The 288,358-nt window shown below is 36.7% G+C and overlaps 8 protein-coding genes and 2 non-coding genes across 25 annotated transcripts in view; 5 read left to right on the top strand and 5 right to left on the bottom strand.

Moving 5' to 3' along the window:
* Positions 1–48,857, bottom strand: part of phip (PHIP subunit of CUL4-Ring ligase complex) — a 70,584-nt gene extending 21,727 nt beyond the window's left edge. For both annotated transcript variants that reach the window (XM_066700305.1, XM_066700307.1), the window contains exons 1-23: positions 48,703–48,857; positions 48,537–48,595; positions 48,423–48,452; positions 48,213–48,272; positions 45,265–45,415; positions 45,063–45,161; positions 43,817–43,977; positions 32,072–32,293; positions 30,670–30,770; positions 29,442–29,512; positions 27,575–27,675; positions 26,821–26,861; positions 22,608–22,706; positions 15,722–15,875; positions 14,029–14,163; positions 11,152–11,280; positions 9,602–9,827; positions 5,570–5,680; positions 4,703–4,886; positions 2,566–2,671; positions 1,560–1,700; positions 613–695; positions 205–418 (exon numbers count right to left, since the gene is read on the bottom strand). In XM_066700305.1, coding sequence (XP_066556402.1) covers positions 205–418; positions 613–695; positions 1,560–1,700; positions 2,566–2,671; positions 4,703–4,886; positions 5,570–5,680; positions 9,602–9,827; positions 11,152–11,280; positions 14,029–14,163; positions 15,722–15,875; positions 22,608–22,706; positions 26,821–26,861; positions 27,575–27,675; positions 29,442–29,512; positions 30,670–30,770; positions 32,072–32,293; positions 43,817–43,977; positions 45,063–45,161; positions 45,265–45,415; positions 48,213–48,272; positions 48,423–48,452; positions 48,537–48,595; positions 48,703–48,742 — 2,718 coding nt within the window. In that variant the 5' untranslated portion in view covers positions 48,743–48,857. The remainder of the gene's footprint in view (positions 1–204; positions 419–612; positions 696–1,559; positions 1,701–2,565; positions 2,672–4,702; positions 4,887–5,569; positions 5,681–9,601; positions 9,828–11,151; positions 11,281–14,028; positions 14,164–15,721; positions 15,876–22,607; positions 22,707–26,820; positions 26,862–27,574; positions 27,676–29,441; positions 29,513–30,669; positions 30,771–32,071; positions 32,294–43,816; positions 43,978–45,062; positions 45,162–45,264; positions 45,416–48,212; positions 48,273–48,422; positions 48,453–48,536; positions 48,596–48,702) is intronic.
* Positions 48,858–68,238: 19,381 nt separating this feature from the next.
* On the bottom strand, positions 68,239–91,704 carry hmgn3 (high mobility group nucleosomal binding domain 3). 3 transcript variants are annotated; one of them, XM_066700303.1, is made up of 7 exons: positions 91,534–91,704; positions 82,061–82,111; positions 75,342–75,371; positions 73,229–73,279; positions 72,089–72,205; positions 71,859–71,958; positions 68,239–68,813 (listed from the first exon to the last, which is right to left on the bottom strand). In XM_066700303.1, the coding sequence occupies exons 1-7, from the start codon at positions 91,546–91,548 to the stop codon at positions 68,800–68,802; spliced, it is 378 nt and encodes a 125-aa protein (XP_066556400.1). In that variant the 5' UTR covers positions 91,549–91,704; the 3' UTR covers positions 68,239–68,799. The 3 variants fall into 3 exon arrangements, with proteins under 3 accessions (XP_066556400.1, XP_066556399.1, XP_066556401.1); XM_066700302.1 differs by having other exon boundaries at positions 73,229–73,297; positions 91,534–91,701; XM_066700304.1 differs by lacking the exon at positions 71,859–71,958 and having other exon boundaries at positions 73,229–73,297; positions 91,534–91,692.
* Positions 91,705–99,595: 7,891 nt separating this feature from the next.
* lca5 (lebercilin LCA5) lies at positions 99,596–129,588 on the bottom strand. Of its 3 annotated transcripts, none has more exons than XM_066700298.1 (9): positions 129,401–129,588; positions 122,613–122,992; positions 116,055–116,593; positions 113,098–113,235; positions 112,022–112,118; positions 107,586–107,716; positions 106,004–106,163; positions 103,935–103,991; positions 99,596–103,104 (listed from the first exon to the last, which is right to left on the bottom strand). In XM_066700298.1, the coding sequence occupies exons 2-9, from the start codon at positions 122,974–122,976 to the stop codon at positions 102,287–102,289; spliced, it is 2,304 nt and encodes a 767-aa protein (XP_066556395.1). In that variant the 5' UTR covers positions 122,977–122,992; positions 129,401–129,588; the 3' UTR covers positions 99,596–102,286. The 3 variants fall into 3 exon arrangements, with proteins under 3 accessions (XP_066556395.1, XP_066556396.1, XP_066556397.1); XM_066700299.1 differs by having other exon boundaries at positions 106,004–106,157; XM_066700300.1 differs by lacking the exon at positions 103,935–103,991.
* A 1,781-nt stretch (positions 129,589–131,369) lies between these two features.
* sh3bgrl2 (SH3 domain binding glutamate-rich protein like 2) lies at positions 131,370–153,624 on the top strand. Of its 2 annotated transcripts, XM_066700293.1 has the most exons (4): positions 131,381–131,627; positions 141,042–141,227; positions 144,454–144,534; positions 146,254–148,753. In XM_066700293.1, exons 1-4 carry the CDS (start codon positions 131,583–131,585, stop codon positions 146,266–146,268), a joined length of 327 nt encoding a protein of 108 aa, XP_066556390.1. In that variant the 5' UTR covers positions 131,381–131,582; the 3' UTR covers positions 146,269–148,753. The 2 variants fall into 2 exon arrangements, with proteins under 2 accessions (XP_066556393.1, XP_066556390.1); XM_066700296.1 differs by lacking the exons at positions 144,454–144,534; positions 146,254–148,753 and adding an exon at positions 153,096–153,624 and having other exon boundaries at positions 131,370–131,627.
* Positions 153,625–154,026: 402 nt separating this feature from the next.
* On the bottom strand, positions 154,027–156,507 carry LOC136747376 (SH3 domain-binding glutamic acid-rich-like protein 3). The gene is made up of 4 exons (XM_066700297.1): positions 156,358–156,507; positions 155,943–156,110; positions 155,253–155,352; positions 154,027–154,859 (listed from the first exon to the last, which is right to left on the bottom strand). The coding sequence occupies exons 1-3, from the start codon at positions 156,400–156,402 to the stop codon at positions 155,281–155,283; spliced, it is 285 nt and encodes a 94-aa protein (XP_066556394.1). The 5' UTR covers positions 156,403–156,507; the 3' UTR covers positions 154,027–154,859; positions 155,253–155,280.
* A 1,957-nt stretch (positions 156,508–158,464) lies between these two features.
* On the top strand, positions 158,465–170,995 carry slc18b1 (solute carrier family 18 member B1). Its single transcript, XM_066700275.1, has 14 exons — positions 158,465–158,763; positions 159,513–159,649; positions 160,422–160,517; positions 160,611–160,684; positions 160,989–161,136; positions 161,816–161,972; positions 163,764–163,900; positions 164,099–164,200; positions 167,001–167,092; positions 167,303–167,398; positions 167,659–167,733; positions 168,185–168,278; positions 168,582–168,631; positions 169,101–170,995. Exons 1-14 carry the CDS (start codon positions 158,718–158,720, stop codon positions 169,162–169,164), a joined length of 1,368 nt encoding a protein of 455 aa, XP_066556372.1. The 5' UTR covers positions 158,465–158,717; the 3' UTR covers positions 169,165–170,995.
* A 1,980-nt stretch (positions 170,996–172,975) lies between these two features.
* Positions 172,976–175,502, top strand: rps12 (ribosomal protein S12). The gene is made up of 6 exons (XM_066700285.1): positions 172,976–173,053; positions 173,177–173,223; positions 173,669–173,785; positions 174,440–174,542; positions 174,987–175,088; positions 175,412–175,502. Exons 2-6 carry the CDS (start codon positions 173,210–173,212, stop codon positions 175,472–175,474), a joined length of 399 nt encoding a protein of 132 aa, XP_066556382.1. The 5' UTR covers positions 172,976–173,053; positions 173,177–173,209; the 3' UTR covers positions 175,475–175,502.
* Positions 173,503–173,581, top strand: LOC136760160 (small nucleolar RNA SNORD101). Its single transcript, XR_010820165.1, has one exon. It is a non-coding gene; the product is annotated as a small nucleolar RNA SNORD101 (small nucleolar RNA).
* Positions 174,832–174,915, top strand: LOC136760203 (small nucleolar RNA SNORD100). The gene has a single exon (XR_010820175.1). It is a non-coding gene; the product is annotated as a small nucleolar RNA SNORD100 (small nucleolar RNA).
* A 3,381-nt stretch (positions 175,503–178,883) lies between the features above and the next one.
* Positions 178,884–259,108, bottom strand: eya4 (EYA transcriptional coactivator and phosphatase 4). Of its 10 annotated transcripts, none has more exons than XM_066700220.1 (20): positions 258,700–259,108; positions 251,491–251,568; positions 217,939–217,988; positions 213,543–213,664; positions 210,209–210,292; positions 208,626–208,703; positions 205,035–205,101; positions 204,183–204,325; positions 203,917–204,060; positions 203,173–203,255; positions 201,695–201,875; positions 198,784–198,920; positions 197,135–197,218; positions 187,844–187,933; positions 185,641–185,699; positions 185,093–185,253; positions 184,385–184,499; positions 183,928–184,049; positions 182,544–182,644; positions 178,884–180,439 (listed from the first exon to the last, which is right to left on the bottom strand). In XM_066700220.1, exons 2-20 carry the CDS (start codon positions 251,521–251,523, stop codon positions 180,359–180,361), a joined length of 1,935 nt encoding a protein of 644 aa, XP_066556317.1. In that variant the 5' UTR covers positions 251,524–251,568; positions 258,700–259,108; the 3' UTR covers positions 178,884–180,358. The 10 variants fall into 10 exon arrangements, with proteins under 10 accessions (XP_066556317.1, XP_066556308.1, XP_066556330.1 ...); XM_066700211.1 differs by lacking the exon at positions 182,544–182,644 and adding an exon at positions 182,405–182,505; XM_066700233.1 differs by lacking the exon at positions 182,544–182,644 and adding an exon at positions 182,405–182,505 and having other exon boundaries at positions 183,928–184,046.
* Between the last annotated feature and the right edge of the window lie 29,250 nt (positions 259,109–288,358).

Below are 288,358 nucleotides of genomic sequence, written 5' to 3'. Positions count from 1 at the left end.
CAGATTGAACAATACACTTTCATTTTGTAATGAACTATATGGAAAATGGAAGGATCCACCGGGAAGCCTGAACATCTACAAATACATACACTTTTTAGTTTTAGTTGAGTATAATGAAGCAAGGATTGAGCATCCAAGAGAAAAACAGCCTTTTCTCTATATTATCTGTGAATGTCTAACTAATAAACAAACTATAATACTCACTTTCCTTTCCTTTGGCTTCTTTTTCTTTGGTAGTGTGCCATCTTTGTCCCCTTTTTCTTTCTTCCGGTCTTTCTTGTTTTCTTTTTCCTTCTTCTTCTCACCATCCTCCTCTGAACTGCTTGTGTTCTTCTTTTTATGCCGCACGGTTTTCTTTGGTGGTTGCAGGTTGATGCCAGCGTCTGCAGTCCAGTCGGAATAATCACTGGAGTAGTCGCTGAAAACGCAAGAGCCAACACACCATCCCTCTTTCATTCTCATAACACAGCTGGCTGCTTCAGATTTGAATATGTGCAAAGAGGACATGGACTCTGTGACTAGTGTATCAGGAGTAGGTCTCACTCCCACCTGCAATCATACTCTGTTATTCTGGTTATTAATATTATTGCAGGTAGCTTCTGAGTCGCATACCTGGAGCTGCTGCTGTCGTCAGGCCAGGCTTTTCCTTCCTCCTCTGAGGTCTCACCACTCGCAGGGCGCACCTCCGCCTCCCCCTGCATCGGGACAATGAATATCCCATAAGCAGAACTTACAATCTATGCAATATCAACATAAGCTGGTAGAACAAAACACAAAATGGACTTCACAGTGGGAGCCTTCAAACTGCTCCACATTTCCTGTGATCCAGTAACAATTAGCATATCCTCGAGTTAAACCTGCAATTTTGCAAGTATTACATAAAACATCACATGCTTTTAAGTAATGTTTTGTTTGTAATTTCAACATTTAAATCACTCATGTTTGACAGTTCAACTCCAAAGGGATTTCCTCTCAAAGCTGAGCTGTCGGTCACAACCATACTCCTCAAATCCTCCCTGTTCTTTCGTATGCTTTCAAGTGTTCTTCTCTGCTACTATCTTCAGAAATGCATGAGAAAGACTTGCACAAGAAAAATGTCTTTCATGCTTCCATCCGACTACAATGCTAATTAATTTAAGAAAACCCAGGAAGTATATGTAATTTTTTTTTGCAGGCTTTGAACAAATGAAGAATAGGGCTTTTCACAGATGAAAGAATTGCCGTTGTGTTCAGTCTGAAAAGGATGAGACCTAGCGCTGTTTTGGGTGGACCGTCGCTCTGAAGCACAGAGACTATTTTGAGTTCTATTTTAATGCAAGTGTGTTGTTGATATGCAGTGTTCTTCAAATCCAGTCCTCAAGGGCAGGAGAGGATTTCATTCGATCTGAGGTAACGATTAATTTAATGGAACTCCTATTCCAAGTCGAACGCTGGTGTTGATTTAGAGAGAACCGTAAAACACTCTGGATGGTGGTCCTCAAGGACCAAGCTGTAGTGGTATGATGTGCAGGAAACGCTCTATGAAGACACGCATTAAATTCACTCTAAGTGCCACATACCTCTGAAGAGCTGTTCTCCTCCTCGGACGGGTCCCCCTGCCTGACCGTCTCCTCCACTGCCGCTCTGGTTTTGTAGTTGTGCTGGTTGGTCTGCAGTCTCCTGCTCTCCCCTCCCTCGCTCACAGACTCTTGGGCATGGTGCTGGGAAACAGCAGCAGCACAAAAAGAAGGAACAGTTTAATGAAAACACAGCTTGACCCATCTAGGGAGCTGGCACTGAAGACCTATGAATAATTTAAGGTAGAAGGCAGCAGCATCCATAAAGTGCAGCAGAGCAAAAAGGAAAAAAAAATACACACATTTCAGAAACAGCAAAAAGTAATCAAAATATAAATGTATTTCTTCAGGGTCTCCTTAAAAGGCAGCTTGGAGTTGGCTTAATGCAATATTTTAGGAGGTGAACATTGAAGTGGAGCCTTCTACAATGTGTATAGATATAGGACTTTGGTTTTACCATTTCACTCACAAGATGAAAGCTAGCTGAAGGGAGATTGATATAAAGAATTGTTCAAAAGTAATGTACATGATTGAAGAGCACATAGTTCACCAATTTTTCATCACAAGGCTGCTTTCAATTCCTAGTTATGCAAAATACAACAGATCAATGTTAAAAATAAGACGAATATTCACCATCTCTCTGCCTGAAGTGGGAGATATATCACTGTGCTAAGAACTTGAAAGCATTAAAAGGATTTTTATACCGATGACAATATTTACAGTTTCTTCCAATACAAATAAATCTTGTCACTACATGGAACCTCAGCTCCAGCTATGGACTGCAGCTTCAACAGCCAGGTCAATGCCAAGCATATCTATCATGGCCAACTCAGGGGAGTGTGGGGGACTGAATGCAACCTTAAGATGTTTAATGGATTATGGCTTCCTGCAACTTAAGGTGAGTTTTATCAAGGCAGGCTCAGCAGAGAAGGGCCTGAAGTGGTGCCAAAGCCACTACCCCATGCTTCTTCATTAGGAAGGAATGGAACTCCACATGAGAAGGCATTACCTTGGCCTCTCTATGAATATGGCTGGGCACTATTCTCTTCTTCTTCTCTGATTTGTAAATGCTAATCTCCTCTTCTCCTTTGGCAGTCCTCCATTTCTCCTGCTTACTGTAAATACAAAATATGAAAAACATCTTAAACTCCCAATATTGCAATCACCCTGCTATGATGCATTTTCAAGAGTAGCACAAGAAAACTTGGGAAAATATACAAGCCAAATTTTCCATGAGGGGTGAAAGGACATGCAATATTCTGAACTGTATTCAAATGATCATACAAATATGCGTTGGACACAACAGCCATTACATTCTTTAAATAACAAATCGCAAATATTTAGTACAAACAAGGAACTTTTCCTTCTCTCCTCACAAAGTCTAGGTTCTCAGTGTTCAGCTATGCTGATGTTTAATAGGTTTTACATTTAAATCTCTTTGGACAAACCAGTACTATGGTAATCAAAGTCATGTTCAGGAGATTTTGCTCTGCATCTTGAATGATGGGGTCGCTTAAGTAACCACTTTAGGTGTTTAAAAAGTAATAGTCTGAGGGAAAGTCATTCAATTTAGCTGCCTACATGTATTACGATACCCTCCAAATCTTGAAATGTTTTTATGTACTTATAAATAAAACAATATTCATTAAAAAAAAAAAAAATTACATGAGAGTCTCCACACAATTTTAAGATTTCAACAAACAGATGCTACAGTAAGAGTAAAATACATTTTATTTAACCTTTTGCAAGAACACTACTGCTTTTCTATTCAATTAAAATACTCACTATTAATACACATTTGTTATCAAGGCCCTCACTAACTATTCAAGAAACTGCATTGCGGAAGCCCCCCCACCCCGTGACAACACACCCTTTTGAACACAATAACCTGGCTGCCACCGAAATCTTGACAGCCACCCCACACCAACCTTTCCATCCACTGCCATTACCAATTCAAGTAATCATAAATTGTAGTTTTGTTGGAACACTAAAAGGGTTTTAAATAGTAACCTCTACATCCAACAAACACAAGCACTGTGCACCAAGACAAAAGTGCAAAGTAACTACAATCACAGCATTTACAGGGTCAATTATTTCTTCTAGCCACAGGTCTGACCCTGCATAAATTAAATTCAGGCATCAGGCATGAAACATCAGGAAGCAGAAAGGCAAAAATAATTCCAAGCTAAGATCACCAAGGCTATTTCATACTCATTCATGAAAAGTAAAAAAATAAAGATTGTGTCATGCCAAAGGAACGTACATCTGAATGTTTTCCAAGTCATTCAAATGTTACCAAGTAGTTACAAAAATACTTAACTTTTCTATTGTAAAAATTAAGTTTACAAAATGCAAATTTATAAACAAGAAAACAAACTGCAATGAAGGTCATTTTTACTAAAATCAATCAATATTTCAATATCTTCTACACTACAATATGGAATAAAAAATGAAATTAAGAAAAACATGCTGGTGACAATTTGGTTAATTTCTTACAGTTTAACCTTTTTCCCCCTAATAGGCAGGATGCAGGGTTTAACCACCACCTTAAAAATGAATTTCTCATTAATCACATTAGTACTTGTTAAGCAAGATACACAAAGCAATGTGCCAGTGAAATAAAGAATGAAAGAATTTAACAAAAACCCAAATGCAGCTTTTTAAAGAAATCCCTGCTGTTTGGGATTTTATAGTTTTAATTGTTTAGTAATAGGTCTGAATGATGCAAACAGAGCAGTTCCTAACAAGCTGCTCTTAGCATACAATGGCACAGTGAACATTGGCAGGACTTGACTATAAGCTCACCTTTTTTAGATTTTTTGTTTTATATATATTAGAGCACTTGCAGTTGGTGCGGTCGGCTGTTCGACTCCATGCTATTGAAACAATATAACTGCGAAAACTAAACAGCATTGTATGTGTGAAATCCTCCACTAATTCATATTCCATAAAGGCTTTTCCATGTGCATCATATACATCCACCTTTACTAAACAAATACACATACAGAACCTGAAAAGGATAAGGAATATTAGTATGATAAACTACACATGACCTTGTATATATAGTAACTCACCATATACACAGTTACAGGCACTTTGCCACATAGACTTCCCACATTGCAGCAGTCACAGCTGACAGTTCCTACCTGGCTATACCTGGAGGCAACTCGGGCACCAGCACTCTGCGGCTCCAGGCCACAAGGTCCCTCTCCGTGGCGATTTCACTGCGGGGCGCATTGCTGTGCATTTGCCGCACCCCCTCTATCTGGCCACTGCGCCTCAGCCCCACGTTGGGTGGAGAATGTACCTCTGAGGTAGAGCTCACAGAGCCTAATCGATGGGAAATGAGAGAGAAGTTATTGTCATCTGGAAGACTTAATGAACGTCGAATGTGTAACTGTTAGGGGTGTAACAATTCCACACATTTTCAATTTTATTTGCCGTTCGATAATAATGTCACGGCTCGATTCAATTTTATTTGTTATTTTTCTTCACGCTCGTCTTGTCTCGTCTTTAAATGAATTACCTTTCACATAAATGGAACAATTATTTTAAAACTGCTAGCCAGGAAATCAACAATAAAAGTATATTAACAGTAAATTAACAGTAAGGGCTTATGAAACACATTTTAATGGACTTTAAGTAGGTCTAGTATCACTTATGAACATCACAACATTTGCAGGTCAAAAACGCTGCATTTACATTGAAAATTGAAGTGTTTTTCATATTTGTTTAAAAACAAGCACATAAAATAAACTTAATGAAATACACTGTGTAAACTGGTGTATAAATCTGTATGCACAGATCTAAGCAGACATACATTTAAAAAATTAGTCATAAAAGTGCATCTTTAAAAAAGTTTAAAACTTTTTTTTTCTTTTGGGAGAAATAGTTTAGAATGAAGTAACTTGAACCTTGCAACAACGTGCTACAATTCCTTATTCTTCATCTTTCTGAAACCACGTTATTTCCATATAACTTTTAAAGAAGGTGGGGGATCAGAACAAGAATACCTCGGTTCCCTCTGTTTCCTCTTTGATCCTGTTCTTGCTGTAATCTTTGGATCATGGTGTCCAGGGGACTCGATCCATCGTTTGCCTGCTGACTAAGGACTTGATTTAACCCTTAAAAAGACAGAGAATTATCTTTAGATGTTTTTACAACATAATGCACAGACGAACTGCCCAGGAAATGAAGGCAAGTGACACCTCTTATGATGCAAAATATTAATGAGTAATAATGACTTACAGGTTAGACACAGATACAGTAAGGCTTTGTTGTACTGTGTAACAATATAAGTTATTCTTATGTTCACATCCTTGTAGCCACAGTATATGAAATGGAGAAGGAAGTTCTACACCTTCAGACCAATATAAGTGCAGTTGCTTGGCCTGTTGAACTTTGTTCCAGTTTCAAGAAAGCGGTTACACTCTATTCACAGGAAAACCTTGCAAGCTATGCATCTTGTAAAATAAATCCCACTTTAGTCTCAAGATATCGTTTGTTGTTTTTGTTGTCAGTCTGACACGTATCTCAAAAGCTTCTATAAAACACTGTTTAATAAGTAAATAAGAGGCATCAAGCCTAATATTTTTAGTCAGAGCTTTACATCCATTTCCAGCCTGAGTAAGAACAAAGTTAACAAACGAGAGGAGGCAAATCGACCCATCCTGCTCGTTTGGAGTCCATTAATAACTGAGTGATCCAAGGATCCTATCCAGTCTATTTATAAATGTCCCCAAGGATTTCTCTCTTTAACATTTGTTGTTCTTTACTTAAATGTACATATAATCCCTATCTATATATACATACATACATACATACATACATACATACACACACACACACACACACACACACACACACACACACACACACACACACACACACACACACACACACACACACACACACACACACACACACACACACACACACACACACACACACAGTGAGGGAAAAGAGTATTTGATCCCCTGCTGATTTTGTACGTTTGCCCACTGACAAAGAAATGATCAGTCTATAATTTTAATGGTAGGTGTATTTTAACAGTGAGAGACAGAATAACAACAAAAAAATCCAGAAAAACGCATTTCAAAAAAGTTATAAATTGATTTGATTAGTACTTGGTGGCAATACCCGTGTTGGCAATCACAGAGGTCAGACGTTTCTTGTAGTTGGCCACCGGGTTTGCACACATCTCAGGAGGGATTTTGTCCCACTCCTCTTTGCAGATCCTCTCCAAGTCATTAAGGTTTCGAGGCTGACGTTTGGCAACTCGAACCTTCAGCTCCTTCCACAGATTTTCTATGGGATTAAGGTTTGGAGACTGGCTAGGCCACTCCAGGACCTTAATGTGCTTCTTCTTGAGCCACTCCTTTGTTGCCTTGGCTGTGTGTTTTGGGTCATTGTCATGCTGGAATATCCATCCACGACCCATTTTCAATGCCCTGGCTGAGGGAAGGAGGTTCTCACCCAAGATTTGACGGTACATGGCCCCGTCCATCATCCCTTTGATGCGGTGCAGTTGTCCTGTCCCCTTAGTAGAAAAACACCCCCAAAGCATAATGTTTCCACCTCCATGTTTGACGGTGGGGATGGTGTTCTTGGGGTCATAGGCAGCATTCCTCCTCCTCCAAACACGGTGAGTTGAATTGATGCCAAAGAGCTCGATTTTGGTCTCATCTGACCACAACACTTTCACCCAGTTCTCCTCTGAATCATTCAGATGTTCATTGGCAAACTTCAGACAGGCCTGTATATGTGCTTTCTTGAGCAGGGGGACCTTGCGGGCGCTGCGGGATTTCAGTCCTTCTTGGCGTAGTGTGTTACCAATTGTTTTCTTGGTGACTATGGTCCCAGCTGCCTTGAGATCATTAACAAGATCCTCCCATGTAGTTCTGGGCTGATTCCTCACCATTCTCATGATCATTGAAACGCCACGAGGTGAGATCTTGCATGGAGCCCCAGACCAAGGGAGACTGACAGTTATTTTGCGTTTCTTCCATTTGCGATGGTCTTGTAGCCCATTCCAGCCTTGTGTAGGTCTACAATCTTGTCCCTGACATCCTTGGACAGCTCTTTGGTCTTGGCCATGGTGGAGAGTTTGGAATCTGAATATATATATATATATATATATATATATATATATATATATATATATATAGTCCTGTAAGTTGCGAGGTGGGGCCTCCATGTGCCATGGAGATCTGCTTTTTTTTTTTTTTTTTTACTAGCCAATTCAAAAAACATTGATAGGTGTCGGGTTACAGACTGAGCAGTGCCAGAGAGGGGGGAGGAGGGGGAGAGGCAACAGAGAGAGAGAGAGACATACAATTCAGCTCATAACTCTATAATAGACGCTACTGCTATATATGTGGTATCTATGGATTCAGAACAGCTTCAGCTATGCATGTATGCATGTATTATGTACTTATAATACAGTATATATTATAAGTGGAAAATGTGCAATAAAGTAAAAAAGAAACTATTCGATTTCTTTTTTCCAGCAATGGAAAACAAAAGCTGATCCAGTTTGGGCATCCAATCTGCCCAGATTTACCCCTGCCAGCCCCCCTGGGGTGCAATTGCACACAACGAAGACTCACAGTGCACTGGATCACAGACAGAACAATCACACACCTTTGCCAATTGCCCCTCTGGATACAGCAAACCCTACATATAGTCCTGCTGCTTTGAGCAGGAACTGAGAGCACTGTAAGTTCAGCAGAATATATAACAAGACCACCTGGCATGCCAGGAGCCCCTCTGCCACTTCCTGCAGAGGCCCAGCCTCACAAAGAGGCTGACAATCATGTACTTTAATGGCGATGTCTGTGATAGATGGAAAACTTACAATGGACAGACATAGGAGCTCATAAGGTAGTTCCATAGGTTTTGCCTATTGCTGCACTATTGCCCAGATTCTTGCATGAATCTTTTTAGTTTTTTCATTTATAATGAAACACTTATGTGAAGCATAAGTATAACTCTAGGATTTGCCTATTGCTTGCTGCATTGTTGACATTCTTGCATTACTTTTTTTCATTTATAATGAAACACTTAGTAGAACTCTGTATTGAAGCACTTGCCTTGATAAAAAATAGAGCAATGTTGTGTTGCATCATTACAAATTTACTGTTATATCTTATTAAATTGACGTTTTATTCATTCACATTATTAGACACTCTTTCTGATGATAAAATTAGCGTAAATCAAAAAAACACAGAATTCAGAAAAATGGAAAAAACGGAATTTGGAAAAAAAGGTAACTGATTTCATAGGGCCCTACAATAGTCATTTACAACATTAACAATGTCTACACTATATTTCTGATCAATTTGATGTTATTTTAATGGACAAAAAATTAGCTATTCTTTCGAAAACAAGGACATTTCTAAGTGACCCCAAACTTTTGATATATTAAAAAAAAAAAAAATCAAGACTATAAACTCCAGAAAATACAAAATACCTTATATGTAAAACAAACATTATAAATCCTATACGAAATGATGTACCATGATAAATCATGTACATTTCAGATCTGATAATAGATATTATCTAAATTACATGAGCAAGATGTAAGTTTGGTTGACAGTTGAGTGTGATTTTAATCTTTATCTGGTGTTAAAATCTGAGGGTAATAAAGCACAGCAGGCAACATACATGTCTAGGATACACTAAATAACATATAACAGGCATTACTTTTGCATACATGCCTTTATGAAAACTACAGTTTTAATTCACAGCTCCCTTCTAAAGGGGTCTCTGGACACAAACGCCAGACTAATGGCTTTACTAACATTAACAACAGTTTTTGCACATTTTAAAATATGCCCTTCGAAAAATGTAAAAATTTAAATATAAATCTGAAAATGATACATTTATGATAAATTTTCATTCAGTGGTTGATTTTCTTTAAATTTTTTTCATAATATGAGAAATAAGAAGAACTCAAAAGCACTTTTTAGTTGATCCCCTACACCTGAACACACCTAGCTCAGACTACAGGCTCTTCACTGGATTCCTGCCCCTTGGCCTCTCACCTGAGGAAGTGACACCCATTTGGGGAATGAGCTGCTCGTCTCTGCAGTTCTCCCGCCCCGGAACCAGCCTCTGGAATCTGGAAGGGTGAGGGTTGCCATCAACATCCACCAAAAACGGGGGCGGCATTAAATGTGGTGCCTGCTGAGTCTGTTCATCCAAGACATAGTTGTTGGCATCGCGGATCAGGGGCCGGTAGTCCGTGTGGAAGAACATTTGGTCTGAGATCTAAAAACAATAAAAAGTTAAAGATTTAAAGTAATAGACAAGAGTAAGGGAAAAGCTGCTAGTGTCCACAATAAAAAGTTCAAATCACATTACAAAAAGATGTGAAATTAAAGGCTTCCTCCTAAATTAATACAGTGAAAGAAATCGCTGTTTTAACAAGGGCATTTGTTTTAATTTGACTCTTACATTTCTGTGACGTGGTTAGTATAATGCAATTAAATAAATACAATTCTGAATAGGGTTTTGCTGAACAGTACTGCAGGGAGATTCGCATTACTGTGTCACAGTGAAATTTTGAATTCCTAGGAGATACACAATCCACTTTAGCAGTCAAAGAGTTTTGTATATCAACATAACAACAAACACACAGCTGTGGCTTTCCATGCTAAAAAAACTGGATGCTCCCTCTAATAACTCCAAAATAAAGTGACAGGATTAGTCTGTAATTAACCTGTTTTTGTCTAAAATTTGCCATTATCCCCAATCAGTTTTTACAGTAGCACATCCCAAAACTGCAGGTAACAGTTAAGAAGAATACATAAGTATATGTCAGTGCAGGTGTGTGTACTGGGGGGGGAAGCTAACCTAAAATATTAATTTAATCACTAAAATAGGCATACCAGAAGTTTAATACATTAGGTACAGCCTGACTAAGCACTGACTTACTCAAATTAGATATTTTGTACCATAAACCACACCCCCGTTTATTAAAAAAAAAATACAGAAAACTATAAAAACATATGCATCTTGTCAGGGATTCAATAAGAAAGGGGGAAACAATTATGGGGCTATGAATCTAATGCAAGTACTTGAATTTTTAAAAACACAGGACAAGCTTTCAACCACAGCTTGTTTTCAGCCAAACAGTGGTGTTCTCTTCATCTCAAACTCATTATGAGACATGTGTGCAAATTCCCCTGCAGATTGTCACTGTGTGTTGAAATGACAACCATATTGGTTATTCTCACCTCCCACTTATTTAGTGCAAACCACTCCACCTCCATGAATTACAGAAGGTGAGGAGAAATCCAAACATAGCAAACACTTGACAAATTCTTTCAGAATACTAAGAACCAGGAACTCTGCAAAGAAAGCTAGACTGGGATTCATCCAGAAACGTCTCATTTGCATTTTTCTTGAGTGGTTCTAGAAAAGTCAGTTTGAGCGGAGGGTAGAAAACATTTTTCCTTTTAGGATTAAAATTACACTTTCTAGCCCTTGTATATTCATTTAGAAATGTGCGGATTCTTATACATTTTATTTATTATTCTATTTTTCATAGGTCCAGGAGACTTTTCTTTGATAGCGCAGTGGGTTTTGGTACCTTATCGTATTTGCTGCTGGAACCAAATCCAAAGATGAGGAGGTGGCCGTGAGAGTCTGTACAAGCAAAGTGCTGCCCATCCGGAGAGCATTTACAGTCAAACACTGCACCGTGGCCCTGGCCCTCGATCTGACAACAGGCAAGAGAAGATAGGCATGTTTACACCATAAATACAGTTTAAGAGTAGGAGTACTGTATGATAATTTTTACCCAACATCAACTGTATTACCAATAGTCCTGGGGCAACAGACTAAATTAAGGATGGCTATGCACAATGGTCCAACTGTTATTACCCCCTAATCCATGAGAAACATGTCACTGCCATTACATTACCACTAGATATGAGAAGACTGAAGCATCCTCTAGGCTGGCCCCACACCTGCCACTGTCTCATCCGAAACAAATGTTTCATGGGATTTATCACTCACAAAGGATGCTTCTACACTGTTCTATGCCGCTCAGTCAATGGTCCTGGGACTACAGCAAATGCTGCGCACTTGCATTTCTTCACTAGTTAGGCAAGTGATTCCGTTGCTTCATTAACAAAATCTCTCCTTCTTCATCTACTTCTTCCACCTCCTCCTCTTCTGTTGACGATTCAGTGGAGATTTCCCAAAACACAGGCATTTATTTTTAACGGTAAAATACAGTTTTTAATTGTATTGTTTCTTTGCCCAAAATGGGATCACTGCCTTTTCTCTCAGGAAAGGCAATCGATGCTTGGAGAGGCACTGGTGTGGCACTGTCTATGATGCGTCAAATTAGGAACGAAGCAATGCAATGCAACTCGCTGATGTGTCCTGGGCTTTACTCAGCAAAACAGCAACATCTCTATGTAAATTACTTAATGTAGGATCCATTTCTTGAGGGGCTTTTCTTAATACTTTTGGTAATGTAATGTTTTTTTGACTGTTCTTTTATAGTCCTCAAGGTTTTGATTCTGCCTCTGGATTGCTATGGTCTCTTCAAAAATATCAGTGATCTGAATGGTACTGTATATACACTCACCTAAAGGATTATTAGGAACACCATACTAATACTGTGTTTGACCCCCTTTCGCCTTCAGAACTGCCTTAATTCTACGTGGCATTGATTCAACAAGGTGCTGAAAGCATTCTTTAGAAATGTTGGCCCATATTGATAGGATAGCATCTTGCATTTGATGGAGATTTGTGGGATGCACATCCAGGGCACGAAGCTCCCGTTCCACCACATCCCAAAAATGCTCTATTGGGTTGAGATCTGGTGACTGTGGGGGCCAGTTTAGTACAGTGAACTCATTGTCATGTTCAAGAAACCAATTTGAAATGATTCGACCTTTGTGACATGGTGCATTATCCTGCTGGAAGTAGCCATCAGAGGATGGGTACATGGTGGTCATAAAGGGATGGACATGGTCAGAAACAATGCTCAGGTAGGCCGTGGCATTTAAACGATGCCCAATTGGCACTAAGGGGCCTAAAGTATGCCAAGAAAACATCCCCCACACCATTACACCACCACCACCAGCCTGCACAGTGGTAACAAGGCATGATGGATCCATGTTCTCATTCTGTTTACGCCAAATTCTGACTCTACCATCTGAATGTCTCAACAGAAATCGAGACTCATCAGACCAGGCAACATTTTTCCAGTCTTCAACTGTCCAATGTTGGTGAGCTTGTGCAAATTGTAGCCTCTTTTTCCTATTTATAGTGGAGATGAGTGGTACCCGGTGGGGTCTTCTGCTGTTGTAGCCCATCCGCCTCAAGGTTGTACGTGTTGTGGCTTCACAAATGCTTTGCTGCATACCTCGGTTGTAACGAGTGGTTATTTCAGTCAAAGTTGCTCTTCTATCAGCTTGAATCAGTCGGCCCATTCTCCTCTGACCTCTAGCATCAACAAGGCATTTTTGCCCACAGGACTGCCACATACTGGATGTTTTTCCCTTTTCACACCATTCTTTGTAAACCCTAGAACTGGTTGTGCGTGAAAATCCCAGTAACTGAGCAGATTGTGAAATACTCAGACCGGCCCGTCTGGCACCAACAACCATGCCACGCTCAAAATTGCTTAAATCACCTTTCTTTCCCATTCAGACAATCAGTTTGGAGTTCAGGAGATTGTCTTGACCAGGACCACACCCCTAAATGCATTGAAGCAACTGCCATGTGATTGGTTGATTAGAAAATTGCATTAATGAGAAATTGAACAGGTGTTCCTAATAATCCTTTAGGTGAGTGTATATCATGGAAATTATGAACAGGGTAACGAAAAAGCACAGCAACAAAAATAGTTCAATTACTTTGTTTTACGAATTTCTGAATAGCCAGTATTTACAACCTCAGTGAGATTCATGGCTTGAACAGTTTTCAAACTGATTTCATGCAAGTAATTTAGAAACCATACCCACTGAAGTATGCTTCCTAGCATGCGAGTTTACACATTGAGCCATTGTGGTAGGTATTAAAGATTCATCAAATATAACATGCTCTCCCTGCTGCTGCATAGCATACCATGCATGTGTGCATCTCGGTTATTTAGAGATGCTTCCTAGAAGACAGCCTCAACTTTGTTAACTACACTGAATTAAAGGCATGTTGCAGAGTAATGGCTCCCATTAGTCTTTCATTAAAATTACTATAATAAGTAATTCAGAAATGTTTTTACTTTAGGAAGCAGTCAGGCACGAAATAGTTATGAATCGTTCAAGGACTGCTTTAGAATGACTTATGGGAAAACTAACAACGGAAACATGAGAAAGACCGAAGAGGAAGTAAAACAATGACAACACAAACACAGATCTCTTTCTTGATATCATAATAACAGCATAAGGGGGGTGGGTGTCTACAAAATTGAGGGAAAGAAATTAAAAAATCTCAGGGTGTTGCCAGTTACCATGTTGAAGTAGGAGCGGATTTTGACGCCTCTTGCCAGATCCCATACTATGGCATTCCCATCATGCCCTGCAGAAAAGAGTACTCTGGAATCAAATGGGTGAGGTTCAAGTACAAACACCTCATCTTCATGACCCTGCAAAGGAAGCCACAACACCATCAATGACAATAAATAACGTAGTATTTCCTGAAACATATTGTTCTAATTATCATCTTTTAAGCAGCTAATTTGATTACTCCTTTTCATTATTTGAATCCACTTGTCAGCCTGTCCATACTTCAGCACTTCAAAAATAGAAGTAAAAGTCCTCTGGGGCCCCATGAATTACTCTTGAATCCAAACGACAATGTAAATACATTACCAAACATGCTTCAACATATACTTAGGTATTGCAAGCACATGGGAAAGTACAAAAATGTTCATTGCACCTAGAACATGTAAATGTTTTAGCTTCTACCACATGATTAGATGGTGAAAACTAAGAGACTAGTTGAACATCTGCTCGGGAAAACATTAGCACTAGGCTTTTTTAAAGATGAAACGTATTAAAATATAGCAGACTTTGAAGTACCATATGATTACCATCTGCATTTAACAAATGCATTACTATAAAAGACAAGTTATTAGCAGAGAAGAGATGGTGTCGAAGGTCTGCTAGCCGTCAGATTTTTGTGAAAATAAGATCAAGGAACTTTTCATAAATTATCATAAAAAAGCATATAAATCAAAACTACGTTAGCCGATTCTCAATAATGTGTGTCATCGCTCTATATGCCACAGATCCTGAGCCACAAAGCAAAATCAAATCAAGTATAACATCTGCAATTTCTCTATTTGATTTTTAAAATGGTTGAGTCATATGGGAAAAAAGAAACACAGGTGCTGGAGATGGCCAAACCAAGCAGCTATTAGACAAACTTTTAAACTGAGTGGAAATGCCCATATTCAATACCAATTTAAATCAATGACTCATCCAAACTTATTAGATTGCACAACTTTGTTGGACTTGAGCAGCAGAACTGAATAAAGAAAGTGCATTATCATTACCATTAAAATCATGATTTGTTCTAGGGAGATTTTGTATACTGCCTGCTGCACCAGGAGTTAACAATAAAAAAAAGGAGCTTTAAGTCACGCAAAGAATAAAAACTGACAGTAACAAAAGGGACAGAAACATGCCTCATTTTAACAAGCACATAAGGATGTCACAAATTGTTTCCACATTCTCATGTGAGTTTTGTTCCTGAAGAGAGATATTTGAGCAAGATAACTAGTTATAAACCACAGACTTGTGTTCACATCTTTTTCTTTTTAAACACACTTCCACAGTGGATATGTGGCTAATTATGCACATCTATACATATTACAATAATTTGCTGCTGAGTTTTCGTATTGTGTCTTAAGCATACACTCTATTGTATCCCAAGTTCTCTGTTACAGAGAGCATGTGATTTCATGTTGATTAGTATTACAAAATAGGCCAACATAATGAGACTAATAGCTCACTATAATGCACCCTACAAGTTTACAGTCCTTCCAGCATCCCCTAATCTAAATACACTGAGGTAAAGTACAGATGGTTTATCTGGGATCCTGATTTTAATTGTAGACATCTCAAACCCTCCCATACAATAATACATTTTATTATTTAATTTTAAAATGTAGCAAAGCTAAAGAATGTGGCTTTACTTACCATTAGGACATGTATCAGATTCCCAGTATAGGAGTTCCAAACCTTCAGTGTAAGGTTATTCACAGCTGTAATTACAGTGTTGTCGCGTCGATCCCATGCCACCATTGTGACTTTGAGTTTAGTTACTTTGTCTTCCAAGGCTGGGGGATTGCTCCTGAACAAAAGCACAGTAAAAACCAAGTTTGATTTGCTTGTTTAAAATATGACCATTGACCGAATGTATTGTTTTTTCAATCATTTCATCATCACTACTAGAAATGAGAGGAGGCCGGATTGGTGGTTTTGGCGCGTCTACAATACAATCATCAGCAATCTACAGTATATAGTAAATCTATGTCAGACACAGTACCATATTCCATGTGTTATACTTATTTATGCAATCAGTCAGAGGTCTTGGGAGTATTAAAAGCTGTAGGTTGGCTTGCATTTACTGCCTTTTTCATCCTAAACCTGGTATGGGCTAGGAAATGGATACCTCAGTAATGAAAACAATGTAACAGGAGGACACTCACGAAGTCCAGCAAACAAACAGAAAATGTTTAGAATCTACATTTTCTATCAGAGGATTGGTACAGATGATCAGACAATTACATTATTTTCTGCAAAGCTACTGGAAAATTAAACCCATCTGTCAGTGCTGATGCCGATATAAAATATTTGTTTCAGACATTAAGGCGATCCCTGTGATTCATGTCTTTTTGAATACTATCAATGCTTGTTGTCAGAAATCAATAAAAGACCATTATTCACTGAGATATGTGTCACAACGTCCCCAAAAACTTGGAATTGCATTTTTTATTTTTTTTTCTTCCAGTGATTTAGGTTGATTTCCGTATTTTATTGTTTGACACGTTTGTCTTTCATCCTCACAGTGGCTACTCAGATCATCTCATTCTCTTCTCATCACTGCAGTTTCTGCCCCTCATGCCCCCACTGCTTTGTCCTGCTTCACTTTCTGCCATTTAGCTCAACAATGAAGAAGAAAAAGATATTCATTGGTATAGATTCAAATTTAAACAATTTTGTGAGGCAGAATTTAATCTTTAGAATTTGCTGACCCAGAAAATTAATTCACTTTTAAAAATATAATAATTATAATTAACTTGTCAATTTGGAAGTCAGGGACAAACATTGCAGTTTGGAGTTCTTGGATTCCATCAACAGGGGGGTTTAAAAGCCAAAGACCAATTAAAGGGGTTAAGACAATACGCAGAGTCACTAGCACAGCACAAATGGGAAGTGGACTGTCCCAAGAGAGTGCAGAGATTCCAAACTATTTTTGGAGTAAGCCAACCACTGACAAGCAAACGGTAAAATCTGCCCTCCAAAAGTAAGTATCTTACATTCCCTGTAGGAAGTCATTGGACAATTACACCAGGGAAAATATATAAATAAAAATAAATAAACTAATGCTGGCAACACTTCTCAATGTAGCAGAGAAGAGGCACTGCAGATTGTGGGATACATTGCAGTATATTAGGCCCCATTGCCCCACATCCCTGACACACTTTTAACAATCCAAATGACAGATTGAGCAGACGTAATGCCTCTATTATACCTGGGCTCAGCAGGCATACTGTTTATGTGAAAAGTGTGAAAAGGTGTCGCAAGCAATTTTTGGAATGTTTGCACAATAAACTGGACATAGGGGAAGTGACCCAATTAAATCCATGTACCATATAAGCCCACTTGCTCTTATTTTGAAATACAAAAAATACAGGACATTTTAGAAGGATGATCTGTTTAAAAACAAATGCACAAAGCCAATCACATTTTCTGTTCTTGAGTTATGTATGACTTTGTGCTGCTACTATGCAGCAGCATTTTTAGAAGCCACCCCAAAACTTTGCTTTATGAGGGGCCCTCCCAAGAAGCCATTTTTCTGGACTCTGGCGACCAAACTAAGAATTATAAACTTAAAGAGATTAATAAAATCAAATGATACCTTATATGATAAATTTGCTTTGTATTTAAAATCACTATTTTGTATTTGAAAATATAGATTTCATGAGTTTCCGGCAATAGCACAGGACACTGTCAGAATGATGGGCACACAGATAGATACAGTAGAACAGCTTAATTGAGGGAAAGAAAAAAGAAAAACTCTGTTGATGACCACAGTAAAACAGCACATTTTAGAAGCTTCTTCAGATAATAGAATATTTAATGTTCTATCAATTATTATAATCTTAAAATGTAACTTTTTGTCATATGGGCTTAAAAGAAACAGCACCCTTGAAAAGCCTATTAGCACATGGCTTTAAAGCAGAATAATTACTGAATTTGTTCTACCAACAATAATAAACATGGTCTAAGTTGTACAAAATAATGTATTTTATTTATTATAAAGATTACATGTTTACATTAACTTGATATAAAATTTAGGTTAATTTCCCATTGACCACTGTTATTCTTAATTAGACCACTAAGACCAGAACCCATTGTACCTCATATTAAAAAACCCTTAAATTAACTAATATTACTTTAATTTTATTCATGAACTTAACTACTTACCTTATTTTCATTATGAGGACAAAATGGGTAGGCAGAGAGAAAAATAGGGACTGCAATAACATGATGGAAGCTTGCTGTGAATTTCGTGCGGATCACGGATGGACAGAGCAGAATCATTTTCAAGAGTATTTTGAGAAGCTGTTTTTGTCAAAGATTTTTGACATGGGACTGAGTTTAAATTTTTGACACTCATGCCTCAGATATTTCCCTGGCACTTGTGACCAAGGCCAGAGAAAATGCGGTTGTGCTTCTCCGGCTCCCATCTCACCTCACCCACGTCCTCCAGCCACTGGACAAGACAGTGTTTGGTGAAGTCAAAAGTAGGGATGCACCCATATGAAAATTCTGGAAAATGTATTGACCTACAGAACGAGAGCAGGTCAAGGGGGAACTGCATTGCAGTTTGTATGCGTCATTTGTATTTTGTACACAAGTAGAATAGAAAAAAACATTTTAGAGCAATCGGCCAGTAGCCGATATAATAATGTTTTGCCATAATGTCCCGATATCGATCAGTGGCTGATCGATCAGTGCATCCCTAATGAAATGGTAATGGAGGAAAGAACTGCACTGCCATTCCCATGTTAGCAGGGACAAAATTTGAAAGGAGGAATTCCCTGTGGAAACTTGATGTGCTTTCTGCTGCTCGCAAGCAAGAAAACAAATCGGTGGCTTTGAGAGCACTGGAATTTTCCCTGTGAGCCAGAACCGGGTGGACAGACAAGTGTCCACAAATCATGCTCCTTTTTCTGAAGCACCTGTGCAGACTTCCACAGTCCTATCAGCACCAGCACCAAACCAACAACCAGCAGAGCAAACTGCCTCTACAAGTGCAACATTTCCATGTGATGGAAATTAGTTTCAGATAATATAAAAATACAATTTTAATTGGTTAGGTTGGTTATTTGTGGTCTGAATTCAATAATCTATAAAATATTGTGTGCTACTTCAAATTGTATTGATTTATTTAATGTTAAAACTTATGGGCTTATTTGGGACACGTGGGCTTAAAGGGTACATATGTACCTCATAAGCACACTCTGGACTTTTCACTTTTGCAATAAAATAATTTAAACTTACTCAATTTATGTCAAAATTTACAAGTGTTTAGGTGAGAGATTAAATGTTTGATTTAATACTCACTTTATTGGGAAGAAATTCACATATTTATAAGAAAACTGTAAAACATAGATTTTTAAGACTTAATTGGGTCACTTCCCCTATATGCTGGGTGCGATTTGCCACTTGGGATGGTGAGGATTTCCTCCCTTTTTTGTTTTGATTTGCCCCCTATATTCCCACCTCTGATATGAGTTTAAAGATTCACCCCCACCCACCAACACCCCCCACCCTGCACACACCCCTGTCAACATATCAGCAGCAGAGCAAATTGTTAAAATTCATGTAGTATCTTTCTCCCCACCTGTTTATTTCACAAATCACAGTCTGCATATATCCCAGCCACCCTCATTGTGTTAACAGCTATAAATTCACAAGTATGAAGGAATCTTGAGCAGAACTTGAATAATAAGTGAATGTGTGTGAATGTTATTCACATGTTCACCGAGTAAACACTTTTAACATTTCTGCTAATATTAGGCTTGTATTCTGTACAGGGTCACATAGCGGTCAATTTAATAGGAAAAGCATATGAATTTGTGCTGATACTAATATGAACAAGAAAGAATTGTAGAATTTGGATTTGATTCACAAACAAATTCAGCAAAAGTGTTTAACATCAACAAAGTATTTACAGGTGTTGGGCAAAACAAATTAAGCACAATCCTAGACTGCAATGCACTATTTTTGTTTTATAAGATTTTTTTTTTTTTTTTTTTTTTTTTAAGATACGACTAATCCTATATCCACACACTGTGCTCCGAGTCAAGACTGTTGCTAAATGATGGTATTGCGTTATCAGTTTGAAGAGTGGTTAAACAGCCCTATGTAAAATTGATAAACCTACCTGTAGTGATAATGTGGAAAAGAGCAGATCAAAAAAGGACCAAATATCGAAGGTTAAAGAAGAGATTGATGCAAATCTTTAAACCATGGTTGTTATAGAAGCTGAAGTCTCAAATAACTGTCAAGATATAAATCTTTTTGGTGTCATCGAAAGCAATTTTAGATGATGGTGAATACACCGTCTCAGAAGAAATCCTTCATGGATCTAAAATCTGTTATTTTTGTGATATTACCATGTTGGATTTTTTATTATGAACAAATACCAGAAAATTGATCAGAAAATGGCTTTACTGACACCCCCTAATGGTTAGTAAAGAAACATTTATCATCCCCCATTCATTGCTGAAGTTGTCTTATGTATTTTATAGGATAAGATACAATACATTTTTTAATTAATCTTGTTTGAAAAGTAAGGTTGTCTTAAAATTTGAGGCAATCTTAGATTTTGGGCCAATACGGTATCAGAATACAGATACGGTATATAAAAAAAATCAGAACACATATTTATTAACTCCCATATTTAAATCCAAATCTACATTTTGCGGATATTAGCTTTAATTTAACTGATTAATTGGGGTAAAATTGTGTGTATGTTTATATATACATACACACAAACACACACACATTCCTGTGATTAATTACATTTTATTAATTTGAAATTAATGTTTTACAACCATTATGCTAGATATGTATTATGTCATTGCTTTATAACAAATATTAATGAAAACTCCTCAAAAGTCAAAGCTATAGAACCAGCGGGGGGGGGGGGGGGGGGGGGAACAAAGCATGTCACCTAAATTCCATTCCTAGGCAAAGGCACTTTATTTACATTTGCAGCAACAAACATTGCATTGCAGGTTTGTGCTTCTACAAAATGCAGGCAGAAAATGTACATTATGCCTTGAATTGCACCGTATTATTGTACTTTGTATTGCTCTTGTGTTTTGTAAGTCACCCAGGATAAGGGCGTCTGCTAAGAAATAAAAAATAATAATACATTACGTACAGTATACCGAATTATTTAGCAAAATCCTAGCTATAATTTGATTACAGTGCATTTTCAAGTTCAATGAAAATATATGCCAAAATTAAATTGCTTCAGGCTTTGCAAATAGTTCAGTAACCACTCATGAGTTCTAGATCTCTGCACTTATACAACTGTACACTGCATTTAAATTTTAAGTTGTAGATTTTTTAAGAATATACCCCCCTAAAAAAAGGTAAAAGCTGGAAAAAAAGACTTTCACATATATAATTAGGATGTATTAAGAAGAAATTAACTATTCCTTGCTGGACAGAAATATAAAATGAAACTACAGTAGGTACCTAAAATATACTTGAAAAGTCACATTTTAAAAAACTTAAAATAAAAAGCAATACCCAATAAACTGGAAAGACTGCTAGTGCAATGTTGTATGAACATGTTTTACAAAAAAGTAGTATCATATAAAAATGTATCTGAATTAAAGCCCTTGCCTTACAGATGAAACCATATTTAAAAGACTGGGGAAAATAAAATAAATGATTAAAATGATTTGCTTTATTTTTGCAATATTCAGAGCAAAGATTATATTTCAGTGTATGAATGTGTACTGTGCCTCATCTGCTCAGTTTTTAAAGGCTGCATGTGTTCTGCTCCCATGTGTACATTAATCTCAGTGATTGTAATAGATGAACTAACATGAGTTATCAATTTCCACATGTTATCCTTTAAACAGCAGATCTGTTTAAACCAAAATACCAATCACTCAAGACTGCAAAGGCTTATTGCATTCGCTCTCTTAGAAAGTGTTCCATTTATGCACTTTTTGAACAAAAAACAACAAACAACAAACAACATTGCTGCATTATTAAATGAAAAGCACAGATCATTACAAAAAGGTTAACATTCTATGCTAACTTACAAATGTAAGTATAAGCAACTATGTATAAGGAAGTGAGTGTTGGTGCAAATTCTTGCTTAAAGTCTATATAGAGATCATGGTACTTCCCCATCAGCAGAGGAAGGGGAAATCCCTGTATCTGTTCTTTATTTTGTGATTACTAAGTAGAGTCCATATCACAGTACTTCTTTCAGGGCCCACAGCTACTGACAGAAACAGAGTACATTATAGGAATAACAGGGGCAGAAACAAAATATTTCTGAATTTATAAATGCAAATGGAATATATAACAACAGATAGTTTTTTCCACAGGTTTTATTTTCTTAAAAAAATGTTTTATGATCCAACCCAATCTAATTAAGGTGTTTCAATGCTATTCACATGCAACTATGCTGCAAATCAAAATAACCATTTAATTAACCCTTTATTGATGTCTAAAAATTATCTGCTGTAGATAGGATGCACAACCCAAAAAATAAATACCATTTTGTCGGGGGTTTTTTTGGAGGCAAGTATATACATACCCCGACAGCTTGGTGGCCATGTCTAGCAGAATGCTTTTCCACTCTTGCTGATGGAGCTGCCATATGCGAGCTGTCCCATCACGGCTCCCGCTGACGAATCTGAGGGAATGAAACAGACTTTATGAAAGCTGTAGTCCTGAACACTGAAAAAAACACTTCATAAAAAATACATACAACTATAGTTTCACATATATGCTGTAGTGTGACCACATCAATATGCGTCTTAGTCTTGTCATTATCCTAGAGAGACTGGGATCCTGTGTAAAAAGTTCGACACAAAATGGAAGATGTGATCGATGCGTCACGTGCGCCTGTGTGTTTGTGAGAAGAACTCATCTGTTGCCCGCAGTAACAAAGGCTTGTAACAAAAGTGAGAAACACAAATATACTACATAACTAAAACAAACTGCTTCAGACACAAGACAAAATTCAGATGTTGCCCACACAAATAGAAATTTGTACAAGCAATCAAGGATGACAACTTAAGTAGATGTGCACCTATGGGGAAAAAAAGCACTCATTTGTGGATATGAGTGAAATCAAGCAGCTGAATGATGATCTGGAATAGGTAAGTTACTAGGCAGGGCACAAGCAAAGGAGAATAATGGGCTTTGTGTATCCTTAAGGTTTAAATAATACAAGTTCATTTAAACTAATGGTCTGGTTTAAAATAAATTCTGAGGAAAATGCACAAAATTGAAATCTTGTTGAGAAATAATGTCCTGCTCTAGGAGATGTAGTCAATGTGCTAGTAGGGCATTTCTACAATGTTTGTAAATGCAGTGGTTTAAGGGAGTTTACAGTGCCTGCAGCTCAGAGAGGCACTGGTGAAAATAAACAAACTGGAATGTAATTTGAAGCTGCCTTTCTATTACACTCTAGCATAAGGCAAACTAGGAAGGAATGTAATACATCAAATAATTCAGTTTCTTTGGATGAAATAAAGCAGTGCACCAAGACTTTTTTTTTTAAAGTATTGTCCAGAATAATGTAAGAATGTACATCAATTTAATAACGTATACAACAACATTTACCAACAGGAACATTTATTTTTTAACTGCATTAAAAAAAATGTATTATTAAATGCACTGTTTTTTTCAATTTTTTATTTGAAATTAAAATGAGTTTTTGGGGGTTACATTTTAAAAATGTGCTCAATATTTACAGATACTGTTTTTGTTTATTTTTAATTTCCATATTCGGTGCTTAGGTCTATTAAGTTGTTAGTCCTATTTCCATTGTGGTTTTTGATCTTTGCAATTGTGGTTGAATACAACATACTTTTCTGCTAACAGAGCATTTAAAACGTTTGAGATGGGGTCCTTTCATGAAGCATGGGTAACACTCACACCTACTTCTGCAGCAGGGTTCTCCTCAAGGAAGGCAACGAAGATGTTACATTACCATATTTGTTTTCTAGCATGAATAGATTAGATTTCAAGCCAGAATTTTATACCTTGAGAATTGTATTTAAGATAGCTCATGTAATTTACACCTCTAGATTGCAGGAAATTGCTTCTGTGAAACAAATGCTTCAGATTCCCCCATGGAGTAACACAATCAGGTGCTTCACACCTTCCACATGAAGCAGTACCCTCTTTTTCTATAATCCTAGGGAGATCCTTGGGATTTGAATATTCTTTTTCTATTACTACATACAATTTGAATTTAAATCATCCGCTTAGAAATGATGCAATCAACTGCTTTTAATAAGCAATATGCTGTGACCATTTTTGTGACAATTAAGTACAGAAGTAAAGAACCAGAATGTAATTAATAATTTAATTTCAAAACACTCTGGTATGCAAAGATTTGTTGCAATTTCCAGTTTTCAATGGGATGTTTGAATATTAATTTAGAATATTCAATCTTCAGAGGGGTTACAGATAAGTGTTGGTGCATTAAAACATTTTGTTATAGAGCAAGACACTTTTACAGTTTACTATCCAGCTGGGTCTTCCCATTATGAAATACATTTCACAAGAACTCTTTCTACTTCTGTGTATGTTGCTATGCAACACTTCTGCTTGTAACTACACGCTATTCACAACACCATTATTGTGTGTTCTACAATATCTAACTCTACACCACGCAAGGTCACACACACAATACCCATCCGATTATTCCAAGCAGAACATCATGTCTGTCAAAGCCATAGTGATGCTTTTATGTGGGCTTATACCAATGTCCGGCAAAGAGTTCCCTATGTAAAGTCCTCATTTCTCATGAAGCTCCTGTTATGTGGCTTCCTCTGCACTCATTATTAATCTAAAAATCACTTGGTTATCTGGTGAATTGAATCTCAACCATTATTAGTTTACAGATATCAGCTCTCTATACAATAAGCTTATGTCTTTCAAATTGCCGTTAACATAAGACCAGTCAAAAACAAGAATTTAAAATAAGCCATTAATCAATCATAATAGAATACATCTATCATAGCATGTATGTTTTTTGTAAGGGTTCTTGTTGGTTAAACTAACTTCATTATGGTTTATGTATTTGTGGTTTTGTGTGTGGTTTTTAACAGAATGAGAGGTTCCTGTCCTGTTCACAACTTACTGTAACAGCATGTGTGTAAAAGTAAGGTTATGTCCAACAAGTCAGAAATAATGTACCATCAAGAGTCTTTGTTACAACATTCAAGACTGCCTAGCACTCATGTCCATTTTAACCTCTGGAGAATATATTTTAAGACGCTTCCACTTTCTTGGATAAAAATAAATAAAACTTCTAAAAAAAACATGTACATAACTGAAGGGTTTTTATTATAAATATGAATGCTTTGAGTAATAACAAAAGCAGGAAGCAGAGGTGGAAAGTCTATTTGGAATGCACAGTCTCAACATTCAATGAAAATGGGCATCTCATTATCTTTAAGTAAGCTATACCTTTTTCATGCTCACGTTTCCTTTAATGTAAATTAGTATCTCATTTAAGGGCAACAACAGCAATTTTCAATTAAGTTAATAAATGTCACAATGTGCAGTTTAATTATGAAATCTGAAAGATCGGTCATCTGCGTAATTAGTACATTTAAGTGGGATGACATTTAAGCTGATAACGAAGTATGAAACTGAACCTGAAGATAAAGTCTGCTCTTTAAAAAAAATCATCTTTGCTAGTAAGAAGAAACAGAGAAACTATGGGAGACACTATCATCAGCCTATATCGATCCACCGCTGGATGAAGGTCTCCCCAAAATGTTCCCACTTTTTATCTATAGCTTCTTTCCCATGTAATGCCTGCAAAGTTTATTTAAACTTCTTGCCTTTCTTGTCTTCTTCTAGGCCTGTTTTCATCTGTAGGGATCCATTCAATATCTTTTGTCCATCTTTGATCTGTTCTTCTAGCAAGGTGTCTAAGCGATTGCCATTTTAAACCTTTCAATGATGTCACACATTTTTGTTTGTTCTTGGATCACTTTCCATTTATTTTTGTTATTGCAAGCATACATATTCTGTGGTGTCTTGTATTCAATTGCATTCTATTATTTTGCTACTGTATTCCATTCTAGCATTCTCCTGATCAGTTCTAAATTCCAATTCAATAGGTGGCAGTATAACTACTTCTGCATACATGATTAGATATGGTACTCTCTTTATTCATATAATAGACAGTAAGGTACAGTGCTGCCATGTTGAGGTAGTTCATGACAGTAAAAATAAGTTCAATTCTATCCGTTCTCTCATGTTTTCTTTACACCATCGGTTACTACATATTCCATGCTTCTATGTTACGCCTGCAGATTCTGTATAACTTTTGCATTTGGTGGGCAGGTTTCACAGACATATGTGAGCACTGGTAGTGTAGTATGCATTGATCAAATACTTTAATCTTCAAGCAAATGGGTACATTAGCTTTCAACTGTGTGCCGTTTCATCAGTTTTTTTACTCTTCTGATTTCTTCCATAATATCCCCATCCGCACCGATTTGTTGTTCAAAACAGATGTATCTTTTGACTTCAAATATCCATTGATCTACTTGAAGTTTCTGATAGACTGATAGATACAGACCGACACAGATATACACACACATACATCCTGAACATAGATATATAAACCTTCATAAATGGTAATGAGTACCGTTATTTGACACGGGAATATGCTTATACATATTTGGTTAAATATATACATGAATGACATATTCAAACTTTATTGCACAATCATTCATCCTAGCATGCATACATGTAAACAAATATGAAAAACATACCTGTCACCACAGTTAGAGAACTGTATACTGTCAACTTTATCCTATAAGAAAGAAAAAGTAATTACATTTCACAATGTTCAATAATTTAAAAATTATTCAAATCCACAAAGTGCATGGTTCAGCAAAATTTTAGTTCTTCCATAAATAAAAAGAGAGAGAGTCAAACATTAAGAAAAACAACAATAATAATAATGGGCACCACATGGCAGGAAGAGAGAGTTCTGAGGGAGAACATGCAAAAGAGCATCAGCCAGGAGCTTCAGAACATTAGAATTAAAATTCCAATAAATGTGTTTAAATGAGTTTATTATTTGTATTATTGTTAATTTAACATTTTCTGATTAACAGCAAATTTATATTAGTATTTAAATAATTTTCATGTATGTAAAATATGTATGTATATATTATATATATATAGATATACACACACACGTAGATATACACACACACATACATACATACATACATATATACATATATACATATAGAATGCTATAGATCAACGCAAGTGGAAACATCTTTGGGAGGCCTTCATCCAGCAGTGGATCAATATAGGCTATATATCAATCTGGAGATAATCTATACTGAACCTAAATCTGCATAAGTGCATTCAATTGACAAAAGACAAAAGAAAATTAACTAACAGCTGGACTAGTGAGAGTCAAAATACAAATACAATATACAAAAATAATACAAAAAAATAATAGATACATGTACGAACACATGCACAGTAAACTATCTTGGAAATACTTACAGTATGTGACTCCAACTCTGATATTTTTTCAGGCTGACCAGATCCAAAGAAATACACTCGAATTATGTGATCTGTGCTTCCTGTTGCCAAGAACATTCCACCTACATAAAAAGGGAAAGTAAAGGTTAAATTATTAAGCCCAACATTACATAGATTTATTTTTAAAGCACAGGTTTCTCTCAGATTTCTGTCTACAACAACTATTTGTATTATTTATAAAGGTGATTAAGAAGTGCCTTGTTTTATGACTGAATTGAAACTTCATAAAATAACATTATTGAATGCAAATGGTCACAGCTACACCTGACAAGGTTTTCTTTTCCATCTACATAAATCTAACCAAATACATAACTTGTTTGCTTCTAGGACACATATATTTCATTTCAATTAAGTTATATTAATAAGCCCCCTTTTCAGCAATTCATTTTAAATTGTGTAAAAATAAAAATAAAGGAGCACCGATTTAGTCCGTTTTCAAAGAAGTATGATGTTAAATCTTGCAGAAAAAATGTACACAAAACCCAAGTACAAATAGCATTATTGATTCAGTAGTGGCAAATAAAAAAACTCTAACCAAGTGGCATTGTATTGAACTGGTGAAAATGCAATAGTTTAATCTGGGATCTCTTTTTTTTTTTTTTTTGCATACCTTTAGTAGTGCTGGGCAGTATACCGGTTCATACCGAATACCGGTGTTTATTTTTGTTATGATATTAATTTTTAAAATACCGCAATACCGGCGTATGTCGCTTAAAAAACGTTCGGAACGCGGCGCGGCGAGACTGTTTGAGAGGGGTCCCTTTTCACTGTTGCACTGTGGTGAGGGCACAGGCTGCATGTGTTACTAAGCGTGACAGTGAAGATGGAGAGAATAGACATTGAAAGTTCTGAAACCGAAGCTGTAAAAGAAGTAGAACGTGATGACACAGAAGAACTTGTGCCAAAAAGAGGAGCCATGTCTGTTGTTTGGAGGTTCTTTGGTTTTAAAAAATCTGACAACGACCAAATAACTATTTATGTTGTTGGGCTAAAGTTGTCGCCGGAGGCAATTTGCTCCACCACCTTAGCCGCAAACATGTCTTGGAATATAATGAATGCATGAAACTAAGATCAGTGTCCTCCACATCAGCAGGTAACACTGGAAAAGCAAAAGAAGTCGAGTCAGATGTCACTTGAAGACGCGTTTGCTAGAGGGAGTGCCTACGACAAGAAAAGCAAACGGTGGATCGAGATTACAAACTCTATCACTATCCACCTAGCCAAAGACATGGTCCCGCTTAATACTTATAATTTATTTGTTTAAATATTTATGCAAGTTGCCTTTGCATGCTGTTCAGTTGTTAAAGAAGTCCAAACTGGAGTTAAAGGGGAAGGGGACTGTTTACATTGTGTAGTTGCCAGTTGGTTTACAAAATATATATATTTTTAAGTTGTTTGTGAAATTTGCACAATAAAAAGGTTCTGTATTTTGACTGCAACTGTCATGCATTCTGATTCCTTCACTTCATTAGAATCATGAGTGCCACCTCTTTGTAAACAGCATCATTTTGTGGGGCCTTGCAAACCTGTATTAATACTAGTGTGAAATTTTTCTACAATATTCACTCATCATGACAGTAAAATAAGGCATTCTAAGTCAATCTACTGCAGTATTTCCTCTCTCAATCAGTAGAAAATGTGGTTAACACCCAGTCATGCATGAAAAAAAAAAAAATACCGTCATATACCGTGAAACCGGTATAATTTAGAAAAATACCATGATATAAATTTTTGGTCATACCGCCCAGCACTAACCTTTAGCACTAAAAAATACAAATTAAATAACAATCAAACTCAGAAATAAAAATGTAGAAGGAAGGACCAGTACCAGCACTGAAGGAAGAGCAGATCATCTGTACTCCCGGTCGGGGCCGCTCAGTGAACTTGCTGGGTCTCTGGCTAAAGAAACAAAGAAACGGGAGGCAATTGCTGTTACCCGTTTCAGAGTCCGTTTCCTAAAGCATGTCTAGATCTTTTTTTCTCTCCAAGACAAATTCCTTAGTATTTGTAAATGTTTAAACAATTTTAAAATCAAGCACTGCTCATTTCGACACCAGCTAAGACAAACATGTCAGCTTATTCAGCAGCCAGACAATTCAACATAAAAACCGAAGGAAAACAATTACTATTTGAATTAATGGAAAAATAATAAAAGTAATGAATTGAGATCAATGACAGCTGCATATCAGTAGATATATAAACAAAAAACACCATAAAAAGAACCATGCTGGAGTGTGCATCAGGCTATACAAGAACATTAATTTTAATCTGAAAGGAAATTCAACATAACGCAGAGATTCAAACTTCAGATGACAAACAGGAAATTACTTGTGCATTTATAGACAATCTATAAAAGCTTTTATTTTTTCCCATTTGTAAAACCGATGCGACAGACATAATAATTCAGGACAGGTTTAAAATGTTTCAGCCCAGTGACACACCAGCACAAAGCCTGTTGAATGTACCAGTAACAGCAACATCAACAACGTATGTACAAATTCAGCTTCCACAGCTACCACCAAGAAGTATGGTATTTCCACAGGAATCTATAAAACATTTGTGAATGAATTCAATATGCTGCCTGTTGGAAAAAAAACATGCCAATACAAAAAAAAGCACAAAAGCCTATTACAAAAAACAAGAAAATATGTACCATTTTGGATCCAAAAGATTAATTCAAAACAGTTTGTAAGAATAAAGAACATACAAATCTTGGATTAATTCAAAGCAATAAGACGACATTAACAAATTAAACACATTTAAAATTCTCATCATTTATTCAGACTGTTCTTGCACTATCCAAGCCAGATAATGTGATTCTTCAGACAAAATCGTAAAGCCATAACTTAAAACATGTTTAAACATATTCAATCAATAATTTCTTACCACAATTACAACGAGATATTTCAAGTCGAAGGGTAGAATGACATGCATTGATTATTATTTTTTATTTTTTAAAGCAGAAACAGAATAAGAGAGTAAAGCATACCCCCAAGACCTCCCTGGGTCTGCACTTTTGCTTCGCATTTCTTTTCTCATAAAAATCAGGAACTGACCTGAATTTCAAAGTCCTGGCATCCCACTGCCAGAAACAAATAGAGCCGTCTGCCCCAGTAGAGGAGAGGTACCTCTTGGAGCCGCTGCACAGCGGAGAGAACTAGAACACAATCACAGAGCGCAGTCAGAGACTCAAAGAAACAATATTGCCAAACACTGCAGGGGGGGTGGGATTAACCAACCAACAATGAGATTTAAACTGTAACAATGATTATACATTCTCTGAATTACAATACTTCCATTTTCTTTAAAGGAACATGTAGCCATATATAGGAATACAGCATGTTCTATATCCTAGGCTTCAGCATCAATTCTATGTATTCTGAAATATGATCCAGAAACAAAGTTAAACCTCTCACCATCGAGGTATTGCTCAGAGTGGCATACTGAAGAATATTCAGATTTCCCTTTTCCTCACAATGACTTATTTTCAAAACTGAATTTCTGACTACCACTAGTAAACCTTGAAGTGCTTTTGAAAAGCTGTATCTGATTTATGGATGTACAAGTTCATGCATCCATTGAATTAAAATTGGGTATTCAACAAAAATAATGCATTGAGTAAATGAGAATTACATATATGTAAATAATAAGAGATGCCCACTTTTTTACAATGCAATAAGGTATTATAGTGCTACTTGGTTTTGTATTGACCTAAATTAAACAGTGGAAAAATTCATAGGATGTAAATTAAAAATAACTGTTCAGTCTAAGCATTTATAATGAAAGCATGTTTTATAAATAGTATGGTTTCATGTATACACCTACATTGGTCACCCACACATTCCCATTAAAATACTTATTTAATTGGTAATGGTTTAAAAAGACACTATTTGGGTTCCCACATTATTCATACACAGAAATAATGAGAAAGAAAAAAAAAGGACCAATCCAGAATCATTAAAATAGTGCATGCATGTTCTTTGGCATATGTATGCATGGTTTAAAATATTGCTATTTAAATCCATTCATTTTCTTTTATATATATACTAAAGTTCAAAAATAAAAACGGTATTAAAATAACTTTTGAATATTGCATGAATTTGAATGGATGACAAATCAAAATAATACCTCAGCATTAACTTAATATACAGTGAAGGAGACTGTTTTAGTCATGAAACATTGAGTCTTTCAAATACTAAGATGATGGAAAGCAAATTTTTATTTTGAATTTCCCTTCATAATCTAGAATCAAGTTATCCTTTTACAATAACTTATATGTTCCGCAATAGTATTTAATATTTTTTTAGTACATTGATTAGGTCAAATTTCATCTGTATGAAAAATATACGATTAGTGGCACAATCCTATAGAACTTCAGCACATAGATGCCCCAGCTGTCTCATTATATTCTTAAACCGATCTGCTCATGGGTAGTGTCTGCAATCAAGAGCTTTTTACCTGTAGTGAGGTGATGGACGCACCGTGGCCCTCTAGCACAGCCAGGGGGGCGCAGGTTTGGAGGCACCAGACTCGGATCATTTTGTCACAGCTGCCAGCAGCAATCATGGTGTTCTCATAGTTGACGGCCATGTCAGAGATCTCTGCCGCATGACCACGCAATGTGGCCAGTAGTCGCCCATCGTCCGTTGCCCAGATCTTAACTAAACAGTCATCAGAGCCCTAAAACCAAGGACAGGGAAAACGCATAGTCTCAATTCTTAAAAACATATTTCTAATACATATTAATAGCATATTTCTGTTATATCCTTATATCTCTCCTACCCCAGAATGGGGAAAATTGATCATTCCTTAAATAGTTCAGTAATGTCATGTTTATGCTTTATTTAGCTATTGGATTATTTATTCATTACATTTGCATTAAAAAGAAAAAAAAACGTTCCCTCGAATTGAATACAGAAGTCACTGTTGGTTTACTGCAATTCACATCCAGCTGTACTTTCCCTGAAGAGCTCATGAATGACAAAGAAAAATGATACCTAAGCAAACACTACAGAATATTATTAAGTTAAACACTATTTAAAATCTGAATACTGAGGTAGCAGAATCTACCAGAGAATATGTGATTGATGTACAAAAACACATAGAAATAGGTTAATGTCAAATGGCTTAGACCAGGGTTTCCCAAAGTGCTGCCCAGGGGCCAAATGCAGCCCTCGAGGGTGTTCGGTGCAGCCCCCCAAAGCCACCCTTCAACCATCCCTTTTCTGAAGCTTTATTATATTTGTACACTTCATGGACATTTTCTGTTACAAATTGCACATGTAATTTGAGGGAAAATAATGAAACAATTAAAAGTTAATAAATGTTCCCTAGCAGAAATGTATAGGAAATTGGTGGTTCATTTTCTACTGCGGCCCCCCATCCCATGCAACCTCTGGAAATTGTCCCTCCTTCACCAGACATTGGGAACCCCTTGCTTAGACTATTGTTGTGTTTCTTTACCCTCTTTCACCTGAGGACTCATCACTACTGTTGCCACTGGCAATTATTAGCCAGTAATGCCTGCTGTGTTGATAATGCCTAATGAATGAGACATTAATGCTTAATTAACCCTTCCATGTATTTACCATAATTTGCATATAATTCTGAAACCACACAAAAAACATTCTTTCAAATTTTAACTACAAATCTAAACCATTTTTTATACCCTAGAGTCATTAAACATGTATTCAGAAACCATAGTAATTATTTCAAGTAATTCAGAATAGAAATTCTAATGGTCTAACTGCTAAGCTTTCGAAAAATTGCGTCAGTCTAGACAGCATAAAAGTTAGAAGACCAAAGTGAAAAATCTGGGTGGTTTATTGACACTGGATGTCAATAGGACAAGAATTGAATCTCTGAATTGAATCAAAGAGACATACATATAGATGTGTGTGTTTGTGTGATATATATATATATATATATATATATATACACACACACACACATACACACACACACACACACACGATACATTAAATAACACCATAAAACTAAATTAAAAAATCCTATCACAAACATTGTATTTCCTGGCAGGCATCCATTTAATTCCACATAACTCATTATGGTAACGGTAGTGATAGTGATATTATGAAAACATAAAACAGACTATAACTTATGTTCACAGAGCCTAATGTGATTATTAAATGAGAGTGAGGCATCAATGCACAACTTAAAACAAATTAGGTACAAAAGGCTGTTTTTAAGTAAGATCAAAAAATTACAGAAATTATTTGATTATTTGATTGTTTTATAGACTGTGGTTACATTTAATCAGTACTAGAAACTACTAGTATAGCCACAAAAAGGTTAAGAGAATGCATCCAATAACACTTGGTATGTTCTCTTACATTGTGAATTATTCCTACTGAAATATTCTAATAAATAACTGAAATGAAATACCTATAACTAGACAAACAAACACCTATTCAAAGAATATTAAGAAACTATTCGTAATCCATCTAGCTGGCTGCAAAACCGAGTACTACATCATGCAATTTGAGTTTAATTTCATGCCACGTAAATATACTACATTATTATTATAACACTGTGTAATAAAAAAACCTGATATAAATCAGCCAAACAGTGAATCCCACTATAACTTCAGTTGAATTATGACCCACATAAAGCAGTTTCCCTAAAAGAGACATGGAAGGTATACGTTTAAAAATACACATATTTGGAAACACCTTCCATCTCTCACTATAACACAGGTAGGGGTAAAGACATTCAGGTGAATCTTTTCTTAAAATGTGGATCAATCCTTTTACAAATGTACATAGAACCAGGTGAAACTGGGTTCATTTCCTATCTAGGCTACAAGCAAGAAATAATTAATGTTCAGGTTGAGATCAGGTTTTATTCAGGGGGAAAAAAACAAAACAAAAAATGTAGTACAGTTGATTACTCTGTCGATCACTTGCCCTTTAAAATGTTTCTAGCTAAAAACAACAAAAGAAAAGAAAAAAAAAGTGTCCATTCCAATCCATTATTTTGTAGTGGAGGTTTAGGTATTAAGTGCATATGGAACTTAAGGAAAAACTAAACTTCATCCATGCAGTTTTATATGGAGAGAAGATCAAGGTAGTTACATGTGTTTTAAAGGTTTATTTTCTTAGATTTAATATGTTTTTTATATTTATTTTTGGCATAATTCCATCACTTTCGAAACCCAAAAGAAGAGCTTAATGCTGTAATATAGTAAAAGCAATTGTGAGCCCCACAAAATTACAGGTTGTTTTTGTTGCAGCATGTATCACGCCACTCCACTCTGCAGACTGGCTTCCAGTCAAAGCTCACAACCAATTCAAGAGTCTTGTACCAGTGTACAGATGTAGACTGCACAGACTCATACACCTCTCACCTCTGCTCTTATTGCACCAAGGGCCGGTTGTACTAACAGGATGTGATCCCGGATCCAGGATCCGATTTTGATCTTTAAACAATTGTGTTGTACTAAATGGATCAGGGCTCAATCTGAGCTCAGATCCGAGATCAAAAATGATCCAGCTTTTGAAGACGTAAGAAAGCGGTATAGATTAAAAGCATGCAGCATATTTAACCTCACAGACATAACTGATCCTGTGTTAGGATCTACATCGAAGCACAGCCATTCCTTACCAAAACGTCTGAAGCTGCGTTTAGTGTTGAGGTATTTTGCAACCGGCAGATTTCAGTAAATAGTAGGTAACATTATGGATGTAGACAAATCTGGTTAAGCACAGAAACAATGAAAATGTGACTTAGATTATTTACAAAGATTTGCACTTTCAAATAAACAATATAATGTTTCTACTTTTGTGTCTTTATGATGAGGTGTAGTTTGTGTGATTAGGTTATTTATATTATTGTAAAAAATAACGTAAAAGCTCTTATTTCTCCAGCACCCCATTGCAAACTGAAGCCGAAAGGTGACAGAGCCGACTGTAGCAGCTCCACGGCTTTGTAACGCTTTGAGAAGTGCTGCTACAATCCATAGCTTTAAGACATTTCTTTTAAGGATCTCTCTTAGTTGCTTGAGTTGCTAATGCTGTGTTGCCTGTTTGATCTCATCTGTTTGACTTGTAGCGCTATTGGGTATGAGAAAGTGCATTATAAATACAATTGCTCAGTCCTCCACTTTGCTCAGTCCAAGACCACTTCCTGACACCTTCTCAAGATGATAATCTTCACACAGCACCTTTTATTGAATTCTTAACTCACACTTATTGAATCCCACCTTGAAGATCTCTATTGTTTCTCCTTATTACGTACACATATTCTCTAGTATCTGTCCCATTTGTAATTATGCCAGCTTTGAAGGCACCACATCTAGTATTGATGATCTACCATATATCCTGAACTATCCCTTGCTTCTAAACTGAATCATGCACTGCATTACTGCTTACTGTACTACCGTTTCTTTAAATGTGTTTATTTTGTAACAACTATAAGTCACCCATGAGCATCTGCTAAGAAAAATAAATCTAAAAACAAATAAATCTTGTTCATTACAGGAAAATCTAGCCTAATCAGTGAAACAATGGGGGGGGGAGGGGGGGAAACACACAATTGTCTTAATATCAAGAATTTCTCTACAACTACATACAGACATCATGGCTATTTCTCATGTAGGAACTACACATATCAGTTCTGAATACATTTATCAGAAAATATATGGATATAAAGAAAACAATATTTTGCTTGAAAGTAGTTGTTTTTCTGTACTTTGAGAGGGAAAATTACGAAAAAAAAACCCTGACCAAAAATAAATAAATTTCTAATAACAATTGACAGACCAAGATGAGAACATCCTCCACAGCAGAATAAGACTGACGATAAAATAATAGGAATCAATTGCCATTTAGGTATTTCTCAAAAAAAAATTGTCAATTAAAATCTGTTTTTACTTGGCAATTCTCCTCTTTCCCTTTTCTTATGAGAGTATAAAAGACATAGATGTTTGATTTTATTAATTTCACTCAGCTTTGCATGAATGTATCGATAACAAAGCTGAGTAAATGCAAACCTTCTTGTGTCCGCCATGTCTGGTTTCAGATAAAGACATTAATAGGCATCTATTTCAGTCATTTTCAAATGCAAATAAAATTTGCCATCTCTGTGAGACTACAAAGAGACCAGAATTTATTAAAACAATTTTTACTGACTAACAAAAAAAAGCTGTCATCTAAAGGACAGTTGGGGGGTGAAAAGAAAAAAAAATGTTTTTATAATTACAAAAAAACTTCAGCTCTATGGTAATGGGCAACAGGAAACAGGTTAATATTCAAAGCTTGTAAGTACATATGTCAGCTTTCATATTTGCAGATAAAGGATCCACTGAATTAATTACTCTTGGATCTTAGGTATTTACAAAAGGACTTTTCAGAAGTCCTGGATGATTTAACACAGATAAACCACAAAAATTTCAATTAATTAATTGGAAAAAAAATAAAAAAAATAAAAACTCAGTCATTCCTAAGGCTGAACAAATTCGGTCATATTCAGCTCTAAGATGTCATGGAAAATCTGGCAATCATATGACTCTGTTATTACACACAGCTGTTTTACAAAAAATAAAGCAGTTTCTATCAAGGCTAAAGATATAAAGTTCCACACAAACACTCAAACTCCAGGCTTTATGTTCCAGAAAACCTCAGATTTTAAAAGTACTGCCCAAGATGGAAGCTCACATGAGACAGCAAAGTATGTACAGTTCTTTTTGGGGGCAAGTGATTCAATGTAGAACCTAAGCCAACAGATGCCTACATATTCTCCTTGTTTTTGTTTTCTTTAAAACACATCAGAACTGGCACAATGCCATTGCCTGGATTGAACATAGTGCACTGTCACTTTATTCACCATGCAGCACTGGTGATATTCCCTGAGGTGTAAAGCTTGTGATGCATATGTCTTGCAAGAATTGAGTAAACAAAATTAATTTGGCTAAAATCTGCTTTAAGATGCATTCAAATTGAAGTGTAGCCATTTTTCCATAATTTTAAGTGGGAAAACTCAAGGAAAAATATAATTCTCCATAAAACATTTATTAACACAGAAGAACAAAAACAAAGTTAAAATGATCAGATAAATGAATTCAATAACATGCTTCATAATGACCTTGTTAATAAGACTTGTAGTATTAATGGAACAGAGCATGCAAGACAGTACTATTGCAAAACTACACTGTATAAACTAAAAGCACAAACCTAACCTACAAAGGCAACAATAAGCCCAGTTAAAGTCAATCAATGTTTTGTTTTGTTCTTAAACCATAATATCATACATTTAAATAAGTTCATCAATTAGATTATTTTCAAATACTCTTCAGTACCAGGCATTCAGGCTTTTTAGATGAAAAAAATGTATCCGACGTGATACAGGTTTTGCTTCCTTTAAGAAATATCTATGAAAATAAACGCTGACACTAAAACTGACAAACACTTCACAACTTAACAACTGATGGGATACTATCAAATATACAAGGTTTTACAAAACGATTCCATGGCAGAAAACTTTTACTTACAAAAATGAATGCTTAAACTGGGTGTCGACATGTACATGCGAAGCAGGGGGCAGAACAATTGATTTCAATGAAGTCAACTGTCATGATTAAAAAGAGCAGACCAAGAAGTCTGATCTGGGGCATTTCCAATGTGCAGTTATGCATATGTTTTAAAATCTTGTACAATGAACAAAACATATTCAGAACAGCAAAGTAGGAGAGTTTAGGTATTTAGTCCGCATTTACTGATCAGCTTTCTACTTAATATAATGTGTCCTTGTGCGTCCCTGTTTTGTCGTGTACACTGAGACAAAATTACAGTGCATTGGAATGTAAATGAAAAGTTTAAAGCTAAGAGCGGAACAATAACTGACAGTAACACCATGATTAAGCATTTTTGGTTTCATTATTAAGTTGCTGTTAATTATGTATGCATGGGCATGAAGTAAGAGATTTGACATGCTGATAAATGCTATATTTAAATATCCAAAAATTACACACACACATATATATATATATATATATATATATATATATATATATATATAACAAACAGAGTATGGTAAATAATGAGGGGGAAAGTAGGGCTGTTGACAAAATAGCACAATCATGGCAATAAAGAAATTCTATATAAACTGAAATAGGCTACTGAATTTGGTCATATTTATTAATCATTGCCTATAAGATATGATATCCCATGTGTGCATGTAAACCCTTTGGGATTCTTTTTAATACATTAAACCTGCTTAAATATACTATCATGTTTTTAAACTAAACATTGATAATGTATTCAACTTATAATGATTACCTGTGCAAAGCAGAATTTAAAATCATTACATTAAATGATGATGCTAGCAGTAAATTATGCAAATTAGCACTTCTAAAGGTTCAAAGGTTAGTTCATCTTTGCTTCAGAGTCTTGGATGGTAAAAAATTACCCCTTGTTACAGTCCTACTAAAAAGTACCTTCTTGTAGGCCAATAAGTAAAATGACCAAACCATATATTTGTCACTATAAGTGTCCCCTTGAGCCATACTCATGTAGGAATAAATATACCAAATATTATAACATACAGTATTTATCACCTGATTGAATGACATGTTTCCACAGAATATCAACATTCAAACTAAGGTCAAAAGATTTTTCAATTTTTATATATTTTCAGTATTGACTTATTTGTAATGTTCTTATATTCGTATCTACTTCTGCAAGACATATGTGCTCAAGACCACAACTGTGAATTATTGATAAATATGTGAATGTGTCTGTTGCAAGACACTGAACCTGTGCAATGGGCCTCTGACCACTAAGTTCACTAAAGTCCCTCTGTAGCAATGCTGTTGATGAAATCGACATTCATGTTCTGATCTTTCCCATATGATAGCAAATGTACTATAAAACTATGACCAATAGTCCAGCTCTCATTTTTCATTCATATTACAAAGTGTAAAACAGATTTGTATTCTTAAAATGAATAATTAAAATACAGATGTTAAATTACATTATAGATAACTTAATTTGACAGCTTAAAACAAAAGCAGAATCAGGTTAAGAAACATAAGTCACATTTACAGAACACCACAATCATTATTATTTTTTATCATTGACTGATCTTTACATTTCAGAATATATAAACACCTTCTAATCTGGTAAAAGTGTACAGCTGTGACATTTAAACATGCTGTAAAGAAGGTATTATCTGCATCCATAAAAAACATATTCACATACATTAAGCAGGCTTTGATTAATAATATACTGCAAAAGTGCTTCTCTTGAATGTTATACTACATCTATATGGTAGATCTAGGACACTGAAATGATCTACATCTTACTTCTTACTGCCTCACCACAAAAACATTCATTCTAACTGAAGTACAACAGCAAACCGTGCTCCTTATGTCACCTTGTATGAGAGAAGAGGGACTTGACATATAGTAGGAATAAACGGTCCATTTACAGAATCTGTAAGGTAACATTCAATGCCCTATGCGCCCCATTCACCATTATATTTGGTTTTAAACGCATAATCTTAGAAGATAGACAAATTAGAACACAAAAAATCAGGACAAATAATTTGAAAACGTCAAAATAAAACCAAATCAGATAATTGATTAGTAAGTATGAACAGAAAACACCCATCCTACTTACATATTTGCTATGCAAATGTTGTGTAAAATAAAACTATAAAGCATGCCACAGTTAGAGTTCCAACTAATTTAATTCAAAAGCAACAGCTATTACCCCAGGTTTATTTTTGTATTATTGATAACAGAGTTCAATATCATATGGCTCATTTTCTATAATCCACACTAAGTGTTGGCAACAGTTTAGGACATTGTTTTGTAGCCATAGGTCTTACAGATAGACAGCTAGGATAACTGTGTCTCTCAATAGCCTCAATACAACTAGAATGTCCTTATTTAAACCTTTCCCTTCCAGATCACAAAGCATCATAGCTGAAATCACCTTTGCTATCAAATATTCACCTTTCTATCCTTCTCTATATCTGGATCTATATCTGCATCTACATTTATACTTATTAGTATACTTCTCATTATCACAATATTTGCTGCAATTGAAATATAACAATCAATCACAGTTTCACCTTCCATTACTTTCTCATTAGATAAATCTCAGAATTCCCCAAAAATCACCTACTACATTTTATAGGAAAGTACCTGGGGAATTCTGAAAAAGACTTTCAGACTTGAACTGCCTTACAACCCCAAACAGGCCAGATTCATATCATCTGCCATGACAGTTTGTAATAATTTTCTGCTGCTCCACTGCAAGAGTTTAGGCAGTTTATAAGCAGCTAGTTTACACACATCACGACCATCTTAACACAACCCCAGATCTACACTTTACAAGCAGACCCATACTAAAAGACTTACATCAACCGTTTTTTTGTTTAGTTTTGTTATTTACTTATTTCAATGTATTCTCGGACTGTAAAGTCAAAGAATAAAGTGCTTGCAGAACACTAGTTGTGATGTTTTGCAGTATACAGACATGATACACATGCAAATGCATACCTTTGTAAATCTATTATCACAGCTGTCTTATGTTCTTCGCATTTATCTCCGTTGTATTATTAGATAGCTCTATTTAAATATCTGCACAGCCTTAAGTGATTACCGTCAGCTATATCAAAGTCCTTTCCAAATATCTTTTGTAACATTTACATTTGTTTATATCCCCCATTTTGGGTTTTGTTGCAATCACGGAAATGTAGTACAGGTATGGAAAAATTACAAGCAAATAATCCAGTTCCTGCATTAAGAAGAAATGGAGTACTGTCGATGGAAGGTTCAAATGTTATTTAATATATTAGAGACTGTTCTGAAGGTTCAGAGGTCCATGAAGGCAAATCACTTTGAATATGGGATTTAGTAATCAAATCAATGTGATGCTTTGATTTGCTTAGTGGCCAATATTTACATAAAATAACTTCTTAGTAGGAGACTAATAAACCCCTAGTTATTACAGGCCTCTTTGTGTTCTTCATTCACCATCTTTACAGGCAAAGATAGTGTTGGCTAAGATTAATTAGGTAAGGATACCTGCCTGCTTTTGGGGACCTTTTTCTTGTTTGTTTGTTGGTATTAAAATCTGAATCAATCCAATTAGAACAAAGTGTCAACAGATCACTCGACAGATGTAAATTAACATTTTTTTAAGTGGTAGTACTTACAGTAGTAGTACCAGTATATAAAAAAACAAAACCTGTGTAGGCCTAATTAATGCAATGTTATTATACCTACACAAGAAAACATTTATGGAATTCACACTTGCTCTCCTAAACAGTCTTGTTAGGAAAATCTGTGTTTATGTTCTATTCTACCAGTTACCATTACTCTGTTCATTATGCCCATTAATTATGTCTTATGACGTATAATTAAATAATTCAGATTATGCCTGTTAACCTTCACAAAACTCTGATTACGGTGTAGAATAAAGGACTGTTTTGCCTAAGTGAGCTGCAATCCTGCTCACTGATTTCAATAGTGTGCTTTTGCAGTGCATGATAAGGCCTACTGTTTGTATAGTGGTAATACATGTGGAATGTGTAGGGAATACTACAACTTTTTAAATTATATTTTGTATGTTTTTTATTTTTTATTTGGATTATATATCAATTGGGATGGTAGATCACTTTATATGAATTTTATCAATATGAATGGAATTTGCGGCAGCAGAAATATGTGTTTTACAACAAAAATATAATTAAGATAAGTTTAAAAAAGGCACAGGCAATCTGAAATCACTAAACCAACTCTATGTTAATAATGTATTGCATCAGGTGTTACAGTTCAGTATAATGGATAGTAGTAGTTGAAAACATGAACTTGCATCAGTTCTGTAATGTATTAAAACTGAACTCAAACTAAATGTATAGACTAATGGTAGATAATATGCCAAAACAAAACATACCTAAGTATTTTCAGGTATTTCATAAATTTTACTTCTCTGCATTGGCAACTTTTGCTACTCAGTAGGCAGAAAATTGATATGCAAGGCTTCAGTTTCAGTAGAACAGAATACAAAGCAAAGCAATCACACCTTGTTCTAAAAGAAAAAAAAATGAATTTTTCCCCTTTCAAACAATATTGAAATCCTGTATAGAAGTGCAACAATGTTCTGAACACATACAGGAATATTTTCCTGAGACTAGTATTAATTAATTTGAAACAAAATGTCTTCACAGAGGGTGGAGCTACACAGAACAGTAATCCTTATTCTTGTGACCATTATCTTGTCTATTTGTAATGGTCTAGAATTCACAATCTGAGTATCAATAGTGAAAGAAGCCCTTAAATTACTGCAGCTATACTAAAGTCTGTCTCAGTTAAGACATGCTGCCAATCAAACTGCAAACATCCACCTGGATACTAACCCTGGTTCATAAAATGAAAACTAAGTGAAAACTGCAACTGCTTCCACAGTGAAAGCCTGTCTTCTTATCAGAATAAAACCAACCAAAGTAGCAAAAAGGCAACTTCCACAAATGCAGTTCAGTCACTCCCAGTACCCTAACCACTGTATGAACTCCGGCTGTTCCCGTTTTCTTTTTTTTTTTAACCTCAAGGGTTACATTACTTCCAGCCAGTGATTATATATTGAAAGGTTCTTAAACATTCCTCCTCAGAATAACAAACTGTTCTGTTCAAAATGTTTACATTATCATAATTATTACTACTACGAATAATAAGTATAATAATAATACAATTTCTTCAATCTACGGTGTACGAATACGGTTACAGTATAATAAAGGTATCACAGCCAACAGCTTCAAACTATGTGTGGAAGGTGTGCTCTGTGCATAGCCATAACTATTGTTTTTTTTATACAAAATAAGTTGACTGTTAATACACGATTAAACTTTAGTCCTTATTTTTGCCAAAATGTGACCATTCAAAAAAATAAACAAAATAAAAATAAGCACAGAGTATTACTTATAAACCTGTCAGGCACTAGAAGTACTGCTTAACATTTAAATTTCAAAAACTTGTACGCTATATCTTGGAAAAGAAAAACTACTGAAATTGTATTCTCAAAAACTTCATACTGTCATCAAGCTAAGAAACACTGTAACTTATCAGCCAGGCAAGTCCACTGCTGATAAATAGTCAAAATCATAAGAATACAACACTTAAAAACACACTATCCCAGTTTAAATTAAACCATAAAGAATTAAATGAATTGAGTAACTTACTGTAAATATCCTTCTGCCAGTGCGATCAAACGTAACACAGTAAACTGACGACAGATGCCCTAGAATCCTTTTGTGCATTTTCATATGCTGATAGACTGCAGTTGGGACAAGCTGTCCAAGCCTGTACGTTCCATTGAGTCTTCGTCCGTACACCGTTTCCGCTGCAGATAAAACACAAGACAAAGCTCAGGGTGCTTTCATTCAGAAACCTAAGGCTCTTGCTTATGTACACAACTGGTACAGTTATACAATCTCTCAGGCAAAAAAGGCCAAGTGTGTTAATTATTAAGAATCTTACTGACTTCCATATTCTGCACATAAAATATATTTCTATCCCAATGCTAGACAGGGCATCCTTTACATGGATCTTGTAAGAATTATAAATAAATAACTACATTCTGAAAGAATTACAAAAATCGGTACAATTAAAAACAGAGTGACATGAAGGCATTTATTTATTTTTAATCTCCTTGGTTAAACCCATAGTAGTGTGTACATTTCTTTCCATGAAACAAAATCTGAAATGGTCAATCCAACATAATAACAGAAAAAAGGACTGCTGTAAATGGCTATTCACAGTACACATTTTTACCCCAATTTCACAGAAGGAAAACTATAACCTTTTTAGTAATATTACAAGCATATACAATCGGTAAAAAAATACATTGTAGCACTAATACACTAGAACCAAGCAGTATAATCAGGTACAGGCATTCACATGATTACTTTCCCAAAGAAGAAGGTAACAGTATTTTGTGCTTTCCGGATTTTAATTTATATGCATCAGTGGATTATTTGGCTAAAGTAAAAGGTTTTGGACAGCAATTCAAATCAGAGAACACAATATCTATGTTTTAGTATGAGCAGAATTAGTCCTTGAATCAAAATATAAACCTCCAGTAAGATCACTTATTTTTGGTCTGTAACACCCCAGTACAGTGCACTGAAGATTCAAAATACTACTTGCATCCAATTCTTTAATGGAAAGGGAAAACAATAAAATAAAAATTGTCTCAGATTAAATAAACTTCCACTGAAAATCAACTCCCGATAGTGATGGTAGACATCTTTTATTTTGAACAAATTCAAAACTTCATCATGAAGAAAGCTTGAGTCATTGAACTGCTACCAATTGTGGGTTACATCTTTATCAATTCAATATTATTAAGGCACTATAAAAAAAACAAAGAAGCTACATATGGCAAGAGAGAGGCTGAACTTCACATTGAACAAAACAGGAACTCACCTATATTGGGAGGGCTGCCGTAGTTTACTGGTGGCTCTGGAGGCCTTCCACAGTGCAAAGCAGCCAGCGCAGATCCCTTCCAGACAACATGTTTGCAACCTGTATACAACAAGAAAGAACCTTACCCTGTCAAAGACGGAACACTGAAAATTAATTGATTCATAAAAAATAAAAGTCAAACGATAAACTGAACAGATCGTACTCTTGTTTGTGCGAAGCAGAGACTGGCGACCAGCTCCCAGTAAAGACTGCACGCCTGGCACACTTGCCGGAACTTCTTTTTCTAGGAGGGGGCTGATGCACTGGCATATCTGCAGCAAGTGGTCTGGAGCAATATGCCTGTAAATCTTAACCTATTTGTAATTAAAGACAAGGAAAAAAAAAAAAAAAAAAAAAGGAAATCTAATTAGGTCTGCAATCACACGGATAGTGTTATAGTGAGGAAAACAATACAGATACTCCTTTTCACACCAGCAAGCATTGTACTTTCAATTTAAACAAGCTTCTACAACCAAACCTGCCCACACTGCTTGTACTTCAATGTTTAACAGGAAATCCCTCTTAATTAACACCTGAAACAGGATGTTAACCTTTACATTTACTTAAAGGCTTAAACACAACTTTATATTTCCAAGATTTAAACAGGAAGTCCAGAGTCTGCTATCTCTTTTTGAGGTTCTGTATGATCTGGATGCCAAATCTAGCACATAGTGCAGAAACATGAAGCTGCTGTTTGCTATTACAGCAGTGTGCCAAAAAAACATGAATGGTTAAAAGATACAAAAATAAAAAAGGTTAAAAAAATAAACACACAGCCAATGCCATGTATCATGTATGTGACCTTGGGTAGGCATTCTGAAAATGCTATTAAAAAGTATAAACTTAAGATGCGGACTTCTTAATACACATTTAAAAGGTAAATTTAAGGGTAATTCATAGAGTAAAACAAATATATAAAGGAAAAGTGCTTAATTTTTTTTTTTTTTATAAAAATAGCATATCAATAGATATGTTGAATGGCATCCTGGGGGAAAGGGGTGACAAAACTTTGCCACCTTAAGTAATTTGTATTAATTTTAATTTCAACCCTAAATCAAATAAATAATTATTTTTATTTAAATGGGACTTCTCACTACACAAATTCATGTTCTGCATTTGCATTACTAATTTTAAAATTTTATTTTTAGGTGTTGTCACTTATTTTAAAGCTTTTTTTTTTTAAGATTAATATTGAAGACTGAAAGATTACTGAATTAAACGAATAAGTGGCTGTGAAGAGCAACTGAATAAAATGAGTCCAAAAGTGAAAATACAGTATCTGTAGCAAATTGGGTTAGCATTAGGGGTTAGTTAGCACACCCACTACTGGAAAATGCCAATGTACTTTAATAGACAGCTACTGTATTATTATGATTACATCTAGTCTACTGTGATTTTCAAATCATCCAGATGGTCTGGGTAGGGTGAAACAAATCGTGAAACCATGCCACAGGCACATGGCAGTGTTGTAAGGGTTTACTACTGGCAGACATCAGCCTTCACCTGGTATTTATTTCAAAACAGAACAAAAATAAAGACATAAATAGAAAGACACACAGACACACATAAATTTGACATAATATACACTAGACTGAAAGCAGTGGAAATTACCTATTATTATTAATAATAATAATAATAATGTGTAAACCACAGGGATTCTGCATAACAAATGATACTGTCCATGACTGTTACAACTGTGTATTAATTAGCGAAGCACTCATTTTAAGAACGGATGGGAAGAAACTGTTAGAGAAATAGGCCTATTGGCACCAAAATGACAGACCGATGCATGAATACAGTTATTGCTTAGGAACAAAAAAAAACGTTTAATCGTAGTCTATAAAGGGAAAATGCAGATTAATCTGCATCGCCTTGCACGAAGTCTCAAGTGCATTTTTTCAAGCTGTTAGACGAAACATGTGAATTTAGATTTTGTAGACAAGATAAGCACCATTTTAATAAGGTCAGTTTTTAAAATGAATATTATATAAAGCTTTAATAATAATAATAATAATAATAATAATAATAATAATAATAATAATAATAGGATAGTCTCATACAATTGATTAATCGATTAAGACCAATGTTACACACACAATTTAAAAAAACAAGTTTAAAATTATATCATTAAATGTCTCATCAGATTCGAGATTGCATGCGAAATCTTAATTTACCTAGATAATCTAACTAGACGAAAAATACTTTCCCAATAACGCCATTACCTCCCTGGGCTTCTGAAAAAGATCACCTTAAATTTACTGAAATAGCAAATGCAACATCCAGAAACCCCCTTGTGTTGTCCTCGGAAGAAGCGAGAAAACAAAAACCATCAGTAAAATATAAAACACTTCGGAAAAAGTTTCCATTTGCCTGAAAGATCGCCCAGCAGCACGTCTGTCCCTCTCAGAGCCAATATTCATATTTCCAACATCTACACTTAGACAGCCAGCTACACTGTCCGATGATGTAATCCCCGCACATGAAATCATCTCTTTAAATTCATATTACCTTTTCACTGAGGCAAAACAAAGCTCTTCTTACAGATCCCAGTCAGATGAGATGTGTGTGTTTGTTGCCTTTTTTTTGTTTGTTTGTTTCCCCTCCCATCCAAAACAATGTCGCCATGCGTCCTCCTCGGCCACACATGTATCCGTGTGCCTGCTTTAAACCCGGCTCCCATCCCTGCCAGCCTCGCATGTGTCAAATCCTAATGCTTTATTGTAACTAGTTAGTCATCATGTTGTGTATTTTTACCCCGACGCTGCATGGCATTGCGATTGAGCAGAGCGCCTCCATCTCTGCCTCTCTAGCGCACTAGTCCCTCCTCCGGTCCCTCTCCGCTCCTACACCACCACATTCATGACGTATCTTTATTTCTAGTCCATTTTTCCAAACTATTTCAATCTTTTTGACATGCTGGTCCCCAAAATCACAGAGCAGGACCCCGGCAAGAGGTGCCTTCCGGCCCGGTGGCTCTTTCCCTGCCGAGCCCCTTGCATTTCCCCCCTTTTTTTAATTTAAACTTTTTTTTTCCCTGCTATAAAAATTGCGGGAAATTCAATTTTTATTTTGCTGTCTAAAAAAAGTTTCTCTCGGTTATAGGGATCTTACCAAATTTTCATAAGTCCCGGGGTGCTCTTTTCCCGTCCAGTCCGTTCTTTTCGGCAGCAGCTAAAATGAAATTACACCAAGGACTCGGTGTCAAAATTACCCCCAAATGCTCTCAATTAGAGGTTTTAAATATTAAATCAGAAATGTGTCTGAAATTAGCATCAGAAAGTACAGTGCAGCGAGATGCAATGGGAGCTCGGTGCTGCTTACCTCCTTCTCCTCCACTTCTTTTATCAGGGTCTGAAAGGCAAATAAAAAACACAAATGAGTCCCCAATCCTCCTCGGGAATATAGAAAATATGTCTAAAATGCCATTTTACCCACCTCGGCTGCGTTTTGACAAGGTCCTGCTTCCAAAAACCGGGCTATTAGGAAGTACAGCTCTGTGAGGGGAAAAATACATTACATTAGATAGGAGGAGGACGTCGGGGGGAATTTTTTGGAATAAAAAAAAACCTTCGTCGGTGACTTGCCATCCCTCCTTACTCACCAGATTTCAATTGCGCGACGTGTTTACTGTCAGAAGCCATTTTTGTGGTGTTTAAATGTAAAGGATAAGGTGTGTGCCCGTGCTATGAAATGGGTATTAGTATCTGCCCTATAGCTGTCACTGTTTATTCACCAGGAAGAGTCTCTCCTCCTCCATTCAGCCAACACAGGCAGGGTGAGCAAGCAGACCCGGCGGCCGCCGTGCCTTCCGCGCTGGAGGAAGTAGTCCCCCACAAGCGCCGCGGTTGGTGGCGACAGAGAAAGCCGGGGGTCTGTGCGATGGGGGGGTTTCGTGGGGGAAACGTGTTTTTAGGTGGTGTGGGTTATTGGGTGTTGGTTGGGACGCCGGTGTTGGTGTGGTTGTGTTTTGTTTTTCTTTGCACCGCAGCACAAGCCCTCCGCGTAGGAATACCACGCTGGCTCCTTACGCACGCAGGGACGTCGAGGGTGGCTGAGAACGGTAACACTGGAGCAAAAAAAGAAAAAAATAGGACGCGAGCAGTGAATAAAAAGCGAGCAGAAATGTGCTGCTTTTACAAAATAAGCATTTTTTTCTCTGTCTTTTCGAAACGCACCTTAATTAAACACATCTCAATGTTTGCGTGTGTGTTGTTTTCATATCTACGCCAACAGTGTAGCGTGCACTGCCATGCACATAGTAAGTTACAGCTGCCATATTTTACAGATCGAAAAAAAGAAACATGTTTGTGACATTGTTACTAATGCGCTTAATATGTAGCAGTTTGCTCGTGTCATTCTGAGAGTGCGTTGAGTGCGTCTGTGTGTCACATTAGGAATTGGACCATTACAGGGCGTTATTGGGAACAGAGACGGCGAGCAAGTCTTTAGTTCAGAAATCCTCCATTTCTTTCGACATGTAATCTGGCAATAAAATGGGGGGAGGGTTGAAAACAGGGGAATGTAATGAATTAAACCTCGTGAGTTACAGGAATACCTCTAACAGCACCAACACAGGGAAAGCAAAGCGAGTGCATTTACTGGAAACATACATAATTTCAACCAACTTGTCAGAAAACGTCGAATTTCGCAGTATTTGCGAGGTTGGCCAACATACGATTTGTCGTGTAGCTTTTTTTTTTAAGGAAACATTATTTCACTCTTTTGAAATATAAACAGCTACATAAACAAAGGCCTTATTAAAAACATATTTCCCCTCGGGCTACTTTATAAGGGTAGCATTAAGATTAGCATATAAGGTTTTGGTTTTGGTAATTAAAATATACCGATGAAGCAGAACGGTTTGGGTAGTCAGAAACGGATAGGATAACCAATATAATTTGTAGCACATATGGATTAATCGAAAGTGAAAGGTTATGGAGTTAATATTAAATACAACGCTATTATATGTACGCCGGTTCAAAAGCTATATCTGTTCTGCTTTTTCATATTACTTGTTAAAAGTGTTCCTAAAATATCAGTATGTTGTGCATCTCATCCACCAAGACCTGGAAGTATAGGGTGTACATTATTTTATACCTATATATATATATATATATGTATGTATGTACACACACACACACACAAACACATATATCAGTATTTTCCTTTGCCACATATCTAAATAAAGTTCATGAATAAATGCTTACAGTCAGTATCATTGTTATAACATCTCTGGGTGCCTTGTGTATGATTTTAATGTGTTTAATGTTTTAATCATTATTATTGCAAAGAATAATGAGTAATTGTAAAATAAACATTTTCTAATACATTCAATTTAAAAGGACCCTTTCAAATTGAAATTTACTACATGGTCAAATTAATTATAACAATAATAATACATGTTTTGTATACAGTGCTTTTCTTTTAAAAATGTCCAAACTCTAAAGGTAGCAGGGAATTGTTGTATAATAACTGAAGTGCAGCTCCTATTATCCTGGACCCTCTATACATGCACAATTTCTGTTTCACATGTTGTTCTGTAAGTCACCCTGGACAAGGGTGTCTGCTAATAAATAAATATAATAATAATAATAATAATAATAATAATAATAATAATAATGTGTGATCCACTGGAAACAGAAAAAGTGAGAGAAAGAAAGAAAGAAAGAAACTTTGTACTGGTGTCAAAGACCATTTAGTAAAGCATTGATATGTACCTCACATTTGACTGTATTCACTTTAGAGAATGGTCTGTCTAACTGTTGTTTTTTCTGATTGTTGTTTGAAATCCTTAATGTTCAATACATGATAAATAAAAATTTTGATCATATGTTATACTGTACCAAGCTCACCACAGATCAACATATATGGAGCAGTGTGTTTCACCACACTCATCTGCTTTGTTGTAGTAAGAGTTTGCAATGTATGCCTTAACAATAAATTACATACTGTGCTTTGGGTTCTGTCATTCTGTCATGGGTTAATAGAACAATACATTCCATCTAAGCCTCAGGTCCTATCATAACATTTTATATATGTTTACCCATGTCCAAACAAAGTGCAATCACATGCATTACAAAAAATGTAATTGATTAATTTTTCAGGACAATTTGTATTTATTTTACTGTCATAGCTTATCTAAACTGATTGTATAGTACAAGTAAGTGTACAAAGATGTTCAACTCTCCATTTATCAGAAACAAATCATGTTAAAGCATTCTTGGTCAGGTACTACATACTACATACTACATACTATATATATATATATATATATATATATATATATATATATATATATATATATATATATATATATATATATATATACACTCACCTAAAGGATTATTAGGAACACCATACTAATACTGTGTTTGACCCCCTTTCGCCTTCAGAACTGCCTTAATTCTACGTGGCATTGATTCAACAAGGTGCTGAAAGCATTTTTTAGAAATGTTGGCCCATATTGATAGGATAGCATCTTGCAGTTGATGGAGATTTGTGGGATGCACATCCAGGGCACGAAGCTCCCGTTCCACCACATCCAAAAGATGCTCTATTGGGTTGAGATCTGGTGACTGTGGGGGCCAGTTTAGTACAGTGAACTCATTGTCATGTTCAAGAAACCAATTTGAAATGATTCGACCTTTGTGACATGGTGCATTATCCTGCTGGAAGTAGCCATCAGAGGATGGGTACATGGTGGTCATAAAGGGATGGACATGGTCAGAAACAATGCTCAGGTAGGCCGTGGCATTTAAACGATGCCCAATTGGCACTAAGGGGCCTAAAGTGTGCCAAGAAAACATCCCCCACACCATTACACCACCACCACCAGCCTGCACAGTGGTAACAAGGCATGATGGATCCATGTTCTCATTCTGTTTACGCCAAATTCTGACTCTACCATCTGAATGTCTCCACATAAATCGAGACTCATCAGACCAGGCAACATTTTTCCAGTCTTCAACTGTCCAATTTTGGTGAGCTTGTGCAAATTGTAGCCTCTTTTTCCCATTTGTAGTGGAGATGAGTGGTACCCGGTGGGGTCTTCTGCTGTTGTAGCCCATCCGCCTCAAGGTTGTACGTGTTGTGGCTTCACAAATGCTTTGCTGCATACCTCGGTTGTAACGAGTGGTTATTTCAGTCAAAGTTGCTCTTCTATCAGCTTGAATCAGTCGGCCCATTCTCCGCTGACCTCTAGCATCAACAAGGCATTTTCACCCACAGGACTGCCGCATACTGGATGTTTTTCCCTTTTCACACCATTCTTTGTAAACCCTAGAAATGGTTGTGCATGAAAATCCCAGTAACTGAGCAGATTGTGAAATACTCAGACCGGCCCGTCTGGCACCAACACCCATGCCACGCTCAAAATTGCTTAAATCACCTTTCTTTCCCATTCAGACATTCAGTTTGGAGTTCAGGAGATTGTCTTGACCAGGACCACACCCCTAAATGCATTGAAGCAACTGCCATGTGATTGGTTGATTAGATAATTGCATTAATGAGAAATTGAACAGGTGTTCCTAATAATCCTTTAGGTGAGTGTGTATATATATATATATATATCAGCAGCAGTAACCTATATCGATCCACTGCTGGATAAAGGCCTCCCAAAGATGTTTCCACTTGCTTCGATCTACAGCTTCACTTTTCTGTCACGTCTGCAGAGTTTATTATTTAATTTTCCCATCTTTTATGTGATGGTCTTCTAGGTATTTTTTCATCCATTGGGATCCATTTGATAGCATCCTTTGTCCATCTTTGATCTTTTCTTCTTGCAATGTGTCCGTCCCATGGCCATTTGGACATTTTCACTCTTTGAATGATGTCATATATTTGTGTTTGTTTTCAAGTCAAATCTTTCTATGCTTCTTTGTGCCATGATAATTAAATATATACACACTATATATCCATCTTAATCTATATTAAAAGCCCACTATAGATAGATGTAATGTAATTATTCCATTCCTCATCCTCCTCCACCAAAAACCTTGGTGTCACCTTTGATTCCACTGTTTCCTGCTCCAGACATATATCTTCCCTGGCACACTGACGCTTTTTCTTTCTGAGACTGTTACAGTTTGTGTCTTTTCTCACTACTGCAACTCTCTTCTTGTGGTCTTCTTCTGCCATTCACCCTCTTCAGTGTATTCACAATTCAGCTGCTCACCTTATATTCTCTCCATCACGTTCCTCTGATACCACTACTCTCTTTCATCCTCCACACTGGCTTCCCATTGCTGCCCGTATGAAATTCAAGACCTTGTTCTTTACACACCCTCTTTACCAAGCTGCTACTTCCTTACACCAGTCTCTTTTCTCTGCCTATATCCACTCTCACTCTCGCCATTCCTATTCTACAGGTCAATTAGGCATGGCTTCCCTTAGGCTTCCCTTCCCTCCTACTGCCAGGGTTCACACTTTTTTCATTCTCTTGGCCCACATAGGTGGATTGACCTACCTGTGACATTTAGATTGCATAGTGTATAACCATCTTATTATTTCAATTATCCCTGTAGACCAGTCATATACCTGCAGATGATGTTGTCACCATTGTAATTTTGTCTATATGTATATAAAAACCTCTACTAAATGACTGAGATAATAATCAAAAGTTAAATGTTTATTCTTTTGTGAGTTTTATTTTTCCTCTCATTTGTATCATTGTGAGATGGTTAAAAAACATTTTGTGTTCAAGGCAGCTCCAAAGGCCACTCCTGTTAATCTCTTCCCCCTGGTATGATGAATGCTGACTCACCACGTACATGGATATGTTACCATTCTTGTTATGAACTGTAAGTTTATTCTTTCCATTGATTAAAACAAAATATTTTTGTATAGACATGGCCTCACAATTATTTATTATGTTGAAAACATAATGGAAATTAAAATACCAGTCTGTGTGCTTCTAATTCTTGATTAATATTTGGGTTTTCCTAGTATATGAAAGGCCCCAGAAGAGTTATGTCAGTAGGGGGGCTGTAAAACAGCGCAGTAACAGCTGTTGCCATCATTAATCTAATATATTGCTGTCTGTAAAAAAAGACACTGAGCAACTGATGCTGTATTACATCTATTTACTTTGGTTATTTTAAATGGATCAAATCTGCTCTGGGTAAATTATATTATTAGCAATTTTTAATATTAAAATACTGTTTGTTGTGAATTATTATATTTAATTGGTCTATTTAATCTATCAAGAGCCTTGCTGCTCATAATATCCTGCTTTTTGGCAATATGAAAAATGGCACTGTGTGTATTTTAAACCAAGGTTTACATGTTTACAGTTGTTTTTAGAACACCCTTTTAAATTTCCAATGTAAACATTAAACTGCAGTTTTTTTCTCTTCTCTACCACCAGTGCTGGCAGTTGCATTTTTTATCTGAATAGGTGCAACATCTGCATATTGTTTTTAATCCACACAAAATTATGAAATTTGGATTCAGTAGTAGATTCATAGATGCCAAATGTCTCTTACAAACGTATAATACAGACATTGATGAGAAAGCTACCTCAGAGGTGTCTGGGCAATTATATGTCTTCCTTTTACAAGAAATGCTGTGCACCTGGGGTGTGTATTATGTGCAACATCATCTTAATTAAATGCACGTTAATTGTGTTTTCAAGACATGTCTTAAAGCAGAAATCTCTTTTTTACCTGAAAATAATTGTAAAAGATTTTAAAATAACATGCATATATATGTTTACTGTGAGCATGCACATTTTTCAAACAGATACATTTTCAAGGTATGTAAATACAATTAGTGATATCAAACTTTTGAAACAATAACAGTCCAGTCTTAGATTTATCCTTCTTTTTATTGTTAAAACTAAATGCCTGACAAATACTGCCTTGGCCAAAAAAGGAATAATAAAAACAATCAGTCAGTATTCCAGTGCTTATGGCAATAAATATTTGGCAAGAACATTCTGGGCTGAAACAGAACAAATACTGAGAATACTAGCAAAAGAGTCAGATTTAAGCAGCAGTTGGGTAAGAAAGTAAAAAAAAAAGACAATTACGTTCAATAACGTTTAATCCATTTATCTGGAATAACACATACCTTGCCCTCTTACACAATGAAGACACAATGTTGCTATTGGACTTCTGAAAGAACTTCCTTAGCAGTATTTATATATATATATATATATATATATATATATATATATATATATATATATATATAAAGAAGATAGGGTTAAACTGTTCAGGAATTTTAAAATGTTAATAATTGTGGGATCAGAGCACAGTGTACTCCTGGGCCTATTTTTATCAATCTTGCATAAATAAGCCCCTTGACTTGCTCATACTCACAAAGGTCAGCATTGTTCCATGCAAAATGCAATCTATCTGTATTCATCTTGTCTAAGGCGTTCATACACACCTTTGTAAGTGTTACAAGGTTTTTAAGAATGTGAAAGTCTGCATAGAAAACACATGTCCATATATGGCAAATTAACCTGTATGAAAATAACTTCAATTTAAAATAATGTAGTTATTGTTTATATCTTTAAGGCAGTTGTTGATTTCATAATTTGAGTAACACATGAAGTATCTACTGTCACTTTATCAAAAGCTCATAATGCAGTGCTGGCACATCTTTATTATTATATTTCTGTTTACTTGTAATACCACTATTCTGACACAGGGAAATCATGGTACGCACATTCCAGAGCGGCTGAGTCAAACTACTTTCTCACTCAAACTTTTCTCAATCTCACACTTTCTGCTCTAATGTGTGTATCCACAGCTGAGGAGGAAATTCATGTGCATACTAACTTGTCACTAAACCATGTTTAACAGTGTCTTATAATGTTGGTTCCAGCTGAGCATCAAATTACCATGTGTTATTGAGCTTTATTTGTTGTATTTCTTTTGTCCTTTTTTTTGGTACTCGTCTTGGATTCAAGTTTGTTGGGACAAGGACATTTCAAAAACATATAACCCTTTCCAGTCTGTTCTCTGCTAATTAGATTTTTGTCTGTGTAAACAACTCATAATGAGTTGCCAATTAATTACATAAAGCACAGTTGGTAATTAGATGGCATCATACACACTCATAATCATTGTGCAAGGTTCTGCTAAGATACCAACAGTTACTGCAGGGTAATGCTATTATTCTAACTCCACGCAACTTTTTAACTCCTGGAAAAAAAAAGAAGATTCATGTTCTGATGAAGTGTTTATGTACCTTAAATAAACAAGAAAACACAACTACAAGAGTCCCAAATATAAGGACCGAGAATTGTAAGGAAGAAGACAAAACAATATTGTCCTAACCCCCCGTCCATTTCTTCCTCATTTTATGGAGGGTTTAACCTTAGCAATAATTGCTAGCAGTCAGCAATTTGTCTCTAATGTAGCATAATGAGCAAGATTATCTGCAATATTGCCAAAAGAGTCAGAGAGACATTTGATCATTATTATGTAAATGCTCTCATAATTATTTAAAATCCTCCAAACTGTTCTCAGTTGAGTCACTGTAAGCCAAGGGTTGGTGTTACACTTGGCAAGTGTTGTCAACAATAGGTGCTGTTACTAATGCTTGCCAGTAACTTCACCATACTCCACTGTAAATGTGTTGCTGGCAGTAGTACTAGCAAATTCATTCAGATGCAAGACTCTGAAATGGTATGCAGATTTTTCTAACTGACTTTCAGGTATTAAACTGACAGCTGCTTTTATGATTTAAAATAATTATTTATATTGTGTTATAAACATCAGTAGCTTCTCAGACTATCTTGGCAGTTGCAAGGAATCTTGACCACAATGTCACACTACAATTGGTATTATTTGTTAGCAGGTATTGGTAATAGTTTTTTTTTTGCAATAGATGCCAAGTGTAAAGCCAGCCTATTTAGTAAATCCAGGTATTACTGTTATTAACGTATACCACCAGGAAGTCACACAAACTATGATGTGTTTGACATGGCAGTTTCAATGTGACTAGGGTTGGTGGGATTTAGCTCTCCTGGGTCAACCTTTGTTGTACCTGCCAGTTTTTGTACAGTGGAAAATAAATTAAGCACATTCATTTAAAATATCTACAAAGTATAATTTACTTATTGTATTTAATCCTAAATCAACTCTGTCCGACTTGAATTCGTCTTACACTCCTCCTTACACTTTGGCCTCAGAATTGTGCTATTAATGCACCTTGACACACAGCATCAATTACATGCATAGGAATAACAGGGGGAAAGACTGAGGTGTGCTTCAATTCAAAATGTGGAGAATGTTTCTTTACTGGAAAATAGTTTTAATTCATGGTTCAATAAAATTAGGTATCTTAAGGAGATTTGTTCTTAAATCATAGTGTCTGATTTTTCTGAATAATAAATCACTCTATCAGCCCTGTCAGTAGAGAGAATGTGATATTTAGAAAAACCCTACTGTGGTCTATTTCTATATATACAGCACATATAATGTTTTTCTAACCTGTGCGCTTTTGGGCCCCCAAGGGTTTCCCAAGCATTCTCCCTGGTCTAAATAATAGATTAGCTTTTTAAACAATGCTCATGTTAAAGCATAACAGAAGAGTCTGGTTCTTACAGTCTTTCATCATAAACTATACTAATATACCTATACTGACATAATAAAATAGAATGTCCTACTGTCTGCTGATGTTTTTGAAAAAAGGCTAAATTCCATTGTCTTGCATTGCACTTACATGTCTTCTGTCTAGTCACAATACAAAGACCTAAGATGGGACTCCACTCCACTGGCTTGCATGACTTATTATTTCTTAATTAACATATCTCATTAAGACAACCAAAAACATAGATTAATCACGCCACAGTTTCAAATAGGATTGCAAGCGGTGGAAAGGATCATGCAAATTAAAATGACATAAAATCATTACAATGTGCTTGGAAATAGCTCACAGCTCACCCATGATTAATTGAAAAGCCCCATGTCATAGTATGCTCCCTTCACTAGGGGGCGGAATTGCTCTTTGCCTCCAGGAGAGTGACTGTTCCTGTGTCTCTAGTTGACTAGGTGAACTGGTCACAGAGGGGTGTTGAGGCATGTCTTTGCTGTAGCTTCCTATTAGGGACTCAGTGCCATTACCATGCATATCTTCTTCTGTCCACAACTGCACAGAAGCTCCTAGGACTGAGGGCATGTTACATGACTTACACATTGCACACAGTTATCATTACCCAGATAATAATAATGAAAAAAACATATTCCTTAAAAAAGAGACATGACTGTCAAGATGTACATGTGCTGGTCTTTTCTCCTGCTTTAGCCAGATACAATTTTTACACGATACCAATTCCTCATTTATTTGAATTCAGAACTGTAAAATAAACGACATCTAGTGTGACATGTATAATCCCCATAATCCTAGAGGAGAGGGCAACACTTTAATCTGTAAGGCATAAATTACCAATCCTGACACAGTCTAACAGGAGTGTAAACGAAAGCATCAAATCATTTTTGGTGAGAGGTGAATATGCAAATATACTGACGAATTCCTGATGGTAGGGTCACATTTTTATAGATGAGAGAATGCAAAGTTATTTTCTTATTTAAAAAAATAAACTGCAATGAATATCAGCAATGCTTTTATATGCAAGATAGGTAATGCAATGTGCTTTTTTCAACCAAGCCAACAATTTGGTTTCAGCTCTTCCAGTCCAAAGGCCTAGCAGCTCTCTACAGCACTTGAGGTCTGGAATAATCTCAAAGCGTTCAACAAAACTGTCACACAAACATTGAATGGCCTGACAACAAGTTTGCAGATAACTTTTGATTTACCAGCAAAGCACCACCTTCTTGCATCCTTAAGGTTAGTTTATGACTTCCTCACAACAGGACAGAAGAATGGTTGGAAACTGGTGGCATATCAAGGGATGGCAGACGCAATTTCTTATCCCGTCTAATTTCCTCAAAAGAAGACATTTACAAAATAACATTACACAGGTGTAACAACAGTTTGTAATGTGTAGTTCATACCTACCTTGCCTTTAGTGATATCTTTGGAAAATGACTACAAACCAACATGTTTCCCTTATTTGTTTGTGATTTAATGTGAATGCTGGATCAAACAAGCAGATTAGGCTGTGGGTAGGGTGTCCAGCAGGATGCTATAGAAAAGCATTCCCACTCTACTCATAGGTGCAGCTTAATCGCTTAGCTAGTTTGGACGTTATCTCAGTGTCAGGATGTGTTTCCCTTCTTCAAGCTCCTTCCTCTTTTGTGTACCACCTTTTTCCCCACAGACCTCCACCATATATTCACTGCGTACTTAAGCTGTCAGCATGTCAGTCCTCCCTCCTCTCTCAGGTTATTTTATACAGTAAAGAAGAACATATCTTGGTCCTCCTATCATTATTATTATTATTACTATGTATTCTTATTTATTTATTAGCAGATGCCCTGACAATTTTCACAAGAAACATTTTTAAAACATTACAAAGTCAGTATCAGTGCAAAATACAATAAGCAAACATACTAGTACAAATGATCATATAAGAGGTATGCGTTCAGGGGTGGGGTAGACATAAGAACAGGAGGAGTTCTAGTAAAATGATAATAAGTGCTAAAATTACATGTCATCAGGAGCATGAGGGAGTATAGTTTAATAAGAAAATGCCTAAGAGCAAGAGTGCTGGTGTGTCCAGGAGATTAGGTTGTGGTATTTCAGGTTATCCAAGTTACACTACCAGGAGAAAGGTAATGTATACTTTACCCTTACGCAACTTTACCCTGATACATTCATCACAGGATTTACACATTTTAACATGGTTTAACTGTGGTTTTACCGTAGGTTGACAGTGGTTTTTGACACCACTGTGAGTGTGCATTTATAGTAGAATGTTTGTAAAGCACAATTAATGCTTATTCAATCCGTGGGAAGCCACTGTACCATCTTAAACGTTTAGAAACATCCTATAGTAAACTGACCAGGGTGAACTTGTCTGCGGGTATAGAATCTCCTCCTCGTGGGGCTTGGTCATCTCTACTTCAGCACATTGGCCAATGGATACAAGCTGATGACTTTTCCCTCTGGGCTGACATCACTGTCATGCAGACATTAATCATACTTAGATATACCAGGCAGGACAGAAGTGCTTCCCTAAGGACTAGTGCCAATACTTTGTTGTTGCTGGAGGCAGTGCCATAGATGATTGACATGCCCTCACCAAACTGCATTACGCAATTCAGAGATGTCCGCCCCCCCTCATTCATAGGAAGAAACCTGGTGCTCACGCTTATCAGAAAACACCATCCCAAGTAATGCAGCCCAGGAAGACAAATATATCTGTTCTTGATTCTGTGCCCATTGATATCGATGTTGTATACGTAGCTCAGTTTCATGCAGATGAAGCTTCTCTTGTGTCTGTGTTCTATGTAAATGTGCAGTTGCTATTGGTATCTACCTATTCTATCTATTGCAAATAAGGCAGTTTGCAGATGTGTTGATCTACACCACTAATTGAAGTCTGACAGTTTCTCACACATGTCCAAATAGTATGATATCACTCCCCAGCTCCTGCTCTGCCTGTCATGACATTGTGCTTTCTAGTATTTGCCATATGCTGATTGACAGATCACACGAGAAACATGATCATAAGCCATCTACAGGAAATCAATTTTCACGATTTTAGGACACACTTAATCGATTCTTCACATTTAATGAGAATTAGTATTTGAATATATCTCAACCTCCAGCAGCTTGAAGAAATTGTTTTGCATAAAAGTAATTTGAGAAGTGGAGTCATAATTCACCTAAAAAGATGACTTGACTGTCTCTTCAATTGGATAGGTTATGTATAGGTTAGTACTGCTGCCTCAATGCTCCTGGTACCTCCTACAACCCAAAGACACGCGGCTGAAGTCGATCGGCTTCTCTGGATTGCCCTGCACTGGCGTGTGGTGTGCTGCCCTGTGACGGACTGGCATCTCATCCAGGATGTGCCCTGCCTTGTGCCCTGTGTCTGCTGGGTTAGGCTCCGGCTCGCTGTGACCCTGTACTGGATGAAGTAGTTATTGAAAATGGATGGCTAAAAAAGACCCTGAAAAACATTATCTGCTCACAACTATATAGTTTTCACATCAAAATCTCCCCTCTTGTTAACAGCTGCTTTGCCATACTGTTGGCATGCTCTCCCTCACCGCTGGAATTACATTCACTGTCAATTTCTATCTATTCACTAATTGTTCCTCAGCACATATTAGTGTTGGCTGCATCCTTCTTCAGTGCCATTCTACTGTCAAGGTCATTCAGTAACATTACAAGTAGGGTCTACTGAGTAGTATTTAATAAACTCATAATATCAACACTAATCACTATATATCTTTATTAAAATTCAGATTATATGTTCTTGTCCTAATTAGTTTTACATCTAGTAGTCTGTGAAGACTGCAAGTGATGTTACTCTCAGCAGGCAACTCATACCCTTCCACCAGAAACAACTACCTTTCTGTACACACACAGACACACACTCACACAGACACACACATACACACACACAGGAATGTACCTGCTGAGAGTGATGTCATATTAACTATTTGTATTTCTACTTGAAGCACCTGATGTGACAACCTTTATTTCTTAATTATGAGATCCAGAATCAAACAACACATAATTGTAATAATAATAGTTTGTTTAATAACAATTTATTCTTAGGAAATATAGCTCGGTAGACCTTTGAGGTCAGGGAAATGCTGAGACATCAGAGCATCAGTTTCAAAACATGCTGTTCTTCCTCCAGATTGAAGCTTGGGGTCTCTTTAAAATTAGCTTTATGAGAGGGATCACGATTATTTCATGGTACGATAACCTTAAGCAAATATTAACCTTACAAATCACAGCATAAATCATGTAACTTAACTCTCTATAGGTCTACTATATTTAAGAGAATAAAATACTCAATGTGTTTAATAATATATTATGGGGTTTATTTTATTTTCACAGCTTTAAAGGCAGGGAGTGACAGCAGAAATAAATGCTGAATGTAGGCAGCGCTCATTGATATTAATATTCAGCTTTTGCTCAAAAGAATGCTGTGCTGCAGGCTTTATCTTTTTATATAAGCACTGTAATTTATTTAAACATCAGATTAATTTGTTGCTGTGCAGATGAATCCAACTTACAAACAAATAGCAGACAAGATCTTGTTCTGCCATGCATTTCACATAAAGTTAAAGGTATAGCAGAGAAAAATGAATGTTTTGCGTCTTCATTATAACTAATATAATGACTTCAATAATTGAAAAAAAACAATTTCTGGTAGTGTTCATGGTGTTCATGTATTGTACATGAATTCTGAGGATTGTGGAAAAATGTATTTTTTTCAACTACATATGTTGTTATCTGACATTTTTGATCAGTAAAAGAAAAACAGTTACAATACAGTTTGATGACTCATATTTCATGGAGTTCAGTCCATATCATCCTTTCAGTCTGTGTGATTAGTGACAGACAACATGTATAATTACCGATCCATTCGAGTTTGATCTGTGACAGGGTGTATTGTTGGTCTTGATTTACGTCCACTGGAAATTGGACTGTCCAATGCGGAAAGTGATGAGCAACACACCAAACCGCACGTGTGAAAGCAGTGGTTTATAAAAGATGCCGCACCAGTATGTAACAGTGGTGAGTTAGCTGGAGCGGGGACACTAAGAGCGAATAAAGGCTTACGCAGGCTGTGTCACTCATTCAGCCCCTTTCACTGCCCTTGTGACACCCCTGTCCCACTGCTGACCTTTCACTTTCTGACATCAGCAGTTGTATTTTGTCAAAGCATGTACATTCTCTATGGCTGTATACAATCCCCGTGAATAGTCTTTGTAGGTTAATGCAAAGCCCATCGCCATCCTGAGCTTTCCATCTAACAAGACTGACACGCGGTGACAGGAGGTTAGGCGCCAGAAATGGAGGTGGAGAAGAGCACTTTGACACTTGCACCTGTTGGGGGTTTGAATGCTGTTGTCACTGTTTCTTTAGGAAGAGACTGTGATTAAGGAGCACTAATAGATGCCATTCCACCATCCTCGCTGTATGAATAATAATGTTCGAATGATGTCGAATGACTTTTGGTTTTCCCCTCAGGCCTTCTGCTTGAAAATCTCAGCACTTGTGAGTGTGTACTGTGTCACAGAGTCACTCGATTGCAAATTAAGGTACAAGACCGTGGATATCGAGAACAAGATCTGAAACCTGTTCTTCTGTCTTTGTATCGCGGCCATTATTAATGCTGAGCACTGTGAAAATGCTGTAGTAATGAGAACAGCTCTCCTACACACATATACACTCACCTAAAGGATTATTAGGAACACCATACTAATACTGTGTTTGACCCCCTTTCGCCTTCAGAACTGCCTTAATTCTACGTGGCATTGATTCAACAAGGTGCTGAAAGCATTCTTTAGAAATGTTGGCCCATATTGATAGGATAGCATCTTGCAGTTGATGGAGATTTGTGGGATGCACATCCAGGGCACGAAGCTCCCGTTCCACCACATCCCAAAGATGCTCTATTGGGTTGAGATCTGGTGACTGTGGGGGCCAGTTTAGTGAACTCATTGTCATGTTCAAGAAACCAATTTGAAATGATTCGACCTTTGTGACATGGTGCATTATCCTGCTGGAAGTAGCCATCAGAGGATGGGTACATGGTGGTCATAAAGGGATGGACATGGTCAGAAACAATGCTCAGGTAGGCCGTGGCATTTAAACGATGCCCAATTGGCACTAAGGGGCCTAAAGTGTGCCAAGAAAACATCCCCCACACCATTACACCACCACCACCAGCCTGCACAGTGGTAACAAGGCATTATGGATCCATGTTCTCATTCTGTTTACGCCAAATTCTGACTCTACCATCTGAATGTCTCCACATAAATCGAGACTCATCAGACCAGGCAACATTTTTCCAGTCTTCAACTGTCCAATTTTGGTGAGCTTGTGCAAATTCTAGCCTCTTTTTCCTATTTGTAGTGGAGATGAGTGGTACCCGGTGGGGTTTTCTGCTGTTGTAGCCCATCCGCCTCAAGGTTGTACGTGTTGTGGCTTCACAAATGCTTTGCTGCATACCTCGGTTGTAACGAGTGGTTATTTCAGTCAAAGTTGCTCTTCTATCAGCTTGAATCAGTCGGCCCATTCTCCTCTGACCTCTAGCATCAACAAGGCATTTTCGCCCACAGGACTGCCGCATACTGGATGTTTTTCACTTTTCACACCATTCTTTGTAAACCCTAGAAATGGTTGTGCGTGAAAATCCCAGTAACTGAGCAGATTGTGAAATACTCAGACCGGCCCGTCTGGCACCAACAACCATGCCACGCTCAAAATTGCTTAAATCACCTTTCTTTCCCATTCAGACATTCAGTTTGGAGTTCAGGAGATTGTCTTGACCAGGACCACACCCCTAAATGCATTGAAGCAACTGCCATGTGATTGGTTGGTTAGATAATTGCATTAATGAGAAATTGAACAGGTGTTCCTAATAATCCTTTAGGCGAGTGTATATATTCATACAGCAGTGCAGCAGGGAAAACAAGCTAACTATGACTTTCTAAGGTCAAACAGTGGTTTTAGGACACCTAACATAGCCACTTCTCTGGGCCAGAAAGTGCATGTTGTGGTAAATAGGAGCGAGGGCCCGTGTCTACACGTTTGCTCTAAGTGACAGAAAAAGAAACTAAGGACATGAGCTGGAGTCCAATTGCATGAAATATCCCCCCCGCTGAGATGAAACAGAAACATTGTACAGAACCAAGACATACACCTGGGTTCCATCAGGCATCCTCTTTTGAACAGTATCCCCCAGAGAAACACAAGTAGATGTCTCACTCAAAGCCAAGGGATTGTGCTGTGGTGTAAAATGGTTGTGGTTTAAAGGTTAATCAAACTCGTTACCAGTATCGTCTAGCATTCCCATTTTCACTCCTGTTGGTGTTTTTTTAAATGGGAGCTCCACTTCATTACTGCAAAACTTCGCTCACCCAGCCAGCCCATTCTTTGCCGTTTCTTCATATTTATATTAGCTCATAAATATTGTCACAAGTAATGAATATTTTCAATTAAGGAGACTGGCAAACTTTATGAGGAGCCTTTTCGGATATGGAATTGGTGAGTTAAGATATTACAGCCTTTACATGATGTGGCATTCATTCCCAAAGGGATGACAGATGCATTCAGGGATTGTTCTTTTTTTTTTTTTTTTTACACCATACTACAAGTCAGTGCTGCATAGAGACAGACAACCCAGGGAAAAAAATAATAATTTCAATTAAGTATACGAAAAAGGTCAACCTCATCTCTGAGAAGAATGATTTGTCATTGCCAGGCATTGTGATGACTCGCGTATGAGGAGCAAATAATACAGCAGCTCCTGTTTGTAGGATCTCTGCCCCCATCTTAGGATGTTTGACTGTCCACCAGGTGCTAAATTTCACCGAGAGAAACCAACGTCAGTCTGGGTTATTAAGCACTTTTTTCCCAATTAAGGCAAATTGATCAGAACTCCTGAGTGAAGTATATTCAAATGCTAGGTTGAGAACAGACAGACATTTAAAATTCTGCAGACTTGAATTCACCTAACCTTTAGTTTCTAAGGCCTAATTGGACTGTGTTTTTGAATGTTTAATAGGAAGGTTTTCATGTTAAAAAAAAAAAAACGAAAAAAAAAAAATAGTCTCCTTAGATTGTAATTTCTGCTACATCTTTGCATATGTGTGCTCGTCCTTTTGCAGGAGCAGAGACACTGAATAGCAACACTCAAAAACTAATGTAATTGTTGGACTGCAGCACGTCCTATTATGTGGTTATTAAAGGGTACCACAGCTGTAATGATAACATTTTTGAAAGCACACAGAATGGGTTTCTAGAAACATAAAAGGTCAGTCATTTAGCACCATTACCAAAAACGGTTTCATTAATCGAAACAGACATTTAAACAAAATCCCTAACAGTCTGACAAACTAGTATAGTCTAGTGTCATACAGAACGAGCACAAATTTAATGTTTCTCCAGGTATTGTTTCCACTGTTCATTTTCTATTCCCTCTTTATAGGTTTTTGTCTTTCAAATCCAAGGCCAATAAAGTTGCCTGCATTTCCAATTCACGCACTGCTGTCTACATATTTATAATGCTGCTTTTAAAAAACTGATGCCACAAGCAATTGTTTTTTCGCTACATAATAATAAAAAAATAACATCTTTCCAGTTACAGCGAATTAAAAATCTGTCTAGTTTTTCTTTTTGCCACAGAGTGAGATCCCCTCAGTTTACTTCCTCTAGATAATTCAGCCACAAAGAGAAACTCGGGAGGTTTCACCCCATGCTATGCATCAACACGGTTAAATGCAGAGCTTGTATTTCTACTGGCCTTTTATTTGCAGACCAGATAAAACCTTTTCTGATTTGATTGTCATCAATTCCAGCTCCTTAGGACTCTCAGGCGTGGAAACAAAGAAGGCTGCAGGATCCAAAATTAATCCGCTGCACCAAGTTTTAAAAACTGGAGAAAAGTTCTTATATTTTACATGAATGTAATATCCCGTGCCAACGTGTTGTGTTTAAAGCAATTGTTTCATGTTAGGGGTGTGCTTTTTGCTCTTGAATCAGTTAACATATAAAAAGTGGTTCAAAAGGTGAAGTGAAAAAATTATCTGAATAGGTAAGGATAACAGGTAATAGCTTTGTTTGTTATTTTGTCCATAAAAAGGCTGGGCAAAGTGAAGCAAACGTACTGCCCTTGAAGGACATGCTCTTTCAACACCTGGGTCAGTTGTCCTCATTTTCTATACTGTACCCTGTCACAGATAAAACTAATGGGTGACTAATCACACATGTTGTCTGTCACTCTTCACACAAAATGAAAGGAAGAGATGGACTGAACTCCTGCCATATGAGGTTCCCGAGTCAAATATGAGTCACCACTGTATTGAGTGTTTTTTACTGATCAGAAATGTATTGATTGTGCTAACTGCGTGCACCATACAGTCGATTATCTGGAAAACAACATACAGAGTTGAAAAAAATCATTTTTTCTCTACACAAGGATATCAATATTACCTTCAATGTGCAGAAATGTAGGCTGAAATGACCCTTCCAATGACAAAATTGCAGAGCACAGGGATAGATGATAAAAATCAATATGAGCAATATGCATCTGACGCCATAAACATTTTGAAACAGGAAAACTTTTAGATCCAAAGTGAAATAAATGTATGAAACCTGAGCATTAGGCTTTACTTTGGTTAATTGATATTTTTAGTTAATCCAAGGCATCCTGCCAAAGCAATAACCATTCATCAAATAAAAAAACCAAATGTATTTTTAGTTAACTAAATATTTGCAAATCATCTTTCAATATATCCACTCCAATTTACCACAGAAACTCTAAAAATGCTACACTGACCAGTGACACAGTCTAGTAAATACAAGTAATCCTTAAAGCCTTTGTTGGTTTAATGATGTCTCTCTCTCTCATGATGAACACAGTAAAAAAAATATATATTCTCATTGCCAGCTTGAAGTATATAATTTTGAGCATTTGACCAATTGCCATTCCTCATTATATTGAATGAAGTCTCTTGGTAATCAGAGACTAATGCATTTGTTAAATCTTGCATTTTAAGAGCCCCAATAGGTCTATCTAATCTAAGGGGACAGTTGTATGGACTCAGATCATTCTAGTACCACCTCCATTTGAATGCATTTAAACACATCCAGTAAAATGTAACAGCGAAAACCTCAAGGACAGATATGGAATTTTAACGCAGACGTTCTACAGCAGGATTGAATAAATATGCAGGTCACTTCAGGAGGATACAACTTGACCTATGACTGCTACATTATGAATTAAAGGAGGAGAGGGAAGGTTTTAAATCAAGGCCATTTGGGCCAGCGCGCTCATTTGTTTTTTAACGAGATCACCAATTCCCTAAATTCCATCCAGCCGTTTTTTTTAAACAACTTCAGATCCAGACTCAACCACATGGCTGGGTTGCTTGCTCCAGTCCCAGACCCTCCACATATACTTTTAACACATTATATATATATATATATATATATATATATAAAAAATCTATATCTAGACATATACTCTTCTACTGCTTCTGCTTCCAAAAATAAAGGAATGACGCTAGAAATCCACACACCACACGGGACAGGTTTCTTTTTTATTTTAAAATAGTTCCATGGAATTAATCCCAAACAGGCAATGGATGATCACAACTATCAACATTGGTCCCCCCCCCCACATTAACTTTTAGTACAAAGCACCACTGATTATTGCTATGTAAAACTGTCAGAAATAAAAGTAATACATAGAAGAAGAAAATGTCAAACACACAAGTCACTACAAGCTCTAAAGCGTTCTTAAAAAGAATAAAAAAAACATCGCGCAGAGTGCCAGTCCACGAGGAATGCTTATCCAGCCGCACGTCTGAGAATCGCAATTCAGGTGTAAAAAAAAAAAAAAAAAAAAAAAAAAAGCTGAGAACAATGAGGTGAAGTTGAAAAGAAATTCTACTGCAGGAAAGCGGCTTGATAGAAGAAGTATGAACAGTGCATACTGGTTAATTCCACTACCACAGGTCTAAAAAAATTAGCATTTACAAAATACTTGATAAAAAATATTCTTCTTTCCAATTGTACAAGAGGTGCATAAAATCAACTAAAAGTTCATGTAAGATGATTCACTCATTCTTTCTTTTCAGCTGCTGGCTCAGTTTTCTGTTCCTAAATGGAGAGGGGGGGAGAGAAAGAAAACAGTCAAGTTCCGGAAAAGCTCTTGGGAGCAGAAAGCCAAACCAAAACACACCACCGCAAGACATACAGGACTCGGTTATCATGATGAAGCCACAACAAATGCGCTTTAATTAAGATTAATGAAACCGGAAAAAAAAAAAAAAAAAAAATTAACAAAGCAAGTGATTTTATTCCACAGTTAAGCTTACCTCAAGATTTCAAGAACATTAAAATACACTGGAAATAAAAGTGGTTCCAATTTTTCCTACAGGGAATTAATGTACCTTTGCATTGTAATGGACAGTCTCTTAACAGCAAAGTAAAACAGTGCAAGAATGTAATAATTCCAAGTGCACGTACAGATACGCAAAATGATCAATTACCACACTTATACTCAATTTATGCATTCAAATTGCAAGTGGTGGAAGGCAATTACAATTAAATCGAGGTAATTAAAGAATGCAGATTAAGATGAAGCCGGTCTTGCTAATTACCTTCCCAAAGATGACATCTAACATCAATAAACGCACACCTAAAAAACGATCATTAAAACGTGAGAAATGAGTTTCGGGCTTCACAAACTCTGTGGTTTTCAGCTTTGGCATCGAACCCCGAGGTCAGTTTATTTTCCCATGTGCACACTGTGTTTAACAGCCCGATGACATTCTCACACTCTTCACTGTAATTCCCAGATACCCGACTACCACCCCGTGATCCCATGACAATGTGTAAATCATTTGCCAAACACACTAGCATAGCAAACAATGGACTGGACAAAGTCAAACATGGCATGTCAGACTGAGCTGGAGAGTGGCGTTCGGGGGGGGGTGTTGCGGTTTTGTGGATTCCATTTTGGAAAAACCTCAAGTAGAAAGGCAGAACGGTGTGTTTACCATATAATAATAGGAGTTCAATTTGAGTCCAGGCAACATAAAATCGGCAGCTATTAATGCACCTTTTCTTGATTGACAAATATGAAAATTACAACAGTCATTAAGCTAGTTGAACCCCCTCATCTGTCATGCTTTATCTCCAGTGTATTTAAAACCCCTGAAATGAGAATTAAGCGGATGCTCCAATTAATATTCTCAACATGGCAGATGTATAGATAGAGTTAGAGAGATACACACACACACACACACACACACACACACACACACACACACACACACACACACACACACACACACACACACACACAACAAATCTGCCCAAAGCCGTGTGTGTGACTCAATTTTTAACGGATTTAACGGGAGATATGGAAATGACTCTGAATGCCAATATTAGCATATACAATGTGTTCCTGGGTTAAAAATATCAACAGTATTTGGCATACAGGGTCTACAATAGCTATTGGCATATGCATTGTAAAACAGCTTATTAGTGCCTCAGTGTGTACATAGGACACCTCACTTAGAGGATATGATACACATGAACGGTCTATTGTGGTTTCTGTTTTTTGCTGTAGTCCTCCAGTTTTGTGCTGTTCAGTGCCCTGCTAGGTTTAAATTAGCAGCCGCACACATACTTGTGTATAATGCCATGCCTGACACAGAATTAAGGGCAGAAGCCTTAGATTTACCATAAGGGTGCAGATATAGTGTGTGCAACCTAGTCACTTCCACTCTGTTTGGAAAGGCCCAATTAATTAAACCAGGCTCCACATATAGACAAATGGAAATGAACATGGTTCTCCACCTAGGTACTTAGCAGGATACAGGGTTTGAGATGGGAGGATATAACCAGATAATCTCCTTAGCTCTTAATTTGAACGATTGGTCTTTAATTGGTTCATTCTAGCTTCCTTTACCCTTGGCCCTTTATGTGACCTGCTCTTGTACCATTTCCCCCGAGCACTTTTCAACAACTAACTAGAAAATGTACTTCCAACAAAAGTGCTCCAAGTCTTTTATGATTAGTTTTAGGCTATAACTGTAAGATTTCATTTTGTACATGTATTCTATTCTGCAGTTAAAGCAATATTGCAATGAGCTTTATATGCAAGATGTGCTTTATTTCATGTGAAAGAGTTCAGTAGGAACACACCCATCTAAATAAGAGTTAAGGGTGAAAACAACAAAACACAAAAATAAAAATGTGCTAAATCACTGAAAAGTATTTTAATTTGAGATTTAATTTACCATTATAAAATTAAAATCAAAGTGATTATAAGATGAGCAGATTAATTTTGCATTGGGGGCCATTTTCTTTTTCAAAATCATTTACCAGATTCTGCCAAGTCAATGACCCCATCTGACAACTTTAAGATTAATTTTCTCTCATTCATTAAAAACCACATTCAAGCAGTGCCTGCGGGAGACATTTCGCAGCAATGTGTTCCTTCTTATTTACATGCCACGCTGCCCATTTAGATAAAACAATTCATTTAATAAAATATGTATTTTTTTGGGATGGAGAATAAATGCCAATTTCCTTAATTCCATTTTCCAACAGCCGGTCACAATGTCTCTTTTCCTTTTTCTCTTTTAAACAATCTGCACACAATAAAGCCTGCAGGGAAATACTACATCTGTCTTAATTGGATTTTTTTCTTCTGCACATTTATGTTATATTCACTCTGGAATGTTATATTGTTCATTATATTATAATGCAACCACCTTCTAATTGTGATTAAACGACATACTCTTGGGTTCTCTGCATTGCTTTGGCAGACTCCAGTAATTTCACAAGCACTATTAAAAATCCCGCCTTGAATTATTCACCCAGAAGGTGCTTATAGAATATGGGATTCTGTTCTCCAACACCCAGCGCTGTCGGATGTATTGGGCACCATAAAGCTTGTGTCTAATCCTAAACACAGCACACAATCTTGGAGCAACAACAAACACACACACACACACACACACACACACACACACACACAGTACCTGCTCCTCTTTAAAGGGATGTATTTATTTATAGTTCACCAACAACAAAACACTCCCCTCTAGTCCATACAACACTGGAAGGTCATTGCCTATCACAAGACCACGGCACACACACACACACACACACACACACACACCTCCAGCGTACCCTTTACTTTCACAGTTTCAGTTTGCCCCTTTACTGACAGCAAGCGGGGAGATGTACTTCTAGAGGCAGACACACTAACAGATGAGCGAGAAATGCGGATCTGCAGGGTTATGGGGGTCAAAAAACAAAAAAACATTATAAACATGCAAGGAAACTGGGCAAATGCAGTGCAGTCAAGATTCCAATAAACAATGTTGGAGACAGTAGGAAAGATAGGGTGGGAGCAGTACCTCGTCAGTCTTGGTCTCCCCGTTCTCGGCCAGCGCGGCACCTGCGTCCACTTTTTCGTCTTTCTTCCCTTTTCCGCCTTTTTTCCCTTTTGCAGCTGCCTTTTCCGCAACTTGTTTCTGCGAAGAACAGGATGACAGCACAGACTGAGACTCCACACTCGTAGTGTACAAAGAAACACCTCCCCCTCATTGCGCAGTCCTGTGATATGTTACATCACGAAGAAATGAAGATGAAATCTCGCCTCGATTGATACTTCTTTGTAAAGAGAAAAGAGCAGCTCGATTAATTTGGGTCAGGGCTTAATTGTAAGCAAACCGTTTTTTCAAGAATATGCACCAAGAAATTAATTATTCCTTTTGAATAGGAGTTTTTGGCACACACAGGGCTCAAACAATAGTTTATTAATTTCCTTTTAAAGCAGATTTAATAATTTCCTCATCATTTAATGACCCACTGAATGCAGACCATTGACATCTGAAATACAGCTAGGCTGATACACAGAAGCCAGTTCTAGAAACATTTTCTGGGGGAGTAACTGATCAAGATACTTCTAAATCAAGCCTGGTATTTTAATTGTTTATTAAGTAAATTAACTGAAGCAGATTTAATTAAAGGTGGACTTAATCACTTCAAATGTAATATAAAAGGAATGATTATTAATAGTTCAATTATACCCTTATATGCAGCTATGAGTAGAATACTGCAAACTGGTCTGACTGTATAGTCACACTTTATTCATAATTATAGTGTGGAGAAAAACAATAAAAATCGGCAATATAAAAGCAGTCGCCTTTGACAATGTTAGTTTTTTAAAAAACACCACCACCAAAAACATAATTCTCAGAAGGTCGAGACTGGATTCACAGCTACCAGAAGACTGAAGTTACCTTAAAAAAAATTAAAGAAGGGCAGTTTCTGTAGTGTTAAATCAAAGTGACAAGATTTCATTATCCTTATATCACAAGTGGTTAAACATTTTAGATTTTTCTCCATTTCTGAAAATGTGATGTGTATATATTGAACCGTTTTAAGACAGCAGGTACATTGCGATCTCCTGAAAGGGTGTGCCAATGAAAATAAATATCTCCGCTCTCTGAGGGGAATTTGCACACTGGCCCAGGCTAGCCCAGCTACGTTACCTTCACGGCTGGCTTGCTTGGCTTGGGCTGAGGTTTGGGTGGAGGAGGTTTCTGAATGGAAACGGCAGACCAAAAAGGAAAAAACAAAACACTGTCAGCATGGGCTTGATGTGGAACTAGAAACTCAGGCCTAGACCAAATCAAAACATTACATTACATTACATTAGTTGTCATTTAACAGATGCGCTTAGGGTACCTTGCTCAAGGGTACAACATCACTGCCCCACACAGGATTTGAACCCACGCCCTTCCAGTTTTGAGTGCAGAGCCCTAACCACTACTCCACAATGCTGCCTACCTACCATCCACCTACCAACAAATCACAATGTACAAAACTGTACCCTACTGCATCTGGATTCATACAAGTAGTAGAAATTGCCTCCTGTGAATAAATGTAACTGCAATAGGGTACAGATTTTTTCCTTTGCAATTTTTATTTGGCCCAGCCCTCAATGTATAATAAAAACAAAGTTTTTAGTTGTCACATAATTTGAAGAGCTTAAGAACTATTAAATTACCCATCCACTCAATAATAATAATTAAAAATAATTAAAATAAATAAAAATGTATTGCATTTCTAAATTAACTCTGATAACTATGCAGGCACATTCAATGGTTATGTGCTTAAAATACAAAACAGTATAGTTATAAGTGAAGACAAATGTAGCAGGATAAAATATTAATTTAAACTTAAATTCTGCTTTAAAAATTGTAGTTTAGCTGAATCTTGCTAAACTGAAATAAAATCCGCTGTAAATAATCTGTATTACACACACACACACACACACACACACACACACACACACACACACACACACACAGCATCCGGAAAGTATTCACAGCGCTTCACTTTTTCCACATTTTGTTACATTACAGCCTTATTCCAAAATTAATTACATTCATTATTTTCCTCAAAATTCTACAAACAATACCCCAGAATGACAACGTGAAAGAAGTTTGTTTGAAATCTTTGCAAATTTATTAAAAATAAAAAACTAAAAACCACATGTACATAAGTATTCACAGCCTTTGCCATGACACTCAAAATTGAGCTCAGGTGCATCCCGTTTCCACTGATCATCCTTGATATGTTTCTACAACTTGATCGGAAGCCATTCCTCAGTAAAAGGCACATGACAGCCCACCTGGAGTTTGCCAAAAGGCACGTGAAGGACTCGCGGTCCATGAGAAAAAAAGATTGAACTATTTGGCCTGAATGGCAAGCCTCATGTCTGGAGGAAAAAAGGCACTGCTCATCACCTGGCCAGTACTATCCCTACAGTGAAGCATGGTGGTGGCAGCTGTTTTTCAGCGGCAGGATCGAGGGAAAGATTAATGCAGCAATGTACAGAGACATCCTTGATGAAAACCTGCTCCAGAGAGCTCTGGACCTCAGACTGGGGAGAAGGTTCATCTTCCAACAGGACAACGACCCTAAGCACATAGCCAAGATGACAAAGGAGTGGCTACAGGACAGCTCTGTGAATGTCCTTGAGTGGCCCAGCCAGAGCCCAGACTTGAACCCGATTGAACATCTCTGGAGAGATCTGAAAATGGCTGTGCACCGATGGTCCCCATCCAACCTGATGGAGCTTGAGATGTCCTGCAAAGAAGAATGGGAGAAACTGCCTAAAAATAGGTGTGCCAAGCTTGCAGCATCATACTCAAAAAGACTTGAGGCTGTAATTGGTGCCAAAGGTGCTTCAACAAAGTATTGAGCAAAGGCTGTGAATACTTATGTACATGTGCTTTTTTTGTTTTTTATTGTTAATAAATTTGCAAAGATTTCAAACAAACTTCTTTCACGTTGTCATTCTGGGGTATTGTTTGTAGAATTTTGAGGAAAATAATGAATTTAATTCATTTTGGAACAAGGCTGTAATGTAACGTAACAAAATGTGAAAAAAGTGAAGCGCTGTGAATACTTTCCGGATGCACTGTGTATATTATATATAATATGCATTTATATATACACACACATGCATACATTCACACAAAGCTGTACTGTATTCCACTGAAACAAATGTATACAAAATATGTATTTAAAGAAAAAGCCGTGAAGCCGATTCCAGTTTCCATTGGAGACAGTAGACAACAGGGCTCCCAAACTTACAGCTGACAATCTCTGGGATCTTCTTGTTGGCTAAAAAGAAGAGAAAAGATCAATTAGGGGAAGAATCAGACTAAGCAAGACTTGCAAGAAAACTGTCCGAGCACAAAAGGATAGATATGCAAAGAACTCCACTTCAGGTTTCATCTCAAAGTCATCTTTTCTGCACTAAATTATTTAACTGGTGCTTCCTTAAAAGCTTCCTATATATAATAGTGTGTAAGAACAACGGGGCTGTACCCACTGAATAACTGCTAAGCTGTGTATGGGCATAATCAATTATGTTAATTCTCATCAAGAGAATGCAGTTTTATTTAATTAGTCTGTAATAAATAGATATTCTTGTTTACTGTATTTAAAGATGGTTTAGAATTCTGTTGATCTTGTTTGTTGAAACTGCATTATTAAATCTACATAATAATATTATTATTATATAAATGGCGGGTAACCAATACTCTTACATCATGAATTATCGGTCTTTGTTAGTGTAGTTTTCCTTTATATTACTGAAGATATTAAGTTTGAGGTTTCAGAAAACAATACACAGTATTACCTGAATTCATAGCATTTACCAAAATATACTATAAATGACAAGCATCATTTTTCTTACTGTATATCGCAGTGCGTTTATGCTGAACATCTAATTGTAGTAAAGTCACTGAAAGCTGATAATTAACAATAGAGCCAACATAATTCCCTGTGGAATACACAGATGCCCAAGCAGTACATTTCCAGATGTATTAGTTTTGTATTAATGGGTAAAGAGTTTTTAGACAAATAGGCTTTTTAAATTCAGCCTTGCGTATGATCTCAAACACTGAAAGTGCTTGTTGAAATTCCTCTCCAATGTTATTTCAGCATTTACCTGCTTAAAATGAGAAATACTGCAAAACTGTATGGACAGAATTCAAATCTAAACTTGAATGTGAATTTTCTTTAGTTTTTCAATAAGTACAGAAGTGAGTGCAATGTATTCTGGTAGATGGTAGTATTAAGGCTGGATTATCTTGTCACACACACACACACACACACACCCCTCTGCGGAAAAAATGTAGACCACTCAAAGTTCAGATATCAAATGTTAAGTGGTCTTTGAGTTTGAGTTGTTTGAATTAAATACAAACCATATTATCATGTTTTAGGGCTGTGCGATATGACGATAGAAAAACGTCTATCGTTTCAGATTATGCTCTATCGTTTATATCGTGGTGTCGCAAATCCCACTCTTTACGGCAGTATTTTTCGTCATTAGGACGCTTTGCGTTCTCCCCGGTTCTTCCACACGTGTCGGATGCGGCAAGAAATGAGCATCAGCAACACAGACGGACATGAGACCCGACACACAATAACACAACCAAGAGACGCTTTAATGCACATGCGCACACGGTCCGCCCCGCTCTCATCGCCGCTCTGCAAGCACCCCGACAATAGCCATCGCTCCCCCCACCCCTGCTAATTTAGACTGATATCATTTGTATACAATTAAAGAATAATAAAGTTTGTTTGCATTGTAATAAATTGGAAAGCAATGCAAACGCATGCAGAAAGTATCATTTTCTTTTTATTAAGATGTTGAAGTGGATCAACAGTTTTATTATTACTATTAGTATTATTATAACTATTTTGTATTACAACGTGCTGTACTTCATAATTTGTGCATTATGTAAATCATAATGTGTGTATGTGCTCTGAGGAAGATAAGTCGAAACACGAAAGCATTATGATGTTCACTTTTTCTGTAAAAAAATAATGTGAGACATTGGTGAATATGGACCGTTTTTAGACAGGATGGTACAGCAGCTCCCAATATAATACGGATAATTGTTCTATATAAAATACCTTGGATAAGGCACCCCGCATAAGATTTATTAAAACTATTGTAACGCCAGCTATTTTTAAACTTATGTGTATTATATTATACATATCCCATAACAACATAACACACGTAATAGTAATCACACAGCACTTGCCCTGTAATGTGTTGCATTCTGCATATATTTACCATGACAGCCTGCATGTAGTATTTGTTAGTTTTGCTTATTGAAGGATTAACGAAATACTTGTAGTTTGAATGTCTTTGGTCTTATTTTGTAGCTTGATTGGATAAAGAGAAAGATATATATTGTGTATCGCCCAAACTTCTACAAATATTGAGATATTATTTTTAAGTCATATCGCCCAGCCCTATCATGTTTGCATAAATACATACACAGATTGGATGTGTGTGTGTGTATAGGCAAGTCATGTTTAATTATATAGCAAACAAATACTATAAGGCTTTCAATATCTGAGCTCAAATGAAACCTTTTACAGCTGCACAGAAAAGACAGACCTGAAAGATGTAAGGTTTAACCTTCAACTACTGCCAAAATGTAACCATGTGGATTATCTCGAAGATCTCAAAGAAATTAAAATGGTAGCATTTACAATAATGCATTCAAATGCCTTAGCATATGGAAACAATTATCCCCCCCCCCCCCCCCCCCTTAGTTGCCATAATTTGAAAAATAAAGCCATCTATGTTACGAGTTGGGTTGTCACGATACTAGAATTTTGAACTTCAATACAATACCAGTTCAATTTCATGATGCACGATAACAAATAACCTGCACACAACATACATTAGCATTCCTTTCATAAAGATACACAGTTTTCATTCCAGATCAAATGGGCCGGAGCAGTAAACACAAGTATCTTAGTATTAAGACAACTTTTTCCAGAATTCAGTAACCATTCAAACATTTTCTTCAGAACAACAGAGTGCAGGTAGTTAATAACACTCATGTATATTTTGGTAATTTTAAAACAATACTGAGCATCCCATGACTGGTTTAATCAGGCTTGTTATAGTAACAGTCACATTCATGTTTTATGTTCTACTGCATTATTATTGCATAGATATCTAATATATTGAAAAATGTGTTCCATATGGGAATTGAATGTCCTTTTATTTGATATACAGAACATGCATGTAACACACAACAGTCATTATACAGACCAGAAAATAATACAGTAATAATAGGCAAATATAATATCGCCCTGGATAAGGGCGTCTGCCAAGAAATAAATAAAATAAAATAACTACACAGTCTTGAGCCATAGTTGATCCGTTAAACAATATTAATACTGGGTATAGTAAAGGTAACTAATTTATACTGTGTAACTTACATTATAATAGATAAAACCATGTCGGTTAAGAATCTTAAGGCAGATAACCAGAAAATAAAAACCGAAATCGAGCAGCATTACCTAGGCCTATATTATGAATATGCCTTTAGATATAGCTGAATCAATAATATCCGTTTTGTAAATGCATGTTATTTTTACATTATGATGAATCAGTGGACACTAGAACCACAGAGACGCATATTTTGGGCAGCTTTTGCAATACATCTCATACATAGTAAATCTCTCTGCGTATGCGAATTTCTCCCACTGATCTGTTCTTATATGTTACGAAAAATTTGAATTAAATACCTATATGGCACTTACTGTAAACACTTCGAATGTAATAAGTTATAAATACTTTACGGAGCAGCCAGACCGCAGTTCATGCTGTAGGCTTGATGTAAAGCCAACAAACTCAAGTCATTGGGAAATCATTTGTATCGTGTTGGGAGCTGAAACAGTACATGTCTATACATACACTCACCTAAAGGATTATTAGGAACACCATACTAATACTGTGTTTGACCCCCTTTCGCCTTCAGAACTGCCTTAATTCTACATGGCATTGATTCAACAAGGTGCTGAAAGCATTCTTTAGAAATGTTGGCCCATATTGATAGGATAGCATCTTGCAGTTGATGGAGATTTGTGGGATGCACATCCAGGGCACGAAGCTCCCGTTCCACCACATCCCAAAGATGCTCTATTGGGTTGAGATCTGGTGACTGTGGGGGCCAGTTTAGTACAGTGAACTCATTGTCATGTTCAAGAAACCAATTTGAAATGATTCGACCTTTGTGACATGGTGCATTATCCTGCTGGAAGTAGCCATCAGAGGATGGGTACATGGTGGTCATAAAGGGATGGACATGGTCAGAAACAATGCTCAGGTAGGCCGTGGCATTTAAACGATGCCCAATTGGCACTAAGGGGCCTAAAGTGTGCCAAGAAAACATCCCCCACACCATTACACCACCACCACCAGCCTGCACAGTGGTAACAAGGCATGATGGATCCATGTTCTCATTCTGTTTACGCCAAATTCTGACTCTACCATCTGAATGTCTCAACAGAAATCGAGACTCATCAGACCAGGCAACATTTTTCCAGTCTTCAACTGTCCAATTTTGGTGAGCTTGTGCAAATTGTAGCCTCTTTTTCCTATTTGTAGTGGAGATGAGTGGTACCCGGTGGGGTCTTCTGCTGTTGTAGCCCATCCGCCTCAAGGTTGTACGTGTTGTGGCTTCACAAATGCTTTGCTGCATACCTCGGTTAAAACGAGTGGTTATTTCAGTCAAAGTTGCTCTTCTATCAGCTTGAATCAGTCGGCCCATTCTCCTCTGACCTCTAGCATCAACAAGGCATTTTCGCCCACAGGACTGCCGCATACTGGATGTTTTTCCCTTTTCACACCATTCTTTGTAAACCCTAGAAATGGTTGTGCGTGAAAATCCCAGTAACTGAGCAGATTGTGAAATACTCAGACCGGCCCGTCTGGCACCAACAACCATGCCACGCTCAAAATTGCTTAAATCACCTTTCTTTCCCATTCAGACATTCAGTTTGGAGTTCAGGAGATTGTCTTGACCAGGACCACACCCCTAAATGCATTGAAGCAACTGCCATGTGATTGGTTGGTTAGATAATTGCATTAATGAGAAATTGAACAGGTGTTCCTAATAATCCTTTAGGTGAGTGTATATTCATGTAGTATCATTTTATTAGCAGATGACACAAAATATACACAATTGAAGAATCACACCTGATCTAGCTCTCATCTGCCTGTCCGCTCATCGGCTCAGCAAGTTTCTAACTTTCCTTTGGTAGGCCACTCTTGATCTCATTGCAAACCCAGGCCTCTGGATCGATGTCTTGACCAGTCACTGTCTGATCATGTGCTCTTTATTTTGTATCCAGTGTGGCTGGCGATAGGCTGGCTGTTAAATTTATTAGACTGCGGTTGGCACTACAATTCAGGATCTACAGGACTGAAGATGCCCCTCACCCAGCGCTGCACACGGAGTAAAGACACTGCCAGGTTGCTAAATGCAACACATTTGGTGTTGAAATGCAGTCTGTGGTAAACGCACTGCAGTGTTGAGAAGCGCGTTCACGCATTGATGTATGCAGCTGTATACAGACAGTCAAACCCATTTCAAAGCACTTTCACATTGCATAAAATGTTACATTTGATTTCTATGCTATTTTTATAAATGGTTTTGTTTTTTAATTGTATGTTTGCTAGCATATGTGCATACCGATTTCTACACCAGTTTACACAGTTTATTGTGTGAAATGTATTAATTTGTTCATGTTTATGCAGCCTATATTCACTAGTTTTGAAAAACGAAAAAAGAAAAATACTTACATTTTCAATGTGAATGCAGTGCTGCTGCTGTGAAAATGTGTGATGTTCGTCTGTACAAATATTAAGTTTAATCCAACTGTTTATTTTTCGTTTTCGTAACAGCCGTTTTATAAAGGAGACACATCTTGTGGGTGCGGTTGTTGCATTTAATCCGAAATCTCTGCGGTTCCACTGTTAAGAGCTCACCAAATGTAATCAGTCCAATTGATACCAAAATGTACACAAATACTACAGAAAAGTGGTGCAATGTCTCTGCGAATTGTGATAATCCAGGGTTTCCTTTTGTTTGTCTACTGGAAATCTGTGAAATGACAGCTTTACATCCGTCATAAAGGGAATCACTCACACGGCTAGGAACACAACAGTGATGCACGTCTGTTTATCGCACTTCTGGAACTGATGCTTTCAGAGCCTCGTTTTCGCCGAGACCGGGAATACGGTCCATTGGTTACAACATCGTCCGACATTTGGTATCATGGTAGTATCGAAGGATCTGTATTTTTGATAACCCTAGTTTTGAGTACAGAAACAGAGCGCACATGTACCCCTTACATGTTTTTCAATAATTCGAAAATTACCACAGTCCCTAGGGAACTGAGGTGCAGATTTTAAACACAATTAGCACTTTAATATGATTTTGCATGTTTCTGACTTTTTGTATTATATAATGTATATATACACCATTTGCATACGTCTTCTGCTTTTGGCAATTTTTCAGTAATTACAATTGCCTCTACCTACATCATGGGATTACCAGTTTATTTTTATATTTTCACTCATCATTTTAACACTGAGAAACCATCATGCGCACAGCAGTCCAAAGTGGATTTGAATCAATGCGCTTTCAAACTCAGTCTTGTGAGTTGATCAACTTCTCAATGGAGAACTATAGGCCAGGCACCTCATTTATTCTGCAATCCACACCGCCTATAAAGCAGACTTTATAGCATGTATAAATCACTCATATTTCCACATTCATTTTATAATCTAGGATACGTTTTTTTTCTGGAATGTAAAGCATTGTAGATATTTGTAGACTAAATAAATACAGGCTGGATGAAAAATCTGGGCAACTGGAAAATATAATCTAATGTTAAGACATCTACAGCTGGACACACATGAGACAATAGCCTTCAACTGGGCACTCAATCAGATTACAGAATCCAGCACTGAACAACAAACTTACCTCCTGTTTTGTGACTTTAGTTGAATCTTTGCCTTCAGCACCCTCTGGAGACTGTAGAGAAAAACAAAAGCATATTAATTAAGTTGCTAAATCTACAAAAAAAAAAAGATTATAAAAAGCACATAAATTCATGTTTTTGAACAGTAATCCAAGAAGGATCATGGGAAAAAAAAGGTGTATGGCATTATAGGAGTGTGACTTATAATCCACATACATACTTGTAAACGGCTAGGTTTTCAGTACAGTAAGTCACGTTGAGCGTTTTCTACATTAAGTGATTTTCACCTTAAGTGAATTATTATACGCAGGGCTTATGGTCGTCATTATATCATTTATGTTAGTAAAAACATATCCATCCTCTATTCATAGTATTAGGACGTGCTAACTGTAAACATACAATCTTTGCAAAGTAATGGTTATGTTTATAGCACATTAAGCCACGTTAAGCTTTTTTAGGCTCTCCCTCTGCTGCCGTGTGGTCAGCCATGTGTGAACTGTGAGCATGTAGAGAGAAGTGCACATGCGCAGCAAGAAGCGTGAGTGTGCAGCGAGAAATGCAGATGTGTAAACGATATTGAATGAGCACAGAATTGAACTGTAAGCGTAAAATAAAAACCGTAAGTGTAGTTTTGCTTGTACAAGTTGTATTTCTGTGCTCGCTAATTTTGACAGTGAACTCACTCCAGACTTCATGCTTATAATGACAACGGCTGAAGTGAATTTACATGTTAAATTCACACTTTAATACACACACAAACGGACTCATTATGGCTCTTTGATGGGGGCCCCCCTGGAGGCCACTGTTGTGCACTGCAGCAGTCACAGTGGGGGTAGTGTCAGGGAGCCAATCACAGTCCACATAATTTGCATACCGCAACACAAAGGCAGCGGCCCAGTTGAAGTGAGGCTCAAGCCCGATGACAGCTGGGTCCGGGGGGGATTGGATTTAGCATTTCCTCTCCCTTTTGATAAGTATTGATAATCATTTCTGCAAAATACTTCACTGATATTTATAAGTACAATATCAGTGTACACATACAATGTGACTGGTTACATTAATACATTACAGAGGCCGCGGAAGGCCAGATCAATAGTAGCCAGTGTCCCCTTATATTATATTAATCATATTTAATGTTCTCTTTTAAAATGTATTTGTTCATATTCTAATGTTTTTTTATGTTGCCATTTATGTTCTACCATTATTTAAGTTGTTAGCCTAAGTGACAGACACACCCCCCTCTCCCTTTCCAGCAAAAGGCAAGACAGCAAGTATTTCTTTTTGAATTTCAATTAAAAATGCTGCATGAATAAATAAATACAATTAGAGCTCCTGAATGCAATATAACTAACTCTCTCTACAGCATCTCATTACGAGTGAGGAAATCGAATGTTTCTTTGTTTTCATGAAACACTGCTCGATGAAATTAAAACAAAGGACAACCGGTTTAGACACAAAAATGGTGGAAAAAGCCTTCTGATATTGTATAGGTAGATTACACTCTGGCACGCTATAATATGTATAGTGTAGTGATCTCAAGCCTCACTATGGGGCCTGGGCCTTCGAGTGATGCAGTAAGATCGCTGCACTGTGGTGCAGAGCGGGATTCAGTCAACCGTTGTGGCCGCTACCCCTGAAATACCACTTACCACTCTATTTAATTATAATAATAGGTAACATTATTGAAAAAGACATTGATTAGCAGTAAATGATTTATTATTCCTATACTTCGTAACAAAAATCATTGCTCTATGAAAAATATATATAGTGTAAGAATTAAAAACAACAAGCTTGGTGAAAGACATACACATACATCAAATAAGGCAATAGATGTTTCTGAAAATCATCCTAGCAAAATTATGTGAATTACCATCATATTTTAGAAAAATGCTTAGGCTAGATTTGTATATAGTTTCTCACAAGGTATTGTTCATTAGATGACAATTATCACTAAAAAGTTCAAAATATTTTTTAGAGGCCATAACATTCTCTTTCTAGCATAATTCCTTCTCCAGTTCCATCATCGAAAAATCAAAACTATTTTCTAATTAAACTGTATTAAAAGAACAGGTATAAAGAGTTGTACAAATGTGGAATTTGGTTTCTAGACATGGAATTATTATACAAGATGCTTCCTACTGTATCCCAAGAAAGGCTTAATTTGTTTTTCCAGCACTGATGCCAAATACAGTAATACCAACATCAAACAAATGGAAGATCAAGACATTCACAGATTTCTATACAGGCACACTGTAGACACTCATTGTGAACCCAAAGATACACAAACAATATGATTTTAGCGGTTTATACACTACATAGATTTTCTTAAATGGCTTGTCAGAACACACTGTGAACAGGTGGATGTTCAGTTCAAGGTAGCAGAAATATATGTGCTGTTCAGAAGGACTAGGCTGCAATAAATAAATAAATAAATACATAAACAAACAAACAAACAAACATGCATGGTTTGAATTATGGTTCTGGACTGGTGCAAGAGATGTGTGAAAGAGTCATGGATGTCTGCAACAGACTAGCCAGCCATGCTATTCAAGAGTTTTCTCTGGGATCCTTTAAAATTACAGCATAAATTACAATTCTTTAAATACAGCTGAGATTACAGGAGTTGAATTTAACAAATAAGTCAATTATATTTTTGTTTTAGCTCTTTTGTAAAGACATTATTTCAGGCAGTTGATGGCAATCTCTCTTCAATAATAAATTAATAAATACACATTTTACAGGTCATCTACCTACCAAAAATTTGAGACCAGAGTTTATAGATCTGCTTTCAAAAAAATATATATAAATATATTATATATATTTTTTTTTATTCAAGGATCAGATCAGGTAAACTAAATAGAGTTACTAAGCAGGTGGAACATCTACCGTCAAATTTAAACAAAAGGAAGAATTTGTGATTTCCTAAATTCTGGGGGCAGTGTCAAATATGTCCAAATATTTGTTCAGAGATTACAATATAGCAAAATAGGAGACTTGAAAAAGAAAATGCAGTTAAATGCTGATTAGTGGTGCGTTCTTCTTAAGTAAAGAAGTCTGCTACAGCGTTAATGGAGAAAGGGCTTGATTAACAAAGCACAAGATCAAATTCAATTTTTCAGCAGATTAACACTCTTCTCTTCTGCTCTCTCCTTCTTACCGAGAGAGGCTGGTGCAAACCAGGACAACATGGTCCATTAGACATTGTGAAGATTGCCTTCATTTGCAAAGTGCTACAGTTTTTATGGAATTGATCATGAAAGTTCGAGTGGACAATACCAACCTCAAACTTACTTCCGTCCACAATTGTGAAATATCTGGTACCTAACACACCTCCATTGCATTTGTTGCTTTGCATCCCTCTTCCTCCCCAGTCATTTCCTCTACAGAAGATCAGTTGCGAATTTCTCATGGAAAGAGGTGGCCCGTGGTCCCTACAGGTCTGGTCCCTACAGACAGCTCATCGTCACCTCAGTGAAGCGCGTAAAGCCAAATATTTTAACTAATTACAATATTCCATATCTGCATCTGAATTGTTTAACTTCTGACACATGCTTTTGTAACTGGTGTTAATGAGTTCATTTTTATGTAAATGTACCACACCCTGCCTTGAATACTGCATTTGATCAGATGTGGTCTTATCTCCTTGGTGTAGGAATCACCTTGTCTACAGAACTGCCTGGCTTCCTTGGTTCAAGTTCTCAGAAGTTAACACAGGCCATGTTGTAATTTGTTTTTTGATAAAGTTTAAACTCTAGCTTCAGAGTACTGCTTACTTGCTATATGTAAAATTAACACACCAACTATGATGACTGCACGTGTGAATAGTTAGAAGATCATGACACATACAGTCCATTGTCTTGACAAATCCCGAGAGACATACCATCTTGATGAAAGTGTGCACAGATTCAACGCTCTGTCATTGAAGCTACTCATTTCCATTGTAAAATGTTACTTCCAAAAAATTAAAAAACAAAACTCCAACAGCCAGTCTATTTTATTCTAAGAATAAATTGAACTTTGATAGGTTCACAACCCAATACACTGTCATTTAAGTTCTAGTTCTAGTTGTGTCAAAATTGTGAATGGGTTATAGCACTAGATAGAAGAGATTTCAAGGTTTGTTCAACGCAAAACATTTTAGAAAATCAAATCATTCAGTGTATAAAATGACCGAAGAAAACGAATAAAAACGGGGGAAAAAAAACAAAACAAAAAAAAAAAAAAAAAAACTCACCAATGATCTGGCAGCAAACATGTAAAGCAAGTTTATAATTCACTCTAAATGCTTTAAAATTCTAAATGTGTAAGTGGATACAGGGTTTTCCATTTAAATGCCTTCACACACTGGATCCGAGAACTCCTTTATCACCTTTCATTTGCAAAACCTGCCGGTCAAATTGATTGCACATTGGATGTAAAAAAAAAAGCAGATGTCACGTCGCCAGCATGATGAAGATTTAGTACTTATCCTGTGCAGTGGAAGACAAAAACATGAAAAGGTGATGCTGGAATCACCCAATATAAAACTTTAATTTAAAGAAGTGGAAAAACTAGAGAATTACCACAGACTGATACTTGAAATTCAAATTGGACAGTGAACAGTCGCCATATATTTCCCTCTCTCTCTCTCACTGTGTCCTTGTATCCTTTTGTTAGATTTTTCATCCAGTTCTTAGTGTTCAAGTAGAAAGAGCATGAGCTTCTCAGGAGCCACATTTAACAGAAAAATAGGAACAGCAAAAATTCACGCATCTTCATAGTCAACATAACTGGTCAACGTAATTTTTAGAGCACAACAATTAGGATCACAACAAAGCGCTTTTCATTCCCAAATTAACACCTTTGCATTGTCAGCAGATTTAGTGCAAGGTGTAATATAGAATGCACTAAAGAAAATAATCATGTTAAAATTAGATGTTGGATCAGATCCAGTGTTCGATGGCTTTAAGATGAAGGCCTAAACAAAATAACTTCATCTCTCCCTTCACCACAAATTACAGTATGAAGCCTTTTGTTTTAGAGCATTTGATCTTATTGGTAGTAATAATACAATGATCAATACATTTGTATTAGTGACCACTTTAATACTTCAAAAAAATAATCTAAAAATTATTTGAATTACAACCTTATAATTGCACAATCATTTTATCTATAAAACAGGTATATCCTTCTTGTAATTAAAGTTGCATGGCTGAGGCGAAACAGACTATTTGGTTTACATAACATGTAGGACTCTGTCCCAGGGAAATCCAAAATGCATGGTGTAACTTCGAAACCACTGTATGCTGTTTCTGTCTGACTAAAGTCTTAGGTGAGAAATACATTGGCATCACTTATTATTAGACTACATATTTTCTATCTTCAATATATAATTAGTCACTGCTATAAAATATCAACACAAACTAATATTTTCCTCTCACACCACAGGGAAGGTAAAGCTATATTTGCAGTTTGTCACATGAATCGGAATTTGGTGTGAACACATCTCAAGTGCTGTAAAAGGAAATCTCACTCCAGCTTTTCAGTCAATCATTCTTTGTCTGAATTAATTTTAATACACCAAGAGGCTTTTAATACAAGATCACTTTTGATGAGCAAATTATTAATTTTGTGCCCGCTTTGATTTTCAGATGACCTCAAAAGAGGGAGTGGCATTTGAGCAGCAATGCTTTTAATGCATGTTTTAATTATGTTGGTTTTTAAGTTGTCACGGTCACATTTGTTTTTAACAATATTGCCTGAAAATTTTGGCAATATGGTAACTAAGAGGTTTTTGTTTCCCACTCTAGCAAGGTGTAGTTATGATTATTATTTTTTTAGGTAAAAACAGAAATCGCTGTGAACCATAATATAACCCAAACCCAAGTCTTTCTGTGACAAACAGTAATCTGTTCGATGAAAGGTAGATAGAACTAAAAAAAACATATATACAGTAGACAGACACATGCAAAGTATGTCACTTGGTATTCTACAACAAGGTTAAATTTCAGTGTCAGAAATGACAGTCACACAACATTTTGGATAAGACGCTGTCACTTTTAAGGAATGTTACTTTTGCATCCGTGAGGTACTAATGTCACACTTCAACATGAGAAAAAATATGATAACTTATACACTACATTTTAGCAGACTTAAAAAATACAACAATCTTGACTTCCTTTCAACCTTTCCAAGTCTGTGAAGTGATTGTACATTTGAAGAAAGCTGGCACATTTAGTCAGATATGAGCAGATCTTTGTCATAATATGATACATGCCTTTAACACAGTGTGGCAAGTTCACACAGAAAAAAACACACAACTAAGGGGTGATCGACACAAATTAAAAACTGTCGTTTAGGATATAATATACATACACACATGCCATATTACCAGTAATAGCCTACATCATGAGAGACAGACAGTTGAGACCTACATTGTATCGAATGTTTTGGGCCAACACTATTTATTTACAATCATAATTTACCAAAGCTTCCGAGTGCTCATTATTTTTTTGTATTATTCAGGATTTAAGGAGAAAAGTGGAAAAACTATTTTCATGGCTGCTTAGAGTCCTGACCTACATCCTTTGGAACACTTCTGGGATGGACTTGAACAGCCAATGAGGAAGAGATCATAGAAAACAACTACTTTCCTGTACTAGTACCCATTCTTCAGGAGAAATGGCAAAGAATTTCCCTAGCCACCTACAAAAAGGTGAAGGAGTGCAGGTATAATCAAGGAACCTGAAAAAACAATAAAACCTTCAATATATGTGACCAAGGGTATCAATAAGGCATTGAACCAGATAACTGGAATGATCCTGCTACACTGTAAAACATGGATTTGTTGTAGACAGTTATGAAAAGTCTTAACATAGTTAGTTGATACTGTACATAGGGAAATACAGAATAGTGTTGAGTTCCAAAGGAGAGTCACACAAAACAAAGTAGTTTTCTGCTGCACTAATGAGACATGTTTTTATCTTCTGTTCACAACACACTACAGAATACAATAAACAAAACCATTCTACATTAAAACAAATCCCATCCCACAGCTATGAAGTTATTCTAAAAAATAACATTTCAGGCACTGTTTGGAACAAGTCCAATTCCAAACATATAAGCATAACAACGGATCTGCAGATAATTTACTTTGAAACGCAGATATAATCCCTTAGCTATAATAAACCGAAACAATTACATACTTATTGGATTACATTAAGCTTCACAAATGTGAAAATATGAACTAAAGTTGAATCTGAATGTTTAATAATCCTATAGATTATAGTACATTTTAATTATTTCCAGACTTAACACAACTTGGCGTTTCTTCAGCTGAATATTTAGGACTCAATTTTTTGCTTTGTCATCTATTCACGTCATTCTCATACCTAAGACATGGTTGTGTAATATGGCATTGTTACACAATTTCACAAACATTCCCTAACAGAAAGAAAAAGACTATAATATCCACTCTATAGAACACTTTTCCCATCTCGTTTACCTTCTTCAAAGGGCAAATACAAAGCACTCCTACAGTATTTTATTAATGTTTCAAAATTAAATAACACCATTTAATCCTACGTCAAGGGGGGCAGTGCTGATATGAAGGGCTCTGGAATGACAACAAGGGCTGAGGGTTAAGATCCCAAATGTAGACAGTACTGCTCTATACTTCAGCAAAATAGCCAACCCTGAACTGCTCCAGTTCCCAATAGCTTTTCAAATGGGAACTATATAGGGGTGCTTTAACTGCCAGTGCCCCTTAAGTTTACTGTCACCTGGATAAACTCAATCCCTACCTGAAGGACTTTAAATGTAACATTTTTAATCATGCAAAAATAAATGATTGCATCACATTTTACACAAAATCCATGTTCAGTATATAGTGTCTATGCAAACTTAACCTCAAATAGGTACATTTAAGGTTTTCAAGTAAGGAGTTAGCTAAGTAACACCTCAGAAATGATTTTAACTTACTGAAATTTCTCAAACTCGAACAGACCATATACATTAATTTATTAAAATCAAATGCATAAATTACAACTGTATTGAAATTATTATATTCGTTTTTCCCTTGTGTGGAATAGGGTTTAGCTACATTACATTAAATCCATGCATTCATATGCTAGAAAACCAATCCAGATCACCTATGCTGTCTGCTGTTAGCATGGACTTCAACTTAAGGGGGAACAGAGAGATGAAAGCTGACTGAAGATCCTGAAACATGTGTCAGCTAATTATGAATATAGGTTTTGGGGTGGTGGTGGATTGAAGGAGGAAAGAGAAAAGAAAACAAAAAAACAGGTAAACGCAAATCAAGCCAAATGTAGGTAGCTCTCCCGGGATGACAGTGAGATCTGAAAATATCTGAAGATTTTACACGCATATCAAGGACAAACTAGGTAGTTCAAGAAACAGCCTTTATGCCCTATGCTTCGCCAGACTACATTTGAGAAGTGGCACGGTGTAAACGGCATGCCTTATTTCGGGGGATGTGACGGGACCCCCAGCGGGTGTGCTCGTCCTGCGCTCCCTCGCCGCGGTAAACCTGTGCTCTGGGTGCAATCATGCACTAATACATGGCATCTAACGCACGTACAGGCACTGCAATAAATAATACCCCTGTCAGCAGCTGATTGATACTAGCGGATGCTTATTATTCTCCTGATGTATGCAATCACTTTTTCGCCTTTTCTTCCGGAAATGGATAGCCAAGAAACACATCACCACCACAATGGGCTTTTGTCTCAGAACATGAAATTGAAAGGGATGAGTATTTCGTTTTTTTTGTTTTTTTTTCCCCTTCACCGTGTGTGCAAACGTTAGTCTCTATAAAACAGTCTCTATAAAAACGCACTCAGATTAGAGCCGGGCGGATCACGGTGTGTCCGGCTCTCCGATGTCGGACAGTGTGACGGTGTAAATCCCTGCCCCCTCCCCGCTCTCTCCAGCCATGGGCTCCTACAGACATGCGAGTGGGTTACATACGGGTCTGAAACTGGAGGGAAGGAGGAGGAAGAGGGAGTTCAGTTTAAACATGGCTTTTTTTTTTTTTTTTCTCTTCTTGAAGAGGGAGATCCTCCGTCGGACAACGAAGCGGCGCGATTTCGGCCGCACAATTAAACACAGAAAGCAAATCAAATCAACGGCCGCTCGCTGACGTAACAGATGCCCCTCCGGCGGGCAGCGCCGACACCCGCCAGCGCCGACACCGTGCGGCGCAAACCGTCTCCCGCCCGAGCGCAGCCATGGAGGGAAGCAGCCCCGCCGCTGCCGGCCAGTACGGAACAAGCCAAGTCGATCCCCGTATAAACGCCAGCTTTCACGCCGACGAGAAGCGAAGTATCCGCGTCTGTTTTTAAAGTTCATCACCCATTCACCTGTTAGACATTTCGAAATAATACCAGCGCAAAACAGGGACCGCTATTTATTTATTTTTTTCCCCCCAAAAATGAAACCCTTCCAAAGTAAACCGCATTCAGTCATCGCTTACCTTCCTTTTCGGCATGTTTGCAGTGTTTCTTTTTTAAATATATATAGTACAAGATGAAAGGCGAGCTGCAAGACGCGAGTTTGTAACTAACACAGAATACGGGATCAATATCTAAACACCTCCAATAATAACATGTTAATCATATGCAGACCTCAAACTCTGCCTCCCTTTCGCCCATAGGCCGCTTTGCCGAGGCTTTAGCGTATATCGTGCGATCTGATTGGCTTGGCTTTCCGGTATGTAAATTAGAAAGGCTCTGTTATTGGTTGAGCGCTCGTACACTGGCTCGCAAACGCTGCTGTGATTGGACAGGCGGATTTCGTACACACAATGTGATGGAGCCTATTGGGTGTATATTCAGGAAGCGGAGACGCACTTACCAATCCGCTGACGACAGCAGTGACACAGGACGTCTGGCTTTCACTCGTCCGTAACGCTAGTGGCTAAAGCACGCTGGGAAATGTAGGCTTACCTGCTCCAGTTGCGAATATAGATAGTGGAAACATGTAACAGTAGCTTCATTCAGCGGTGGATCGATGATAATAATAATAATAATAATACATCAACCTATATTGACGCAAAGCTGGATGAAGGCCTCCCCAAGATGTTATCATGTTTGTGTATGTGCTTATAAACATACTTTCTGTAATATTAAATATAATTTGGTTACCTTTGTGATATAACCAAGTAAATAATATCGTTCTATTTTTTATAATGAATTATCAACCTACATACAGGCCTACATACAAAATACATATTATGTTATTATTAAGCTGCTGCAATTATTTAGTGTGATTACTATTTCATGTTTTTTGTTGTTGTTGTAGCTTTTGCTTTTCTTGGGGACTTCTCTGGTTTCTCATTTACAGTAATTTGTAACTATCATTCCCATTCAAATACTTTCACCATATATGAATTCCGCATATTTCTTCAATGGATAAAACATGGATAATCCTGCAGATGGTTAGTGGTATTATTTAACCTTTCCACTTATATATAATATATACAGTGCATCCGGAAAGTATTCACAGCGCTTCACTTTTTCCACATTTTGTTGTTACAGCCTTATTCCAAAATGAATTAAATTCATTATTTTCCTCAAAATTCTACAAACAATACCCCAGAATGACAACGTGAAAGAAGTTTGTTTGAAATCTTTGCAAATTTATTAACAATAAAAAACAAAAAAAGCACATGTACATAAGTATTCACAGCCTTTGCTCAACACTTTGTTGAAGCACCTTTGGCACCAATTACAGCCTCAAGTCTTTTTGAGTATGATGCTACAAGCTTGGCACACCTATCTTTGGGCAGTTTCTCCCATTCTTCTTTGCAGAACCTCTCAAGCTCCATCAGGTTGGATGGGGAGTGTCGGTGCACAGCCATTTTCAGATCTCTCTAGAGATGTTCAATCGGGTTCAAGTCTGGGCTCTGGCTGGGCCACTCAAGGACATTCACAGAGCTGTCCTGTAGCCACTCCTTTGTCATCTTGGCTATGTGCTTAGGGTCGTTGTCCTGTTGGAAGATGAACCTTCGCCCCAGTCTGAGGTCCAGAGCGCTCTGGAGCAGGTTTTCATCAAGGATGTCTCTGTACATTGCTGCATTCATCTTTCCCTCGATCCTGACTAGTCTCCCAGTTCCTGCCGCTGAAAAACATCCCCACAGCATGATGCTGCCACCACCATGCTTCACTGTAGGGATGGTATTGGCCAGGTGATGAGCGGTGCCTGGTTTCCTCCAGACATGACGCTTGCCATTCAGGCCAAAGAGTTCAATCTTTGTTTCATCAGACCAGAGAATTTTGTTTCTCATGGTCTGAGAGTCCTTCAGGTGCCTTTTGGCAAACTCCAGGTGGGCTGTCATGTGCCTTTTACTGAGGAGTGGCTTCCGTCTGGCCACTCTACCATACAGGCCTGATTGGTGGAGTGCTGCAGAGATGGTTGTTCTTCTGGAAGGTTCTCCTCTCTCCACAGATACATGCTGGAGCTCTGTCAGAGTGACCATCGGGTTCTTGGTCACCTCCCTGACTAAGGCCCTTCTCCCCCGATCGCTCGGTTTGGCCGGGCGGCCAGCTCTAGGAAGAGTCATGGTGGTTCCAAAATTCTTCCATTTATGGATGATGGAGGTAACTGTGCACATTGGGACCTTCAATACTGCAGAAATGTTTCTGTACCCTTCCCCAGACAATTCCTTGGACTTCATGGCTTGGTTTGTGCTCTGACATGCACTGTTAACTGTGGGACCTTATATAGACAGGTGTGTGCCTTTCCAAATCATGTCCAATCAACTGAATTTACACAGGTGGACTCCAATCAAGTTGTAGAAACATCTCAAGGATGATCAGTGGAAACAGGATGCACCTGAGCTCAATTTTGAGTGTCATGGCAAAGGCTGTGAATACTTATGTACATGTGCTTTTATTGTTTTTTATTTTTAATACATTTGCAAAGATTTCAATCAAACTTCTTTCACGTTGTCATTATGGGGTATTGTTTGTAGAATTTTGAGGAAAATAATGAATTTAATCCATTTTGGAACAAGGCTGTAATGTAACATAACAAAATGTGGAAAAAGTGAAGCACTGTGAATACTTTCCAGATGCACTGTATTCAGTTACTATTTTGTATTATTATTACTGAACAGTTTACCAGTCTAAGAACATTAGATGTAATTGTAATTGATTATACTGCATTTTTAAAATAATTTAATGAACAAAAGGATTTTGCATTGCATTGATACTATATCGTTACCATATAATGAAATGCAGTCAAAACTCTGTCCGTTACATTTCAATGTATTTTGTATATTCACATATTGTGATTTACAATAGTGTAACCCTGGCATGTAATCCAGTTAAAAATATTGCAATACAAATACAATACAAACCTGTTATTCTGTGTAATAACTTGTCAATGTTTGTAAAAACATGAAGATTTTTTTTAATGAATCTGTATGTTTATACTGCTATCTGTGCTGTGGAATTATTAATCATCAACTTAATAGCTTTAAAATAAAATAAAAAATAATAATAATTAACATTTCAGATCCCTGTTATGTAACTCACAGTGTCTTACATTCATTGCTCAGACATGAGCTGAACATTGTGTTATTAAATGTCATACTGAGTGACCCAAACATGTTTTGCACGTTGTACAAAATTATAACTGTCATCTTATAGAACGGGTGCTGCAGTGTGCAACCTAAGGGTGTATTTGTTTTTCTCCCAGAAACAGCAATATTTGAGTTAAGCTTGAATTATTAGAACATCAGAAATACGGTGGCCATGCATCATCCTTACTGTGGGTGGGTTTATAAGAGGAAACACTTTGTTTTTATTACTGATTGGAGTTTCATTGCAGTGACTAGACTGCAGTTTCAGACTGAATTGCAGCTTGGTCAGGAGATGCACACTCATCCTTGAAATATGCTGGAAACTAAGTATGGGATTTTTCTTCTTTCAGTTTCATGCAGTCTTGGCTTGTGCTGTCCCTTCACACATTGTTTTACTAGTGTTCAGGAATGTACGTTCTGTTGTGGCTACTGCTTGTGTAAGTCAGATTTGTGTTAGACACTTCATTAACAAAACAGTAGAGCGCATGACATGGTGTTTGTCTTTTACTGAGCCCTGAAAATCAGACAATCATTTAGTCCATCATGTTATGAAATGAAACCCCAGGAAGGCAGATCCCATACAGCTGGCAATCATAATTACAGCTGTCACAGTGCGGGGTGTAGTCTTGCAGGGGAGGTATGTGAGACGAGGTCAAGGTCATATCTGGTCTCCATCCCCTTATACCGGCCGACATAATGACTGCAGTCATAGCACACACCTGCAAGCACTCAAGCCCTATTTAAACAGGTGCTCCTGTTCAGTGCACGACACCTGGAGGGAGGTGCAGGAGGGCGAGAGAGTGTTTTAATGGCATTTGGAGTGAGTTACTGGCTAACCAGCCCACTTCTGTATGAGGATCCGATAATGAATGAGCAAACCTGGACTGGACAATGACTACACTAACTCTAATCTCCACTCAACCATCTTTTACTTGGCAAACCGAATAGAGGCCCAAGGCAAGCAATCACTGTGTAGTAAGCGTCTGACCCGGGCTTGGCTTTCTTTTTTTTCTCGCCTTTACCACCAGCCCATGCGCCATCAGCCAGACTTTCCTCCTATACAGGCCCTGGCTGGCAATCTGAATCCCAGGACAGCCCGTCCCACACCCCACAGTGTGTCACACAGCTTACTATGAGACTATTTCTGTACACATGACCAATAATTTCAAACAGTGTTAATCACCGTGAAAGACAAATGTTCATTGAGATATCTGGACAGTTCAGGTTTATTGCCTACAATGTTGTGTGCCTCAGTGTGTATAGTAAAACGGACTATTTGAAAGCTGAAAGATATCTTCTGTTTGATTGGATTACTAATTGGTATGAGAAGACACATGAGGCTAAGGGTACGGGGGTTGACGGCTGGACAGACAAGACTAAAGCTTTCATGTGATGATGAATCCTGGTCTAGATCGTGTAGAGGATTCCAGGGAATCAGTTTCCCTTGTGCGGCTATATTAAATTGATATATATTGAAATTTGAGCAGGTGGCCTAAGTATCACTGAGCTTAATAGGAATAGAGCATTAAAGCTTAGGTTACATCTTTCATCTATAGTCTTGCATAAACTCCATTTGTTAAAGGTACAGTACTCCAGACAGAATTAACTTACCATAAACCTTGGCTCAAGAATCTTGACCTACGCAAAACCGATTCCATAGACTGTGGACAGAGAAAACTAATTTGAGTGGGGGGTGGGGGGGTAAATATATGAGAGAGAGATAACAAAATAATGGCAAGTCACCCTCAAAGTAATTTTAGGGAATTAAGTTTGCAAAATTCATTATGAACATGTTTCATTTTGTTACACTGAGGGAGTAAAATGATCAGTGATTTGCATGTTAGTTTGAAGGACAGCTTTACTATAAAGTATTATTTGCTTACTATTACATCTAGAAAGCACTGGTTCAGGCATTTTCCATGATCTACTGATCTTTAAGGTTCAGTTTTAATAGCCAATGAAGAATAAAACAGTACAAATAATTTCCTCTCACCACTACCTTTAGTTTCAGCCTGTCACAGAAACTAGCTGAATTTAAAAAGCTTGAAAGGCTAATAGCAACACCAAAGGAAACTAAGATGTTACCTCTGTCCCATTCAACTAGTAGCAGAAAAGATCAATAGTGTTTTACAATCTGTCATTTGGATATAATGAGTATTAAGTGAGTAAATGCCAGCTAATCATGATGCAGACAGCTATAACACACTGAAAGATCCATTTCATTTTCTCCTTTGCTGAGCATTTCCTGAGTATTTTGAAGCATCTACTAGATCCCATGTCATCACACAGTTCACTAGTACAGCTACACCAGAAACAAAATAAAGCCGCATTTCCAATAAAGATTCCTTCTAAGAGAGATTCTAATTGAGGTATTTAGCACTGAATAATAATCATCATTCAATAAGAGGTTAAACAACTGTTAAGGAATCATTAAAACAACAACAACAACCAAACAAGGGAGTGTAATATCTTCTCCCACCAGCAGGCAATTCTTGCTCTTCTGCCAATAGATGAGGAGGTTCAAGCAACCACACATTTGAAATGGTTAGCCACACTTCAAACAGGAGATGCCTGTTGTTTTGGATACATTTCAGCGCAGGCTGTTTTTATATTAGATAGGCCGAGACAGAATTTCAGATTACAGTTTCTTTTGTATCTTGGTTGACTCTCAGTTGAAAATTCTGCCCCAGTTTTTCCCAGCACTCTCCTCTATTACAGTTTTTCTTTTCCACTCTCAGGATCAGTAAACAATGACAGGTTTTTCATAGGCATAGGCAACTGAGAATTGAATGTGTGAGATCCCGGGAGAAAGGTTTTATCTGAGCTTGTTTGTGGTTTGATTCATGGGTTTCAGAACTTAACCGAAAATAACATCTTGAAATAGTCACACTTCAGGGCTTGCCTTTGTGTAATAATAGATGGGCCAAAGAGATATAAGGCCAAGCATTTGTTAATTTCCTCTTTGTATATTCTTCATATATCATTATTTTAATATTGTACAGATGTGTATTTTATAGAATATAATCAACAGAAATTAGCTTATTAATTCAAAGGAGGCATTGCAGGTCTAACTGTAGTTTTATTGTGAAGTATGGAGAGTTCCTCTTGAAGAAGGGTGTCATATTTGCATATTTTTGTTACCTCATTTGGGATCAGCTCAGAAACAACTCAAACAATCCAACAGCAATTCTCTAGATTGAAATTCTGTTCTTACCATAAACCCCCATAAACCATGAAAGAGGTAAACCAAAATATATTGCAGATGAAGTAGTGATGAAAACATATTGGGTTTCATGGAAAAATAAAACCCCACCACTCAATTGATTTATGTGTTCAAAATTAGATGCTCAACCACTAAAGGGAATTTTCTGTTGCTTTATGCACTTTTGTGTGAGAAATTTCTAAAGGTTCGTAACTTTATGAATAGCATGTTTTTGCAGACCTGTTCACCACTAGAATTATGCCGAGGTCAGATGATATTGGCGTGCATACAAACACAGAGCAGAACTCCCATTTACTAGACGGCACGGTTTCATTCATCTTCACGCCACAATAGACTAAGCAGCTCACACAATACTGCTGCTGCTGCTTTAACAATATGGCCATAATCTGACAGCTCCTCGTAGCAAGAGGACAAAGCAAAAACAGCTGACAATTACATCTAAGCGTTTCCAGATGCTAAGGTGCACTGCTTTTTGTATGCAACACATGAATGGTCACGGAGGTGTGTCACTGCAGATCATTTAAAATGGGAACACAAGAGGAAAATTGTAGTATATCACACTAGATAGAGGGCCTTTTCCAATATAGTGTAATACAATGAGCACATGTTCAAAACACTGTAGTTGCCATGAGATCTGAACGTGAGGGATTCAGGAACAAGCGTGTGACATGACTTGTATCTATAACATCCTGACAATCAGTCTTTGTTGTGAAAACAAACAAACAATTAAACCCAACATGTTTTCATAGAGCCCTGTGTTCTGAAGGCATATTACATCAGTAGCAGGGCTTACCTTTCCCAGACTGCACATGTAACATGTCTGAACATACCGCTAAGATAAAAACAGAAATAATGCAGGGCGTTCAGCAGTGCTCAAGAATTGAGATGTGGCTTCATGTTAAATCAAGCTGCACTCCTGTCTAATGACACAGAATACAGGAGGAAAACTAAAATCCCCCTATTTGTTTGGGGGAGACAAAAATAACAACAGAAAACACTGTGTGATATTTATTGCAAAGCACCTGCTGTAATTGAAGCACAAATCAGTGGAGTCATCATTTTCCATGATGATTCCTGTGTTTATATCTTCAATGGATCATATGTAGAATGTGCCTATTGGTTACAGATTTGCAGTCCAGACAGCTGGCCCACTAAGCTGTCTGAAGCTTTGCTGGTGTAACCTGGAGAAGAGATGCTGTAAATTGAAACATCTTCAGGAGGCCCCTAGGATTCAATTGACAATGATTGTCATGTAACAGTAGAAAAACTATTAGTTTAATAAAATGTAATTAGTAGAGTTAATGATCTCCTGAATCTGGAGGTTTTATACAGAACTGAAATTGTTCATGGCAGTGCAACAGATACTATTCCTTGAGGTTTACTTATATATCAATTATAACTTTTCAGAGTTTGTTGAACACTGATGCAGCCTGGAGATGCAGGGTGTCTAAACTTCTGATTGCCACTCAATTGATTTCTGCACACCCCTGAATAACATTGATTCACATAAAATATATGAATACATTGAACTACAACTAATTCTACATTTCCAGCACAATTTTTGCTGAGCAGTCCTCACCTTCCCAAAAGTTGAAAGGCAAACGAGGAAGTGTACAAAGTGACCACTTTGTTATGAGTTCCCACTGCCTGCGCAATGTCCCAAAGTCCCCTTTGGGAGCTATTTTCAACTTGAAAGATAACCAGAAACTTTTTATCATAAATCATTTATTTAAAATCACCTTCAACAATTTGTAACAAAATGTACATTAATCAAATGAAAACAAATGTATAGTACAATAAACTAGAAAAATAAAAACAATAATTTAGATCTCTAAACAACTTCATTATACATCTTCATGATGTCTCTAAACTGTATTGGTAATTTCCATAATTATAAAATGTCTAAAACTGACAGTAATAGTTCAATATTTAATGGCATTTTAGAAAACGAATATATTCTTGAATGGTACTTTGTGATGGTTCAGCTGCAGTGGAAACAAAAAAGCTAGAGACAAGCATACGTGCACATAAAGGTCTCTTCACAATCGTACGATGAATAAGAACCTATTTTTAAAATACAAATAAAAAAGATTCTCTGACACTAGCAATTACAGAATAGCATTTGTAAGTTATAATTCTCTTGGAGTGGCACCGTATGCATAGGTTAGTTAAACAAATCAATGAGAATTGAATTAAATTGTCTAGACACTAATCTGTTCTTTGTTTGTCCTGAGCTAAAAGGAGGCTTCAGAGACCAGGGCTTCCAGTTAAGTTACTGCTCTGTGATTAGTACAGCAAGACTAACCTGTAATGATGAAGAAAATTAGTTATTTGGAATTAAATGCCAAATTCATTCTTGGGTTTTCCAATAATGTGTTCCTGTCATAACAATGGCATGCTTGTTCCTCACCAGTATGTATCAATATTATTAAATACAAAGTATAAACTAATATAGCCGATGCTTTTATCCAAAGTAATATACAATATCGCCAAAAGCCACATTTTAAATGGAGAAAGAGTGCAGGATTCAGTCTTCCAGTTGTGCAGTTTTCTCATCACAGCTGTTATTCGAAGGGAAAAGTGAGATAACAGACAAATGAAAAGGCAGGTGCTCTTTCTTTCATCAATGGTATAGGAAGGCCCACACAACTTCCTTTACAGCGATTCCCTTTATATTTCACTATTAACACAAACTCATGTCAATACAATCAAATAATTTGATACAATTTAAAATGAATATTCTTGCAAACCACCCATCTCTTTGATACCCTGAGTATTTCTTGTTAACTATTTTTTTGATTAAATTTTGCATAATTTTAGTGTCTGTTCTTTTGAGAGAGTTTGCAACTAGTGCCTAGTTAATCAAATATAACATTTGTCTACATGGGAAAGAAATTGACTGCCAAAGCACAAGAGGACTGTGAAGAGGAATATTGTATTTAATTAAATAAGAAATATGTTCTTTTCCAGCTAGCTTGCAGCTTAGCTTGCTGAGAAAACGAGTATCACTCAGTGTAACGAGCAGTACTTTTATGTGAATATAAAACAACAACCAAAAGAAAGAGAAAAGAAACTACATTTGCAAGAATTGTATGAGTAAATTAATTCTACACTCCTTTAAGGAAGAAAATTCATATGAAATTCCAAAATTCAGATGCGACGTTCTTGGGATACCTATGCCACACATGAAAACTGTTTTTTTATTTCGGTGTCCCTCTGCAGATTACAGTGTGAGATGAGCATTCTGGGTAAAGTGTAAACTATGTTGAGAATGAGGAAATGCTTCCCTGTAATTTCTCTATAATTATAACACTTGCAAAACCACTGGAGTTCTATGCAAGTTTTTTTTTGGCTCTGTCGCATTTAGACCAAACATATTGAGTCCACCAGCTTTATGGGTAAGTAGAACACAGGGATGTATAATTATACATACTTTTATGCTTTACTGACTTGAGAAGCAGCATTTCCCATAGGAATGTATACAAAAGATGTCCGGCTCTGTACAAAAAGGTTATATTTACATAAATATAACCTCTTTTGGACATAATGGGTTTCTTCCAAACTCATTATGTTCAACCTATGGATATACCATGTCTACTTTCCCTTATCATTCTTCATAATGGATTCATTTCCATTATTCACCAATTTCAGTTACGTAAAACCAAACAAATGAACTGCCAATTATTTCTCAACAATAATTCCATTCCCTGAGGGTTTCACGTGATTTCATACACTGTCAAATCTGTATTATTAAAGAGGTTGATGACTTTTAACAGTCACACACCTGAAAAGATCACACAAGGTTGTGTATTGAATTACTAGTATAGGATTCCTGCCCAGACTTTCAACAAGTACTACTGAGAACACTAGTCTAGCTTCACGAGAATGGTAATAAACCTGAATTAGTTTGATTTTCCTCGAAGCCAAGCCATGGCACAGCCTTTCTTGTGCTAGATACATTTGCAACTTCTACAGCAAAGTAAATTGAGAGTAACAAAGAGAAATGTCTTTGGCATTTATTATACTAACATTGACTAGACAGTTAGAGACTAATACATTTACTCTGCGCAAACAAAAGCAATTTCAGGTCACAAAACGTGATCACGTTATGTGGCACTCTTAACTCAAAACGTGCAGGTCGGCAGTTGTGGAATGAATGCATTCAGACATACAGCTCTGAAAAAAAATAGTTCAGACAGTTCAGAAATCAATGTTAAGTGGTCTCAATTTTTTCCAGAGCTGTATTTCCACCGACTGACATGAGGTTTTCTGCAAGCAACATTAAAAAGTTGAATCCTTCATAAGGCAAAAATCAATATATATTTTAAAATAAACCCATATATACATTCTGACTAATGAAAACGATGGAAAACACATACATTTTTTTTTATAATAAGAACAAAACACTGCTACAGCCATCTAAAGTGTGACTTCTTCAATTTCATCCTCAAATGAATTGATGGCCTTCACTGCTGGCCTGCTTTCAGCAACCTGCAGTCTGCTCTTGTTAGAGCCAGTGGCTTGATCCTCATTGAACAACAAATGGGCTTCTTTCTTCTTTGTCAGGGTGTTTTTTTCCCAGGGGAATGAGACACTGCTTCCCTGAGCAGCCTTGCTGGTTGATGGAGGACTCAAAATCTCCATCTTGGAAGAGGGGTCAGTATTGGCACTGGGACCAAACAGCTGCTGCATCAAGCTGGATTTCTTATCTTTGCCAAACCCGATGTCAGCACTGTCCTTGTTCTTCCCTTCAGCGCTGTTGCCTCTCTGGTTGGCTTGGGCGCTCCTCCCGGGTGCCTTTGCGAACGACGGGGCGTAGCTGCCAAAGGTCAGGTCTTCGCTGGAGTCACGAGCTTTGATGCCTCTTCGCCCAGCAGAGTCCGGCTTCTTGAGGGAGTCTTTGCTCCCCTGGGACGGCAGGCCATTGTGGAGGTTTTCCACCGGCTCTGTGAAGGAAAAGATGGTTGGGGTCTGGTTATGTGGCTTGGCGGAGCGCTGCGTGAAGTCGGCCCGTTTGGACTCGGACACACCAGAGAACAAGTCAGTGCTCCCACTCTCCTGGTCAATCTCCCGCATCCTGGCCAGGAGCTGCTCTTTCTTGTGCTGCTCTTCCTCCACCCTCTCCCTGCTCTGTTGGTCTGGCTCCCTTGCTCTCCTCTGCCACTCCTCATGGTCGCGCTGCTCCTGTAACAGACGCCTCTCGTGCCGCTGTCTCTCGTCCTCTTCCTTCTCCCATTCTGGGCAAGACAGGGCGACACAAAAAGGGCTGTTACTCAATCAACAACAACTCCTCCCCTCATTCAGTATCTCTAGATTCTATTTAATTTGTAATCCATAAATGTATTGTATGAATGAATATTTTGTAAGTCGCCCTGGATAAGAGTCTCTGCTAATAAATAAATAAATAAATTAATAATAATAACAATAATAATAATAATAATAATAAATGTTAATCATCATCTATCGTGCATGGACAGTCTTTTTTTCCAATGAATAGAAATAGGGTATTCAAATGAATGGAAATAGGGTAAAGGCTATAGGGCTAGGGTTAGGCATACATTTTGTAATAGGCTTAAGTCTGATGTTAGTTTATTAGTTAGTTAACTTAATATTTCTAGAATAAGCGTCGGAGCAAGAGTTCATATGGATTCCTACATACAGATGTATCCCAAAGGTATCGTAGTTTACTTTACATGTAGATGAATGTGAACACCACAATATACTCCTGGGCATGTGTATGTTCTTTTAAAATGTTGAGGCACTATTCGGTTTAGTTAATCAATGAGAAGGGAAAAAAACTGATGGCATATAATTAGGGAAGACTGGCATGTTGTGCAGGGGGTTTAATTTATAAATGTTCCACTTCTCTTCACTTCACTTTTATTAAATAATTACCACCACCACAACAATAAACATCTCTATTCCAACAAACAGTGCAAGCCATTCACAGCACCTGAGGGCAATGACAGAAACACAAACTAACATATGACAATTCTACGAGCACACACAAAGAGCATGGCTTTTGTCTACAGGCCAGATAAAGAGCCCAGGCTAATGAAGTACTCACTGTCCAACACAGAGAGCCCTGGCTCTTCCAATGGGGAGTCTGTGGAAATGCTGTTATCTGAATTACAGTAAGGAAGGCCTTTGTTAAGTCGATGAAAAATACACCTGTAGAATACCTAATGCTCTTCTGAATTATTTACAAGCGGGTTTAGCATTTTTTGTGCGTTAGCACCTTGCAATAAAACTACTTTTGACATTACAATGCCTCGTTTCCACTCCCCGCCATGTCCAGCCCATCCCCTATTTCTGAACTTTTTGCGAACCAGGCCATTGTTGGAAGCCTGCTGCAGGAAGTCCCAGAGGGATTGTGGGATATTGTTGTGTTTGTGTTTTTAACCTAAAAAAAACAAGTCCAAGTAATAAGTGTGTTTTTTTTGTACATGTATTAATTTATGTCCATATAACACAGGATTAGGAAGAGCTAAACATGTATAGGCAGAATTTCAAAAGTTACATTACCGGTAAGACCAGAACACTCGTCAATGTGGAAAAATAAAGCAGTGATATTTGCTTTCTAATAAATAATAATAATCTCATAAGTTAGCACCTTTATAACTGCAGTGCCCACTAAATGTTGCGTGCATATTATGGTATTATTAATGTTTGTATAATTATTATATCTTAGTTTTTTTTTGTTATCCCAAAAAACATACATTCTATCTTTCAACACAGTGGAGGAGTGTCTCCTTTTCCAGTCAGTGAACAAATTCACTCCCTAATGGATGAAAATTGTGTATTTCTCCTGTAGCTATAAGAAAGCAAAGGTAACAGAAAAATGTCTGTGGCTGGCTGTGTCCGATGTAGTCGTAAGTGGAATCGCACAGTTTGTATTGATGGCCAAGGCTGCCAGTGGAAACAGGTCAAAATATTTCACACCATACAGAAAAATACACGGAAACAGAAATGCAGTGCACAGCATGATTCTAATATCTATGCCTGACTGTGAAGAAAACAGCCGATGGCTAACCACACCTGAAAGTAACCGCAAAAGGCGGACAGACTTTTTTTTGACAGAAACTAAAAGCCACAGTAACCCTTTAGGCTAAAATAAATAGTGGTGCAATGAAAGAGTGTACAAAACAGAAACAGAATGATATCGTAAAAACTGAATTCATGGGAAATAAAAAAATAAAAATGGCACAACTTAAATTTTCTAAGGAACTAAGCAAAGAAGGCAGCCAATAACACTATTAGTCCAAAAACACTTATGCATGTTTCTTGAACATGAAAAAGCTTAAATATTTGTTTGGTTTCTCAATACCAGGACAACTTCTGTCCTGGAGCTTCTCACTCCTCACCATTGACCAGCTGAAGCTTGTTGTGGTTGATTTTAAAACTGAGGAACTCTGTGTGCTTAACATCTGCATGTGATATCAATCTCTTTTGTCTAAAGCCAGCACACTACAAAAGACAATGGTGGCTTCATAAGCAGTTACCACAGTTACCACTTGTAAGAGCTCTGTGGAACAGCCTAGAAAGATGCGGCAATCAGACAATGGCTGTTGCAGCATTTAAACAACTATGCAGCTACTATCTGCATGTTACATGCACGTTGTTTTCACTTTTCATTTTATTTGTATTTGTTTACATCGAAACTTTCAATCCTGGCCTCTAAGCTCTTTAAATATCCACAGCATTGTCTTGTTTGAGTCTCAGATACCACAGGTAGATTGACACTGATCATATAGCATAACTTGCTGCAAAAGTCTAAACAAATAAATGTGAACAAGCCACGGAGAAGAAAACGTGACATCGTTACAGTAAATGTCCGCAGGAATCATTACACTAACTGGTTTAATTTTAGCATCTCTTCCGTATTTCTACAGTTCTAATACTTTCCTAATTCTGCTCCATTAAGACTCTGAGGTGTAAATAAAGACCACAGAGCATGAGAAAGACCACAAATTGGAAAAAGATTCAGAACCCAGAAGCATTCTTAGGATTCAGCATAAAAAACACTGGCTTCTTAAGCACATGGCCCTCTGATTATAAACATAGTGTCCCCTATCATGCATTGTGGATCAATTTCCACCGCTATTTTTGCTTTTTTTGGTGCTAGAAGCTCCTCACCTTCTCGCAGTCTCTTGGCTTTCTCCTCTAGTGCATGCAGCTCCTGGTCTCTCTTCAGCTGCTCCTCTCGCTCTCTCTGCCTCTCTCGCTCCTGCTTTTCTTTCTCTGTACGCTGCCACTCCTCTGCAAGCCTCTGCTCTCGCTTTTTGTCACTCTGCTCCTTGTGAAACACAGGGGGGTATTAGAAGTCATCACTACCCTGAGAATAATTTACCAATGCTCCCATACCTCAAATGTGCAAATGGATCATTGATCAGTGTCTATTTAATATTGTTTAAAAATAATAATTGTTCAGCTGTATTATCCGTTTACTGCCCTTATTGCCCATTCCGTTGTAAAGAAACTGTACATCATCCTTAACCATCCTCAGTGCTTTTGTGCAGTCGTGTCTGACTGAGTGATGAGACAGAGGATGTTCTGCAATTACAGCCTCTTATTCTGTTATAGCAGTGAAGGTGACACCGAGTTTGATTCATACTTTTGATGATTGTGTTCACTGGCAACACGTTTGCATAGTAAACAAATCACTAGTGTGCTGAGGAGACGTTAATAAGCAAGCAAACAAACAAACAGATAATCTCGTGTAAACAACATTAAAATGTCTTAGGATGCCCTAAGGGTTAAAGATGTGCAAGAAGTGATGTCTGATATTTTAGAGTAGAACATTTCAGAAGTGTATAATATCACAAGGCATACGAATGCTGATTTGTAGATGAGTACAGAACCAGCTATGGGGAACATAAAACAATTCCCATCAAATCTAAAGTGTTTACAGCTTTCAGTTGCTTATGTACATAATGTGACATCTAATTTGCTGAAACAGTGACAGTTTCTGACATTTTTGCTTTCAAGACTCAGTTCACACATTTATATGTATTTAATTTTTATATTGTTTTTTTATGCTGAAATGGCATGTATGCAAGCAAGGAAAACTCAAATGACACACAGAGGAACATCAGATAATTTGCATTGTAACTTCTATTCAGTGAACAATATTCTTGAAAATTAATTTTGTTACTGTAACACTCAGCAGTGACTGGTGATATTTAATCTAAAAACAACTATGCATTTTACAGAGGTATAATATTACCTGCCTTTAGATCAAAATCTCCACTCCACATGAACTTTAGCAAATGTAAGGTCTTAACACTAATTTCTCAACTGTAACAACTACCCAACACAAAACACATTGACGATGAAGCTTTTTTAAATGTCTGGCTGGGTCTCAACTGTGGGGACATCTTGTTGAACGATGGCTTTACAGAAGCTTTTCCCAAAGTGTTTTTGTTGAAGTTTAAATGTTTGACTATTGCTTTAAAGTAATAATACTCATATATAGAAAAACAACATTACCAAGCAATACCAAGTACACCTGAAAGATACTGGAGTTTGATTTATTTACAGTCATTCTAAAAGAAAGTGTCAACACAGGTAAGTCAAAAGATACGGCTAGCAATTATTTCTGCTAACGCAACACAGAGCACGACAATGCCAACCCTTACCATCATAAATATGTATACAGACTCCATTAAACCAAACTTTGAATCTGATTGAACTGTCAATATAACATACGGTAACTTGCCTTCAACGAAAGATAATCATCTTCTTTGGAGTCCTCTGTGCCATCAGTGATAGCAGGTGGGGGTGTAGGAAACTCAATGCACAGCAAGTTGTCATCCGTTTGCACACTTTTTGTAGAGTTCCTGCTGGGAACTAAAGGATTTCAACATTGACTTATTGTTTCCAGTGGCTGCTAGGGTTAGAGTTGCTTTTAATTTTAATTGGGTTCATTTTTGAAACTTGTAATTATCCGACCTTCACTGCAGTATTTGCACCTGACTAAATCAAATATGCAGCACATGTTCTAATTTCAATTAACTACCATAAAAAGCGACAATGTTTGAAAGATTTGTTTTATCTGCTCATATTTTAAACACTGTGTGTTGGAAAGCTGTATATTATGAAGATAGACTGTTTTGAAACAGCTGAATGCAAGAGTAAAATCCCGGAACTGGGATGCACAGACGATGAGATGCAGCATTACTAAGAAGAGACCAAGTAATCTGAGTAGCTATCTTTGGGGCAGGCCGACATCATTAAATAATACAGAGACAAAAAAAATAGCAAATGTACTTTATCATCTATGTTTATATCAAATTAGTATGTATTAATTTAAATACATTTTGTAATGTGTCATGTGGTCTTAAAAAAAAAAGGATCCAGGCAGGAAACTTAAGACAGCATAAACATACTGTATTAGGGTACATGCAAAGAGCGTTAGCACTCTATCACCACAACCAGTTTAAAGAAGAATGGTTGGTGTGAAATCTAATCTATGCTATATTTGTGAATGATAAGCAATGATTTCTAAAGAAGGCCTCAGTATTCTGTGTCTAAACTGGAACCGAGCCTATCTGTGGTCCTTTACTGGGCTTTTAACAACAGCCAACCTTAGTTTTTGACATTCATTCTAACAAATTTGTATTCCTTCTCTTCATTGGCATGAAACAATAGGTTATTATCATAACCCCGGTTCCCTGAAAAAGAAAGACAACCATTACCTAAAGAGATGAGCCTTCTGACCTGCCAATCATTTAAAGTATGTACCAAAGCTTCCCAATAGGGGCCCTGCTGTCAGGAGAGACCCGCCCCTGGCGTCTATGAAAAGTCTCCTCCTGACCGCAGCTCCCTGCCATTTCTTCATCAGGAAGGTCGTCTGGTCGAGCGAGCCCTGAAGAGTAATGGCTGTCTTTCTTTTTCAGGGAACCGGGGTTATGATAATAACCTATCGTTCCCTTTCAAATTGAAAGACAGCCATTACCTAAAGGGAAGACTACACCAGAGCTGTCGTGAGTCCTGACACCTGACTCAGCCTAAACCCACAATGACAATGAGATGTGTTCAGGCATGGGAACATTAGCAGTCTCGTAGACCACCCAGTGCGCCAGTCACTGTTTCGAAACCTCCCTCCCTCTGGTGGTGGAACCATAGCAGACAAACAGCTGGTCGGATTTGCGGCTCTGCGCAGTCCTCTGCATATAGCACCTCAAGGCCCAGACAGGGCAAAGTGTGTGTAGTCTGCGGTCCTCATCCGATGTATATGGAGGAGGATGGAAAGTCTCCAGGACAACAGGTTGGTTTATATGGAGCGCCACACGACCTTGGACAAGAATGCCGGGTTCGTTCCGAGAGTGACTATCGTTGCTTCCCAAGAAGATTAGACAGGCTTTATCCACAGACAAGGTGGGAATTTCACTAATTCTCCTTGCCGATGTTATCGCTACAAGAAGGCTGCTTTGAGCGAGAGGAAGCAGAGCTCCGTTGTGGAGATGGGATCAAAGGGAGCACCGCTCAGTCCTTTCAGCAGTAATTCCAAGTTTATTGGTGGTCTCAAGCGACGCGCACCTCAGGCGGTGCCGTTCAGGGGCCAAACCCACAACTGAAGCGGTGCTGGGTTGGGGTGGCACAACAGTCCCTCTGCTTAGCTCAGCAAGTCCTGTCGAAGCAGAAGCTGCCATGGATCCGCACTGATCATCTGTGCCAGCATCGTGAACCACAATTGTCTCAGCCACCAGGGGGTGATCAGGAGAACTTGAGATCCTTCCTGGCGAATCCTCTCCAGTGTCAGTGGAAGAAGTGGCAGTGGGGGGGAAGGCATACAGCAGTTCCTGTGGCCTTGGGTGAGCAAAAGCATCCACACCCAGGGGGCCGCCTCCCATCTCCAGGGAGAACCAGAGAGGACAGTTGCCTGTGTAGCGAAGAGGATGACCCAAGCTCGTTCCAGCCTCTTCCAGATCTGCTCCACTACCTGAGAATTCAGGACTCCACTCTGAGTTGTGCGGTGTAGAATACAATAGTTCCCAGCCATACAAAACTTCCCACCCCCCTTTCCAGTTCCGTCTATTAGATTTCTACGCAATGCTGAGCATGCATATTTTTAAACACGAAAACTCATATGAGCAAACTTCATTTCCCAGCGGCAACTGCATATTGACCTCGAAACTCCACAGAACAAGAGAACAGAACAGAAACAACAGAACCGGAAAGGGGGGTGGGAATTTTTATATGGCCGGGAACTATTGTATCCTACACCGGACCTCCCCTGGAGATAATGTCTGTCTTGGACATGCCCGGCAGGTGTATTGCCCGTATGGAGTGAAGATTGTCTTGAGCCCACAGGAGAAGTCTGCACACCACACGATATAGTCTCTGGGAGTGTAGGCCTCCCTGGTGGTTGATGTAGGCCACCACTGACGTGTTGTCCATCCGAACCAGGACTCCGTCCTTTTTTGGCACCAGGAAGTACCCCGAGTAGAAGCCTGCTTGAGAGCCAATAGTCGTATCGCTCATTTCTCCCACATCACAGCAATCTCCTGAGAAAGAGCTTGAGCCCTTTCGGGACAGTAGTGGTAGTGGGGGGGGGGGGCAGAGTGGAACTGGAGGGCGTATCTGTAGGTCATCGTCGTTTGCACCCAGGAGTCCTGATGATGATGATATTAGACATCAGGGCTCTACAGTGTGAGCATTTTACTTGCATTTATGAGTAAAAATAATGTTGTGCGAATGTGAAATACAATTTGGGCGCACAGTGTGAATACAATTTTTGAACTCTATAATTAAATACTACATTAAAATTATGAAGAAGTTTTATACAAATTATTACAGTAGCAAATGTGGGAAATCCAGTTCTGTAGTGGATTGTCCCAATTAACCGAGAAGCCAATGAAAACTACGAGTCCCATGAATTACGTTCATGGCCCAGTGTTGCAGCGGTTCATTGGCACAATATCCAAGCACCTACTAGCTGGCGTTAACCGTCTCATCATTAAAATAAACGTACAGATATAGTACTCAGTGACAGCAGGGCTGCAACAACTACTTGATAACGTCGATTATTAAAATATACTAACATTTTAAAATTAATTTCACCGTCGATTAGTTGGTTCTACCTGGGGCGCAGCTACAAAAAAAAAAAAACTTGAAAGATGGTGGAGGCTGCAGCTACACCTGTGGAAAGTCATGCAAGTCTTCTAAAGTATAGGAGCACTTGAATTCACACTGAAGACAGTTTGTTGCAACATGTGCACAGCTGAACTCACATGGCGCGAGAACGACAATGACGCAGAGCACTGAAGAGTGACGCACTGGAGCCATGATGACAGAGGATAAAGACGCTCAGCTGGTACTCTGGATCTGATGCGTCATTTGAGGTCCATCATCCAAAAAGTAATCCGTCAATGACAGCACACTGGATCCATTAAAACCGCACAAAGTACTCAGCCTTTCCCGTTTCTTGAACTGGTGTGTATCTCGCAATTAAGCTATGTCTGTTTCTTTACCTCCTCAACTACATTATTATTATTATTATTATAATGCATTGTATTTATAACGCGCTCTTATTATATGCGCTATACTCAATGCAGACACAGTAAAGACAGGTGATCCAGCAGTGCAGTACATACAGACAAGAAAACAAACAGCTGCATTGCATGTTAACAAGGTGGGATAGCCAATAAAGGGGAGCAAGCAATAAAAGTGCTAAGAGGATTTTAAAACTTGTAACTAACAGATCCTTAAACACTTGTGTGATTTTAAAGACATTTCTTTAAACTATCATGCGTAGGGGCTGTTCTCAGAGCCTCTGGAAGTGTGTTGCACAGCCGTGGCACAGTGCTGCAGAAGACTCGGACTATGTGATCAAATTAGTGTCATAAATATTGAATTCAAAATATAAAGTTTATATCGTAAACAAATAAAAAAATGGAAAATTACTGAGTTTAATTTTGAGTTTGCAACGGTGCTGCCGATATTTACGTCTTGTACATTATTGCATTTGCTTTTCATTTGAGCATTAAATATGAACTATTTATATATTTATGATGTGCCACTAATTTTATTTTTTGAGTGTGCCCCTACATTTTGTACAGTGCCCCTAAATTGAACAATTTTGGGGCACAGTGCTCCTAAGGAAAAAAGTAAACGTAGAGCCCTGTACACGTTTAATTAGATCAACACTACCATTTTTCTTTGAGGTGTTGTCTGTGTCTTTCTTTGGAGATGGTTTCAGCATACGATTGGCATAGATGTTCTTTGCGTCAAGTTCCCTTTCCTTGTCCTACAAGACAAGACAGAAGCAATGCTTAGTCTTAACCTGTAGCCTGTTCTGAGACAACTGAGTTCAACTGTGATCAATAGTAACTTCACACAAATATATTTTAACCTGCAGCTAAGGAGCCTCACCCCCAACCCCACGGACACCTTCATAAGAATGAGTGGAGATTTGTTTTAATATAATTTTAAAAAATTGTGAAAAAATGGCTAAATTCTCTAACCATATTATCATCTTTTTTTTTTTCCTACTTTGATGCTCTTTTCAGGATCTTTGATTTTGGGAATGCAGTTTGATCCACTGACACAGAATGACTTCCAGGTTTCTGTACTAGATTATATGCCTTGGTATGGCAGAAACACTGCTAATAATCTTGGTTGTTAGTTCTACTATGTTTTAGAGGAGGTTTCTGTCATGAATACATGGCCCCAAGCAGTGGATGAAGCAGCTACCTGCTACACCTATGGTTCCATCTCCATGCTTTGCAACCTATAAGCTGTGTCCATCAGCACACTGTTACTTTATTCTATCCACTACCCTAGATCAGTTGACTATCTCTATTTGACATTCTGCACATTAGGCTGGGATTCAATTAAAAGTTTGATCCATTTGCTAATCACGGATTACAAACCCTTCCTCAGTAGCAGATTTTGTGTGCGTCAGAGGGTTCTTTTTATAACGCAATCAAAAAAAAAAAAAAAAGCTATAAAGTACAGGGTTAAAATTTGCAAAGATCATGTGGGTCAAACTCTCAATTTTAATCCCAGCTAAAGATGCTTCCTAAACTTGTTGATTGCATTCCATTTTTTTCACTATATACCTTTTTCATACTACGTAACCTTCTACAGTGCCTTGAGTGTTTAAAGCGCGACTGTGTTCTTGCATGAAGCTGTCGGCCACAGACATATTTATAATGTTTCTTAACTCCAATAACTAAACAAGAAGGAGACTGAGTCGAGAGGTAGGTTGAAGAGAGGCACAGTACCTTGAGTTTCTGTCCCCGTCTCTCCAGCTCTTCCTGCAGTTTTTTTACTTCCTCCTGGGCATCATGGGTTTTCTTCTTCTCTGCCATGAGCTGCCTTTGAAAGCTGCTGTTGCTCAGCTCCAGATTTCTCTCCAGATCCTGGGCAAGACAGGCACAAGCAAAGCAATGATTGAACCCTGCAGACCACCAGCAGGGCAGCTAGGGAGAATGTTGGGTAAGTCAGTGTCAGTGAGACATAATGCTTTGTGTTCAGAGAAAACTCAAAATGATTAAAGTCAAACATCTCAAAGAAACTCAAAGTTTGAGTGGCTGAATATAACATAACATATATGCTAAGTGTTCTCCTGTGACTCCTTCCCAGATTTTACATTGTTCTAGAGAGGTCCTCTGTCTAGAAACACACAGAACCTGTTTAAGCTCAGGGCATGGATGTAACAATGGAACAGGCATGTTTGTGCTTACATTAAAATAACTGTGTTTCTCTTAATTTATGTCTTATATAAATATTTTTCAACACCTCTATTTTTCTAACACTGTTTCCATCACAGTCATGTTATTCACTCTGATATTGTTCAAAGCGATCAAGACTGAATATCTGAAAACACTCCTCATAGAAAGTATTACGTGAATTCAAATCAAAAACATTTTTTTTTTTTTTAAATGTATAATTTTAATCTTATTTATTTATTCAATTATTTATTTAGACCATTGTGGCTGAGACAATGTGTTTTTTTAACTATTTAATTTCTATACAATAAAGTGTGAGGCGATTTGATAAAGGTTGTCACACCTTTTGTGTAGGGATTGTTCTGAATTAAATAGGCTGCTAATCTTTTTCCATTAACACAGCTATCACAATGGAGAAATAAGGTCAGAAATTTGGCATGCTCAGCATGTAGACTCCAGTGCAAGCTTACTCATCATCATCTGCACCTAAGAGACTAATAATGAAAAGCTCTTCTGAATAATGCAAGGAATTTAACTTCAAAATTAGATTACATTAAGTTTACAGAACAAGGATGTGGCAGCTTACTCTTTTGGGTTTACCTTCAATATGGCAACAGAACAGGAAGAAGCAGAAGATCAGAACATTTTGCCCTTGTTTTTTCAACCCAAAATGATTTTTGCTACGAAGTTATAAGCCCTAATTGGTGTGTAAAGTATTCCACACTCAAAAAGGAAAATTCCTCCTTTTCGTATAATACACAGCCTTGGCAGCTCTGAAAAACAGCTTCAACAGAGCCCCTTTCCTTTTAGAAAGTACAATTTTCCTAAAAAAATTGAAATTAAGTATATTAATTATGCTTGGAAAAACAACTAAGGCCTTCATATTATTATTATTATTATTGATAATCTGTCTTCACTTTCACAGAAGGGAGAATAATAAAATTATATCAACACAATCAATTATTTGACATAACTCAACAAGAAGCCACAGTTTCTATCCCTTATTCAGACTGAACATGTTAATAAAACCTTCATAAAACCATATTAAGATAGTAGCATTTGCATTCTGATGGATAATAGTTACTGGTTATGGTACACTGGTTCAACAATTTACAAGGTTCGACAAGGTGGAGTTTACAGTTTCCTACATGTTGACAAGTAACCATCAATAATATATTGAAGTAGGTCACCCTAAAAAACATGTAATGTGCTGTACTGCAACATCAAAATTAAATCAGTGGTTTTCAAGATATGGGCTGGCTTCAATAACTCAACCAGTTCTTCAAAGGTTTCTGTGCAAAAGAACTAAAAAGGGAAGGCACACCAGATTGTTTATCAAATAGAATGGAGATTGTATTGTAATACTACTGCACTCATAGCAACATGGGATTGTATCCATGGAATTTAAATGGTATGACATCATATGTTTCATCAGAAATGGAGAAACATTCTCAAGATACATAGGCTACATCTAAGCCTGACATCTGTTCTGGTTGCCTTGACTATAATATCACTGTTATCCCTGTTGCCTAGGATATCCATCCCCCAGGGGGGTTAATTAGTGAAAGAAAAGTAACTACAGAGAGTCTGTATTTCAATGCTTGTGTCATTAGAAAACCTCTGTTTATACTGTCAAAGCATGACAATCCCTTAAAAGTACAATTTTTGACACCTGACTTAACATTGCTACCTCCGTATGTGACTTTAAAAAAATGAAATTGGTACATTTCAAGGGAATCTTCATACCAGCTGTTAGCTGAAGGAGGAACAAAATGCAGACCTAAAGCTATGCCATTTACTGATCCAATAACATTTTTAAATGTTTTACAGAATGTCTGACATTAGATAAAACCAGTCTTTTCTCATTATGCATCAGCTTTTATTTATTGTAATTGATAAGACAAATGTATATGTATTTTTACACTCAAAATTGATTTGGAATCATATTTGCTTCATTAAGAATATTGTATACCAAATACAAATGATTAAACAAGAGAATTCTATATCCTTTAAGTAGGCTACTTCTGTCAAAACTTGCAGTCTAAATAATACCAGCTATTTCCAGGAGAGTGGTTCATGGAGTGGTTGCAATGATATCCCTAAATAATCTGCCTGTTAGCTCCACTGAAATGTACTTTAAGACTCCAGGGCAAGAGCTAACAAAATAACTCGTTACACAAACCATCTCATCACAGCAACACATGCACTGTTTATTAAAATACAGCAGGCCTGTTTTCTTCTGGGTTTTTATCCAGCCTGTCAAGTCCCTGCACCCTAGGAGAATTGAAGACTTACGCTGTCAAAAAGTGTTATGCTTTTTTAACTGCAGGTCTGAAACATCTCCAGGTTGTTTATACCCATCCTGTACTCTGGTCCAATGCTTCTACCCAGGTGGGCAACTTGGCATATTTTATAATCTTGGGATAAACTTGGGATATTTTATAATCTTTCCAGAAAGCGCACACTGCATGATCTACGAAAGTATTAAAAGACAACACAGACTCAAGTACCTTAATCCTGTGGTCGTTGTTCTCAAGGCGGGCCTCAGCCTGGGACAATTTGTGTGCCAGCTCCTCCCGCTCGGCCAACTGCCTGTCGTCGACCAGGCGGCGCAGTTTGTGCACAGTGCTCTTGCTGCGGTACAGCTCTTCCTCCACTTCCTTCAGCCGCTTGTCGGTGGTGCGCTCTCGCTCCTGGGCCCGGCGCAGGCGCTCACGCAGGGTCCGCACCTCATTGCCGTGCCGGGAGATGAGCTGCGAGATCTCGTTCTCCGTGTTGTCGAACTTGTTTAGAGCCTTCTCCTGCCGATGCTGCAGCTGCCTCAGTACCTTGTTCTCCTTCTGCAGCCCGTCCAGCCTCAGCTGCAGCTCGGTCAGCTCACTCTTCAGCTCGTTGATCTTGAGCAGCCGTGCCGACAGCACGCGCTTGGTCACCAGGTCCAGGTCCTTGGGGGGAGACTCTTTGTTCAGGCTCTGGGAGCGGATGCCCCACCGCCGTTGTCCCCCGGCTCGATTGGTTAAGGTTCTGGAGCCCGACTTCTTCATGCCAACTGAGGGAGAGACACGTGGAGGGTTATCATTCCCAGTCAGGGTCATTAAGATATGGAAACAGGCAATTCCATCAGTGGGAAAAAAAGAGAGAAACCTATGTATAAAACAGTCACAGGAGTGATACTACAACTGAGTCTGAAAAGAATCAATTGCAGGGCTATTATCATTATTGAAACTAAAAACACACCATGTAGAAGACCGGAGGGGATGGAGCAAGAGCCCTCTGGTTGTCTACTGCCTTGATAGAAAACAAACTAATATGGTGTTTACTCTGGGGGTATGTAAATTAACATACACACACACACATGCAGTGAAATACTGTTAATTTAAAACAGGCGTATATAACGGCTTCATTTTTAAAACCAAAAGGCAAAAAATAATCATAATCATAATAAATGTCAGTCTAGTAGATCTCAAACTAAATTGTATATTCACATTAAAAAAAATTTTGCAATGGTTTCTGTTGGCAACTTAGCAGTTCAAGAATTCACAGAATATTTCCTGTAAATAGGAATACAACTTCCATCTGGGATCCAAGGCTTTCGTTTTTTCTTTTTTCCTTAGCCTTCCTGTGTGGAATTTCCCTCTTCTTTGGAGGGAGGAGGGTTATCAACAGATTTTTTTTTTGTATTTGAAACACAATGACCAAAAAAGTATACCTATATGTTGGGTCCTGATACTTGTTAGAACTTATTCTTATTGAGAATTTCGTATTCAGTGGTATCCTGCCCGACAAAGTTTGCTAAATATCAATCTATAGGCAGATAAACAGAGCAAAATGTTATGCTGACCCAGATAACAAAGTAACAGTTTAAAGGGCCACAGTACACAAGATATACAAAATCTGAAAACATGGGATATACTTAATCAGGGGAATCAATTAAAAGTTTAGACTTTATTCCAATTCACTTTTCTTACTTTAAGGTTGAAGAAAAAAAAAAAAAATGAACATGTAGTTAGGAGTTCAAAAAGCTGTTTGCCGAAGTATAAAGTAATGATGGAAGATAGTATTGCAATAGGAAAAAGGATTACTCAAGTATTGGTGATATTACACAGAGAGTATAAAATCAAGCAATTTACTGTCAAAAACATGTTCACAAAACACAGTACATTCTTAGTCATGGGGGAATGTGCATTTTACAAAGCTGTTTGTCTTTATCAAAGTCATTTAACTGCATGCCTCTTATATGCACTTAAATTCATGCTGATGCATTACATTAACATTACATTTCCCAGATTTGTTTCAGTGAAGAATTAGGTCACAATTCTAAAAATAGCAGTCTGTCCAATAAAAATATACAGTGACTGTCTCTGTGCCGTTTCAGTGTTTCTGGTTATTATTCCTTGCAGGAGAGTAGATTGCTGATTAGAGAAACATTGCAGATTGCCCACGATCCCTCTGCTCAGAATAAATTAAATAGAAAACAAGGAAACTCTGGACTGTTTATAGACAATTCAGACAGGGAACACACTTATTAAATTTGGGGGATTTGCTTGTGTCAAGGCACTTACAAAAATTCAGCCCTGTTGATGATGGGTCCAATCTAGCATTATTAGACGTTCATAAGCACTGCTACCACACTGTACTGACATCGGCCAGCTAAGAACCCTTTAACATCTCCAGCTTGATAAACACCAGCAACTTTTGATGGATAAAATCAAGAGCAGATCTATCAGTTTACATATAGATTTGCAATAAAATATTCCTCCATGACTACAGAACTGTATGTCTGATAAGCTGGTGCTGATCAGTCTTAATTACCAAATAAATGTAATACCAGACAAGGTAGCTAGTTGACTTTGAACCCAAAACCTCAGACACTGGAGTTACTTGATAATGTGATTCATTCATCTGTTGGAAAATTGTGGCACTGGCATTGTTCTAGAAAACAGTTGAGTAATGTATTAATTAACTGATTCATGGATTTTTACTGTGACTCTCTGCATTGTCAGTACAGTATTTACCTTTCTTTTTCAAACAATTTCAAAGGTTTGAAACACAGACACACAGTTTATTGCATTTATTTTTTCTCCCACATCACATGATATCACAGTCACCAATAAAATTAATATATTTTCCCTTATTTAAGCCCTGGAAAAACATCAAACTAGGCCATTAGGGATGCTCTCCACTGCCATCTCAAGACAAAAAGTAATGCCAATGTACAACATTGCAGTCTGTGTTTGGTGCTTTGGAAGATAAATTATTCTGGATACCTCAACTCTTCTGAATGGTAAGCTATGTCCAAGCTGTTCTAAATGCAGGAATTAGTCCAGCTTCTTAGTAGAGAACACATTGAGCATGACTACATTTTGGCAAAAAAAAAATACAGTACAAACACAATCAAAAGCATGATAATAAGCAAAGAATTTGCTTTGTAATTAATCAATCAACTCTGTAGCCCACTGTAATGAGGTGTATATGAAGTGCTTTGTATGTTAGTTAAAAAACAACAACATTCAAGTAACCTTCAATTAAAGGCTTCTGCTAAAGGACGTAAAAATAAATAGAAATAATGCAGGCACATAAAGAACTGCAGGAAATGGGTCTTGCAGGGAAGTTTAAAGTAGGTACCAATCATTCATTTACCTGTGTTGGGTCAGATTAGACACAATAGAAGAATGCAGTCACTTGCTCTGGGGAAACTGAAAAGGATTTGCATACACATCTGGACAAGTGGACACAGTAACTTCCCTCTGGGTGAGCAAACTGCTTTGGGACACAACTCAAGACAAACATTTCACAATCATTTTGAATAATTATTTTAGGACTGTAGATTGTGTGGTCCTTTAAACTATATATTTATTCACATAATGTGCATTTTTTAAGAAGCCTATTTAGAAGCAATTATTTCATAATATGCTCCTTAAAACAATGAATTCCTCTGTAATATACACTCACCTAAAGGATTATTAGGAACACCATACTAATACTGTGTTTGACCCCCTTTCGCCTTCAGAACTGCCTTAATTCTACGTGGCATTGATTCAACAAGGTGCTGAAAGCATTCTTTAGAAATGTTGGCCCATATTGATAGGATAGCATCTTGCAGTTGATGGAGATTTGTGGGATGCACATCCAGGGCACGAAGCTCCCGTTCCACCACATCCCAAATATGCTCTATTGGGTTGAGATCTGGTGACTGTGGGGGCCAGTTTAGTACAGTGAACTCATTGTCATGTTCAAGAAACCAATTTGAAATGATTCGACCTTTGTGACATGGTGCATTATCCTGCTGGAAGTAGCCATCAGAGGATGGGTACATGGTGGTCATAAAGGGATGGAAACAATGCTCAGGTAGGCCGTGGCATTTAAACGATGCCCAATTGGCACTAAGGGGCCTAAAGTGTGCCAAGAAAACATCCCCCACACCATTACACCACCACCAGCAGCCTGCACAGTGGTAACAAGGCATGATGGATCCATGTTCTCATTCTGTTTACGCCAAATTCTGACTCTACCATCTGAATGTCTCAACAGAAATCGAGACTCATCAGACCAGGCAACATTTTTCCAGTCTTCAACTGTCCAATTTTGGTGAGCTTGTGCAAATTGTAGCCTCTTTTTTCTATTTGTAGTGGAGATGAGTGGTACCCGGTGGGGTCTTCTGCTGTTGTAGCCCATCCGCCTCAAGGTTGTACGTGTTGTGGCTTCACAAATGCTTTGCTGCATACCTCGGTTGTAACGAGTGGTTATTTCAGTCAAAGTTGCTCTTCTATCAGCTTGAATCAGTCGGCCCATTCTCCTCTGACCTCTAGCATCAACAAGGCATTTTCACCCACAGGACTGCCGCATACTGGATGTTTTTCCCTTTTCACACCATTCTTTGTAAACCCTAGAAATGGTTGTGCGTGAAAATCCCAGTAACTGAGCAGATTGTGAAATACTCAGACCGGCCCGTCTGGCACCAACAACCATGCCACGCTCAAAATTGCTTAAATCACCTTTCTTTCCCATTTCCCACACCCCTAAATGCATTGAAGCAACTGCCATGTGATTGGTTGGTTAGATAATTGCATTAATGAGAAATTGAACAGGTGTTCCTAATAATCCTTTAGGTGAGTGTAGATATATATATATATATATATATATATATATAAAATAATAAAAACTTCAGTTTATTGTGGATTATTATTGCTTTGCAGTAAAGAATAATATAGAGATAAAACATTAAACTTTTTAAATACATTATAGGCTAAAGCAAGCAAATACTCTCTGAAAAGGAGCTGTGGACATCAATCTGTTTTTCTTAACTGTGGTTTAGAAATACATTTGAACCTCAAAAAAGAATTGCCAAGAAATTCCTGCAAGAAGAAATAAAATAAAGTCTGGCTGGATTAAAGTATTCAATTCCTCAGTGAAAAGTGTCAGTGACAGAACAGACAGAATTTGTTAAATAACTGTAAATCATACAGTGTAGTTTTTGTCATTTCAAAATTCAACAATCTCCAAGTGTGGTCTCAAGCTGTAGATTATCTACTTATTCAACATCTCCATAAATAGCTCTTGTCCGCACAAATTGTGCAGTAAAGATCACAAAGGCATTAGCACTGTTCTTGGCCATTCTTTTTGCACTGGTGAATTGTAACAAGATGTAATTGACTGCAATGTATTCCCAGTCAATTTGTCTTCTGTGTTCATGGATATTGAGCTAACTGTGTAAGCAAAAGCACAGTCCACTCACCTGAAACAAATGTGACAATATACAGCCTATGTATTAATGTCTTCACTATGTGATTGTCTAAATATAGCACATTGTGATTCACACACCAGTCTTCACACAATTTAACTTACAATAATTGCACTTGCATCTCATCAGATTACATTTTTGGTTTATACTACTGCTTCCTCAATTTTGAAATATATTCCCTTGAAGCAGAACAGTGCCCCAGAGCAACACACACCCGGTTAGGCCATACTACAGCATTAACATTAATTATAGTACACATATGAGTGTACTGAGGTGTGCCAAGCATTAAACATTTATTTGTTCTTAGACTAGTTATTTTTTCAAATTATTAGCTAGCATACAGTTTCTGCAGTTTAAATTTCATGAAAATGTTGTGCTTAGCTGATTAAAAAAAAAAAATATTTAGTTGTAAATGTCACAAAACCTGCAAATTAAACCAGTTTAACTATCATCACATTTGTTTTTCGACTGAAACTGAGCTGCAGTTTCAATCCACAAAGGGAAACATATTACCATTAGCATGTAGAATTTAATGACAAAGCATGTTAAACACTGCCATCTACAGGAATACAGAACAATATACAATGGGAGGTCTGCATGTACTGGCACTCAGACACATACTGACTGATATACTACTGAACACCAGGCCTGATTTTATTTTAAGTGTTTGCAAAATTATTATTTATGGATTCATTACAGTTATATGAAATTACAACTTAGTTAAACAATAATTACACAAAACTTATTTTATACCATTTGGAAGGCATTTCTAAACCAAAACCATACCAGTCCAAGTAAAAGACCTAGTTTTTGGAATTTGGCTTGGGAGTGTCAATATTTTTGGAGTAATCTGGAATTCAAGAAGATTCTTAATTCTACCACTATATGTTGAATATAGTTTCAAGTTTCCTGGATGTATTCCTTAATCAAATGTATAGGAATGCCTCAGAAAAGAACAAACTTGTTGAAGGATTTCAAGAAAAGGGTAATGGTAAATAATTAAAACTGAGATTTACTTTATCAAAAAACAAAATCAAAATACGGTGAATGCGTCTTTACCTTTTAATAAACCCAGGGTCCTTTTGATGTCATTACCATTTGAAACCATACATGTGAGTCCAGTATTTTTAAGAGAATTCATGGGGTATTCATGTGTATCTCTAGGAACATTGTTCGTGGTATTCAGGATTGTTTAAATAGGAGAAAGTAATTAAGTAAGAATTTGAATGAGTGAACAGTGGGGCATTTTAGGCCTATGTACTGTCCAGTAAGAATACTTAAGACAATATGAAAAAATGATGCAAATTTGACTTTTTTTTTGTCATACCTTGTTTGCGTGGGGGGCTGCTGCAGATGCGTTTTTTGTGTCCCTCTCTCCTGGGTGTTAGGGAAGGGGATCGGGAGCTGGGAGTGCGAGACCGGTCCGATGCACAGGAGCCATTGTCATAGTCATCAGAGTAGTAAGAGTCGCTGTTCTTCTCACAGTCAGAATCGCAGTCTCGGTCAGGGTCCCGCGTTCTAGTCCTTGATCTGTCCTCCATAGGGCTGTCATTGTCAGCTTTCTCCTTGTTTTTGTCATACTTGGTCTTAAAAGAGGTATCTGAGTATTTGTGTAGGCTTCTGCGAGAGGGCTGGGACTTTTCTTGCTGCCTGTTATCCTCTTGGGATCTGTATGTATTTTGGGAATCCATTCCGCCTCTGAACAGCCTGTGAATCAATTTAGAAAAAAAATACTGTTTTTTTAAATGAATGAATAAATATAACAGAAAGACAAAACAGTTTCTTAAATCACTTTGTATGTATTGTATTACAATAATTATTGCTATACCAGTATCAGTCAATAATTGGTACACAAATAATCACAGGCTACACAGTAATATACTATAGTGTTGAAAAACAATTTAAATGTATTTGAAGTCAAAAAGTTTCCTAACATGCTAAAAGGCTAACGAGGTCCAGTACACCACTTGAAAATGTTTGTTTGTTAACATTTTAAGACAGTTTACATAACTGGTTTCAAATGTTTGATTGCTCATCAGATTTGTTTGTTTATTGTTACTAAAATTAAGGGTTTATATATACACTCACCTAAAGGATTATTAGGAACACCTGTTCAATTTCTCATTAATGCAATTATCTAACCAACCAATCACATGGCAGTTGCTTCAATGCATTTAGGGGTGTGGTCCTGGTCAAGACAATCTCCTGAACTCCAAACTGAATGTCTGAATGGGAAAGAAAGGTGATTTAAGCAATTTTGAGCGTGGCATGGTTGTTGGTGCCAGACGGGCCGGTCTGAGTATTTCACAATCTGCTAAGTTACTGGGATTTTCACGCACAACCATTTCTAGGGTTTACAAAGAATGGTGTGAAAAGGGAAAAACATCCAGTATGCGGCAGTCCTGTGGGCGAAAATGCCTTGTTGATGCTAGAGATCAGAAGAGAATGGGCCGACTGATTCAAGCTGATAGAAGAGCAACTTTGACTGAAATAACCACTCGTTACAACCGAGGTATGCAGCAAAGCATTTGTGAAGCCACAACACGTACAACCTTGAGGCGGATGGGCTACAACAGCAGAAGACCCCACCGGGTACCAATCATCTCCACTACAAATAGGAAAAAGAGGCTACAATTTGCACAAGCTCACCAAAATTGGACAGTTGAAGACTGGAAAAATGATGCCTGGTCTGATGAGTCTCGATTTCTGTTGAGACATTCAGATGGTAGAGTCAGAATCTGGCGTAAACAGAATGAGAACATGGATCCATCATGCCTTGTTACCACTGTGCAGGCTGCTGGTGGTGGTGGTGGTGTAATGGTGTGGGGGATGTTTTCTTGGCACACTTTAGGCCCCTTAGTGCCAATTGGGCATCGTTTAAATGCCACGGCCTACCTGAGCATTGTTTCTGACCATGTCCATCCCTTTATGACCACCATGTACCCATCCTCTGATGGCTACTTCCAGCAGGATAATGCACCATGTCACAAAGGTCGAATCATTTCAAATTGGTTTCTTGAACATGACAATGAGTTCACTGTACTAAACTGGCCCCCACAGTCACCAGATCTCAACCCAATAGAGCATATTTGGGATGTGGTGGAACGGGAGCTTCGTGCCCTGGATGTGCATCCCACAAATCTCCATCAACTGCAAGATGCTATCCTATCAATATGGGCCAACATTTCTAAAGAATGCTTTCAGCACCTTGTTGAATCAATGCCATGTAGAATTAAGGCAGTTCTGAAGGCGAAAGGGGGTCAAACACAGTATTAGTATGGTGTTCCTAATAATCCTTTAGGTGAGTGTATATATATATGTTATGCAAAAGCATACTCTGTCATTCTGTTCACTGTCTTGCAAGCACTACCAAATCTAACCAAGGCCCCCACAAAAAGGTGGGGACAAGACTTTGAAAACAGGTTTTAAGCAGCTCTTGCATTCTGGGCTGGAATAAATCCTTTAGTTGAAGAAAGCAAACAAGTCCAATGGTAAATGTCCAAACTAGCATATCTATTAAGACCGTGTATCTTTATGATTGGTCTGCCTACTGCTTGCTCTAATAAGAAAGGAGAAGACAGCCCTCTCCCTCTGCGATACACCCCATCTGGTGGGCATTATAACAGGCTCTCGTGGTCCTGAACAGACACAGGGTCTCTGTGAATCGCACTAGAAACAAAGCTTACCGACTGAAACTCCAGTCCCAAGAATGCTTTCCAACATAGAGATAGACAGAAAGCATCCGAACCTCTCCAACAGGTTTGTGTCAACTTCGAGCATTTGAACCTTTGACTTACTACAGTGTGCTATTTCTGTGCAGAGGCCCATGTGTAGAACACCATCTCTTTTGCCTGCAGATCAGTAGGTGTGTACTATTGATAACTTCTGCACATACACAGTCACATGCCTCACACGGATTGATAAAAAAAAAAAAATGAATATTATAATAAATATTTAATTTATGACATTTAAATTACTGACATTCATTATTAATGTTAATACCATTGATACAATGTGTGCTTGTATGGTGGACTGATATAGGACAATGTGTAATCATAATAAAATAATTTTCTGTGGTTATCTGCAGCAGACATGTTTATTTAATGTAATTATTTTATTTAAGACATCATTGCTGACCTCCATTCAGAGAATTTGGCATGAAAGCTTGAGTGAGGTTTTACCAATAAGGACACTACCTTGATATAACCAGCAGTTGAAGAAGCAGTAAATATCCTCTGAGTTTTCTGTTATTTAATTGTGTACTTGCAGAGTATTTTATAAATATGTGTGTAGCAGAAATCAGTAACTTTTCTTTCTTTTTTTTTTTTTTTTACATAGAATGCATTAATGTAGGCTTAGGCTACGTATAAATACATGTAATAGCAGCAAAAAATTTTAATTTATTGATTTATTAATTTGTTTTCTTGTATACAATTATATTGTTATTTTCTGTTGGTATTATTTACCATTTGAATTACATATTGTATCAATAAGCGTTATGTAAATAAAGCTGAATTTTATTAAATAAAACACTACTGTCTTTAAACAAACTTAAAATCTACATTGTTGCTTTATTATGGGTCTCTGGGCAATGTGAGACACAGCATATAAGCATGTTCTTCAGTTTAGAATAGTTACTTGCATAGCTCTATAACAAGTTTTTGTATTAGTCTTGTCCTTGGAATAACCAGAGGAACAAAATATAATCTAAGACAAAACAAGAATAGGCATTTAGAAGGAACACAGACAAACAACAAATATGATTTAAGATAATCAATTTGATGGGTTTTGCAAGCTATTTAATCAAAATAATCTCACAAGGGTATCTTTTGAGGAAAGGGATCAAAATGGAAAGTGGCAACATTCAGTTTGTATTCTTATTAAACATACCACTATAAGGCTGCTCCTGGAGAACCTCAACCCTGCACATGTCACCAGTGACTTCAAAAGGTCAGTGAATAGAGGCCTGGAAAACGTGTCAATTCAGAGTTCAGCCAGTCTGTAAGTCTACAGGATCAGGGTTGCAGGCTTCTAGTTTTAGGCTTAAGGTTGATGAAGCAGAATCTCAATTCTAATTGTCAAACATTTGCAACAGAATGAGGCCCTGCTATGTTTGTGGCCTAGTTTCTACTTCCTTGCATCTCTCAGATTAACTTGCCTCTTTCATAAATATGCATAGATACTCTGCCAATTTAGGAGTAGGATTCCTGAACAAAATGAAAGCCAATTTACATCAAATAAAAATAGGTCAAATTGTAAATTGCATTTATATATTTTTTAAATCTAAATTTAGAACTGGACAGATAATTGTGGAATGAACTGGCATGCACAGAAGGGTAGCATATATTAGACACACTAACCACAAGCTGCGAATGCAACCCCGGTTATCTTGGTTATCTTCGATTTTTGCAAGAGCCCAAATGCTTACACACGACCTTGCCTTTGGGTAACATTCACTCTCTCAGACAATTGGTGTTGCATTTGCAACCTATCGTTATGTTTCAAGTGGAGAATATTACCCAAAGGGTGATGGGGTACAGTATACCCAAGCTGTCTCGGGGGAGGCCAGCCCTGAGGCCACAGCCTGCTAACTGATAATACCTCAACTTAAGTCCATGTACAGGGAAGGGCAAGTGCAAACAACCCCCCTCTTCTGAAGACAAGGGAGAAGGAAGAAATGCCATTAACTACACCGGCCTTTTAAAATGGAAAGGTGAGAACTTTCTGGAGACGCACAGAATTAGGCTGAAGTGTGACTCTGCTGCCATCACCAGCAAAGCGGGCACAGGAAGGATGCACTGAAAGTGCATGCAGCTGGCTCTTGTGTTATGCAGACACAATGGCCAGCAAAACATGGGCTCCAAAGAGACCAGCTTCAGCTCGGCTGAGTGAAAGCTGCTCGAACAACGCCCTGGAAAGTGCATCAATGTATCAAGGAGCCAATCAGGAAGGGAAAGGAAAGCAAGGAGGATGAATAGGGCCATAGGGCAGCTAACCAGGTCATGTCCTCTATCCAAACACCATGTGCACGGAGGGGATCGGCTGAGATGAGGGAAAATATGAGCTTAAGGAGAGCCTCAAAGGCGTCTCTGTAGCCCAGTGGTTCCCAAGCCGGTCCTGGAGACCCCCTTGCCCTAGTGGTTTTTGTTACAACAGAGCTCTTAATTACATAATTCAGTCTTATATTGCATTGTTAGTTCAATTAAGGAGTCAATTAAGTAATTAAGAACTTAGTTGCAATGAAAACCAACAGGGCAGGGGGGTCTCCAGGACCAGTTTGGGAACCACTGCTGTAGCCGAAGCTCGGGAGCCAAATGAAATATATATATATATATATATATATATATATATATATATATGTATGTGTGTGTGTAAGTGTAGAGCAAATGAAGACAATTAAAATACCTTAAAATTATTTAAGCCATTCTCCTCTCCTCAAAGTATATTAGGTATTTATTATTTGACAAACAGCAATCAGATCAAAACCTTCAATTTCTACTTTAAATCCCATACATTGTCCATTAAAAACAGTGAAATTCTTTCCATATCTTTCTGGTGATTAGTATGTTCCAGAAATAACTTTAAATCTACTGCTGAAGAAATAAGCAAAGGTCAGAATATGACCAGAGGGGCAGGGAGCCGGGGGAGCTATAAACTAGCTACTTTCCTGTCATTGTCAGGTGACATACAAGCCAAATTAATTTTAGCAATAAAGCACATTATTCAATGCATTTAAATTAATGGAACACCTACTTTTAAAATTCACTCTATTAGTTCTCTAGATATGAATATTTATTGTGGCATAATATTGTTCTTCTTTACATCAGGCATTTGACTATAAATTAAAAGTTTGGGCCTATAGAAGCAATTTGCCTATTTCTTCATACTCTCCTTTACCTTTAAATTGAACACAGGTAACAATTTATTCTTAAACAATAACTGTAGCTCCTTCTAATTACCCCTCATTTCATCTCATTTTTAATCAATGGTTTGCAATGATTTGAGTTCTAAAATAAAATTATTTTTATTCTTTTTATTATTATTTTACTATTAGGTGTACATCAGTTTAGCAAAAACAAAGATAAAGCAAGAGACGTGGGATGAATTGATTGATGCATTCAAAAGAAAGAAATAAGTCATTATGAGAGAAAGTCATTCAATTTATTTTATGTATTAAATCGTTAAACATGTAATTACTCCCGAAATTTCATTCTCCAGTTTCACCTGGTCAATCAATTAGCAAGCTGGTTGCTGAATAGACTGTTGAGAAATGTATATATGTAAACGGTATATTTTGTAAACAATATTTGTACTGCTTAATTTAGCAACTTTATCATAACTGATGTGCAATAATTAAAATCTAATAAAAGAAAAAAAAATCGAAATGGAGATCATCCAAATGAATGTGAGATCACACACGGGCTGAGCTATAGCAGACCTGTATCACAAGGATAAGGTAGAACATGTTTTGTTAAACAATGTATCGTGTTGATCATTTGGTCTCCCTTTCTTTCATAAATCCAAATTTCACAATCCAAAATCTGGTGTAATGAAGCCATGTTAAAAAAAATCTGAGCTGTTTTATCGACATTTCCTTTCAAACCGATATCCAATCTCCATTTGGATGCACTAAAGACTTCCGTTATAAATTATAAACCCTGTTTAGGCACCAGCCAGGCATACGTTTTCCTTTAGGCCTGCGTTGAAAAGCAACACTGGTAAATTGGAAAAAAACATCCTCTTTACCAAGGGATTGACTTAAAATGTTGTATTGCAGAGTATTACAATCAAACACGAAGAACGAGCCTAATGTCAGGGACACGTCGCTGGGCGCCGCCGACACCACAGTGCACAGAGCACACAGCCACGGAGATGCGCTTACTGCGTGGCGGGTACTGTCGCTGCATTCAAGCACAGGGGTGATCTACAGGAGCAGCAAGAAACACGTACAAACCAGCCTGCTGCGGCTATGTAAATGTAAGACGAGAGGGAAGTTTCTGTAGCGATTCAAGACACAAAACAGTAACTTACATACAAACAAATAACTGTAACCCGTTCAATTATTCCAGTTTACTTTATTACATATTCGCTTAGCAGCCTAAAGCCTCAACCCACCTTAGTTTATTGTCACGTATGCATTACTCCTGTGGTGGGGGAATCCGCTTAAGCAAGGAAAATGGCTCCTGCGGGCTCACGTTGCGGTTTGTTTGGGTGGTGTGTCTCCAGGGTCGCTCCGCGGCGGGTGTTTGTGAGGCGGACTCCGGAGCGGCGGCGCAGCGGCAGTGCTGGCTCTGCTCCTCTGTGCGCAGCCGCAGAACCCGGCCTGTCGTCGCGACGCGGGCCATGGCAACCCCGGCCTGGATCTGACGCTGCGGCGCTTCTTCCGCAACGCCATGACGTCATTGAGCTCGCAGTGCTGTTCTGCTGTAGACATTTGTATTTGTTTTTCACTCTTGCTCAAAACAACAAATCAAAACACTTTGCATACAGTGCATGGAAACCAACAAACTCAACTGGATATTTAGGAGGTGAAAGGAAAAATCTCCTACTGAAAACACTGTAGCAGCTTTAAAATTGGGCTAGACACTCTGACATCAGAGCATTTAGTGTGTAATCACGTTTTATCAGGTTTATATCTAAGTCTGTGCTATGGCTTTGTAAACTTGTGGTAATTTGTCCAAATGAAACATTATTTATGACAGATATAGGCCTACACAATCATTCTGCTAGCTTCCACTAATATATATATATAATACCTCAGTTACACTATAGACTGCTGTAGTGGTCCCTACCTTTTTAAGCCAAGACATTTTTTTGTGTTCCCAATGTTTCCAGGATACATATAAGACATACACCGATCAGCCATAACATAATGACCACTGACAGGTGAAGTGAATAACACTGATAATCTTGTTATCATGGCACCTGTCAGTGGGTGGGATATATTAGGCAGCAAGTGAATGTTTTGTCCTCAAAGTTGATGTGTTAGAAGCAGGAAAAATGGGCAAGCGTAAGGATCTGAGCGACGCTGACAAGGGCCAAATTGTGATGGCTAGACGACTGGGTCAGAGCATCTCCAAAACTGCAGCTCTTGTGGGGTGTTCCCGGTCTGCAGTGGTCAGTACCTATCAAAAGTGGTCCAAGGATGGAAAAGCGGTGAACCGGCGACAGGGTCATGGGCGGCCAAGGCTCACTGATGCACGTGGGGAGCGAAGGCTGGCCCGTGTGGTCCGATCCAACAGACGAGCTACTGTAGCTCAAATTGCTGAAAAAGTGAATGCTGGTTCTGATTGAAAGCTGTCAGAACACACAGTGCATCGCAGTTTGTTGCGTATGGGGCTGCGTAGCTGCAGACCAGTCAGGGTGCAACTTACAGGACTTAAAGGATCTGCTGCTAACGGCTTGGTGCCAGATACCACAGCACACCTTCAGAGGTCTAGTGGAGTCCATGCCTCGACGGACCAGGGCTGTTTTGTCGGCAAAAGGGGGACCTACACAATATTAGGAAGGTGGTCATAATGTTATGGCTGATCGGTGTATAGTGAATATTGCATTCCCAGATTCATTAACCTAATCTCCCAGGACACTCCTACTTTAATGAGTATGCTTGTTTCACTACCTCCCAACCTATATATTAACATGTATTTCACTCAAGCTACAGAAAATATTATTATTATCAATAATAATGATAATAACAACTAACATTATTATTATTATTATTAATAATAATAATAATAATAATAATAATAATAATAATAACAGGTGTCTGAATGTAAGGATTCATTTTAATATAAAAATGTTGGGGATAATAATAATCATCATCATAATATACCGGCCCGCCCTCATGCAACGCACTGACGTCCTGGTTTTACAATCATCCCTGTAATAAAATCCACCTGCTGTATCCACGCCAGCTCTACCGATCACTCGAGTACATTACCAGCGATTCTGCCGGTGCATTCTGGGAGTTGTAGTTCTACAAAGGGTCTCCAACACTTTAAGAGCGATACGTGAGATAAAGAAACACTACATCCCCTACAATGCATCTCAGGGATCACACTTGTTCTATGTCAATATAGGTCTGTGAGGTGCTCGAAAACTGTTAGACCCATTATTACCTGCTGGGGGAGTGAAGACCACAGACGAAATGAACTGATTATTATAATGGTATTTAAATACTGCTCCCAGCACGTTTACTTTATTCTAACAAGCGCTTACAAGAAGGGAAAACAACACCTTGCCGGTGAGATAGATCAGAGAAACAGTTTGAAGCGGGGCGCTGCGCCAGGATTATAGGATGGTGATCAGAGTGTTCATCGCCTCTTCCTCGGGCTCAGTAGCGGTGAGTACAATGATAACAATGTGCATTTTACATGTGCATTATCTCTTTCCTCTGGACAACTTTGTGAGTTGTATCAATGGATAGAGATGAACGCAAAGCTGTTCAGAGTCCTTTGGAAGACCCTGTATAAACAGACATTGGAAGCGGTGCTGCTACACTAGGCTAGTTGTTTCTGTAACTATGCATAATTACATTTATAGAAACATTATGCATTTTATGTTAGTTTATGGACAGTATTATGCACGTTTTATAACACTATTGCTAAATACAGAAATTCTAATAATCGAAGTATATGTTGTCTAATTGAATTGAGTATTTCAGTACGCAGGAATTTAAAACGGCAGGCTTGGAGGAAGCAGCACAGTACAGCCACAGATCATAGGCATGCGAAAAGTTGTTTCTGTCAAAACATGGAGTATATTTTGAGAAAGTGGGCTTTATAGACACAATGGTAAAAAAAAACTGTGCCCATACTTATGTTTTTTTTTTCATTTTGTATTATAAATTGTACAATATGTGAAACTGAAACTGATTCGGTGTATAGGAATAACAACGCTGTATTATATGATTTGTTTGTTGGTTGAATGGTTAATACTCTATGATAAAGACTGCTTTTGTTCATGTTGGAGATTTCTGACTCGTCTGGTATCTAATTAATACAGGGATATTCTGTGAGGGTTTTTTTCCCCCCCAAGTGTAAACATTTTACTGAGTTGTGAACCATTTCTACAAAAACGTCAATGTAGTAACCTATGCAGTATTTGAATTGCTACAGAACAACAACACAATACTTCATTTGAGCCTATATAGAGTCATAACAATGTCGAAACACCTTATCTAATGTTAGGAAGTGAAGGCCGTGCCCCTGAAGTCGGTTACCTTTTAATGTCAAATTTTTATTTGGGGCCAAGGTCCAAGGTAGTACAACCTACATTACTTGTTTACATACATATGTGGGACACGTTTGCAGTCCATATTTTTTCTTGCTTTTAAATGAACACACTAGACTATTAATCATTCTGCTTCAGATGCACCTGCATGCTTGTTTGACAAATAAAAGACATTCAAACTATTACAGGACAAAACGTGAGACAGCCCCCTTTAAGTCGCGTTTCCTCTGCCCTGCGGTTGTTCTACTTCATCTTCGCTGCAGTTTACTGTTTAGCTGGTGAGTTATGTAATTAAACTGGAGTGAAGAGCTGTGCAGGAGTTGATATTTGGTTTTGACAGAGCAAAAATGCAAATGTTCTATTTGCATATGATTTGCTTTGATCGTGTGTTTCACTGTATGAATTAATGTCAGAAAACAACCCAGGGTAAACGCAGAAATGGGTGTTTTGATTGATTCGATTCTCACCCCCAAAACAAACATTTTATTGTTAACAGGTACTAAATTTCACCTACAGCTCAATGCCAGGGGATATTGTATTCTTGCAGGACTGCTCTGCTATACTCCTGGCCAAAGACCTGACACAGACACAGCCGTGTTAGTCTTAAAGCCAATTACCCATGATTATTCTTCAAGACAATCCTAAAAATAAAAAAATTAGAGAGCTTTGACCAGAAAACTAGCTCCTAAAGCTATTTAATGTATTTGAATTGAGAAATAATATGTGTAGATAAAGAAAATATCAACTTGCTTTTTTGTTATGTCCTAGCTGTGTTCAATTCAAATTATTGCTTTGTAGTTATCAAATAATTCAATTGGTTTGTAAATTGGGGCAAAAAAGCTAGAGGGTTTGGCTGTTTGGCTACCAAAAGCAGCAACCTGGACACTGTGAGATCATTAGCAGTAAGCAAAAATGACCCCATCCCAGTTATTTATTAGGAAACAGGAACAAGGTTAACATTCCTATTAATCAAATGTTTCAGTTATTTGTTCTACAAATTAAAGACTGTTGAGAAACATTCTATAATTAAGGATGTTCCACTGTCAGTGAAGGTCATGTTTCAGCTCAACTCAGTACTATCCTGGATGAGACGGCACCACACCTTCACTTGGGCCCCACAGCCTTTTTATTAAGGCCAATAGCATCAATATAGATTCAACAAGAAGTACTGAACTACATTATTTACCCAATCATGAATATGCATCCAACATCTCACACTGCACATAAATCACAACTCGGAAACTATACCAAACAATTACTGCACAATCACATTTTTTTTTTTTTACTTACCCTTTCCTCAAAAAAAATATACAATACTGTTTATTAATGTAGTGTGTTTTTGCTATAATTAAATGTTACAATTTGCCACTGTCTTGAGCTGCTTATGTGTGGGAGCACAATATGTTCATGTATGTTAATGTTCATGGTAATGGGTGTTAAAAATGCTATAATATCTAGGATCTGTTTGATGAAAAAGGCACATATGCCAAACTGATAGTATCTTAGTAAGATACATCCCTTATATATAATCCTCTTCTGTCCATTCAACACTGTGGTGAAACAACTATATCACTGCTGTTCATAGCTACATAATAGCCTACATTTTATTCCAAAATGCTGGAAAGGGGGAGTTTAATTAACTTGTATGAGTACTCTGCTGGGAGATTAGAACATTGTGCTTCTTCATTTAAATATGTAATGGGGGAGTGACAGCTCATGAAGCTAGAATGTTCAACTAAATTACAGCTCCCAAGTATCACAAATTGTTACACAACCTAATGTATACCTTCACTCTGTCCTTCTGTTTGATCTGCTTGGTCTAAATGGCTTTAGAAGGTTCTTCAATTAACACATTATCATGAGATGCTGCTTTTGCTGGATTAACATACAGGGAGTAAATGGCTGGTTTCCTTCCCCAGAAATAACTGCATTTTAATTTAATAATTGTGTGTCTGTTAATTAAGTGTTAAATAAGGTGACGCACAAAGGTGCTGGCCACAGTCAAGCATGGTTCTGGCCATCACAAGTCCTCTGTCGTACGTTCTATAGGACGCTTGTCTACAGAGTGGATTAACTGGCCGAGCCTTCCCCTTCCCAATCCTCATAAGTACATCAGTAAATGTTGACTTCAGAGAGACACTGCTGAGAAGCTTCAGTAATTACACATTAATATGGATGTTTGACTTTGCCCATCTAAAATATAATTTTATATTTGATATTTGAAGAGTATGTTGTGCAAACTAGATTCAAGTTGTTTAACTTTTAAGGTTTTTAATTTGTAGCAGTAATAGGAAAAGGAGATGTTTTTCCAGAAAGATTTTTGAAACATAAAATATTTAGAATAATGGCTATTTCATAAAATATTTAACACCTGAACTAGTTTGTCTTTTTTTGTTTTAACTAGTAAGCATTGCCTTATTTATAACAATATACTGTGTTTAAAAGCATTTCCCTGAAATTAAGGTGTCATATTATTTCAGAACAAAGCTGAGACAAGTGGAATTAATTGTTCTCAAACTTAATTAGATTGCTGCTGTTAGTCCTTTGTAAACTCAGACGCTCATTACCCATTTTTCATGAATGTCATTATTTTACCAGTTATCCACAGGAAGCTTTTCAAGCACCTTTAATGTAACTGTCCTGCATTAGTTAACAATACACTGATTTAAAAAATAACTTTTGTTTTGCTCAGTATTGTGATTTACACTTACAAAGACTACTTGTCCAAGAATCTCTTCTTTAACTTTTAGTTAAGCCTTTTTCAGCTATGGGTTTATTAATTTTAGATGTGCTCTTCTTTTCACCTTCCTTTGAACTTGTGAAATTGCTGATTCATAGCTTGTTTTAATACTCTGATATCTGCTTTTTGTGATTCCTCACACCATGACAGCACTTTCTTTGAACCACCCGAACGAATGGTGAAAGATTTCAAAATCTAATGTATATTTGTTATTTGAGTCAGACATACATTTGCATTTGGCTATAACCCTTCCCCCCTGCCCCTCACACTTTTAAATTGATCAACTATAAAATAAAATAAAATAAATATAATGAATAAACAAACAAGGTATTTTGATTTAGGCTGACAATCGAAAGCATGAAGCACAAAACTGAGTACTTAAACTTAAACTTAAATTGTAAATGTGTGTCTGAAGTTAGTTAAGTCTGAATCCAGAAAACATTTTACGAACAACTGAAATGATTGGCAAAGCAGGGATGGCACCATTATACAGGCATCTGTGAACAAGGAGCTATTTTAATAAGAGATACACAGTTCCCAGGAGACAAACACTCCCAGAAGCACAAGAACACCCCCTGCCCCCCTTTCTAAGAGGGTCTTAAATTTGATTAAACATATTTTAAATAATAAGCAAATAGTTCAGTTTTTGTCAAGGTCAGCTATTTTTTTACAAACAATGTGATAACAGAAAGCCTGTACATTTCCTTTTAGAAAATTGATGTAATTCAGATGCTGAACAATGAAGTCTTTGTGTCCTCTAAGAACAGCTAAATCAAATTAGTTCATTGTTGTGTATATGTACATTGTTTTATATAGAACAGTGTGGAATCTTTCATACAGTGGGAACTATTTAGTTTGATGCTGTGCCAAAGGAGCAAGGCTCGGTTGAGTGAGCTGACACATATTTCTGTGGAGAACTTGAAATATTCTCCTGAATGGGAGAGATTGAGAAACTGTAAGCGTAATTTTCTCTTAGTATCATTATCGAAGGTTGATCAGTATAAAAATGTATTGTAGGACAGCAGTAAGTATTTAAACAACAGGGGTTCAAAGCGTGGGGATTATTTTGTAAACTTTGTTTGTCACCTTGATTAAAGGCCAAGTAAATGAGTAATAATACAAATATATTAGATTATTGATAGTATTCTATTGATGATTCTTCTCGAAAGGAGGAATTTGGGTATTGAAGGTTATTCTTACAAATATTCCCCGGTTTCTGTTTACAGCTCAACCAAGAGAATACACTCAGATATCTTAAATGCTTCATGTCCAATACACCAATTTATGAATTCCCACTGTCCCACGTGTGTCACACTTTCAGCTATTCTGATTTCAGCCGATCAAGTGGAGTTCAATCCATTCTCTTGATTTACGTGAAGTATTCAGAATGGTGCTTTTATTTGTATAAAAGCAGTGAGGTTTTTTCTCTAGGTTTAAAACATGTATGCTTCTCCATGTGACAGCTTTGGGCTGTATATTCTGGGACTGTTTGATTCAGTCAGGTTTTCACAGGAGAACAAAGGCAAATGTGATCAGTGAATGCATATGAGGAGATATCTGTGGCCATTCATGTCAATTAGGAACAGAGTGTGCAATTTAAATTATATCCAGTGAAACTAATTTCTCTTGCTACTGTGATAATGGAAAAGGCATTCAGGTACTGTTTTACCAATGATTGCAGCAAAAATAAATCCTATATTCCAGTGGTGAACCAATTCTCTTAAGGTTTTTGAGAATATTAGGATTGATTTTTTTTTTTTTTTTTCCCTCATTGCTGTGTCTCAAGTTCCTTATTCATATTTAGCAACATGAAAAACCCTCATTGGGGTCATTTGCATTTTTCTTCAGAATATCTTCATGAAGATATTTTTGAGTGATCTACATACATGTAAAGACTAATGTATATTAAAGTATATTGCAGCATCCAATAGTTGGCTTTGTTTATTTGTTTTGTTCTTCTGTGTGTTTATTTTATAGTGCAGTGGTGTCATTTTGCATAAAACTGACTTTTTCTTTTTAACCATCTTGAAATGATGTCATTCCCCAAGGGTCTTAAAAGGGAATGGGATACCAGAGAAAAATAGTCTTGCAGGGAATAATCCATCTGATTGTTCCTGTTGTTTTGCATTAAGCTGCACATCTTATAGAAAAGGCACTGGGTAGTTTCTAGTACTCGACTTAAATCATTTTTAATGGCAGTGATAACATGGTGTTGCTTTACAGTTTAATGAGGTGTAATGGGCCCTTGTCAATACGAGAGTGGATTATGTGCCTGCTAATAGCACCATCAAACTTGTATGTAACCTATGTGGCTAAACCAGTAAACTTTGAGCTAAAAGAGGAGTAAACTATGCTGTCTCCTGTGTTCTTAAAACAAACAATAAATGCTCAGAATTCATTTTCAGATGTCTGTTTGATTTTATCTGAGCAGCAGACTGATAAGGTGACTTATGAACAACTTAAAATTGAAGTCTTAGACCAGGTCCTGGTAGCAAAGAATACTGGGTTGTAAGTGTTGTGTTGAACAACAAGATATGTATTCATCCAGTGGTATCTGTTCAGAATCTGTGCTAATTTGATTGTAACAAATTTTGAAGTTGTGGTAAACCTTGTTGAAGAATTCAGTAAAACAAACCTTGTGGGGTCTGTTTTTCTTTTTATTAGTTTAAACCTTCCCCAGGTCACTGTGTACGATGGCATGTACTTCTTGCACACTTTTATTTTAATTAGTATTATATGATATTAAATTACTGTATATTCTATACAAAGTGAAGACTAGATTTTTCACCCAGGGGATTGGCTTTGTGCCATAGGCCTTACGTATTGTTTGTTTTGGAAAACAGTTTTCAGTTTTCAATGTGTAGTCTAGCATCCATATTCAAGGTTGTTTATGACAAAGCTCTGCATAGGCTCTTATTACAAGATGGTGTTCAGTGCTGTTGATGGCAGTCACAATGACCTAGCTGTCTTGGGTTCCATCCAGCATTTGTGCTTCTGCTGATTTAAATTCTATAGTGTGTTTGTACAAATCGGGATAAAATACTCAAAAGCTGAATTAATGTTAGTAAGTACAACATTAAAGTGGAACAAACATACTAATTTATAAACACTTGCACAATTGGCTGGCTTCACCGTTCTCTGTGCTGTTACCTCAGCTGATCAGATAAGGTTCACCAGTGGGAGGTACATTGTGAATTGAGTCATAAATTCTTGCTGCATCATGAGGGATTTCAGTTCCAGCAAGGCCTTACTCTGGCAACCATCTGTTTATGAAGCTATTACTTGTACTTGGGGGTGTATGATAATACACTAAAGAGTTGGCATGTGAAGTATAATCACTCAAGATAATATGTTAGGAGATTCTTTGAGTTTTGCATAGGCGGCACTGAGACGCATCACGGCAGCTATTGAAATCAGCTGCAGTAGCTCCATTTTCACAGAACATTTGATCCAATAAAAACTAAAAAACATTACCTTTCAGTAATATAGGTACTATAGGGGCCCATGACATGTAGAATGCCATGAAGAATGAGGGTGGGAGATGAACGCCCACCACCAGGGCTGCAGGTAACATTCCCGAACAGCACCATGAGGGTGGCGCCTGTTGTGGAAACAGAAACTGTGGTCGAGGGCAGGTGTTTACAGCTTATCGAGCAGAAGTGGATGCATGAATACTATACTTAACAGGGACAGGATTGCTTAATTTCTTATTACTTTAAAAGTCTGAGCATACTTTCCATCGCTATATTGCTAGTGGTTTCCAATGGATAATAAATATGTAAAAGCTGTAACTCCATTTGCTGTGCAAAATACTTCTCTGCGCATAAAACCACAATTATTAAAAAAAAAAAAAAGTTGAATCCATTTATCTAATTATACAATATTAAAACCAAAACTTAGGGATTAAAGACTTGCAATTATAGAAAATAATTAGAAATGTTTTACTTTAATCTAATCTGCAACACAAGGGAATTCCTCTTAAATCCAAATACCTTGGTTCAGTTCTAAAACAAGCCTGAGCATGGCAATACCACTGATCTGGACCGGCCAAGGCAGCATTAAAGAACTATTATTTTGTCTCTTTATCTCTGCTGCTGACATGTTTTTAAATTATTAATTAGAAGTGTAAATTAATTTCAAAATTATATGACTGCATGTACGAAGATGCAGCTGCCATTGGTCACTTTGGAAGATGGGGAAATCACGCTTGAAGGTGGGGTTGAGTAGATACAACATATAAAAGAGAATGTCAATCTGGACTTTGTATTAGCTTTGCCTTACTGTAGCAATTGTACTTGTGCACTGTGCTCTGTATTATGACCCTCTATAATAAATTGCACTTAATTGGAAATGTGTAAATTCTTACAATAATTCTAATTCTTACTAGAAGTATTGGTCATGTTTGCTCACTATTAGTTCTTGCTGTAAAAAAACCCAAAACATTAATTTATGAATTACTTAAAAGTGTGGAAAAGGAATGATTGTGGTATATTTTCACAAACAATAAGCTCAATGTCATTTGCACACTTTGGAAAGACATGTATCAATTTTCAGTGGGGATTTTCCACAGAGAGAAATATTGGCCATGGAGGTAGATGGTAAGTGTATTTGAAGACTCATGAGGAGGATAATATAACCCAATTGATCATCGCAGTAGTGCTGAACACTGTGGCAGAGTTTGCTTGTCATATTATGTTAGGTAAAATCACATTCAGGAAGCAATCTATCAATAAAAAAAGACCTTCATTAGAACTGCCTGCCCTTGTTCGGTTACTTATCAGGCCTGATCCTAATTATTTCTGTCACACTGTAAAACCTCACGTGCGTTTATGAAGAGGATATTATTTTATTTTCAGCCAGAATGATTCGCCCTTGAATTTCAAGACATTCTGAAGTGATTTAGTGGAAGCATGATACTGTTGTGTTTTGAAATGTATATTTTTAGAACAAACTTAAAAAGGGTAACTGCTCTCCCTTGAGGAAAGCATTGTGGATTCTGATGAATTCAAGACTCCTCTATCCACTCAGAGTTATCCTTAAGATTTCTGTAGCCTTGCCCCTGATCTCTCCCACTATGGTCGACAAACTCTTCAGGCCCCAACCATGCTTCACACCTCCCCACCATCAAACTATACCTATGGTCAGACAGATGTGCCAATGGCAATATAACAGTGCATGCTAGTTGTAGCTGCAATGTAAGGCAGTGGTCATTCTGGCTCTGTGCATTGAATGTTCCAGATTTGGGGCTTCTTGTCAACACAAAATGTCCTGTTATATCAGTCACATTTAAAAATGTTGTCTTTCCCTGTCAACAGCAATAAACCTGCTCTCTGCCAGCTCAGGGCAAAGTGTATTCCTGGGTACTTGGACACATATCTGTTTACATTCTGTAGTAAATGCTAAATAGTTTGAAGCTCATGCTGCATTGTTCAAAAACAGAAGTATTTGTGCTAGCTTATCTTTCAGGATACAATCATGTAGCAGAAAAGAAAACGACAAGCGGTAATCCTCAAGAATTAAGTATTAAAAATGCTTTAATGATAAGAGACAAATCCTTATAAGGCAACTCTTAAGAGACAAAGTATTTTGCCTTTCTGTGAATTGAAGGTCAACATAAAAAATAACATTAAAATAAAGTTAGAAATAGTTTCTTGCTGAAGGTAGAAATTGGTGTTATTTTGTATGACTTCAATGTGTGCGTTTTCTTTGGCGGCAGACAGTGCTATCCAGATCATTTATAATGGGTCATTCTTATAGACTGAATCTCTGTATCTGTCCTTGCAGATCAAGAAGAGGCAGCAGGATGTTGTGGGGTTCCTGGAAGCCAACAGGATCGTCTTCGAGGAGGTGGATATAACCATGCAGGAGGAGAAGAGACTGTGGATGTACAAGAACATGCCAGAGGAGAAACTTCCAGAGAAAGGGAACCCACTCCCACCTCAGATATTTAATGGTGAACAGTACTGTGGGGTGAGTAAACTAAATCACTAAATAACAAAATACATCCAAACATAAATGCATACAGTTTTGTACAGCAGCTTGGTAAGTATGGTGTAAACAGATGAAAGGAAGGAAATGTGTTCTCTTCTGTCATGCTGCAGTATGTTTCACCACAGCCGATAATTTATAGATGTTCCCAGCTCTGGGCTGAGCCATATGCCAGGTCTAAATAGGTTTAGGCTTGAAGCTAAACCCTTCTGTCTGACAGCGGGTTAGCAGCAGAACTTAGTGGCTATGTGAACCCCAAATCCATTAAGAAATTAGAAATGGGCATCTTTAAAGGAATCCTTAAAGGACAAGAGTCAAGAATGCAAATATTCTATATTACTGAATCGCTATTAAGCCCTTAATGACTTAATTAAAATATCTTTATTTTTACTATTTCCTGGGACATTATTTTCTTAAACAGAAACTGTTTTACCTTTTCTAAAACCTAGCATTAAAGGCAGCTATTTCCAACCCCTTCCTCTTTATCTTCCAGCTATGTCAATATTAGTTTTTCTACTAACAGCTGCGAAGATGGCTGTGAGCTGTGCATTGTCATATCAATTAGACTGCCTCCCAGTATAACTGTGACAAATAGCATTTATCTAACATTGTAGTTGCACTTTACCGGGATGTATAATTAGGACCCATCTTTGGGGTTCTTTAGGGCTCTGTTAGAAGTGGTAAAATCTCCAACAGCAGAAATGACTTTAAGCGCTCGGCAGAGAGGCTCTGTACTGCCACAGCATGTTAAAGAGGCTCCTTTCAGAGTAGCGCTGAAAAAGAGTGCCAACGCCTCAGAGTCTCTTGGACCTTTAATACTAAGTGAAATTGATGACTTGTTCAAATGTACTGCTGAACAACACAAACATACACGTGAAGGGGCCCAAACTCTCCTGATGCCAAGACAGAGGCATTACTACAAAAGATTGTTGTGCAAAGGGGGCCAACCTCATTAAGTGGAAAAATTGAATAAGTGAATTAAGAAACTTTCCAAAATTAAGAAGTAATGTGTGTGTGTGTATGTATGTATGTGTATATATATATATATATATATATATATATATATAGAATGTGTGAATTATCCATTCTGTTTATAAAATAGTTTGCAGCAAATCATCTGCTAGACTATTTCAGTGCGCTGAATTAGTTTGTTAAATGCAGCTCTGTGCTGAAGCTGCGCTGAGTAAGTGCGTTGCATTGTAATCCTAATCTGATGATTGCCACACTGTCATCTGCACTGCTGCCGTGTCCAGGGTGTCAGCACTTCAATGATTAACCTTCTGTTAACCCCTGCCGGGATGAGCTTCAACGGTCATGTTTTCACTCTGCCTTTGGAAAACAAAATGCCTATTTACATCATAATTGAGTTTGTCTTTAAAGAAAGGCATTTCATAAAATTCCCCACTGTGACTGATACAGACAAATCCAAAAAATACGAATTGCAAAAGTATGGATTAATAGTTTACAAATGCTTATATGAAGCAGCTCTAGGTCTATCTATGTTGTAACTTCTCTGTTTATCCCTACGCTGCCTTCAGACCCATCTTTGGTAAAGCATCTTAGTCCAATGGTTTAAATTTTTTTTCCTTATAGGATTAACGAAGAAGGTCTTGTGCCTAAATGTGTGTAATCTGGAAATATTCAATATACTGTATCAGTGTAGAATTTAAACTGAGATGGAAGGGATTCTGTGATCCTTTATACCAATTCAATTGTTTTATTCATTTTTAGATAGTAAGCTTTGGTGTTTTTGCTAGTTGTTTTTTTTAAGTGTTGTTTAGACCTTAAGTGTTATATTATTAAAGCATTCCTACCAGTAAAATTTAACATCTGCAGTGAGAGGACCTTGCACAATATCATATTCCTGCTCCTTATTTACTCTTCGAAGCCTTCAGTTATTCATCTGTATAGCTTGCTTCATTTTTCTTCAGATTTTTGAAATGCAACTGAAACCAGGTGGACTTTTCCCATTACATCTTTATCCTGGCATGCCAGGGGGCTTATCTGTACATAATGCAGTGAAATCCAAAAGTGAACATTTAAATGGATTACCTTTCAGAGCACTTTGACAGCCAGGAGACCTTGTTACATTACATGCCATAAAGTGAAATGTCTTAAAGTAAATGTCATGTTTAAAGTGGCAGAATTGGGCAGATTAAGGCAAGACCTGTATCAATGTAACAGTAATAAGCCTGTACAGAAAACACTGACAACAGTTCTTCAGATGTTTCAAATTCATATAGGAGTTCAGGGCTAGACCAAATCCAAACTTTGCCCTAAATGGGAAATGTAAAGTTATTGTGTTATCATGTAAAAAACAGCTTGTTGTGGAAACACCATTTGTAGAAGAAAGTGGCTTCTGGCGATAAATTAAAACATGGTAGGAGACAGGTTCGCAGGATGTCAATTTTTTTTTCAGAATTTCTGTTAAAGTGTACATCAAATGTTGAACCCAGTTATATTGTGTTGAAAATCTGATAATAACACTTAGTTGATTTGATAATGTGTTGTTGTGGGCAGGACAAATCTGGTGATCCACTATACAGAAAGTTATGTCACAACACATCCTGAAAGTTGAAGTTTTAAATTTTAAGTCTTTTAAAAGTTGTTTATATGATATAATCAATCTGCAAGAGTGGTATACTTCTTACTTATGTACTATAACAACATGTAAAGATGCATAAAACCATCATTTTGGGAACAATGCACGTTTCCATTTTAAGGTCCATCTCTTTAAAGAAGATCCAGAACTCTTGCATACAGTACAAACAGTCATACTGTACAGGTGAAACCTTGGTATGTTTATGTACTCAAGCCTGAAATCTTGTTTGATTGAAGATTAAAAAATATATAATGATAATCAGGTGGCAAGACAGGGGTTAATTTCCCCCCTTTGTCTCGGTGTTGTAGAAACACCACTTTTTGTTATAATTGTCAGTTGTGGCTGCCAGATTCTGTTTAAACTGGTCTGTCCAAGCTTGGTGTCAGGAAAAAGACCATTTGTAGATTAGTTGCCAAATTAGAATCAACAATTTATTTATAGATTTGGAGAGGAACATTTGTATGTATGTACTTGTAAACATAATGATAATTTTTCTGAGCCATTATCATATAGCATGTAGCTTGTTGAGAACAAATATAAACTCTGAGGTATGATGTTCCTCAGGAAAGAGTATTGACTGACATTTTATCCAATATGTAATTTCAGGATTATGAGGATTTCTTCCAATCAAAGGAGAATAACACTGTGTTTTCATTTCTTGGATTTAATTCCACGCCTTCGGTGAAGGTAAATGTATTAACCCTGTAGTTGAACTGACTAATGAATTCTTCACTGTTTCTCTGCATGATCTGTTATGTAGTGAGCTGCTAGCATTTTGGCCTCCTTCAGAACGAAGTGTGCTCTGTGAAAGTATTATTATTAATAATAGAAGAAGTAATGCTTGACAGATCTTGCAGTCCCTCTGGTTATGGTTATAATCTATGTGAGATTATACAATGGTTCTGAACTGATTGTGAGGGTCATTTTAAGGTTAAGCTAACATTAAAAATGATTGCAGAGCAAAATCTGACAGCACTTAATTTAGACCTTGACATCTTCATTGCAGAACATTTATCCTGAACCAGTGGATATATATATATATATTTTTTTTTTTGCAGAAGTACGTTTTACTACAGAGTGAAGTGGATGGTTTTCTAGACTTGTGAACATTACATTATTTTACACATTTCCATGATAAAGTTTTATTTGATTTATGAGAGAGAAATGATAAGAGAGCTGATATGAAATTCACTCTAGTACTGACGCATCCCAGCAGTCTATGTGCTTTGAACGACACCTCATATTACTAAAAATGCAGTATAAATGAGTTAATACAGCTCTCTGTGTTTTGAAAAATATATGTAGTTTGAGACTATTTTATACCTTTTGGATTTGTTTTTTTCTTTTCTATGACATCAAGACACATACAGTATCTTTCACAAAGCCAAAGTCTGATTTCTTTAAAAGGAAAAAGGTTTTGTGCATCTAACTGTACTATCTCTTATATATTTATTTAAGATATTAAATATATAAAACATCTGTGGTTTGTATTGTATGTATTAATCTAACTAAAACAAACCTTCTTTAATTCTAAAACTAATGATCTTTGTAATTTTGTGACTGAACAGGACACTGTTCTGGCAGAAAATACCCAAGCCCTTCTCCTACTTGTGTAAACTGATTGCTTAGAAAGATTTTGGCAAAATACTGAATGAAAATTATCTCAATGAACTACCTAAATAGCATACAGTAGCTCTTTATTTTGTGATTTCATTTTTTTTTTTTTTTTACAAAAGATCAACCCACAATAGTAAATTAAAATTTAATCTGATGTGACGAATCAGGACACCGTGTTCAGGAGTCATTGGCTGTGTTTACAGGCAACTTTCAGTCATGCAGAATGTCAATGTTACTGTTTTTGTACAGATGGGCGTGCTGTATGTGAAAGAGAAGAAACTTAACTTGCTCTGAACAGTGTCCACGTCCTCCGTAATTACGTTTGAAAACATGGATTTGAAACATAATGACTACTGCAGATTATACGTTTTCTTTAATTTTATTTAAGGTTCACTGGATGTTTTTAATATTGCTCTGGTTTATGTGATTTTTGTAATGATATTTTCATTGCGCAACTTGAAGTGCATTCTAAGAGCAACCTGTATGGCTGCGGTAGAGCTTGGATGGCAATGCAGCCTGTAAACAATACAGCAAGCCCCTCTGGACAAAAATGGGAAGGACATGTCAATATAGCATCGCTGTTGTAATTTGGCCTTACCCATTACATTTGTCAGTTAAAGATGGCTGAAACTTGCATGAAAACACACCCAATGATATCTTCATAATAATTGTTAGCTTTCAGGTTGAAAAAACACCCATCCTACTGCATAAAGTTGAAAAGTTCCAAATGAATTTTGATGCATCTGAATGGAATTGATCAATTAACTGATACTGTCTTTATTTTTGCAGGATTCTGAATCTTAGGTGTTTAAATCCTGGAATTGGAGACCTTTTCATGTCCTGCATTATAACACTTCCTCCACCTGATCTTTCAACATGCCACTGCTGCTTTGCCAAATGTCGCTGCATCATTTTGCCTGCCAGGAGCCCCAGTGAGCCAGAGCTTTGCCATGAATGTTGGTCTTTAGATGTCTGTGAACTTATTCATATAAAATAGGGCCTCTCTTTTTGCTGATACTTTGAATGCTAATGCTTTTGAATCATGCCTTATTGGGGATCTGGTTTTGTGTGGAAAATTTATATTGTGATGGGGATTTTCATTATTTAGGGTTTTAAATTAAGGCGATACAGAAAATCCAGGGGTTCGTCAGCTGAAGGCAACTATGACTAGAGGTGAGCCCATTCTGCTTTTGCAAACTGACCAACTTCACAATCTTTTGTACTGCAAAGTGAAACTGTCACAATTTATATACGCAGGGAAAATACTAAATGGGCAATGAAAATTCACTTCTATGCATATTTGATACCTTGTTTGGTTGTTTTGGGTGAAATATGGGTTTTGGTCTCCACTGGCATGTGAATAGCATTATGTAGGTCAAAATGCTTTCATCCCTTCATTAAAATTACAAGTCTTTACGGTTGCCAAAAGTTGTATCATATTATAAGCATGCTATTACTGACTACAATAATTTTCTATATGCATATTGTGAGTTGCTTCTAACTCCCTTGAACAGTATGTTTTTGTAAAAATAAGTTATCTTTTTTTTTTATAATGGAAAAGGAAAATCAAGAGTAATTCACAATAGATTAAAAAACAAACTGACAGTACATAAACTGAAGTATATCAACAAGCAGACACCAGATTCATCTAATTAATCTCACTGTGTTCCCATCCCATTGTTTTATTCTCCTATTAGATTTTCACGGATGAATGAATCATCTGGTGACGTTTACACATTTAAGGGGCACTGAGCTTTTCTTGTATATCGTATATGATAAGAGCATGCTGAAGCTAAGATCAACACTACTTTCACAGTTTATACAGATTGGTTGCTAAGTGGGTCTGCTGACTCTCTCTAAACAGAAGAAATACTAATTTCCTTCCAACCTAGTAGGATTTTACTCCATTTCTGATCCAGGTCTTGAAGATGTCCTGTAGACATTGTTTACAGTTCTAACATCCAGCAGTACACGTAACCGAGCCCCTAAAAAGACACATAGTTTAATGTGTTGTTTGGTTTCCATTGATAGACTAAAGTATTTCCTTTGAACAAAAAAAAGGAAATGTGGTTCTAGTTCCAGCATTGTGATAAAAACTGGACATTGTTCATGAAGTTTAGGAGGAAACAGAGGCAGAAACTGTCTCACTTTGACCATGCAATTAGTACCAGAGTGCAGAACAGTCCCACTGCAGCAAGGCTCCATAGTAAACAACAAAGAAAGGCATGATGGGATATAACAAGACATGAGAGACTAAGCATTGTCGGGGTGGGGGGGTGACTGGCCTTTCTTTTTCCATGCTAGCAGCGATTTATTAAATTATGTTTAACTACCAGCGATAAGAGTCTGCAGCATATTGGATTTTAACATCTTTAAATGTCCAAGATGTTTTTATACTTTGATTAATTTTGACAAAGTTAGCTCCTATATATTGTCTTGTCACTGACTGTGTCATAAAAATCTTAATTTCTCCTTTATGTTTGAAGAGTACGCTGGAGCAGTAACAGTTTTTTAGGTTTATGTGAGGCCTGTGAGACCAAACCAAAGACCAGACACTGATTTAACCACACTGTGTACGTTTTAACAAATATTCTGATGTATATGCCCTCTTATTTTATACATTAACAAATGTAGCTAACAAAATAGGGAAAGTAAAATATAACATACAGTATATATTTATTATAGAGAGTATAATATGCAATGTATTACGTTTTGTTCATGTGAAATATAATACACAGTTTACTGATGCAAGGCAATCTAGCCAGACACTGCTGCAACACACAATTGTCTGAATCTTCAATGTTGTGTAGTGGTTTGTGTAAAATGTAGCATGTAGACTACAGCCAGTATGTTTTGTTTTTTAACAGTGCAGGTATACTGTACGTGATGAATATACAAATATATATAATTTTGTTTTTTAATGTTTATGGTGGAAATGTTTTGTGTGCCTTACATATTGTGTAATCATGTCTAAAGTACAGTGATGATGTAATATTTTAATCAGCATTGAGCATTGTGCCACTAAGGTTGTGTGGGAAATCTGACTGCCAATGTCTGGGGATGTGTGACCTAAAAAACTGCAGGTTGAATCTTTTGTATTAAAAAGTGCTAAATGATTGATGAAAATGTGTAGCACAGATCACAGCCTTTATGGCAACAATGGATGTATGTACAATTTCTGTGTGTGTGAAAGTTCTGATCTAAATGTTCTATCAGCAATATTAGAAATAAACCTAGGAATATTGTCTAATAATAAGAATGTATATAAACAGTTATTTGTTCTTTTAAACTTTTTTGTGTTGGCTGGAGTTGCTTTAAGTCTCCCCAGTGCATTTGCTTCACTATAAAGGAAATTCATTGGACAGGAGTCACTTTGCAACACACCTGAGAAGAGTTGTATTTTTACACAGGAGGGGTAAAAAGCTATTTATATTCAGTCATTAAGCACTGGGATTTGAGGTGCTCAACATCAGCACATATCTTAACAAGCAAACCTGTTCTGTGTTGTCTAATTATATTGTCTGAATCACTCACATTATTTAACCAGGTGATGTATACTTAAGCATGGGGATGTGGCTCTCCCTGTGGTGCAATATCCTCTCCTACTCTTGCGCATGTATTTTGCTCTGGGGCAGTACAGTAGAGATTTAAGTGTTTTCTCATTTCATTGGTCAATGTAAAACTCAAGGAGCCCTTGTATTTGTTTAAAAATAAGTATTGGATGCATTTCCTTAATATCAAGGACATTTCACAAATAGTTTCTGTGAAGCATTGACGTCCTATCCAGAATACTCGAATCCGGAAGATGATGGCTCAGGTTAAATGATATACATTTTACCTGTGTAGACTGTGATGTGGGTCCAAGGAGAGCCATATTTCGGTTTTTCCAGCAGGTCTGGACCTCTGGGTGAAGTGGTAGGGTGTGTTTGATTCCATGGGTCGAGCAATTCACCTTCTCCAGCGTTAAAATATACATGCTATCTACACATCTCTATATTTATGTTTCCGTCTATCTACAATGTGCTGGTATGTAAGTCACGATAGTTGAGGTAGTCATGGCTTCATTATGATGGTTATGGCTAGTTAGTCTTAAATCATTTTGGGTTCATGTTTGAATAAGAATGGAAGAAAAATCAACACAACAAAACTTAAGGTCCCAAACTGGAATTGTTAAATGAATACCTTTACCTAAAACACTAAACACTCTACAGTTGTCTAGCCATCCCACCTTGAAAGAAGTAATGACACTAACTTTGACATGACTTTTTATCAGCATGTAATCACAGCTGTCACACAAGCCTGTTTATCTCTCTATGATTACATTTGTCTGAACGAAAAGAAAGCACTGACAGGATTATGAAACCTAACTGCAAAAACATTTTGAACCAGAATTGCAAATGAACAATAAGCTGTAAAAACCCTTTCCTTTTGACAGGAATATTCCCCTGAATAGTGGCTAAAGGAGCAGTGAGATCTGAATACAATGAATCTGAGACATTTTTAAAATGTACATTCTTAATCACATCAATTGATTTGCAATAAACTGGACTGCCTGGGAGTATTATGGGACCTGCTGGAATACAATACTTCTGTTTAAGAGATTTGTCTTCTGCTTTGAAGGCTTTTCTCTTGAGAAAAAAGAATAGGCTGATACTTATCCACACCAAGGGAAAGATTTTCCTTCTGCTTCAACGGTATCACTCCTGAGGTGTTAGGCACTGGGTACAGCAGAATGAGGGTAAAACAGAGGGTAGATGAAGACAGCTGTCACTGTTTCCACTCCTGCATTATTAATAAGAGTGTCTGCAGTGGTGCAGCCACTTTGGAGAATGAGCTTATCTTTCCAGTCATGGTTGGTATATGTTCAATGGAAAGTAAATGCTGTGTGCTGTCAATGCAATTCCAAAAGGGTTAATGATGCATCTTATGTTCAGTCTTCTGCACATCAGGGAGCTCGATATTTATGCTTACGTAGCTTTTGTGGAATTTCTTAAAGCAACAGCCTAATTGATAGGATAGTGATTAATCAGGAGACTGGTTTGGAACCTGGTGTGTCTATTCATCGTCTGACTTCCTTTTCACACAGACTACTTACAAATGCAAAATGACAGTATGGGTGAACATCCCTTGTGACAATTTCCAGCATTCAAGGAGTGTTGCAGTGCCAGTTTTAAAAGATGGTTATGTTTTGGGCCCCAAGACATGCTACAGTGAGGGAAAAAATCTTTTGATCCCCTGCTGATTTTGTACGTTTGCCCACTGACAAAGAAAGAAATGATCAGTCTATAATTTTAATGGTAGGTGTATTTTAACAGTGAGAGACAGAATAACAACAACAACATCCAGAAAAACGCATTTCAAAAAAGTTATAAATTGATTTGCATGTTAATGAGTGAAATAAGTATTTGATCCCCTATCAATCAGCAAGATTTCTGGCTCCCAGGTGTCTTTTATACAGGTAACGAGCTGAGATTAGGAGCACTCTCTTAAAGGGAGTGCTCCTAATCTCAGCTCGTTACCTGTATAAAAGACACCTGTCCACAGAAGCAATCAATCAATCAGATTCCAAACTCTCCACCATGGCCAAGACCAAAGAGCTGTCCAAGGATGTCAGGGACAAGATTGTAGACCTACACAAGGCTGGAATGGGCTACAAGACCATCGCCAAGCAGCTTGGTGAGAAGGTAACAACAGTTGGTGCGATTATTCGCAAATGGAAGAAACACAAAATAACTGTCAGTCTCCCTCGGTCTGGGGCTCCATGCAAGATCTCACCTCGTGGAGTTTCAATGATCATGAGAACGGTGAGGAATCAGCCCAGAACTACACGGGAGGATCTTGTTAATGATCTCAAGGCAGCTGGGACCATAGCCACCAAGAAAACAATTGGTAACACACTACGCCGTGAAGGACTGAAATCCTGCAGCGCCCGCAAGGTCCCCCTGCTCAAGAAAGCACATGTACAGGCCCGTCTGAAGTTTGCCAATGAACATCTGAATGATTCAAAGGAGAACTGGGTGAAAGTGTTGTGGTCAGATGAGACCAAAATCGAGCTCTTTGGCATCAACTCAACACACCGTGTTTGGAGGAGGAGGAATGACCCCAAGAACACCATCCCCACCGTCAAACATGGAGGTGGAAACATTATGCTTTGGGGGTGTTTTTCTGCTAAGGGGACAGGACAACTGCACCGCATCAAAGGGACGATGGACGGGGCCATGTACCGTCAAATCTTGGGTGAGAACCTCCTTCCCTCAGCCAGGGCATTGAAAATGGGTCGTGGATGGGTATTCCAGCATGACAATGACCCAAAACACACAGCCAAGGCAACAAAGGAGTGGCTCAAGAAGAAGCACATTAAGGTCCTGGAGTGGCCTAGCCAGTCTCCAGACCTTAATCCCATAGAAAATCTGTGGAGGGAGCTGAAGGTTCGAGTTGCCAAACGTCAGCCTCGAAACCTTAATGACTTGGAGAGGATCTGCAAAGAGGAGTGGGACAAAATCCCTCCTGAGATATGTGCAAACCTGGTGGCCAACTACAAGAAACGTCTGACCTCTGTGATTGCCAACAAGGGTTTTGCCACCAAGTACTAAGTCGAAGGGGTCAAATACTTATTTCCCTCTTAAACATGCAAATCAATTTATAACTTTTTTGAAATGCATTTTTCTGGATTTTTTTGTTGTTATTCTGACTCTCACTGTTAAAATACACCTACCATTAAAATTATAGACTGATCAGTGGGCAAACGTTCAAAATCAGCAGGGGATCAAATACTTTTTTCCCTCACTGTATATCAGATACCTTTTACTAGGGAGGAAGAGTATACAATGCTATATTTGATTGAGAACACCAAATTTTCTTACTGTGGAAACAGCATGTCAAGTGTGCATCGTGCATAGTCCAGAGATGTGAGCAACGGGCATGAAATGGCTATGTGAAAACAATTAACCACTAGGTGGCAGTATACTCATTGGTGTGCACTAGAACCTGAGTACCTCTCATAAAACATTCCTGCCAGTGAGGTAACAATATTGTGTTCCCCTGGAGTGAAGGACCAGGATGTGTCCCAAATGAATGACATCTCTGCCTGGGCTCAAAGGTGCGGTCTGAACATGCCATAGCACCCATTCCCAGCGACGTGCTAATGTGTCATAATGTATATTGATTCAGTTTTCCATCAGAACAGTGCTCTAACTGAACAGGTATAGTAATGTAGTGCCATTTATACATCCAAACCCACACCGCTATTCCCATGCACCAGGGAATTTAATGTAAATTTTATGTGTTGTTTCAGAGAAATTAATCTGAGGTGATTCCCAGAGTATAACCACCCTGCATTTTCTTTGTCCTATGAAATCAAATCTGCTGCACTGCACAGCTCTGAACCGGTTTCATATTCTTGCTTTCCTGTGCTTTTGATATAACATGATGAAACTGTCTTGGCTGTCTCCTCTTGTTTCAGAGCATCCATCCTGGTTTGCCTTTCAGGGGATCAGCTGTACTGAAGTCAGCTCACGTTAAAGTCTTCGTGCTTCATTTTCCTTTTTTTTTGTTGTTGTTGTTTTTCTGGGTACAGTTGAAGTGCGCATGAACTGTGCATGACGCATAACTCTGAAAATGTTTGCCCACAGAGTCTCAAAAGCATGATGTCTCTGTATGATGCATGATGGCTCGCCCACACCTCCCCCCCAAGCCTGCACATCCTGCCAGGAGTGACCAACACAGGACAAGGTGAGAGTCACAATACAGCACTCCCCGGTTGTCCTCTCTGGTTGTGAATGAATTTACATTGTGTTTTACTTTCCCTGGGGGCAAGCATGAACAGACTGGGAGAAGAGGTTTTAAAAGATTAATTGGGCCAGTATTTCTCTTAATCCTCCTCCCTGTGGGTTTCAAGGAGGAATGCTGCCTGTTAGTTTGGTTTTGCATTGTGTCAAATACATAATTTAGTAAAGAAAAGGACATCCAAGCTACATTTGGAGGTGTTTAATTGTGAGTTTATTACTGTTTGCTCGGTACTGCTTTATCGGTATGTAGAACTATTTTTAATTTGATTTGATTTCTGATTTCCTGTTATGTAAGTATTATCAAGTGACTTCAAATATCAATTGAATAAGCAAGGGGTGAAGATTGATTAACCTTAAGAGGCTTTTGCTGTGTAAACTGAACAAAAATGCAGCATCAAATCAGTATGAAGGAAACGTTACCTACATAGTTAATGCACTCATAGAATAAACTAGAATTTACTCCAGGAAATGTAGAAAGTCTGTTTCATCTTAACCTATTCAATTATCTATTTTCAGTGAAAGCAATTTCACTCAGTGCTGCCACCTTCTGTTTGCAAGTTAGTTTTTTTTAAATGTACCCTCCCTTACAAAAGATACTGCTAGGATAAATAAGTCTGTAAAACAAAACAAAAAAATCTTTTTTATTCTGAATTAATGTATTTACTTAGATGTCTCTACTGTTTTTAATCGAGATTGAATTGAAGTCAGATTGAATTTTCTTCACCTCTGCAATAGCTCTCTATTGTACAGGTTATGCAGTAAAATATTTACATACTTGGCAATTGAAAGTATATTTTAATGTGGGACATTGATGACTTAAGAACATTTATGGACAACTCAGATTTATGGACAAATCTTTTTAGTCAAATCCTTAATGTATCCTTAGTAGCACAACTTATTATATTGCTTCCATTGTTTTACAAAATCAGACTTTCTTACTTTATCTTTTTCAAAAGGAGCTAATCTGGTTTTCTTCTTTGAATTAAAAGTCCTAATAAAAATGTACATTTAATGCTATTTGTACCCCCAATATCAGTTCTGAAGCACATATCTATCTGGAGATTTCTACAGATGCACCTTACTGAAATTTGTGTATTTAAAAAAGTGAAAACGATGGTGTTGATTAGAATGATTTCTTCCTGCTGTGTATGAAGGCTATAGACACTGCAGTCCTTTACAATCTGACACTGGCGAAGCATCCGTTAGAAACAGCTGTATGGTTGTGTTTAGAGGACTTCTTCACACTGACTCGATGGGATTGTAATTGATTTCCTCAGTTTAGCTAATTGATAGCCTGTCTGAGTGTTTTTATTTTCGAAAATATATTTCAAAAGAACATTGAATATTTGAAATGTTAAAAAAAACATAAAAATGTTAGATCTAATACTAAACTAAGCCTCTATATATTAAAATGACCATTACACCAAATATGAACCAGAAAATAATTGTATCATGTGATACCACACCCCTCCTCACCCCTGTCTCATTCCAGAATGAAGTGGGAGAAATCACAGAAGTCCTTCAGATAAAACCACTTCCCGCCCTCCACCAACTTCTTTGAGTTGCAGAATGCACCATTATTCTGACAGCCCTCACAAAGATACAACCCTGGGGAGAGAGAAGGTCATGACTTTAGCCGTTTTGATTGGTCAGCCTGCCACCTGTCGTGAGAGATTAAGTAAGGGAATCTGGCCGATAGAGCTGCTCACTTAACAGGGAGGGAGAACAGGACAGTTGTGGTCAATAGTCGGAGTGGTCAGAATGTCTATATTTGTGCAGCTGTTGTGAATAACTTGGAATCCTAGTAATTTCATTAAATTGTCTTCTTCACAGTAAACAACCAAAATAGTATTAATAAGTAAACATTGTTCAGCACAATGAAAAAAATAAAAACATGTTTATTATATCAAACTGAATGTTAGTTCAATGTATTTAATTCATATTTTTCCTTTTTGGCTTAATGTATTAGTCAAAGGTAGTATTTTTTTGAGGGGTGCTCACATCTGAAGTTTCTTGCTGTGGGGCAAGTTTATGAATGTTTCCTCTTTAAAAATGCATCCACTTTTCCATCCTCCACTGCTTGAAAAAATAAAGGATAGTCCTGCAAAAGTTAACAAAGAACATTTAAATTAGAAATTAATTTATATGACAAAAGAAGATAAAACATACATATGGACACACCCTACTTTATATTTAGAAACTTCAACTTCAATGGTGTGTGTGTAATTATCAATCAATGTTAGAAACCCATTGACATTTATTTTAAAAAGGCTTTTTAAAGTATACTGTAATGCTTATTTCTATTGTACTACCCAACTATCATCAAACATAAAATAATACAGTTTCTACTAGAAATGCTGAAACAAAAATCACTTTTTGAGACAATAAGATACAGGTGTGCATAACAGGGTGTGAGAGTCATGGCCTTATAATTTCGAGAACACCCAAACCAGAAATACAGGTCTTTCTTATTTTTATCTTTATTTTTCAATCAGTTCTGATTACAGTTGATACGATACAGTATATGTAAACCAGGAAAGGACAAAACTTCTAAATAAATTGTTTAAATGAACTATTAAAATGAGAACGTTTATAGGAAATTAACTATAAATGAAAATATTTAATCATGTAAAACGTAACCCTTATATTTTGAATATATACTGAAAATAGTGTGTGAGAAATCTTACTTACTCCACAATAGATTTCCCCATTAAAGATCTGTGGTGGCATTGCAGTAGGATTGCCAGTCTTTTGGCGCATTTCTTCTTTGAAACTTGCACTGAGAGAAATATCAATGAGTTTGTACTTGATTTTCATGGAGTCCAGGTACTGAAGGAGTTCAGTTTGTTGGTGTTTTACCTTAGAAGCAGAAAAAAAGACAAAACTCAATTTTCAGGGGAAACATGTAAAGCAAACAGTTGGGTTCCTTTAACTAGTACAGACACATTCTCCTTTTTGTAAACACAGCAATTTTAAAACACTCCTCTTCTCCTGGTTATTACATGTTTTACTTCATTGCTTCCAGTTGCAAAGTTGGCAACTTTGTCTATAATCACACAATGTTTCTTATTAGACTCCAAAGCAAAACATGTGTAAAATGAAATACCTCTCTGGAGCCACTGACACTGGTGTAGTAGATAGAAAGAGCCATGGCTGCACTAAAACAGAACAAGTAAGTATCAAGGAAAACTACTTGTAAGTAGTAGAACAGGTTAAAATATGTATGGGATGGTAAACACCCATCCTGATGGCTGGCCACTCCTCGCACTGCCTCCTGCAGTCTAAACACACATGATGTATACTCACAACCCAAATGCAAACAACTGTCTCACCTGCATGTTATCTCACATTAGCATCCCCATGTTTCAAGTGAAGAGTCAACAAGAGAGAGGTTTGTAGTGTTAGAACTCCATAAGCTCAGCGAACAATATATCACTGATTTTGAAAATAATTAGGATGCTGAGCACATAGTTTAAAATGTCTGGATTTTTTTTTTTTTCAAGAACCAACATTTCTGAAAAGTGAACAGTGAAAAACAACAATTTTGCCACTGAAAAACTGGACGATGAGGGGAGAAGTTGCTTGATAGGGGTTGTGACGGAGAGGGTTACTTCACCAGGGCTGTCTCACCTGTGAAGAGGAGATTTGATGCCATGTTGGTCAGACCTGGGTCAGTCGAGAACTTGCTCTGCTAGATGGCGGAGACTCTGCAATCTCAGGCCACTCTGGTGGTTGTCTGTCCTTATGCGATTCCCCCAGAGCAGCAGTACAAAATTACAAAGGCATTTGGAGATTGCTCTAAGCTCCGGGGCCGACAGCCAAGGGCCCGACCACATGCATTTACTTCATGCACTTACCAGAAGTAACAAGCTCTTAAGTCATAAACAACATACTTTTGACTCTCCCTCACAAAGCTGAGTAGCAAAAGAGAAAGACATTTCAGTGGGGTTTAGAAAAGAAGTAGGACTGGGCATCTCTGTCAGCCCACAGAAAGACTTATCTGCAGCTTTGCCATGAAGTCTCCATGATAAATGGTTAATTTCCCATGCACTGTGACATTTCTGACATTCCCATTGACACTAATCAAAATGAATGTGTTACAAGGCAAAAACTTGAATCACAGAAATATGTCAGCAAAGAATGACCTAAAATGATAAATCTCTATTATGCTTTTGTGCTTGTAATGCACAAAGATGTTTTTTATATTTGCAACAATGGGAAGAGCACTGTGTCACAACAATTAAGATGAACTTTTAAGGCTGGTTATGCAATCTCTATCTCAATATATCTGAGAGGAAGTCATGCTGAGGACGTGAGGTCTGCTTGTCTGGAAATCCAACTGAACTAAAGTCATCAGCAAAAATCCACAGAGAAAACAATTGTTATACAGATCTTACTGGAATAACATTGGAATGACATTGAACTCTGAGATTAACTGATACGATTTACCAATTTATACAATACACCACAGTAATAGTTTAACACAATATTGTTAATAAGAACAATACTCTCTAGTGGAAGTTTGACTGATTCTATAGACTATATATAACAGTCTACTTCCACTACCCCTTTCTCAACTTAGTTCAATATACTGAAATCAGTTTTCATTTGGCTGAATAGTGTTCAACTAACAAGACCCATATGTATTAAGGCAATACATCTCTCAATAACATTGTTTCAAATGAAAGCTGTGTAGATGCTTTCAAATACAACTGCATTCACATATTATTCATTAGACCATAGGTATGCTCACCCAGTATTTAAAACACACTTTCTTTTAGCAGAAAAAAACAACAACACGAATGTGAGATTTGTTCTTTATCATGACCTTAACAGACGTCGATAATGAATATAATAATCGAGGGGGAGTATTTGTTTGCGTTTCTAAACCCTGTTATATAGTGTCTCCAGCCTAGGTGAATAGATGTCTGTCCTCTGAATGACCAGGTATCTAGGAAGGAGCTGCAACTCTTCGTCTGCTTTGGAAAAACATGAATACAGTAGCAATGTGTGAGGAATACGCTCCTTATATCCACACCAGCAAGGAAGCGGGCTTGCATACAAATATATACGTCAGGCTGCATGCATGAAGAAAAACAACAACAAAACCCTAACACCTTTGCATGTGTGGGAGCCTATAGTGTGTGTATTACATTCACACCGAGAGATTATTATTAAGTATTTAATACATTCACCACACTCATGTTTTTATAGTCCAGGTTTGCTGCTCCACCAATGGGATCTGCGCGATTCTGCAGATCTGCGCAAACAGCGTGGCGAGACCCTCCCCTCCCGGCCTCCGTCCTCCGTCCTCCGTCCTCCGTCCTCCTCAGAGCTGGTATTGCAAGACGTTGAGTCAACAGGCAGTGAGTCCTTTCCCCCCTCAGTAACGCACATTATTAACCCCAGTGCAGAGCCTGTGTGCCGGCAGCCCGCTGCAGCGCAGGTCCACAAACGAGCTCCGACATGGACGACACCGACCCGGAGGCAGACGGGGATGAACACCGTGGAGGTGCATATCAAATAACTACATTACAGAGTCGGATACGAGTGTTTACTTGTCTTTGGTACCTTTATAGGCACAGTGTTTAACCAGCTGAGAAAATCGCCGGCTGAACTTTTCTGTCCATTGATTGTATTATCTTCAAAGTCATGACATCTACAGCCAGCGTTTCATTCTCCATAGTCATCGGATTAAAGTGTGTATTTAAACACCTCTATTCAATGGACGTACCTGCCGCTGTGACACACAGGCAACATTACATAACTCTTAAAGGGCTGCATTTAGGAGGCAACCATTAAAGGAGTGTGTGAGCTATTGTTTTTTTTAACTCGGATCATTTTATTCATGTTTTTAACACTCATGTATTAGTATGTGTGTCTATGTCTCTGTCTGTGTTTATCTTTTAGCTTTAAAAAACTGAAAAAAGAATGATTCAATTCATTGGGAGCTGATATATATATAATGCAGAATTTAAAAAGGCAATTAAAATAATTGAGCATGAAAATGAACAGAACTAATGCATGATCTCTACATCTTTTTTTGTATATATAATCACAAAGTTCACCACAGTGCGTTGTACACTCAGTTTGTAATTAAATAGCCTAGGTAATAATTAGTCAAGTGTGTCCTAAGCTTAATACAGTACCTTAATACGATTAGGTAACAAAAAAAAAAAAAGATTTTCTCTTGTTGCAGAGTGTGATTTTTAATATGCATATTTGTATATATGTTCATATGCATTTTTTGTTTATATGCAGATCATGTAGCAGACGCATCTGCAGGTCGGACGCAAAGGATTTCAAAGAATCAGATTTTGACCCTTATATCAATGGCATCTGTCAATTTTAGTGCAATGATTTGCTATTCAATTTTAGGACCATTTTTCCCTAACGAGGTAGGATACGCTACCCCTAGCTGTGCATTGTGTATTTCAATATAATGGGGTCACAATTTATATTTACATTAGTTATTAATGAAGCATAGCAATAAGAATATCAGAGAAAGGTCAATGTAAGAAACCACACTGTGCATATAAAAGGCTTTCTGTAAACACAGTTTCTGTACCAGTGCTGTAAAGAGATCTCATTGCCTGAGGAAGAATAATTGGAGGTATATTAATGAATCTACAAAAGACACATTATGCTATAATCAGGTCACATGCTGGCCAGACTTTGTTATACATGTCACTGAGAAACCTGCCAAGGAAAATGAAAAAGAGTTCATGCTAAGAAAATATCTGTAGCTTTAATTGGTTTGGAGTTGGTGTAGCAATTTCTGAATGCTGTTTAAGTTAACATACCACAATTTTTAAGGCATTAATAAGCTTTATCCATGTAATAGTAAAAGTTTTGATGTAAATCTGGATCCCATGTTATATATTTAATAACCTCTTATTCATTAACAGCTTAACAGTGCTAGTTCGATCTGCATAACAACTATTTACGCATGGAATGTATATAGAGCATATTTGCTGTATAACTACATTCAAACAAAAGTATATGACTTACCTGATTGCTGAAACCCCTCTTTGATTTTTTAGCAGATTCAATATTTACTAAAATACTTGCAAATACTGTATTTTTATATTTATTAATAAAAGTCACTTCAGATTACTGAAATACATCAAATACATGTTTTATTTACTGGGGTTTGTATGTTTGTGACAGGCAGTGAAGAAAGGGGTTAGTGAATCTGTAATTGGACTGATATTTGGATGCTACGCCTTGGTCAATTTATTGGGATCTTTAATTCTGGGGAAATACGTAAGTTGCTCTCTGTTTTTGCAACATTGTCAGCTGATATCCAAAGCATTTCATGTGATGCATTTTGCCCTGATCACTGTTTTTGTTTCTCAGATTGTTCAGATTGGGGCAAAATTCATGATGATTTCAGGCCTTTTTGTATCAGGAGGTTGTACTATTCTCTTTGGGTAAGTTTAGCATTTGTCATTGCTTTATTGAATTTTGATGTACATTGTTTTTGGGACAGTTTGTTGTGTTTACTACGACGCATTTGAAGGACAAATGACTGAATAGAAAACCTTAGAACTACAAAAATGTAGAGGTAACCCATCCTATTATTCCAAAAGAAAGTTAATCACACAAAAAGTATACTTTTAAAAGTATACTTTTTATTTGCCATCTGTTTAATTACTAATGATATAATAATGATGATGATGATGATAATAATAACAATTTTAATATACATTTTGACTTTGCTCTTTTTAATTCTAGCCTGCTTGACAAAGTGCCAGGAACAACAAATTTCATAGTGCTGTGCTTTATCATAAGGTCTATAGATGCTATAGGCTTTGCTGCTGCAATGACATCTTCTTTTGCAATTATTGCAAATATTTTTCCTAACAATATAGCGACTGTTATGGTGAGTAGACATCATATATGTTAATGCCAAATAAAATGATCTGCACACTGTGATTGGAATAATATTTTTTTTGTTTGGTTTTCACGTGGCACCCACACAAACACAGAATCTTTTGTGCTGACTAGCCTGTTTGTGCTTTCACATAACATTTTCTTATCAAAATAAGTACAATCATTGTTTAAGGTTGAGTACATGCTATATTTGCGCTGGTGTGTGTGTTTCTTTATATAATGGTGGCTCACTTACACAAGTTTATACTGAGATATTTAGTTCCCCTAAAAGCGTGAACACCTAAATAGCAGATTTTTGTCTGAAACCTAAAAATATCACGGGCCACTTCAGTGATTCTAATTAAGTACCCTAACGCTTTAGAGATGACCTTATTTGTAAATATCTTCTATCACGGTTGGAAGTGAAGGCCATTTAACATTGATGCATATAGTATAAGGTAAACCTTAACTACAATAGGGATTTCTCTTACTAGTATTCACACATGCCTAATCCTAAAATACTTAATATTGTTAAAAGGACAATACTGTATATGTACAGGCATTCAATGCATTCATACACTATCCCATGAAGCAAAAAAGCCTCATGAAAATAAACACATTGACATTTTACACTTAGTTTTTTCATGTTTTTTTTTATTTTTTTTTTTTTTATTTTTTTTGCTCTTCAGGGTAGTTTGGAAATTTTCACAGGACTTGGATTGGTGTTGGGGCCTCCAATGGGAGGCTTTCTATATCAGTCCTTCGGCTATAAGATACCCTTTGTGACTCTGGGGTGTCTTCTCCTTTTGATGGTACCGTTTAACATGCTTGTGTTACCAAGCGTTGGTATGTATTTTACATAACAACCTAATGTATATGAGTAATGAATTCTGGATCTGTGTTTCTGTATGTACTGTACTCAGAAAATCTGGTGGCTTTGTGAAATTGATATTCAAATTAGAGTGGAAAGGTGTGGACAGTGTTGGGGTCGTTACTGATAAAACTTAATATATTAGTCATTCGTTTCTTGAGAAAATAGTAATATTAGTATTGCATATTAGTTCCTTTAAAATGTATCATGTTAATATTACTCGCTACATTCCTTCTTTTTGCCCTGTGAAACGAGTGGTATTGCGTTTTATTAATGTGTGCCAAGCAAATAAACTGTAACTTAAGCTGTGGCTTACCTTAGTTCTTGGGTCAGTAGTGTATAAAACTATGAATGAATCCGGCTGTACGATATTATGTTACTTCAGCACAAGTTGTATTAATCGTCAACTTCATTACAGAGGCTCAGCAATAATAGAAAACAAAGTAGGCCAATCTGTCTGTAGTCTGCCCTAAAGTGGTTAACAATTAAAACAGTAAATACACATCATGGAGAGATTGCTGTGCAACATCTACAGCATGGAATTCACTGCTATGGAGGCTGTTAAGTTACAACATAAATAATCACTGTAAAATCAAACAAAATATTGCAATGTGCTAGCTTTATTATATCCATTCACAAAACGAACAGCACTTAATCATTTAATTTAATTGAGATAACCTTTCAATATATATCAACGTAGAAATAAAAGTGACATCTCTAACCCATACCAGGAAATAAAAAAGCAGAAAACTTGGCAAAGGCTTATGGTCACTGTTGTCTGTATTAAACAACATGAATCTTGAATGAAAAACATTTATGAAGCCCGCCTTACTTTTACAAATGAAGCAGGCGATTGGCCTCATAAAAAGACTGACAAGTGATTCTAAGTGATTGGCTGTGTCAAAAAAAATATTGACAAGAATTTCCTGAAAAGTGAGTGTCTGCATAAAAATGATTGACAGTTACTCCCAACAACCAATGCCAGCATTTCAGATCCTATGTGGGCGTGGCTTGCCCAGAGAAGAAGTGGGTTTCATAATAACACCCACCTTATAGTTCAGTTTGAACTGCTACTTGCTTCCGATGTCAACACCAGATCATAGATTAGTTTAGCCAGAAGCTTCAGCCTCAGAAGACAGTAATTGTAATATTATTACTCAAATTAAAACTCTAATGCATGATATTAACTCGTTATTAAGACTAATATTAATATTAATAGAAGTAATATTATTACAGTAGAGCGTTACTTTACTAACGCGTTACCCCCAACTCTGGGTGTGGATAAATGCGTGTCATAAGAATAGCATTCATTTAACAATGTTATGTTTTGTCGATTTATGTGTTATTTGTATTCAAGCATAGATCAGAACTATTTAAAATGGTAACCAGCCATTACCACCTTAAATAAGTCCGCATGTTAAAAAGTAATTGATATGTTTGCCCCTGTGGGAAGTACTTGCAGTAATTGCAGTTATTCTCATTTCTCAGTCAGTCTGTCACAATGGTACTATATTAAAAGGCAACCCTGATATTCCCTTAGTCAGGCGGTGAAAAACAGGGTGATCGCAGGCTGAGAATTACAGCAGAGGGGATGCATTTATCATCAGACGATTAACTAAATACTCAATTGGAACTACTCAAATATATATATCCATCTTCCTCTGCCTTTGTGCTGAGAATTTGCTGTGGTTCTTAGTACAATATGTAAATTGAATCCTGTTTAAAACATGGTGTTCATATTAAACCTTAATCTTTTAATTTTGCAGAGGCTTTTCCCACAAATGATTCTTTCTGGAGACTTTTCACTCATCCCAAAGTTGTTCTGATCTGCTTCATTATATTTTCTATCAGTTCTGGTTTGGGTTTTCTAGATCCAACCATGTCGCTCTTCGTTTTGGAAAAGGTAAGGCTTCGATCCCTTAAAATAAAAGGGCAGTTTAACATGCTTTGTTAAATATATTTACTACAGTTTACTTTACTTCTGTTATGTTTTTTTATAAAACTGTGGAGCTCAGTATCTTCAAATTTGACCAACGCATATCATTTCCATATGATAACAGCTGACCTAAAAACAAAACCCATTTTTTTTCTGTCTTTTCAGTTTAATTTGCCTGCTGGATATGTGGGACTTGTGTTCCTTGGTTTGGCAATATCATACTCACTCTCGTCACCATTACTTGGAATTGTTAGTGATAAAATGCCTGTAAGTATGTTATGTACTTTCCTGTTCATACATGTAGCAGATGTATATCGATCGCAGTTTCTGCCCAGAATTATACATGAACAGATATAACAGACATGGCTGTGTCTGACTGCCTGTCTGCCTTCCTGCATATATATATATATATATATATAATGACCATGCTAGGGTTGCAGTTGAATTTTCATGTACTTTCAACTCCGTTTCAAATTGAGACTTCTGACCTACCAATCAGTGAAGACATGTAGCAAACCTGCCCAATAGATGACCCATGGATACTCCCTCCAATTCCACTCTGCCCCCCCCACTTCAGGGGGGTGCTGACCACAACTGTCGGATGTCCAGAAAGGGCAAAAGCTCTGTCACAGGAAATCGCTGTAATGCGGGAGAAACAAGCGATACGACTAGTGGTCGCAGAGGACTCTTGAGCAGGCTTCTACTCAGGATACTTCCTAGTGCCAAAGAAGGACGGAGGCTTCAGGCCCATTCTCGACCTGAGAGGCCTCAACATGTTTCTGAAGAAAATAAACTTCTGCATGTTGACTGCACAACGTATCCTCCAGTCTGTCCGGCCGGGCGACTGGTTCATTTCAAAAGACCTCCGGGACGCTTCCTTCCACGTCCCCATCCTAGCAGTGCACAGGAAATACCTGCGCTTCGCCTTCCAAGGCCAGGTTTACGAGTTCAGTGTGCTGCCGTTTGGCCTTTCACTGGCTCCCTGCACATTCTCAAAGTGCATGGACACAGCCTTGGCCCCCCCTTAGGAGAAAGGGGATAAGGATCCTGAATTACCTGAGTGACTGGCTGGTGTGTGCAGACTCCAGACTTCAGGTGGAGAGACATACATCCGGAGGTCATACGTCACGTGACTGAACTGGGTCTCGCAGTTCACATAGAGAAAAGCTCTCTCGAACCTGCACAGAAGGTGAGTTTATTGGGAATGACGCTCTACTCTCGGGACATGCTCACCTGCCTATTCAAAGACAGAATCGAGTCGTTGGAGAAGTGCCACGCGTCATTCAGGAGGACATCGACTCTCGGACTGTTCAAGTTTCAAAAACTGTTGGGGCTGATGGTGGCTGTCTCGAATATTCTTCTCCTGGGCCTTGTACATGTACCCTTTGCAATGCTCGGTAAATGCCCACAGGCTACAATGACCTCAACATGCTGGCAGGCACTGTCCTGGTGGAGAAATCGGAACAATCTGCGCCTTGGCTCCCCCCTCGGATGCCCACAAAGATGGGAAGTCATCAACACAGATGCCTCAACTACAGGATGGGGCGCTGTTTGGAACGGGATGGGAGTCAAAGGGATGTGGAGCCGTCTCTGGTTGTCCGCTCACATCAATGTACAGAAGCTGCAAGCAGTGCGGCAGGTGCTGCACCACTTTTGCCATGGTCTGTCAGACAGGCAGGTCCTGGTTAGGACAGACAATACGTCGGTGGTGGTTTACATTAACCACCAGGGAGGTCTGTGCTCCCCCAGACTACATCGTGTGGCATATGCAGACTTCTGTGGGTGCAAGACAATATCCGCTGATTACGGGCAATACACCTGCCAGGCATGTCCAATACAGCGGCGGACATTCTCTCTAGGGGAGGTCCGGACAGCTCGGAGTGGAGACTGAATCCTCTGGGAAAGGATGGGACGAGCTCGGGTCGACCTCTTTGCCAGATGGGCAAGGACCCACTGCCCTCTGCGGTTCTCCCTGGAAACAGGAGGCGGTCCCCTGGGTGTGGATGCCTTTGCTCACCCATGGCTGCAGGAACTGCTGTATACCTTCCCCCCACTTCCACTTCTTCCACTGACACTGGAGAGGAGACGCCAGGATGGAGCCCAAGTCCTCCTGATTGCTCCCCGGTGGCCGAGACAGTTGTGGTTCGCGACGCCGGCGCAGATGATCTGCGCAGATCCATGGCAGCTTCCGCTTCGACAGGATGTGCTGAGCCAAGCAGAGGGATTGCTGTGGCACCCCAACCCAGCACAGCTGTCTATGGGGCTGCCTGATAATGTCGTGGAAATGCTGCAGTCAGCCAATGCCCCCTCCACCAGGGCCCAATATACTTATAAGTGGTCAGCCTTTCAGAACTGGTGTCTGGCCAGATGATCCGGCTCACCTATGAGACTGCTAAAGTTCCCTTGCCTGAACACATGTCCGTGAACTCAACAAGGGGACAGGCGATGTCATGGGCTCTCTTTTATGGCGCCACACTTGAAGACTTGTGTAATGCTGCGACCTGGTCCGGTCAACAGACCTTCACTAGGTTCTACCGCCTCAACGTGGCGAACCGGCTGTGCCCAAACTTGGGCACCCAGGTACTTCAAACTGCTAGCCCTCAGGTGCCATGAGGCTCTGCTATACTTCCCATTAGGTAATGGTTGTCTTTCAATTTGAAAAGGAACGATAGATTATTATCATAACCCCAGTTCCCTGAAAAAGAAAGACAGCCATTACCCTTCGGGGGTCGCTTGGCCAGACGACCTTCCTGACGAAGAAATGGCAGGTAGCTGCAGTCAGGAGGAGACTTTTCACAGACACCGGGGGTGGGTCTTCTTCCTGCCAGCAGGGCCCCTATTGGTACATGTCTTCACTGATTGGCAGGTCAGAAGGCTCTTTCCATTCGGTAATGGCTGTCCTTCTTTTTCAGAGAATCGTTTTCAATAGTTTCCCCTGTATTCTGTGACACGGTTCAAGCTTTTTAATTATATTTCACACACAGCTGGGTGTAAATGTTGGACAACTGAATTATGTTTTTTGCTGATTAGCTGTGCATATGCTGATTTGTCTTTGTCTTTGTTGCAGACTATTAGAAAATGGCTTTTGGTTCTGGGGGGCTTTGGAACAGCCATTGGCTTTTTTTTACTGGGTCCTGCTCCAATTCTTCAGATTAAGAGGTTGTTTTTTTATATTCATTTTTCAGCATATTAGCATATTAGCATATTAGCAAAATTGTATTTGAAAGAAAGGGGGGAACTAAATAAATATTCAAAGTTAACCAATGGAGTTCAGTCCCAAGATTGAGGAGGTGGATTGTGTGTAGATTATGGAAATATATGCTTAGATTGTTTGTTGTACAGCTTTGAGATGCTGTTTTATGTTTAAAGCGAGCTGTGGTTGTTCGTCTTGATGCTGGGCCTCATTGGGTTTTCCTTGGGCATGAGTGGCATCCCAACATTCCCAGAGATCCTCTCGTGTGCTATGTAAGTATAGTCATCTTTTCACCACACTGCATTGTGGGGTTTAATAGGTCATCCTCAAAAAGGGAGCTGGTTGCTAGTCATTTTTTTTGTTGGGGGGGGGAATAAGACCTGCTTTATTTTGCCCTTAACTACATCATAAATAAATCATATCAGAAGTCACTTTCAAATGGATTATAATGGAAAACATGAATTGAGACCATTTAAGCACTGTTTAGAAAGGAATATCATGGGGTGTGTAACACATTGTTCCCCTCTAACAGCGAACGTGGATTTGAGGAAGGCCTGAGCACCTTAGGACTGGTTTCTGGATTATTTGGAGCAGTATGGTCCGCTGGGTAGGTCAACGTATTTTAATTTTGCTTGACAACCAGAGAATAAAGGTCTTAGTGAATTTCATGTTTTTGTTTGGGCTGTGTTAAAATTCAGTGAAATGTGGCATTGTTTTCTTTCCCAAAGCTGTATTCTACTTTTAAGTCATACTTATTCTATAAAAACTTTGAAAGTGCATTTTTGGACTTTAATATTTAGTGGAGCAGTAAATTAGTTGAATTGCCTTGTAGAAAAAGATATCTTTCTCACCTTGATGCCCACAGTATGATAACAGGGATAAGAATACTTAAGTAAATAAACACCCACGTTCAAAGTGAAAACCTGTACATACCACAATACAGTATTGGCTATCAGTTTTGTGAAGTTTGTTCTGTTACTCTCTGCATGTTATGTCAAATGCATATATATGTTTATTTATATGTTGCTGTCACATTCACATGTCCTTCATTCATACAGGATGTTCTTTGGTCCAACGCTTGGGGGCTACACAGTTCAGAAACTAAATTTTCCGTGGGCCTCAGTCATTCAAGGAGGAATAGCTTTGCTTGCTGTAAGTACATATCTCCATGAACAAGAATGAATTGATCAATCAGAACTGAATGTCTAGGAAAGAAAGCAGATAAGGGATCCCTGAACTAAAGTTTTTATCTACCTATCTCAGTCCAAGGGGCCAGAGCTTATTTAGGATGTCATTCCATCTGAGCTCTAGATAATTATTTTATTATATGTGCAGGGAATGCCTTCTATACGCTATTACATAAACTGCATTTCAGTTGCTCATAAAGACCCAAAGAATTAAGAGAATAATTTACCAGTACTAAATTACATCAATAATTTTCCATTTGTGTTTTAGACCCTCTTAATGGGCCTCTATTTCATCATTGAGGGAGTGCAGAAAAAGAGGTAAGATTTTAATCTGAATTGTATTATAATTCATTGACAAGTTGAAAAGGCCATTATATATTTTTAAAGAAATTAATAACATAGAGCGTGTATAAACCATACTCTGTGCACATCAGTTATTCCATAGTGCATCATGCATTTACAAAATAGCATTGTAAGTTAATAGTGAATTTTGTTACTGGAGGAATGGCTGTAAAGACTTTATTTGAATTGTTATAATTATTAGTTTTAAGTTTGACTGTTTATTAAATGTTTGTTTTATTTTTACCCAGAATACCTTTTAAGTATCTGATTAAATTTAGTCAGGCCCAGTCTACCTTCAGAGTACATAAGGACTATTTTTACTTTCAGTAAATATTAAATATGTAAATAAATGAATAAATGCTTCAGAATGTGTATCTAGTTTGCAGTATATTCAGTGGTAAAGACTGGTAACTCTCAATAATAAATTAACTTGTCTTGATCTTAGATCTCCTCAAGTAGCTGAGAATGAATCTAACAGTGAAAGAACTCTGCTCCTGAACCAGAGTTAATCTGAGCCGCACTGAAGAATTACTGAAGGACCGTAACTAACTCACTGAATGTGGAGACTCTAGATTATATTTGTAATAATGAAGGCAAGAAAGATCTTTATTAATTTTTAATTGTTTTGCTAAGATGCACTGCTAATTGTATTTAATATACAGTGAGGGAAAAAGCTCAAAAAAATGATAAGAAGGAGTAAATTATACTTTTTTTTTAAAACTTTTCTATTATAATTAAAAGGAAAACGATTTTAAAAATCTATAATTTGAATTCTTGATTCCTACAGAGTAGATGATAAGTATACTCATAACCTTATTTGCAAATAAATTACAAACATAAATATAAAATGGTTTACTTGAAAATCCGTTGAATCTGGTATTGAGTTATACAGTGAGGGAAAAAAGTATTTGATCCCCTGCTGATTTTGTACGTTTGCCCACTGACAAAGAAATGATCAGTCTATAATTTTAATGGTAGCTGTATTTTAACAGTGAGAGACAGAATAACAGCAAAAAAATCCAGAAAAACGCATTTCAAAAAAGTTATAAATTGATTTGCATGTTAATGAGGGAAATTAATGAGGGGGAAAAAAAAAAGTATAATTTTGAGCTGCAACAAACCTAAACCCTAGCCTGGGAGCTGCAGGTTTGATTCTAGTCCAGCGATTTCCAAATCTGTCATGGAGTACCCCCTGCCCTACTGTTCCTTGTTCTGAATTGCTTATTGAATCCTTAAATTAACTAACAATGCAATATATGGTTCAATTAAGTAATTAAAAGCTCGGAATGAAATCCAGCAGAACGGGGGGACTGGGGGTAATGGTTAGGGAATCCCTGTTCTAGGCTGACACTCATCACTCATGAAGCCGCAGTAGGTAGTAGGGTCCACAGCCTGCAGTGCACTGTGTGTTCTGAAAAACACTAACAGCTTGGGTTTGACAAGCAACAATGTCTTTGTTCTAGTATTTTGAACAATATATACAATATTTACAATATATTACATTACTTTTTACATACAATTACCCATTTATACAGCTGGGTTTTAAGTGGAGCAATCTAGGTACAGTCTCTTGCTCAAGGGTACAGCAGCAGTGTCCTCCACCTGGGATTGAACCCACAACCCTCTGTTCAGGAGTCCAGAGCTATCTTTTATAATTTTCTTAAAATATTTAATCTAAAATCCTGTTAACAAACACTGTCCTTGCATTAACACATCAACCTTAAACCTAACTTTATAATTGTTATGTTCAAATAATTGACACTTTTGTGTGCAAGAACTTTTATGGCCAGGTATTCAGATTTGAGGGTGCATTGCTAGGCCTGCACCAAATTTAGAACTGTGATCCATCCACAAATTGCAAATTACAAACTTGTACCCAATTATGGTTAATTATATTATGTGTGGGTATGTATGTGTGAGTGTGTATGTATATATGTGTATATATATATATACACTCACCTAAAAGATTATTAGGAACACCTGTTCAATTTCTCATTAATGCAATTATCTAACCAACCAATCACATGGCAGTTGCTTCAATGCATTTAGGGGTGTGGTCCTGGTCAAGACAATCTCCTGAACTCCAAACTGAATGTCTGAATGGGAAAGAAAGGTGATTTAAGCAATTTTGAGCGTGGCATGGGTGTTGGTGCCAGACGGGCCGGTCTGAGTATTTCACAATCTGCTCAGTTACTGGGATTTTCACGCACAACCATTTCTAGGGTTTACAAAGAATGGTGTGAAAAGGGAAAAACATCCAGTATGCGGCAGTCCTGTGGGCAAAAATGCCTTGTTGATGCTAGAGGTCAGAGGAGAATGGGCCGACTGATTCAAGCTGATAGAAGAGCAACTTTGACTGAAATAACCACTCGTTACAACCGAGGTATGCAGCAAAGCATTTGTGAAGCCACAACACGTACAACCTTGAGGCGGATGGGCTACAACAGCAGAAGACCCCACCGGGTACCACTCATCTCCACTACAAATAGGAAAAAGAGGCTACAATTTGCACAAGCTCACCAAAATTGGACAGTTGAAGACTGGAAAAATGTTGCCTGGTCTGATGAGTCTCGATTTCTGTTGAGACATTCAGATGGTAGAGTCAGAATTTGGCGTAAACAGAATGAGAACATGGATCCATCATGCCTTGTTACCACTGTGCAGGCTGGTGGTGGTGGTGTAATGGTGTGGGGGATGTTTTCTTGGCACACTTTAGGCCCCTTAGTGCCAATTGGGCATCGTTTAAATGCCACGGCCTACCTGAGCATTGTTTCTGACCATGTCCATCCCTTTATGACCACCATGTACCCATCCTCTGATGGCTACTTCCAGCAGGACAATGCACCATGTCACAAAGGTCGAATCATTTCAAATTGGTTTCTTGAACATGACAATGAGTTCACTGTACTAAACTGGCCCCCACAGTCACCAGATCTCAACCCAATAGAGCATCTTTGGGATGTGGTGGAACGGGAGCTTCGTGCCCTGGATGTGCATCCCACAAATCTCCATCAACTGCAAGATGCTATCCTATCAATATGGGCCAACATTTCTAAAGATTGCTTTCAGCACCTTGTTGAATCAATGCCACGTAGAATTAAGGCAGTTCTGAAGGCGAAAGGGGGTCAAACACAGTATTAGTATGGTGTTCCTAATAATCCTTTAGGTGAGTGTGTATGTATGTGTGTGTATATATATATATATATATATATATATATATATAGTAAAATTAAAAATGCAATTGGTTACAAGACTTTCATTTCCATTTTACAGGTATGTCAACATTTTGATTTGGTCTAGGTCTCGCTGTGTTTTTGTTTTTGTTCCTCTATCTTTTTTATATCAGGAGTAAAGTATATCCAGAGTAAAGTAATCCTGTAATTTAAATGTAAAAAGTATTTTTATTTAAAATATATAAATAATAGAAGCAGAATTTAGGATATCTATCCAGTCACATGTTTATCATTAGCAGGGTTGTGTTATATGTAACATTTTTAAAGTGTAATGTGGCAGTACATTAACCTGCATTGTTCAGATGAAGCATTGTAGTCTATGGCTTGTCAGTGATTTCTGTTGGACAGCACTGGGATAACAAATATGCACATTAATACAAGCCAGTGGCATTCATTTACAATGACCAGTTATCTTCCAGTGCCTGAATTATGAGAGAGAATGTAAAATAAAATAAAAACAATTATATATATTAAATAAGTGTACATTATTTGTCCTAGTTAAAACTACTACTTTGTATATGACGAACTGATGGGAGTTAAATACTATGCACAATAACGCCCATTCCCACCTCCCCCCACTTATGCTTTAGAGGGATGCATTTTAATAAAACATGATTATATAAAATGGTGTTGTACTGGTCATTTTTACTTGCAGTCTTCGTTCTTTGACCCCCCCCATGATGACTTGAGTTTTATATTCAATGAATAAATTGAACGGTTCAGTACAGACTTGGTGGGGAGAAATCTCTTTCAGATGATGCATACAGAGCACAGTAGTTGTAACATAAACCCAATCCAATTCAGTGTAACTATGTAAAGTTGAGTGGCGCAGACAGCCAGGCTGTGGGGCGGGAGGGCGAGCACGCTGCTTTTTATTTCAAGTAGAATTTTATATCAACTTAATCTATAATCAATAAAGTCGAATAGAAAGTGAAGCAGACATTTTCTACCAACCATATGGACGTCTGTCTATTTTAAACAGATGCAGATTTGGGTAGCATTGAATTAATCACACGTGCTTAAAAACACACGTTGTTTTCTAGTTGGGCAACTTGTCCGGCAACTAAATGTACAGCCTGCTCGGGGTCCTTCCTCTCTGGGCGCTTAAAATAATGACGTCGACGCTGTGACGTCCTCTTTTTCCGCTGTCAGAGAGGAGGTTTGGGTGAGTTTTTGTGTGTGTCTCGGAATCCGTCAAAAATACAAAACATCCTTCGTTTTACCGAAGTCGAAGTTATCGAACTAACATGGGCACTAACAAATCCACCGGTCTATTTTTATATTGCAGCAATTTAAGTCCAACATCCACCGATAATCTACAATGGCCGAGGAAGGGTAAGTTTGACGTCTGTTACTCTGTGGCACCTGGGGACGTGCAGTTAAAGCCCCTCACATGCGCAGTGAGTGAAAGGAAAGGTAGTTGAATAATGTGCGATTAAAGCTCACGACACTGCGAGATGTTCCGTGCATGTAGATCTGTTAAAACACTGTTATTGCATAGCAGTAGTGTGTTCCGGTAACTCGCAGACTTGCCAGCACGTATAAACGCATGCTTTGATCGCGTATCTATAGTATGTGTCCTGTTTTCAGAAGCAATGGCGCAGTGAAGCTACAGCATGATTATGATGATTTCACTTCTTTAGTCGGATACCCCTTCACTCTAATCATGAGTGAGATCCTCCTTCTGACATGCCGGTAGCTGCACATGTTGCGCTCAGCTGCAGCTCCTCGGTGATGTGCTGTGAAGACTAACATGCCTCTCTGTGTCTCTGGGCTGAAGCATCGCTGCTGGAGGTGTGATGGATGTTAACACTGCTCTCCAGGAGGTGCTGAAGACCGCACTGATCCACGATGGCTTAGCCCGCGGCATCCGCGAAGCTGCCAAAGCGCTGGACAAGTAAGTGCTGTCCCTCCGAGCCCTCAGTGCGCAGGCGCGGGCCGGGGTGTCTGTGCTGAAGACTGCGGAGAGGAGCGCCTCTGTTAATGGCTGAAGAGCCGAGAGAGCTTCAGGTGGTTCACAATCTAATGTAGCGAGTCTAGGAGGAGGGGGTACTTGTTTCTCTGCCCATTTATTTAACTGGACTGGACTACATCCTCCAAAGCCATTGGCCTTCTACACTTCCCAAGACACTACTTAGGCTTTTCCGTGACCTAGTACATAGTACTTCAGCCTCCTACATGTTAAAAGTACTGATTCAGAACTCCTCTCGCCACCTTCTCAAAACTGTATGCAAGTTAATTAGACCAGTGGTGTCCAGAAATGGTCCTGGAGAGTCCGTATCCATTAGGTTTTGTCAGTCACCCCAAAACACTAATTTGAACAGACAGGAGCTACATGCAAGTTATTTTCCAATTAAGTAATTTGTTCAATTAAGGGATTCTGGTCATTCAAAAGAGTAGCTCATTTTCTTTATCCCAAATCTTAATGCTTAATTGATCACATTGAAATTGTACCAGGTGTTATGAAACTGATTAAAGGTCACCTATAAAACCTGTTGGGTAGGGGCTCTCGGACTGGATCTTGAAAGCACTGAATTACTTTCCCTTCCAGACGCCAAGCCCATCTCTGTGTTCTTGCTGGCAACTGTGATGAGCCCATGTATGTGAAGCTCGTGGAGGCGCTCTGTGCCGAGCATCAGATCAACCTCATCAAGGTAAGAACCGTTTGTTGCAGTTTTTAATTGTGTACATAAACGCTGTACATCTAGAGATGTGTAGGTGTTACTGAGTGAGCAGCATCTGTGACGTGTCATGCATTTTACATTCTAGTAGAAGCATTTTTTGTGGAAGTCATTGAATACCCTTTTTGGAGACTTTGTAGGTTGTGAAAGATTTAACTGGTTGCATTTACTGTTAATGTACTTTAACATCGGCTTCTAATGTTCAGCATAAGTTATGATCCATTTCTTAATTCAGATGGCTTAACTGGGTTGTAGACTCGTACAAGTCAGTGATGACGACTTGGCTCCCTCTACTGAAACCCGTGAGGAGAACTGCCATCGTTACCCAATCACGTCTGATGATTCGGCAGTGTCTCCTCCATGGAGGTGTTTTACCCAGAGTGCTGTGTTCATGCGTCTTCCTTCCTTTGCTTCTAGGTCGATGATAACAAGAAGCTTGGTGAGTGGGTCGGCCTCTGCAAGATTGACAGGGAAGGCAAGCCACGCAAGGTTGTTGGCTGCAGTTGTGTTGTCATCAAGGTGAGCCGATGGATTCATTTGGAGAGAACTGTTGAATTGTCTGATGCAGTTGTGATTTTAAAAGCAGGGCCGGAGTACAAGCTTCAGATGAAGTGCTAATCATTTGTGTAGTTCCTGGGAATGTGATTAGAGTAATTGATCATTTCAAGAGTAATTTGAGTGAACTATTGGCTAGTCTATTAAAATTTGTGAGTTATATTAACATGGTTGAAAGAGTGTTTTTAACGCGTACTCCTTAAATATTGTCACTGTAAAGCAGTGGCACTCCTGCTGGCAAGTATCTCAGGAAAAATTCTCAGTTTGTCTGCCTTCTCTCTCTTTAGGATTACGGCAAGGAATCTCAAGCCAAGGATGTCATTGAAGAGTACTTTAAGGCCAAGAAATAATGTGTGAATAAACGCATTTGAAACAGAAGCTGACTGGTGTGGTTTGTAGAATTTGATCCTGTACCTCTACAGTGTAGGTCTCCTGCTCAGTAGATGAACATGCATTGCTGGGTGTGCAAAACTAAAAGCCAGAGGGAATACATTGATGCAATAAAATGTAAAGTGTAAAGTAGTTAATCTACTCTAGTACTTTTTTTAAAGTACATTCCAAGCAGAAATGTGATTTTAAACTGTTGTAGGTTTATGCTAAATATGCCACATTGCAGTGTGTAGAACTATATGAAGCACAGATCTTACTAGTAATACTTTTTTTAACCTGGAATGGTGCCAGTGGGGATTTATTGATCTTGAAAACATTAGGCAGCACGAACACTTATTCATGAATCCATCAGTGCCGGTTGTGTGAACATGATCGGCGTTTGCAGGGTAATGACTTGATCCTGGATGAAAACTGTTGCCATGTAGATGTGACAACTTTGATTTTCTTTTATAGGAGGAGTAATAGTTTGACATTTTGGGAAACACTTCATACAGTAGCTGCTATCTGTGCAGAGTTCAGTGTACATTTAACACTGATTTAGTGTATTTCTAGTAAACCACATGTACACCTATGAATTCAGTTTAATGGGGATAGTTTGTCCCCGAACATATAAAGCACCAGCATGTCCGGTGTTTTTTTTTTTTTAAACCATATGTAAGTATTGGTCAGCTTAGTACAGTGTATAGTATATTGTTGGGTGACTTAAGCATTACCAGAAGATTAACTAATAATTTTAAATGTGTAAAGATTTATGCTTAGGTGTTTGGCAAAGTGGCATTGTTTATAATTTCCCCAGCCAATAAAAACCTAGTTTGTAGAAATTCACTGGGAAATGGGATCTAATGTTTCTACCCCTGTGCTGTTCAGACTGTATTTTATGGTCGTTCTCTGCTATGACGCACTATTAAAAATGCTCCCTTTGTAAATGTAACTCTCCTACAACCATACCATACACACAGGTGTAGGACGTAGACTAATATACACTCACCTAAAGGATTATTAGGAACACCATACTAATACTGTGTTTGACCCCCTGCCTTAATTCTACATGGCATTGATTCAACAAGGTGCTGAAAGCATTCTTTAGAAATGTTGGCCCATATTGATAGGATAGCATCTTGCAGTTGATGGAGATTTGTGGGATGCACATCCAGGGCACGAAGCTCCCGTTCCACCACATCCCAAAGATGCTCTATTGGGTTGAGATCTGGTGACTGTGGGGGCCAGTTTAGTACAGTGAACTCATTGTCATGTTCAAGAAACCAATTTGAAATGATTCGACCTTTGTGACATGGTGCATTATCCTGCTGGAAGTAGCCATCAGAGGATGGGTACATGGTGGTCATAAAGGGATGGACATGGTCAGAAACAATGCTCAGGTAGGCCGTGGCATTTAAACGATGCCCAATTGGCACTAAGGGGCCTAAAGTGTGCCAAGAAAACATCCCCCACACCATTACACCACCACCACCAGCCTGCACAGTGGTAACAAGGCATGATGGATCCATGTTCTCATTCTGTTTACGCCAAATTCTGACTCTACCATCTGAATGTCTCAACAGAAATCGAGACTCATCAGACCAGGCAACATTTTTCCAGTCTTCAACTGTCCAATTTTGGTGAGCTTGTGCAAATTGTAGCCTCTTTTTCCTATTTGTAGTGGAGATGAGTGGTACCCGGTGGGGTCTTCTGCTGTTGTAGCCCATCCGCCTCAAGGTTGTACGTGTTGTGGCTTCACAAATGCTTTGCTGCATACCTCGGTTGTAACGAGTGGTTATTTCAGTCAAAGTTGCTCTTCTATCAGCTTGAATCAGTCGGCCCATTCTCCTCTGACCTCTAGCATCAACAAGGCATTTTCGCCCACAGGACTGCCGCATACTGGATGTTTTTCCCTTTTCACACCATTCTTTGTAAACCCTAGAAATGGTTGTGCGTGAAAATCCCAGTAACTGAGCAGATTGTGAAATACTCAGACCGGCCCGTCTGGCACCAACAACCATGCCACGCTCAAAATTGCTTAAATCACCTTTCTTTCCCATTCAGACATTCAGTTTGGAGTTCAGGAGATTGTCTTGACCAGGACCACACCCCTAAATGCATTGAAGCAACTGCCATGTGATTGGTTGGTTAGATAATTGCATTAATGAGAAATTGAACAGGTGTTGCTAATAATCCTTTAGGTGAGTGTATATCCTTATTGAGTATGGAATAATATTAGAATCTCCTGACTTCCAATGTATTTGTGGTGAATGGGTGAGATGGGTGTTGGTTCTGAAGCACTTGGCTTGGTCTCATCCCATCTGGATCTTGGCTTCGTGTATGTTTGCCAATCGGGTGTTCAGAAGGGAAGTGTGAAGATACTTGCGATACCTCTGCATCAAGTTGGAAAGGAAAAGTTGTCCTAGCTTAATTGAAACTTAGTTTATTTCTCATAATAAAAGAAACTACCAGATGGTTTCACACACCTAGATTAACTCTAGTCTTAGATTACACTACCTACAATAATGGGTAGTTAAAGACTAGTGCTCATCTGGGTCTGTGAAACCAGCCTTATGTATGCAGACCTGTTCTTTCAGTATCCCTTTTCTGTCTTTATTTTCTTTGTGGCAAATGAAGCAAATAAGTTGTCTTTGCTTTTATTGTAATAGCAGGTTTTTGTACAGTAGTTTAAAGTAACATTGCAGTTAAAATATAAAGCTGCAGTTAATGTATACCCCCCTTTGGTTACCATTAAAATATACACAGTATTCAGGATTTCAAGGTTAATATTGCATTTCGTGCACCAGGATACATTTGACTGGATACATAAAATTGAACAGGAAATTAAATGAAGACCCAATACCTGATCTGGAGTGGTGGCATAATTTCAAGGTCTGTAAAGATAATCGTTTCATGTTCCATCATAACCCATATTTGATTTTCAACCACCACAATACAACAGCCAGGGAGGAATAGCGTGTGGACCAGCTGTCTCCAGCCCTGGTCCGGGAGAGCCACAACCCAGCAGGTTTTAGAAATCACCCTTCTCTCACCAAATAAATAAACATGTAAGGATTTAATTCTTATCAGTGAAGCAGGTGTCTTGGTAAAGGAATTTTCTGAAGATCTTCAGCTTCTCAAAGCAAGAGCTGACTTGCTTAATTTGATGAATAACTCGGGTATGTTGAAAGGATTAAGAAACAGGTGATTCAGGGTGACCCATACCATTAAGTGATTGGACCAGGGTTGGAGACCACTGATGCTGACCCTTTATTTCCTGATATAACACTCCAAAAGGGTCCAATCAGTGGGCTATTCTGCTTCCACAGACATCAACCGAAATCTCTACATTGCCTCAAAGGCCACATTCTGAAGATCACTTAAACTGGATTCATAAAGGTTTGCAGTTCTTTAATAGGAAACAGTGAGGCATCCGATGTGTAAATTAAGATTGCATGTTATTATTTTTATCCATTTAAAAGTGCTTTCAATTTATTTATCAAAGGAGGAAATAAACCTGTCATGAGACCTGTCCATACTGTCTTGGAGACAAAATGTTGAGACATAATACAAAAAAGACCAACCAGGGGAGTTCCAAAGCTGAACGTTTAAAATAATCGAGAACCATTTTAGCTTTGAAGACGGATGAAGTTGTGGGAAACATTTGAGGTCTTCATAAAACTCCAAGCTCTTCTGCAGGCTCTGAACAGAGAGCATCACTCTCCCGTTACAGTAATACAGTAAGGATGGAACGCATTCTGTACACAGAGATATTGCCGTACGGGGATCCTTTATAATGTGCTGCTGTGAATATGGATTCATTCTGATAGTTCACAATACCTATAGCCAGAGTTCTGGGACCAACAAGCTTTGCACACACAACCGGAAACAATTTTATGGGATGAGCATCTGCCTGTAATATTGATCTTCTTGACACTTTTGAATGAGAACTTTCACTGAATTGACATCGAAGTGCTTTTATGCATCGGGTGTATTTTGAAAGCTGCCTTCAGGTGATGCACTGAATGTCCTCTTGGTAGCTGCTTCCACGAAAGGGACACTTATTCAACCGAGATGCAGATAAAACACGAAACTCTCCTTTATTTGCCATTTGCTCCAGCTGATGCTTATTCTGCTTTGAAATCAGAACTGTAAATCTTATAATTTTGAAATTTGGTCTTGTCAAAAAATTATCACAAAGAATTTTATCTACATATTTTTTTTTGTCCTTAAACAAAATTACAAGGTAACACACAAACTGTCTTTTTTTTCATTTTTAAGGCACAACAAATCATTATACACATTCTGCTTGCCAAAACTTACAAAAAAATTGTCTCTCTCTCTCAAACACATCCACGTCCACATTAAACTAGTAACTAAAATAATTTACACAAATTATAGTTCTAGACTTGATTGTCATTATATTTGGAGTGCATTTCTATTGCCAGTTTTGCTGGGTTAGGTAGGTAAATGTTTGCTTAAAATGCTGAGGATATATTCCCCATGAGGAGTGCTGGGAACCGCGACCCTGTTGGAGAGAAGAGGTGCAGTCCATCTGTCACGTGAAATCTGTCCACTGAAGTATCGCAGAAAGCTTCATCTCGTCGGGGGGGTGTACCAGCATTGTCCTTCACATCTATGCTTCAGAAAAATCGCATTTATTGACGTAAGACCTTGTACAGATCTGATATACAACAGGACTTCATCTGGCCATCCATGCTCCTGTTTTTGAGAAGAGTCTTTGTCTTCTTAAGACAGTTCATAGTTTAAAGCCAGAGGTTAAGAATCACAGACAAAACAAATCGCAGTGTACTTTGTTTTAAATATATATATATAAAAAAGGGACTTCCAGCGTTACAATACAATTACAAGTACTCCAGTTCCAGTGCTTGGTGCAAGGCCAGCAGGTCTGAGTGACTCGATATCCTCCAGAAGGGCATATTGTGCTGTGTTGGAAACAAACAACGGTTAAGAGCGGTGGAGAGACGGAGCCCCTTCACTGCGGAACATCACAGACGTGTGAGAGGGCCAGCAACAGTACAAAGGCATTATACAAGTATAAAACCCACACTATTCTAACATGCAAACTACATTTGTTGTGCATGTGTCTCTAAGTGCTTTGGAAACAAATACATGCAATCTTATCAAACTAAATGCACCGCCACCCTGCAAACATAAAAGTAACAAGCCCACAACCACCTGAGCACTTCAACCTGCAGGGTCCCAAATCCAGTGGAAACAGCACATCGATGGTGTGCCCTCACCTTACATTACTGTCTATAAGCAATACATGTACGTAAAAGACTTTGATTTGCTTCAGTCATAACAGTTAGCTTAAAATAAAATATATTTTTCTTTGTTTTTATTAATCTCCAATTTTGGGTTAAAATGCGATTCCACATAGATTTGTGATCCCTTTCCCCAAGTTCATGTAAAACAGAGTAAACAGATCCATGATATATAGGTTATTTTGATTTAAACCTTTAAGAAATAACTTTAAGGTCAAACAGAACACTTGTGCCTTATTAAACACTTGTTAATATTACATTGTTTGTGTGATTGATATTGTAAAAACAACAACTCTGGGATCTTTATGTATACCCCTTTAACTGTATTTTATGTGTTTGATATATAAAGCTGACTCCTGTCCAAGAATGGTCTGAATGTGTCCTGTACTGAAACACTATCAATAGGCTGCCTAGTACACTAACATGCAGTGACTATAGAAGTATTCACCCCTTAGACTTTCCATATTTTACTGTGTTCATATCTGAAATGTATACCAAGGAGCTTTTGAAAACAACTCTAGGATAAAGTTATAGAAAGGCACAGATCAGGGGAGGGGTAATAAAATAATAGCATTGAATAATTAACTGTATTGAGTAGGCTGTGTAAATCAAAGGGAAAAACATATTTAAATGCATCACAATTTCAGTTTGGAACACAACATAATGTGAAAACGTCCAAGGGGTGTGAATACTTCCTATAGGCACTGTATATTCAATGTTGTTGTGTGAACCTTATATCTATGTATTCTAGTTGTTCTTAAGGAGCCGATCCAAAGGGTTCTGGTTTTGTTTAATCTTGAAATGTTTTCTAAAATCCAGGTCATTTGAAAACAGACATGTAAATCAAGTAATTTCAAGACAGCAGGAATCATAGCAAAACTCATTTTTGCACCCAAGATAACAGGATAAGAGAAGCCACACCAGAACACAGCTGTAAGCAATGAGTGCCACACTGAAGGCACCGAGAGCCAGATTTACCCAGGCCATGTGGATTGAGCAAAAATGAAAAAGAGGCATGTATTAAGAAAATTATAAGTCATTGTATATCTTCATAAACATAATCAAGATAAAAGTAGGTTCTGCATGCTTTGTAATTTAAAAACCTCTCTGATCTGACCTTATTTTTAAAGGCCGGAAATTGTGCCTATTCTCCTACTAGGTCACATAGTATGAAGTTTTTTCATATTTAAAAAAATATATTGTGCACAGACCCAACTATAAAAAAGTTGTTTTCAAAACCCCTGTGCATTGACTACAGGTAAGAGAAGCAGGTGTATCATCTGTTTATATAGAACAACAAAATAAAAATATGTTTCACGACTAGCACCTCATAATGCAGAGCTCTGTAGATAATGTTTCCAAGAATAAGTTGCCTATATTCACTTAGCATGGAAGGCATGACCAAAGTTGAATTTGAGGTTTATCAAATAGGTCTTTGATTTGAGAAAAATTGGAGCAGATCACTTTTTTATTGTACTTCAGAAGCAGCACATACCAAGCAGCCATGGTAAATCCGGCCCAGTGTTCTGTATTGTCCAAGTTATTTCATGAGCAAATAGGACACTACTGCAAAGAAAGGGAAGCGCGCCAGTTTGTCACACCAACATTCACTACAGACGTTACCTTTTTCGCTGCCTGTTCCTCTTCTACACCATCCCCAATTACAACATATACTACTTTTCTGCCAAACCTTTGCATTATGCGCTCAAAGCAACTCTCTTTTCCTGGAAGATAAACAAGGAAGAGTTCAGATGGACTTTACCTGGCTAGCTGCATGCTCTTCATCTCGCCCATCTCCAATGACAACATATGTAATGTTAGTGCCAAACCTGGACACTATACGCTCAAAACAGCTTTCTTTTCCTGAAAAACAATGCACTGCTTAACCTTTTGTCTGCACAAGCTTAAAAAAAGGGTCACGGGGAAGGTACAGTAACACACTGAGCCAATACTTGCTTTACAACAATCATTACAGAACATGGTTTATATGAACCCATTTAAGCGCTGCCCATATATTCAGTCCATGTGCTCTGGTCATTTGGTGAGTTATCAATCCAAGCTTCTTTTGAAGTGCATGTGCTGTAGCAATTGCTGATACATCATTTAACTTTCCATGTTTCTTTGTAAATAAAAGTGCCTTCTCGATGACTAATTACTACAACCAATTCTTCTTTTCTTCTTCTTCTTTTTACAGTACCACATAAAGAGGTCGGCCAGGATGAAAATGAACAGGAATATGGATATATTATTTCTTCTTCTCTTTTTTTATTGAAATAATGACACTAATTGTGAAACAGACATCTGATAGTAAACTTCTCTAGACCATACAGTTTGTAACAATTACATTTCCCACTTCCTGGAGACTCATCACTACTCAGAGTGGGGTATGTTTCATAGGAATTTATTTAAAATAAAGCATACTGTGGATGACTCAAAGAGCAACTTGGTGTATCAAGCAGGAGCATGATTTAATTTTGAATTATTTTGGGGGCTTGATGAGGGGCCAATGCTAAATTGTTAACTTAATTGTTAACTTAAGTTATAAGTTAAACTACTGCTAACTGAACCTAGATAAGTTATGATGTTATACCTGCAACACAATTTTACCGAATCACCACCAAAACTAAATGTGTTTCCAATTGGGTATACATTTGTAAAATGTTTTTGCTGCATGCAGCTGGTAACAGTAAAGCGACACTAAAGAAAAGCTGTGAGTGAAGAGAAAAATATGGTATAGTGAAAACATTCCCAATGCACTTCTTTGATCATCCATTTGATTGCATTTCTGAATCAACTAAAGGCTTGGTTTGGCATAAATATTACAATGCAGAGACCTAAAGTGGCCGGCTACAAAATCACTGAACACCAGCCAAGAGCTTCATTTAAAGAAATTCTTGTTTTAAGTAAAAGGATTGTCAATCAATTGTGTTGAGTGCCAGGTCAAAAGAACATTGTGCAACCTAAACAAGTCATGGTGTTGAATTTGTATAACAAAACAGAGAGAAAACCCGCAATAATAATGTACAATTTCACAACATTTGCAAAATATTATTTTAAGGGTAAAAAAATATTCCTCCTCCAGACCCTCCCCTTCCACATACGCCCATAATACCAATAGAAAAAGTGATGTTCTGTGTGTTTCTTACCTATTTTAGTTGCACTGTAAATGTTTTCAATCGGAAAGGCTGATCCTAGACTGTATAAAAGTACTTTTGCAAGTGCCGGTATGAGTTGTGTTGTTGTTACCAATACGTTGACACAGTTACTTCTGGAAAAAAAGAGAGATCGAAATGATTTTTTCAGAAGGTGCAATGGTTTATTTCTTGTCGAAAATATCCTTTAGTTTATTCAACTGAAGTATCTTTTCTTATTTGTGAAATAAAACTTCCTTGATAGTATAAAAGTATGAATAATGTTACTCTTTAAGTTGGTGTTTAAAAGCTGTCAACAGGTTGCATGTTGGTACAAATGAAATCCCTGTCCTGTAAATGATTACCACTTAAACTGATTTCACCACAGCCCTCGAAAGCAGTTGCCAATTTAATAATGTGGATTTGTTTATAATTTACTGTACAATTATGTTATGCTAATGTAACTGTTTACCTTGAACTGATGATGGACAATGACTTAAGTGCATTAGTCAGCCAGGAGTCTGTCAGAGCCTCCACTTCAGCCCGTAGCTGCAGCCACGCATCCCTTTTGGCAGGTCCGAGCAGCCCTTAAAATTACAATACAACCACACAGAGGAACGATTTACAGAGGTTCACAGACAAATTAGCAACAGCAGTCCTGGCTGACACCAGGAACCTCATTACTGTATATGCAGGAAGGAGCCAGGTACTGCACAAGAAAAACAAGGCTGGATAGATGTGAGAAACGATTTAACAGCTACCTAAAAGCTCACGCAAACTGCATGTTTTCAATATTTATTCAAATAGACTGGTTAATTGGTCTTGACTAGATTTAACTCTTCATTACGCCATCTGAAGAGGGAAAGGTGTAGCAGTCTCTATGTGGCTTGAGAAACACTAAATTACTAGATGCATTTAATTATAAGGATATTCTGCTGAAAAATAAGGAAAACTGCACCAAGATGATGAAAATCGATCCTTTTAATCTGAACAAATGTCATATCATTACAGACCCTGAGTGACACCAGACTGCACTGCATGCCTGAGCCTACTGCTGAAAATGGGGAATAATCATCATGACAGGAAATCCATAGTTAGTGGGCCTGGACAGAATTCTGAAATATACAGGCTGCAATGATTTCATCTCTCTGTTGCTGCTGCAGTAAACACACAAGCTTACCCCCAACATTGTTTTTGTATGTGCTATACAATTCTTTTACTCTTCGGTAGCGAAATGCCAACTTCCTCATCCAGTCCACCCCGCCTCTCACACCCGTGGCCAGACAGAGGTTTGCACTTGTTGCAGCTGCATGGAAGCCATCAGTTGCAAAACTGTAAGTACTGTCAATAATAATAATAATGATATATTTTATTTAAATGTTGTTAGACTTATTGTGTCTATTTCCCTCTTTTTTCTCTATAACTCAATAACAGAATTCATGGGACCTGATCATGCATTGAAGTTAATTCGATTATCTACTCTCTAAACTGTTGTACATACAGTTTTTTAAATGGCTTTTTCAATTACTGTACTGAGGTTAATGCTGGTTTGGGAAATTCAAATTGCATTCACTTTAAGAGACATTTTAGTTAACATTATGGCAATCAATAGACTTTAACTTGTATTAGCATTATCGTGCAAAAAGAGGCTGTCTTGACTTAATTCTCTACTGCTAATATGCCAAAAATAGCATCAGAGATGAACTACACAAGCACACGCAGCCGTACCTCAAGTCCTGGCCATTGTCATCCGAGGAGACGTCATCTATGTGAACTTGATCACATTCCTGAAAATTTGACAAATTCGTGAATCTCCTGTGTCACACGCTTGAAATGTCAGTTCCCGTTAGGGGCTTGTTTGCATGCCTGAAGTTACACAAGAGTGAAGTGATCTCAGCCAACAAATGCTTTGATTGTGTTACTCTGCACTTGCTCACACTGCGCCAGACAGGGGCAGTAGAATCACATCAGAGCACAGCAACATGGCTGCTACCGAGCCCCATCTCCAGTTAAAAAAACTCCTCTACTGGAAAAAAAGATATACTTTTCAACAAAACAGGGTACTTATTTGCCAACAAACTTAAAAGCTCTCTATGTAAACTGTTTTTTTAAGGCATTAATTTAATTCCTGACACTCAGAAAATGTACCACTTGAGCTATAACAACAACATGGTATAAGGAGGACTTAGTTTTGAATATTTCACTCAGCACGTTGGTATATTACAAAGTACAGCCTCATTTGTTAGATAAAGAAGTAGAAGCTTTTAGTTTTTATTCTTGTTTTTTTAACACACTCAACTACTCTTAGAACAAGTGTGAAATTGAATGCCTTAAATACTCCATGTTCCACTTCAGCAGCCTTTCACTGCTGAGAAAAAAACGTATAATACTTACTACAGAACTATGGCCTGTCAAAGAAGGACTGCCAGATATTGGCTGAGTTTCAGAAAGCTCTGGATAAGAGTAAGCAACTACGATCTATTTGGAGAGCTTCTTGGCAGAAATACAGCAATCAAGAAGTCTAGGAATTCTTCTACCTCTATTTTAGAATTCAGGAACATAAGAGCTGAGAAATCTTATGAATGACAGAAGTACATTTAGCCCACCATGCATGCCCTGGTGTTAATAATATAAGGGGCCCAGAACCTCATCAAGCAGTATGTTCTCAGATCCTAGGAAATCGGTATACACAACATGGCAAGTTGGTGCACGCACACACCCATCTCTGTGTGTATTATTTCTGGTTGAATTCAAAGGGAATGCCCAATCTTCTCTAAAATACATATAACCAAAACAGCTTGCTTACAGGATAACAAAATGCTTGCTTCGGTACATTAAAAACAAAAAGAGGAGAAAATGTAGCTGGATTAATTAATGAAGCCTACATGAGGCTTTGGAGCACATTTGTTAACATCCAATTTCATAGTTTCTCATACTAATGGGCCTGGAAAACATTCACAAGAACGAAAGGAAAGTGGCAAGAAACAGAAATAGAACACTTTCTGATTGAAATGATGACACTACAAAACTCTCCTCACTGGACATGTAACAGTCAGCTGAATAGTACTTGCATATCCTTACAATTACAGAATGATAAATTCCAGTAGCACCTGTGTGTCCTGTGATGTGTCCTCAGTTTTATGGCTTATTAATTAATTAATAATTTTTACAACTTAGGTCAACATTTGTAAATATTGTTTTAATAGCACTGCTGGAATATTTCAACTACATTATTTAATCAGCAACTGATTTTTAAATGTCTACTTTGTTTTGTCTTAAGAAAAACATGGTTAAAGGTTAATTGTTTGTTTATTCTGCTATGGAGAGTCTTAGAGCTTGTTATTTGGATGTCAGCCTGTACAAGCCAGGGGAATTTCTATGTAGCAATATCTTTAATATGCAATCATACTCCTTCATATACTGGGTTCAACACCCTAGAGGACTAGTGTTGGCAGTATATTAAAAGTAGAGGTATGTCTATTGAAAGTCACACAAGAGGCACAATGCAGTAGGTTTAACAGCAGATAGATTGATTACATATTATTCTAGGCACACTTACATTTTCAAGGTACATTAGTGAGGAAACAAGACGTTCACATAATGTCATGATAACTTTAGTAATTAAAGCAGTAGACTGCAACAATAATGGTAAATGGGAAAACAATATTTTAGCTTTAGTTTAACCTGCACTGTAGAACAGGACAATAAACACACACAAAAAATTTAACATCTAAAGTAGAATTAAATTGATGAATACAATTATACTACATATATATTTGTAATCATGTCAATCTGTTTAGTAGTTCACATGCAGTGTAAACAATTAATTATTTAAAGTACTTCTCAAGTTCTAATTGTTCCAGACTGATACCAATATTGATCAGGAGCAATGAGAAAGTTAGGGAAAGTATCATGAAACCCAGTGACTTACCTCCAAGTCATTAAAAAATAAATGTGTGTCTGCTAGATTGAAGATCATTTCTTCCATCCGTAAACCAAGCGTCACAGCCATAGGAGGATCCTGAAAAAAATAAAACATCACTCAAACATATATATAATGTTCTCTCTAAGAAAATATTCTCACCTGAGCCCTAAAAATCAAACAAAGAAACAAACAAAAAACGGAAATGGAAAACAATTTATAAATGTGTGATTTGCGATCAGATGACAATGATTTGAGAAATAAAAATGGATACAAATTGTGAAGGAGCTTTAAAGGAAGGGAATAAGGAGCAGGACCCAGACCACAAACACAGTAACGAAACTCGGTGGCATGCCTCATCCAGTGTAAGGCACTATAAATCATTCACAGAGGACTTACTACAAAATCAGTTACACTGGATTTGCCTTAATCTGTTCATCACAACAGGTGGATGAAGGACTGAGCCTGCAAGATTTCTCATAGACAGAAGTGTGTGGCAGTTGTATGCACAAGCTGTTGATATGTCTGTTACTCATCTATGATAATGCATTTAGTGTGAAAATGTACAGAAAATAAAATGAATGTCCCTTTAAAAAAAAAAAAACACTGGTAACTAGTAATGGCTCTATAATTTATTTTTTATAGCTGTGGTGGATAACAGTGATGTAAGACTTATTATTATGTTTTTATGCTGTACCAGTAATAAAGCAGCAGATCAATGCTTCATTAGGATAGTATTTGTAATTTGTAACTATAGACAGAAACCAAATAGAAAACAAACATGAATATACATGTGTATCTTACTGTAGGCTCAGTCTAAATCATACCTTGTAAAAATGGACAAGTGACATATTTTATTGGTGAGGTTAAAAAATAATGCCTTTATAAAATGTTGTCCTTTTGTTGCCTTTAATTAAAATATTTTAGAAATGTGTAGAAAATGTATATATATATATATATATATATATATATATATATAAAAAAAGCTTGGTTGGATAAGTGTCCACCCCTCTTGTAATAGCAATCCAATCAAACTGAGGTGTAACCATGTAACCAATCGCCTTCAAAATCACACACCAAGTTAAATGGCCTCCACTTGTGATACACTGTAGTGATTCAAATGATTTCATAATAAATTCAGCAGGTCCTGTAGGTTCCCTCTGCTGGACAGTGCATTTCAAAGCAAAGACTGAACCATGAGCACCGAGGAGCTTTCAAAAAAGCTCCAGGACAAAGTTGTTGAAAGGCACAGATCAGTGGATGGAAATAATAAAATATCAAAGGTCTTGAATATCCCTTTGGAGCATTAAGAAGTGGAAGGTGTATGGCATCACCAAGACCCTGCCTAGATCATGCAAACTGGATGACAGAGCAAGAAGGAGACTGAACAGAGAGGCTACCCAAGAGGCCAATACCAACTTTGCAAGAGCTACATGCTTTTATGGCCAAGACTAGTGAAAGTGTGCATGTGACAACAATATCCCAAGCTCTGCACAAATCTGGCTTGTATGGTACTCAAGAAAGCCCACCTTGAATCCCATTTGAAGTTTGCAAGAAACACTCAGCAGTTTCTGTAGCCATTTTGCAAAACGTTTTGAGGTCTAAAATCTAATTTTGTGGCCTAAATGCAAAGCGTTATGTTTGGCACAAACCCAAAGAACACCATCCCTACTATGAAGCATGGTGGTGGCAGCATCATGTTATGTTATGTTATGGTGATGTTTCCCATTGGCAGGAATAGAATACAAAATGAATGGGGCAAAGTACAGAAAAGTCCTTGAGGAAAACATGCTGCCCTCTACAAGAAAGCTGAAACTGGGACAGAAGTTCACCTGTCAGCATGACAATGACCTGAAACACACAGCCAAAACTACACTGGGGTGGCTAAGAAACTAAAAGTTTCAGTGGCCCAGTCAGAGACATTAGTAAAATGACATGAAGATTGCTGTCCATCAATGCTCCCCAACGAACTTGACAGCTTGAACGGTTTTGTAAAGAAGAATGTTCAAATATTGCCAAATCTAAGTGTGTAAAGTTGGTAGAAACATATCCCAACAGACTCACTGCTGCCAAAGTACTTCTACCAAGCATTAACCCAGGAGGGTGGAGACTTATTCAGTTATGATATTTCATTTTTTTATTTTTAATATATATTTTGTCACAATAAAACCTTTTCCCCCTCAACAGTGTGGAGTATGTTGTGTAGGTAAGTAAAAGAAATATGCATTTAAATGCATGAGACTGAGGCACTAAGACAACAAAATGTGAAAAATGCTCAAGGGGGAGTAGACTTTCTATAGGCACTGTATCTGATTGTGTATAATTCAAACTGAATTGTCCAAGAAACAATTGCTGTGTAAATGCTGAAGTAAAATGTAAAATATATTTTTATGAAGTTGTACCCCCCCTCAATAACTGCAGATGCACTCATAGGTTTTACATAGGTTAGGCATTTAATTGCAAGATCTATATTTTGGTGCAAATCTCTTTTTCATGGAAATCCATTAATTATACCAACATGAATATTTACCTCCATGCTTAGTGCCAATAGTTGTGCTGGTATGCACCAATAATCTAAGCAGATGATGACAGACTGCTCACACATGTCCTGTCACATCAACAAACCCTTATTTAAGGGTTCAGCATTTCAGAAAAATTCTGCATGCCAACTGGTGCTCAGCTGCAAAAACCATCATCTGCAATAGGTCATAACGGGTCAAATGCCACTCCTCATGATTTGCTGCAATAGTCAGCGACCCAGAATAGAAAATCCCTATTGCCCTCATGGTATTAGGAGACTTCAAACCAGTTTTCATACAATCAAAATAGCATCTTAATCACTTATATATTAACACACACATGCACACATACATACATACACAACATATACATATATATATATATATATATATATATATATATATATATATAACTATATCCTAATCCGACTCATACATATAATCAGTCTTTCAGGTTCATGTTACTTTGTGTGCCAATGCCTCTCAGGCTACCATTGAAATAAATGGAGGAATATTGTTCGTATCAGATTATTACAGAAGAGATAAATGTCACAGGGAAACCCCTTTGCTCTTCCTGTGATAAAAGGCATTTCACTGCAGGGCAGTCATTTGTAAGCATATATTTGTAAGAAATTTACAATTTAAACATATTGTATACTATGTATATATGTTACAATTAAATCAAGCAAATGTATGTAAAGAGGATTGCTCAGTTTAAAACTGTATAATGACTTAACATGTTAGGCACACCTTTTGCTCCACTAACATTAGTATGTTCGAATTGATTCCAAGACGACAATTTTTTCAAAAAAGATAAATCAAAAGTCTTCTAATTTCTATTTTAGTGTCGTAAACCATGTAACCCAATTATTACTAATCTCCTAATACTGTTTGGCCTTTTTGTGTCTATTAAAATTAATCCAGCAATTGTCCAAAGTTCTTTTGTTACATGCCTTTCACTTCTGTGTGTTTTCATATCAACTTGATGACTAATGAAGCAAATGAAATTTGTAAGTGTGGAAAACACGAATAGCCGAGATTAAAATAATTTATTAGTGCATACCAAAGAAATCTATTAGAACTTGATGGCGGTGGTCACCATAGCGATGGCATAAATAGACTAGAGGAGCTCACCCGGGCTGTGAATAGAAACAGCTGTCACCATATTTCTTAAGGGCAGAAAGAGGGAAACAAGTGAAGGTGTGAAAAAAATGAGGGGCCAGGATTAAGACTCCTGATATTGCTGGGCGCATATATGTGCTCTGCAAAAAACGAATCTCAAAAAACAGCACAAGAGCCAGAACCGCTAAAAACCAAATCACATGATCTTTATTAAAATACTATTCAGACACTCATCCTGCTGTGAGAAGTCAGAGCTTTTAAAAATTATATATTCATTTGATCAAGTAAATGTGACAATGACAATATTTTGTCTTTACTAAAAAAAAAACAGCCATACACATTTCACTTTATAATGTACTAATGTACTCTTTTATTTAAATGTAATGTATTACATAGCATTTAGCCTACATGCTTATGACTTTTTCTTCGTACGTTATTTGGTTGCAATATATGTCTAATAACTTTTGAATGATCTTTTCTTAGGAATGAAACATTTTAGTGTAAAATACATACTTTATGCCACCTTCATTCCACGAGCTGAAAGAAAAGACTGGTAGATTTAGAGATCCCTATAATTCAGATTTGGCTGAATGTACTACACTTTCACTTTTCCCTGGTGTAATAATTGCATACTCCTGTACATGTTAGACACTGACACACCCCAGTGTGTGTCAGAGTAGTACTCCAAGAGAAGGCTATGGTGAAAATGTGACCTTTACAACTGACAAATGGTTTCGCAGATGCATGTACTGTTTTTCCTCCTCCGTCAGTCCAGGGCCATTACAGTTTTGCACAGTTTTGTCTTTGAAGCAATGGTTTGATGGTTTGGCAATGATTTAAATTTAATATAATTTTAAATGTACCACACTGCAACCTGAGGTACAGTCTGGACACACTAACATTCCTCTCGTGATCCCAGCAATATTCACTATAGTCACCTGAGACCTCCAAAGCTTACGGACAACTTTCACTGTTTCAGAGCTATATCTCAGAACTAAAGTTAATACTCAAGTTATTCTCTCAAGATATGGAGGATATTGTGTTTTTTCAATGTATTTAAAAATGGTTTCAACTAAAACATGATAGTGATGTGTTTCTCTCCATTCATTTGTCAATGCTTTTTTTTAGGTTTTGGAGAAAACTTGCAAAAACGTGTTTTCAATGTACAGGGAGCATTTACACGCCAGGAAATTCATGGTGGTCAAGTGATAATTTGTTTGAGTGAGACTGTTTAAAGCACAGAAACATATGTTATAAACCTGTAATTTGTAAATGTCTCGTGGTTGGTTGTGTAATAATACTTTTTACTGCTTTTGCTCAAATTGTTTTTCTTAAACTTTAATTAGCACACATGGGATCCACTGAATGATCAATGAATGCCTTGAAATACCAAAACCCGGTGCTGCATGTGCTCTTCTGGGTTTTGTTTATGTTGTTTTCCAATGTTGAATTTTGGGGTTGCAAAAGCACAGACTGACATGAGTCCACAATGTAGCATTTACTGTCCAACTTTCACTAGAAAATACTAAATATTGACTTTCCTGTAGAAAAAGTCCTGTTTTCATTCATATGAAATAAACCAATAACAAAATAAAACATTTAAATAAATCTTACATTGTGCTTCTCAGGGAGCTAGTTATCTTAACAGGGCACCAAACTGTTTTGAAGAGCGTGCTTCATATTAATGACAGCTGCTTATTCCTATGTTTTGCTTTTTGTAGCCTCTCCAGCTGTGTGACAAGTCTTCTTCATGTGATTTAAAGATCCAGTGATTCTTTCTTTGTGAACTGTAACTGTGCATTTCAACCAAGGCTTAAATGTGTCACTTATATAATTGGCAGTTCTGTTGTGATATGATTAATACTTAAACTTATGATTGTTTTCTTTTTTTTTAACAGAAACACTTAGAATTTGTATGGGTGTATGGCGTGAGGCAGTGAAAATGATATAAAATTACACTTACACTTAACCCTAACAAATATTGTTGGCTGGCAGGTCCAATAAAAATGAAAATCTTATTCCACCCACGCTAACTTGCAAATTACAAACCCAGTACTGAAGGGCAGGTTTCCATTGGGAAGAAACTCTCCCATAGTACAGCCTCTCTCACAGTACAGACACCAAGTGAGCAGCTTTTTAATTTGCAGTCTGTAGATGGCTGGCTCCTTAAACCATGGTCCCTCTCATCGTAACAGGTATTAAAACGATAAGCTCTACAGAGCATGTCTTCAACTTTTAGCACATGTATCTCGTACATGTATCTCAGACAGGAGCAATTTAAATTAATGTGAACAAGTCAGGGCTGTTTCTAGCCTTTTGGGGGCCCTAAACAGGATTAGATTTGCCCCCCCCCTTCCCCAGTGTTACGTTTATGCTAGGGGTGGGGGGTGCTGACGGTGTTTATTTCACGCAAGTGGTGGGGGAGCTGATGGTGTTTCTTTCATACTGGGGGGGTGGTGCTGGGGGGGTTTTGGGGGGCCCCAGGCAGTTGCCTGCCTTGCCTGTCCTTATGCTGCGCCTCTGAAACAAGTTGACGACACAACTCCACACAATCATAAAATGTCTTTAATTCTGAGTAACGACTTCATTTTGATCAACTACTCTCCAGATCTTTGAGATCCTTCTATATAGGCTATATGTCCATGGAGGTAGTACTAACCAAGAATTTGCTACTGTCGTCTGTGCAATAATGAATTCATTACCATGACCCTTAATGCATACTATTTAATTATAGTCATTTATACACACACAGATATAGAGTTAAAAAAAACTAGGCAAGACCTTGCCCGTTACTGCTGTAAGCAATACCTGCTGCACATCTGCTATGATGGCAGGCCATCAAGACCTGACTGACAAAGTGGATGTAGAACATTTCCCTTCACAACTGTCAACATGCAGATAAAATAAAGCTTCTAAATTGTTAAACCAGAAGCCCAAGAAAAATACAAGAATGCTGAAACTAAGGCTGATATTATCACTATCAGTTAACTGGAGTTCTTACTTTCAACTCTGACATCTGAGTTTCTTAAATGTGGCAACCAAACTAAAGATATTAACTTGTTTGGAAGAAATGCAAATGTCACTAAACAAAGGAGCTGAAAGGAAACAGTATGAAACAATATGGCACCGGGAATACCAGTTAAAAATTTTGAAATAGCAAATATTGTCCGTTCTACTGAACAAAGACAACCACAATTCCAAAATGACAGTACCTTTTACTTTATACAATAAAAATATGAAGAAATTATTCAGAATCTGAACTGATTTGTAGATAAATACATTTACAAGACATCTTTACTGCTTCGCTGCTGTCTAGAATGAAACCAGATGGTAAAGCATTGAGATCCCAGATGCCAAATCACATTCTCACACCCTACCATTAATTTGAATATTCTGGGGCTTTCACTCTCTAATTACGTCAGTAATCATGCTGCTGGTACCTATGACAACAAACACAATACAAGATATGACACTGAGAGAGCATGGGCCTATTTGGTTTAAAAAAAATAGAACATGCACAAATCCCACATCTTATAATTTATAAATACATATATATTATCTTATGTTTCCCATAAGTAGACCTGGAACTATTAACTAGGTAAATTTTGCCGAAAGTTAAAGGAAAATAGTAGCTTTATATATATATATATTCAGTTTAAATTAAACTGTCATGCAAGATGGCCAAAAAAAAAATGCTTTTATCTTTCAAAGCTACTGCGTTCATTTAAAAGAATATAAAATATTCAATTTAATGCAGGTATAGTTACACTACTTACAAAAGTAAGTTTGGAGACTATAGAATATGTAAAACAGTCACAAAACTTTTTGGAAAGGCAAATAGGGTGTGAAAATAAGTACTTTGGATTTTTCAAAAAGCGATACAGTAATTAAAAAAACAAAACAAATTGATACACTCTTTCTTATAAACAAAGAATGCAACCAGCTCAATGAAGTTCTCTTCACTCCTTTACAATGATGGGATATTGGAATACTCAAATGAACAGGGTCAACAGTGCCATTGTCAATCACTATACATTTACCTGTTTTACATCCCAGTGTTTTTTTTTAATATGCCTGCTTGCAAAATTGTATGAACAGAGGCTGTGCTTGTTCAAATCTGACAGACTTACACCATCAGGTATCATTATCAGTGAGCCCACAGCAAAAGAATGGGTTGAGAGTGCCAATAAAACATTTCTAAAATGTCTGGTAAACTGAAGGAACTAATCAGGCAATGTTTTTGAGATTATAAATACATTAAATGTGTTGAACAGTATTAAAGGCAGCAGTTTCAATTACAATTAAAATTAAACTGATGTCAGTTGCATTTTTCTTTTTTTTATATACTTTATCAAGCTTGAAATACACAAGAGAGTAGGTTATTTGCACATTTCCTGAAATTAAAGTTCATATTGCTGTATGTTGTGTTGCCGTATGATTTATTCTATTCTATAGTTTCTTTTTAAACCATTACTTAACATAAATAACCTATGGAGGATTTTGCCATAGCTTACAGACAGCAGTACAGAGGCAGTACATTCTGCTTGCACCCACTATGAACTCATATTAAACTCATATTCAATCATGTTTTTGATATTTCCCTTACTATTTCTTCTCAGCTTTCAGATGTATTCAATATTTTACAATAGCGAATCAAGTATGGATAAAATGCCAGATTCCTCTTTAAATTGTTCAATTTTCAGTACATTTGTACACTCTCACACATTTGCATACTTTTCTAATGGAACCGTTAAAAATGAATGAATCCATTAATAAGGGATGATGCTTAAAAAATCTTCATAGACCGACACTTGACTGATCAATGTTAAACTCTCCCTTATGTATTTTACAAACGTTTGATCAAACATTAAAGAATAAATTAACTAGTTTTGAGTGGTTAGAGAAGTATTATAAATGAGAAAACAAACCAAAACCTCCAAAACAAAGAAAGCAGCCACGTGTCATTTTCCTTGTAGATATTTATCTTAATGTAATTAGCACAAGTTTATAATTATTAAGACTTATTACTGTTTGAATGAAAGCCATTCAGTTTTTTGTTTTCTGAAGAAATTATTACCAGAAGAAGAAAAAAAAGCACCTCGATGTAAGGTCAGGGTCAAGCTCATTCAGTGAATTCCCCAAGTGTATATATATTATTCCTGCAGTGTTTAAAGTTATTACAGAAAAACGTCCCAGAGAAATAAGCACTTCATTCTGCGTTGCCAACACGAACAGACACATGGACAATCCTCGATACGCAGAGAATTTAAGGGGAGCTTCAGAATCAAAATAAATAAAAGAACTCCGGAATTCATATATGAAAATATATTTTTCAGTTTGATTTATTTAGTGTCTTGGTTTCGAGGTAGTTCATGACATTAAAGTGTAGCCATATCCAAGCTGTGCATGTCATTAATCTTTCCAGGCTGTCAACCCAAAAGTAGTCTCTTTCAACTGTGAAAAACTAATATAATGTCACACAACTTGGCTGTTAAAGTCATTGCTTTCTGCCAGAAGTATGTCAAGACTTTGCAGAATCACCACCTTACAGCTATCCTTTTAATAAATAAATAAATACACTGGGTTTTTTTCCCCTTCCAAATAAGTCTGTAGTCACACAAAAGTCATGTAAAAATAAATGTATAAAATAATTTCTTACCTTACCATACTTCTGTGCATATGATCCAGTAAGAAGTGAATGAAATATGATGATAGTTTCATCTAAATCCCATACAAACACTCGCTGAAATAAAAAGAAGCCAACTGATTAATCATTTATGGCCTTTTCAATGTTATGCTTTCAAAGCAGATATACTGGGAAAAGTATTTTAAGATTTAATACGGACATAAGAAAGGTTACCTGCTAATGGCTAATCAAAATTAATTAATCTTCTGTGTACAATTAAGGTATACTGGTATATATATATACATAAAAACATTCCACTTCCAATATACTGTCTATTAAAGTGGAAGATGTGAAAATGATGGAATATGTATATACATATGTGGAAATATCAAAGTGTTTGGTTTATTTAATTAGAAACCATTGCTAATATTTTTAGATGAATGTAAAATGTATCAGTCAGAATGTGAAAGTCAAGTGAAGGCACTTGGATAAGTACCAACAGGCCTCTGCCTTTAGTTTGAAGACTGCCTCCAAAGTTACCCACTTAAAAAAACAATGTATTAGAGTTCTGTGATCCTGAGACCACAAAACGTGTTTCACAAGTAATCGGAAACTAACTGCACTGGGAAAGGCCAGGCGACATATTTCCCTCCCACAGCACTTGGAATAGAACTGAAAATCTGTAGAACAGGTGGGCACATACTGATTAAAGCCTCTTAATTATGTATGATAAAAAAGGATGGGAAGTCAGGAAACTCCACATAATGTACCATATATCACGGACAGAAGTACTTGAATTGCTGGTGTACGAACACTTAAGAAAGCCTCCATAAACCCTGAATCACAGATGGAAAATAAAGCGCACTTCTAATTTTATTTATTTTATCTAATGTTATTTTACGGAATAGGGGATATCACCAAAAAAGAATGCTAATCAATATGAATTAATATATAAATATAAATGTTTTATCCCCTCTTTCTTGTAAATACCCCCATCATCCCACCCGAGTCCAGCTAGGTGGAGGACCTGTACTTAAGGCACTGCAGGTTTGTCCTGTTACAGATTCCCACTGCAGTCTTTCATTGGGAATCTGTAGGAACATGCATTTGAAATTGAAATGGAATGGATACAGTGACAATTCAGATCCTCAGCATTAATCCTTGACATACATTCTTAATTCTGTGCATAAGGCTCCCCTAGGATTCACACTTTACACTTTAATGGATATTATATCACATCAACATTATTATTATTATTAATTATAATAATAAAAATAAAAACATGTTTTCTTTAGATTTCTTTCAAACAGAGAAATTCTTCTCTTTGTTACATCATAATAATAATATAATCAATATTCAATACTTCAACCAAACAGAAATAGTCACATTTGAGAAACTGTTTCTTTTGAAGGGAGAACAGATATCTTTATCCAGTGACCTTTACACAAATCCATGCAACCATGGTCAAGACTCCAGCTGAAACTTATTTGTATTTCTGTATTTACTGTTTTTTTTAACTATATCTAACCATGTCAACACATTTAGGGATATGTTACACTTAGGGTGTCCATGAATAGATCCACACACATATTTACATACAAACTTTTATATCTGCAAAAATCTTAAGCTTTATTTATTTATCAAATGAAGGTTAAACAGTGCAGAGTGAATTCACGGCATACCTCCAGATCACTGTCGGGGGGCGGTGATGGATTGTTCTTTCTCCCCCTTCCCCGTGCTTTTGACCCAGAACTCCTACATGTTCTGTCATCCAGGTCCTTGATTGGTGTCGAGGGGCTCTGTACTGTATCAAAGTCCCCTGTGGGTAAAGTCATTACGAGAAAAAAACAACAACAACATCAGAAACACTTGCAGGAGATCTGTGGAGGCCATTAACTACCTGATTTGTTGATCACACTTCTGAAATAGTAATGCTAATGCTAATCCCACATGAGAATATGTGTATGAGAGTAGATATGTATAAAAATCACAATTGGTCCAATGCTACAGATATACTAGCAGCACTGTACCACTGTAGAAATATTTACTTCGCAGAATTTTCTTTTTCTTTTGAAATATATAATCATTACATCTTAAGCAATCACTTTACATCATTCAATATTTTTAATCTGAAAGAAAACATATTTACAAGGATATAAATATCCATCAGTTATTTAACAGATTTATTTTCTAAATACATGGTTTTCAATGTCTCTGTTTAATAAAAAATAAAAAGTGAATTTCTTGATCAGCTTCTGAAGCCTTCAATAAGTTGAACAGAAATCTGCTTAGACAAGTAACTGAAAACAGACGGCAGCGCTTTAGATCACATATTGTTATGTCTCAATCAGGAAAAATGGCCAAGCTGTAGAGTGGAAAAAGAAGGAAAGTGTCTGTGATTGGAAAAGAATGATAAGCTTCCTTAATCAGAATTCTGAAGGCCTGCCAAGGAAAACTGGAAAAAAAGGACCATTACATCCAGGAATGCTCCAGTTCCTGTGAAACACTTTGATACTGGGCCCGCAATGCCTCCAATCACAGTTCTCAAACTCTAAAATAAATAAAGGATATTGAAAAAAGCAGCGAGCGGGGGTGTCGGGTTCTCTGGGAATGGGCTTCACCAGATATGCAGGGTTTTCATTCATAAAAAATAAAATAAAAATTGTTGTTGACATTTGCATAGTCTAAAAGTTCCTTTCCAGAGGAATCATACCCTAATGAGTTTTGTATTTTAACATATTTGTATTTTCTCTTTTTTTTTTTTTCTTGTAAAGGTCATAGCTGAAGTTGATGATATATGACTTCAATGTATTCTTAAGTAGGAAGGGAAGAAATGACTGTGAGGTAGATCTGATTTACATGAATATATTATACAAATGCAGCAGAGAGTGAAGGAGTGCTCAATGTTTTCTTTGGGCTACAACAGTCCTGGACTGCTTTTAGATACATTTCTTTAATTGTCCAAAAAAGTCAGATCTTGTTTTGCACATCAGTTATGAAATTTCCCTAAGCAATAAAATATATGTATTTAATTTGGACTATAAACAACAATAGCTTGTATGATTCCTGTATTATTACAACTGTCATGTATTTGCAAACAACTCCAACAAACCGATTATTTCTCATGCATTTTTCATATTCTACTGTGTCTGGCTTCATTGTTTTTCCCTCATTGTTCTTCATTATTCTATTTTATATTTGAACTTGATAATGACTAAAAACTGTAGCAATCACTAAAGCTGGGAAATTAAATCACATTTATTTTTCCATGTCATGTTCAATCAAGGACATTCTTAAAATGAAACAGAAATATTCAGTTATAGCATTGCATCATTTTGAAGTTATGGATAAATTCAGTGTCTTTCTGTATTTGGTGGTTACTAGTATAGACAATAGTGTATACAAATACAATTGTATATTCTTGTGAATTCCATCTATCTATCTGTCTATCAGGAGAGAAAGATATATAGTGAGAGATAAACAGATACAAACTGTAGTGATTTAACTATAAATCAACCTGATTAGACAATCTACAATTTACATTAGTGTTACAAGAACAAGTAGTAAACAACTAGAAAAGTTCAAAACAACCAAAACCACTTTTAAGTCTTGAAGAAACTGGTATCTAAAAGCATGTATTTTGGAGACCATAAACAAAGAGCAATGAAATTATGACATGTATTGATGCTTTACAACTCGCCCTTGTTAACCTTTCCAAACTGACATGATTTATGATGTTCTTTTTTCTTTTAATAAAACACAGATCCATACAACCCCCAATGAGATTTGAACTGTTTTTAACTTATTGAACCGGAAACGTATTGTTCAATATCAAGAGAAAATGATAAAACATTTGAACCGTAGACTAAAAGTCTGTAATTTATATAGGAATCTAGTAAATATTTTTGTGTCAAAGGTTATGGTGTAAAAGGCAACAAGCTAAAATGCCCTTAATTTGATCCTTCTGTGAAAGGCAGGGTCCCGCCCTCATTGTAGAACAGCTGATGTAAGAATCTCATAGCGGCCACATATAAAACAATGCTGTCAATGTAATGCCAGACTCATTGCCTCATTTTCATACTGCAACCCAGAATGGAAATAACAGAGTTTTGGTTTTAGCTGAAGGATAGAAAGCAACAGCCAATTCATTTTCACGAATTGTAATTTGACAATAAAACCCTTGAAATACACCTCTGCTAAAGAGATAAAAAACATTGATTAAAACTTTTAACAGAATCGGAAATTACTTGAGGAAATTACTTAGCAGGAACATTATTATGTATTTTTTGTAATAAAATACCAGCACGCTGTGGATTCCCACTATCCTCACTAAAGTCTAGTCTCTTCAAAACACGTTATACTTTGTCACATTTGCCTGTGGATGTTCTCATGTTGAAATGACAGTTGGAATTGCTGTCGAGTGAACAAGTTAATCGTGGGGAACCTGGATTGGTGTCAGGGGATAATAACATAAGCAGAGAGAGGGAATCCGAAGCAAGGAGGACAGGGAACACAGAGTTGGTCCTGAAACAGCTCTGTGGATTAGTATCAGTCAGGCCAGGCGTGGCTACAGACAGAGCAGATGCAGTTTACCTGGGTGGAGTTCGGCCGCTTGGCCCGTGAGTGTTGGGGGAGGGTCTTGCAGCTGATAGGTGGATGAAGCTGAAGAGGTCCCATCAGCTGTACTGTTGGAGGTCATGTACGCACCATAGGTGGAGGGTGAATAGTACTGGGGGTATTGGTTTTGGCCAAAAGCTGTGTAGGAAGGATAATCCTGAAACAGTAGTAATCATTCTTTTGAGTAAAGCAAGCCTTGCAATCATCATATTTTACAAAGACGTCGTTGAGTAACAGTCTTACATTAGTCAGGTCATTTAGATTAAGTCTCCATAAAAAGAAAAAGGCCGGCGGTGATTCAGTCTAGAAAAAAGGGTCTCCTGGAAGACATCAAACTCTCCTGGCCTTTGAAGATTGGTTTATATAAAGCTTTTCTTTTATTAATAACAATTTTAATTCTTAGCGTTTATTGAATGCACCATGATGTTGCTATTTTATTAGCATCCAATAAAGCTGTCACTGTGCTTTCTAGAGGAGGATGAATTTGAACAGTAAAAGAAGTCTCCCTCATGTCTACAGATCATTTTACGCTATTTTGTATGACATTACTTTAAGCTAGAAAAAAAATGAATTACATTGTTGGTTTTCATAGCCATATCCATCAAGTATGTAACTAAAATGTACCTAGAATGGTCTCTTTCACTGAAATATACACTTTTTTAACATTGAGATAGTACAATGAGTTTCCAATGCTGAGTACATGCCACTGTGCTAATAACTTATTTGCTACAAATATAGATGTCTTTATGATTCTAGACCACATCAACAAATTGTACTCTGTTTGAGAACAAAATTGAATTTGGGACCTTACAGATTTTAGTTATTACCTGCTAATCGTCACAAGAAAACAACATTTTCCCAAGTTGGGTCTTGGCTATTTAACTCAAATATATTTGTCTATGACTAATTAATCCTACAGCGCTAGTCTACCATAATAAGTATGACCATAATGAGCCAGGTATATTTTACCCATTTTGATCTCCATGGTCCAAAATGACAAAATAAGCTGCTCGTGTTGTCAAGAGGAATTGGCCAGACTGAGGTCTAATATGAATGAGAGCATCCCAGTGTGGATAGTAAGCTTGGAAAATAACATTCGTTTGGCAACATTTATAAAAAGGAACAGCATGTTTCACCATTAAATAGTCATTAACTTCTAAAGATTACATTCTCCTCTACCCACACATGCAGTGACTGAAGTGATCTGCATGATTTATAAAGCACATTTCACATTCCTCTCTTCCACAAATAAGGCATTTTAGACTAATGCCATCCTGGCTTCAGAACATTAAAAATAATTCTGTATATCTCCAACCTTGGACACTGAAGCAGCAGTAACAGCGAACAACAAAAATACACCAACAAGAAAAGATGTTGCTGGATATTTGTTGAGGAAACAAGAAGAGACAAACAGACATTTTAGCTTTGGAACCAATTAAGAACTATGAAAGTACCTGTTGTGAACTACTGAAGTTTGCTGAATTAGACACAGAATTGTTGCTTGCATAAATGCCCGAAGATGGTGTGAAGCTGGAACCTATAATGGAATAAGAAAAAGCTGTTTATTTTCTGTCAGGTGTAATTAGGGCTGGGTTAGAAAGTATGCAACCTGCAGTTTTCTTTGGTGAACACATTTTTCTTCTGGCAACTTTGTGTGAGGTTTTGGTTTGGTTGTATTTTGGTTTAGACAAATAAATAATAAAAATGTTGAAATATATTAAACTTGACAAGATGGTGCCATTAATGGTCTTGTTGCACAGTACCATTGTTATTTTCTGTGGTAAGCAGTTATACAAATGTAATTTTATAACATGTTTTTAAAATGTTTTGACACCATTCCCCGGAGGTTTGTTTTTCTGCAACATCATACAGATCTGTGGTCACTTCATTACAAGCCATGTTGCCATGTTTTTTGGTTAGCTGGGGGGAAACTTCATTAATTTATGGTGCATATTACAGTTTATATATCATTCAAGTTCCTGACTTAAGACACACATTTAAAGTGTACACATTTGCATTGTATCACTCCCGCCCTCAGTGAGTTTTTGTATTCTTTAATTAGTTTTCATACTCAGTACATAATCCTCAGGGGGTGGGGATTCACAGATATCAACAGCAGCATCTTGGACTCACTTGTTCTTCTTCACTTTCAGTAATACTTTGGAATGCAACAGAACTGAAAGGAGAATGCTACTGACCTGGCATCTGATAGGAATAAGGAGTTTGGCCTGGCTGAGGCGTAGTGAAGCCTGGGCTGTAGCTAAGACAGCCTGTCTGTAAAGGGGACTGTGTTTGAGAGAGACCCCCTTCCGTCTTGATGCCCGGCAACATGACACCCAAATCTGCGGGAGAAATTAATCTGTAACTGATTCGCAAATAGTTTGGCAAAGAACACAACTCTGACAATTAGAAAAGGGGTCCCCCCCTTGCCACACAGTTTTACCGTTTGTTTAACGAAACATACCATACGTGGATAGTCCATAGGGCTGCCCTGTCTGGGAGTAAGCGGTGTACACTGTTGGCTGCTGCATTCCAGTGTACTGGGTCTGCCCCGCATAGGCTGTCATTGACTGAGCTGCTGGTGTCGACAAAATATGTGGGTATGGCCTGCAGGAGCAAGAACAGTGTGGTCACGGCACACTGAAGACAAGGGCAGGGAAGAGCCTGCCAAAATCATCAAGCCAAAGCAAAAAGACTGGGGTGATAGAAAAGGGGATTATCTTCTAATGCATAGATATGTGCTTTCCATTAAACACACTTTCTCTCTCACACACACACACACACACACACACACACAATCCCACAGCTAATCTGATCTAGATAGTTAACGATGTGCATTGAGAGGTATGTTTAGAGTGTCAGAACATCAACATATTTCTCAGGATGTATGTCTTGTTTTTCAAAAACCTATAAACAAGATGTGAATATAAAACGTATATTATATATAATAATAATAATAATAATAATAATAATAATAATAATAATAATAATAATAATAATAATAATAATATAGATACAAACATGTCTTATTTAGTTTTGATCCAAATCAAGATGTACTTACCAATGAAAATAATGATTCTTATATTTGAATATACGTTTAAATTCAAGTACATTTGATTAAAGTAAAATTGAAGATTAAATGTTTTTAAAACTCCTTTTACAAAATACTGTATTGTATCAGTTAACTTAAATATTCAAGATGTTCAAAGTATCCTAAAAAGGTAACATGTCAGGACATTCAATTACATTTCCAGGTAGTATTCAACTATTCAACTTTCTTAATATTTTGTTTCTAAAGAACAGGTGGCACACTTACTTGGAAGGGTACAGGGGTGGAGAATACTGATGCGCTGATCTGGGGCTGTAACCACTGCTTGTTATTACTTGAAAAAAGAAAAGAAAACAAGATTTATTAAATACATAATCAAAGTGCATTACCATTTTCTTAAAAAAATAATTCAATGTGACTTAATAACCATAATTACTGATAGAGTTAAGTATGCAATAAGCATCAATTCAACAACTGGCAGTCAATGTTTTTCCCTATTTTTCAACCTGACTTAGTACTGCAGAGTAAAAAACAAAAAACAAAAAAAAACATGCACATTTTTGGAAACATTCCTGGAATTTCAAAAGGCGGCATGATGCCTTATATATATATAAATTGCAATTTCTAACTACCCTTGAGAATATTCATTTAAAATGGATATTACGTTAAGTCTGTAATAAAGCCCTACCCTAATTGGAACACATCCAAAAGGTTAAATACTTTCTCTCTCGTTCAACCATCTGCCTTGACTAAGACAGATGTATTGCATATACAAATTTTACAAACTTTAAAGTGTTGAACCAATCCCATCCAAGCAGATCCAGACTGGGCAAGGACACAGAGTGTCTTTATTAGCCCATCTGCTATTCATTCGCCTTTTGAAAGATTAAAGAACTACATTATGTAGCACAGGAATTGCACTCTCCTAATCAATCATACTTCTACTTCAAAGACTGCAATACCTCCGTTATTCATTATCCTATTGGAAGCCAACTTCTTTTTTTATCAACATTTACAAGTGATATATAACTAAAGGTATAAAACAATTATGAGTAATGTGATTTTTCTATATTATTTGTTTTTCTTTTTAAACTGCACAGTACTTCCCACAGCCAGTAATTGCTTCCCCACTGCTAGCTCTTGTTTGTCAAAGGCAGCCCTTTACTTGGAGGTTTCAGCTTGCACTTCTATGTTGTGTATATCTGGTGTAGAACTGTATACACATTATTTCTGCAGCAGCAGCCTGCATTTGTACTGATGACCTGGATATATTGCTTATAGAGATTACGAATGATTTGATTGTTTGTTTTTGAAGAAGAAAAACTAAACTCTTTAAACTACTACTAATAATGAATTTGTTAACTAGCCCTATACTCACAGTTGTTTCCCCCTGGATTTCTTAATTGATAAGAAGTGAGTAAGAGGTGTGGGTACCTTTTTAAGAAGGAAAATGTTTGACCTAATCCTTAAATAGTCTGTAAAATGTATTATAACAATAATTAACTTCTTCCAACATTATATGACACAAAACAATTTAACATTTGTAATCCAGGGGTACTGTGCATGTACTGTCAAACAGAACTTAAAATATACGACTAAAAACATCTACACGTGATCAAATAAAAACAATAATGAATTGAAAAATACACAGGAATCTGTTCTTCTATGTGTTTTAGAATTTCAATATTTTAAATCATCTTTGGTCTGGTAAAATAATTAAATAGTAAAATGTGTATTTTATAAAAAACAAAAATAACTATAACAATTCAAACTATATTATTAATTTACTTTAGAATTTAAATATTTAATTATGTAATAAAAAAATAAATAAACATACAGATTAAAACAACCACATGCAGTTCCTGAAGGTCTTTTAAAACACTGAGTTATGTTTTTGTTAACTGTGTAAAACTGATCAGATTGACGTACAAGATATAATCTGCCAGTGGATTACTGATTTCTTATAAAATAAACCCTCTGAAGTGAAATAACTCAAAGTTTTACATCTGCGTCTATAAAAATCTAAAATTAAAGGAGATCTTATCTCTCCGATACTTAAGCCATGTATGGAGTCCTCAGGTATATTTAACTGCCAAAAGTCACTCAATAGTAACTGAAAGAAAAATAAATAAAATTCAGAAAAGTTAAGTGACTTCATTCAAGCCAAATCTATAAAACAATTAAAAAGCAAAAATAATCATAATATCCAAATTACAATTTTGAATATAGTGCAAATTATATTCAGATGATGGAGCGAAAACTCATGTCTCTTGTTTATAGAAATACATTCTGGCAAGCTGCATACTTGCAAGCTGCATCTGTTATTAATATATTCCTATAGCCTTTGGATTATTATGCCTGCCTTGATACTGTGCATTTAAACTGGAAAATCTGTCAACATCTATATCAATTCTGTCTTAAGAAAATGAGCCTTGGTAACACACCAGGTGATCTAAAGACACTGTCTTACTCTCAGGAAAGCATTTTTTCATTACGACTTCTTGTATCATGCCGCTATGAAAAAGTCATAAATCTCTTAGGTTTTTTTTCATTTGATGCATCTTGCAGGCAAGCTGCCAAAGTAAAGTGGAGATTATGTGCTAAAAACTCCTATTGCTTACTTTGATCAAAAGGCCTCCAGTAAGAAGCCAAGATTTAAGCATTACAAAGACAGATTATTTAATTGTGAGGATACAGTGGAACAAACAAAACAATATATATATATATATATAACTATGCTCTTTCTAGTTCATTGCCAGGTGAATATTTATAGTAGAACTGCATTGAAATAGCTTTTAAAGATATATGAATATAACTATATAGGAAGTGATAAAATGACTCTACATGTTTTCAGTACATGCTTGTGTATTGAAATATGCTTAATCTTACAGTTACTTGACTGGATTTTAGGAGCCTAGAATATACTAGATTTCAGTTTTTAATTTGTTCACATTAAAACCCGGTGCCAAATTTAGATTTTAATTGATTTTGCTGGTTCTTGGTTTCAGATATGTAAAATACCCATGTAAATGTTAAATGTTGACAACTTGTTAAACACTAATGAAATAACAGCATACATAGTCATACATACATACATTCATATAATCACCACTATTTGTTGAAATACCCTATATTTACTACAGGGATCTTGAGAACATTTGTTCTGGATAAAGCAGCCCAAGGGCATATCTTCTTGAGTGTTTGAGTGGATGTCCTTTTGTGGGCGCACAACGCATTCTAGACATAACTACCAGATACCGAGACAATGACATGTGAAGCCTGTCTCTTTTTCTGTTTTTGACATCTTAGAAATTAAGACCTCTCTGAGGCAGGATGACAAATTGTAAGAATTTGAATGACAAAACAGTTCCCCTCTTACTTAATGTGTGTTTAAGGTTTAATCGAACAAATAAAACAGCATTCAATGAAGTCTGTACTTGTTCCTCTAATATGTTGATGCTAGAGGCTCCAGCACATGGAAAATAAAACATAAAAAAACAATACTTGTCCTTAGGGATGTTAAACTTTACAATTAAGAGCTTATATTTAGTATACAAAATGAATTCCTGAGTGATTAATCACATGGCTTTTACATTTCCTTGTGTGTATGTGTTCTACCTAAATTGGAGATGTTTCATCTCAACGTGGACTTGTCAAGTTCAGACCCACCCTGAGGAGAGGCAGGGCAGTGGGGTGGAACAGCAGTACGCTGGGTTTAAGGGCTTTCATCGAGTGCTCTGTAGGAGACTGACTTTATCTGCGGATGCTGCACATACTTCTGCTTTATGTGAATGTGCAGATGGAGCCGCAAAACTGTGGGTCAGTGCAGTTATGTCAGCCACGCAGTTAATGCCTTACCTGACCCGGCATACGTGTCAAGTGCTCCATCTCCTGTTGTTGTTGCAGTTTCACTGCTGTTCATTGGCTCTGTTTTGACTGCAAGAAGAGACACTATATAGAAGAATAGGCATACATAAAACTGTTTTTCCCACAAGAAAGCTTAGCTGGAGAATGTAACACCCAAAGCTTCGCACAACACAAATATGCACTAATTGGAATTCACAACTGAATGTTTACATGTTTTAAGCACACATTGACAATAATACCAATTAAAGCAAATATCTATACAGATTCGAGCACAAAAGCATCCATTATTTAAAATTAGACCTTTGTGAGTTTAACATTTCAGGTTTTTAATAAAGTGGCTTTTAAAAATGAATCACTTATTTATTTAAATTACATAATAGCATTTTCATCTGTGAACTCCAAAAGTTTGAAGAAAAGCACTCAATTCTGTGTGTTTTTTTATTGTATGGTGAATAAAAATCACCTATCCGAATCATATGGAAATAGCTAACAGTGCTATTACTGTGTTAGTGCTTTCTTTTCTGATTGGGCAGTAGCCTGAAGTCCTGCATACCACCAGCAGATGCCAAAAAAGCTTGCCCTCTCTCTCCTCAAATGTATCATAACTTTAAAGACCATAAATATAATACAAATATTCCTCTGACAGGGTCTTTTTGGAAGCTTTTTGTTAATTTAAATTCTTTATCAGAAAACACCTGCAATCTTCATATTTGTCCAGGTTTGTCTAGATTTAGCAAATAACATAAAATAGTTATGTCTTGTTTTTTAAATGATTATAAGTGACTTTGTTTAATCATATTCATATAATTAATGCACACAAATGTTTTATTTAAAAGCAATATCAAAATGCCAGGTATTATTTCAGATACAACAAATAACTAAATTCTAGTACTGTAGACAAGTTTTACTATAATTATTATTCTATTACAAATATCAACTTGCCACATTACATAAAAAATAACAATTTCTGCATTATACAATATATGACAAGAAAACAAACAGATAATGTAATGCCTTCCAGAACAGATTGTTGTGTTAAGTTTTATGATGTTGTTATATTTTATATATTTTTAAGATAGATCAAATAAAATACAAAAAGTGGCAATTCATGTAAAAATACTTTACGGTAGCAGTCGAAGGGATACATAAGTACAGTAATAGGCTCAGTAATTATATTTGCTTTTGTATTTGGTAAGTGTTTGATGGGTAAGATATTTCTGGGAAAATGCATACATAACATATACTTATTAAGGGCCGGATTAAATCAAAACTTTGACCCACCCGCTAATAGAAAACTATAGAACTGTACTCAAGTTGCATTTTTAGTAAGATGGCACTTTCCTCTAATCATAATTGTAACCGCTATGATGAACAGATTTGTAGTTTGCTATTAGCAGGTGGGTCAAAGTTTTGATTTAATCTGGCCCTAAGTCCAAATGTAAAAAAAATATTGAAAAAAGAGATGAATATTCCACTCCCCTTCTTGTACACTGTCCTACATGCTCCCTGCCCCCCTCACACGCATGATAAAACACTGCAGTCTTGAGCCACACGTCCACACGCATGCACTATACCATAGTCTTTCATACTTGATGCAGAGGAAGGTGTGCTGCAACCCAACAACCAATCTGCTGTGTTAAGAATTGTCATGTTCTCGCCTGAGGGGGGAAGGATATTGTTATTTAATGTGTGCATTAATATGCCATACAGTCAAGCTACCAGTCACACAAAAAACACCACCAAAAAATCCATCTGGTCTGGACAGAAGCTCTAAAGGATTCTAAATTCTATCCTTATCTCAAGTAAATCTGAAAATAATAGTCAAATGTTATGGAGCAGGTGCTGTATAAACCCTTTACAAAAATGCTTCATCTTCAAAATTTCAGGTTAAATAAGTCAAAGAATGCAAATCAATGCCCATGTTATTCAAAATCATTTTTTAAAATTATATGTGTACCGCAGTTAGCTACATAATGCTAGATGACATAATGGGACACCATGGGCTCATTATAATCTGTATTGTCCAAATTTCCAGGACTTGAAAAACTACATGTCAAGTAATTGGCTCTCATGGATGTGTTCTGGCAAACCTACATGCACATATCCTCCAAAAGAATTGTTTTTCTTTCCTTTCTTTTTTTTAAGAATCTATATTTTAAAAGACTACACGTCACTGTAATATTTATAGTAATAGCCAAAGCCACTAAAATACTCTTTAGGTTTTATCTGTCTGGAGCCGCTCCTAAAGGATATTAACATTGGACAGCCATAAATCGGGAGAACTGGTGGTGGTCCAAGTAAATCAACCTAAGAGGTATACAGACTTGCTTTCATGTTACTTAATAAAGGAAACATACACACTTACAAATAAATATACTTATATAGCTATGCAGCAAACAAATATACAGTACAGATAAACAGAAAGAAACCATAATGCAGAGCCAGACAGAGTATAAACTGATAAATAAATAACTGATGAACTTCTCTCTTACTGGTAAAAATAAATGTATACAAAACAAATAATTTGAAGTAAAACATTAACATTGGTTAAGTTCCCCTGTGGTCTAAACTGAAAACTATGAATATCATGTTTACATTTTCAAGCTTACGTTTTGTATTTTTTTAACCTTTACTATAATCCTCTTAAATTCGAATTCTAATGTAATTGCTTAATGCAAGCATTGTTTGACAAAAGCAGTTGTCAGATGAAATTATAATAAAATGAGCTAAACTAGAACAGGGTAAGCACTTCTGACCTCTCATTTCAGTCAGTATGTTCGAAACAAAAAAAGGCCAGACTGTTAACAACAATGACTACAGCTACTGAAGAAAAACAAAACAAAAAGTATTCTAATCTGTGGTCAATAATTATAGGCCACCATCACAATTCGCTTATCATCTCATTTTTGGATCCACTGCACGGGAGAGAGAAACACTTGTCATCAACTAGATGTTTAGAAAATATGCCATTGTTCTGCCATTCTGAAGTGGTTAAGGGGTTCATAATTTTGTCAGGTTTGTCATTTCTTGCCAGCAGGTGTCTCAAACACAGTTTGCTGCTTAAATGCTACATCGGGTTTGTGTCAGTCCTTAATCTGCTCTTGGGAGCAAAATACTGGCAGGCAAGGATGTCATAGTGTAAATTGTCTACATGGTGCACTCTCATTGGAGGGTCCCTTAGGATCTCACTTCAGTCTGGATTAGGAATTAGGGTCTAAAAATGTCTGCCAGAAAAGTACTTCCAAGAAGCACAAAATGTACACAAATAGAATGGTGCAAAGACACGGACTGTTAGGGACTTGCTCTACTGCTAGTAGAAAAGGAAGATAAATCACAGCAAGGAATGTACCTTATTTTCACAAGGGATGATATCCTCTAGTTATATTGCTGATACACTGCAATGCATAACCATGTATTTCCCTTAATGACAACATCTACCTATTCTAGGCTGTAGTCACCTTGGGCTACCAGCAATAAGACATTAGTATTTAGCTTTCAGTATTTTACAAAATATCATCTAGCTATGTCTTCACTCTTTATCACTATCTCTTCTCTCTCTCTCTCTCTCTCTCTCTCTCTCTCTCTCTCTATATATATATATATATATATATATATATATACACACACACACAAATATACATAAGTATACAGATAGATAGAAAGATATATCATCATCATCAGCCTATATTGATCTACTGCTAGATGAAGGCCTCCCCAAGATGTTTCCACTTGCTTCAATCTATAGGTTTCCTTTTCCATGCTATGCCTGCAAAGCTTATTTAATCTTTTATGTATAATCTTTTAAATATATATAAACAGATACTGTTCAGACAGAATAATGAGCTCAGTAGCAGTTTGTCTTTTTCAGCCTGTGTTTGGAAGCCAAACATTTGTTTGCCAAAGAAAATATAGAAAAATTGGAATTACCCAAGAACAAATAAAATAAACTAGTAGGCGAAAACTTAAAATCTAAAATGTTGACCTGGCGATACTTCTGATGATGCTTTATGCAAAGAATGTGGAATACATAGTTATATTGCCACTGTCTTGGTTTCTCAGAGTCCTGTTAAAATCATTCCACCTTTATTTAACATGCAATTATTTAATGTATATTACAGTCTTTGTCTGTCATTATTAATTAGCTTAAATTAAAAGCATATTATTATTATGATTATTATTTTAATGTATTTACACATTTAAATAAAAATCCTAAAGTCAAATAATATATTAATGGTAGCATGGTAAAAATATATCTATAAGGACAATAAACTATTAGGAGTTGTGAAGATTTAGCATATTTTACTAAAAATCCAAAAGAATAGCTCAGAATAGTTCTCTGTTATTTCAATTAAAAAGTTTACATTAAAACAAAATATTATTTTTTAAAAAATTCTATGGAGTTGGAAAGAAGGGAAAAGCCTCTTTGGTGATGACATGTTAAAGACATTTGATGCTTTAATACAGGTTTCAACTGAAATACTTTCCAACTAGATCTGGGCATGGAGTCAACATCTGCCAAACTCCGCTGAGTGTTTTTTAGAAAATCTAAGTGCTCCATGCATTGTTTACATACATGTACAAAGATTTTTATTTTAATCATTGTTTTTTATGCTAATAATTTGAGAACATAATAACAACCCAATGCTTCTTCAAAGTCTTCGGTGACAGACTGGTCCTAACCTAAGCAACAGCCTATTGTCATCTTGTGTGATTTATTCAGTATTGTGCCACTGCCAAGCAGACACATAGCAGTCAGAATGGAGAAATTGTATGACTAAACAGAAACATGGGAAAAGTGCGCCGATTAGTTCCTGACTGAAAGGAAAGGAAGATTTACAAACATGTTTTACAGAAAAGATAAGAGCACTTTTTTTTTGGATATGAAAGAAACACTAATGCCTTTCTTACCTCCTGTTCCATTGGATGTAATCGAAGAGCTACTGAGGTTAGACTTGTCCAGTTTGGAGCCAGGAGTGTCAGTACTGCCTACTCGATTATGAGGACTGGCTAAGTCCTGCATTTCCATAGACCTGCAAGACAATACCTTGGTCATCCGTCAACATGCACTTACAAGGCAAAAACATATACATGTTTATTTAAGATCTGACACTAATCAAGTCTCAGTCTCCGTTTTTTAACTGAAGAAAAAACTTAATGGAATTATGAAGAAAACATGCTTTGTTCTCATTGTGCAATGTGCAATATTATAAACCAGCCAAAACATACATTTACCAGTAGCATTAACAAAATATCACATATATTGGATTTCTATGTTTTGCTAGAAGAAGATGGATTTTCCTTGCCAGATGCAGATTTCTGTGTAGCAATATATTAACTTTGTAGGCATACAATTACATTTAAATATATACTTTAATTTTCAGGAGAATATCACTCTAATAATTTTGCTCAACACTAGGATGTTACCAGAGCAAAGAGATACAACTGATTTATTTTTGCATTACATCACTACATTTTAAATAAAAATAATTATTTACAATCCTGTTTAGAATTGAAAACCAGTAAGTGACCATCATGTTTGTATTAACAAAATGTTACAAAATGCTTTCATGTGAGAATGAAAATGGCAGCCTCTGGGGGGAAAATAATATTACAATATATTGTAATCCACAAAGAAATATCTGCAAGGATCACATTGAAGACAATAAGAATAATTCAAGGTATCTTAATCGCAATCAAGAGGAAGCCTTTCAAATGGCTGTTTATCCTATAAAAGAGTATACTTAGCAGCCAAGTACATTTTAAGATTTATTTGAGAACCAGATGTTTAAGATTATTGGAATGTGTTTTTCTCCTTGGCTATATTCGCCACGAATCAGAATGTACTGATTATGACATATGCAACAGTGTGATGGATTTGGGGAATTCAAGGGCATTCAAATACTGTTGAGTCAGCAATACACATCTCAGTACAGCTCTGTTGACAATCTCCCTTTTGTTCTAGTTAACAAAAGTTTCATAGCATTTCTTTCACAATATTTATACATTACATTATAAAACACAACTGCTAAAGTTCATCATAAGATAATTCAATATTTTTGTATTTTTTTAAGTTACAAATTGACACAATTACAATTGGAAAATGTCTGCCCACAGCAGGTTGAAATGAAGTAAAAGACATTTGACATCACAAAAACAAACTAAAATATTTATTACTAATATATTTGATTATTATTCTTGTTGTTGATGGAGTACCATATATTGGTGTGAAAAGGGGGCGTTTTTAAGTATTATAAAATATGCTGAACATTAGATCTTGGATAAAATGTTCATATGTTGATATTTATTAGTATTTTCTCAACAAAAAATACAGCACAACTTGTAGATATGTTTGACAAAGCAATCAAACAGTAGTGTAACATGATAACTTGTTATTTTTAGCAGTGTTATTTATCCAAATATATTCCTTCTTCACGCTGAGTCAATGTTCTTTGTGTTGCAAAAGCGCCCCCTTTTTTAAATCAGACAAAACCATTACATTGGCTGAAAGGAAAAACAGAGGCTTTGCTTGTTTGAAACTTGCAGTAGGCTTTTCTGCTGTGCCTTAAAGATTCCCAGCTAGGTAGATCAAAGCACAAAGCTCAAATTTAAAACAAAAGACAACAGATCACAGTTGTGTGAGTTGCCAATTAAATTTTCTATAGATGTAAAGACTGATTGTTGACTGTGAAGGAACAAACTGATAACATCTTCACAGCTGACTGCAACTCACTTTCAGGTTGGAGTGACAAATATAAATGGAGTTTTTGAAAGCAAGAGCTCCATGCAAGCTGATTTATACGACAACTGCTTTAAATGTTTCTACTACACAATAAGGGATAATTGCAGGGCAGGGGCAACCATAAAGTAGAATCATAACAAATAATTGAAGTTTTTGCAGCTGTAAATGTGAGAACTGTTTCATGTAAACCTGAGGAATAATATTGTTCAGTCATTGCTGGCAGTGCTTATGTAAAAAATTACTTCTGAGGTAGATTAAAGTTAAAGTTCTGAGGAACATACAGGGTTTTTACAGTAATTACATAAGAAAATATGCTTGAGGGTGAAGTGATATTATTAGTAAGTGGCAAACCATAAATTATACATTTATGGTAAATTATTTTAAGAAAGATAGTCAGTGTTTTTGTAGATATCGTAAGAGCAGAATGTTAACATATATTGGCAAATGACAGTTACAAATTCCCAGGAAAGGATTTTAACAATATTTAACGTTAAAGCTAGGAAATGAAACAAGTTAATCTCCAAGGTCTTTCTCAATTGTAAATGTGTTGTTCTGTGCAAGTAAGTGTTATTGGCAAAAGTAAATTCCAATTTTTTTTGGTTTACTTTTTTTTTTACTATGAAGCAGCATTTGAGTATCTGTGATTCCATGATTAAACTGAATCTAAATGACTGAATATCATGCAGAGGTGAAAGATTTTAATGGAGGGCATATTCATTATTTTTTCCAAGACACATCCCCTCTGACTGCAAATAATTACAATGGTATGCTAATGGGATACCACAATATTGTATAGGTTCACAGTGTTCAATTCACATCAATCTACTAGTAAATGTCTTGTTTTTGTCCTGTTTGATTAACATATTGTTCCAATGTGAAAAGAATAAGATAGTCTTTAGTGAGTAGTAAGATATCAAAGATACAATTTGTTCAATTCCTATTTTCAGGAAAGTATAAAGATTAATTCATTTTGAAGGTTTTATGTATTTTCAATTACCTCTCTATGTCTTTTTGACTAATTTATGTATTCCTGGCAGAGAAAGAGGATCATATTGAAAATGGGGAACCCAGCATGCATCACTGTCTGGCCAGTGATACCAGGATGATGTTCCACCAGGGTGCATGAATCTGATGAGATCATCATCAAATTAATGTGACTTCTTCCCAACAAGTCCAAACCAGGAATGGATTTTATATACAATAGGATATGAATGATCCCACTTTTAATTCTATTCCTGACCATCATTTTAACCATTAAACTGACTTCCATGAGATTTCAAACAGCTTTCAAAAACATTACTTTATGAAATTCATTTTTTAACTTCTTAATTATTTGTTTACAGTACACATATAGTAATCATATTAGTATTTTCACACTTCATTGGATCCCTGTATCAAAAAAACATATTTTTTCACTTATATTAAATAATTAAACACCAATGTATAACACATTTTAATGAACAAAGCAATGCTTTCAAATAAATGTCGTTTCATACATAATTCTTGAGTTTAGCAGTAATTGCCAGTGACAAGGGCACCACTTTTATTTAATTCTTATTTTAATTAATTATAGCACTATATCTAATATACAGTATAATAAATACCTTATCAATATATAGTATTATACAAATATATACAAATCACAAATAACCTTTTACTACACATAATCAATTACATTTTTAATTTTTCTCGGTTATCAATTGGGGGAATCCTATCGTATGAGAGACCGCAGAGGTCAATACATTCTTTAACCCCAGTTTAACCCATCACATCTGCAACCTAAACGTGTCCTCCCTAAAAAAGAATAAGGGCCAAGTAAGACAAAGAATTTGCTGATATGTAAATGTCACTCCAGGAATTCTCCTGACAAAGTTCCCACACCCAATCTAATAACTTCCCCACTGCACAAAACTCATTCCATCTGCATTTATTCTAATGCAAAGAAATCCAAGAGCAACACACTGGAACCTACTGAACAAACAAAAGATATTAAACAAACCCCTCAAGCCAACCGACACTCTTACTTCATAACAGAAATACTCTTTATACTTCAGCATGTGCAGGGTCTGATTAAACTATCATGCCTCTCTATGGTAGATTGCCACCATGGAAGATTTTTTACTCAAAATGTGAAGCTGCAGTTACGTGAAATATACCCAGCCTACTGTGGTTTTATTTTAAATGATTCAACAGCACACTGTTACACATCTTATCAATTTGAAAGGGAAAATGACGTATTTACTTATAAGTGTCTTAATCATATCCTGAAATAATGTACAAAGCAGCCACTATAACATTCTGCTTTTCATACCCTTGACTACATATAAAATGACAAGGGATATAACACTGAAGCCTATATGCGTGCAGGAAGCTACAGATGTGTGTTTTAGAAGACTTCTCATTTTCACAACTCAACACAACAGCAAAGCTACATAGCTCTAAAGCTTGACATAAGGGGCCATAAGTAAAAAAAAATCTATGCATTTATTGTCTTAGCCTTTGGCTTAATGGTACAATGCTCTTTTATTTACTGTGTATTCATAAATTAATTTCAATGTTAGTTACCTGGTATTTGAAGGCTCTGAAACATGTGATTCGCTGTGCGTTTTCTTTACCTGCAATAGAAAAAAAAACAGACCCTTTGAAAACTCTTCCTCTTGCTTGTACAGTACTTATAATGTATCCCGTTCTCCTCGTCGTGATCTTTATAAAACACTTCCTGATACTTTGCAGGAGCAGTGTGAACTCACTAAACAGTATGTTCCATTATTGCCTCCCATGAACAGCAGCCAAATGCACTTCCACAGCCCCATTAGTATGTAAAATGCCCTGGCTCAATCATCAAGGGAATACGAACAAAGACACCAAAGAACTGGGTCCCTTACTTAGAAGCTGCTGTTCTCTATTCAGTAAAGGTATTATTTTATCCTCATTTCTACAGCTTCTATTTCAGTCTTTGGTTCTAAAATAAGCAGCCTTTTGGAAGCAACAACTTTTTTTTGTTTTTTTAATCTGCAAACAGTATAAAATGTCAATTACATCTGTCACATGACAACACATATCATTAACTAACCCTGATTTTATGTATTTATTTATTTAACAAGATGCTATAATTGCTTTCTTATTGGTCATATTTCTTATCTGGCAGTGCATCTCAGCTAATGCAATCTATATCAGCTCTCAAACGTCAGAGTTAAATATGGGATTTAACACAGCGGTGTGTGGTTAACCACATACATGTACAGATTCTTGGTAAACAAACACACATATTTGTTCTACACATGAATAAACAGGATCCAGTTGATCTGCTCTGAGGATATGTTACAATTTATCAACATACAAAACAAAATGGTGTATAACAGGAGAAAGTCCAAATAACTGGGCAGTGAAAATACAAGTGAAGTACTACCCTCTGCAATGCTGATATTTCGACTGCTGAAGTGCTGAAGTCATACTTGTTATTTTGATTTGTGGTGTTTCAAAGCATTCACTGTGGTTTCAAATATAAAAAAATAAAGTAAAAAAAAAAAAAAAACTCATTCTTTTCCAGCTGGATTTTTAAATGAATCCAGCTACAATTAAATGAACTTGCCACAATAAATACAGTCTCTGGGTTATTATATAGAAAAAGCTTTCCTGATTTAAACACATTTCCCCCCTGTCAAATTATGGGTAAATTTGAGAGAAAAGGGATGGTAAAAAAACACAACACTCCATTACCTCAAGGGATTGTACAGCAATACACATTAATAGTATAACTACTACCTCTGTGTTAAAGATTTCCACTCAACACCAATTATATTGTTTTTGCTTAGTGCTTATCTTCTGATATAATAACATTAAACTCAAACATTTTTAACCCAGGTATCTTAAATCCTGTTGACATGCATTCCAACATATTTACTCTCTCTCTCTCTCTCTCTCTCTCTCTCTCTCTCTATATAAATATATATATATATATATATATATATATATATATATATATATATATATATATATATATATATATATATATGTTTATAGGACACTTCATTAGTTTAATCATTTGTATAATTTTATTTTAATGTTGAATTAACTTAATGATGCAAGTAAACAGGGTCCTTTCAATTACAAACATATCGATAGCCCTACCGATATAAACCTGATTAAAAAACATTTTTGTCTTCAAACCACAATGATGTTAATCCATGAAGAGTACACTGTTGTAAATGCATAACTACCAGACAGTTACAGAGTAGTTAATGCACCTATTTTTACAACAGTACACGGGTAATCCCTTAAAATGAAAAAAGTATCTTGATTAACATGTAGTTTAAATGTAGCAGTTTTAAGATTCTTCCCTACCAAGATCATTACAGTAGATCCTTTGGAACCAAAGAAGGGATACCCCCACAGAAACCACATTACATCATTTGTTAATAAAAACAAAACAAAAAACAAAGACATCTCCTAGACTTTCCATCAAACAGTCACTGACAGTCAGGGATTTACTGCTGCCATCTAGGGAGTTGGTTACAGCTGGACTTCAAATTCACATCAGCTGTGCCTTATTCTGATGCTTATAAGCATTACTGATTTCAGTCTTGGGATGGTCCAGGTTTATATTTATGCATCAGAATTCTTCCCTTAATCTGTGCGCAACTATTAAATTGTACATATTACTTTTTGGGGTCTGGATGTTAGACTTAATACTTATAATTGGAAACATATTTAAGTGCAGTATCCAAACTTTACATACTATCCTCAACTGTGCAAAACTTAAAAGCACCCCTACTGATAACTTCCTATATCCCTTTATAGTCCGGCTGCACATTCTGGTGCCAAGAACAGTTCAGAAAGACGCTGCTAGGGATATTCCCCTTCATACAGTAGACAGTGTGGTGTGCGTAGTGCCTTTTATTTCCATTAGGTAAAACCAAAGATAGTTATTTCAATAACGATGGAGACATTTGTTTTCTGTGCCAGATATTTAGAAATGAGTTGAAATATTTGAGCTTGCACCACATATATCCCATCCTAAACCACAAAGGACAGGAAAACCATGGAATACATATAGCATGAGACTATTCCAGTATATTCAATATAATAAATGTGTAATAAAATATACTATTACTTTTTACTAGCTATTATTTAATGGAGTTAAAAAAAACACATGACTACACAATGATTTGGAGTAATGTACCAGGATGCTGGAGTCCGTTTTTTAAAGCCCTATCCCTAATCAACTTTAAAAACGCCAGTGCATACTGAGACTAGTTGAATGCATCATAAAATCATACATTTCTTCATAGCTGCATAAGTATATTAATCACAACAAATAAGCAAACCAACAAACAAAAACATGCCATCAAAAAATCTAATTTACAAATATGCCAACACCTAATACTTGCAACCTGAGTGAATATGGATGTAAAGGATTACTTTTATTTACCAAATTGGAACTGTCTGAGTAAAACCAGATTAACCCCTTCAGAATACAAATAGAATAAAAAAAAGAAAATTAAGAAAAAAAAATGTACAACTGGAAAAAACAAACATATTTTTTTTATATTGTCCTTATATCATTAACCGTATTTATTTGCGGTAACCACACATTCAATAGTACTATATATCCCAACATTTTCTGTATCCTCTCAAAAGCATTAGGCTGTGAGTGAACAACTATGTATACAATTGATACATACTTTTTTCTCGTATTTGTTATACAGTACTGCTACCACTTCTATATAATTTAAAAATAAATTGATCTTGCTGAAATATAAGCTTTCATACTGTTCTAGTATGAAAACATTTAAATAATGAGAAACTGTATTTTTAAATTTAAAAATAAAATAAAAATGTGAGGCCTCAGTTTGGAACAGACCTTTCAGGTTTCATGCCATAGCTGCCAAACCTCATGAGAGTGGAGAGGATGTGGAGTTTGAAAGCATTGTCTCAATCTTTGTCTAGCCAGAGCCGTTTCTTATTCATAAGACCTAATTAGTAAAATGTTGTCAGGCTATTGAAACCAGAAGGACCAGCCTTTTCGGTCTCTGCTAATGGCTTACTGGGTACTCACTTGGCATTGGCAGCTACATCACAGCTAGACAAAACAAAACCAACCAATTTTCCCTCGTCTGCCAGTGGAATTGCAGAGGTCACTGTGGTGGTCCTTGTGGGTTCCCACACAGGATTGGTGACTAGGCACTGCCAGGACAAGAACCACTGAACTCACAGAGGCCTGGATTATCTTTCACACCATGTAATGTGCTCCAAGTGAGTGGCATCCGTGAGGACCCCTATCATTGCCATTAAATATGGCCGTGGGCATATCTATACAGTCATTCAAATGTAGTTACAGAACTGTAAAGTTAATTTCCTGCTCTTCCAACATTTCTAACACTTATATTCACAGGAGTAGAACTCAGGACTCCTGAAATGTAGTGGACAGTAGTTTCATCACATTATCGTGTGACCCTATGCCTATCCCCACAAGTTTGTGAGAGTCTCCAGACAGGCAATTGTTATGATATATATTTAATTCAAAATGACCCCCATTTACTCCAAAAAGATACTGTAAATACAAAACAGTGTTTATTGCTTTGAAACAGACACAAATATATGCTCCTGTGCAGTCTTGTAAAATCAATGAACAGCCTTACCACACTGACAAACAAACTTGCATCTGTCCTACAGCTCTTGTCTGCACCAAGTTCCAGCTTTCAGGCAGTGTAGTTGATTAAGCAAATGTTTGGGGGTGACAGCAGGTACTTATTAAAATTCCTGCTCTATTTTTGAGAAACTAATTATAACAGTAAATCTTCAACAGGTTTGAAAATTTACGCAGCTGGTGTGTAATAGCTACGCAAACAAACCCCTTTCGTGTTGAACACGTGTACAGCGTTTTCAATCAACATATGATTAAACCATGGCATTCCAATGGGGCACAGTGTTCTTCACTTATTTGAAAATCGCCAAAAGAGAATTATGTTTTCCCTCAAGGAAAGCTTACTGAATGACAATCAGAGGACACTGTGGTAATTACTGTTGAACTGCAAAAACAATTACATAATTGCTGAAATTATAGCTTTCGAACTTCAATAAGTAGAGATAAGTTAGAATGTTTTTTGACAGGAGGTTTAATATAAGATTAACCAAATGAGATAAGTAATAGAAGTAATAGAAGTTGAAAAGAATGAAGATCTATGGGTAAATATGTACAGTGTAATCTGAAAATTGTTTCCGGCAGGTCTATTGCTCAAATTGGGTAGGTCTGGCAAAAAGCACAATGCCATAGTGGTGGTGGCATTTATAACCTCAGGCTTTTATATTCACAAAATGTAAACATAGGCTCTGTTAGAACAATTCATTGACCTTTTACAACTCCAGTTTACAAATTCCAGAGGTTGTTTTGCTAGAAATATACACATTCATTTGTGAAAATAAATGTTGTTTTCTTTTTTAGATTCTATAATATACCTTTCCTGTCTATTTAGCAACTGTAAAATATTCAAGTAAGTAAAGAGTTTGTAGAAGGTAGTGGGACTGAAAGTGATTTTTCGCCTCTTTGTGCAGTTGTGTTTTTGATTACTATCGCCGTGCTGGGACCACATCAGAAGCAGTACTTAACTGTTAAAGTGTCAGGGCATGGGTCACATGATGCCCTGCTGAATCTCATATTACAAACAGTACTTTTATGTAGGTGTTTCATGCTTTTTTGAAATTTTACAAGCTTGTCACTTATATCATTATCAGCAAAAGCTTTCGAATCCTCTACTAGACTGTCTCAACAAGATACAGCCTTGGTAAAGAATATTCAAACATACGGCTTTGATCACGTTTAACTCTTTCCCTCACTCAAAGGTCTTGAGCCGTAATGTACACAAATCCCTGAAGAAAATCAAGGAAATTCTCACAACTTCTATTACAGTCTGGAGAAAAAGAAAGTTCAGGGGTGCTACAGCAAGGGTATACGCCTGAAAACTTTGTCTGGACAGGTTAAGAGAAAAATAAAATGAGCAAAGAAAATGTCATTCAACTATATTAAAAAGCACATTATATATTCAGATGCTTTCCAGCTAAATTTCCTGGAATAATTCAATGCCTTTTCCTTGTGTCTTCTTGCATATTGATAATTAGAATGCTTGTGTAACGATTGCAATAAATAAATATGAACATTACAAATATAAAATACAGAAAGTGTTACAGCTAAAGTAAGCTCCTTTAGGCTGTTCTGTGTAACTCCTACTTACATTTACCAACATATGTTGAAAAGAACATGTTTTTAAATCAGTTTAATACCACAAAATATAAACTTATAGTCCTTGCAATTTAAATCAGCTTCAATGCTTCATCTGTATGTCTTTTTCCAGAAAGAAAGAAAACCTAGCACACAAAGATAAGCACTGACTCAAAAAAGAAATGCTCTTAAGTCAAAGATAATTTATGGACTCTACAATGTTTTTAAGTGCTCTCTTTAACCTGGAAGCAGATTCAGAAAGTACTCTGTGAACAGTTTAATCTTTAATAATCAATTACTCGATAATTAGTGAAGACGTTATGCTCTTTTTCTCATGTTAACTTACAGCAGCATTACACTAATAATAAAAGATAATTTAGAGAAGAGCGTCAATCTGGAACATCCTCCTCAGCCCCCAAGTTAAAGTAAGCTCAAAATGTCCTTCCCCTGATTTCTTGCTCCCAAGCCACCACATCCCACCACCCGATGGCTCTTGGAATGTTATGGCCACAAGGTTAAGAAGGCAGCTCCATTAACTATGACCTGCAAAAGCCAGCGGTCAACATCGCAGCCAGTATGCCACTACTTTGCTTCTCCTCTAATCCACTTCTTTATAATTTTTGCCAAAGGCACAGATTAGTGTCTGATTTACTGTTAAACATGCTGTCACTCAGCTTTCTAAACATCTGATGCTTACTTCCTGTAGCAACAAAGGCTAAAAAACAAATTGCTTCCCAAGCACACAAATACAAATGTAAAAATATTTTTTCATTTTTGCAATAACATGCAAATTAAAAAAGGAAAAGTAAAAAAATGTTTTCATATATACTAGTATAAAGCAGTGGCTTTCATTTAGAGAAAGTTTGGAAGGGTTTCTATTAATTGTACGTTCATAAAAACATTAAAGACGTCTTAAATCAGAGCTGGATTCCTCAAAAAACTACGAATAAACTAAAATATTCTTTACATGTGCTGCACTAATAAATAGATAAATACATATATATATATATATATATATATATATATATATGTATATATATATATATGTATTTAACATTTGGTTATTATAATGTGTTAAATGAAAATGTAAGTACCTGTATACACTTAACATATTTTTCAAAGTTCAGATCAAGATCAGATCAATATCAAGCATTTATTTGTCAGAAAACAGATCTTTCATGGACTATAAAACTGTAAGACAATAAAGCACATGCAGAATCAGTTATTTTAACACATTTAAACACAGAACTCTACATTATAGTAGTAGACTGATTATATGAGTAAATATTTTATATAATTAAAACTAGTCTACAATAATTATTATTCAATTTGAGTAAATATGTTAGTTCTAAAATCTGTTGAGTGGATATCTATTTAAAAATATACAGAATTTTGATACATATATATAGCTTTAAAATCAAGATAATTAAACATGTCAAAGTATAAATCAATGCTTTAAAACTACAGAATACAATTTTCATAACGTTGCATATATACAAAAAATATCATATTTGGAAAAGCAATTCAATGAAAAACAAAAAGAAAAACACTGATGATCTGATTTAACTGAATGTTTTCTTCTTATTTGGGAAAGTATTAAAAAGACAACAGCAATGTGCTTAATGACGTGTACAAACGACATACCATAAAGAGTTCTCCTTTCATTATTGTCTGACCCCATTCTTACTTTAAGTGCATATGATTTATCAAATCCCACTCAGCACTCTGATATGAAGTCATTCTGGCTTCGTCATTATTTCACAAGCAGCTGCAATGCCTTCTCAACAGACATGCCCATATCATTTCCCTATAGCAAAGTGTGAGGCTAGAGTTACACTTTAATAAACTGCACATTGGAGTCCTATAGCTTTGCAGCAGGACAAGCAGAATACCTTGCTAGTCGCTCAGCCACCAGCAACACACCACAGAAACAGCAACGGCATTAAAACATTGTTTGCTTCCTCAAAATTAGCCAGTGTTGCATTGCATTTTGGGTTCTGTGGAAAATGCAGTAATATTGTGTTTTTTGAAATACTGAAAAAACAGGACAATTTTCCAAATTCGTGATCTGCGAACGATCTAGCTAATATTGTGTTTTATGAAGAAAACAATGTAAATGGACCTACATCGTTTATGTACTCCTGACTGTTATATTTTTTATATATAGAAACTTTTTAAAAAATGGCCAGCAAATGTACAATTAGAAAAAGCTATTTATTTAAAAAATAAATGTACATACTTTACAGGGATTTACTTAAATTAATTAAATACATTTAACTGAACAAGAAATAAATATCAAACATTTGTTAAGACAATTTTTTTACTTGATTTGACAAATTATCTGTTTGTGTCTACATGAGGTTTTGTTTCTGTGCAATGTACGTTTTCCCCTTCAGTTGTATTTACTTCTGATTATTGTATAATTCAATCAAGCAGAAATATCTGGACTTAGAGAAACCAATGTCGTAGTAAATGTAGTGAATTTACTTGTGTATAATGAAGTATGTAATCTGACATTTAACACCACGGATAGCACACACAATGTAAAATTAATATCATTAGAGGTAATCATTTTTCATACTATTCTAGTAACTGCTTCAAAACAAAGCTGACCCTTCCCATGGCAAATCTATTTCCAGCTTCATATCTAGAGAGTTATAGTGATGTACTGACTGAATCCTTAGTGCTATGCCATTATAATACAGCATTCGTTTTACACATAAACTCTCACTTGCTCAGAGATATGAAAAAAGTCAACAAACAGACCAACCCATAGAAATGCCTTGCATTACTTTTTAAGTTGTAACAGTACCTCTTTCAGATGGTCTGCTCCAAGTACTAATAGACTGAAGCAGTCATTATTTAATTTAATGTATTAATTATTTACTTATTGTTCTGACTTACATAATTCAGTCTCCTTATGAAAAAAAAGAAAAAAGGTTTATTACATTTTTAATTAAAATAACTAATGCTCAGTATCACTATTTATTAACTATGATATCAATTAAATTAACTATTATATATAGATAATTAATTATGTTATTACCACATTTTTGCTTACCCTTATAATAATTTTAATATAAATTATAGTAATGTGCTGTACATTGCATAATTGAAATAAACATCTTATTTGGTGATTAAATAATATTACTAGCGCTCAGATATAACACCATAACCAACTAAAAAACACACACAAAAATGCAATAATTACCAGTGCTATGTCGTTTTTAGTAGAAATGCATTTTTATTAACCATTTTAAACGTTAATGTGTATTTTGGAATACAAAAACTAAATTACATCAGAAACAACAAAACAAATGTTTTTTTTGTAATGTTTTTTATGAAACAACACCTCTAACAATAATTGCAAATATGAATGTATGTTAGATTATTTTTATAAAATAAAACAATATGCTGGCTTCAAGTGAACCAGTGGAACAAACCTTGAAATTCTTTTAAGTTCTAGAAGCATTCTCCTGATTTTAAATACAGAAGAAAACCATTATGTAAGTGAGTTACCAGTAATAAAAAATGAGTGTTTCAGACTACTGTTTTCATGCATTTCCATCAAAATCACACCAAAATGAATATACTATATATCCAAAGGACTTTATCATTTTTAATTTGAAAAACAGACTCACCTTTACTGTTCAGACATGTGGACGTAGAAAAGTAAGTATCCTTTAAACATCGGAGAGTTGTTGTATTTTCTGAAAGGGTATGCAGTACCACAAAGTTAAAACGTTCCTGGTTTTTCTCTTTTTTTTTTGCGTTGAGTCCAGCTGCTCTCCTAGTCCAGTGTTTTGTTTAGCTTCAGGTAGTGTGAGAAATCTTTTTCTCTGTCTGGAACTGTCACAACGTCCGGCGGCAACAGCACCAACACCAACAGCGGCAGCCCTGGCAGAAGCAGTCCCAGCTCACAAAAGTTTATTTAAGTAAACCAGGAGAGAAGGATAGTAAACAAGTTCCACTCGGACCAATGGCTTTCCACACCCTTCTGTTTATAGCAAGATGACTTGCATTCAGAGGTCACCCCGTCAACAGCTCCTGTCTTTCAGTGGATATCTAATGTGTCGCATTTATCCCAGGGCTCTCTTAGCGGAGCCTCCTCCTTCTCCTCCTCCCCAGCCCCAGCCAGCCTGCTGTCACTGGCTGACGCATGTGTGGGTCCACTAAGAATTGAGAATTCACTACAATGCTCTGAAATCCAAGAGTTACTCAAAGCTCTGTGCAATAAGATCATCCTAAATATCATTTCTGACCACCTTTCTTTTCTTGTTTACTGATGTGTCCAGTTGGTTAGCATGTTGGTATGTTAAAATGAAAGTGCACTGAATTTTGTTAAAGGAGAGTCTTTTTGTAATATTTTCAGAGAACTTTAAAGTCATGTAGATAGAATATATATACATTTAAATAAAACATAAATCAAAAAGCAAAGAAAATACTTCTCAAACATATATCAAATAAAAAACAGGTTTGAAAATCTAGGTAGGTAACAGAAAGGATGTATTCTGATACAGTACATGTGAAATACAATATGACGTTTAGGCTTTTTCAATCAAGGCTAAACTAAACAAACCATTTTGGTCTAGGCCTAGAAAATCAGTCCACTTCTGGTTTCCTATAACAGAACTAAATTCAGACGGGAATAAAAAACTTAAAAAAGGAACAGACGTGAATACATAGGGTCTTATTTGAAGTATGTTCACATCCTGAAAAAAAAAAACCTTTCTAAAAAAAGAAAAAAAACAGGCTGTAGTCAGAGTTTCAGTCTAATAAGATAAAGGATGTTTTTAATTTTGTTTAATTTATTTTTTTGCCTGCTAACGTCTTCGACTTGAACCATCATGGCAAAAAATCATAATTCATAATGATCTACAATTAACATGATAATATAGTACAATGACTTATACTTTATTGCACACTATACCATTTTGGTGGTAATCACGTTCATCATAATTTTAGACAAAACAAATACAAAAACTGTAACATCATCTCTACTACAACGACATTGTTTAATCTTGCTCCCGAAGGGTGTATAAGACCTGAAAAGGGGATGTGAACTTACTGAGCAGCATACTTGAACTCAAGACTACTGACTCAGCCATTTTGAAAGAAAACTTTAGAAACAAAGTGACGTTTGTTATATGATTCCTGTCAATTCCTACAGAAGAGCTTGGCATTAAGCATAAAAAAAATATATTGATTCTTTTTCCCTATTTAGACAAATGACAGGACTAAAGAATGTCCTAAAGAAAACCTCAACATCCAATTAAAGGAATTCACTTGTGGCTTATAAAATATCTTAAGTAAACCACACAATCAAGGTCAGATATTCAATATGAATATGATATTAATATGAATTAAAACATATATACAGTCGAATTAAATAAAATAGCAATACAAATAAACAAACACATATTAGGAATCTTTAAAAGTCTTATTTTCTGACTTTAAAACTTCAAGAGCCTTCAGTTGACTCTGACTGCTCAGGACAGATACAATATTTCATACTTTCTTAAACATCTTACTAAACATGTGTTATTCATTTGGTATGATAGTAAATATGCACAGAAATACATTGTAAAGGGTTTTTAATGGGTTGTTTGCATTCCATCACTGCAAGATGGCATAGAAAATGCAGAAAGTAAATGCGGTTAAGATATAAGAAAACTAGCTTAAACATAAAACAACACACAGCTGGAGAATTATATAGATCATAGCTCTTACATGTTTGACAGACGTGGGCTTCCCAGAGTCACAAGTACTGCAACAGAAGACTATATTGTCAGGAGATATAAGAACAGAAAACTACTTCTGAGAGCAATCCAACTTTCAGGAGAGCAAATATAATTAGAGCAAACTCAGGAAAAGTTGTACCTCTATGTTAATTCCAGCCTGAACTTCACTTTTATGCAGTGATCATTTTTTAGCCTGTTTCATTTTCTTTACTTTTACATTTATACAGATATTTCCATTTGGAAGAACAACACACATTGTATATAAATAATTATTAATTTTATGGTCATACAATGTGCTTGTACACACACACACACACACACACACACACACACAAGAAGACGTAAAAAATAAGTCAGCGATATATATATTATCCTATTTATATATGAAAATAAGACTGGATATGCTCTCACTAAAACCAACACCAAACCAAAATGTCAGTCACAGCACGAAATACTTAGTATTACTGAAACTGATCTCTTACAATATAGTAGCTTAAAAACAATTTACAGTAAAGTACAAATAATATATATGCAATACAAAAAAATACCCTTAAGAATAAGTGTTCAATTCATATTTTGCAGCCAGACTGTATCGATGATTTAGAAATTCATATATGCGACTACTTTTCTACTCAAACTCAATCACATGCAAGGAAGAATTATAGTAAATAATAATTCCTTAACTAAGACTGATGCATACATTTCCCAAGATAAATTATATTAGGGACCAAAGCTGCAATAAGGAAAATAAAAAGTAATCTCTCAAAATGTTAATGCCAGTTTGTGTGCAATAAGAGTCTTTAGCCTGATGATGATTCTTTAGCCTTAGACACAATGCCCTTTTCTGGGCATTACTGATAACTTATAACACTTATATGATAACACTTATATGAACTATTAAAATACTCTGCCATGCAACTTTCACATGAAAAGACCTTTCCAAATAAGCAAAAAGCCAAGCATTTTCTGTCATCAGAACATCAGATAGCAGTGGTTCGAACTGAGACCTTTGAAAGGAGGGAGCAATCAGCAACCGTTGAATACAGATAATCTGAGCTGGAGTAACTGGGAGTCAGGCCTCCATGAGCTTATATCTCAGACGACAGAAGACCGTGGTGAGACACACAATTAGGTTATGATTTTAGGCCGAAGTGTAACTGAAGATGGCACTCTTTCCCTGTATGAGCAATAATGTGTCAATCAGATAATCTTTGAGTGAAAGTTACACCTGCAGCAAATAGCCGGCACCAGTTTTTGTCACCACTGCACCATTTAAATGACGAATTGTGTCCTGTCCGTATTAAAGCTAATAAAATGTGATTGATGACTCGGGTGAGAAAGCCTTGTCAGTGTAGATTAGGACATTTACGGCATCACTTGACAACTCAAGCACTTTATTATTAGAAAGGATCTTGGAGGCTGCAAGGGTCATTAATAAACATCCACACCAAAATGTTTTCTCAGCAATGGAGAAGGCACGAGGGAGGCATTAGAAAACACCTTGGACATAAAAATGATGAGGACCCTATAAATTCTTGAGGCGTCCTTCTTCAGAAATTGCAGTTTTAATTGAGTTGCTATGTAACATAATCTAAACAAGGGGGACATTTTAAGTCTATTGTTAATGTCTAATTTAATAATAATAATAATAATAATAATAATAATAATAATTTTAACTCACCTAAATGCTATGCTAAAGGATTTTCCTGCTCAGAAGCTACAATGTTTAACATACCCCATTATTGAAGTGCAAATATTAGGTACTCTTTATCATTTTCAGGTTGTCAGATTTATTTTTTCCCAAATTCTTAAATAAAAATGAAACACCTTTAAGCCATGCCTTGTATACATACATTGACTTCAATGAATGTATTTGTACTTACAAAGTACTTACGAAAAGGAATTGCACTTATACTGTACTTATCTCACGTAGAAGTGACAAAATATTATATAAGGTTGTTAAATATCTAGAGCTGCACCTGAACTCTCAAATGGGCAGAAAGTCTACATTTATTTCTAAATATTACAATAGATTTTGCATTAAGATTTTCTGAATTTAAATATCTACTAACGCAAATACAGTACGTTTATGTCATAAAATGAGTCTGTTTATGAATAATCAGAAAAAGAAAAGGGAAAGCAGAGTTTTTAATTCTCATGCAACCAAAGCATGAGTGAAAAAGACTAGACCCAGATGTAGTCTTTAATTTCACTCCTAAGTCCAAACCTTTTTTCTCTCTCACTTAACTTCATAAGTGAGATATGCTAAAAAGCCTTAAAATATTTTATCTCCTCCTGACCTCACTAAGTACCTGCTCAGTAAGAGTTGCTGTAGCACAACTGAATAATATATACTTTTTAAAACAAGTAAAATCTAAGTATCATGGTATATATTTATTATATATATGTAATACATAGATATGTATGCCATCACAAAGGGATTACTGTAGGAGTAACTGTAAGTAATTATGAACATTAAATACTTGGGAGAATTGAGAATGTATCTGAGGGTAATTTCCCTCCCTTTATCACCCAGTACAATGGGTTTCTCTGCAAGAGTGGTTACCGGGACTCGTACCGTATTTAACACGATAGCTGTCTTGGCAGCCAATTCTGAAGTACCCTTTCTTTTCAAAACAAACACACTTCATCTAGATACTTGAATGTGAGTGTGAAGCTCAGATAAATTAAGTTAAATAAGCTAATAAGCATATATTAGCCTTCTTGTGGAATTATATATTTACAAGATTATAAGTCAAAAAGCAAATTACCAACAAAGCTGGTGAATTAAAAATCAATAATTGAAACAAACCCAGTATTGATTTAATTGATTATATTTTTATTTTGCCACTAGCAAGAGTAATTAAAATGATATTAGCTCCTTTGAAAATATTTACGTCTGGATTAAATGTATATTAATGTACTGGGTAATTCAGAAGTTGCCTCAGTTATTCTGAGAAGAAAAAAATATCACAGAGCAGTGAAACTTGGCAGGAAGTAGCTATAAGGGGAAGAAGGTAGCAAAGTGGAGAGACATGAAATGGTAGAACCCCCAATGTGCGATGCCAACTATTTCAGTACTTCCCTGTCCCTTGCTGCGTCCTCTTGCCAAGTTTTAAAGCTCTACAGCAAATAACTTTCCCTTTGGTATATGCAAACTGGTCAAACTAAGTGACTTTGCACCACCCTGTAATTTACATGACTACAGTACTCTATTTGAGCATTTTGAGGGGAACTGGAGATCATCCACATGTTTATACCCCTGACTAGATTTTGACTGTAATACATATATTTACCAATTTCATTGAAATAGGACTATACATATGAAAGCCTTCCTTAAAAATCCACCTGTACAAATTTGGTGTCAATGATATTACCTGATATGGAAAATACAACATAAAAATATGAACACAACCAGTGACTGAACAGGGATGAAATATGCACTAGCACCCTTCGTTCATAAAAATACAAAACCTTTGAACTCGATTTGATTGGTCCCTGTGTATCCCACACAAAATCTCAGCATGGTGCTACACATGAAAGGATCATTGTCAGGAATGTCTTCCTTCGTGTAATTATATCTTTGGGAAATTATACTATCAAATATCATTTTCTAGTAACACCTTCTGAGTATTCTAGCAGACTTACACAGTCTCGTCAAATGCCTGTCGGTTTGAAGTTGAGTGTCACAGGAAAACCTTTTTTATTAAACTTGAACATTATTAAGGATCTTTTCAGTTGCTCATCAAACAACTAAAATGGCCCCTGTGCCTTTGTGAACTCGTTTTCATTGGTCTTTACCTCCCCTTTTATGTGAAACAGGTGCTTCACAGTTCCTTACACTAATACAACATGTCTACTATACTCTAGGACCAGGAAGACAGGCTCACTGGGTGATGAAAATTATTATTGTTTAAAGTTCTGATCAGTTTTGAAAACTCTGGCGTGAGAAAATAAAAAATAAATACAAAAAAAGCTCAATTCTGTTGTGATGTTAACTGCTACACATACATTTGTTAATTTTATAGTTCTGTTTTAAACTGCATGTTGCCTGAAAATACATATAAAAGCTTTAAATTGAGTTGTAATGTAAAAAAGTAAAAAATGCCAATTTGAGAAAAGAGAAGTCACTTTAGCAGGTTGAATGAGAATGAGCTCCCATCTTAAAATGCTAAGCCCCTCTTTTCAAAGATACATTGCAAAGGGATTCCAATTAAACACAGATTTATTGTTCCAAAACCAATAGGTATGAACATGAAGGGGAGAAGGAACAGGTTTTCAGAATTATGAAACAAATAGGGTAAAAATATTGTGTTAATCATGTGATATATTGAGTAGCACCTCAAGGAAATAAAAAAAGATTTGTAAGAAGCTTGTAGAAGACTATACAAATATTATATGTTAGACATATGATCCATAACTCAAGTATCCTAGATAACTGAATGTTGTGCAAAAAATGGATATGGTTGCCTTAGGTATTGTTGGTTGATTTTATTGGCCTATATATAAAATACTTGCTATTTGTTCAGTTCTTTGGAATAACAAATCTTACTATGTGTCATCAGAGTACCTGTATCAAAATGGTTGTTTACATATTGCTATGTATTCGATTGTAATTTTACCAAAGGTTGCTATAGTTTTAATTTCGCAAGATATTAAAATAGTTTGAAATACTCAAATGCATAGACATAACAACATTATTATAAAAAATAAAAAATAAAACACATTTGTAAAAACTATGGTTCATGTTTTCCTGGATAACTTCTGTATAACTGTTGTATTCAAAAAACTGGTAACTGTGAAGACTGTAAAAGGAAACAGTGAAAGAATGGCACGACTGTGTCTAAAATAACAAACAATTAAGGGTTGAAAAAGTATTAACAGCAGTACCTCCGTCTTTCTTATTGAATTTCTCAAAGGTAAACAGCATCATTGGCCAAGTCTTAAAGCAGAGGCCAGAGGCCTAATGGAATACAGGCAAAAACATTAATGGAATTCACTTCAATGAAGCCAAAATCATATTCCCAGTTTTAGATGTGTGGTATTTAGTTTGGAAAAGTTCCACTTTATATGAACTCTCTTTAAGTTCTGATCATGGGTAAGATGAAACAAATGAAAAGCAAAATGCGTTCTGTCTTTGTTTAATTTCCATGGTGACTTTCCTTTTGCAGTTTATGTTGTAACAAATGTGTTTTGTTTTGGGGTGTATTCTAAACACTCCATCAATAGGTCTTTAATAAAACCAAAAGGAACTTAATGTGGAAAACAAATGCTGTGAAAATAGCCTTGTATAGGTCTGTGTTTTATAGGTTAACTGCAATACCATACATGACAAGGATCTTGTATTTTAAACCAATAAACTCCTAAAAATCAGATGAGAATAATACACAAATGTTCTAGTTTTATTCTTAAACTTTTTATGTTTACCTGAACCATTGGGAAGAGTTTGGAAAAGAAAAAAATGCTTCCATTATTATTATTATTATTATTATTATTATTATTATTATTATTATTATTATTATTATTTTTAATAAATAAATTGATACATTCATTTTAAATTATTATATCTGAAAACAATATTTGTACAATAGAAATATGTTGAGTATATCTTTTGGTTTCACATTCCTTTAGATAACAGAAATGTTATTAGCAACTCTGTATGTCACAAAGTACACCATGTACTCACTTCTGTTCTCTTGGGTTTAGGACAGTTGTCATTCTAGACAAGGCCAGCTTTTTCTTTTTATAGTTTATTTTTTCTCTCTCTCTCTCTCTCTCTCTCTCTCTCTCTCTCTCTCTCTCTCTCTCTCTCTCTCTCTATGCTTCTGCACAATCATAACCTTAGCAAGGAAATGCAAACAATATTCTTGTGCAATCATTTAGTCCTATTTACCACCTCATCCGTTGCCTTCATCATTTGTTTTAGTTGTTGTCAGCAAGGTAATTTAATCTGCGTCCTTTCATGTACAATACATTGTTATAACCCCCCTGCATTTGCACATGCCTATGGTGGTGTAAAAGTATCCTAACTATTATTCTTTCCAAAAAAAATCCCTTTTATTTTGGTAGTAGGAAGCTGAAGCAAACTAGTGCGTGCCAGAGCAACATCAGGATGAAGCAAGTGAAAGATAGGCCACTTAACCTAAATACTTTAAGGCTTAAAGCTAGTTTCATGTCTTGAACAATTACTTACATTCATAAAATAAGACAAATACATGAAACTAATATCTTGTACTTTGTCTTTTTGTTTTTCTTCTCAAATAACATTACTTATCAATGTCTGATTTTCACATTTGGGTCATACTGCCTCAAAATAAATGATAAAACATACTCATACTCATACTGCCCTCAACAATGGCAGCTCCTGCATGCAGAAAATAGTTTCTTATGACAGCCACTCCTCACAAAATAAAAACAAAATATGAATAGTAAGCATTATTCCTTATCTGCAGCTTACGAAAACAGGGCCCATACTATTTTTGACTTTATCAGGAAAAGATATTGACTATGTTACACTTTTTCACAGCTTAATGAATAAAGGAATTACCAATATTTGCCAAAAGCACATACACACAAACACTACGTGAAAGGTGTATAAATAACTATTAATTACTGTATAGCTTATGAGTAACGTCGTCTAGTAACAAAAGGTTTGGCATGTATCCACTTCTGATGTAAGGTAGAAGAAAAAAGATACCAGAACATTTGTCGCCAGTCCAACTTGTATTCAGTAGTCTACAGGTTTTTAAAAGGTGTTCGATATACACCGGATTGCTAATCTAGGCCTTTTCGTCCACTGATGGATACCAATGCAATGCTTTCCGACTAGATTGGCTGCGAACCTTACTCCTCAGCATATGTTGTTAATTGTAAACCATTTGGCCTTTTCTGCCCTTAGTTAGTCTAATCTGATCATAGCTATAAAAGCCTTGTCTGGAGAGTAACCTATACTTGCCTTCGGATGACGCTGAATTCCAATAAACTTCTGCAATAATAGTAATCCATAATTGTACAAGTAGCATAAGCTGTTGTAAAAAGTAAAGTGGAAAAGTTTTACGCTACACAATGCTTGAAAGCTTATAAAGGTATATAACCCCCCCCCCCCCCCAAACATTCACAAACACAAGACAACAGATATCGAGTCAGTTTAGCTTATTGACTTTCTTTTTTCTTTTTTCCTGCGCTCTGTTTCCATGACAACTTGGCTTCTGTGGACAAAGTAACGTATATTCCACTGGGCTCTCTGCTAACAAGAAAGCGTCTCTCTGACAGATGGAAATACGACCCAGGCTCTACTCCACATCCGAACACAATAATGAACAGCAGCACTAACAGCATTAAGAGTTTATTTTTCTTTCTTTTGTAATAATTCTGAAGTAAAATCAATTCAGTTACATGGATTATAGCTTCAATAACCCAAAGTAACTTTATATAAAAAAGCACTCTTGCATTAAAGTAGGTCCTTCCTTAGAATAAAACAGACAAAACCCTCATTATTAATTCATGGTGTCTTGTGCCTGTGTCAGCGCCTGATTAATAATTAAAATTAATCTCATTACTGGAGATATTCATTACAGGATAATTTAATTAAATGATGAATTGGCTCCCAGATGTCAACGTGCGTGCCATCTTTTAAATAATGCTGATGATGACATCGGACTTTTTGGGGTTGCAGTCCAGACTGTGGGATGTGCATTATTTAGCAGCTTCTCCCTTCCTATTAACAAGAAAGGTGACTGCTTGGAAAAGGCCAGCCTTGACACACACTTACCAATACCCAACAATTGGCATCCAGGTGGTCTTGTTTAGTGTCCCTTTTGCTGGACATTATTATAGTTTATTTTGTGAGTTATGTTTTACATTACAGTTACATCAATGAATCTATCTAATTTGATATAATTTTACTTCACATATATTGAAAGGTATTATCTGCCCTGTCACTTTTCTGTTCATTTCTCTCTGTTTGTAAATCACTTGAATGAAGTTGCCTCAACAACATTGAATGTTAAGAAATAATTCAGAAACACACCACCATACTCCAGGAAGAATGCTTCTATATTCCTGTTATTTTCCTATTTTGCAATTGCGCTGCCACCTGCTGACTGCTGATCCATATCTATGGTTATGTAGCAATGAAAAACAAACGGTCTCTGTTGGTGCCAGCAGCTTTACCACCTTAAACTCTGTGAACTCATCAGCTTTCTGATGCTAAATCTGGTTTCTGTTGGAAGTGATATTGGGACCAGTAGGTGGCTCTATTCTCTCTTGACCACAAATTCAAGGATACATGTTACTATAGGACAGTGCTTCCCAATCAGTGTTTCTTGACACACTTGTATGCCATCAGGTATGGAGTTCTAGAAAAGTCACATATGCAAAAAATAAATGAAATACATAAATGAGTATAAACTTCTAACATATTTTAATTAAACAAGTCCCTTCCAAAATTAAACCACTCTGTGTATCAGGACAAGTTCACGCTTTTCAGTGAAAGTAAAGTTTGAAATGGGGTGGGAGGGAGATTAATGTGCCACACTACTTTTTACGGTGAAATTGGTCTGCCTTAGGCATGAAGAGGTCAGACACTGCTGAGGATGGGCTGTCTTCAGGCTGAGATGACTACTTGTCATTAAAGACTGCATGGCACTTCTCACAGTGGTAGTGGAGGGCTTAACCCTGGATACATTTCACATCAGGCTTTCTCAGACCAAAATTTCCTCCTTTCCTAAGTCAGTAATTCCTAAGTAATTTCTCATTCCCTCTCCTTATCTGCTCCTGTTACAAAATATTGTGGGGTTGCTTGATAATCACTACAAATATATCAAACAAATAATGATTAATTGTATTTAAACTTTAAGTTTTAAAAGTATAAAATATGAAGAATCTTTTTAACTTATATATGTGTTTGCTCCTAAAACATTAAACATATCATATGAGTGCAAATCATTGTTTTTCTTCCTTGTACTACATAGCAGTCTGTACTGTATATTACTCCAGAATATTTTTAGAATATTTATTTCACAACAGAACCTTGACAAAGCTGTAATTGGTGTTCATCTATTTCAAGAGGAATTTATGTTTCCCCACAGAGCAGATTTTTTGCACAGAGTGGGATTTCCCTAGTGCTGAGACCACAGAAGGTTAGGCAGTGAGGAACACAGGCGCTGGAAAAACCTGCAATACTTATTAAATCGCCAAGAGAAAGGAGCCGAGGAATAACAGCGCTATTTCTCAATCAGCAACAACTGGACATTGTAGCCCTAACTGCCCCTCACAGAGAGTTATAAAAAAATAACAAAGATTCCAAGAAAAGAGGCCCATGTAAGTACTGAGTACATGTAGTGTTCCTAAAACAAGCTTTTACGTGTTTCAGTTCAGTGAGGAAGCATGATCTACAAGTACAAAAATCAAGGGAAAATAAAAGTCTTGCAAGAAAAACAAAACAAAATTAGGAAAATTAACCACACAGGGGAAAAAAAGAGAAAAGAGAAAAGAAAAGGGAAAATAATGTTCACATTAATCACGTCAGATGTTTGTAATGAAGTTCAACTTTTGCTTGATAAAACATGGGTGTTACCACAGGGTAGGGAATTCAAACTGGAATCAGCTTGATACCATGCCTTTTTTGCAACCTCTAGTAAGAAACTAGGCAGTAAGTACAAGATGATCCAGACCACCCAATCCCAAGCCAGAAAAAATATCCATCATCATCATCATCATCATCATCATCATCATCATCATCCGTTTTAAAGAAGATCTGGCCTCTGTTGATGATACTGGAATACTTGTCAACCATGAGTTTTCCTGAGAGTGATTAATATTCCACAATAATATTAATTGACAGAAATCAATGGAGTGGCTGTCAGGTGATTACACTCCCCCCCAACCCCAACAGACAAACTCTGAAAATGAAGTAGTCCTATAGTTTAAAGATCACAATCAATGAAGATATCTTCATATATTTCAAGATATCTTTACAAATATTTAAGGTATCTTCAGTTTTAAGATATCCCAAAATCATTTTGCGATACATCTAAATTAATTAGAGATATTTTGAAATGAACTGGAGATATATTTAAATAATTTCCAGATATCTTAAAATGTACTTTTAAACGCGATATCTTAATTTTAGTTTTAATTAATTTGAACAGGAAGTCATTTGCAAGGTCTTTGAAAGATTTCAACAGATATCTTGATGTCAATATTGTTGGATTAATTAAAGTTTAATTTTTTTTAAATAAATCTTTCAATTTTTTAAAGAGATCTCTAATTGTTTTAAGATATATTTAATAGATTGGCAGATATCTTTACATCAATTTTAGATATCATTAAAATGGTCCTATTTATCTATTTAAGATTCAGAAATTTAAATCAAGATATCTGTACATTTGTTCTAGAGTAAAAATAAAGCTGTTTGTCACCCTGTTTATGATTTAATCTTCTAAATTTGAAATTAGAACTGAAGACTATATATTCAATTAATTATAATTAAGGGCTCTACGACGTCATTTTTTTATAATATGAACAGATAACGAAAACAGCAAATGTCAAAAGCAGTGTTTGAAATCTCATTCTTACAGTGGCCCATACTTTAAGACTGACTTCACCTTTGCACTTCAAAAGCACATAAAATCCTGTTTTAGATAAAGCCCTTGGCCATATCTACTCTGTCCTTCCACAAATGTCCGTCTTCTCTTGAAAGGGCAGCAATCACAATTCTGAAACACACCAACACACTGTATCAGATAGCGTGTGTAACAAAGAGACTGAATCACCATTCCTTTTCATTAAATGAAACGCAAGTCTGTGATACTGATATGAAAAGGATTTGATGAACCCAGCATCTCACCTAATGACTAACATGTTCATCATGCTAGTTTCAGCTTACATCCTATGGAGGCAAATTTAAATCACCTCATTTGAATATGAGATAAAAGGACCGAGAAGGGCTGCTCTATCAAAAAATTAATATCACTCCTTGACTCTTTGTATTTTGAATCAGATATTTAACTATTCATTTTAATTTCATATCCAGGAATGTCTGCTTATGAGTAGGATTCTCTGACAGTCTGTATCTGTGAGCTCCATTTAAGTGTCACATGTTATATCCTTTAAACATACAGCTACAATGCTCATCTCCATCAAATTTCCCCTTGTTCATTTTATGGTACATTTTTATTTCAAATTAAGTAATAATGATGCTATTTGATTTATACCACACATGTGTCATTAGCTGGTAGAATTTGTAAAAGTGTCTCGTTCTTTGCATTTATAATTATTTGAGGAAAATGAATGACGTCTGTTTTAAATTAAATCTACATCTTATATTGAATTGTTAAATAAACATGTTTGTTGTAATTTACAGGCACGCTCTTGATGCTTCTCTATAATCAGTGTGGAAAGTATATTTTCTGCAAAAAAGAATGATGAAACGGCTCTGTGTTTGTTTGTAAATGAGCAAGACTGCTATCACATATAACCGGGCTAAGAACAGTTTATTGCACTGTCCATTTAAGATTCAGAGCTGTTAAAATATTTGAAAGGCATATTTGAAAGACAAAACTGGTGATTGCATAGTTTTTCTGCTATTCAGAAAGTTATGACATGACACATCCGAACAAACTGAGAGAGTGTACCTCCATGTCTGAACTTGATATCCGCCATTATTTGGTAAGTTTTACATTTTACATTTTTTAAAGTTGCTTATATGATAGACTTGATCTGGAAGAGTGGTATTTATGTTACTGATGCACTATAACAACACATAAAGGCACATACAACTGTGATTTAAACAAATGTGTTGGGGTACCAGTTTATACTGTGCATGTAACAGAATAAAAATGGGTTAATAAAAATCTGTTTGTTTCGGTCAAGTGTAGGTTAAAATTTAGTGACTGGCAGGTGAATTCATACATTTATATTTAAGTCTTTATTAGATCATTTACTTTGAGGTTTAACTTCAATACTGAGTAGTGCTTTTCATTCAACACGTTTCAACATCACAGCTTGCTGAATTGTCATACATTTCCTCTTAGCATCTTTACTTACCTTAACACAGTTGTGTAAATGTTTATACATTTTGGTCACAATCTCAGAAATTGCCAGTGTCTGAATGGGAGGACAATATAAATATAACATAATATTAAGCTATCTACTAGAGCAGCATTTTGGAAGTTTGAAATCATCATCTGATGGCACCCTACAAGTACAGAATATCACAAAATATAATATATCAAAAGACATTCCATGCCAATCCAAATATTACCTAAGGGTGGCATGAAAATTCTAAACAAATTCGACAAATAACGGAACCAAGAAAGACTCTAACAGTTACAGAAGCAGAGAGGGTTTTTTGGCGGGACCCCATTCAAACCAGCCAGTCAGAGCAGAATAACATTTAAGAGAAATTACATATAACAAGCAAGAAAGAGCCACAATTATAATCAGTAAGAACATGTATTGTGGTAGGAAGAAATGAAAATCTTTTTTTTTTATATAGACATATACACCAGTGGTATGTATGTAATCCCCACTACGAAACCTGGAGCAGATCTGTTTTGCTTTTGGGCTGTTTTATATCCTCCGGTCCTAGTGCCCTTGTTAGAATTGAGGGATGGATGGATTCCAAAGTTTACCAAGATATTTTAGCCCAAAAACCTGGTGCCCTCTGGCAGGAAGCTAAAGCTTGCAAATGGATTTTCCAGCAGGATAAAAAATATATCCGCAGCACACATATAATTCATACATAGCACACACCGACGTCTGCAACCAAATGGTTGGGGGAGAATACAATCAAGGTTCTAGTTTCTGCTGCCACAATCTACAGATCTCAATCCAAGGGTACAAACTTAATAAAGTAGTTAAAAGGTTTAAGCTGTGCAAACGGAATGACCTTGAAAGTGTGGTCAAAAAATATGTCCTAAGTATCACCTGAACTAAACTACTGGAGGCAGGTTCTCTATATTGTCGAAGCCTGATAAGGATCAACAAAATACTGAATGCCTAATATGAATGTGAACATTGTATAGTAAGAAATGTCAAATTATTTTTTACATTGATACACATACTAAGGATAGCACTACATTTCACATTTGTATTTATTTATGATGAAAAAGCATTGAATGCACGACTGCATTTTATTTTGTTAAATCAAGTTTTAGTTATAGTTTAACTGTATATCATTGTATATATATATATACATCATTTAAAGCATACAATTTGATACAAATAGAACTGCTCTGTAAATTGCAAGCAAAACATATTTTTTCCTCTCACATAGTTGTGTGCATGTCTTATTAAAATGTTATCATGTCAAACTGATTTGTGATCCTGTATAAATGTTTTTATTTTTTAAATCATACCAATAGAACTAATTAGTCTGTAGAAAAAGGATTATGTTTCCACACAACTAAAATGTGCAAATTATTGCCATGATACTGCCACTAGGGACCCAACCTTTTACAACAAATGCCAAGAGTTTTGTTCACTGATTAACTCAGTAATGGTATTCAGGTTCCACCCTCATCAACACAGGGACACCAGTACTGTACATGCCACAGAAAGTTGTCAGGTTAGTTTCGCTTACCTATCAATCATGGCCAACTCACATGAACCACCATTACCAACAATCACATTAGCACAGGGCTCCTTCCTGTTGCCAAGTAAGCAATGGGTGGTTAAAGAAATACAGAGAACCATTTCCTAAAATATAGTGAGGCTTTTCAAATTAAAACTCCATAGAAAAACCTAACCGGCTCTCCATCAAATGCAATCGCTGTGTAATAACCTGATTACAGTAAACATTTAGTCTGGCTCTTTGAAAGTAAACTGCACCATAATTGAATATAGTACAACAAAAAGCAATTTACGCCTTTTGAGAGTTCACAAACAAATTAAATACATTTTAACAAAATTACTTAAATCAAACCTGCCATTAACTGAATAATGGTCAGAACCTATTCCTTCAGAGGATAAAAATAAATCCTTTATTAAATAAATTGTCCATTATATCTGTATATAAATTATAGTTGGCATAATACAAATGCAGCTTTTATTGAATCTCGCTCATTTCCTTCTTCTCCCTTGTGAAATTAAAGCTTTGTTGAATTCAACATCTTTGCCTAATTTTGGTTCTGGTTTTCCTCATTAGTTTACTAAAATCAAATTGATCTCTCATTTTCATAACCCTGAATTGTGTGGGCATGATTGAAATACTTAAGCTTTTAAAAGCATTTTCTTCATGCAGTCCTTATGGGAATTCCAATGTTGGGTCTACCTCAGACTATCCTTTATTTAAACCCAAATATGGGATAACAAATTCCACCTTCACCTCTCTTATTATATTTGCAACTGAGCAAACAAGACAGGACACAGAGGTGTATCCTCAACTATTGTTGCCTGAATAAATCAAAACATTGACCCATCTGCTGATAGCAAACTATAAATCTGTACTTCATAGCGGTTACATTTATCAATAGAAGAAAGAGGCAACTTCTAAAAAAAAAAAGCCGTCACTGGTATATACAGGTTTAAAGTTTTCTATTAGCGGGTGGGTCGAACTTTTGATTTAATCCCAGCGCAGTTCTGCCTCACTGTCGGCTCTGTACAAATCACTGTGGAGTGATGAGGTATGCCAGACTAAAATAAATCTCCTCCTTGTACCTCACGAGGGAAGGCCAGTTTCTCATTCCCAGTTCCGATTACAATTACCGTGGCCAGGATAAGTAAACCGTGATACTATCTGTAACACATTTTCCTCACCAGAATAAAAAGTAAAATTTATGAGAAATCTGAATAGACAAAACCTGATTCTACTAACAGCATTTTGGGATTGGAGGCAGTTAAGTACACGTTACAGTCCTGAAATATAGATCATAATTATGGGCTTTGATTATTAGGATTGCTCCTCTGGCCCATATTCTAATAAACTGCATAATAACAACAGTTATTAAAAAAACAAAACAACATGTGTATAGTCAAACTGCCAGACATATCCTAGTTAAAGCACCCCAAGCCATGATAACACTGAGCTCATTTTCTGCTAGGAGAGATAATATTGCAGCAAAGTCAAATAATAATGTGAATATCTGGCAAGCATGCTGTATGTCCTACATACTTAGACAGAGAATATTGCAAAAACAGAACAAAAAAGTTACAGTGATCTCTGTTGCCATTTCCTGTCTGTGTATTTAAATCCTACGCCTTTTCTATAAATTGATTTAGCAGTTTCAAGATAAAAGTTTCCCTGCTGGTCCTTTGGTAATCGTATAACACTTGTTCAGCTGACACAATGCCATCCACTCCACTTGTCAGTGAGCTTCAGTCCTTTGTTTTACCAAGTATTGAATTGACCACTGTTGCTGTAAATACATTACAGAGGTTTATCCATTACTTGTAACCTTAATGCATACCACACCATGCAGGTGCATTAAAAGAATGCATGGCTGGCACTTGGTGGGCACAATGTCACTGCAAACAGATAGTGTGAATGTCAATGGTGTACTCTGAACCCAGTGGCAACATAAACAGGGACAGGACAATGGAAGTCTTTGGAAGTGGTCTTTATACTGCATAGCTGAAAAGGAAATACAATTCTTGAAGCTACAACATAATCAAATATATTTGTTCTCTGCATTATGTTATTTGGGTGTTACAATTGCAGGGAAAGACACATCTGGTTGTTATAATGCTTTGTATAACACATATACTCCCCCCCCCCCACACACACACACATAAAGAGGAAACAATGGCTTTTCCATTACATATTTAGAAAAACAAAGTCAAGCTGATGGATACAAGATCCCAACTTATCACATTGTACCTTTTAACGGTCCTGTTTCAATTCCTTAGATGTGCATGTCAAAGTGATGCAGAGGATTAGATAAAGACAGGCACCTAGACAGATGACAGCAGCAGCCACTGACATATTGACAGTTAGAAAGATAAAAGCAGTGCATTAGGAGACGGCAGCACGTCTCCTTGGACTTTACAGATACTAACAATATTTCAGCTTCTTTCCATAAATATCAATGTGGTACACATTTTCACCACAGTTATTATGATGTACTGCTGTCGCAATACTTTGTATTTTGAATACTCGGAATAGGAAAACTACAAACAATGGGCTGCTTGAGTGTAATATTTCAAAAAAAATATTTTCTTTTAAGGATTTCAAGTTTAATTATAGAGTTACACTAACTGTAAAAGTTGTATACTTTATTGTCAGTAGTAAAACATATCTAATTACCACTGAAACTCGTCTTGAATGTAAAACTGAAATCATCAAAAACATCACGCAGTACTTTGAGAGGATGATGCCAATCTAAATGTGTGAATCAAACTGAAAATAAATAAATGCATTCAAAATCATAGCCCACACATACAAACAAAGCCTGTGTATTATTCGTTTCAGAACTTTTCTGTTTACAAAAGATAAGCAGCACAGTTAATATGCAGATTTTGTGTGGCAGTATTAGAAACTGTTTATGATTTAACACAAAATTAGTAATCAGTCTGGGCCTTCTTATATTTAGTTTTGGGCCAGTGTGCAACTTAAAACCTTCCTGCATGTCTCAGTCTGTGGTCCTGGCAGAGAGTCCTGCGACACTCAATGTGGAGCTCTGGGTGCATTCCAGGACCAAAGGAAAAGCTAATGTTTTTTTTCTTCCCCCTTTTCTTTACATTAAAACATTGCACAGTCCCCCCAGGTCATTGAACACCTCCCCCTCCTCCCTCTTTTCACTCCATCCACCTTCCCTGGATTAGTCAAAACACTGGGAACTTCAAACAGCAGCCCTCCCTGGCTCCACTGCCAGTGTAGCTTGTATTGCCCCAGAGAGGCTGGTGTATTTGGCAGCATTCTAGCATTTTTTTTTCTGAGTCTGCAACACTAACAAAGAAAAGATGTGATTTGACAAACAGAATGAGAAAATAAATTCTCCCTCTGAAGAAAAACATGCTTGCAGTTGCTGATGGCTGAAATCTGAACAGCAAGCTTCCAGATACACAGACCAGTTCTATCGTCACTAAACGTAGAAGAATCAAATCTATAATATGAGCTCATGAGTACAGAAAAAGGTTTGAACTGGTTTCTTGAAAGGGAAACGAGCAGAAAAGGAATTGTCTTAGACTAGTGCCCTCACTGTGACAGCCCAAGTGTAGTCTTACTGAGTTTCATCTGTACTCTCAGTTTACAGGTAGGAGGGCCTGAGTGATCACTTCTTGAACCTTTACTCATGGGCAGTGAGGGTGTGTATCAGGTATCAATGCATACAAATGCCTCGTTTCTTTTGAGGTGCATTATTATTGAACTAGTGCGTATTGCATGTACTTTCCTACATATTATCAAACCAAAATAAATATATATATATATATATATATATATATATATATATTTTTTTTTTTTTTTTTTATGGGTGGGGGGTAGGTGCCAGGGGTTGGATAGGGATTCGATCATGCTGTTTCATTAAAATGTGTGTGTTTGAGTTCACATTGAATCCTCGCACGAGGGGTAGGGAGTGAATCTGCCAATGTGCACAATCTGTTACTATGCACAGGTTAATGTGCACATTTTGCAAAAACCTATAGAAGAAATAAGGAAAACATTGATTGCTGATTGATTGAGTGGTTGATTGACAAGAGTTACTCATTGTCTCAACATAGATATAATGAATATATATTTCCTTCATATTTGATTTTATCATATAGAAATCATACCTATGAATGTGATTTCTAAGAAGGTAGTCATGTGGAACATGTGATGGACTGTGATAGATGGAGTTTCATGTCCTGTGTATTTTGATATGTATATATTTGTACCATGGTCTAAGTGTCTGAACAATTTACTATTTCCATATTCGCAAAAATACCTCAATACCTGCAGCTTCAATTTCAATAACTCTCAGATGCAAGCAAGAAAACTGGACACAAATTAAACCTGAGTAAAATCAAATCATGACAGGACAGGACAACAAATCATTGCAGAAATCAAAGGAAGAATAAAATGGGATGGAGTGCATTTGAAAGAAAGCACACTGCTGAAATCTACCCACTTGCCTGAAGAGAAAAGTATTTGATCACTGTATACATGCTTACTTATGGCTGTGAAACCTGGTCAGTTAATGCAAAAATGTTACAGAAACTGTGGACGACACAAAGAAGCATGGAATAACAAGAAGCGATAGAAAAATAAATGAATGGATCCGAGAACAAACCAAAATATAACTGAAAGAGCGAAAATGTTAGAATGGCAATGAGCTGGACACCCCGCAAGAAGAACAGATGGACAAAGGAATATATTGAATGGATACCAAGAGATGAAAAAAGACGACCATGTAGAAGATGGGAAGATGAAATCATAAATGTTGCAGGCGTGACATGGAAAGTAGAACCTGTAGATTGAAGCAAGTGGAAACATGTTGGGTAGGCCTTCATTCAGCAGTGGATCAATATAGGCTGATGGTGATTATGATAATTACATAACATGAGGAAGGAGATTTAAGATGAGATGGAATAGATACAATATATATCAATACATTACTGATAAAGCATCTTAAACATGTGCTGCTGTTGTTACATGGACAGTAATAAGGTATGGTTTTCAGACATACTGTGCAGATTTCAAAAAGCACTTTAAAATACATAGATAAGGATTTTATTTTTTATATTGTTAATGTTTGTGGTTATAATCCGCGTGAGTTGGAAAAGCAGTGATTATAAAGATTTAAAAAGTCTGTAATTGATATCCAATTTACAGCTGTACTGCAGCTGCTTTACATATAACAAAAAAGAGTCATTATAATGTGGAGTCAGATCATGAGCACTAGAAACAGAAAGTGTAAGAGACAAGTGCTCAGGTGAGTGTTTGTGAACTATGCAAGGAAACATTATTGCATTTGTGATGCAAAGAATGAAACTTGGAAATATCATTACTTGTGCAGTACAAGAGGTTTGTTATTATTTATCTCTGTTCAGAATGATGTGAGTAGCCTCATTAGAACCATGCTGTCTTCTATTAATATAACCCTTAATAATCCTTTAAACTATTTTTAAGTATTTCAAAATATTTATTTGCTTGGGATATTTTAATCTTCCATTAGCATCACGAACCTACACAATTGCAGCAGTTTATAGTTTATATACGCAAACTGATACAACATAATTGTTAAAGGAATACAAAAATGCTTATAATTACTATCTTCACAGTTAAAACACAATAGTTTTTTAACAAAATGCAGCTGGAATATATTTTAAAAGTCTTCTAAAAATTTTAGATTGATGAACGCTGAAAGTCTAGAAATTAAACAATAATCCTCACACCATCAGTTAAACAAGTATTCCTATCATCCACAATAAGTCAATAATTCACTCATTTGCTGATATATAAGAAAAAAGTAATGTTGTTAATTGCATTTTTTTTAAACATAATTATCAAATAATTGGTTATTTCAAAACTAACCAAAATCTTGAGTTACAACAGGTAGGTTTCAATATGGGTCACAAATCCAGACAGGCCCATAGCCTTAAATAGGCTGGAGCTTACATTACAACAGACACAGATACAACATGTGTAGTCCAAATGTGAAAAATACAAAACAATAAAATTACTGTAAACAAAGATCTTATAAGAATTTTCCATGTTGTAAAATGTAAAGCGCAAAGGATTGGTGTCTTTGATCTTCCTCAAACTGCTGTATACTTATTTTAAGTTCCTCATATCAAAGCTAAATTTACCATCACTTGTCACCATCATTTGCAGAGTTTTATTTGCTTTCACCTTTATAATTCTTTCCGGCTCTTCGTAAAACACGAAGCTGTGTGCCTCCACTCTATAGTACACCATTCTGTCTATGTGAAGCTGCACTTTGCAGTGCTGTGTGCACTGTGCTGTATGAGAAGTGTCTGTCTCATCATACGTGAAAAGGCTCAATTGTACATATAAATTGTAACAAAAAAGTAAACAACATCAATAAATCGTCATTAGCATCAGGTACAACTTTCTCAGCATTTATTTTAATGAACTACTAGGACAAGTCAAGTAACAATAACAAAAATAAACCACTGAAAAACAGGCACAATTCTTTATCCATACGACCAGCTAACTTACAAGACGTTTCTGTGATCAGAGCAACTATATAAAACAGTTTACCCTGTTTACAAAGCTGTACAGTAGCTGAAAGTAATAATTTAATAACTTGGAATATACATATAAATTAAAAAACACTTTCCATAAATTCAATAGGTAAAAATAAAACACAAATCAATTTTGACCATACACATACATATAAAACGGACTCAATCAATTAAACCCTTTCCTCAAGGTTTTCGGGATTTACAATGCTTACTTTATCATGTTACAAAGGACAGATATGTGCATATGTATCTAATGATTGAACTGAAAAAATAAACAAATGTGCACAAATGTGTCCACTGCACTTACCGTGTTTACATTCAGGCCACAGAATTAAAATATTTAGCCAAGCCAGAAGCAGCTTGCACTCATATCTTATTACATCTTAACAGCATTAAAAACAACATATTTAATAGTCCTTGCCCTACTTAAGACCATTGTTACTTTCTAGGTTGGCATGACTAAGACTAAAAATCTATGCCGTTATATAAAACATGGCTCCGGGATGAAATTACACCTGTTCTTCGCGAATGTCTTTGAAACTCGAAACTAGTGAGTTAGCAGCCAAATTATTTTCTTAACAATACAGGCTGATCTTTAAACAAACAAAAATGGGTCTATAATACTGGGGTGTCTGTAAACTAGCAAATATTCAGGCCACTGCTTTATTCTTTTCAAAACAAGCATCACATGATCACAGTAAGAGCCTAATTCTTATGGCTGCAAATATACTTTTGGTGATTAAGACCTTCATTGAAAGCAAACACCTACTACTGTATTATTATTATTATTATTATTATTATTATTATTATTATTTGTCTAATATATTTAATATTGTAATACAACACAAAAGGGCTTTAGGTAAAAAAACTAATATTTGTTTGATTCTTTATAATAGTTTTCAGACACACAAATGCATTAAATATGTTGAAAGAGTGGGTTCTCAAATTTATATCTGCAAACACATGAGGAGTTTGGTTAACAGGAGAAAATAAGAATCCCAAGTAATATACTATTAAGACTAGAAGGCCCCTACAATAAAAGGAAAATTACATTATTTGTATTCATAGTCTGTCTAAAAATATTATTGTTATTGTTACTTTCAGTATCACAATCTCAGCATTTATTGAGGGCAACAATTTCACCTAAGAAATTACTACAGGTTCCATTTGGAGAAAATACATCAACTTCACTTTACTACAAAATAATTATTAAACATGAAAAATATAAATAAAACACAGGGAAATGTATAAAAATGTCCCTGTAAACCCTGACATTGCCATGTGGCTACTGTGCAAAAGCTTTTCAAACCACATCTGCTTCATATTATGGCCACTGTTACACCGACTTTGCCCACAAAACACTTTGAAGCGTGGGTGGCCTTCAGACCAAAACAAAGACTACAGTGCTGTTAGAGTCCATTCTCGACCATGTTTTCTACTGTTTTCTCCTGTATAGTATCAGCAAGAAGTGATGCTTTCTTGGTGTGATATTTTGCATTTAAATAGCTCTTAAAGTCATGCTTCAATGCACCCATTTCCCATAGATTACATTAGGTAAGCAGAAACATTGTGTTTAATTGAAATTTATCACATTAAATTGTACAAGTGAATTTAGGTATTTCAAATATTTTGCAACGAAGTTCATTCTGTTGAATTTCGGACTACAACACGAAGTACAACACCAAAACATTGCTTTTCCACAAACTATTAAATATCAAAACATTGCTTTTCCACATTTAATTACTAGAGCAAGTGTATTTTATAATCTATGCACTCAGTTTAAAATACCCCCATGTTTTCTTGACTGCATCCTGTTCAATTGTATGTATTAATAATTCCATTTCAAACTGCATGAGGCATAGAACTTGATTAAGGTTCCAAAGGTGTGTTAATAATATATAAAATGTATATATAATGAATTTGATTTTACAAATCTCAGTTTGGAACAGTACATTTTTATTTCATGTGATTTGCGAATTGGATACACAGTGATAATTAACACAGAAAACAAATAGAGTTTTTACTCACCGATTGTTCATTGAGATCTTGTGAGCTTTCCATGGGGCTTCTGATGCTAATGGCTTCGATTGTGATCCACTCAAATATCTACAACAATGCAAAGATAATTCCCATCAACAGCTGGGCAAGACATAGATGGTGCTTCCGTGGAATGTTTAACATTGTTATTTTAATTTCACAAACAATATCAGCATTGCTTAACAAGTTTCCACCTTACACACACGTTTTTAAAAACAACTGTATAAACAACATTATGCACAACAGGTTAATATAAATAACAACTTAGACAAGAACCACAAGAAACACTTTCAACATGTTTAATTTGAAGCCAAGAAAACTCAAGAAAAATAAAAAAAAAGGTTATTCAGTTACCTGTGCATAGTTTTTCTCTGAGGCCAGGGTACACTCTTTCAGGATTATGTGAAACAGGCAATGCATGCTGCCTGCTTTGAGAATGTGCAATATTATCAACATGCAGTGTTTCTTATGACTTCTAATTAGCTCATTACAGTGCTGTACCCGGTACAGAGTGGAGGCTGACAAGTATGAATATGGAGACAAACTATGCCTGATACATGTACACATGTATCAGCTGCAAATTAAATATATTTAGAGATGAAAGTAAAAAATAAGTTGTGAATATAAATTGCTTTATGGTAACTTAGATTTTTCTCTAAACAGTCAAATTAATCCTACAGTGAGGGAAAAATGTATTTGATCCCCTGCTGATTTTGTACGTTTGCCCACTGACAAAGAAAGGATCAGTCTATAATTTCAATGGTAGGTGTATTTTAACAGTGAGAGACAGAAAAACAACAACAAAATCCAGTAAAATGCATTTAAAATTGATTTGCATGTTAATGAGTGAAATAAGTATTTGATCCCCTATCAATCAGCAAGATTTCTGGCTCCCAGGTGTCTTTTATACAGGTAACGAGCTGAGATTAGGAGCACTCTCTTAAAGGGAGTGCTCCTAATCTCAGCTCGTTACCTGTATAAAAGACACCTGTCCACAGAAGCAATCAATCAATCAGATTCCAAACTCTCCACCATGGCCAAGACCAAAGAGCTGTCCAAGGATGTCAGAGACAAGATTGTAGACCTACACAAGGCTGGAATGGGCTACAAGACCATCGCCAAGCAGCTTGGTGAGAAGGTGATAACAGTTGGTGTGATTATTCGCAAATGGAAGAAACACAAAATAAATCAGTCTCCCTCGGTCTGGGGCTCCATGCAAGATCTCACCTCGTGGAGTTTCAATGATCATGAGAACAGTGAGGAATCAGCCCAGAACTACACGGGAGGATCTTGATAATGATCTCAGGGCAGCTGGGACCATAGTCACCAAGAAAACAATTGGTAACACACTATGCCTTGATGGACTGAAATCCTGCAGTGCCCACAAGGTCCCCCTGCTCAAGAACACGCATGTACAGGCCCGTCTGAAGTTTGCCAATGAACATCTGAATGATTCAGAGGAGAACTGGGTCAAAGTGTTGTGGTCAGATGAGACCAAAATCGAGCTCTTTGGCATCAACTCAACTCGCCGTGTTTGGAGGAGGAGGAATGACCCCAAGAACACCATCCCCACCGTCAAACATGGAGGTGGAAACATGATGCTTTGGGGGTGTTTTTCTGCTAAGGGGACAGGACAACTGCACCGCATCAAAGGGACGATGGACGGGGCCATGTACCGTCAAATCTTGGGTGAAAACCTCCTTCCCTCAGCCAGGGCATTGAAAATGGGTCGTGGATGGGTATTCCAGCATGACAATGACCCAAAACACACAGCCAAGGCAACAAAGGAGTGGCTCAAGAAGAAGCACATTAAGCTCCTGGAGTGGCCTAGCCAGTCTCCAGACCTTAATCCCATAGAAAATCTGCGGAGGGAGCTGAAGGTTCGAGTTGCCAAACGTCAGCCTTGAAACCTTAATGACTTGGAGAAGATCTGCAAAGAGGAGTGGGACAAAATCCCTCCTGAGATGTGTGCAAACCTGGTGGCCAACTACAAGAAACGTCTGACCTCTGTGATTGCCAACAAGGGTTTTGCCACCAAGTACTAAGTCGAAGGGGTCAAATACTTATTTCCCTCATTAACATGCAAATCAATTTATAACTTTTTTGAAATGCGTTTTTCTGGATTTTTTTGTTGTTATTCTGTCTCTCACTGTTAAAATACACCTACCATTAAAATTATAGACTGATCATTTCTTTGTCAGTGGGCAAACGTACAAGATCAGCAGCGGATCAAATACTTTTTTCCCCCACTGTATGTGAGTTTTGCTGCAGTTTTACCAATGTTTTACACCATCTTCCTTTGACTTCAACATGTCTTCATTGGGCTTTACTACACTGGACCATAGGAATACCATGATATACCACAATACATGTTCCTCAGGCATGTTTACTATAGTACAGCATGGTTTATCATGGTGCCCTATATGAATTTGACGGTACATGGCCCCGTCCATCGTCCCTTTGATGCGGTGCAGTTGTCCTGTCCCCTTAGCAGAAAAACACCCCCAAAGCATAATGTTTCCACCTCCATGTTTGACGGTGGGGATGGTGTTCTTGGGGTCATTCCTCCTCCTCCAAACACGGTGAGTTGAGTTGATGCCAAAGAGCTCGATTTTGGTCTCATCTGACCACAACACTTTCACACAGTTCTACTCTGAATCATTCAGATGTTCATTGGCAAACTTCAGATGGGCCTGTACATGTGCTTTCTTGAGCTGGGGGACCTTGCAGGCGCTGCAGGATTTCAGTCCTTCACGGCGTAGTGTGTTACCAATTGTTTTCTTGGTGACTATGGTCTCAGCTGCCTTGAGATCATTAACAAGATCCTCCCGTGTAGTTCTGGGCTGATTCCTCACTGTTCTCATGATCATTGAAACTCCACGAGGTGAGATCTTGCATGGAGCCCCAGACCGAGGGAGACTGACAGTTATTTTGTGTTTCTTCCATTTGCGAATAATCGCACCAACTGTTGTCACCTTCTCACCAAGCTGCTTGGCGATGGTCTTGTAGCCCATTCCAGCCTTGTGTAGGTCCACAATCTTGTCCCTGACATCCTTGGACAGCTCTTTGGTCTTGGCCATGGTGGAGAGTTTGGAATCTGATTGTTTGATTGCTTCTGTGGACAGGTGTCTTTTATACAGGTAACGAGCTGAGATTAGGAGCACTACCTTTAAGAGAGTGCTCCTAATCTCAGCTCGTTACCTGTATAAAAGACACCTGGGAGCCAGAAATCTTGCTGATTGATAGGGGATCAAATACTTATTTCACTCATTAACATGGATTTTTTTGTTGTTATTCTGTCTCTCACTGTTAAAATACACCTACCATTAAAATTATAGACTGATCATTTCTTTGTCAGTGGGCAAACGTACAAAATCAGCAGGGGATCAAATACTTTTTTCCCTCACTGTATATACAGCATAAGAAATCCACTGTTAGGATTCTCCCACTAGCAGTAGCAGGAGCAGTAGAGAGGCCTTGGTGTTTGGTAACCAACAGAAACAAAACCTTGACATTTATGGAAAAAATAAAGCTTGACACAGCAAGCAGAAGCTTTATGATTGTGATTTTCTTTTACCAATTCCAAAAGAACATTAATCACCAGATCTTCCCCACAGCCAAGGGGCTGCACCAACAAGAATGGGGAGGTGGGAACTGGGGGGTACAGGATATGCAATGAGTCAATGACAAAACAGCTAGTTATGGTCAAGCAAGTTGATACATCCCTATTTGCGATCTACAAATGTCCCTCTTAGATGCTTTGAATGAACAAAACAAATTGTATATATAATAGTCTTATATAGTATATATAATATGTATAGCATATTATATGTTAAAACTCATAATTTGAGCATTCAGATCCCTTGGTATAATTACTATAGGAATTTTGCATCTTTTTTATTTATGTTTTACTGTGTTTTTTTCAGATTTACAGTGAAATCTAAGGGTTCAATTCAACATGCCTTCACTGTGCGTTATTACATGAGACTATGGGCATACCATGGTATACCATGATAAATATTTATGGCATGTTTACTGTGTAGTTTGTTCATGGTAGAGTGTACTAAAGGCATGTTAAAACCACAGGAAATCGCATTACAACTATGGAACAACCATATTAAAACAATGTAAAAAGTGACAAATTCTTATTGTAAGTTTACCATGGTAAACATACATAAAGGTGTCAATCAATAAACTTGGAAAGCTCAAGATCTCAGCATACATCTCTGAATAACTCTTAATTGAATGTATGTAGGCTACTAATGCTAAATGTGTGAACTAGGAATCATACTATTTCCCCAAACAGTTCAGAAAGTCTTAAATGCATATAGAGAATGCATGCACACATCATTTAAGTCTGAATTTGGGTTAAATTATATCTTGATCATTAAACCAACATTATGAATGTAGCTGTAAAAAACATAAATCTGTACTGCAAAGCAAATTATAATCATACTATGCTTTTTGTTTGTTGTTTGTTTGGTGTATTGTATTGTTTCTGTATTCTAGAGAAGATCTCCAGAATACATATTATTAAAATCAGACTTAGGAAATCAGACATGATTAATAGATTATCCCAAGTAGTCTGTAACCTATTCACAGGATATTCACTGTATAGGAATTCTTCTTATTTGTCTTCTTCATTTTCGTCTTCTCCTCCTCCTCCTCCTCCTCATTATTATTATTTATACTACTACTAATAATAATACACAGAAGAAGATTAATGTATTTTAACAATTAATACTTCACGACTATTTTTAAGTACTGGTTTCATTATTTGTCTCAATGGACATCTATGATGCTGTAACTTGCATTCATTAGGTAGCCTACATCTCATAAATGTGTATTTATTTATGTATTTATTTATTTATTTGCTATTGATATGTGTTCAAAAATTAATTACTAGGGTTGTGGTAAATAACCATGAGAATTACCAACATCAACATTGTTTTAATCTCCAATTAATATTACCACCAGTGGAAGCAAAGGGAGGTTACTGTCAGAGAAATTAGTCTTACTGGCACTTACTCCAATAGTAACCACATATAAAACTAGAGGCAGTGTTGTAAACCTTGCCAAAAACTGAATGTCTTTTTACATTAATTCCAATATAGAGGCTGAGTAACTATTTTTTTTCATCAAGAATATCTTCTTCTTCTTGGAATGCAAACCAAACAAAACCTTTTCTTTTTTTTACTTTCTATCACTTTCAATTTTCCTAACACATTTGCCCATGACAGCAGACTAATTATATGCTAAAATAATTTCCAAAATAACACTCTTCATTGTAAACAAGCTCCTATACTTTATTACTATTGCCATCAAAACATTTCAAGCATTTACTACCATTGCAAAACCTAAACTTAGAGTTTAAGTACTCTAGCAGCCTATGAAATGAGAACAGCTGCTAGAACTATGCAAAATAAATACATTCTATTCTTGAAACTCTAAGAACAGCACTTTTTTAATACACTCATTTGCTATCTCAGTAAAATAAATATTCACAATCTAGGCTAACTCTCTCTTCTTAGTGAAGTACGTTTCCTAAATGAAATGCACGTATATATTATTAATAGCATTAATACTTGTTCTACATGTTTACTATTTAAAAAATAACTTCAAACTGAATGGAATGGAATACATCACGTGGATTTTGTTTTCTCCCAAATACAAGTAATGTATGAATCAAATATGAAATAAATAAACATACAATAGAATCAAACTATTACAACTTGCCAAATAATAACTAAATAGCACCTTTACATGTATATACATACACACACACACATACACACACACACACATTATTTATGTTTTATTTAACAACTCTGCGCAGAATATTTACTATAGGTTAGGAAACATGTTTCTCAGCTTTCTCAGCACTACACAAAACACTCATATACTGATGTGTCCAATTAACTGCGTTCAGGAAATGCATTGTATAAGTGCATTTTAATATGCAGCTTTCTTTTGATTGTATTTTGGTTTCATAGTTTTTTGTATTTGTATTATTGAAAGTAATTCGTTAACTGATGGGTTTGTAAATATAAAATTAATGTTAGATTTAAGTTCATGAACCACTAACTAGCAAAACTACAAACTCACAGTGTGATGGAAGCTCTCATCACTTTATGTTTTATTTTTTATTGCATACAAAGCGCCACATACGTCACAAGGAGATCAAATACAGCAATACAACTTTTATATTAAACGCATTTAGACGTTTAGGACATCAAAATTATTTATATATTTAAAAATGGTTACTCTAGTTAGTAGTTACTGTATATCCAGTAGTTTGGTGAATGCTGTACAAATATGATTAGTTTAGTATACAAACATGTTATGGTATTGTAGTACTGCGACAATGTGTGTGTCTGCGAGTTTCGCGACTTGACACAATATCGCCGTGTGGCTTCCCTCAAAACCCGGAGTGTTGTGAAGAAATAAACTGTTAACTTTGAGTCCTTAATGTGAAATCCAACCTGTATGTTTTCTTAGGTATCAGATTTTCGAAGTGTCTGTAATGACAGCAAGAAAGACAGGCTAATAGCCAAGAGCCCATTGGGGTTGAACGGAGGGATCTTAGTGTCAGGGAAAGAATCTGGTTTCCTCCTAACATATCAAATATAAACACAAACTACACGTGGATGTGGGTGAGACTCCAAACAAGCCTCCCATTTTAATGTAAAACCCACCCAAACAAACAAACACACGCCTGTGCTGAGATGTGCAGGACACAATTCATATTGCCTAGTACTGACACTTCCAGTATATGCTGCGTGTGCATGCTATTCTGTTCTGTAGTGTAGACAAAATAAAAACAACAATAATAATTTAAAAAGTGAATATTAATTATTATGTATGTATGTATGCATGCATGCATGTATGAGGTCAAATAATATTAATCAAAAATAATACACAACTGCAGGATGAACTGGCACTGCCCGGGTACTGACCCACCGAAAGCAGGTACCTGCACACAGCCCTGCCTACACGCTGCCTGGTACTTGTGATGCGGCAGACTTCACTCTCGCCCTTAAACTGAAGATACACTAGTTTCATGGTCTCAGTCATTTTACTTTCTCAGCAGGCTTTGCTCTGAACTCCGATGAAGATGCACACATTTGCACATATTTCCAACCCTTCACAATGAACACGATATCAATTTCAATGCAGTTGCAATGCAAAGCAAGTACCTACCGGTATAGATCCTCCAGTGAGAAACGGGCTATTTCAGTCTTTCCTTCATATATTTTCTCCGTTACTTTGTGTACCCAAAAGCATTTGCAACAACAAAGCTGCTCGTTATTATTATTATTATTATTATTATTATTATTATTATTATTATTATTATTATTATGAATACTATGTTGTCAATTTAGCAAGTGCTATGTCTCCGGTACTCCGGTACTTAAATAACGTTAATATTCAAGTAATACAAAAGCAAATAAAAAAACAACGACGACGACAACCAAAAATAAGAATAAAAACAAGCTCGCATACGTATTTTGCAAATGTTGTCGCTGCTCCTTAAAAGTTCGCCAGTATAAAAGTTTGTCAAAATACGGTATTTCACCCCTCAGTTCATTACTGAAGCCCTGTCGCAGCAGCAAGTTCAGTCACAGACCCAGGCGCATGCGCGGCAGCTGCCATGTGGATCCTACTTGGCAGGAACTCAAAACATGAAGTGGGATACAGCAGAGAAGGGCTGGGGATTCCAAAATTAATTTCTTATTAATAGTTGAGCATGAATGACCTGCCGAGCGGGCTCTGATGATTTTGTTCTAATTCTAATTCAATCAAAACAATATTACCTGTACAGAAATATCCACACACATTGAGCTAATACATGGAAGATGCAGCAACATGACCCTGCAAGACTAAAACGATTACTGACCATGGAAGATGTGCTGTATTTGAAAAGACTATGGAATTACCATAACAGTTAGTATTTGATATTGCCATTGTTGTAACACATAGGATAATCTGCCCACCTATATATTAAAGTAATAAGATGACCTATGTTTGCTTACAAATCAGCATTGTCCAAAAGCTGAAAGCAGAGCATAAAACATCCTATTCATTTTTTTTTCTACAATCAATACAAGAAAAGTTAAAAGTGAGAGGAGGTCATCTGGTAAGGACATCCTCAAATGAGTTCGATAATTGGATCAGTATTAACAACATACATCCATTCCTCTCCCTATAAAACTGATTTCTACCTTTGTTCCTAAATAAACTTCATCTCCAGATTTGCCCTGCAGTCCTGGTTTGCTTGCTGAGAGAGCTTGAAGTAGTGGGGGTTGTTCCAGGCCAACCTCAAACTTTTCAGTCATGTAATTAATGTAGTCATTCTTTCAGCCTACTCAACAGCAGTAAGGTGCATTACAATGTCCCAGTACATTAATCAGTGCACAGTTCTGGTTCGAAGAAAGTTGACTGGTACTTTTTTTTCCAATCGCTTTTTAGGACATGTGTTCTCATTATATTAAGCATAGCAAACAAAATCTCATTATTAAAAAGACAGTGACAATAAAATAAAGAATAAACATAACAACAAAATTATATATAAAAATACATGCAGGAAAATAGTGAATATCTGGTTTCACAATGTAATTTCAGAATGACAGAATGAGAAACGGGATATAATTTGGGGTTAGAAAAAGAAAAACAGAATATTTGCAGCAAAGTGTTCGCTTTACATGTCAATTGGCAAAAATTCCAGCTGCTGAAACACAGCCTGGTTAGCATTGCATTTCAACATTGAGGTATAACATTGAGGTTACACATGCACGTAACACATGTCAGCTGCGGGAGGTAAAGAATGGGCAGAAGTCATGCATTCACGGCACGAGGGCCTAATGGTATATAGCCATACAACTAAGTGTATCATCGTTGGTCATCAGCCTCTTATTCCACTGATTCCACTGAACCAGAAATGTTATTTTCTGCTGGGCAAAAAACAGTTTGTGAAAGATGACAAAGCCCAACCCAACTGATAAGTCCAAGTTGTCCACTTCTCGACACAAATTTTGAGAAACTATTTTAACACTACAAAGCTGATTCAATCCAGAGCATTTTGCCCTTAACTAATTCTTCCAGACCTGTTAATCCAAGAACATATCATTAGGGATCCCATACATCTCCAACAGTGTCATCCTCCCCAGCAGAACCTACTGGAGATGGGAAAATGGCATTGGGCCCTTTGGATGAGGGAAGGGTTGAACATCCTTGATGTATTGTAATTTTTTTTGTAAAAGATTCCATTCCACTAATAGTAGACGTACCAATATTAATCAGTATGTGGACAGTTTTGACCTGGGACTGGAATGTCTATTAAACTAGACATTATTTGATTTACACACATTGTTTGTGGTTTCCCTGAGTTTTGGGAAATACATTTGTTTCAGAATTTTGTGAAGTGAAAAATACATTTGATAATGCTGAAATTATTATTATTATTATTATTATTATTATTATTATTATTATTATTATTATTATTATTAATATGAAGTTTATTTTTCATGAAAGAAATTATCTCTTAATTGTTAGGTTGTATTGATTAAGACAGTTTAAACCATTTTTGTAACATTTGGAAAGCTCACAACCTTGCCTATGTCAATTTTTTACTATAAGCATTTGTACTTGCTAAGATTGCACTAACAAGCACAATGGTTTGGCATTACACACTTTCTTAGAGAAAATATTTACACTTTTGGTGATCTGTATACATTCCAAGTAAAGACTTTCCAAACCTCTCAAAGTAACTTTAGTTTAGCTTCTTGAAAAAAGAAAAGAAAAAGAAAAACAACTCATTCTAATATGTTAAACAGAATCATATGCTAATGTTTTACATCTATATTTGCAAATAAACACCCTCAATATGGTGGTATTGGAATAAAGAATCAATGTGGTATGAGTCACAGAAATAAACAATAGTTTTTTGTTTTGTTTCATGTGGATGTCAACACAAAGAACAAAACAATACATTATACATTGTTCTGTATTATAATTTTAAAAAATCTCAAAAGGAACATTACAGAGTAAGATTTTCATAAACTATATGTACTGTTCATGTAACCCCGATTCCTAACTATCAATTAAAATGTAGCTGCAAATAAGATCAATCAAATCAGACAATGGATGGGCAAACTGGAAGAGTAGTTTATACACTATAAATATTATGTTTTTTTAGTATTATGAATCTTTCCTGTGGGAGTGATATCTTTTAGCAACAACAACTATTGAATACAAATTGTTCAAAAGCAGGAAGTGTACAGGAGATTATATTCTGCGTAGCCATACTTGGGAGCTAATGGAATTTGATCTGGAGACTCTGGGAAGTTATTATAAATGTCTGGCCTCCAGGGGTTTGACCATATTGTCTGGGTGTACAGTATTTTACTGATATAAATGACAACAAGGCTGTAATACATTCTTGACTTATATGCTGAGAAATTATGGTAAATTTCCCCTGCGGCCTCAATAAAATACATACACTCAGTGTTCTATACCCTAGAATTGCATATAGTAACAGCCATCAGCAGTTTTTGTTTTTCCATGTTTACCTCTGGTTGAGTGAATCCCAATTATTCCCAGGTATGTGCACAGGGCCTGCCTTTATAACCCAACTGAAAAAAATAACTGGTTCATTACTACTATCTATATAACTATATAAAACATTTTAGAAAAGTTACTTCTTTGTTTACCCATATCAGCCCAGGAACCTGTATCCAATAAAGCAATTGAAACAGTAATAAATAAGTTCAAACTAAATAGTAACAGTTGTGTATGTAAGAAATAAATTCAAAAAAGTTCAGAAAAGACTTGTAACACTCATAAATGAATAACAACTGACACAACAATATATGCTGAAGTCAAAGATCAGCTGGCTTCCCTTTCTAAGAGAATGACAACTGGTGAAACAGACATGTTTGTATATAGATGGATATTCACTTTTGGAAGATTTTTACTAAGGCCATCCCTCAGTCTATTAACTGTGCTTGTGGCATGGGATAGCCCATACACTTCTTGTTAACATGTATATACAGGCCATGATTATCTTTGTTATCCTCTCATTCATGCCATAGTTAGAAAAACAAATTAATCACAAAGATGCAGGTTAAAGCTGACAGTCCCCTATTAATCTGGGAGTGTCAGCAAGGGCATCTTTCAAGACAAGTCTTCCCTTAGCAAAAAGACAAGGTCAGTCTAACCCATTGCCCATATATACTACCATTCAAAAGTTTGTGGTCACTTAGAAATGTCCTTGTTTTCCATGAAAACATACATTAAATGAGTTTGAATAGGAAATATAGCAAAATGAATAGGAAATATAGTCATTGACAAGGTTAGAAATCATGTTTTTTAATTGTATATAATAATAATTGTGTCCTTCAGACTTTACTTTCATCAAATAATTGTCCATTTGCAGCAATTACAGCCTTGCAGACCTTTGGCATTCTAGTTGTCAATTTGTTGAAGTAATCTGGAGAGATTTCACCCCATGCTTCCTGAAGCAACTCCCACAAGTTGGATTGGCTTGATGGGCACTTCTTACATACCATACGGTCAAGCGGCTCCCACAACAGCTCAATAGGGTTGAGATCCGGTGACTGTGCTGCCACTCCATTATAGACAGAATACCAGCTGACTGCTTCTTCCCTAAATAGTTCTGGCATAGTTTGAAGCTGTGCTTTGGGTCATTGTCCTGTTGTAGGAGGAAACTGGCTCCAATCAAGCACTGTCCACAGGGTATGGCATGGCGTGGCATTGCAAAATGGAGTGATAGCCTTCCCTCTTCAAGATCCCTTTTACCCTGTACAAATCTTCCACTTTACCACCATCAAAGCACCCCCAGACCATCACATTGCCTCCACCATGCTTGACAGATGGCATCAAACACTCCTCCAGCATCTTTCATTTGGTCTGCGTCTCACGAATGTTCTTCTTTGTGATCCAAACACCTCAAACTTACATTCGTCTGTCCATAACACTTTTTTCCAGTCTTCCTCTGTCCAGTGTCTGTGTTCTTTAGCCCATCTTAATATTCCCTTTTTATTGGCCAGTCTGAGAGATGGCTTTTTCTTTGCAACTCTGCCTAGAAGGCCAGCATCCCGGAGTCGCTTCTTCACTGTTGATGTTGAGACTGGTGTTTTGTGGGTACTATTTAATGAAGCTGCCAGTTGAGGACCTGTGAGGCGTCTGTTTCTCACACTAGACACTCTAGAGACAGTTTGCGCTGTTCTGTGAAGAGAGTAGTACACAGCGTTGTACGAGATCTTCAGTTTCTTGACAATTTCTCACATGGAATAGCCTTCATTTCTCAGAACAAGAATAGACTGACGAGTTTCAGAAGAAAGTTCTTTGTTTCTGGCCATTTTGAGCCTGTAATCGAACCCACAATTGCTGATGCTCCAGATACTCACCTAGTCTAAAGAAGGCCAGTTTTATTGCTTCATTAATCAGCACAAGAGTTTACAGCTGTGCTAACATAATTGCAAAAGGCTTTTCTAATGATCAATTAGCCTTTTAAAATGATAAACTTGGATTAGCAAATGCAACGTGCCATTGGAACACAGGACTGATAGTTGCTGATAATGGGGCTCTGTACGCCTATGTAGATACTCCATTACAAATCAGCCGTTTCCAGCTACAATAGTCATTTACAACATTAACATGTCTACTCTGTAATTCTGATCAATTTGATATTATTTTAATGGACACAAAATGTGCTTTTCTTTCAAAAACAAGGACATTTCTAAGTGACCCCAAACTTTTGAACAGTAGTGCATATATATATATATATATATATATATATATATATTTCAATGCAGTCTCACAAAATGACATTGTAGCTTCAACTTTGACTCGGATGGACTTTAAGGATGTATTGCCCTCATAATTGAGTATAGGCAACACTCTAGCCAGAGATGGGCATAAATATAATACAATATATATAATCGTCATTTTGTCCAGAAAAAGGGTTTAATTAAATAATTGCCAACCACTGTATTTTGCAAAACAAATCTTCATTTCAAAATGGCACACATGGAACCTGGATGCAATCTGCAAAAAAGAATACATTTATATGCACTCATGTCACACAGTTTGCCTTATGTGTAAAGTGACAAAACATCTGGCCACCAAAGTGGAGGCAAGCGAGCACTTGCGTTTTCACATAGGTGTGCTATTCACGTCTATAGTGGTTAATGCGTTCTTAATGACGACCATGCAACACCTAGTGACGATGACAACTGGAGAGCCATTGGAATGCTATGGGTATAAAGCCACTAAAATGCAATATCTCCATGTTGTTCATCTACCATTAATAATATGTTGGTATAGATGTGTATCTGACTATTTCATAGTAGAAATTATAGAATTATCCTGTCTGGATGTCTGTACTATGTATTGTTGAGACTGATTTTGTAATTGGTCACTTTAATTTCAGATTGTACCATAGAGGATTCAACATATTTTATTTTGTAAGGAAAAAGCTTAATGAATTTAACAGATAATCAACTATTTATTTATTTTTCTTAATTGTTATTGCAGCTTTTTTATGGAAATGTTATACTAGCTTGGTTATGTTGAAGCCTTGTTTTGTGGAAAGTTTGTTCTGTGTTCTAACTTATTAAAGGCAGTGACATCAGTCTTTCTCCCTGATCTTGCACATTGGTTTACAAATTACATGGTGTTTTCTGCTTTTATGGGATTTGTTTAAAGTTCTCCTGGGCACTTTCTTTGTTTGTTCATTGGAATGTTCTCAGATACGAGCCAAATTTTCAAGTTTTTCCTTTTCAAAACAGCAAAAGCCAAATGTAGCTGAAATGTCTCCATTTTGTGGTATGGACTGCTGCCTAGTAGACTTTAGACCAGATGAGGGTTTGTGCTTGTTATCCACCAGTCAATATACGGTACAGTTATGCTTAAGACTCCGCTTGATCCCGTACGGAAAATTTAAGTGGAAAGTTAAAAAAATATTTATTTTCCTTTAACTTGCCCACCTTGGTGAATCAAGTTAACCCATTTTATTGTAACTCTTACTTCATAATTCATAAGACTCTGCAGTGGGCAGGTCTGCTATCAAACTCATGTAACATCATACTCATGTTTGGCATGGTTATACTCATAACTTCAAACACTTTATTGTATTATTTTATTTTTATATATAATTCAAATTACTTTTTTTTGTTTGTTTTTAGCTCAAGCAAATAGCATACATGAACCTTTGTGTTTGATTATTCCAAATGGTTGTCATGGATAATGTGGTCCAAAAGCATTATATGGGAAATAATGTTAATAGAACTTTTTCTAAGTAAGAAACATATCTTAATATGGATAGGAAGTTAATAGTGGAAGATCCTTCTCTCTTGCTGCTTAAGCTCTTAAGGGCCAACCTAGTAAAGCTCCTTCAGAAATGCAAAGTTAATTTAATAATTTTGAAGCAATAATAAGGAAGTATACTTTAATTTGGGCTGAAGATATTGGATTTAAGGGAAGCACCTTCATCGCCCAGTGTATGAATTTGTTTTCCAGAAAAAAAATATTATGACTGAGATGTAACTGATAAATAGGGGGAATATGCAGACTGTATATTGAAATGAGAGCAAAAAAAATAATTTCCAGATGTGTTTTTCTTATTGACTGATAATTCACATCAAGGCCCAATCAATTTTTATTCAAAGATTTAAAAATGTTTTCTGTTCTCTCTTCTATGCAGTCTGGGTTACATTATATAAGATCGTGCTGATATTCCAAAGTGAAGCCACCTGGCAAGTGTATATATTTTAATAGGGGCTTTTGCCAAATATCAACATCCTGCAACACTTGTAGTATAAATTGCTAACCTAAACTATTTTATAGAGGGATCATAACCATTTAAGACAAATACAGTCAGCATGCATTTTGAGAGGGACTGAATTGTTTGTAGAGGCTTTAGAGTATCGTTAATATGGAATATTTATGACATATATATTGACATCAGATATAGTGATCTGAAATTATGTATGTTATCAGTGGGCAGGATCTGTGGTATTTAACATTTTATAAGGGGTTTAGTAGGAATAGGAATTTCCTCCATTCCATACATATAGTCACACCAATATTATAGTGAAAAAAGTCAGAAGTAGAACATAAGACAAATAAATATAAACAAAAGACATAAAACAAATAAATAATAAATAAATCAATTCAGTTTGGTAAATATGTTTCTCATGTAGTCATTCAAACTATTAATTTATATCATGAACAAATAAGTTATTATTTTGCAGTTTAAACTTAAATTCAACCTTACATTTTTTGTGTTCATTTTAAAGGAAGAAATCACTCACAAATGAACACAAAAAGACATTTGCATGCTCATTTATTGATTGATATACTGATACATTGATAGTTGATTTTATTTGTATGCCCAGTAGATTAAATGGGAAATTTGAGTGACGGCTGCTAGAGATACTTAGCAAAGCTTTGCTCTATGGCACACAACTTCACTGTCAGGTACAAAAGACACTCTTGAAGCTTGTGGCGAGTCGAATGAGGTGATTGACACAATCTTCAAAATAAATTAAAACTTCAAGCTGTGACAGAGCTCAAAATAGCTAGGACTGTTGTTGATCCAAAAATCTCTCACAGCATGCCCATGCTAGTACTTGGCAGGGTGCACACAGGACTTATAAAAAGAAGCTCACCCTTAAGGCCTATACAAGCAATTAAACTCTGTGTGGAAATGTCAGTCTGTAGGAATGAAAAGACCTTTCAATTGTTGACGTTTCTTTTTCGTCTAATTAGTGAGAACTAATTTAAAAATGTTTTCTTCGAATTTGTTTTTTTTTAAGACAGGACCAGGTGGATCCATTTTTTTTTAAGACAGCTGTTACTTAAAAAAATATAGCATCTTGCCAAGTCAGACCCCATGATTCTTACCGAGGGGTGAGTAAATGCCATTTAGCTTAGCAGTATTTATAGATATGTAAGGAACTTTTGCCTGGGAGCTGTGCTGACGACGTAAAACAAGACGACATTTCCAGAAGTGTCTGTCAAACAAAGTATAAAAATAATCAGTGAAAGATGGGCCAAGTCATTTGTACCACAGTAGGCATGTGACATTGAGGAATTTAAGGAGTGATTTATTATTATTACTACAATCTCTCTCTATGTCATTACTGCTTTCCTTTTCCAGACCCTCAATTTGTTTTCCAAATGGAGATGCAACAGCTTTTATTTCAGATTGTGAATATGACTTGACTCCTCTTTAATTGACTCAAATTGACCTTCAGAGCGCTCGTGGTTTTACGCTGCTAATGGTTAATCCTAAATACCCGACATATCTGAATCTGATGAAACATTACATAACTTTTTTATTTTTTGTATCTATGTGTATCCTGCCTTTAAATGCCTGAGGGCTTGCAAGTGCCCCGCCTAATTAAAGTCTCCGCTTGTAATACACAATGTACCCTATAGCCTGACTGATGCAGGTTCAGGGTTGTGCCTTTATCTGTAGCTGACTGATACTGATGTCTTGGGGTGAAACGAGTCTATGAATTTATACTCTATCAGTTCTGCATCCAAAATGACAGGTCTGCTGTTTGTTCTTGACGTTTGTCTGCTAATTTTGAAAAATGTGGTGCCCTTGTCATCTGTCACAGTGAGGGGGTGAAGTTCAAATGTGTAGGTATTTCTAAATATATGCATTATTTTATATATGTATTACACAATAATTAACCACACACAAAACATAGAACAGTTGTATTATTATTATTATTATTATTATTATTATTATTATTATTATTATTATTATTATTTTCTCTTATCTTATCGGTAATAAAAACAAATCAACAATTCCTTGAGTTTTAAAAATAATCTGCATCATTTGCAAATATTACGAAGGTAATTCGATTTTTTTTTTTTCAAGTACAGTACATTACTATATATAAATGTGTGTGTGAGTGTGTATTATTTTCCTATCATTATTAATAATGTAATAAAAGCATGAAACAAAAATCAAAATAAATCTTCTCCAAAGACATTGAGTCTCCTGAAGCCTGGATTTTGCAAGTGATTTTACTGTTGTTATTTGCAATGGTTAAATATAGTGTGTGTGTAACCTGCACAGATTTACTGTGTTACAATTTCTCTACCATATGGTACTCAGATCCAAGCAAGTGGGAAGCAGCTAAAAGATTTGAGTTGAGATCAATAGATAGACATATATATATATATATATATATATATATATGCAATTCTGCTTCTCAGTTTGAAACAGCAAATCTGAAAGCAAACAACATTCCCTAGAAACAGTAAAAAAGAAGTCCCTGTGAAAGAAAGTGGTAACGAACACATGCAGTCAGTGGCTTTCTAATTGCTACAGCAGGCTGCCACAGGGAGGAACAAAGGAAATATTTAGCACGTCGTAAATTCTTCTAATGTCCTGCCGAGTGGCTTGAGTTCAGATTACACTTTTATAACTGGTATTTTGGAGTGATTTCTACTTCAGTCAAAGAAAGGAGCAGATAAACTGTTGGAAGCATTGCTTGAGGTTGTTGAGCGATAGAAGAAATGGGTCACACAAGCTGGCCACCAATTAGCTCCTGCGCCGCGCTTTGCTGAGGTTAAAAATGCAAAACTGTTTCAATGTGGCACACTGTTTTGGAGACAGTTTTTGGACACTGGACACCTTTCATAAAACCCTCAGAAAATCCATTATCTCAATACATGATTCAGAATGTGAACCAAATAAATCTGATCAAGTCAAATATAAGTAATATCATATTTACAATCAGTGCACACTTCATAAAGCCACAGGTTATGATGGAGCAATAAACCCATACCTAAAAGATATTAACTGTGCCAGTCCATGGCAGACCCATATAAAGAATACATATTTAAAGAATTAAATCAAAAGTGACAGCAGTAAGAGAAGTATCTAACTTCTACAATATCTCAATAAATAAAATAGCAAATTTAACACTTCTCTCAGTCCTTGTGTTTAACCAACTGCTTTACAACATACATTTCTCATGTAATAACCTTATTGTTTTATGAAGTGTGTGATTTTTCTACTGTAAATGTAAGAAACAATCAAAACATAAAATACTTCCTGGATGCAGCCTGTCTTTTGCTGGCTTTGGGCAGTGTGCAAAGTCTGGAGCAATTAAAGTACAGCTTTATATTACTGTATGTCTAGCCTTTACTGTTATGGCTTTAGCAGCCCTCTTGTTCACATGGAGAAGCATTTCTAAACCTTTTGTCCCTTTAGAAAATGATGTAAGATATGTCATTAAAAGTGTCAGATGCTCTTCATGAATAAAACAGTGTGCAGAAATAAATCCTTAGAACTGTTTAAAAAAAAAGTCATTTATACACTCCTTCTCTCTCTCTCTCACACACACACACACATATATATGTATGTGGGTATAAATATATATACATACATATATTTATAAACAGTTCATGATTTGTTTACATTTGTATTCCACTGAAGGCTGTATCAAATCTGCATCACAATTTCATATACTCATTGTGATTTTACATTGCAAATATATTCAACATTTACAGATCAAGATATTTTTTACATACTTGACACTTCACACAATTTGTGGTTATGTGTGTAATGTTTTTATTATCCTTTAATTACACATAATATGAAACTATTCTAAAATGTTTAATATATTCTCCTGATTTCTATCAATATCTCTGACTGCATTAATTAGCATTAATGTATAATGGACAGCACAAACTGACACTCAAATGTGTTTAGGTCCAAATGTGTCTTGGTGGCAGCTTAATAAACTTTGTTCAGAAGTAAAATGACTGAAATGTGATGGTATTTCCCTCAGGGACATTGGTTTCAATTGATACATTATAATACCCTACTGCACTGAAAATATGGAAACATATATTCAGGTCTATAAATGCAGATTATTGTACTAAATATTAATATTACCATACATGTTACTACCTTAAGAATGTTGTTCAAATTTGCATTTAATTTTGGCAAATGTAAATGAATCTGAAAATAAAATATGAATATATATTAGTGAAAACAATTTATACTTTTTTGTTAACAGAAAAACATAAAAGAGTTACATAAAGTGCAACATCCATAAATTAACAAAAACGAGAACAATACGAAAAGCAAGGCCTCAACCATCTTTAAAAATAAACATTAAAACAATATTTCTTGCCCACATTTTTTTTCTTTCGCCCAGATTACAGTCTAGACTGTGTGTGGCACATACTGGAAACATAAAACATTTTAGCTTTGATAACACTGCTCTGAAGAGGAAAGGTCAAATCATTTGTGACTTTCCCTGAAATGACCTCCTTGTTTAAACTAGGATTTGTGAGGAGCTTGAATGCTTGGGGTGTGATTTTCATTCCTGTAGGAAAACACTTCAGTATATCACAGCACTGTAGATAATGTACACAACTCCTGTGGCTAATGGTCCCCGGGGGTCTAACAAATGGCCCCTTGATGCTCCAAGAGCATCTTATAAAGTTTGACTATGGCAGTTGATCTAATATGCAGATGTGCAATTTCCATTAGCCATTGCCATTGACTGTTTTGTAGGTCTCTTGGGTACTTTAGGAGATTGAAACTTTCTAATATTTCCTCATTAGGATTTGTTAAATGAGATTAAATGTATGTCCAGAGCAACTGGGAAATCATACTTCACTTCCCTTGTGCACATTTACCTGGGTACATTTCACAGAGGATTTTTGCACTTTTCACATGGTTTTACTGTGGTTTCATTATAATTCTGTAGTGTTTTACTATGGCTTGAACATGATTGTACTATTCATATAGGGCACCATGATAAACCATGCTGTACTATAGTAAACATGCCTGAGGAACATGTATTGTGGTATATCATGGTATTCCTATGGTCCAGTGTAGTAAAGCCCAATGAAGACATGTTGAAGTCAAAGGAAGATGGTGTAAAACATTGGTAAAACTGCAGCAAAACTCACATACAGTGGGGGAAAAAAGTATTTGATCCGCTGCTGATCTTGTACGTTTGCCCACTGACAAAGAAATGATCAGTCTATAATTTTAATGGTAGGTGTATTTTAACAGTGAGAGACAGAATAACAACAAAAAAATCCAGAAAAACGCATTTCAAAAAAGTTATAAATTTATTTGCATGTTAATGAGGGAAATAAGTATTTGACCCCTTCGACTTAGTATTTGGTGGCAAAACCCTTGTTGGCAATCACAGAGGTCAGACTTTTCATGTAGTTGGCCACCAGGTTTGCACACATCTCAGGAGGGATTTTGTCCCACTCCTCTTTGCAGATCCTCTCCAAGTCATTAAGGTTTCCAGGCTGACGTTTGGCAACTCGAACCTTCAGCTCCCTCCACAGATTTTCTATGGGATTAAGGTCTGGAGACTGGCTAGGCCACTCCAGGACCTTAATGTGCTTCTTCTTGAGCCACTCCTTTGTTGCCTTGGCTGTGTGTTTTGGGTCATTGTCATGTTGGAATACCCATCCACGACCCATTTTCAATGCCCTGGCTGAGGGAAGGAGGTTCTCACCCAAGATTTGACGGTACATGGCCCCGTCCATCGTCCCTTTGATGCGGTGCAGTTGTCCTGTCCCCTTAGCAGAAAAACACCCCCAAAGCATAATGTTTCCACCTCCATGTTTGACGGTGGGGATGGTGTTCTTGGGGTCATTCCTCCTCCTCCAAACACGGTGAGTTGAGTTGATGCCAAAGAGCTCGATTTTGGTCTCATCTGACCACAACACTTTCACACAGTTCTACTCTGAATCATTCAGATGTTCATTGGCAAACTTCAGACGGGCCTGTACATGTGCTTTCTTGAGCTGGGGGACCTTGCAGGCGCTGCAGGATTTCAGTCCTTCACGGCGTAGTGTGTTACCAATTGTTTTCTTGGTGACTATGGTCTCAGCTGCCTTGAGATCATTAACAAGATCCTCCCGTGTAGTTCTGGGCTGATTCCTCACTGTTCTCATGATCATTGAAACTCCACGAGGTGAGATCTTGCATGGAGCCCCAGACCGAGGGAGACTGACAGTTATTTTGTGTTTCTTCCATTTGCGAATAATCGCACCAACTGTTGTCACCTTCTCACCAAGCTGCTTGGCGATGGTCTTGTAGCCCATTCCAGCCTTGTGTAGGTCCACAATCTTGTCCCTGACATCCTTGGACAGCTCTTTGGTCTTGGCCATGGTGGAGAGTTTGGAATCTGATTGTTTGATTGCTTCTGTGGACAGGTGTCTTTTATACAGGTAACGAGCTGAGATTAGGAGCACTACCTTTAAGAGAGTGCTCCTAATCTCAGCTCGTTACCTGTATAAAAGACACCTGGGAGCCAGAAATCTTGCTGATTGATAGGGGATCAAATACTTATTTCACTCATTAACATGGATTTTTTTGTTGTTATTCTGTCTCTCACTGTTAAAATACACCTACCATTAAAATTATAGACTGATCATTTCTTTGTCAGTGGGCAAATGTACAAAATCAGCAGGGGATCAAATACTTTTTTCCCTCACTTTAAGGGTATACCTTAAAGCTTTTCTTCAGTTTATGTCACCACACTTAATTAAACACTTGCATATGTAGGAAAAATATTCATAGTCTGTGTGATATGGGTCTAAATTCTAACCATTTCAGCTATGCTGTTGTCATTTTCATAGAAGCACAGATAATGAATAAGAGGAAATCAGCTTGGTCCCCTGACCTGGCCCCATTAATCCTCTGTAGGCCTATTTTGAGACAAGATGTATACATAAAGTTGGCTTGAACTACTGTCAAATTAAGAACAGAAGACAAGAAAAAAAAATCAGATGAATGGAGACCATTCAGCACAACTTGATAATTTGGAGTAATCATGGAACATGTATGTTTATGATATTGATAAATACATTGAATTGCTCTTTTACTGTGAATATGTTACACAAAATAGTCATAGTAAATCATAATATTAATAATAATGTAAATGATTGGAAATGTATGTATTTTACATCATATCTCATGACATGTCCTGAATCCAGCTTGAAAGATACAGCATGCAGATGACAAAGAACAATAACGTGGGAAGTTTTTAAATTAATAATTGATTTCTCATCTAATTCGTTCAAATTTGAGATGATAAGGAGAATATATAACTGTATTCCTTCACTTTAGAATTACGTGTTTAATTATTTTATTTTCACTGGCACACATGATATAAAAAGAGAACTTCCTGAAGACTGGTCAACCACAGCTATTTTAGCATAGTGAGTGAGACCATCCATTTAAACAGCAAGCGAATAAAAATTCTTGGTTATTTAAACACACGCATGGTATGTTTTACATTTCAGTATTTCCCTCCTCTAAGATTAAAAACTATTTCTCATCAAAGTCAATATAATTTTTGTCAGTTTTCCAAAATCCCAGAAAAGTAACAGTAGTACAAAGACAAACTTCAAAGTGTCATTTAACCTTCGAACTGTCAGGTATGAGAGCCCTAATGGACCCTGACAGTTGCTGGGTCAGAGGTCAAAATGTAAAATGCTTATTCAGATTTGACATTGATTTTGTGTGTTCCCCACTTCCTGCATTTATACGGCAACCAGCAGAGGACACAGAAAGTGAAACCAAGAAGTTTCTTCTGATGATGGACATCATGAGTGAATTATTCCAAGATATGGACAATATCAAACAAAATGCATTTTCAAAAATCTGTTTTCTATTACCACTTCTACTTTATTTATCACTACTACTGCTACTACCACTACAACTACTGATGTTGCTGCAGCAGCTTCTGCTACATCTGCTACTACTACCTGTAATACCAGTAATAATTTGTAGGACAATCTAATTGTAATGCTATTAATATACTGTACTTCTTCTTTATTTAATTGTATTGTTGCCCAATTATTTTACAATTCACGTGCAAATGCATCTATCCCTCTCTCTCTCTATCTATCTATTTAATTTTATGTGTACCATGTGTATAATCAAATGTATTTTATAGATTTTACTTTTACGATTTGCTTTTTAATGGAAACTTAACATTGTTAGAGAAATGTTAAAAAAGCACTGTATGGTTGTCCAAACATCAACTACCTTAAGCTGAAAATGGCAACACTGCAAGAGCCATTGCACATGGTTTTGGATGGCCCTGCCATGAGGTATGCTTGCGTCTACTCCACAAGCTTCTTTTTCATTTCCTTCTCAATGAGTGCAGAGCCTTAATGACAAGCAATTAGAATGGCAGGGCAAGGGTTAAACCTAATCTTCCTCAGTGGTCAAGTTTATCAGCTCCACATGTGGCCAACAAATAATGTCAACACAGAGCTTCTTGTTCATGAGTTGTGTACTAATTACTAAACGTTATGTTGTCCAGACCAGTTACAGCTGTGATGACAGTGACCTGAGGCTGCCTTCCTTTTGGAAAGAATGCAGACACATAACTGGCCACAGAAGAAAGCCAAATACACCCTAACCTCTTTTACTAGCTACCCTTTGTGCATTAAGACTTCTTTTAATATGAAGCTGGAGTTTCCTTTACAGGGCAGAGAAGGTTAATGTACCTCGGTTTTCTAATAACTTTCACATTCACACCTGGGATGTGTTTCTCTTTCCCTGGCAAAAGTATAAAATACACACTGCACGGTATTTTGTAAGGTGCAAAATACACAATTCAATTGGGAGAAAAAAATAAACCTATAAGAATTAATCTGTTTTAAAGACCAGTTGGCTTTGCAATGATTGTGATTATAAATTATACTTTGATTCATATAACTTTTCATTTGATGGTTTTAAATATATGTTTTGTCATTAACAGTTATTATTATTTTTGATCTAGCCTCTGTTGCTCACATTCACATTGGCCTACATGTTCACACATTATGTGTGCTATATTCTTTTTCCATAATAAAATGTCATATAAACCATTAAAGGAACTGATAGTCTCTTTGGCAGGGAAATCACACAGACTGTTGCTGACATCAGACGCTCGATTGAGTATCAGGAATGGATTTCTGCCCAGAACTCCAACTCAAGGCATTCAACAGGTGTAAAAGAGCCTTGTAAAATAAATAATTTCATTTTCATCAACGTGAAACTGGAGATGTAATTTCAGGCACCAGTGTGACATAGTATATAAAAAGCCACATGTTCAATTATTGCCAAATTAACAATGTAGGAGATATTTAGTTAGTTTTTTTGTTTTGAAATTTGTTGAATAGATTAATTAACATATTACATAATAATACCCAGATGCCAAGTCAGCTGACACATTTTAAATGTACTGTTTTGTTTTATGCACTATAACTGCTTAAAACTTACAGATAAACAAACACACATAACAATAGTTTACTGCCTTTGTTTCTTAAGTTTAGGCTACATTTATGATAGCAAGAGTAAAATGACTATGGAAATATGTCTAATATTCTTTTAACTGTGCATTTTTGGAATGCTGTACTCTTTAAAACCTACAGTAATAAAAATGTGGATTTGGAGGGTTGGGTATTGGTTTGTGTAATTCGATCTCACAGTCTTGCTCTATAACAATGGTACCCAATTAATCTCATCAGCATGGGGTGCTTTTAACGTGCTGAATTGTGCCACAATAAAAGCAACCTTGAACTCTGCTCTATACATGGTGCGCAATTGAAGAAAGCATATACTAATCCTGAGATACCTATCTATCTACATATATATGTGGGTATATATATATATATATATATATATATATATACCCACAGACCAAATTAGGCCTTACACTGCCTATATAATGATGGGCATTCATCCTGTCTTTAATAAACCATATGCTAAACTCCACGGCTGTAATAAAGTCATGAATAACCATGTGCACAGGCCTTCGGAAATGGTGAGGAAAATCAATTTACAACATCCATGAGATGCCAAAAATACCATTCCTTTTCAGAGTATATAATGACATTGAATAACATATAAATTCTCAAAATCAGTCTACAGCACTAGTCTGCAAAATAGGCAGACCTTGATTGCAAAAATGCAGCAATTTACTTCATACATGCCAACATCTGTTTGAGAAAAAACAGCGCCCTCTTGGATCCCATGGAGAGATTCCTGTGAAGGCAGGGCTGGGAGGATGGGACTCAGAGGGCAGGTGGTCGAGGTGAGCTCTCCAGGCAACACAAGCCTTGCTCAAGGTAGATGTGATGATGGAAGACTAATAGCCTGTCGAGTGTAACATATACAGTCATCACAATAGCAGTAGGCTCCTGGCCATGGTTTGCTCCATTTGGAGACATAAGAAAGGTAAAAAAAAGGCTTGAAATAACAGAAACTCAGTACAACAAATGCATTTGAATTATTACAATGTGCTGCCAGCCAATGATTTGTCATTCCTTTCCGTTAATGGATAGATTGCATGAGTCAGTTAAATGTAGGATATATTGTTAATCCCACTGCGATATCTGCACAGAGCATGGCTGTACTAAAAGGCCTAGTAGCTCCGGAGCTTCTAGATCTCTAAGAAACAATATAAAAACTTTTGAAGATTCAATTAATCACCAAAGCATGGCGTGTTATTTATATAATACTTCCTTTCTTCATTCTGAAATGTGGTGTACGTCCTTGAAGGTTTCTGGCACAGATAATTAGGCAGACAGGTTATTCCTTCTGAATTCATGTGGGCATCACCTCCCCAAACTAAGATTTTAAACTAAATTCAATAACAGAAAAAAATATCCTATTGCATTTCTGAAACAGGTGTTTAATCAAGATGTCACAAAAAAATGCCAGGTACTCTCTGAGATGCATAGGACTGATTCATCTTTTGCTGGACAGGTATTATTTTAGGATTATATCATCCTGTCATGATGGGTCAAACTGAATTTACAACAGTATAAATTATTTCTTCCTTCACTATATGTTGAACATGCACTATGTATTCTAGTCTATGCATTCTATTCTAGTCTATTTTATGGTCTGAGCAGTTGGCCAACAATAGATAATTTACGATACTACAGGAAGAATGGAACGTTCCCAGCACTAAGATAAAGATTGCTGTTTTAATGTAACACTGGTCATCACTAAGTAGTCTGATGTGTAAACAGATTGGGGTAAAGATCCAGATACGTTCTTGCTTTCTTTCGGAGTACTGGAATGGTAAAAAAGAAACACAGTGAATATCTTTGGACTGGCTTCACTCAATACCTATTACTGATGGAAGGATAGAAGGTTTCTGTCATTACTATGAATAGTAGAAGGATCAGAAGTAAGTCAAAGAAGCCAGAAAGCTCTAGAAACATAGATGTTTAACGGTACACAAGTGTCTGATTTGGAGTGAATTACAAATACAAGGCATAAAAAACAAAAGGGCAAAGACAAAATTTGCTCAATCATATTTTTACAGCTGTCCAATGTCTATTCAGATGGCACTCTATCAATTGGTTTAACTTCATGGTCGGTTCACGAGATGGTGGATGCCTCAATCTGGCCTTTTTCTCTGCACAATTAGTTTTTCTGTCTGCGGAAAAATGCTTGCGCGACAGCTGCTCTGTGCGAACAGGGGTGGGGTACTTGGAGATTTAAGGTATTTGAGAGCTCAAGAGAGCATCAGGGATACACTTCTGTGCGGAGCAGGCCTCGTCTGCCTCGCTGCTCCCCAAGTAACACATCACTCAACTGGAGGAGACCTGACAGATGTTAGGTAGAGGTCACTGTTTAAGTGCCTTTTCAGGATATTAAACCACCAACGTAACGGGTGAAAAAAAAAGAGAGAAAGGAATTGTCACTGACATCATGCCTCTCTCTGTGAGCAGATTTTAGCCGTCTGGGAAGGATTTCACTCAGGAGATCAATATTCTCTCCTGTGCTGGAATTTGAATAACGATTTCCAATAAAACCCATTTCAGACTGTTCTGACTAGAGGACAGAGACAAGCCACAAAACATAATGCAGTTAAGGAATTTTTTTCTTTTTTTTCAAAGACTTGAATAATGGAAGAGAGATTTAGCGATAAGGCACAAAAAGACATTCTGGGCCCGGTCAATCTGCTTAGTTAATGGCTGTAAACCGACACCCCTAATGAAATAAAAATGTTTCAGTGCGAGCGCATAGCTGCACAATTGTTACCAACACTGAACTCTGTTTGTACTCTCCTTTGCTCTATGTGGGAAGGGTACGAAATAACAGGCTGACATTTTTCACAGGAGGTTTATCCATTTTGAAAAAAATGAAACAATTATGTCCCAATTGAATTAAGCTGCTCTTCCTGTTATCTCAGTGGTAGAAATCCAGCCCGGTGTTTTGTCTGTGTGAGTTCACTGTTTGTCTTTTGGGGGAAGGGAGAGGGGGAGCTGGGAAGGGGGGTGTTAGGAGAAATAAGCAATATTACAAATCTTAATTTGGCTGGCAGTTCAATCCCCATTTCATGCTTCCTTCTTGTCAAGATGAGGTCATTATCTCAGTTGGTGGGTTAGCAAACATACAAAGGCAATTCTGTGAATCTTTCAGAATGACAGGCATTTTGAGTGACTAGGATTTCTAGATTTTACTGTATGTAAGTGACTATCATAATAATAATAATAATAATAATAATAATAATAATAATAATAATAATAATAATAATAATGCGAGACATGTTCTTTGAAAAACAAAGCAATTGTTTGCAGTTAAAGCTACGCTTCAACATACCATACATATGTCTCAAAGCAATCCTTCAGATTTTGAAGCTTGTAGAAGAATATGACATATGAATGAATTCAAAGGAAAATAATTATCAGATGACCTAAAAATAAACTTAATTAAATATATATATATTAATTAAGTATATGCAGAAATATATAAATGGATATCTTTCCTCTCAAAAGACTTCTGAAGTGGGAAGGTGGGAATAAGACCTTCAGTACAGGAAACACTGTCAAAAAACATTCCTGCTCGGACTCGAGGCGTAAAATTTATTATCTGTTTTGCATGCCATGCTGCAGATTAGCATGAAAACGCAGGAATAATATTTTATAAATGTGAGTGCGTGTGTTACTTAGAGGTGCTTTTTGATGGTTTGAGAAAGGCATGATGAATTGTATTGCCTCATTGCCCTGTGACCTGAAGTTCAGACGGCAGACAGTGCCAGCCCCTGTCCAAGTGCACGGAGCCCGGGCTGCTGTGGTTACAATGGTTTCCCCTGGATTCCCCGCACAGCTTGCAGTTGGCTGATTTCAATCAGAGGCAGCTCTCTCCACATGTCCAGCCATCAATCTTCCTGTGTTCTTGAGTGAGTAGGTCCCAGCATGGGGCATGTGCCCATTTAAAAAATATGTATATATATACATGCATATACACTTTACTTTTAAGGATTTGAATGGCAACATCTTCAAAAGTGATTGCAGTCACACCAAACATGCAGACATATAAAGAGTATGAATCATATAATTGTATAAATAGACTGTATAAGTATGATTGCTAGGCAGTTACATATTTTAAAAGGATGTACAGATGCTATTGGGCTGACATAAAAAATGCACGACAAACAAAACAAAACAAAAGAAGGAGGGAAAATAAAAGGTTTTGTTACTGTTACAGTATATTAACAGGACACCCTTACCTCCAGAAGCAGTCTAGTCCTATGAACATTGCAATTCCAGCAGTATGCCGTGCATGAATCAGTAAAGTCCACTTCAATATCTGACAACGTCGTATATTGTAACAGAGAACAATTATTGAAGAGGAAACTGTAAATATCTGGATAAAGCAATGTCACAAAGAGCAGCAACATTTAACATAGCATTGGGAGTACATGGCAGACCAGTCACCCAACTGATATCCCTGCAGCAAGTCTTATTCTAGGTACTCATACAAACTACTGTGCAGCTGTATACTGAATACTGTATACTGGAATATATAAATGCATTATATATGAAAAGATTTCTCCACATGCCATTTCCAATTAAGATACAAACAAATGTGTTAAATGTCTGAATTGAAATGTCAAAAACAAACTAAAATTGTTCTGATATTTCAAGAACGTTTGATAACATTATATGTGAATATTTTTAGTTATTAGCTATTAGCTATTCAACTTTTACCTGCTTAATGTTGCTTTTTAACTGTACAAGTAATTTAAAAACAGTGCTTTTAAATGAAAATAATGCTTGCTTTAACTTTAAATTCTGATGTTTTTGCAAACATTCTTAGCATAGCTTAAAGCTACAGGTGTTGAGAAGACTGGTATTTTGTTTTTACAGAGGAAATAGTTATAGTTATATATAGGTGCAAATTAAATGAAGGTTCTTAATTATTTCCTTAAGGCAAAATTGACTAAATACAGCACTTTCCTTAAGGTCAGTTAACACAGTAGTAACTGTCTTTCAGTGAGTGGTATGAAAGTAAAAGCTGTATTTTCATAGGAATGGACACAAGGATTCTGAAATGCGTATAAAATGAACCAATTAATCATATATATGTGTATTTATTTATAAATGATGAAGATTATTAAAAGTTGAAAAAGTCTGAATAAATAAACTGCAACACAACCAATCAGAACCCCCCGAAAAAAAGAAAACAAAAGACATAGTGAAATCATCAAGGATGCACAGTGGCCTCCACCATAGTTGCACAGTCCGATTATAATATATAGCATCTGCTACATATTAAACCCAGTTAAAAGTAATAAGAAACCAATACCTTACACTAACCAATTTATCCTGTAGTACCTGCTCTTAACTTTCCATAGGTAGGCAAGGGAGAGAGGTGTCTGGAAAATAAAAATATTGCGTCAGTGCTGAGTTAGTATTTAAGTACATTGACAATTTAAAATAATTTCGATATAATAAATAATATGGTGATGATAAATACAAAAAGTTCAGATAAATGTAAAGTTTACACCACCATCATGTATTTAAAAAGTCTAGAAGTAGTCAAAAATTACAATTATTATCCTCAGTCTAAAAATTCCTTTATTATTTTGGTCACCATCTTTTTAAAACCCCACTTTCTCCAGTAGTCCACTTGTATGTCAATTTGCTTTTGCCTTTGAAGACCAAATCCCTTACATATGGAAATGTATATGGAGAACATCAACATCTTACTTCTATCCAGTTTTTCTTCGCACACGCTCACAAATCATTTACATTTCTTTTTCAAACTCATCTTAATACGAAGCTTCTTCCAAAATCTAAACTAAAAACACTGTTCTACATTTGCTTTTTAAGTATATATAGAGTCATTATATATTATTGCAATATTAAATTCTGCCAAATCAGCTTCTGCACAGATGGAACATCATGACAGACTAAATAACTTTAGCACTAAGTGATCCATGATTCCATCTATTTTGTGAAGATGACAGCACACTATTGAAATGCATTTCACAATTTGTTATGTTTTTATTAAATATATATTTATATGTATATAGTATTTTAAACTAATGGAATGTTAAAGTCAATGCCAAAATGACACAAACAGTTCTTTGTCTATTTTGACAATTTACAATTTGGTCTGATTTTGAAAACAGAACTATGGATGCAGTAAGGGGGAGTTGCCATTAATTTGGACATGTAATTGCAATTCATAGTTATTTATTACTATATTATATCAGAGATTGTTTGTACATATTTCCTTACTTATTATGATTACAATTTATTGCTCAAACAAACAAATCATGATGTTGTTCGCAAGTTGTTCCTATGTTAATTTAAAAAACACAGTGGCCATTGACGCCAACCTTTCGGAAAGATTAAAGGCAGTGTGTTGTCAGTGATGGATCCATTTATTTCTTTAGGCATCTGATCTTACAAAGGTGTTGAAAATGTTGCAGCAGATGTACCAGGAGCCTTTAAATTGCAACAGACATTTCTCTATCTCCACGTGGTTCGGTCATCCACTAATAGCGTCACAGCATTCCGACTACAGTTATAAGTAGTCAACATTACATCACAAGCAGGTAAATAAAAGGCTTGTTTATTTCAGGTCTTGCTATGTACTTAAACACAATTTGATTCAGGGCAAGGTACACAGCTCCCTATTAACATGATGAAAAACAATATAGGATGCAGTAACTGCCTAATTGTTCACAATTTGCTGAAAAGCACTCTGAATACCGGAAAGCAGTCTGTGTGTTTCTGCAATCTGGCAAACAGCTTCTATCAAAAGGGTGAAAACTAAGTATGATTTTTATGGAGCATTTCTTAAAGTCTAGAGACATGGAAACATATCCATAGTGACATGTGACCGAACTGTAGTGTGGAGTAAAGCAACTGAAGCAGAGTTAACTTTGGTCAGCAATTAGAATTTATGTTTCAATGTGACCAATCAGAACCCAACTACACAAAAAAAAGCCACTAGAGTCTATACAGAAAAGTATTAATATTATTATTAATACTAATACCTATTTAAATAAGAATATAGTAAAGCTGAATTTTGTATTTTTATTTGACAGTCCTGAGTAATCATTCTTACTTTGTAAATCCGCTCTGTACCACAGCTGCACCTCTCCCGTTCATTTCAACCTAATTTTTTTTTTCAATTTTTTTATTGGTGTTGGACCACAGTTGCTGCAAAATTGTCCAGCATGTTGCATTACTTAAAGTCAATATTATGTTAAGGAAATAGTCCTAGTGTGTAATGCTTTTGAATGGTTTATAATTATAGGCTCTGCCACTATCTATTAAAATTTAAGTTCCATTTTCGAACTCTTTCAGCTGCAGCGGAGGAGCAAGTAGCACAAAAATGACATTTTAATGACGTCCTACAGTACATTAAGCTTTTGCAGAGCTTGAAAATCCTTCTGGGTGGCTCTATGCTATTTTTACTTTGCTTTCCCCTCTTTGCCAGCACTCCAGTGCACTTTGTTTGGGTCGCTCAAGACACGTTGTGTGTGCGGGTTCTTCTTGACCGAAAGGGCATTGACTCAACATACTCCTCAGATTTTTTATTTTATTTTCAAATTTAGAAGTGAAGCTGATGAATAACTTATATACTGTAAAGTGAGAACTAGATATCTATCTATCCACAGCTGCTGCCATCTTGCAGTCAATAAAAATGAGAGAATGATATACGATTTCACCTCACAGATATATGAGGTAACGACCAATCAATGATAATTGTATTGGATAGATATTGACAGGTTTCCAAAATGTAAATAGTTCTCATTAGAGTATTTCAATCCACACTCAGATGAAGTGAACTGGAAACTGGTCACCAGAAGTACATTTGAAAACATCTAAGTTGGAACATACCTTTGTAGGGTAAGGAAAGATCATTGAAATTAGAGCTTAAACTGAGCCAGACCTGCAATGTACCAGACATACTTTAAATTGTGATAATAATAATAATAATAATAATAATAATAATAATAATAATAATAATAATGACTTAAGTTGGCTTAACCATAGTACCTTAATATATATATATATATATATATATATATATATATACATGTAAAAGTGCTTGTAGTATATGAGCTCAATATGGTAACGTAACCCCTTTCTGAATGTAGTACAGTGTACAAATCCCTCATGTCAATTACTTTTTCAGCACACTATTTTTGACATATCTGTAACACATTTTCTTCACAGGTTTCAGTGCGATTAATTTCAGTAAGCCCAGCTCCTATATTGGCATCCATCATCATCTGTTCTTGATATGTTAGTGCAGGACAACATGAAGTAGCAGCTGCACCAAAATCTCCTATAATTGACTGTATTGTTAATTTGCTTTTTAAGACATGTTTAATAGGCATAAACTGGACACCAGCCAATGTCTTCTCTGCTGTAAATAATGGTTCTTTCTTTTATTTCATGCAGCTATTTCCGTTAGCCTAAATTCATACAAATGGTTTGTTATCAGCTTACGTCATATGTTATTAATTGCATTAGTTATCAATCTTTCTGAAGGCTGCTCTATTGAACGTATATTGTTTTATCAGGACATTGAACATGTACACCTTTATTGGTCTCAGAATTCATAAAGAGACAGGGCATTAAACGTTTCAAGTCCAACTCTTACCCTCAATGTGTATATACACTCACCTAAAGGATTATTACTAATACTGTGTTTGACCCCCTTTCGCCTTCAGAACTGCCTTAATTCTACGTGGCATTGATTCAACAAGGTGCTGAAAGCATTCTTTAGAAATGTTGGCCCATATTGATAGGATAGCATCTTGCAGTTGATGGAGATTTGTGGGATGCACATCCAGGGCACGAAGCTCCCGTTCCACCACATCCCAAAGATGCTCTATTGGGTTGAGATCTGGTGACTGTGGGGGCCAGTTTAGTACAGTGAACTCATTGTCATGTTCAAGAAACCAATTTGAAATGATTCGACCTTTGTGACATGGTGCATTATCCTGCTGGAAGTAGCCATCAGAGGATGGGTACATGGTGGTCATAAAGGGATGGACATGGTCAGAAACAATGCTCAGGTAGGCCGTGGCATTTAAACGATGCCCAGTTGGCACTAAGGGGCCTAAAATGTGCCAAGAAAACATCCCCCACACCATTACACCACCACCACCAGCCTGCACAGTGGTAACAAGGCATGATGGATCCATGTTCTCATTCTGTTTACGCCAAATTCTGACTCTACCATCTGAATGTCTCAACAGAAATCGAGACTCATCAGACCAGGCAACATTTTTCCAGTCTTCAACTGTCCAATTTTGGTGAGCTTGTGCAAATTGTAGCCTCTTTTTCCTATTTGTAGTGGAGATGAGTGGTACCCGGTGGGGTCTTCTGCTGTTGTAGCCCATCCGCCTCAAGGTTGTACGTGTTGTGGCTTCACAAATGCTTTGCTGCATACCTCGGTTGTAACGAGTGGTTATTTCAGTCAAAGTTGCTCTTCTATCAGCTTGAATCAGTCGGCCCATTCTCCTCTGACCTCTAGCATCAACAAGGCATTTTCGCCCACAGGACTGCCGCATACTGGATGTTTTTCCCTTTTCACACCATTCTTTGTAAACCCTAGAAATGGTTGTGCGTGAAAATCCCAGTAACTGAGCAGATTGTGAAATACTCAGACCGGCCCGTCTGGCACCAACAACCATGCCACGCTCAAAATTGCTTAAATCACCTTTCTTTCCCATTCAGACATTCAGTTTGGAGTTCAGGAGATTGTCTTGACCAGGACCACACCCCTAAATGCGTTGAAGCAACTGCCATGTGATTGGTTGGTTAGATAATTGCATTAATGAGAAATTGAACAGGTGTTCCTAATAATCCTTTAGGTGAGTGTATATATATATATATATATATATATATATATATATATATATATATATATTCATATACCTTTTTAGATTCTACACTTAATAAACTAATGTATATTACCCAGCATGTTTTTATTAATGTATTGTTGTATTAATTTGTCAAAAATAATTTGATCACATTTGACCCAGAGGCACTGGGTTTTTACTTACACTTCTTTATTTTCCAGATGTCTGACCATTGGTACACCAACCACAGAATTAGACATTTACCCAATTTGAATCTGATGATGCAATTAACCACTTTCAGAATTCTATCCAGGGGTCATAAGCAACTAAAATATATGTTATATATGAATCTGATATAAATAGATCATTAAATAATTTTTAAATGCTGAGTGGTACACAATATTAAAATGTACAAAATCTGACAGAAACCACCGAGGGAAGAGTGAATGGAATCTGACAGAAAAAAATAGAATGTGTGTATTAAAAAACGTGTCCTGTCACATGCATTTATATTTTCAGTGTGGAAGATGCAGATGTCAGCCAAGAATTGTTGAGATTCTACAACAAAAAGCTAAAAGTCGTGATATGATGTACCCTTTTTTTTAATTAAGTAGATGAAATACAGTAAATATTTGGACAGTGACACAATTGTCATCATTTTGGCTCTGTACGTCACCACAATGGATTTGAAAGGAATGTGGTGTTGTTTTCCGTGGTCTTTCGGGCCTTTTGGTGTTCCTGAGCTCACCAGTGCGTTCTTTCTTTTTAAGAATGTACCAAATAGTTGATTTGGCCACACCTAATGTTTTTGCTATCTCTCTGATTGGTTTGTTTTGATTTCTAAGGCAAAACTGAAGGCAAAACGCCCCAAGAACAAGCAGGAACTAAAGACCGCTGCAGTGCAGGCCTGGCAGAGCATCACCAGGGAAGAAACCCAGCATCTGGTGATGTCTATGGGTTCCAGACTTCAGGCTGTCATTGACTGCAAAGGATTTGCAACCAAGTATTGAAACTTACAATTTAATTGATTATGTTAGTTTGTCCAAATACTTTTGAGCCCCTAAAACTGGGTGGACCATATATAAAAATGGGTGTAAATCGTACACCGTTCACCCAATTTGGATGTAACTACCATCAAATTAATTATGAAAGTCTACACTTAAAGCACATCTTGATTGTTTCCTTTCAAATCTATTGTGGTGGCGTATAGAGCCAAAAGGATGACAATTGTGTCCTGTCCAAATATTTATGGACCTAACTGTGTGTGCTGTGCATCTGATCGATTGAAAGCAAGGACACCATCAACTTACAGCTCCAAAAGGAACATTTCAGGTGGCAGGAAGTCTGGTGTGGTGTGGTTAAGGCAAACTCCAGGCACAGGAGCCTTCGTGCCTGGACTGACCTGAAAACTAACTCAAGACATGATGTAATCTTTCACTTCTTTACTTCACAACTGATTTGGATTTCAGTCAGTGGGCCAGACTGGATTCAAAGCAATGAGGCCTGCAGTTTCAGGGCTATGAAATGCACAAACTTGCCTATGATTGGAACAGGAACACTGGAGCACCTTTGCCAGCAGGCCAGGTATAATGGATCTCCCTGGGCCACTGAAATAAGAGAGTATATATTACACTGTAAAGAGGCATGAGTATAGCAGATAGTCTAGGAAAACCAGGGGAGTATGTCACGTGATATCAGTTGCAATTATAATGTAAGCTAATTATGCTTTCGCTGTAATGTTGGGTTTGGGTGTCGTTATGTAAGGTGCACAGTATCTGTTTTTCATTTATTGATTAAAATTGTATATTTTTTAGGTCCTTTGGATTTGTTTGTTATAGACTGTGAGAGGTCCAGTGCTGCTAGCCAGACACTGAAATGACTGACCACTGACTAATAATAAACATTTTTCATTATAATTAAACTTTATAGGAAAATAAATCTACAAATAGTCTGTAAAAAGTCCTACTACAAGGTGTATTATTGAAAGACAATATTTAGTTTTTTGAGGGCAACTGTGTGTGTATATCATCCTGAAAGGACTACATAAACAGCACTAATATTCTGTATTTCATACACTCTTTAAAACGCTAGTTTATGAATGCAAACCAGGTTATCTGAGAAAGAGGATACTACCCAAAGGGGGAGGGGCCTAGATCGTTAGCCATGGGATCTGCGACCGGATGCTATCTACCCAAGCTATAGGACAGTGTACTTTGTCACTCATGCAGCCCTCCTCTGCTTGGTATAAACAGTGGCAAATGCAGTGACTCAGTCTATTCCTTATCCAAACCCGACGGTTCACGCACAACCTTGTTACCTTTGGGTAGTATCCTCTTCCTCAGGTAACCAGGGTTGCATCTGCAACCTGACATTCTCTTTCGAGTCGAGGATAGCACCCAAAGCTGGAGGGGTTACCGAATACCCAAGCCGTCATGAGGGATACAAGCAACCGACTGGTAAGGAAGTCTGCCTTGAGTTCATAGTCTTCTAAGGGGAAGCCTCAACTCAATCGAGAATGATAGATAATAATAAAAAAGGGAGGCAGGGACTCAACAGGGACTTGCACACCAACCATAACCGATCAGGCGCAGAGGCCAACAGCTGCCGCCTGGATGGTGGCCACCACAATGGCAGGCAATCCTAGGGCTTTGAGGCAATCCCGCTCAGGGGGCAGACCCAGAGCTGCAGCAGGTCCG

This window comes from Amia ocellicauda, chromosome 1 (genome assembly GCF_036373705.1).
Source record: "Amia ocellicauda isolate fAmiCal2 chromosome 1, fAmiCal2.hap1, whole genome shotgun sequence".
In the NCBI taxonomy this organism is placed as follows: domain Eukaryota; kingdom Metazoa; phylum Chordata; class Actinopteri; order Amiiformes; family Amiidae; genus Amia; species Amia ocellicauda.
This window is presented reverse-complemented; position numbering and strand designations above follow the sequence as displayed.

Coding starts and splice junctions, on each gene's coding strand:
- hmgn3 (XM_066700302.1), bottom strand. Junction 75,372..82,060: donor CTAAAGTCACAAAACAGGAG/GTAAGTTTGTTG, acceptor TCTTCTTTTTAG/CCAACAAGAAGATCCCAGAG. Junction 72,206..73,228: donor CAAGCAAGCCAGCCGTGAAG/GTAACGTAGCTG, acceptor TGTTCTTCGCAG/AAACAAGTTGCGGAAAAGGC.
- lca5 (XM_066700298.1), bottom strand. CDS start 122,976: ATGGATTCCCAAAATACATACAGATCCCAAGAGGATAACAGGCAGCAA. Junction 107,717..112,021: donor CAACACCTCAAAGAAAAATG/GTAGTGTTGATC, acceptor GAAATCCTTTAG/TTCCCAGCAGGAACTCTACA. Junction 103,992..106,003: donor AGCCAAGAGACTGCGAGAAG/GTGAGGAGCTTC, acceptor ACTGTAATTCAG/ATAACAGCATTTCCACAGAC.
- sh3bgrl2 (XM_066700293.1), top strand. CDS start 131,583: ATGGTGATCAGAGTGTTCATCGCCTCTTCCTCGGGCTCAGTAGCG. Junction 131,628..141,041: donor CTTCCTCGGGCTCAGTAGCG/GTGAGTACAATG, acceptor CTGTCCTTGCAG/ATCAAGAAGAGGCAGCAGGA. Junction 141,228..144,453: donor ATGGTGAACAGTACTGTGGG/GTGAGTAAACTA, acceptor ATGTAATTTCAG/GATTATGAGGATTTCTTCCA.
- LOC136747376 (XM_066700297.1), bottom strand. CDS start 156,402: ATGGCTCTTTCTATCTACTACACCAGTGTCAGTGGCTCCAGAGAG. Junction 156,111..156,357: donor GTGTCAGTGGCTCCAGAGAG/GTATTTCATTTT, acceptor TCTGCTTCTAAG/GTAAAACACCAACAAACTGA. Junction 155,353..155,942: donor ATGGGGAAATCTATTGTGGA/GTAAGTAAGATT, acceptor TAACTTTTGCAG/GACTATCCTTTATTTTTTCA.
- slc18b1 (XM_066700275.1), top strand. CDS start 158,718: ATGGACGACACCGACCCGGAGGCAGACGGGGATGAACACCGTGGAG. Junction 161,137..161,815: donor ACAATATAGCGACTGTTATG/GTGAGTAGACAT, acceptor TTTGCTCTTCAG/GGTAGTTTGGAAATTTTCAC. Junction 167,734..168,184: donor GGAGCAGTATGGTCCGCTGG/GTAGGTCAACGT, acceptor TCATTCATACAG/GATGTTCTTTGGTCCAACGC.
- rps12 (XM_066700285.1), top strand. Junction 173,786..174,439: donor GCTGCCAAAGCGCTGGACAA/GTAAGTGCTGTC, acceptor TTTCCCTTCCAG/ACGCCAAGCCCATCTCTGTG. Junction 174,543..174,986: donor ATCAGATCAACCTCATCAAG/GTAAGAACCGTT, acceptor CTTTGCTTCTAG/GTCGATGATAACAAGAAGCT.
- eya4 (XM_066700220.1), bottom strand. CDS start 251,523: ATGGAAAGCTCACAAGATCTCAATGAACAATCG. Junction 204,061..204,182: donor CTATGGACTATCCACGTATG/GTATGTTTCGTT, acceptor TTTCTCCCGCAG/ATTTGGGTGTCATGTTGCCG. Junction 198,921..201,694: donor AGCGGCCGAACTCCACCCAG/GTAAACTGCATC, acceptor CTTTACCCACAG/GGGACTTTGATACAGTACAG.